This window comes from Lonchura striata, chromosome 8, assembly GCF_046129695.1.
Source record: "Lonchura striata isolate bLonStr1 chromosome 8, bLonStr1.mat, whole genome shotgun sequence".
Lineage (NCBI taxonomy): Eukaryota > Metazoa > Chordata > Aves > Passeriformes > Estrildidae > Lonchura > Lonchura striata.
In genome coordinates, this window is record NC_134610.1 from 327,160 (window position 1) to 558,869 (window position 231,710).

Sequence of the window (231,710 nt, forward strand, 5' to 3'; positions counted from 1 at the left end):
CTGGCTGCGCGCTCGCGCCGCTCCCGCAACACAATGGCGGCGGCGCGAGACCGCCCGGCTGCCAGGCGCGGCCACTCCCAGCTCTCGCGAGAACTGTGGCCACGCGTTCTAGCCTCGCGGCGGGGCGCGGCGGGGGCGGAGCCCTGAGGGCGCTGCGGGCGCTGCGGGCCGGCGGGGTGCGGTGGGTGGGCATCGCGGGCGGCGGCTGCAAAACCCCGCTGGGAGCGGCAGCGTTCCCTTTAATGCGCCCAGCATCATCCCCACGGACACCCGAATCGTCTTCCGCGTTCAGCCTGAAAACTGCAGCATCTGAAACAACTCCCTTTTCCCTTTGCAATAGCATTTATGTTTAAAAAGAACAATCTAAATATTTTACACCTTGTGAAGAAATATCTTAATAAATAAGAGTTCTTCATCTTAAGTCACATATGTTGATTGTTTCTAATTTTTGCAATAGAAAAAGCTAATAGTGAGAAGTCACAACACGTTTTAGAGAGAGTGTTTAGACATCAGTGTTGTCTTTCATCTTCCTATCCAGGGTGATGTCTTCAACCCAGGCTAGAGCAGTGGAAGTTACTCCACTGGAGGTGAAAATGTCTTTGTCTATTGTTCTTTAGCAAGAAATGTTAGCTACTAAAAACCTGGATAGCCTTAAACTATCTTTCTATATACCTATTATAAGAATCTAAAAGTTACACAAAATGAACACACACATGCATGCATACATACATACATACATATATACATACATACATATATATATATATAAACATATGGGATTAAAAGAGTTTTTGAGCAAGAATAGTAGCAGTGTATGATTTTACCAAAATCCCAAAATCTATCTGAGGATAGTATGTAAGTAGGGTGAGGTATGCAATATGTTTTACTTCTGTGTTGATGAGAATGGACTGGAATCTGGATACAACATAATTACTGTTATTGTCACATGGTGACTAATTCAGTGTCAGAGAAGGAAGTGAGAAGAGCAAAACATCATGAATTATCAGTTACAGTAAATTCAACAAGGAGTTAATTCTGCTTTTCCTGTAATTAGCAGTGGAATTGTCTCAAAAGTTGTCTCAAATTTATTTATTTGATTTACCTTAATTTTTATTATGTCAAACACTTTTATGGGTAAAAACAAACTACTGTGATTAAAACATAATTAAAACCAGAAAGCATTTGCAACTGTTGGTGAAACTATATCTCACTCTTGCTTTATGATTGAACAGATTAATTTCCCTTTCTTAAGATTCCAGTAGGAAAAAATGAAAATGAACATGAAATGTTTTTCTGGACACTTAATAGGACCAGAGTAAATATCTTCCTCTTGTGGCTTACACAAATGAGAAAATAAGTATCAAGTAGATTTGACTTAATAAATCTGAGTGAGAAAAATGTGTAATAATCCTGCAGACAACCAAAGTCAGTGAAGGAGGGAGAGGAGGTGCTCCACACACCAGAGCAGAGATTTGCCTGCAGCCCATGAGGAAGACCATGGTGATGTGTTGAGGCCCTGTGGCCTATGGAGGACTAAACACCAGGATGGTCTACTGGCAGAAACTGGTGCAGGGAGAGGTGACAGGAGCTGGTTTTCTAGCAGGATCTGTGTCCTGGGTGGGAGGGGAACGGGGGGAGGTGGGGGACCCACACTGAAACAATCTCTTCCTGAAGGACTGTACCCCATGGAAAGAGCCCATGCTGGAGGGAGCACTTCTTAACTAACTGCAGCCCATGGGAAGGACCTATGCTGGAGCAGTTTGTGAAGGACTGTACGCTGTGGGAAGGATCCCATGCTGGAGAAGGAAAACAGCAGGAAGAGGAAGGTGTGGTAGAGAAGTGCCTGCTGGTGTTCACTGAGTTAATTTTCTTCATAGTAGCTCATATGGTCCTATGTTTTGGATTTGTGATGAAAATAGTTTTGATAACAGGAATGCTTTATTACTACAGTGCAATCCCCAATCCCCATCCCCACTGCGGTGCTCATGGGAGAGGAGGTAGAAGAGTTAGAACAAAGCAGTAAAGTTGAGCCTGGGAAATAGGGGAAGGGAAAGGAGATGGATTTTCGTTTTGGCTTTGTTTCTCACCATCCTCCTCAACTTTAAACTGACAATAAATTTAATTAATCTTCCCCCAGTCAGTTTGGTTTTACCCCTGATGGTAATTAGTAAGTTATCTGTCTGTCTTTATCTCAAGCCACATAATTTTTCATCTTCTTTTCTCCCCCTGAGCTCTTGAAGAGTTGGAGTGGAAGAGTGGTTTAGTGGGCATCTGGCAGCCAGCCAAGGTTAAGCCACCACAGAGACACAGTTGGGAAAAAACATACTGTATTGGATGCTCATTTTCTGATCTTGTATAGGCAGTCTTATTTGTTTATTCCTTGAATGTTCCATAAGTAGGAAATGTGTCAAACTAATGACTTTTTCTTTCTCACAAGTGTGAGTTTGATAGCTCTACTGGGAAGATGGCTTTATTACTGCTAGGCACATACCCTTAAGTAAATCTAAATCTTCCTGCCCAGAAGGACTGAACCTGAAATCTGAATCTCTGGTTAGCCGCTTTTTCGTTTGAAATTTGTGTGAAATTTGGCAAGTCTGAAACAAATTAATTAGATTATTTCCTTTCTAATAATGCGCTCAAACCTACTGGGTGTCTCATATGTAGTGCCTTACATTAAAAGGGATTAGTTTTTGATCATATTACCTTGATCAGGAAAAGGGGGAATTTTTATGTGTTCCTTTGTGTTCCAGTGTCCTGGTTCAGGGTAAAATTTGGTGAAAGAGCCCCAAAGGGGTTCTTTCAGGAAAGCAGATTCAATTGGCCCCTCCCCCAACCAGTTCGGGAAAGATACCTCTTTGGAGAAAAGTGGAAAAAACCTGTTTATTAAACTAGCAAACTTAAACAATATTAAACAATAAAACTTCTTGCCACTCCAAGAGAGAGACGAACTCAGGAAAAAAATCCCCGGGTTGCAGCTGGGCTCACTCAGTCTCTGCTCAGTCCCTCTGGCGCTGGAAATGCCACGGCCCAGGCCCGGCCCGCTGGGCCACAGGTGCTGCTGCTGCTGCTGCTGCTCTCCTGGTGTTCAGTCCAGAGCAGGTCCAGAGAAAGGGAAAAAAACCACAGTCCAGGGAACTTCTTCACCTCAGCTAGCTAAAACTAACTAGAAAACAAAGGCGAGCTCTGTCTCGCTGTCTGTCTGTCCGCAGACACTCAGTCCAGGAGCAGGAATGTGGAGGAGGGAGTACAGTTCTTGCAAACAAACTCCGCGCTTCTTCCCCACCTCTTTCACTCCTGGAACAAGTCTTAAAGGTGTAGAACTTATTATTCAACATAAACAGGGCAGACAATCGGGGATAAAGGCATCATACAGTCAACCTAGGGCATCCAGCTAGTGAAGCTATCTTCTCAAGATGCATAAAGGAAGTGACAGCTTTTAATAACCTTCACCTTTCTTTTTATCTGCAGTCTCAAAGATCACTTTTTGTCTTCTCCTGCATGCCAGGATGGATGTGTGATCCAGAAAAGTTCTAAAAGCCTTGACCAGTGCCTGAGAAGTTGGGCAGAGGGGAAAAGGATGGGAGAGTTACCCAGAATGGGATTGTGAGTTGTGAGTGTTGCAAGCGAGGTAGCATGTTCCCACCCTGCAGATACCATTTGCTTGGGAGTTTTTGGTCAGAGCCTTAGGAGAAATACACAGTCCTGACAGAATACAGGGCCTATTGCTTTTTTGTGTTTCATTTAGAGGTCATACTCCAGTGACTCAGAGGGCTCTGCTCTTCGTTGTGGAAATCAGGATCTAAGACTCAGTAATAATTAAATGCAGGCTTCTCCTGTTTCACATGAATCTTAACTTTATAACTTTGGGTGGGTTTGGGTTTTAGGGAAACAAGAATGCTCTGCCTTCCACAGCTTCGAGTAGTTTATTTCTGGTTTGTTTCTTTTATTTTTTTCATCCTCTTCATTTTAAATATCAAATACAATATGAAAGGCTTTAATTTATATGCTTTGTACGATTTTTGACTTCTATAAATAATGATTTGGTTTTATCCAAACTGTACAGCCTAAATAACAAATTATAACATCACATTCAGAATAAGAAAACTTAGATCTTACATTTTAAATCAAGATTTTTAGTATAGTTAAGTAGCACTTCTTAACCTTTTCATTCTTAGAGCTTGAGACTACTAACAATTCTATTGCTTCCAAGAGTAGCCAAAGGAGATCTGGCCACAAGCTGTCAAAACAAGAAATTATCACAGCTAGAAGTATCTGCTTTCTTTGTATATGTTTGTTGAGTAGATGGGAACTAAAATGTTAGTGAAACAACTGCATTTTTCAAACCCACTATTCAAATTTGTATTAGCATAAAAAACTTTCATGTTTTGGCTGATGGTTTAGCTGTGTTTGGCAGAAAGTCATAGAAAGAAAATGCATAGCAAACTATTAGCATGTTCACTTCTCATTAAAGATGCAAAGGATAAAAACATTCTAAAAATACAACCAGTAACATTTTACTTGTAAAACAATGAAATGTGGGGGGAAAGTCTTTTTACAATGGGAGCAGCTCTACATAGCAGCTGGTAGAGCCTATTTAGAAGACTTTTGTGTGAATCCTATGCTGAACAAAATGTGGAATTTAAGCTGTAGTTAAATGCAGTTAAAGGTCAGAGACAATTGTTTGCAGTATTTCCAACTTCTTTTATGTACAGGAGGCATGTGCAATGCAAGAAAGTAGACAAATCACTGCAAAATGGGGTTTTCTTGGCAACAGAGAAGAATTTACTGCTCCTAACAAAGACCAGCATACAAATGGGTTTGAAATTCAGATACAGACAACTGTTGGAACAAAGAACTGACAGTAAGCATTTGTCTCATATCAGCTAGTTGGTAGGGAAAGGATATAATGTAATTTTTTTTCTAGGAAGTTGTCCCTTTGTCACTGGAGTACTTTCATATGCATTCACACTTAGAATCTGTAAATTGAATTTTTAGTTATAAGCATTTACAGAACCTGTAGTTCATACATATTAACATGGCATGTCATATCCTGTGATGCTCTGTGGTACAGAATATCCCTTTGGCCAGTTCAGATCCGCTGTCCTGGACATGCTTCTCCCCAGCTTCTTGTGCACCTCCTTGCTGACAGAGCATGGAAGAGTCCTTGACTTAGGATGAGCACTGCTGAGCAACAACCAAAAGCATCCAAACATCAATATTATTCTCATACTGAGAATAGTACGGCAAATACAAAATACAGCAGTCACTGGACCAGCAACTGAGAAGAAAATGAACTCTGTCCAGGTTAAACCAGGACACCTGTGCAGACACTGACATCTCTTCAGATTCTAGTAAAACTAATATTGCATCTAGTATCTGCTGTGATTACTGATATCTTGGAAGTAGTTCTGCAGACTTCACTCAAGTAAGTAAGCTTTTTACATGTAACTGAGTAATATTAAACTTACACCTACAAATATTAAGCTCTATAAGACAGCCTGTGACATTCTTTTTTTAGCTCTCTAGACTAATTATCAAGCAACAGCTCTGATATGCTATGGGGCCTATGGATCTTCTCACAAACCATAATGGTTAGCATACTCATAAATCTTTGTAATACAAGGTTTTAAAAGAAGAAAAAAATAGAAGTGATATGAAGATACTGGCTGTAGCAGCACTGTGGTCCCAAGTTTGCAATAGGAGCTTGGGCTTTGATACCACTGATACATATTAAAATCTCTGTTCTAAAATTTATTGAAAACATACAGTTTTCTCTGGAAAAAATTTTTGAATATCTGTTTTCACTGGTTTGGAAATGTAGCTTTGTTTTTACTCATGGACTACCTTGAGATGTGCCACTCTTCTGGACTAACTACAGTAACTTTTTCATTTCACCAATACTGAGAAGCCTACAATCAGGTTGCTTGTATAATGTATGCTGTATTTCTTGCTCCCAGTGAGACCCATGCAAAACTAGAAAGCAATTTAATTTCCTTTATTTAAATGTACATAGTCCTAATGCTTTTGTATAAATGCACTAAATCTTAGTTCTAATTCATAGCCATCTAATTTACTTATGAAAACCAAAAAGAATGGATGGACATTTTAAAACAAGGATATTGTACTCAGCCAATAGGTTTCAAATAGAATGGACTATTTCAGTTGGAAGAAACCTACAACAACCAGCTAGTACAGCTGCCTGACTTCTCAAGGGCTGACCAAAAGTCAGAGTTTGTTTTTAAGGTCACTGCCCAAATGTCTCTTCAATACTTGGGATATCAACTCACTCTCTAGGAGACCTGTTGCAGCATATGACCACCCTCCTGGTAAAGAAATGTTCCCTCACGTCTAGTCTGAACCTCTCCTGGCACAGCTCTGAGCCATTCCCACACGTCCTGTCCCTGAGTCCCAGGGAGAAGAGCGCATCACCTGCCTCTCCATGTCCATTGCTCAGGAATTGGTTAAAAGCCGAGCAGTCACTCCTTAGCTGCCTTCTCTCCTAACCAGACAGGCCTAGATCCCACAGCTGCTCCTCCCAGGATGTGCCCTCTAACCCCTCACCAGCTCAGCTGCCTCCTCCAGAGGACCTTCATGTCATTCTCCAACTGCTGGGGCCCACAGCTGCACATGGACCACATGGTGAGGCTGCACCAATGGTAAGCTCAGAGGGACCATCTCCTTTTTGACTCCTACTGAGCTGCTGCCAACCAGCACCCACAGGCTGGGCATTGAAGATATAACAGCCATTGATGCTCCTATACAGGAAGTAAATGAAGAACACAAATGCAAATCCTCAGTCAGAAACTCAGGAAACACATCATTAGGCTAAACACAGGACTGTCTGTGTGTCATTCTTGCATAATTGGATCTGTAAGAGGAATTTGCTGTGTAATACAAGAACTGCATCTCTTCGTGGTCAACTGATCCTTGCCTAGGAGAGGTAAAAATCAAGCTCAGTCTCCTTCTAGGAAAACTCTCCCTATCTTTTATGAAATGTCCTTACAGTATTGACTAGGCTGTGCATATGAGAAAATAAGGTGGGTGGGTTCTGTCATTGTAAGCTGTTATGTAGAAAAAGGTTGAAAATCATTCAGTATTCATGAAACCAGGAAATAGGATTATTTCTCTTAAAACACCATTGCCTGTACTACTAATAATCAGATATATTCACATATAAAAAATTAGTTTGTTTTCACAGAAACAAACTGTTCTTCTGGATGAAAAAAAACTTTTACACATAGATTTTCACATCCAAGACATTATTTAAAAATTAAGGACCTATTTGGAAAGTTAATGAGCATAAATGAAGGCCTCATCCAAAATCCGGATAGAAAAATTGTTTGAAATCACACTTTTCTTTTGCTGATCTATTATATTTTCTTCCCTAAGACATATAGTTTTCTGTTGAACATATTTCTCTTGCTTTATTGATGCTTCCCATGTGATCCATCCTGTTTTAGCCAATGCCTTCATAATACTTTCTTTCATATTATCCGTAGCATGAAGCATACATACACTGTAAAGACCCATTGGATATTTTTGAGGTAACTGCTGCTCTAATATAGAAGGAAAATCAAAGATGGTCTTAAACCCCAATATCAGGCAAAGCAGTGAGTAAATAGTACAGGAGACTATGAGAGACTATTTCTCCTTTGGATGGACAGTGGTCTCAGCAAAAGGCCATCATGTTTTTAAAGCCCGAATTCTAATCCTTAGGTACAGGTGACCAATGTAACGATTGTTGAGACGTAAGTGCATAAAGGCTTGATGATCCTTGAAGGTCGCTTCCAACGGAGAATATTCTGTGATTCTATGACACAGGGCAAGACTCTGGTCCCGCTTGGAGGCAAATCGCGGCTGTACCTCGGCAATCCACCCGGTGGCGCCCGTCCGCCCCGAGGGCCCGGGCCCGCAAGTCGTAGTCAGAAAATATTTCGACTCTGCAGGAGTTAAATTGCAAAACATCTGTAAAATAACTACTGCTTTAACAGAAATCCTGGAAAATAAAAATCCTGGTTAAATAAAATGCATTTAGCCTTTACCTGAATTTTCGAGCCTAAAAATAAGAAGAATTTAGCCAGAACCAAATACAGAAGCAACTCCAGAATTCACTAGAAATGGTGAGTTTCAGACCAGCAGGTGGGACTGGAAACAATCCTGTGGGGGTGGCATTTATCAGTTAACCACTATGCATTGCCAAGATGTCACGTACAAAAACTAAAGAAAGCAATAGTACACCAACAAAAGAGAAAAAAAAAGCTTTCACAATATTTTATTTACTTTAAAATACCTATATGTAGTTAGTAGTACCCATTTCCCTCGTTTATGCAGCATGGTTTCTTTTTCCCTTGTTGTAAGCATTTATTAGCACCACTTGACAGTAGCACTGACTGGTGAAATCATAATCAGACACCTTGGGCTGCAGTAACAACTGATTTTGATGTATCCCATGACGCTATTTCTCCATTCTCTTGTGAGGACTGCTGTTCACTTGAGTAGATCTTGCTCTGGAAAGCAACACATTGAAGCAATTTTATAACTGAATTATTATTGATTAACTGATTCCCAGTGATGTACAAAGAGGAGAAAGACCACTCTGCAAGACAAACTGTATCACTCCAATCCTAACACTCTCAAACTGCTTTTAAATATCCTTTGAGAAATTGCTTTGTTGCAACCCATTATGCTGCTTTATTATGTAATTTGTGCATACTTTTTGGTAGTTATATGAGAAGTACAAGGTCACTTATTGCATCACTGAAATAGCTGAGTGTATATACTGAGGATAAGTTAACCTCTTTAATTTTTGAAAATATCCATCGCATCTGCATCTTCTACTAAATGTACTACTTTTCTTTGCAGCCCTTGCTAATAAGGCTCACATCCATGTAAATAAATGCAATTTCACCAGATTGCAAAACACCAGATTCGCCTTGTTTCTATGCCATTATCAATATTAAAGATTCTTTTCATAAAATATTAGAGACTTCTATTCTGTTAGTCATAAAGGCCAATGCCACTTTATGCCTCCTGAGTCTCAATCCATTAAGAATTGTCAGGTTTGAAATCAGTAATGGCTTTTTTAATTGTCTCCTGCTTCTTCTTCAAGATCATCTGTCTTCTAATCTCAGACTATAGCAAGAATTTATCATTTTGCCGAACAAGTAATATTGTTTGGAATTTAAGTAATGTAGATTCAGTAAGAAAAATATTTACATTTGAGGAAAAGTGGATTGAATTGTGGATTATTGCTTATCTGTGAAGTTAAAATCCCAGATTTTGACTAACTCTGGAGAGCAAAATAAAGGTCTCACAAAAGAAAGCTTATATCTGACTTTTTAAAATAACATAACTCAGCCTGCTTATATTTATTGTGCAGAATTTAAATTTCTTACATTAATACATTTAGATTCCCATGATTACACTTAGCACAGTTAAATTTAGAATGTGGTTTTTTGGAAGGTGTCATACATACAGCCTCTGCATTATTATCCCTTCATAAAATAAGAAACAAATACAGTAAAATATACTCATAATTTCTCATAATTTAAGGCACATTTATGGCCTTAGTTAAATAACTTAGTAGCATAGATATCAAAACTATAGGTTCTTTTGTTTACTTTAGTAAATAAGCATGACTGCCAGTTTCATATGAGGAAATAATGCAGAGAAAAGCAAACACTTAACTTTAGTTCCATAACCAACTTCTGTGAGTTGAAAGTGAGAGGTGAAAACAAATACAGTGTACTCCTTTCAAAATCATCGATCTGCACTCCTCATTGCCAGTTCTAACATAACCGGTTACAGGTAATGCTTTGGTTTTTTTTTTTTTATAAAGAGTAATTCAAACAATTATCCAATTATCCAAAATAAATATATGCAATTAAAATTTATTATGGCCCTGAATCCAAATAGTGATGGACGGACGGACGGACAGATGGATGGACGGAAGGAAGGAAGGAATGGAGGGAGGGAGGGAAAGGGAGGGAGGAAATAAAGGAAGGCCACAGATGACCAGAATAAACTGAGCCTGCATGTTACACCTTCTCAGAATTTCTGTCACAGCTCATTTAGACAACAGTTCTAGACTTTTGAAAGCCCAGTGCCATCTGAGGAGTCACACAGGATTTTTGAAGTATGGATAAAATTGATGTTCAAAGCCTTGGGCTCACTGGTGCCTATCCACCTGGCATAGTATTATGTGCTTTATAAGGATCCAGAGTGCTGGGTTTGGCCTCAGACTAAAATAAAGGTTAAATAATGGCCCTCCAACAATTTGTTTACTGATAAGTTTGGTGCTTTTTGCAGTGACTTTTCATCAGATGGGTAGTTATTATCCTGACCTGCGATATTGGTGACATTGGTACGGCTTTCTGTGCCCACCTTTACTCACGTGCTAAGAAATGGCAATATTGTTGATATAGCATTTGGAAAAAGTCCTGCACTGTGAGCTAAGTCTATTGCCCGTAGAAAAAAAAATTACATTATGACAAGGGGAAAAAATAACTGCTAATTCCATCATTCACTTAATCACAGTCTGCTTATTCCTTCTAACTTCTCTTGCGCATCTCTTTTTGAAGTTGGTAAAATTGTTTTCTGTGTTCTTTGCTTCCTCTATGTTGTATATACATATGGATTGATTTGGGAGTCCTCCAAATATGAAGTAGGGTAGCTTGTTTAACACTATACTAGATCAGCTATTTATTTTCTTTTTGCCTACTTCTGCCAAATAAATGCTTCTCTCCACTGGTACTTTATAATGAGGAAAAGGAGTATCCCATTAGAGCCGACAAATCATGACTCAGGAGGAACCATCATCATTGTCAAAGTAAAAAAGAATAAACATGAGAAAGTTGTGCCTTTATCACAGGGAAACAGAGCCAGGAGACAGCAGCCTTCTTACCAATTACCTACTTGAAATGAAACCTTTCTGAAACTATTTACAGTGCATGGCAATTGTTTCCTTTGTCTAGATGATTGCTAAAATAATTTTTACACCTGAGTCTTGTATAAAGTCAATTTACCTGCTTAGATTTTAAGTAGTAAGCCAGTCTGGTCGTTTGAGTGCTTTGTGTTAAAGTACACCTTGAAGAGCTTCTGCTCCTGCCGAGGAAATTAATTTCAAGTGAAGATCAGAGTAAACATTTTAGAAATTATTTGAAACAAATTCTGGTAAAATATTTCTTTCCATAGCCCTAAGTAATTTTTCCTCCCACAGCATGCCTCTGTTTATATTGGGAATGACCTTTTGCAGATCTCAGAAACTCACAGCTCTCATAAATACCTGTGTGGTTTTGCCTGTCTTCTTCCTTTGTCCTGGCACACATCTATCTCCTGCTGCCTTTCCAGTAAGGTTTACTTTCAACCTCTGCCATTCCTGGTTGTCACTTTTTTGGCTTGAAAAAGACAGGACTAATTATGTAAGCCATTCATTGATCATTGATTACTTTTTCTTTCAAACTTACATGTCAGATGTTAATAGTTAGCATACATAAATTCCAGTGTTTTGTTACAGACTTCTTGTGAAATCCTAGCAATGGATGTGCCCAGGTCTGATGGACAGGCAGGCATTGATGGAAGTGTGTTCTGAAAGGGGGCAACTGTTTATCTCTGCTTACCCTGTAGCTGGAGCCACTGACCCCTGCAGAGGTGACAGTACTTGCACCAGCATGGTTGAAAGACATAATTCAGTTGTGCTTTCCCAAGGAAATGAGGCTCATACAAATGCTCTGCCAGTCCCATTGTTTACTGTCTTGACCAATTTTCAACCCGTTTTGGAAGACAGATAGAAATCTGTGTTCCTGTAAGTTTCCTGAAAATCAGTGACTGTGCAAAAACAATTGCCAAATAATAGTAGCCATTTGAGTGATAAACTCAGGGTGTGTAGGAGTAGAGATTACTAGGTCTGAGCCTGAACAGACAGAGAGAGAAGTTGCTTGTTGTGACAGAGATGCTAACTGGAGATCCTGAGTAAGCAGTAAAAGCAGATAGCAAAAAAATTTGTTTGAGGTCTAGTTTGGTGGCTGTATCTTTCCAGGCATGGAGGAGAATAGTAAGAATTAATGCTTTCAGTGAAGAAAAGAATGCAGGATGCATATGCTGTATATTCTGGTTGGAACAAACCTCCTGGCCAGGCAACTCTCATGGATTTTACATCAGCATAACATACATTGTCCCCAGTCCTGGGAAGGATACCAAAGGGATCATGGGATAAACAGGACTACTGTGATAACAGAGGAGTCCAAGGACAAAACCCCCTTCTTGATTGCTCTTTTTACTGAAAACTTTCATTGTGTACAAGCATCAATGTTCAGATTTCTTTTAATGACATCAATAAACATGAATTAAAATAGCTCTATGGCTAGTGGAACTACCAAAGCTTAGTTTATTTTCCCTCTCAAGGAGGCCATATTACAGCTTTTGCTGTAGTTAACAGAAGGTTATTAGGAGATAGGGCATAGAATCAATGCACGGGTTATTACAGAGCTTTTAGACTAAAGTATCTATTTTTTAATTCAATTTCCTTGAACAAGTTGGATTTTTAAATAAGAACTAAGCTTAGGGAAGACTAAATGTTTAATTTATAGAGACAAAAATATTCCTGAAATTAGTCACAAAATAAAAAAGATTCACTACCTTTTCACAGAATGAGGATTTAGAGAAAATATTTTTGATTTAATTTGCCACGCTTACAAAACAACAGTAATGAATATTACCTTTGGATTGAGATGCGTAAGTAAAATCATTCTGTCAAAAATGCCAGCATTCTGAGAACAAGAATCTTAAATGAAACACCTCTCTAATCATGGGTCTCAAATTGCTCCTGTGTAATTTGTAGCAATGGCAATACAGATCAGTTTACAAAGAGATATTTTAAATAAATCTTCATGTGTTTATTATTGCATTGACTGTTAATCAAGTGATCTGTTGGAAAGCAAATGAAGTCAAAATATGTGGTGAGAGCTGGACGGTTGGGATGGATGGAGACGAAATAGCTCTGGAGTCAGGTCTCAGGGTTTACGGTCTATGTAGGGCCCTGCACGAAGCTGCCAGCCACAGCTCGAAGCAGGCCCCAGGGAGTGGGGTAGGGCGAGATAGCAAGAGAGTTCCAAGAGAGGGTCCAAGGGAGTAGGAGAAGGGGCTGGAGCGAGGGGTAGGAGAGAGAGAAAGACAGGGAGGGCGGCTGGTCTCCTGGGAACACCTTATTAAGGGGGTTTCAGAGGGGGGTGTGGAAAAGTACTTTGGGCCAATGGGATTACAGATACATCATACTTCAGGGGAGAGTTACAGGTGCAAGATAGACTCTACATTCTTGAGGAACGAGACAGAATACTTTATCTGAGCCTTTGATTTGTTTATGGGTCAAAAAAGGGAGTTACCTTCTATTAGCTACACCACTGTCCACCGGTGCTTAGCAACCAAGGTCTGCCGTCTCAAAGCTCGTTTTCATCTCAACCTGGCTCACATTCTCTGCACTTTCCAAATCCCCCTCTAGGCAATCGTACTTATAAGGCTTCTTATTTCATCTTCCCCAAGAAAAATACAAAGCCAGATTATCATAGTTGCTTGTGTGTACAAAATGAAGGACATCAAGCTTCTACTCCTTGTATGGTAGTAACATACACACTATTAAGGCACATAAGGGATTTATCAATTCAGAGACAAGAAGCAGGCTCTAAGTAATGATTTTTTACAGGTGAAAATTAATCTGGACAAGAGCAGACATGAATTTAAACCTATTTTAGTATGGCCATTTGGCCATCTATGAGACCATATTTATGTGACAGTTAATTCTGGAATAAGTAGTCTTTATTTGGCATGCTAGTTTATATGTATTAGGAACGATTTTATCAGATTTCATATGTGGCATATTACAATATGTATTTGCCAACTTTGCTTGATTAGTTTGGATGCTCAGGTCAAGCACCTGTATTTGGTGAAGAACTTTGCTCAGGAAACAGCTCTAAATTTCTGTGAATGGAGATTGGTGAATACCTTATACTTTCTGAAAACAGAAAAGCCTGCTTTCCTGAGTGGTTTTCATGTTCTTTAACTTAAAGAGTGACAACTTAATATCTCATTCATTTTGTGGTCCAACTTCTGCAGCAACTGGCTCAGGAATTGCATAGATAACTGCCTCCTTTGTCTACTGCCCTAAAACCCCACCAAACTACACTAGAATAATAAGCTCATGAGAACAAAGAGGCCGAACTGATGCCACACATGAGTTTTAGTCATGTTTATTCTTAGATCAGAGAGCTTGTCTGTGCAGTCTTGAAAATATTTTTTTGTTGTAATAGTAAAATGTAAGGCCCATAAAGTACTACAGGTTTATTCCTATAATATGTTAATTTTCAGTCCTTAGGCCTGTTCAGCTTCATGGATGAGTGACATTTAATTAGCTGTCAATTTTGTAGCCCCTTTCAGAAAGATAAATCTTAGATTTTTGTCTATTCAGTTTTCTGAAAAATTTAAACTGATAGAATACGAATCAATGTTGTCGATTTTCTCTGCTCCCCTCCAAAAGTCTGTTCTTTCCTTCTTTCTTGTTTTATACCTGCCACCCAGAATTTAGGTAGCCAAATGCCTCTTTTTTGGCCATCCAAATCCCTACTGCCCTGCAGTGTTCTTAGACGTACACATCAATGTGTAGCTTTCTTTTGTGAGGAAGCCCTTATGCATATAAGCAACCCCAGTACTGTCCTCTGGTGTGGATTTTCAAACACTGACAAAAAATCTGGAATTTTGAGTGGCTGCACTTACTATTCTGTATACATCTTAACATTCATAGGAATTAAATGATCTCTCACTCAAACCATTCTGTGATTCCATATAACTGAAACAACAGAATGTGATGACAGTTCAAACAGATCAGATTAAAGGGGATGTCATGAACACTAATTCATAATTCATGTCCACTCAAATTAAGAACATATGGGCAGGTGTGGAAGATTTAATTTCCAGGGCTGACTGCATCAGCCAAACTTTCAAGACCTAAGCTGTTTAGTGCACTAGTTGTGCTGGGATTTCAACTTAGTCCTAGTTGAAATACAACTAATATTTAGACTTGAGAACAAAAAGCCTTATTTCTCAACTTCTTCAAATTGTATAGGAAGCTTAGTCTGGCTAGGCCAAGGAACCTGCACCCCCTCACCCCCCAACTTATTTTGGTTCCATTACTTTCAGTGCACATAGAAGACAGCCAAGAAATCTATAGACACTGGTGACCACAACTGAGGAGATCAAGGTAAGTCTCAGACAACCGTAAGAAGTAACTTAATAACTAATCAACAGAGACTGGAAAAATATTAGTAAAAAATAATGCATAACTCAAGGTCTAACAGCAGAAGCATATACTTTTGACAGTATTGAAGACTTGCTTAATGATAGGTTTCAAATATAACTATGGGAATTCTTTACTAGCAGTTTCCCTGACATCATCTAGACCTCTTGAATCAAGAACTATAATGATACTATTCAGTTACCTCTTCAAGTTGTCTGAGACTTACCTTGATCTTCTCTCTTGCGCTCATCAGCATCTACAGAATTTGTCTCTGTCTTCTGTGTGCACTGAAGTATACAGAATGAGAGCATTTCAGGTTAGTCTGCAGTGGAAAATTGCCTGTTGTAGGAAGTTTGCTCTTACTCTTAAACAATGTTCAGCGCTGGAAAATCTTGTTACACTGCCTCTACCAACACTGATTTTTGAGAGCAGATAGTGCATCAAGTAGAGATCAAGCCTTTTTAATAATTCTTTGCCATTACTCCAGCTTTTTCATAGTGCTTTCACAAAGCACAGTCTTTTAAGAAGCAAGTACACCTATCTGCCTTCTTTGAAGAAGAATCCTTGCCAGTGAAGTAGGTGAAAAAATTTAATGGTGCAATAAACCACTGCAGTTGAGCATGGGGTCACCTCCAGTCAAATTTGTATGAGCAAAAACCAACTTAGAGATATAATTTAATAACCAGGATGTGACTTGGACTCAAGGGCTTCAGTCTGCAGCTAGTCTGGCAGAGGGAGCACAAACTCCAAAAGGCAGGGTCTGCTAAATCCGAGGCCACCTGTCCGAGCTGCCTTGCTGGGCAACCGGGCTGTGAGGCCATGTCTGCCCTCGCAGCCGGGCCCCAGCGCAGGCCATTCCTGCTCACCTGCAGGCAGGGCCCCGGTGCAGGCCCTCACGGCAAGCCAGCGTCCTTCCCTCACGGGCTCGGTGCGGGCTGCGGCGGCCCGAGGGCGCGCGGAACGGCGTCGGGCAGCCTCGGGCAGCCGGGCAGCCTCGGCCGGGCCGGCTCTGGGTCCCCTGAGGGCACCGGGCGGGGACGCTCCGCCGCGCTGCCCTCAGAGCCCTGGGGCAGTGCGCGGCTGGAGCCGCCCTGGGCTCGGCGGGCGTGGAGGTCCGGAGCGCTCTCTGGCGAGCAGCTTCTCCTCTGAGGTGTGACGCTGTCAACAGCCGGCTCGGCTCCGATGTGTGCGCTGTCTTCAGCTCATGGAAATTACAGCCACAGCCGAGTGTGGGCCGAGGGCCATTAATATGGTGAAGTCAGAGAAAAGATGCAGGGTCTTGCCACGGAGGAATACCATTAGAGTAGTCCACTATTTGCCCTTTCCAATTTATTTTTTTTTTAATATCTGATTAAAATTTTTCCTAAACTGCTAAAGTACAACAGGAAATAATATTGAATTAAGTATGTATAGTCTGCTAAAAATCCTGGGAAAAGCACTGAGGTTATTTTTAACTCTTGCACTTCATGAACATACGCAATCTTTTATGCGATGCATAAAATGCAGATGTATTTATATCTGCTGAGTATGAGTTGATGTAGACATTCAAGACTAGACATTGAATGTTTCTGGCTTTTTAAAAATTTATCTGTTTATGTTAAAACAATAACACAAGAAGCATCCAAGTGATCTTTATTGATTTCTATGATCAAAATGTGATCAGAAACTTGAATTTTCAGAAGCTAAAATTTGGAATTACATAATTTGAGAATAGTACTTGTTATAGTCATAAAAAGTTCAAACACGATACACCTTTCCCACTTATGATAATTCTTACGAGTTTTCACAGAAACACAAATCAGTCATTTTACTATGCCAGGAAGTGATTTAGGTGGCTTTGTCATAGAGCTCTCTGTAGTGGATAGTAATAAGTTTATGCATTTTTAGCTTTCAAACAAAGAAAGTTAATATAATGTGGAGGGAGAGAAAGGAAAAGGTACAGGAAACACACAAATGCCCGATTTCTACTATTCTAGTTACATTAAGTAGCTTTTTGTTACTTTTTTTTTGGCCTAAGATATCCCCAAATATATAACAATAAATGTAGGGTGTTTAGAATTTTCAGTAGTATGGAAAAGGTCCTTTTCATGCTTGCTTTCCTGCAAAGAAATGTTAGTTACTTATGTAAAAAACAGCAAAAAACAGCATGAGATTTCCATACTACATGTTGCAGTCTTTTCAGAAACACTAAAAAATATTCAGATTCATATTCAGATAGTTGCAATAATACTCTCTAGATCCATAGTTCAGCTTTCTGTAGTCCTGAAAGAAGCCTGATCTTTATTTGGGTTATGTTGTGACATGCAATGGTGATAATGTTCTGAGGGTTCTAAGATAGTGCAAAAAGATGTGACATCAAGCAGATGATGCAGAAAATGTGCTCAGAATAAGAAACAACAGATTAGCAAGAGATTCTGAAGACATGGTGATAAAATAATCACTTTTTTTTAATGGCAATAGTATTGCACTTGGGAATATGATCTCTGAACTCTCTGACAAACTGTATTATTATAAATTCCTAGAAAACTATTAGTTTAGGGAATGCGTATTTCTTTATCAACATATACAACTAATCATGGTTCAAAACTATTTCTAAGAAGCTTTTTTCTAATAATTGGAAGGCGGAACTTCACAGGATTTAGAATCATAAGCTTATGATTTCAGCTCTTAGTTCTGTCTATCTCAATCCTTGTCCATAAAAAGGACATAATCATTAGTATTTTTTTAATTTAAGAGTTACTGTTCATAAGGCAATGTATGAATGTAACTTTCAAGGGCCTTTGTATATTTTACCTTTAAAAATAGCTCTCATTTAGAATAGCATTTATGATGTTGGTGGGGGAAATTAAATATACTAATGGGTTGATTCTGTTAGGCTAAGGACATTCTTGGACATTAGACCTGTGTCCTCTGTATTTCCTTCAATTAGTGGCATTGTTGTAAAAGTAATTAACTCAATGGCTGAAGTGTTAGTGCATTTATCCTCCAGCTTAGGTTTGTTTTTTTTTTTGGTTTTTTTTTTTTTGTTTGTTTGTTTGTTTGTTTGTTTTTTTGTTTTTTTTTTTTGCAGTAATCTTGGCTCTGTTTGACATATTTTCTGGTTTATGGATGCATCACCGAGGTCTTAAAATATAGAAATGTGTTTATAATTTCTTTAGGAACGTTGCAAACACAATAAGGATAAACTACGAGAAGAGCTAGAAGCTGAAGAATCTGAACTGTGTAAGCAAAACCAGGTTCTGCCTTGGCTGTGCAGGTATATGAGACTTTAATTAAATAAAACTTGAACAGCATGTGTCTCTTTAAAAAAAAAAGAAAAAGCCAGGAACCCAACCACCCAACCAACCAAAAAATCTTTGTTCTGTCACAGTATTGGTGTTCTGCATTATTCTGTTTTAATATATAAAAATCACCTAGACAATATGCATAACTTCGATGTAGCCTTAAAGGTAGCCAACTGGATGGTGTTTTATGGATAAAATTATTAAAAGTACACTAAAGACAACATCATTAATAGCCTATATGCAACCTGAAAATGTGTATACTGACAAAATAATTTTCCACAGGTCTTTTTGGTGCATACAGCACTATATATTCAGTAATAATATGCTGTATTTTAAATTAAGTTCATGGGCAATTAACTAAGATTGTGCTGAAATTTTTGCAAGAGCTCTTAATCCTTGTGACCTGGCCAGTTCCAAGTTGGTTAATTACATAAGATTACTTCCTGCTTAAATGTAGTTTGATAAGAGATGCCATCGCTTCCTCTCCTAAACTATTGTGTAGTCTTGTCTGCTATGTAACAGCAGTTGTGTTCCACCCTGAAAGAGCTTCTTTTCACTCTTGGGTGCAATTACTACAGATCTACACTAAATTTTGAGGTAGGCCTTTTTGCATCCTTGTGGTTAAAGAAGCAACAGGGGAAAAAAGCCCCACACGACATCCTTTGATCAGAGAAAACTAACCGTAGTTTTGGTCCATAAGAAGAGACTTTTGTAGGTATAAGAAAATTAACCAAGTTGTTACATAAGGTATTTTGTAGACTGACACAGGGAAGGGAAAATGCCAAATATGCCTAAATAGTAAAAAGCATCAATTTTTTGGAAGAAGATAAAAACTAACTTTTTGCAAGTTAGTATTTAACAATTAACAATTTGCAAGTTAGTATTTCCTTGCTTCAGTTCTTCTAAAGCACCTAGTGAAAAAAAATATACGAAACTAATCCCTGATTCTTTTGTTTTTATGTATGTCTTTTAGACACTTTAATTTGCAAAGATTTTGATAGAACAATGTGAGCTGTCATGGTAATCAGAGATTTTCCATACCTTATTTGCTAACATTGTTGTCAATGAGGTTGGTGCTTTTCCAGTCAAACAGAAAAACCTAAGTATTTTCTAATGTAGAGGTAATTTATTGCCTGACTGTAACATTTACAATTACCTTGTTTTTCATTCATTCCAAGGGTAAATATAACATCCTGGATATATGTCCCAAACAACTGGCAGTTGAAAGCACCCTTGTATTTAAAATCCAACATTGGCTCTGAGTACAAGTCAGAGCCAGATATTTTAACTGTAAAATTTAAGAGTAATGTCAGTACAGAAGGGACCTAGTGAAGAACATTTTTTTTATCTCTCTACTTTCAAAGGGTTAGTATTTTAATTGTTTAGATTGAGCTGGCATTTCTCACTTTTAGAGATTTAATTGGTTAATAAAAATACTATTTTTGATCATAGACATGAAAGAGATGCTGGAGGAGCTATGGAAGGCAAGGTTGGGGTATGAGAGACTGCTGAAATGGGATTGGCAGAACAGATCACAGATTTCTCTATCATTTAAGATGAGCAGAAGTATCTTTTAACAATTTATGAGTGAAGAGAAATAACACATAGCTGCTTTCACCTCTCTCCCAGTGAGATGTGTTCTAAGAAGAGTGCACTTCCTATGCAGTGTATTTGGTAAGTTGTCTGTAACATAGGCTGATGCAGAAGATCCTTAAGGAAGATTTCTAGACTTTTAAGAATGTGTGAAGTCTAGATTCTCGCAGGCTAGATTCTTTTCCGTCCTTCAGAAGTTCTTACTTTGGTACTTCAAATCTGTGTTTTCTGCACAGCAGTCAGCAGTTGTGACTGCTCTGTGGATTAATTTAGTTCAGCACCTTTGCAAAACTTTAAAACAAAATTTCCCTAAACACTGACTTTCAACAATTACACAGCATTTCTTAATGAAAGCAACTTAGTAGTGAACATATCAATCCAGTTGCAGAAATATTAAATTAGTTTTATACTTTTTATGTTTTTAAAGATTCGTTGGCCTTTTGTACCTCGACCCTCATTCATTGCAGTAGAAGTAGATACTCATTTGACCACTCCAGGATGGCATAATAAAACCATGTGTATAAGAGCATAAAGCCAGGGATACTTAGACATGCTAAATTGTAGAAATAGCTGTCAGAGAGTGGTAGCATAATCTCTGCAAATGCTTACAAGTATCTGTGATGACAATGAACCTCCTGAACACAAATTCAGCAAAAAGGCTTTGCAATATTTTTGAATGTAATGTTTTAAAAACAGATTGATCATCACAATTGAATGATATATTCAGGTTTTTATGAAAATCAAACTTTTAATTTTTTTAATTAATAGTATTAATTAAATGCTAACTATTTCAACCCTTTATTGGGGGATGGACTAGCCCTACTAGCCTTGTAAAAATGATATTTTTGATTGATGATAACATTCCGCTGGTCCTTACAGTGTGGTAAATCAGTTTTAATATATTCTATGATAATAAAATGCATGCTTCACAAATAGTGTACAGACCACCTGTTAGGAGAATTTTATAATATAGTTTCTAGTCCTTAGTGAATACTGCATAGCCTTATAAAATACTTTCAAAGACTTTTTGTTTGTTTAGGTGTATTAGAAGGTCTGTCTAGAACAGATCCTGTTACAAGATCACGGCTTGGAAATATTGTGTAGCCTCACAAACAACTGGATTGCTACAAAGGAAGGGCTGTAAACCTGTGCTGCTAGCCTGTGCATAGAGGTGCTGAAGAGAGAAACCTCTTAAACTGTCTGTGCCTCTGGAGAGATCATTACAGTGAACTCTTTCTCTGTGGTCCCACGGGAATTTTGGATTTGACCTTCCAGACATTTTCGCATGGTATGTAAATGGCCCTTGTGACAGCAGTGTAGTTATTCAAATGTGAGGTTACATGTCTGTAAATACGGTGCTTATTTTATTCTTTTTTTCTCCCAATTCAGCAGTTAAGATTATGAATGCATTGGTGCATGCAGCTAGTTTAAAAAATTATGATGATAGGGTCAAAAAGCATAGCAGAAAATACTAAGGGAACTACAGAACTCTAGTGTGGTGTATTTTTTAATAGTATTTACACTGGAAGCCTGAAAATGCAAAGGCTAACTGTATTTGTAAATAATTCATCATTAAAAGGAAGCAAAAGAAAAAAGAATCCTGGTTTTGTAGTATATGTGCTACAGTTTGAATTTGCATTTTTTAAAATTGAGAATTCTATCTTTCATACTGCCTGAGGGAGAACAGCCAAATTTGAAAGCTAGGGATCTTTCTGATGTAATAGTTAATCACTTTAAATGCATCAGTAATGTCCACTAACAACAGCTTTTGTTGAATAAGCATATTAAAACAAAGAAATTGCAATATGTTTTTAAAACCTTGGTACGTTTTGCAGTAGTAAAACTGATTTGTTTGTGACTGGTGGAAAAACTGTAACTTTATAAACATATTTTGGTGTAGACTATAAAATATTACATAGCTACCTAAGACTACATTAAATAGTTGACCAAAAACCAAATTAATATTCGGCACAATGAGAAAGTTATTTTTCATATTTTGATGACAAATATAACCCAGTAGTGTAAATTTGGATGGTTGACTGAACTTTGTGAAGAGAAATATGTGTTGGGACCTGTTGTTCTGTGCTCACAGATTAAATTCTGTTCTGCTGAGCATTACAGAAAATAAAGATTACATCACATTGTCCAAACATATACACATTTTTATTTGTCACAAGATACTATAGTTCCTCTTACTAACAACAACAAAAAATTACTATGGTTATTTATAGAGGTTGTAATAATACAATTTCTATTATTATTAGAATTTCTTTTAAATGTTACAAGCAGCAATATTAAATATGCACCAAACATCCAGTAAATCTGATAATGAATTATCTAAATCTAATGTTTGTTTCCCCTTACAAAACTCTATTTTCTCATGACTGACAGTGTTGTTGCATTGAAAAATATGTGAACTTTTGATGGATAACATTCTGAGCAAAGCAGCTGTTTATACTATCTGTACTAGTTCTTACCCCACACTGTTTTTTAGACCATTATTGGTAAGTTTTGAGGTTAGAGAGGCGCTGACCCAATCAAACATGTACAGAGCTCAGTCTCTGAGTTAATTAAATGTGGGTTAATACTATATTATAAGGAAATCGTTGTCCTTATTACAGTTATTAGGTAGTTAGTCAAATTATAGCTTCAAAGGAATGCAGAGCATGGAGAATTTGGGACTAAATTATGTATTTGAACCTTAGGCCAGCTTTTACTGTTGAGACAGTTTGCTGCTAAAAGAAATTGTGTGTCATTGAAATTAAATGCGTTTCTGGATGGAAGCTTCAATTTTTTAACTAAATTACTGAGTGTGTTGTAGTGAAATGATTAAAATCTGTATTCCGGGAATGTGGTGGACCAAAAAAAAAAAAAAAAAAAAAAAAAAAAAAAAAAAAAAAAAATCAATAAATGCTAGGAAACCTTTGCTGCTGGATGATGTGAATCCTTGGAATGAAATAGCCTTGTACAAAAATCATAATTAAAAACATATCAGTATATTAATGTATTTAGCATGAGTCTCACGAGACATCATCTTCACTAATTTTTAGCATAAATTTTACTGTGTAATGAGAAGCTTTTTTTCCTCATATCGGTATTAGGCAGTGTTTTTGCCCTTCCCCCAAAGCTCCTGCACTGCAATCATTGTGCTTGCACTTATTATGTTACAAATGACCGAGGTAAGGCTGACATTCTCGTTGCATGCAAAAAAACCTAGTCTGCCAGGCTTTTTTTTTCCCCCTAATGAAGCAGCTTTGTGAAATCTCCCCATGTGTTAATACTAATGAAGATCCTCCAGCACAATTAAAATCGCAGCCAGTGACTGAAGAGGAAACAGAAGACAATGGCATCTTTCTATATGTGCATATTTCTTTATGCATAGATCGACTTTATTTAGAAATATTGTTGATTCCTAAAATGGTTATATGTAGTATTTAATAAGGTTAACAAGCTGCACATATTCTTGAATTCTGCAAGTATGTTTTTACCAACTCATACTGAAATCACTTGGATTTTCTTCATTGCACTGTGGTTTAACTTTATAGTGCTATGGTTTGTAAGGAGCAGTCATTGGGTTCTTGCACTGTACTTTAACCCTGCTTGAGTTTGAGACTATGCCAAAGAAAGAAAAAAAATATAAAAGGAGGATACCATGTGTGTCCTGTGAAGGGTTGGTGTAGGGAAGCACAGCTTTTAATTTTCAACAAACAACCTCTATGGGTTGTTTCAGGCAAGACGAGATTTGTATTTTAAAAATGTAGTTTTAATTTTACTTTAATTTATTTTTAATTTTAATTCTTGTGTCAATAGCTGATGAGTGTTAATACTGTTAATACTTCCTCTTGATTTTAATTTAATTCCGCCACCCTTGTTGCTTTCTTTACTTTAATTTATCGAGTACTTCAAGAACTCAAAAGTTGAACGTTGCTTCTTTAAAATGTCTCCTCTTTTAGAAGTGGATCACCTTATTTTTTTGTTTCGTAGACGTCAGTTGTTTACAGCACAGATTCTATTGTTGCTTTATTAATTTTTTTAACCTGAACTTAATCTGTAGGTTCTAAAGGCGGGCAACTTTGTTTCTCGCCCGACCGATAAAGTCATCATTAAAAAATGATCCAAGGCGGGCTGGAAGTTTCCGTCGTGGTGTGAAGAACGTGGGCTGTTCGGAGCTTTTCCCCGCGGGTCCCACAGCGAGATCCGCGATCCCGCCGTCGGCCCGGCCACGCCGCCGGCCCCGTGGGGAGCGCCGGCGGTGACGTCACCGGGGCGCGGGGTCCGCGACCCCCTCCGGGGTCCCGCCGGCTGGGGGCGGCCGCCGCGCGCGCCGCCGCCCGCGCGCGCCCCCGCCCGGCTCCGGGGAGCGCCGGGAAGGGCCGGCCCGGCGCGCGCCGCCCGCACCGCGGAGGGGAGAGAGCGGGAGAGCGAGAGCCGCGCGCCCCGCGCACCGAGCGGCGGAGCTTCGGCGGTGAGCGGCTGGGCTGGGATGGTGTTCTGCCGCGCCGAGGCTCCCGAACCCGAGTAGCGCCCGCCTCGCCGGCCGCGTCCCCGGCGGTGCGTATCGCCCCTTTGTTGTGTGGGCCGAGCGCGAGTCCCGCTGCGGGGCCCTGCCCGGGCAGGGCTGCGGGCGGGAGGCGGAGTGGCTGCGTGGAGGTGAGTCCCGGGGAAGGGTCGGGGCCGGGGTGTCTGCAGACGGGACGGCCGCGTTCGGAGCGATTTTAAACTTTGCTCATGGCCACACGCCCGTGCCTTGGCCGGGCGGCGCCGGTCACGTCTCTGCCGACAGACGCCCGCAGCCTCCGAGGCGGCGCGGCGGCTGCTAGCGGCCACCGGGCGGCTCTTTTGTGTGGCGCTGTGTGGTACGCTCCGCTCGCGGCGGCCCTCCCGCCCCGCTCCTCTCTTGGCGGCGGGCGCTGCCTCGCTCCCCTCGGCCGGGGCTGTCAGGGCGGGCGCGAGGCGGGGCTGCGCGGAGCAGTCGCGGGGCAGCGGTCGGAGTGGGCGATGCCCCTCCGCGGGCGGCCCTCCGCCCCGCGCAGCCTCCGCTCCCGAGCGCGGTGAGCAGGCGCTCCCGCGCTCCCTCCCTCCCTCCCTTCCGCGGGGCGCGGCGCGGCGCGGCGCGGCGCGGGCCGGGAGCGGGCGCCGCTCCGCACACCCGGCTCGCTGCGGGCCCCCTCTGTCCGCGGCTTTGTGCGTGTCCCGTCCTTGTAAAGAGAAACAAGCAGCTGCAGCGTTGGGCTGAGTTGTTGAAATTTATCCCTTTGTGTATATTACAATATCCTCCATTTTTCTGCCCTCTAAACAACAAGCCTTTCGCCATCTTGGGCAAATTTTTATTCCAAAGTCTGACCGCCTCTTTTAGGAGGGAATGAGTAGAAAACCTGAAAGCACTTCTGGATAAGCATTAAAGTTTATAAGGGACAGATAGTGACGTCATGTAAAGTTTAAGGGAATTTTTGTCCAAGACTCTGTGCTTTCCCCTGGAATCCCTGATCTAACGTGTTGTAAACCGCGCTTTAAAGAGAAAGGTTCCTAGTTGAGCGCGCACGTACAGGGGACACTGTGAATATGCTTCTTTATCTGGTGTCTGGTTTCATATCAGGAAAACAATTGTGCCCCCCACCCCCCCGCCCTTTTTTTTTTTTTCTCCTGCCCTGGCCTTCGGAATGCTTAACTGTTTGGTTATTTAAAAAAACCGTTCTGAAGTTACTATGTTAAATAACAATTTATCTGGAGATCTGCATTGGTTTTGTTTATGGAAAGTATTAATCTGATGTGACGTTTATGTGAAACACTTGGTACAGAATCCTGCCTGAGAAATAAACAGTGTCTTCTTGGCATGGGGAACATGGCTAAACAGACCTCCATTTTTAAATTACAGACTTGGAGGTATGTTTGGAAGCAATGAACTTATTAAGGTATATTATTAAAAGGTTCCATCTGGAAAGTACCTATAAATATTACATGTAGTTTGGGTTGTGTTCCAGGTACTGTATAATGTGTGTGGCTAAGTGTAGTAACTATACTAAACTCATTGAAAGAACCAACCCTACAACTCCTTACTCAAAACCCAGCAACAAATCTCTTTTCCTCTGACTACAAGTTCTGCATCAGTTGTTGTGAAAGAGAGAACAATAAAAGGTATTGTTCAACATGTTACTTTCGTTGTCAATTGCTTTTTTTAAAATCTCAGGAAAGTTTTTCTGGTCACATGACTTTATGAAACATGTAATTGGTAAGGAGTAATTGTTGTAGGAAAAGTTTCGTTTTTCTATTCTTTCTATGCTTGTTTGACATGCTCCATATTTAAATTCAGACTATGGAGAACGTGAAACTACTTGTATGTAATTCACATTTTCTTTGTCTTCAGGATTGGGGAAAATATTGACAACAGTTAACATACAAAGTAATAGCAATAGCTGTTTGTACATCAAGACTTTCTATTCGACTCAGTATTGAGTACGGTACTTGAAGTAGCCTTAGGGTTACGTTAGAACAAATGTCAGATGCTTACTTTATTTTTCTTTCCTAAATGCATTAGAAAGTGAGGCTGGATTTGCTATTTCCTGTGTGAATGCTGAGTAAATGAAAACGTTTAAACAGTTGAAAGCATGTACAGCAGTGAAGGTCTAGAAGACTGGATTGGTTATAAATAGTGAGCATCAAAGGATAAGCAATTTCTGAAAATGGCAGTATAGCTTTGACATTTCATAATGAACTACATACATTTTTTGTCAAAACTCTGCAAAATCAGTAAACTGTATAATGTTAAGAAAATGATAGCCAAGGTAATTTTTGTAAAGTATATGTAGAGAAGGCAATAGGAATTGTTAAGGAACCTTCAGTGTTCAAGAAATTCTATGTTTGCTTCAAGCAGGTATTGCTTGTTGCTGGTTTAATCATAGGTTGTACCAATTCTTGTAAGTGAGGGGAATATTCATATCAGGTTGTGATGAAGTTGTTCATAAACAGAACTCTCTGAAAAGTAAAAAAAAATTCTTTTGAGGATCAGGTATTGTTTCCTTTTCATTCCTGATCCAAAGTCTGTTCTGGATGGCACAGTATAAGGTTTTGTGACTGTTGTGTAATGAAAATAAACTGGAATTGTGATACCCTGTTCTAGTTCCAGCCATGACAGGGTTCATTTTTGCAGCAGCCAGGAGGAGCATGGATGGGACCCAGTAGTTCGGACCACCTTACCTCTGTTCGTTGAGGGTAGGGAAGGGCAGGCAAGGCACACTATTCCTTTTGGGGAGAGAAGGGCTCTCTTCCAAGTGAACCTAGGGTATTGTTGTTTCCGTGTGAATCTTTGGACGCTTTTTTGTAGTCTCTGTCATGTATTGTTGTTATTACTATTCGTTTTCTTATCTCACTGCTGTTTCCAGGTAAATTGTTCTTATCCCAGTCCATGACCTTTACCTTTTGTGCCTCCAATTCTCCTCCCCGTCCTGAAGAAGGGGAGGGAACGAATGAGCAGCACGTGGTTTCAGTGGGAGCACTGAATTGGAGAATACCAGTCCTAAACGATGACATACTGGTATTTCTCATCCAAATTATTTTCTTAAACTAAATTCCACTGTGCTGGGTTCCTTACAGGTCTGTGTTCCCACAAAAAGGTAATTGTTTTTAAGATTCATGTAGGTTGTCAGTGCCACTGTAAATTTTCTTGAGTAGTGTGAGAGGGAAAAAAACTAAATACATACTTCATACCTTTTGGTGAAAATACTGGATTTTCTTGAACCTGTAATAAAACGTTTTGTGTTTTCAAAAGGTTAACTGACAATATCTTTATATCATGGAGGGAAAGAGCATTGGTTGACTGCTGTAGTATATTTGTTTAATCTTTATGTTGACCTTATGTTAAGAAGAAAGTTCTACTAGACTGGCTTTTTTTCTCTTTTTGGGAGACAGTTAAAATGTAAATAAGAAGGTAATAGAAGCCTTTCTTTACAGGTCCTGTTGCCCTTTTTCTTTTTTTCTTTGTTTGCACGTTTATTGTAGAACTGCATTGTAAAGGAGCAGATGTTTTGTAAAACATCCTAATGTGTTGCTTTTTCTTATGGGAGTGCATAACTGTTCCTTCTGATGCATCGATTTGACAGCTGGTTGATTTTATGAAACTGCTAAGAAGCCATTAGTGGTGTCATTGAATTCAAGTAGAACAGTCCCTCCCAGCTTGATCTGCAATTGTTAAGGTCTTTGTTGCTACTTTTCTGTTCCTGTGCAAGATGTGGAATATCAGAGTTGCAAATAAAATGAAGCTTGTGCACCCCGTCTCATATCCCAGAATGAGGGGAAGGAATACTTCACTGCTATTCTATAATTTTCTTATAATGGCATATTTGGGAATAGGAGATCTTGACTGTTGGGAGGTATAACCAACAATGCAGTTTCCTACACCCTTCCTCACCTCTCCCTCTGGCATATGAAGAATTTCACTGTGTGAACATTCTGTGTTCAGATCCCTTTATTATGATCTGTCTCTGAGACTCTTAATGTAGACGTATCTTTAAAGAAAACTCAAAAGTGTAAAAAATGGTGGAATGGAGCTTTTTTGTTTGATTTTTAAATATTTTTAAAATAGACTATTCCAATAGAGTGCTAAGAGTGATACTTAGTGTTTTCATCATGTAGATAATTTGGCCCAAGGAAGATTCCCATAGTCTTCCAATGTTCTCCCAAGTGTGGATCAACTTCTGAGTTAATACTGTAGTTTTACTACAGTACACTCAGTGAATTATGTCATACTACATTGTAAACTAGTTTGTGATTGTTAATTGCCACCACAAGGAACACTGAAACAGTTGTCAAGGTAAGCAGCGATTTTTGTATTTGTTTGATAGTTTACAACAATCTGAATGTAGACAAAATCTAGTAAGTATGTGTTGGTCAACGTGTTTTATAGAAATGGAAAGTTTGTATTGAAGAACATTATGCAGTATTCAGAATCTAGGTACAGATGATCTTCCCCACTGGGGAAGAGAAGGAAATGAAACATCCTTTTTTAAACTGACGACTATGCTTTTAAAGATTTTTTTCTTATGCTACTACATTTTTATGTTAATACCATTTGTACTGTAAAGCGCAACAAACAAACCAGCAAGGAATCACCAGAAGATTTGTCTGAGGAAAACAGTAGATTCTTACTAGTTTTTTAGTTTGTCTTTCTTAGGTCTTTATGAGGGCAGAACAGTATTAGTTTCACTGTTACAGAGATAAGGACTCTTGAAGGGTTTAGTGTTTTACCAACATCTCAAGTAGTTGGTGGTAGACGATGAAGGAAGAGCTGTCTTCAGTGACTTTAATCTGTAGTGTGCTGGGTAGTTGTTTCCTCGAAAACAGAAATGCTTCCGTGGTTTGTTAGCCTTCAGAGTAATTGCTATGGGTAGGTAAGCAGAATGCAGCATGTAGTCATTAAACAAAACTGGGACCATGTATTCATTCAGCTTCTGCAGAAGGGCCAGGCAAGATGCAGTATTCTGCCATTTTTTTGTTTCTTTATCATACAATTTTAAGTGGAAAAGAGGTATTTAGAACATATAGTCCAGGTAGCACATAGTTTCACCTATTAGCTGTGTTCTTATTCAAGTTCTTTAGTGTTTAAGCTCTTTACTGTCCTAAATTTGCTGTTATATATGCCCGGGACTTGAGCCATTCCTTAAAAAGAAAAAAACAAGTTACTTTTTTAAAGTCCAATACAAAAGTTCCTCTGAGATTTAAATGGAAATAAATAATAAAGGTAGTAATTTTATGGTATAAAATAGATTTTTTTGTTTCTTTTTGGGGAAGAGAAATTAAGATTTATTTTGTGGTGTTAGCATTTCATGAGATGCTAGATCTTGAGACACCAGAAAGAAACTCTTGGAGTATGAGGAGGTCTTAATGCTTATTTCACTTTTTTTTAATGTAACAACAAGGAAGAAAGGATACAAGGGTTTTCCCAGCTTAGTTTAACATAATTAATTTATGTATTTGACACAATTCCTAATACCAGTTCCTTCTCTTTTTATAGAATATCTTCTATAAAAGATCATTGGAAAAAAGACCAATATCAAAACAAGTATGCATTTTAAAACCTTGCTTAGTGACAGATGATCTCTCAGACATAATCTCTGAAATTTAGGAAAAGATGTGCTGGGCTTGTCGGTGTCTATATGATGCCTGTTGCCTTTAATGTGAAATCGCTCCTTTTACCTTGCTACCCATGTCCTTCAGGGCCTCCTGAATGTCTTGTTTTCTGTGTTTAAAGGACATAAGATGCCTTTCACTTGATGTAGGTCAGGCATTGTAAAGAGCTGAATGGGTTAAGCCTCGGTAGTTTGCAAAAAGAGATTGCAGAGATTTTTCTAGCTGCTGAGGGAGGAATCACCCAAACCCTTAAAATTCAAACGACTTAAAATGTAAAGAAAAACTACCTGAAAATTGTTCTACCTGATGGACGCTTTACATTACTAATTAGTAAGACTGCTAAATTTAAGTATTTGTCACCACCAATGTTTACAGTATAAAGCCTTGGGAAAGGCTTGGGTAGGCTTAAAAATAATAGAGTGACTGATAATACCGTTGTCTTTTTGGAGCCTCACACTGAACTTAGTTCTGCTCTGGAAAGGATAATGAAAGATGTTCATTTTTTGAGTAATGATGAACCCTACTGGTGATTTCTTATTCCTGTAAATTACAGGAAGTATAAGGTAGATATTCTTTAGAATATTTAATACAGTAATTTAAAGGCACAAAATAATCTGCCTAGCTGTTCTTGAACTTGAACCTCAGTCCTTAGTCTTTTGGATTAGAAGCTAAAACCTTGAAATCTTCGGGAGCGTATTTTTTTCTTCACTGAGTACACAGATAATGTTTTTAGATTGTGACCCTATTTATTAATTGATTTGTGTTAATGAGTTAAATGTTTTTCCAATGCTGAAAGATTCTTTCATAAACAATGCAGTGCATTTTACCAGGTATCTGGTAGAAGAGTGATATGTAGTATCAGAGTATAATCAGCAAAATAATTCCACAACCCCCTCCTCAGCCCTCAGTCTTTCTAAAACAGGAAGCCAGTTGGACAAAAATGATTGCAGTGGTCCATCGGTGCACAGGGACATCATTGTGGATTTTGCTCCATTTCTTGTTCTTGCACTTTTCCACAAGCATGCACTCATTAATCAAAGACACTGTACTGCTCAGGGCAGAGAGGTTCATCAAATTGGCAGCTAGTTTGTGGTAAAGAACAGTGTGCTGAAGCTCTTAACGTGCTAGGACATAAATAAATCTTACATCTTTGTATGCAAACCTTGGAGGTTAATACTGTATAATTCAGTGTCCTGTCTTCCTTTTTATGATGGATGTTTTAAAGTGTTTGAAGCTTGATGCAAGCCTTCAAGCAGGTCATGGCAGACAGGCTGATTGGCTGAAGCAAAAGCTTGGCAAAGGGGCTTGTGTGTCTGCTGTGGAGGTTTTTTTTTTCGGCTTGGAGATCATTGTTCTATTGCCTGTGCGGTTGTAGGGGAGTTCTAAAGATTGACAACCCTTGCTGGGCTAATGGACTTGGTAATGAAATGCAAATAGTTTGGTCCTATTTGTTCCAAAGTTACTGCTGTTTGTATATAGCCTTAACAGAGCTAACATGTGGAACAAGCAAAAAACTACTAGGATTTCCCTGTAAAAATGGTGCTGGGATTTGGCTTTAACATGAATTGGTTGCATATTCATAATTTAAGAGGAGCTGGTTACAGCAACTGCATAGTCGTTTGCAAGCTATTATAAACCATTCTACTCACACATGGAGACTGTGCTTGAGCTTTCTTTTTTATTGATCTACCTGCATTTGAAATCTGGTCGCTGTAGCCACAGAGGCCTTTCATTTTAACTGTGCTTGCATTGTAGAACAACCTCTGTATTAAATATTTATTTTTAACTAAATGCTGAATAAACTGTTAAACTCCGAGCTTTGAAGAAACAAGGTGTAAGGGTGAGCAGTGACATACATCTTAAACATGAAATCTTGTTATGTAGTTGTTTTGTAACATTTATTGTTCTGAATAGGAAATCCTTGTTAGATTTAATGAATGTTACCTTGCTAACACTGTAGTTGATTTTTTCTTTTCCCATGCATTGTATACCCAGTGGTTTTGGGGGAAAGCCAAGAAGTATAAAGTGCAATTGTATTACACAAAATGAAGGTATTGTAAAATAAAAGTAAGCAGTCTTGTTGAGTATCCCATGGAGAAAATAATAGATGTATTAGGAATGACTGTACTCTCATAAAGGTATGCTTATTATTATGATGTGAAAAGTACCTACTTAGAAATATTAGTTATTGATATATGTATATAAGCTGTGATGTAAAGTTGATCTCCCCACATTCAGTTTTCCTTTTCAGTTAGAAATCAAGCTTATACAGAATAGTCTGATAACTTTTCTGTATTTTTGTTTGCCCTAGTGACTGGAACTTTTATAAGGAGTAATATATTTTTGACAATAAAAGTAAAAAAAAAAAAAGTCAGTTTCCCTAACATCCTTAGTTCTTCTGGGAGTAAAAGGGAGCCTGAAATTCCTGCTCTCCATACATCTTTTGATCCAGTACGTTGTAACTTATTAATTTGTTACTAATTTATAAGCTGGCATGTAAATAGAAAGTATTGCTGAAGAAAGTTTAAAATAAGTTCTTACTTCATATATATGGATGCAGGAAAATGGGAAGCCATTAAGGGAGGTTTCTTACTGTGCTAGTCAGTGAGATAAAAATATCAAAAAAATATATGTGTCTGATAGAGTCTAGTTTTTCAAGCTGTATCAGTTGATTTAATAAAAGATGTTATCACTCCCTACAGCTCTGAGTAGTTACAGCAATTGAAAAAAGGATAAACTTTGAGAAATGCAAACCAGTATTTTTCCATCACATCTTTGATCATTTTTTCTTTTTTGGAGTTACCCTTAGCACCTCACTGCTTCTTTTCAATGTTGAAGAAAGAGCTAGATCAGAGGTAACCAAGACTACAACTGTGTGGTTTAGGAGAGAAGTGGGGTGAAAGGGTGCTCAATAGGTCCCTGGGGGGACCCAACCTCTACAACAGTTGTAATGCCAGAAACAATTTCTTCATAGCACGATTGTAAGAGCTTTCAAAGCAGCAAGGAGAATTCCTGTTTGAGGTTTTGTGTGCTTTTAGTTATCAAGTCTAATATTAGAAACAATAGACGCTCCCATTTTGGCTCTTTCAGTGAAATTACCTTACACAGCAGTCTAAAGAAGTAAATTGTTAAGGGTTTGAAGGGGAAGCCATGTGGAATGGCTGAGGTCTCCTGGTTCGTTCTGTCTGGAGAACAGGAAACTGAGGTCAGATCTCATTGGGGTCTGCAGCTTCCTCATGAAGGGGAGTAAAGGGACAGCTCTGATTTCTGCTCTCTATGATTAAGGACAGGACCTGAGGGAACAGCTGTAGCTGTATCAGGGGTGGGTTTAGGTTGGATATCAGAAAAAGGTTCTGTCCTCAGAGGGTTGTTGGGCACTGGACAGGCTCCCCAGGAAATGTTCGCAGCCCCAAGGCTGCTAGAGCTCCAGGAGCGTTTGGACACTTCTCTTGGGGTCAGGGTGGGATTGCGGGTTATCTTGGGCAGGGCCGGGGTTGTATTCAGTGATCCTTGTGGGTCTCCTCCAATGCAGGATATTCTGATATTAGGTGATTACACACCCACCCTCCTCTTATTAATCACTGACACTTGATTAACAGCAGACAGTGATTGAATTTTTTCATTGTGTTGTCAACGTAGACCGTGTAAAAAAGCTACTGTCCCAAAGAAAGCGTGAGAAATGGGAAGGAAGTTGACATCCCAAGTCTTGATTAAAAAGCAGTGAAATACTGTGGATTATTGAAAAAAATCACAGCAATACATTCCAACAATTATTATCTTTCCGGCAGCTTAGTAGAGAGTGCACTTGGATTTAGCCATACCTTAAACGTGATGGAGGATTTGGAGGATAGGGTTTTAGAATGGGCGTAGATTTGAACACAAAATGGGTATGCCTCATTTTGATGACATACTGGAGTCTTTCTGTTTGGTGTTTTTCATGTCGTTTTTGTTTGTTCTAACTTGCCAACAACTTGCCAAATAAAAAATATCTAAAGGGCTTTAATAGTTATATACTTGCCATTTAATGCATATAAGAATGTTTGGAGCAGTAAATTTCAGAAAAGAGAAAAAATGAATATGGAAGGAATATATTACTAAACTGACAACAGTCGTAGTAGGGGTCTTTTATTGTTCACCCTTTAACTGTGGTATTAGCACTATATTTTTCTGCAGTTCTCTTTCCTTCTTTTCTAGAAGTGCTTTTCAGGCCTGATTTTTCCCCTTTAAGGCTTAGAGGGTATAGCCAGTTGTCTTCATGGAACCAAATGTATTTTTGAACAAAAATGGGGAGTAGCGGTTCCAGAGGGTTAGTTTTGAACTAGTTTTTTTATGATTTGCAAAAAGCAGTGTCTTCATTATACAAAGAAACAGTCAAAGGGCATGCAGGGTAGGAAGGAACTTGCTCTCACTTTAGGTTAAAACTAATGTTAAGTGCACCAGTAAGTGCAGTCATTTATAAAATGCCCTTTTTTGCCTGGTATTGGGAACTGAAAGGAACAGGTTATGCTGTGTCATTTTCTTTTTATTTATAGGAGAGAAAGATTCAGAGCAGCTTGAAATACTTGCCTGTTTTTTGGGAAATGTTTCTGTATGTCAACCTGTTTCTGGTTATTTTTGAGGTAAATCTATAATCTTTTGACGCTTGCAGATGTTAGTAAATTTTCAGTATTAGCAGTTAAGATGTTATAGATATACAGCATATTGGAAAGTTTATTGTGTTGATGTAAGTAGTTCATACAGAGCAGTGTTCAAATGTAGCCTGCAGTCTTTTTTGCGGTCATGGAAATGAATCACGTGTTCTGAGAGATTTGTGAATAGTGTAAAGACTATGTTAAAACAAGTGTGGACAATCACTTTAAAAAGATTTCTTGGCCTCTAAATGCTTAATTTTTATAATTGTGGTATTTTTTTATACCTTGCAATGTCTTTAAAATAAATAGATGAGCAATCGTCTTAAGGAATGATCTGTGTTATATGTTCTAGGAGACATTTGAGATGCATGTAAGTGGGATCTTTTTGTAACACTGAGTTACTTTTTTTGCTTCATATGTCTCTTTCCCTTCAAATACCTGTTGTCAACACGTAAAATTTTAGGACTGTGTGTCATGTTCACCTATTTGTTTATGTGCCTGTCCATTCCATGCCGTAACTTCTGTTTGTCATTTCAGACATAATTGAAAGTAAGCTAGATACTCAACAGTAAAGTTCTACAGTTCTATTAGTGTTATTTCACCAGTGCCCCAAACAGTTCTATGATTCCTCAGTGTGTGCCCACTGTCCAACAAATATATGTGCTGTCAACATTGTTCTTGCCAAGTGGGTTATTGAAGTGGACTTGTATTTCCTCTGGTCTGGTTTATGGCAGTAGGAAAATGCAGAGGGCCATCGTAGGAATGCTGCTTATGGGAGAATTTTTTCAGCCACCTCAAAAGTAGCACATGAGAAGACTTGTAGTAAAAAGCTTTTGCATGGAACCTTGTACATGTGCAGTAGAATGCAGATAGTGGATACTAAATTTTACTTTCTTTGGATCAAAATTTTGTTCTCAGAATAAATTCAGTATGATTTCAATTAGAAAATATTGGTCACTTTTAAGTAACGTGACTAGAATGATGTTTACATCTGTAACTACAAGCAATAAATACCTCTGTAATTCTGTAATTCCTGTTGGTGAAAATACCTTAGAATCATTCCCATGTGCGCATTATTTCTTATTGAGGGTGCACAGATAGTCTAGCACAAGTCGTGCTAATTTGTTATCTTTCCAGTGCATTATCACATGAGAGAACAAGCATTTACATTTATGAAATGCATGCACATAATAATACACAATTTTCCAGAGCTTTCATTTTAGTTGAGGGTTTTTCAGAACTGAAGTCTGTGAACGTACCAGTGCCCTGTGAAATGGATTGTGTGCATGTGTCACATGGATGACTTACAGACAGCTGATTGCTGTTTGATTAATAAAAGCAAGACTAGCTTTTATTGCTTCCTTTTTTCAGGACTACTACTTATGTAGTAAAATGCAAGTGAAAAATACAAGGTTTTAAAAGATATAGTCATAGCTGTTTTTTAAGGCAAGTGAGGTGTCTGGCCTCCTCCACCTGCCCTCCCACCCCCTGCCACATATTGTGGGCTGGATTTCAGTGATGAAGAAGATTCACTGCCATCCTGTAAATTGTAAACTAGATTATCAAGAGTCAGACTTGTTTGTCAGATACTAAAAAGCCTGCATAGATAGCTGCTTTTGTTGTAATAGAAATCATACTGGCTTATATAAGCATGTGGCAGTAATTAACTGTTGTGGGTGCTAGAATATATGTTGTCATAGAATTGCTGAAAAACAGGTTTCAGTATGTTTTCACTGGTAGAACAGAAGTCAGGTGCCATAAGATCAGTAAAATTTAATTCTGAACAGCAGAAGTGTAAGACTGCAATTTCTACAGGACCTGAAGAGAAGCTTAGTTTCTTAAGCAAGCCATTTAAGTTCCTTTTCTTAATGTTTTTTCCTTGTAAATAGATGATTTTATATATAAAAATCAATGAAATAATCAGAAGTTGTATTTTTAAAAGTGTATGGCCTCAGGATGATTAATTTTCAACTTGCCTGTTGCTTGCTTTCCTGTTCTGTTTTTTTTTATGAGCCATAAAGCAAAAGGCAGAGGTCAAATGATCAGTGATCTGTAGATATCAAACCAAAAGTGAGTTTTAGAACAAACTTATGTCTTGACCATCTTTCCTTCTAATTAAATGCAGCTTGTTAACAACAAAACAACTTTTCCATTGTGGATTTTTACTAATCTGATTCAATATTTCTTGTCTGAGATACTTGGATATTAGTTGATACTTAGGGCAATGTTTAAAAAAATGTGTAGCATTTATCTTAATGTTCTTAGATGTACTTTGAATTCCATTAGTAGCAAAGTTAAATTAGTGCTAAGCAGTGGTGGAAGTTTCATTTTTGAGTTTGAGTTCCAGCCTTTAGGAGCTGAAAAGTCAGGGATATTCTTCTTAGAAGCAGTTAATTCAGACTTTCTAGCTTGCTCTTGTCTTGTTATACCTTGTAGTGGTCCTTTCTACTCAGATTTAAGGCATTTTATTTACAGTATTTTCTCTTTTAATCTGTGGACAATCAACTTCCTTTTACAGATTCCTAGGTTATCTTGTCAAAACTGTGTTCCTTATCCTGAACTTGAAAGCTCACAGAGCAGAATAAAATACTTGTAAGCTTATTTTTGCACAGAAAGAGTAGGGAAGCAGAAGAAAAATATTTTGAAACACAAGATCTAGATTTTCAAATAGGTACCCATTATAGCATCTTCAGGCTGCTGTTAGCTTCTCAACTTGCAAGAACCTAGCAGAATGTCTAGTGCAGTGCTTTTGTACTAGAATGATGCTAGTATAATGCATGTAATACATACGAATGGTTTGAAGTAAAAAACTATGACTACCAGTAGTTCCTTATTTTTACACTCTATTTTCTGAGTATAATTCACAGGGTTATTTGGCTTTTCTTTCCCCCTTGTGTATGTGGCCAAGATTCATACCTTTGCTTCAGTAAGACCAAAGGAATAGGGGGAGTGGAGAATCCTGACAGCAGAGCCCATAGCTCATACCTAATTATCAATTGTATTTCAACTTAGGTAAGTTTGCTAACTTGCATTACACTTTCAACTTCCAGTAATATCTTGTAGTTTATTGTTTTGGTGGCACAACACTGTCTCAATGTTTTTTGTTCATTAGTACCGTGTAACTGGTATGCAAATTCTGTTTCTTTGAATTTGAACTAGTTGTTACCATAAATCTTTTTGCCAGAAGAATTACTGTTGTAGGCACCCAGTTTGTGGTAACTGGGAGTGGGGCTGTGGCCGAGCCTCATCACTGATGGGCTACAGCTGTGCTGGACAAGTAACCAGTATTGAAGGCAGTGAGACCTTGTATGCCGAGGTGTACTGACCAATCACAAAAGGGTACAGAGAGCACACAGGTGGAATGCATATAAGATAAAGGGTATAAAAGATTGCACTGAAGAACAATAAAGGACAGATGCTTGAAGCCTTTTTCGGTGTCGGTCGTGGCTCCACTGTTGTTCTGATAAATTATTATCAATTGTAAGTTGTTACCGTAATTCTTTATGGCCTTTCACTGTTCAAAATACAGTTAAATACATGCTGAAGGACAGAGGTGAGATTTGTAGAGTTGTGTGAGTATAGTTCTGAGCTCCTCAGCCTAGGACTACTGAAGTGCATCTGATAAATGGCTGTTAAGGAGTTGAAGGGTTGGAGCATTTTACCTGCAAGGAAAGAAAGCTTGAACTCCTCAGCCCACAGAAAAGGTTCAGGGGAATCTCATCAGTGTTTATAAATATCTGTCTGAAAGGTGCAAAGAGGACAGAACCAGGCTCTTTTCAGTGGGTCAGGACAAGGATGGGCACAGACTGAAACACAAGAGGATCCATGCCATATGCTCTGGGATGACCCTGCTTGAGCAGGGAGGCAGGACCAAGTGACCTGCTGCTGTCCCTTTCAAATGGACCCATTCTGTGTGGTTGCCCTCAAACATCAGTAAACTCTTTTTGTTTGTGAGGATGGCTGTGCACTTACATAGGTTGTCCTGAGAAGTTGCACTCTTCACCCTTGGGGATACTCCAAAGTCATCTAGACACAGTGCCAGGCAACTGATTCTAAGTGATTACTTGAGCAAAGGCTTTGACAAGATGGTCTTCCTTTCAATCTCAACCACTCTGTGGTACTGTGTGTCCCTTGTTCTCTATTTTAGGATATTTTGGTGAACTGTTAAAACTTACTTTGTGTCAGAATGGTACTAGGAGAGCATGCAGAGTCATGAGTTTAGACCAGAAGTGTAGAATATTGCTACAATCTTGAATGAAGACTCTTAAAATTCTAGGGTCTTTAGGATTCATTGAAATAGAATGTGCGAGGATTAAATTACAGGCTAAACAGTGTGATCTTTAAAAAGATAACATTTTCTTGTTCTGCAGTTTCTTGGTTTATACTGTTTTGACATTTAATGCACAATGTCCTGAGACAGGAGGACTTCATTAAAGTGTGCCTGAAGGAAATCAACGAATGGTTTTTTTGTGCTGCTGTTACATCATGTTAGGAGAGAATGTTGACACAGAAGTTAGTAACTTCATGCTGAACTGTGTGAGCACAGGGAACCCAGAGTATTATAGGTTAAACTTCTGTTCTCTTTGCTGCTTTTTCTCAGAATAATAAAAAGGGTTGTTTTTCAAAGATGGTTTTATTATAAGGTTAGTAGGAAGTTCTTCAGTTCTGTCTTTGATGGATTATTTCATATATTTACACTGTCAAATTCTCCTTTACCCAAAACTTGAGGGGAAAAGAAGAAGGGTTGATATTTTTTTCTTAAGTAAAATTTGCTCCTTTGTTTTTTCCCTGAAAACCAACAGTTATTTCCATTCAAATTTATTTATGCCTAAACAAAATACTCAATATTTGTGTGTGTAGCTTCATTCTGTCAACTGGATTTTGCGTGCTAGCAGGGAGCAACATAACTTCTCTATTCCAGAATTTTTAGTGGTTGTCTCTCTTGCAGGATTTACTTTGCACTTTAGTTTCAGGGAAATAAACCTGTAGCAGGACTCTCTACTTAGAAAAATCTGTGGAATAGACTTTATCACTGGTGTGGATGGTTTGTTTTTTTCAGGTAACATGTCTGTACTTACCATGTGATCTGATAAATCAACTGTGTATGCCTGGTAGGTGGCACGTGTCATGCACTGAAGATTTAGGGTTAAGCAACAGAAGATGTCCATTAGTACTGTTGAGTTTTTTTGTGATACGGGCTTTTTTTATTGCCTTTGATATGATTATTTGCACATGGACCAATTTAAAGCCTTTTGTTGTTCCAGAGGAGTAATATATTAAAGTTACTGTATTAATTTGATAAAATCTGTTCACTAGGTTTTTTGTAATGGTTGGAATTCCACCTTCTAATAAGATTTCTGCAAATAGGAAGACATAAAGTGTGTGTATAGGTATATATATCAACATACTGTGATTTTCGAAATTAAGAAAGCCTATGTTTCCCTTCCCTTGCAATGCTAAAGTTAGCTTATCAGCTGCACTGCCTTGTTTTGTAAGGCAGTAAACTTAAGTATAACAAATGTTAAAAAACAAACCCCCAGTGTTAAAAAAGAAAACCCCCAACAAGCCCCTGTTTTTAATGAAACCCCCCATTTTTTCATTTTTTAGAGGTTGTTTTGAAAAGTAATGGTGCCTAGTACTAGACATGTAACTAGGAAACATACTGTATGATTCATTAGCTTGTAATTTTTATTGTGATTAATAAGAGAAGTGTTCTGATCTTAATGTAGTGGTTATGTAAGCTGATGAGATGACTGCAAGATTTTTAATGTAAATAAAATATTTTACTGAACACTGTAAAATGAAGATAAAATATTTGAATGAGATATGAGGTATTTTATTATCCCAGTAATAATCCCAGTGAAGTAAATGTTACTCTGGTTGTTTTGTATGACAGCTGCCAGTGCAGCAGCCTGATTGTTGTCTTGGAAGAAGGAGCAAGAGCCTAAAATTGAAGTGGTTTACCCTGCTGAAAGGGAGTGGTGTGTTTGAATATTGTATTATGTTGACTTGTTTTTTGGATAGATGGAAAGTGTGAGAATATTCCAGTGTCTAAAAGTGTTACATATGTGCTTAAGATAGTTTACTGCTATCTTGGGCAAGAGTGAATTAGAATTGCAGTGGATTATTGCTTTTCCTTAATGTGTATTTATAGGTAAAAGCTATCTCTATTGCTAAAATGCTTTTATTTGTTAAATCTTTTCCTGTTTTATCTGATGTACCTATAAAACGTAAGTAATGATATGTAGTAAATGGTTTGATCCTGGCGTTGTCTAAGTTACTTTTTCTGGAAATGGATTTGTTCTTGACTTCCAGTACTTTTTTGCCAATAAGCCTTCTAATACATAACCTAGGATTATTTTTGCCCAGATTTTATTCAGCGAATTCTGCTTTATGAAAGTCTGTTATGTCCTACCTGCTTCAGGTTATGTGGTTTCTTGTATGCTTACTTGGAAAAATTATTTTATGTATGTATAGTCCATCAAGAGAATAATTACAAGTAACTGTAAACAGTACCTGTGTTTCTGCCTCAAAAATCCTACTTCTCCATTAGGTTTAAATTAACTCTTCAATGTCACATAATATGGGGGATCTTTTTCTCTCATGGTATCTTGGGCTGTAAATGCCAGGTGATTGCTTGGGCAGGTTTAGCTGGGGTATTGGGAAGGAATTCTTCCCCATGAGTGTGCTGAGGCCCTGGCACAGGGTGCCTAGAGAAGCTGTGGCTGCCTCATCCCTGGACGTGTCCAAGGCCAGGTTGGACAGGGCTTGGAGCAACCTGGTATAGTGGAAGGTGTCCCTATTTATATACATACATCGTTGAAAATTTGTTTTTACAAGTGGGATTGATTGGTTTTCTAGACAGGCAGGGCAATGTTTCTATGACTGATGTGGAAGTTTAAAGACAAAAGATCTGATACAAAGGATGTTTAAATGTAGCTGTGCTTGATAACCAATTAATCTCTAGTTTCATTTGGTTGAAATGCTAGAGCATGCAGCTGTTAATTGCTTTTATTGGAGAAGATACAAAATGTTTGCTGTTTGTCACATCACAGCATCTCAGTTTTGGAGATCAAAAGGACCTGGAAATAACTATCTTTACATGGAAAGAGTTCTCTTCCTGTTGCAGTTTTCAGCATAAGAGTCTTACATTAGCTTGTGTACTTGACATAATCTAACTGTGAATCAAACCTATATTTCACACCTTTTCTAACCATTTGTTACAGATTTAATTGCTGGGAAACTTAATAAAAGGTCTTACTGACATTTTAGATATGTCTCAACTATGTGGTGCCTATGTGACTAAATACATGCCTAATAAAGGTACCTGTACCTTCTTTATCATCTTCATCCTAATAGTCTCACTTCATTCCTGTGAGACTTTACAGTTGCATTACATTTTTGTTAAGTAACTGGATCTATTAATTAAAAAAAAGGCTTTTGAAACTTTCTAACCACTTTGGTTTTTTCTTATTTTCTTCCTTTGTCTGATTTTATGTTCTTGCTTTCTCTTTTTCTCAGCTGTGTTTGTGTCTGTGTAGTTATTGCTTTTATAATACTCTCTAGGATTCTCTGAATCATGTACAACGCAGTGAAGCTTTGTCTGTGACTGAGGCACCATGCAAAACAATTTCTGTTCTTTTTGGCAGACTGCAGCAGCTAGCTATGTGAATGCTGAAGCCATGTCTTCTGCTCCCCTCTTGTTTGTAAGAGCTTTCAGTACTGCAGAGCAAATAATGCAGTCTCAAAGTAGTAGTCAGTCTTCAAAAAGAGGATCGAGTCCTGCCAGTGCAGTAATTCTCAGACTTTATCTTGTTCTTTAGCTTAAAATGGATGTTAAACTTTGCTAGAAGAAAAAATTATTTTCACTTTTTTTTTGTCTTCTACTGAAAGTGACGACTTGAGAAGTTTTGAAGTTTTACCGACAATGTTTTTTTCTTCACTTTCTGCTGTCATTATAGAGTTGGTAACCAACACGTCCTCACTTGTTAGAGAATAGTGTTGACACAATTTTTGTTTCTTAAATGTATGGAAGTGACACATAGGGTGGTTATATAGAATGGCCATGCTTTTTAGTCCTAAGTGTGCTTGCTGATCTCTGGAAATGCTGAGTCAGAGAAAAATTCTGTCATGTCTGTAGAATGTGGGAGTCAATGAAAACTAATTAAAGCAATGTAAAAGCCTTTCAGCACTTTTGGGCAAACTTTGCTAAAGGATAATTTTTTCACAAGTGTTGAATCTTGATCAAAAAATCCTAATTATGATGTAGGACATGTCATAGCTGACATCCTTGCTTTCAGTCATCATAACAGTGAGAGGTCCTGATGTGGAAAGGTTCGTGGTATAAGTGTGTCCGATGTGCTGACAGAGCTTTGACAGTCCATGTAGCTTTTGTTTCTTCCTCAGTACCTTCTTTTTCTGAGTAGCTAAGTGTTGGGATCTCACCTTGTTGAGCTGCACAAAATGGTCAACAATGTGAATAAACCCTCATAGCTCAGTTCAGTGTTCTGAACTTTTTTGCTTTTTAGCTTGTTCTGTTTTAGAGAGAGGATAATTATGCAAGAAAGTGGCATGTTTTGCAGACATGTTTTACCTGAAAAAATGCAAAAAGGACTTTCAAAGTTGAATTTTTATTTTAAAATACTACTGTACTAGATAAAGCCACCAGTTGATGGTTATCCTTTTGTGGTCTATTACATTGAAACAGAAGTAAGCTCAAAGGAGGGTTGTCTTTGTTCTTCACATAGTGTATGCAGAGATTTTTCAGCATTTGGAGGTCAAATAATGAAAAATTAGTATGAGAATTAGTAATGTTTTTCAAGTATTTGAAAATGGTCAAAAGTTTAAATTAATAGGGACTTAAAGAAATATGACAGTTCAGAAGATTATAAGGATTCTGTCTAGAAGGTATTTACTTTGGTATGATTGTACAGTATTGTGCCACGGAAGGCTTAGATTGGATATAAGTAACAATTTCTTCCTTGGAAAGGGTTGTCACATCCTGGCACAGGCTACTCAGGGCAGTAATGGAGTCCCTATCTCTGGGGGCATTTAAAAGCCATGTGGCTGTGGTACTTGGGGCCATGGATTAGCAGTGGCCTTGGCAGTGATGGGGAAACAGTTGGACACAGTGGTTTTGGAGGGGTTTTCCAGCCTAAGAAATTCTGTGTAAGTGGATCTATGTACTCAGGGATTGAAGATGAGAGATGTCTCCAGCTGCATAGATCAAATTACTTGAATAAAAAAAAAAAAAACAACAAAACTATATGTGAGCCTCAGGCATTTTGGGGCCAATTCATAGTTCCTGTGTGCACCATTCTAGTAGCTAACTAACTTCTGTATTTCCTCTACAACAGAGAGGTATAGTCTGCTCACTGCAGAATCAGGTACTTACCTAGGCTTGTGCTTTCATAAAGCAGTGCTACCATACTCACTGTAAAAATATGGCTTCTTGCACTTAGGACATTAGTCATAAAAATAGCCTTCCATTTGCTGCTGAAAAGATGATTTCTTAGTATTTTTTATCTTCATTCTGTTTGTACAAAGTTAAAATGTGGGTAGGGGCCTTAGTTTTCCTCCCACTTCTAAAATTTTGTCTAATGTAGGTGAAGAGTGGGTAATTTTTTGAGGACTGATAAAATGATAATGTGAGAAAACTTGGTATTTTAGGGGGAGTAAAAGTTATGCTTGTGGTTCTACACATCATAATCTGAGGAATGTTCAAATGAATGTTCTTCAGGAGCATCTTGAAGAAATGAAGCTGAATATAACTAGATCATATTGAAGATGGTTTAGAGTGTGGGGATTTTCTTTGGTGGATCCCCACTTCCTGCCCCCTCAGATTCACTGTTTCTGTTTAGAAGGTACAGCAGGAGCTGTAAAGAGCTTATCCACTGAAGGGTTCTGTGCAGCAGGGAAGCATGTGGCAACTGAGTCTTCATGGGCCAATACTTGAGTGAGTCACTGAGGTGTGTCTCTGGATGGGCGGCTTTTGTGCTGTGACTTTAGTGATTCTCTTGGATGATTGTTGCATTGGGAACTTGCTGGTAAGGCCTCATCTGGAATATAGTTCTGGAATCTGTTCCAGAAGGATTGTTCATATTCAAGAAGCATAATTTTAAAATAGGTGAAGACAGCATACATTGGGATTTTGAGGGTAATCTGGAGATTTATACAAGGATTTGAAAGAATTTAGACTGCTTTAGTTTAGCATAATTTAAACCTTGCATCGTCCTTGCATGCTCGTGCCCCATGGTGTGCAAGCTCCCAAGAAAAAAACGTAAAGAACAGAGAAATTGTAGGATTCAAGCAAATAGAGTCAAGCTGATGAAGAACAATTTTTAGCTGAAAACCTGAAGGATATAAAGATTGGAGAAGAAAACCAAATTTGAAGGTGATATTTTATCAACTATGAGAAGAATTGTGTGATGTGGGATAGGAAGGAAGTAAATTTGATCCGGGGTAATTTTCAGTTCTGTGCTCTTTCCATACTGGTTCACTGTTTTATAGAAGAGGGCAGGGGGAGAATTGTAAGCAGTCAAAACCCAACTGCATAAATCTTTTAAATGAAATTAAACCCAGAACCCGAAGTCTTAGAGAAAGCGATTGATTTCTGTTACTTAAATGTTCTTCATACTGATTGATGCATAAATATGATGATGCAATACTGAACTCCTGTTGAATTATCAGTTTTTGTAATCATAAGGGATAATTTTGCTTTGGCAGGTTCAGCATTTTCTGAGGTGTTTATTTTTTTTTTTTTTTTTGTTGTTGTTGATCTTTTGCTCTAAATCCATTTTCGTGAATGATTGTTTTTCCAACATTAGTTCACCAGAGGAGATAAGTCTTAAAAAAAACCTGTAAAAATGTGTGTGTGGTTTTCTGAATCTGGTTACTTTTCTAAAAGTATATTTTGGGCCCATGACTTCTCTCTTTCTTTTGATTATTCAGTAGAAAGGGTTTTCAATAAATACATTTTCATGTACTAGTCTTTGGTAGGTATTAATGACTTTTCTGAAAAGCTTTTTAAAACTACCAAAAATGGCATGTCTTGTCTTACAGAGAAACTTCTCGGTTTTTTTTTTTTTTTTCAAATGTTCAGGTAAGTTCAAGGGAATAAGGGCCCTCCGTTTTATCAAATGTTCTTTCTGTAGGGTTTTTGAGAACTACTGGTTACAGATATTAATAGAAGTATGAAACAGATTGATAAAGCTCCCTAATCTCACTTTCTCAGTCTTTTATAAATGCTACAACTTTGTCAGCTTTCCTGTCACAGTAAACTTTCAGAGCAGACAAGTCTTGAATTAAGGAATGAAAACTAGGAATATGTAACCTGAAACAGTGTTTTTTGAGTCTTTGCAATGTAATTAAAAAGGGCACTAAGTTTTTAGAAGACAATATCTTTTATTGTATATTTGCATTGGAGAAATAAGCAAATTACCATCATGATAGAAAATGTCTTCCATCACAGCTTTATGAAAACGTTGTTTTATTTTGCTGAATTCTGCAGTGTTTTCAGATACTAAGTTTCGATACAAATGAGATGTCATTCCCAGAATGTATACCAGTTATTCTAATCTTGCTTAAAAACCCACCTTGCAAAGTGATAAGAGTAACAAAGGTGAGAATTCACTTCATTCTGACTTCTCACTGAAGTCAAACCTTAATTAGCTCCGTTTAGATGCTAATATTAAACGCAGGAAGCTTCCTTTGTCTTTACCTTTTACACCGTAAGGAAATAATGCAGGGAAGCCTGATTAGGTTACGTTAATGTTGTGTAGTCAATATTAAAATTTGAAAATAAACAATAAAATCACTCTTGTCCATTATAAATGTCCCATTCTCCATTGACCACTCATTTTTTTTGTTGTTGCTGTGGGTTTATTTGTTTCTGTTTTAAATACTCAACTTCCACCTCTCTCCATTGTTACTGAGTGTGGAATGTTGGCTATTTCTGGCCTTTTATTCTTAAATTGCAGTAGGATTTTTTTTGTGTCTGAGGATATTTTGTTTTACACTTTCTAATAATTGGTTCTAAAAACAAATCTAAAAAATAAACCACAACCAAATGCTTCTCTGCCAGGACCGTAATAGAATAACTGTGAGTGCTGAAAGGAAGAAGAAACTAGTTTCAAGGACTTACAGTATTGCACAATTAAATGGTTAATCCTGAGCTTGTCATGTTTGTTATGTCAGGAAAGAGAATATCTAATCTGAAACAATATTATTTGGTCCTTTAGAGTATTTTTTACTGTATGGAGAAGTTGGTGTTGTATAATTTCCTTCAGTTATGCCAAATCAAATCATACCTTTGCTATTGAGTTTTACCTTCGTGTTTTCCATTTAGGGCATCTGTTTACTCTGGGCATTGGACACTGGGGCCAAAACCAGTCTGTGTGCTTTTAATCCAAGAGCCATAGTAGAGCCTGTTTTTAAAACTATTTTCATGACTTGATTCAAGGCTGAAGAGCTGCGACTGTGCAGTATCCCTGCCTGCTGGGGTGCTTAAGTAGCTGGTTATCATTCTTGGCAAGTTGCAGACAGGAACCTGAAGAACTTTTTTTCACTGCCCTCTGCTGAACTTCTAACCTTTGTCCCAAAGTTCAGGTTTTGGGGGCCTAATCAGTGCCTTCAGGAGTGCCTTCAGGAGTGATCCCAAACCCCAAATTCAGCAGTGCCACAGAAATGTATGTAGTCAGAAGTAGAACATATGTGCAGAATACTAGCTGAGAGCAAGAGCTTTGAGCTTCAGTTAATGCAAGAAGTGCCACATTTCCAATTTGAGAAAGGAAATATGCCTTTGTTTTCTGCTTTTGGGAAGACAATTCAGGGCTCTAGTCAACCAGCAGGATGATTGAGAGTGTAGAAAAATGCATACTTTAATCCCCTCTCTCAAATGTTTTGCTCCCATTGTTGAAGTGATGTAATTACTGTGTGGTATCTTCTGTCTCTTTCCTTGTTTTGGTTCCAGTAGGTTGGGTTTTTTTGGTGGTGTCAAAGTATGGCAGTAGGGTAGAGAATGAGAATATCAATGTTTAGATTTCCCCTTGGGAGAATAAACATGATTCCTTTATAGGTTCTTGATGTTGCCACTGACTGTTGTGAGGAGTGTTTTGTTCCTGGCTGTCCTTTGTCAAGGGAGAAAAATACCTATTGCTTTCCGGCAGGCCTGGGAGTGTAGCTTGACACTGGTAGCCAGAACAAACAAAAAAAGCAGTTGGAGTTACTGCCCACACATTTACTGGTTGTAATTTAAGAGTACATTTAAAAAAAAGTACGGCTACTGTTGATGCAACTGCCTACCTAGATTTAAATTAGCTAGCTTGTCTAAGTCTTAAAGAAGTTCTTGCTCACTTAGGTGACTGCAATTTTGTGTTAGCTTATTAGTGTGCTTTCTTGTCTGTGCCACTTTGAGATAGGTGAGCTTTCTGCTCCCAGCAGTGTGATACTGTAGGAAAGGATCTAGAGTAAAAATACCTGTTTTTCTATGCATTTGTTTTCTAAAAAGTGTTCAGTCTAAAAGCCCCAATCAAGGCAAACCCAAAGAAAAATCCTGAAATGCCATTTTACTCTAGCATTTTGATACGTAAGCAAATTATGCTGTTTTTTAACATAGTTAAAATTGTCTGTCAGTGTAGCTGAAGAGAGCACCTCTAAGCTTTGTAAAACAGGTCCATGTTTAATTTTACAAAAGATATTTTTAAAATACTCTAAAATGTAAAGTTGTAAAATTTCACTGAATCTTTACATGTCTTCAGTGAAAAAAATATATATCAGGAAATCCCAGAAGTATTGGATCTCTACTACTATAGCAAGGAACATTTTTTCTGAAATGGAAATGTTGCGTCTGTTGTGCTGTTTTCTCTGTCCTATACACTGTGTGTGAGCTAGATGTTTAGAAAAACTTGATCATACCCAGAGGAAAAAAAAAATCTAGGAAGTAAACAATCCAAACAAATGCTGAAAATTATTTTGAGTTTTAAATTTTCTGTGCAATATGTGCAGATTGTGTACTGACACACAGATGCTTCTGAATTTTCATAACATGAGGAGAATTTGAAATATGCATGCTAGAGAGCATCACTAATGGAATGAAACTCTGGTTCCATTATAAAAAAATTTTAACATTTTCCATTATTTTTTGGGAATTACTTTGCATCTTGACAGATTCCTTTGACTTACTGTGTTTATCAAAGGGTACATGTTGTACTGTATCATTCACAATTTATTTATAGTAAAATGGATATGTGTATTTAAACAGATGGTTGCAAACAAATCAAGTGTTACTATATAACATTTATCTTGAACTGTTCTTCTTATAATGGCTTCATATCTGGCAGTGGGAAACAGTGCTTTCAGTGTGCTGGAAATGTCTGACGTACTTTTCAAAAATAAATTTTAGTGTTCTGTTTGATGTGTCTTTCTTTGTCCTTGCAGAAGTTACTTGATGACTTAGTTGATCATCAGTTGTTTTCTGTTTTCAGGTGGCTGAGCAGCAAAGTCACAGAACTGACCACATTGGTCATAGTAAGTAAGCTGTAGCAGTAAGCATTCTAATAGTTCTCTGAGAAGCATGACTCATACAGGGAAAAGGAAAATATTATTTATAGAATGGCTTAGTGCTAAATTCTTCATCCAGATCATGATTTTAGCCAGACATTAAGTACAGTCTCAGAAAAAAACTTACAGATTAGTCCAAGTAAAACTTAGTTTGTGGGTGCAATTATTTTTGTGACTTCAAGTTTAGCTTTTGAGAAGGTCTTTAACATTAACATAATACTCTTACCATTCTTTCTGGATTACTTGGTATGTAAGCTTGAAATACAAATCTGATAGTGTGTAATTTTAATGTATACCTTTAGTAGTTTTGATGTCAGTTGTACAGTTTACAGAGCATTTAAAACTAATTGAGAGTTTGTGCTGTGAGATTAATTCCAAAATTAGTTTTATCACCTTTGAAAGGCATTTTGCACTGTCAGAGAATATGTGATATTTTGCTAGATGATGAACATGAGTTTTCTTGTTTTACTAGACTGGGCGATACAGGAGAGTCTTATGTCTCAATAGCGACCTTCTGGCCCTCATCCCAGATGTAACTTTGCAGTCAGTAGAGGTGAAATTTGCACTGAAAGTAGGGAAGAAGAGCCTAAACCAAGAAGTTTTGCATGCTGGTTAAAATAATTTGTAATATTAAATTTAAAAGGCTTCGGTTTCAGAAGTGCTTTCTGTTCGGTGTGGAAGAAGCTGTGGCAGCCACTACATGTGTCTTAATACAGTGTTTGTGGGAATGGCAAGGGCACCGTTAGCAGCTGCTAAATTCAAAGAAGCAATAGCTTAATATGAAGAGAGCAGATCTACTAAACAGGAGGGATCAAATAAAATTCAAAAGAGCCATTTTCTAGTGAACATACTGCTTAGCAGGCAGTGATAGATGAGCAGGTAAGGGTGGGAGATATGATAGCCTGTTATTTCAAAATCATGAGCAGCATTCTGAACCATAAAAAAAATCAAAAAGCAGAACTAGGAAAGATATTAAATAATTTGCAATAACAGAAATAGGAAGGTTTTATCTAGTATTTAATACTTAATGCAGAATCAGCTATTGTGAAACTTCATGTAATGCGGCAGTCTACTGCCAGCTTCTGTAACCTGAGCTGGTTTTAGTGAAAAAGCCTTCCTTTAATAAAAGCTTAACCCTGTTGTTTTTTTGTTAATGAGGTAATGTTTTTTTTGCTGGGATGTACTGAGAGTGCTACTTCCCCAGGCTCCAGTAAGTGGAAGGATGTAGAGATTTTATAGAAGACGCCTCCAGTTTTGCAGAGGATAAGGAGGTTCAATATATAATTGATATTAAACATTATCTGTATGTTTGGCTTCGAAAAGCTAATCCTGCTAACTTTCTGACTTGTGAAATCTTGTTTTAAAAAAAGTCCTTTATATTGGGAAGGAGGTAGAATTCTACTAAGAACACAACTGTATTGCTTGAGTTAAAAGTTTGTCCTGACTTCTGAATACTGAAGTGTTACAAGGGCTCCTTCCTCCTTAATGTTTTGGGAGTTGTTACCTTTGAGTCCTACTCATAGGGGCAACAAGTCCTGTGGGGCATTTTTTTCCTGGACTTCCAAGCATGGAACGAGAACTGCTGCTGCCAGCAGCTGACCACTGTTACTCTGTGGAGCCATCAGATGAATGCTGAAGAAAGAGTGCCTTACTGAGGAAGATGAGAAAAATGCTTCAAAAATGGTCAAGTTGACATGTGTGAATTTCTTCCCTTTAAGTATGCAGAACAAGAGGAATTAATAGGAAGATTTATGCTTTTTGATGAGTTTTCTTGTAGGGATTAAAAAATAAAAGAGAAACAATAGCCAGGTGTAGATCTCTTTCTTTCAACAGACTTAATTCTGATGCTTTCAGTACCAAGTCAGTGTGCCAGTTTATTTTCATTGTTTGTTTGTCCAACCATGCTTATTTTCTGAGAGATGAAAAATATCAAATCTCTGAATAATAATAAAAAATGTATCCTTAATATTCTCTAACATTTTTGTAAGTATAGTCAATTCTTTAGCTTATGGAACATACTCTCTTCAGTCTGAAGCATTACTGACCCTTGCATCTAAACAAAGAAATGGCACTTCATTGTGCCTTGCATTGTAACAAATAGGTCGATGAAGGGAGAGTTTTAAAAGATGGGGAAAAATGGCAAGTAATAATTCCTTCTGTGTTGTCAGTTGGTGTTGGTGGTTGGTCTGTTTGTTTGATGGGATTTTTTTACTTTTCATGTTAGATAGGAAATTCATGTGGATACTAATTTCTACTCCCGAGATACAAAATTATTTTAATTCCTAAACATGGCTATTTTTATTTGTTACAAAAGGCGGCAGTGATGAATTCTAACAGTCCCAATTTATTTGTGGAAACGGCTAATTTAGAATGTTGACACAGTACTTGAAAGTTATGCAGATAATACTTCCAAAAATTTTTCTATATGGTTGTAACTAAACAAGTTATTAATGGCTATAATAAAAAAAAAAAAAAAAAGAGTTCAAAGTAAAAGATCAGCTCAGCAGAAGGCTGAACAAAATTTTTTGGAGTAAAGATAGGAAATTAAGGGAGGCCTCTTTGACAAAAATTGCCATGACAAGGTAACTGTCATGTTTTTGAGAGATGTTGCTATTACGGGAATACTGGTGTTGGGGTGACTATTGTGATGAGCAGAAGCCTCTTCATAGATGAGATCCACACTTTAGGATTTTTTTTCCATTTTTTTGGAGGGGAGGGCAGACGGGGAAAAAAAAGTAAAAAAGAGCAACATCTTAGAAGATTCAGAAATCAAGTGTCCTACAGAAAGTTCAAGTCAGGTTTTGAAAACTACCCAATTTCTTTTCACAATAACAAAGTATTCAGTCGCCTACTGGGAATTGGTGGCTAGGAGTGTGAAAGCAAACATCAACAAAAAAATGAGTGTGAGTCAGACCCATGAAAGATTTCATGTATTTCAGTTTAAAATATGAAAGCAAATTGCCAAGAAAAACCCTTACTTGAAATTTAAATGTAGATAAATAATAGCCTGTTTGCAGCTAAATAAAAGAAGACTCGCAGAAACAAGCAAGTTAGGCAAACAGTTTTATTTTTATAAAACCATCTGGTTTATCACTTACAGCTTCTATGTCTCAGAATAAAAGAAAATTAACAAAAACTGGGATTATTGAACCAAAAGTGAAATTTGATAAGGCAGCTAATGAGAAACTGTTGATAACAAGTTGGAACACACTTTACAGAGAAGTAAGGAGGAAAAAAAGAAGAAAAATGTGGTGATTTTGGGTTAATAACAGTGGCTCAGTGGTTTTAATGCAGTTGGACTGTGTCAGTAGCTCCCTCTCCACAGCTGTTCCCCTTCTCCTCAAAAGTTAAATTAGCATTTACGTACCTTTCTACATCATATAACTACTCAAAAAGATGCAGAGAATTCCTGGAAATGTGCATTTGGTTATGGAAAATGTATTTCTGTTTTTATATTCCCCCCCCCCAAAACAATTCTGATGCCTACAGTACAGGGGAGGTGTGGAGCTGCTAAAGGAGGTCTAGAGGAAGCTGCAACAGTGATCTTAAGGGCTGGAGCCCTTCTGCTCTGGAGCCGTGCTGGGAGAGCTGGGTATGTTCACCTGGAGAAGACGAGGATCCAGGAAGAGCTCAGAACTCCTAGTGCCTAAAGGGGCTCCAGGAGAACTGGAGAGGGACTGGCTACAAGGGATGGAGGGACAGGACACAGGGAATGACTCCCACTGCCAGAGGGCAGGGATGGGTGGGAGATTGGGAATTCCTGTGAGAGTGGAGAGGCACTGCCACAGGGTGCCCAGAGCATCTGGGGCTGCCTCTGAATCCCTGGAGGTGTCCAAGGCCACGTTGGACATTGGGACTTAAGCAGCCTTGGATAGTGGGAGGTGTCCCTGCCCATGGCAGGGGTTGGGATGAGATGAGCTTTATGGTCCCTGCTAAACAGAAGCATTCTGAGACTATAAAAGGAGGCTGTTCATAGTTTGTGGTAATAATGTTTGAGAAGTAGCACTTTGGGGTTTTATTAACAGTGTAGGTGGATATGCACTTAGCAAGCTCAGAAAAAATGTAAAAGCTTCCAAAACAGGCCATTCCCCACAGAACATGAGAATTTGCTTTCTTCATACACGTGTAACACCTGGAGATTTAATTACACCTTCACTTTAGTATACTAACAATTAACATTGACTAAGAAACTAAAGATAATATGATTGTAACAGTTTTATATGCGTGCAGTAATTATATTGAGTGTAAACGAAACACAGGGCAATTGTGCCTTTTTTCTACTTGTTTCTTTGTAGTTATTTTTAGAAAGTAATCTTTTTAAAAATTGAAAGTTTATTGCTCTGTGTGTTCTGCAAATATGGTTAGTGTGTATCTACTTGTATATCCTTGCTTGTATGTATTTAGATGCCTTTATTGAATAAAACAAATTAACACATTAGCTCAAACAACTAAAATTACAAAAGGACTGAAAGTTTCAAGGAAAGAATTAACACACTGCACATTTCTCTGTGGAACACCTATTTTTTATTATAGTTTTCTTTCAAACGAATAGTCTGCATTTGATGTGTTGTAAGTTATAATAGGAAGGCAGTTAAAAAACCAAAACAAAGCACAAAACCCCTTTACTGACAATTTCTTTAAGACTTACTCTCAACTTTGTTAATGCTTCTTCTGCAAGCCAGTTTTAATAATGGTTATCTGCTGAGGGGCAGATTCTAAATTAGTATTGTAAATCCACTGCTAGGAGGAATAAGGGGTGTTAAACTTTACTGTACAGATGACAACTGGGGGAACTCAGATGTAAATTCAGTTTTTGATAGTATCACCGTGTTGTTTAGACCAGCTGATTTATCTTTGCAATAGGAACATTCTGTTTGCACAAGAAAGTGTTTTTGTTGTTTACAATTCCCTCAAAAAGTTTAAAAGTTCAGAAATCTTTCCAAGTACATATGATTAGATTAGAGTTTTCACATTGTTTGCTGTGGCTTTCTTACGGCAGAAAATGTTCTTAGCATTTAAAAATAAAGCTTTGCCCACTTATGGGAAATGAGAAATATTTTTTCTTACTAAATTTCAGAGTTTTATACAGTAACTGTGAAATTCAGGTGTTCAGGTTCAGAAGACATTTCTATTTGACTATTGAATAGATATTTTTCCATGTGTAAATTGTTGCCACCTTATACTTTCAATCTAAGTCTTCAGGGATTTTCCTGCAGGTGACTTGTCTTGAGTATTGTGTCCCTGTTTCAATTAGAAAGCTGGTACTTGACTAATTCACACAAGGAAAGCTCCAGAAAGTTTGGTCTTTGTAAGGGCTACGAGTTCAAGGAGGGAGGTATATTGCATGTGGCATTTTTTTTGCTTTTTACCCAGACTACCATTGATAATTTTACATTTGATTATTCAAAAGTTGAGATTGTAAAATACGTACTTTACAGGTGTTACGAAGTAATTTTTTCATAAAGACGCTCGCAAGTTTCATCTAGTGTTCAAATATTTTGCTCCTGTATACTTAGCATCCTGAGGGTTTGTATAGCAGTAGTTGAAGTTCTGGCTATCATATGTGGTTGCATACATATTTGTAATACAAAATTGTTTCTTCTGTGGCCCAGTTTCACTGTGAAATCAAGCTGCAACTTTGCCTGTTCTAAAATTAGTCTAGAGTACCGACATTCATCTATATTTTGAGACTCCAGAAGTTGCTACTTGTGAATGCCTTCGTTAAAGTCATGTTGTAACCAGACTGATGGAGTGTATATTCTTGTACTTGGCAGAGAGCATGTGTGCATGTATGTATGTGTATATATATATGTTAATGCTTATCATATATATATGCTAATGCTTATCAGTATATATATATATGTGTGTGTGTATGTGTGTCTGATTGGTTTTTTTGATCCAGGTATAATTGTTTTGTCTGAGAACCTAATTCATTAGGTATTCTTTCAGTAAGTCAAGATTCTTTTTCCTCTTCTGACCTATCTCTAACCTGCATTTTTTTAAAAAATCAGTTTGTATACACATCAAGAGCTGAAAGTAGTTTTGCTGGTTTCAGCGGAGCTGTGGTAGTTTATTCTGTGTAGTATGTATCTTACCAGGCATGTTTTGTTTATATGGGAAAGAATAAAGTAAATTGTGATGGTGTGCATGTACATTATGTAAATGTTTTAGATGTTTTCTAACTAATTTTTACGTGTTTTGTCAATAGTCAGAGGTTTTCTTTTTAGATTTTTCAAAGGTAATTTCTTTAAGGCAAACACAACAATGCAAAATATGTACAATTTGGAGTTTTCATATTCTTGCACAATTCAGAGGAAGTAAAGAAACGGTGTATTAGAGTACAGCGTAAATGTATATCAGTTGAATAAAGCAAGGGCTTAGAGATAGTTGAGGGTTATATGTAGTATCTGCTTTAGATATTTTTCAGAGGTGATAGCAAGGTGAAAGCAGACTTGCGGAATGGTTGGAAATCATTGATATTCTGACTTTGAGGCTGTAAATGGCTCTGTGGCAGATGGAGGCTTTGTCAAGGAAGAAAAATGGTAGCTCTGCAACATCATAGACACTTTTGCTTAGCATCTCAGCACATAGCCTGTGACGTTCCAGTGTTCAGGACTTCCTCCTGTGCTTTAATAAATTATCCTCTAGTTTTACTCCCTAAAAGTAAATAAATAGTAGTCATAATAATTCAGTACAATTTGTAGTATTTCATTGTGAAAAAAGTACAAGCCTGTTTTATTGCTAGGTATTTAAAAGTAAGCTTTGAAGGATGCCTACAATTTCTGCATTGAAGTGCCAGTAATAGCGTTTAACTAAGCACTGTGTAATACTGAAAGTGAAGGTGTTAGTGTGTGTGTGTATGACTACGTGTACAGCACAATACAAAACCTGTATATGCAAACTGGATATGTGTCCGTGCATATTCTGTATGGCAATGTATATATTTTTATGAATGTTCTCTGGAATATTTGAAACACTATAAAATGGACAGTGTTAAATTTTGGAATATGTTTGTACTCTGAGCATCTATATCTGTGATTTATTGCAGCAAAACACAGAAGTAACTACCTCTTCAGAGTTCAGAAAGAATAAATACGAATAAATAAGTTTCTGGATTCATGCTTTTTCTTATTGATAAAAATTCAAATATGTTTTAGCACCAGGCATTATCTTATTCTGTGTGGTGTTGATAGTTTCATCTATCTTCTTGTCTATACTTTTAAAATAAGGGTTTGCTTTCATTAGTAGAATAACTGGTTTCTGTGTTCTCATGCCTGTGAAATTTATGCCAAGTTGTGTGAGTTGTGAAGTTTTATGTTGTGTGCTTAAGGTATATGCATGATTGCCTAGTGTCAACAGTGATGTACCAGAATCACATATTTCATATGTACAGCAAATTTGCATATCTTGTCATTTTCATTTGAATTAGGACTGTATTATTTAACAGTTTTCTATATTCTTAGGTTCCATATCCACTAGATTGATCACTAATAAAACCAATGATGTCAGTTGCTATAATATGTGGCTTCAAGAGCCTGTAAGAACTTGTGGAAGATGCTCAATTGGACCGTTGAACTATACTGCATGGTAGTAAGTCATTGTTAAAAGTGCAAGCTTTTCACAGCTGTCATCTGCCAGCCATACTCTTTAGCCTGCTTAACAATTGTTAGAGTTTTAGAAAGCAATCGCAGAAGAAAAATGACCTATCACTTTCAAGGGTCAAGGTTGTGGCATTAGAGCTTCTTCATTTCAGAGCCTGAAGGTCATATAGTCCTTGCATTTAAATGAATCATGCCTCCTTTATCTCTTCAGCTTCAGTCATTTTGAGATGTAATGTGGATGGCTTTATTGAAGAAGGACAAATGCTTCATAATTGAAAGAAGCATTTTTGATAGTGTGTGATAGTCTTCATCCATCTTTTTATTAGGACATGGTAATCTGAATGAGAGTAAGACCTCTTCATATGGTGTATGCCTGGATGTTTGTATCCTGTAGCCACAAATCTTTAAAATGGAGAAAAATTGAATAAAAAGTAAAGGCATGTGTTTTATGCCTTTAGCTTTCAAAGGCTCTTAATAATATAGGTGCTTGTTAGCTTAGCAGTGGAATACATATGAAGACAGTTTGTGGAAAATTTTGTGTTTTCTGTTACTTACCTACTTCGTTATGTCCAGTATCTTGATGGTATTTGTGGGCTGTTTAGAGACCATTTGATACAACTGGCTCCAGGGATGCTTAAGTCCATATCCTGACATGTAATTATTTTTCTCCTCTATTTTTTTCAGTGGTCTTTTATGCCTTTTGGGTTTTTTGATGTTGTGATGGCTGTTGTAACCATAGAAGGACTGAATGACTTCCTTACATCTCCCAGATAAAATAAATTACAAATTGCTTCCATTTATTCCATGAGAGTTGTGAGCAATTTTTTACTAGAGTGAGTGATTATTTGCCCTTTCCTTTTCATAGAATTAGGGTTTTGTAGTGTTAATTAAAAAAAAAGGAGAAAAACACCCATGCCCACCCAAGCAAGCACCATGTCATGTGTGACCCCCCCTCTCTCACCCCCTTCTGCATAAAACAGCCAACCCTACCAAACAGATCTGTAAATATTTATTCCCTATTGTTTTGTATTAGATTTTGGTGTGACTTTGGAGTTTATCAGCAATAATACTAACTTAATAGTACCTTATGGTCACAATGTGTTATTTGTATTAATTCAGTTGAGAAAAAAAAATCTGTAAAATGAGAACAGTAGAAAAAAAATTAGTGTGCTGTATTCTAGTTTCAATAGTTTTGGGATGATTTCAAAACATATGCTTAATACTTTTGGAGCTAGGGGTGCAAACAGGTTGCTTTTTATCTATGAAGTATAAGACAGCATATAATCTGCAAAACCAAAATATGGTATTAATAGAAGGAGAGAAAAATGTCTTCTAAAATACCTTCGCAATTTTTAATTTTTATGGTCACCTCTGAGTAGTCAAATAATTCCATTCTGTATTAATCTCTTTTTCAGTAAAGTGTTTTATGTGCCTGTTATATATAGTGCATACTTTAACATACTGTCTCTGAGCTTGCTGGATTATTTTACTTTTTTTCATTATGGTCTGGCATGTTCAGGCAAAGAAAATACACTTGTATCCATGTAATGATGCTAAATTCTGTCCCGTTTAATCATTAGATAAATAGAGAGGGTATTTTTCTAAAATGTGGTGTTCTGTTAAATTCTTGTATTAAGGGGCTTGCAACTTGAACTATGAAAGTATAGTTTGTTCCAAGTGACAGCCAGTTTTTATTGGATGTTCCAGCAGTTTTACAGAGGAAATAAAAACTCCTTTGTTTCTGTAGTAGCCGCTGATTTTTCTTTCAAGGCTACATTCACAATTCTGATAGAAGCTATGCAATTAGAATCTACATTTACTAGTAAGCAGAGAAAGAAATTTTGTAAAATGTACATACAGTGTTAAAATATTTTGCAGTATTGCTGTACATGAAGCAGTGAAAACAGGAGGACAAGATACTTGAAAGGTCAGAAAATGAGAGAACAAATGATGCAAAAAGAAAATGACACTGAGGTCTTGGTTTAATACAAATGTATTCCAGGTTGATGGCTGATTTCATTAGCAAATCTCATTGTTATGCAATGTCTGTTCTTCTGCAGCAAAATGAATATTGTATTCTCAGAGTGTCTCTGTGTGTGTGTGTACTTTGATGATGGATAAAGAATATATTTATTGTTGCTCCAAGCTTTTAAAACTTCTGAAATATCATTATATCTTCAAAATAATTTATTTTCAAATTTCCAGTAATGTGATAAATTAGTGGTTATTTTTATGGAAAATAGCAGTTTAACCCTCCTTCTATGTGTATTTTTCTACGTATGTGGTCTTTTCTCCAAAATCTAGTTTGACCAAATAGCAGTTAATACTGAATTTATCCCCCCCCCATACCAATATGTAAAGAAAATTAAGAATATTGGTTTCTGTAATGCTTTTTAAAATGGATGATGGTAATGTATGCAGAACATGGAAATAAACCGCTTCTTCATGTCAAATCTTCTAAAACTCAAATGACTAAATTTTAATAGATTATACTGAAAAATATTAGCAATACATTATGGTAAGATACATCAACTTTGTTATGAAATGGCATGTTTTGGTACATAGGACAGTGTGTTCCTTGAGATCCTGATATAGTTTAGTTTGCTATTTTTTTTAGTTTCTTTTTTCCAAGTTGCTAGTTAAAAACATTTAGTAATACTAACACATTTGTTAATCAAAATGCTAAAAATGAAAAGGAGTATACGTGAAAGATGTGATACAGGAAAATGAAAATGTACTGAAATGATTTAATTTAGTTATTTTTCTGTGCTCTTTGAATATTTATTCCATGTATATATATTGTGGGATTGAAATCTAGTGGGAAATATTTGAAATGCTACTAAAATAGTGATAGTTTGGGATTTTTTGTGGTTCTGTGATGAGTTTTAGGTAATGAGCTTGCATGAAGAATGATTTTGGGCCCTGAAGTAATGTAAAGAATAAGCTAGTTTTCTGGTGTTTTGTATGACTTCTTATGTGCACTGAAACAATTCTGTATTTACTAGGGTTTTGGTAGAGATGTATTTAATAAAAGTAGAATATGGCTCTTTCTGAGTGATGCTTCACTGGTAGCTACTGTTCATTTCAAATCCAAGATACCGTTTCAGGATCAAATTGACAGGTGCAGTGTTCGTGCATTTTATAAACAATTCAATGAAGACCAAAGGGCCTTTAAAGTAAAGTCAAGTCATGAGCGCTGTCACCTATAAATGTGACTGGGATATGTAGGAGGTAGAAGGAAGGGAAATTGTTGCCTCTCTTTGCCTTGGGAAAGGACACATCTTTCCCTTGGCTTTGTTAGGCCTATACCAATGTAAGGATGCAGATTCCTTACTGCCAGCTGATGGGTTTTAGAGATTGGTTGATGTAGTTGTTTTTGATGGTGAGAAACTATTTGAAGTAAGGTAATCTGTCTCTTGTGATGCATCTTTGTTTTCAGCTTGGGGACCAAACTTTAGACCACTCCAGTGAGTACTAGTGGCACTCATTGCAACAGTGGAACTCAAGAGTGAGCTCCATACAGTAGCATATGTAGGGAAACTATGGTAGCAAGGCTTGTAAATGTTGTCAGAGTCTCTGAAACTACAGGGACACAAGTAGGACTTGTTTGGTGTGCCATTACAGGAAGGTCTCTGAGGAGTCAATGGTGGTTGAGACTTTTGTTTCAGGCTGAATGAGGGGAAGAAAGTTGGTTGTTGGGCCTGTCCTTTGTGGTCACTTCCCTCCTCCTGCCAATCTTTTGTATTTTAGTTGGAGGTCACTTCTATTAACTTGTTAGATTTTTCTTGAATAAAAATATTATTTAGAATCACTGTTATTCCCTAAGTAATGAATTATCCTTTTTGTGTCCTCCTTATTGGTCCATGCAGTTAGTGTCAGAGGATTCCAGTAAAAATAGCTAGAAGCAAAAGGCAGACTTAATATTGCATCTGAAACTTTTATAAGGAAGCATATTGATTTAATAAACTGCAGGAAGTTTATGCTTTCCAACACCATTGATGCAGGCTGTGTTCACAGATGATGCTGGATTCAGGTATTGGGACTGTATTCATAAATGTTTGCTATTTTGAGAAGTATTTCTGCTATGAAGTAATGTGGTTTTTGCAACAATTCTGAAGTTGGATCAAGTTATGATGCAAAATGTAGGTCTCTGGCTTTGTTAGCATTCACTGCAGGTTCTATTGAAACATGTTCTTCTCAAGTGTGTGTAAGTAACATTCACGGCTTAACTGCTTTTATATTTTTTTATCACAGGGTAAACTGAGATATTCTAAATCAAAATGTGCGGAATAGAGCTACCTCAATGATTATAGGTAGTTCTAGATAGACTGAAATCTAGTAGGTGAAGTTTTCAGAATTTTGTAGTTTCTTTATGATCATAGATTTAATTCCCATGGGCAGTGTTTGAAATCTCAGTGGAGGAGCCCTTCAATATTTTATGTATATGTATTGTTTTGTAAAGATTTTAATTTTTTCATTTACGTAGTTTATCTAATCATACCCATAGCTAGAGTTGTATTCAATACCCATATTTATACTTAGAATTTGCTATATAGAAGGTGATACTGTTAAAAAAAGGAAATCTTTCACAAAGACAGTACTCCGCATTTTGAGGCCATGCCATTTTGTGAGGGCAGGGGCTGATGAGTATTTGAGATACAGCTGGAGTAGTTGATTTATTGTATCATATTAGGTCAGTTTTATAAACATAATTTTTTTCATGAAGCTGAGGTGTTTGACCACCAGTGTTTTGGTAGCCTGTAAAACTTCTGTCTGAGAACAACAATTGCTGAATCTTTGTTACTCTCTTGCTGACTAACATGAAGGCAGTGGGTTGTAGTTCAGTATATTTAGCTTCTCTGATGGCTACAGTGGTAGAAACCAGATTTGTGCTTTTAATGTTTCACTGACTGTTACTGGACTAAGGTCTGATTGAGCCTTGGGTTCAGAAAATAAGTATGGACCTTCTGTTTTGCTGCTTCCAGTGGCATGTTTTTGTTTCTCTCTCTCCTTCACTGCTCTGTCAGTGCTAAACAGCTGCTCCACACTAAGTATTTTTACACATTATGAGCAATATGGATTGAAACAATTTTAGAAAAACCATCATTTATGAGCTATTATTTTTACATGTGGAACTATTCTGCGTGATTCTCTTGGAGTCATACAAGAATCAAATTCATTGTGGCTGTATTTTAGCACGCAAATTTCTGATACTAGCAGACTGAAGGTTCAGATCATGGTCTCCTAAATCTTGCAGTGAAGGCTTATTTGCAGTGATACTAGCACCAAATTTACCCAAATTAAATACAGCATATATTGTTTTTTAAAGCTATTTTAAGACTATTGTAAAGAGTGCTGCTGCTACTCCTTGTTTTTGAAAAGGCTTTTCTCATTTGATGGTTTGGAATTCTACTCTTCTCTTCAGAAACCCTGCACATTAATTTGACGTAACTAGTTTTTTGTGAGACGGGAAACAAAAAAATTGTGTGAATGAAATGCTGAAGTTTTGGTGTAGTTTAACTTAAGGCAATGGGTTAATATGCAAGTGTCTGATGAGGAAATTGTGGCTGCACTAGTTATGTCTGTAACAGTCACAGCCTGCAAAATTCTTCTTGGTGTGTTTTTTTGATTGCAGAGATCCCTCTTAATGTATTTTTGTTTGTTTGAGAAGTTGTGAGGACAGAATAACTCCTTCATTGGCAGAGGCTGCATTTTCATTGTCAGTGTTTGCTGATACAGATGAACCCGTTCATATTTCATGATCTTTCCAGTAATGCTTTATGTATTTTTTTTTTAAATGAGGTTCCTTTGTTTCTTTTGTAATTGTGAAAATTGGCTGCAATGTATTTCTCATATTGTTATTAGAAACTTTTTTGGTGTCTTGTTTCTTGATTTGTTTTCTTCAGGCATGTTACTTTGGTGTGTTCCCTAGATTGTCTTTGATGCTGATGAATTTCTGAGGGAGGAAGAATTAATTGATTGATCGACTGGCCCCCAGCCCCCAGTACCTTTGCATCTCTCTACTGCTATACAAATGATTTTTCTTGGATTACGTGTTGTGGTTCAGACAGACCCATATGCTGTTATTTTAGGTCATTGTAACAGTTTCACTTGTATCAACAGATTGTCTAATAAGTTAACTATATTTCTCTCTTGCAAAAAGTCTGTATTCTGTTTTTGGACCAAATACTTTATTCTAGTTGCTTAGGAGAAGTGAGCTTTTAGTTCTGTTAGTCAAGGGTGGGGAATGTTCTTGTTTATTTGTTGGGGTTTTTTTTTTGTTGTTTTTTTTTTTTTTTTTTTTTTTGTTGGTTTTTTTTGGTTTGGTTTGGTTTGGTTTTTTTCCCTTTTAATTTTCATAGTAACCTAGGACCTTCTTCAGTTCCACCATGAAAATACGATTTTTAAACTGAAGCTTGTGGGAATTAGTTTTTGGAATGTTTATAGGTAGGGAGCAACCTGAAATCTCTTCTAACTGAATTATTGCCATGTATTTAGTCCATATGTAATTATTTCTTTCTGTGGAGGAAAAGTTTTTGGCAGTTCCAAGTAAAGTAATTTGAATTTTTAAAAAAATGTTATTAATTAAATTATTTTTATGATTTCTGCATATTGTTAGTAGATTTAATTGTGCTTTTTTTTTGGAGGTTGATGCTTAAATTCACATGCAGTGATTAGGGCTTGTTTTTCTCAGTTTCAGAATTTTTCAGGGTTGTTTCAGGGTATAGTTTCATAGCACTTACATACCAAAACAACTTGGGGAGCAGCTTGTTCTGCAGAGAGTGTGTGTGTGTGTACATAAGCATCATTTACATAAAAAAGGAGATAATTTCTTTGGGATTAGCATTAATGAGAGAACAATGCAGCCTGGCACGGACGCTTATGTAACACTGTGGGAAAAATTTCCTTCATAGTTCATTGGTTTTATGTTTTTCTGCTACTTTTCCCCCTCATTACTTAAAGTGCAAATAAAGCTGCATACTTCACCTTAGCTAGTTTTGGTCCATGAGCAGCTGTGTTACTAGTTATCCAAGTGCTCCACCTGCTTTTCAATTTGTTTACCAGGAAATCAAGATGTGTAAACTGCAGGAAGCACTGTTTGACCCTCTCCGACAGTATCTCATTACAATAATTGCTAATCTCTGAATAAGACAGCCATGTTTTGTGTGTAACACAGAGGGAGCTTGTGGTAGATTTTAGATGCTTCCTTAAATATAGCTTTGTCAACGCTTGCTTGGATTTCATTTTCAGGATAGCTTTTGACAATAGGCATCTGGTGACCTTTGGGCTCAGCAAACGCGGACATGATAGCATGTGTGCCTCCTTCTTGAGTGAAAAAGAAAGCAAACAACAAAAACCTCCAAGACCAATCCCTCGGCTTGTTTTGGTGTGCTGTCACTGCGCTGTAGCGACAGGATAATGGCTACTTCCTGATTAAACCCCTCTCCACAGTAAGCTGTTCATGTTCTTTATCTATTCTCTTGTAATGCCAAGTGTTCAGCCCTTCTGTGCTTCCTTCCCTCTCCTTTCTCCCCACGCCCCTACCCCGCACCTGCCGCCCCCCCCCCCCCCCCCGGCCTTCCCTGGGTTAATAGTTTGAAATGTTTATAGATTTAAGAATGCAAAAATAATATATAGAGTAGCAATTTTTTTTTTAATTCTAAGACTGCTTTTTTTTTTTTTAATTCTAACTACTGCTCTTTTAATGCTTATCTGACAGTAGTGAGGAGCAAAAAACCTGATTTTCGTGAGATTAAAAAACCCAAACCATTGAAGTATATTTAGGTTTCAGACAACTAGTATTAACTTTATGAAAAATTCTGATAAATACTCACTGGACAAATGCAGTGACATGGAATGCATGTTTCATGCAAATTCTGAAGTATTGATATTTTCATAGTATTTTTACCACTTCCAGAACTGTTTCCTGTCTAACAAACTTAGTCTTCAAATAAAAAAAAAAACAACCTTTTTGTCAGCCTTTCTAATATGATTGTGTAAGTGCTGTTTCTATCTTTATTAGAGTTGATGTGTTATTTTTACTTTAAGTAATTTCTTGGTTCTTGCAGCTGAGGACCAGGTGAGTGTGAGCTATCACTCAGTACACAGATGTGGTCTTATTTTTCTCAAGGCTATCAGTCTAACGGATTTCATATTGTCAAACAATGTTTACAGTGTGTTTTTGATCTTACTCGGCCTGTTACATGGGTCTACAATGATTTTATTCTTCTTAAGGTTGGTCTTCTGTTGCGCTAGTATAAATGGCACAGCATTTGCAGTAGTGCTGTACATACCACGATGAATGTTACTGGCATTCTATAGTATGGAATACCAATTCGTGTTCTTGGCTATATTGTGGAAGTTTAGAAAAGTGCTAAATTAAATTTTGCAGTTCTGATTTAAATTAATAATAAAATAATATTGTGTTCTTCGTACCAAAGACTTACTTGCTCCTTTTGTAAACTAGATTATGAAAAACCTTGTAGTGAATTCCTAATCAAAATAATTGTTGTGCTTCAAATGTCCACTTTTAATGTTATCATATTTTACATGCAAATAAAAGGATGTACAATTTCATTTAGTAACAGAACATACCTACTGTGTTAACAGAAACTGGAAGCAAAAATGAAACATGGAAAAAAAGTATGATTCAGTTAAAAGAAAGAGCTGTTTTTTATAATAGATAAAAAAGACATTGAATTAAACAGCTGCATTAAAAAAACTTGTGAGGTAGGCATCATATATGAGAAATCTGTTTTGTTCACTCTGTGAGAAGAATAAGTACATGAGGAACAGTGTTCCTCCAGCTTGAGGTAGAAAGGTTTTTGGACATGCTTGACCTATTAGTTCACATGAGTTGTTAGCTATAGAGAAAAGGGTGTGGACAACGGAGTGGCTAGAGCATGTAGATACAGGTCTGTTTTAAGGAGAACAAGGCAGGAAAAGTGCCATGGGGAAGAAAGGAAGAGAGATTCAATGTATAATACTTTTTTAAAGGGTTCTCTTCTTGTGGGATGGTGAAGATCTGGTATTTGGAAGCCATTGATTTGAACAGCTTTTTCCCCCAAAATACTTGTGCTGTATTCTGAGGATTGCTCAGGAATGAGTGCTATTCTCTCTGAAACTATGACCTTTTCATCTTGAGAACACTGACTGAAAGATAAAGTTTCACAGGATAGCCGTAGGTTTCATACACATGCTGCCTCTCTTACAAGCCCTTCAATACTGGTATTTAATTTGGAAGCCCAGTGACCTGGAGTATGACCCTGTCCTAATGTCTCTTACAAAACAAGATTCTATTGATTTTTTTTTTTAATAAAATAATGAATTGCTGCTGTTAATAGATAAACTTTTTCTTTTATATATATATATGTATATATACACACACGCCTGATAAGTTACAGTAGTGCTTAATATTGACTATGTCTATGAAATGTCCTAGTCTGGGGACCAGCAAAACATATATATTGTCTTTCAGCAGACTTCCTTGCTGTCCAGCCATCTTCTTGGACCCCTGCTCCGTTCTTTCCAATGTTCTGCAATCTGAGTGTTTTGAAAAGGTTTCCCTTGCTATTTGTAATCTTTTTACATATTCTACCTCTGAAGAGACTCTTAAAGCTTGGTGCCTCACAGCTGACCTTGTTGGGTCAAGCTTCAGCTTAATTTGCAGAACCTTATTCCTGCAGAGCAGGTAGAGCAGCCCTGGTGAGAGCTGCAGGAGCTGCATTGCGCAGGCTGCCTGGGGGAAGGGAAGTGTGGGAGGCAGCAGTGGCCAAAGGATACAGCTGGTTTTGCTGTGGTGCTAGCCCTGGGCCCAGCCACAGGTCCCTATGGAGCTCTTGAATTGAGTGCTGGGTAACAGGAGTTGGGACTGCTTAGGCTTCCTGCTCCCACACTCTGTAAGACAGCCCCAGCTTTATCTGTCAGATATGACCATCACTGACTGCTTCCCTTTGCAGAGTACCTTCAAATTTTTAAAAAAATTGCTTATTTGCAATGTGTATCACTGTTAATCCTTAAAGGGTTTTCGAGCTTTGCAAGAAAACAACACTTAGTGTACAGCAAAAGTGGACTTGTGTGTTTTAACCAGTGTTCTTTACTCATGTAGGAAAATGTAATGTTTAGCATGTGGCTTTGTTGGAGCTTGATATCTAGATACAGTACTTTTGTTTTGAAGATAGATGTATGGATGGTTTATTATCTTCTTTCTTTCAGTTTATGGAAATAAAATTGTGATCTGGCAGTTTTTTTTGTGTCTAAGCACTTATTTCTAGTTTGCAAGTAACATCAGGATGTCGTATTTGCATCTGCTTGGTTTGTAAAAATAATGTTGTGAATGGAGTCAGCCAGAATAGTCTTCTGACACAGTAATACCTGCTGTGGGTTCTGTTGAGGCTGAATTTTATTTCTTTGTGTCTTAAAACGCCCATTATTTTTCCTTCTAATTATTCTATTTACCTAAACTTTAGTGGATTCTGTTTTGTGGAGATTTTGTTTTGCTTAAATGTTTCAGGTTTTTAAAAAATCATAGTATCTTTCAAACTGGAAGAAACAATGAACAAATAACCCAAGGAAGATACTTTGAAGAAGGGAATGGATGCCAGTGATGAAGGTGACTCAAAACAATGGCTGTTAGGGCATGTAACCCTTCCTTCAGGAACTGGTTCTGGGTTTCCAAAGAGCCATAAGAGCGCAACTGCATGAAAATGTGGAAACCATTTATCTGTGTCTCAGCCTATTAGTGGGAACTATTACATTCATACTAGATGACACTGCAAGATGCTTTTAGGAATTCAAAACTGAGGAATTAGCTTTCCTCAATTATAAGTTTTTTAGTCAGGGTGCTAGAACTCAGTGATGTGAGAGGCTGATATACTTCATTGCTCTAACATGGGCTAAAACAAGTTTTCGCTGGCATTGGAAAGCCTAATGTACAATTTAGATGTTTGGCTTTTTCTCTTTTTGTTTAAACACAAAATTATATTAATGTTAGAATAATGAGACTGAAATTTGATGCTATTCTAAAACAAAACCAGGACCCATTGCAGAACCTGAGGCTGGTACAGGAACACGTTGAAAAGATTTGTTTCTCCTGAATGCTTTTCTGGAACTCTGACTTGGTACCTATAATTCATTCCTCATCAGAGTATGCTAGTGGTCATAGTTTTTAGCAATATTTGAAGGATTAGAATAATAACTTAAATTGTTAGGATTAAGAAATCTAAAACAAACAAACAAATCTCTAGACCACTGCTTACAATCTTTGCCCCTTGTTAGAGTATATGAGGTCTGTAAGTTCAGGATTTTGGGGTAAAAGAACAGTTTTCTCAGCATCTTTTTTTTACTAGGTAGTGCCCATGGACTGGTTCTGAACTTGTTATCTTGGCACACACGGCATTCATACACCTAAACAGATACTGGATTTGTAGTTATTTCTTCCCCAAATTAATTTTCCTTTAGATCATGTTTTTAAAGATCAACTTAAGTTTTCTCTATGCAGTAATTTATGTTATTTTTCCTAGCTTAAAGCAAAATAATACCAAGTAGGCAAAACACATTGTTTGTAGTGACTCCTTTTGAGAGTTCTTGTATATATATATATATTAGAGCAGATACTTTAGGCTTCACAAAGTTAGCTGTTGGTTTAATGCCTTCTGTTATTATTTGGCAAAGTTAGGCAAGATTCAGATATAGAAGTACTAAAAAGCATGTTTGGCACTGTTGAATTTTTAACAGATTCCCAGCTTTTGCCATCAGAGGTTCAGCAGGGCACTCCCTCTTGGTAGGTGTTTTCTCCAGCTCTGGTAGTGCCTTTAATTGGTGCTAAGCCTCGATCTCGAGCTTGAGATCAAGTCTGGCTTTTGAACTATGGGAAGAGGTAAACTATACAATGACTAAACAGGAGGTAAGTTTCTGAGTGGCAGAATACTACCCAAAACCTGGAAAATTTGCCTCTGACAGATTGAAATTCAGATTTTGAAAAAGCACAGAAAAAAAGGCATTGACTTCAGCTGTCCCAGTTTTTTTTACTGATTTTTGAACTACTGTTGCATAGGATTTCTAGTGTGGGTTTCTGTTCTTAGGGTGGGTCAGAACCACCCTAAGCAAGAATTTTTGCTATGCATTAAAAAAATGTTGTATTGATTATCAGTATGCAAAGATTGAATAATGCCTCATAATTTTAGAGTTGTAGAGGTAGTTGTAGATAGTTTGCTCAGTGCCCTTACAAATTGAAGTATAAAATGCTAATTGTAGTATAAAATGCTAAGTCTTGCTTCTTTAGAAGATGTAGTAGTACTAGAATCTGGTGCAAATGAACCCCAAGTTATTGAAGTCTCATAACCAGAATATTAAAAAAAACCAAAAGATATGTGGGAATGGAAAAGGGGGCTTTTGCATTGAAACTGGAAACATGTCTTTAAGCTGAACTGTTAGGCATGAAAATAGAAACTGATATTCATCCCAGGACAGTATAAAGTATTGCAGTGATCCGTTTGTTTGTTGGTTTGGGTTTTTTTTAGGAACAGAAGGATTTGTAAAACTTCAGTTCTGAAATGATAAATGCTTTGTTTTGGTTTGATGACAAAATGGTGAACGTGCCTCTTTGGGGTATTTACCAGACTGATGCTAGAGAATCTTTGTGTTTGAATGTTCTTCAGATGCTATTATTTTAGCCTCTGTAGTTATGACAAGACTCCAGACTTTGCATCAATTTTATGTGGTACCACTATTTCCTGTTTGGAATCTGCTTAGCAGCGTTGGAATACAGATGTGTAGTGGCATCATCTCCACTCCATGAGCAGAGTGTCCATAAGCCTCAATGTCTGCACAGAGTTGCACTGTACAATTGCCACCCTGATACCTGCATCCTGACTACTCCTCTTCTTGAGCTGGATTAATTGCACAGCTTTTCTGTTGGTAAAAGTAACTTACAGGATGGTTCCTTTTGTTGTTATCTGAAATTTGCTGTGCTGCAAGAAGTGGCTTGGGCAGCTGCTTTTGTAGGGTGAGCATTCCTGACTGAAAGTGTGTACATCTGTGTAAGAAGCTAATCCCACCCATCGACTTCTGTGTTTTGAGGGTGATGGTGTCAACTTCTCCTTTCCAAATCCAACATAGAAGTTAAAATAAGTGAAGGGATTTGTGTTCTTAGTAAAAGTGGTAACTGCTAAAAGTTCATAACCTCATACAGAATAATAGATAATGCAGATAGATTTTATTTTAGGAGGGGGGAGGGCAGGTTTAGATTAGATGTTAGGAAGAAATTGAGGGTGGTAAGGCACTGGGACAGGTTGACCATAGCGACTGTGGTCTCCCACTGTTAAAAGCCAGGCTGGATGGGTCTGTGGACAGCCTTATCCAGTGGAAGGTGTCCCTGCCTGTGGTGGTGTGTGTATATGTAAAGAAATGAGCTTTTAAGCTCCCTTTCAACCCAAACCGTTCTATGGTTCCGTTTATATATTTGTTTAAACCAAACTCTTAGTGTTGTTACTCTGAAGGAGGCATGGGTCATTTCAACATTAAATACGTTTCTGTGGTGCTGTGTTGCCTCATGGATACTTAGTATGGCCATACACATTTTGTGGTACAGATTGCATAGGTTAGATTTCTTGCCCAGCATTATGCAGCTTTCAGAAATATACACTGAGGTTTGTCCCGAAGTGAGGCTTATGAAGGATTGTAGTTTAACCTGACCTGTGTGCCCCTCCTCCCTCCATGGAATGTAAAGTGATTTATAATGCTCTCTGTCATTTGTAACTATTCTGTCTTTACCAGAATCATGAAAGTCACAAAATGTGAGAGTGCAGAAATAGTCAAAGTGATGTTTATTTCTAATGGAAAGCAGCATTGTTACTTGTAAAATAGGAGAAAATAAGTTTTTGAGTGCAACTTATTTTGCATGTATTGTTTAATGATGGGTTTATCCTGTTGGATAGAGTAAAAGTAGAAGCATTGTTTAAAATGTCATTTTGTCCTGAGACTATTTATAATGGCCACTACGTATTATTAAAGAGTAGAATGGCAGCTGATTCCCTTCTCTGTTTCTCTTTTTGCCAGGCCACTCATGACTCTGTTATACTGAGCTTAAGAGTTGGGTCTTCTTTGAAGTGTCTTTTAGTAAGTTGCCTTATGTGGGTAAAGACTGTTAAAACAAATATCTATGGAATTGTGATATCTATGTGATTTTATGAATGTTTTCACTGCAGTGGATTCTGATGCGCTAAACAATGAGTTGTCATATTGCTATCGAATATGGGTGATGTGAGTCAGGGGTAGGTTATAAAGCCCATTTAGAACGAAACACGGGAACATAGTCTGCCTCACACGGTATAACTGGCAGTAAGGTATTAAGTGTATTGGTACATAGAAGTGTCTTTGTATGATATCTTTGAAACACAAGCCAATCTTGCTGTTGATTCACAAAAAAAGGTCTTACTGTTGTTACTGATTTAGTAAAAGAAGTTTTGTTGTGGTGACTTTTTTTCCCAGAGAATTTTACATAAAATACTTAGAGCAAATTATCGAAAGTGACATAATTGCAGTGACATTCTGCAAAATTTGCAGTATGTAGCAGTTAACTTGGCTTTTCTAGTCTATACAATATTTGAGACAGTGGATCTCACTAAGTATATAGGCACTTTTATTTGAGTTTAAAAATATCAATGGGTAAAACATGGAAGATCTGTGACCAGGCCTTGTTGGCAGAGGAGGGAGCATCACTGGGAGCCTCTGCTGTCCACAGTCTGTCTTTAAGGAGCTGCAACCATTCCTGTGGGTACCTCACTTCCTTCTCACTTGAAGTTTGGTCAGTGTGCTTGCTTGTTTTGTGGGGTTTTTGTCACACCACTTGTTTTGACCCCACTCCTCCCTGGTTCTGCGGCCCTTGTGGAAGATGTGGAACACACAGGTACTGCTTGGCCTACTGAGTCACCTCTGAGCTAGCACCCATGCTCTGCATTTGCGTTCTGAGTGTGACAGATTTGGACAGTGCATTTTGCATTTGTGATGTGCTGGACTGTGTGTTCTGAGACTCTGATGTGCTTCCTTTCATCAGCTGCAGTATTTCTGGCATCGGAGCACTCAATTGGCACAAGAACAAGCGGCAGACTGACAATATTACTATGATGCAATTGAATACCTTGCTGTAAGGGAAGAGAATACAGTATTGTGGGACTCTTCTATAGTTTGGGGTCATAGAGTTGTTACAAATTTCACTTGGTCGTTGAGAAAAACTGAAGCATATTTTTACTCAACTTTTTTCACTGTGTTTGAGGTAATAATTGAAATAAGGAAGCAGTACAAGGGAATGTAGAAATTAAACTGGAATTTGGATATGAATTAGTATAGCGTTTAGATGTCTTCAAAATACACTTCACAGTATTTACACGTCCCAGCTAACATTGATAGGGTTAAGTACCACATAAGGGTACATTTCCATGAAGATTTTGAGCATAGAATAGGTAGGTGATTGACTGTAAAGAAATTTCAACTTGATATATTTGAAAATTATTTGATTGTTGTTTCCTTTAGTAAATATTTTCTTTTGTGTTTCTATTTTTACTAAACATTAGTAATTTTCCCCAAAAAGACAACATTTTTCTTGTGTAAAGCTTCACATACCTTCCTTCTTTGTTCATTTTAACTGAGAGATTATGTTCTGTTTTCACGGGGTTAAGTTGCATTGATGATGATTATTCACCATGGGAAATTCTGGAAAAATAGCTGGGGTTTCAAGCAAAGCATTGAGAAGAACTGACATAAATCACTACAAGTACCAGAAAAATTTTTGAAAGTAATTTTCTTCCTAGTTTTACTTAATGATTTTTCTCTTTTACAAATATGAGAGATTAAAAACCAGTCATATCAGTTCATAGCTATTGACTGACAAAATAACTCCAATGAAACAAATGTCTCATTTATACTTGAGGTTAAGAAGGATATGGATCTGCTGTAACTGGTATGGACTTTTTAGTCACAGAATGCATTAGGTCTACAGTGTAATTATTGCTGATCCTGTCTAATGACTGTTTTGGGGATTATCTCTTTTGGAGTTAGCCATCTGCTGTGGTTAGAGTAATTAAACATAATTAAGGGTTAACTTAGTTTGAAATCAAAAGTATGTATGTCTCTAGGAGAAGAACGTAAATTTATTCCATTCAGAATAATTCAGAAATACCAAATTCCATTTCTCTATTAAAGACATTAAATAAGCAGCTAAATTAAAGTTTGAAAAAGCACCCTCTCAAAAACACTTTCCAGACCCCTGCAAACTGAAATAAAAGGAGCAGGGTGGGGGTGAAAGAGAGAGGGGAGCCTTAAAAGGGCAGCTTATTACTCTTATTACTATTCTCCCAGTTCTTACTTGATCAAACAGATGGCTTATGTTAGTTAAAAGCTTGCACGTATAGCTATATTTACTTTTCTGTATTTAAAAAGTATTGATTTGCCAAGGATGTCTTCTTATTTATGATTCAAACATGGATTGCTTGTAGGTGGTTCTTAACTATGCTTATTTATAAAATACTTTAGATGCTCACATCTGAGGAACTCCAGGCCTGTCAGCCTGACCTCAGTGCCCAGGAAGGTTATGGAACTCATCATCTTGGGTGCGGTCACACGGCACATGCAGGATAACCAGGGAAGCAAGCCCAGCCAGCAGGGCTTTAGGAAAGACAGGCTCTGTCTGACCAACCTGATCTTCTGTGACCAGGTGACCTGCCTAGTGAATTAGGGGAAGGCTGTGGATGTGTCTGGACTTCAGCAAAGCCTTTGATACTGTCTCCCACAACATTCTCCTGGAGAAACAGGCAGCCCATGGCTTGTACAGGTGCACTTTACTGGGTTAAGATCTGGCTGTATGGCTGGGCCCAGAGGGTGGTGGTGAATGGAGTTACGTGCAGCTGGGGTTGGTCACAAGTGGTGTCCTCAGGGCTCAGCACTGGGTCCAGTCCCGTTCAATATCTTTATCAGTGATCAGGATGAGAGGATTGCGGGCACTCTCAGTAAATTTGTGGATGATGCCAAGTTGGGCGGGATTGTTGATCTGCTTGCAGGTAGGAAGGTTAGGAAGGCTGTGTAGAGGGATCTGGACAGTCTGGATTGATGAGCCAAGGGCAGCTAACTGAGGTTCAGTAAGGTGAAGTGCTGGGTCCTGCATTTGAATCACAGCAATCCCCTGCAGTGCTCCAGGCTGGAGGCAAAGTGGTTCGTAAGCTGGCCAAGTCCCTGGGGGTGCTGGTGGAAGTGGCTGTACATGAGCCCAGGTGGGCAAGATGGCCAAGGGCACCTGGATTGTATCAGCCTCAGCAGGACCAGGGCAATGACATCTAGTTGGCACTGCTGAGGCGACTTGGGTGCTGTGCCTGATTCTGAGTCTGTCATGAAAAAGAAGATACCGTGGGACTAGAGGGAGCTAGTCCAGAAACAGAGCTGAAGCAGGGGCTGGAGCACCAGGAGCAGCTGAGGGAGAGCTCAGCCCGGAGAAAAGGAGGCTCCTAGGAACCTTCTCCCTCTCTACTCCCTGACAGGAAGGTGTAACCACCAGGTGGGGATCAAGCTCTGCTCCAAGGGGACAGGGACAGGACAAGAGGGAATGGCCTCAAGCTGTGCCAGGGGAGGGTCTGGTTAGACATCAGAGGAATTTCTTCATGGAAAGGACAGTCAGGCACTGGAAGGGGCATCCTATTGAGGTGATGGAGTCCTCATCCCTGGAGGTGTTCCAGGCACGGCTGGATGTGGCATTCAGTGCTCTGGTCTGAGTGACAAGGTGGGGATTGGGCACAGGATGCACTTGATGATATTGAAGGTCTTTTCCACCCAGTTAGGTTGGATTCTGTGATTTTATGGTAAGGACTTATTTTAGTGTTTTATTAAACAGTGTAATAATAATAGTGTTCTATTATTACAGTTTCTTTTTTTTAGAAATTTGAGAGTTATGGATGTTTCTATGAGGGAAAGTAAAATACAAAGTTTTAATCCTGAGTTTCAAATGGAGTGTGTTAAAGTTTATAAGTTCCTTTCCTTTTACAAGGAAATACTGTAATAATACAATTTTGATTTGTTTCTAATTTCCCTTATACTCTCTGTAAATATAGTGGCTTCACTGTAGCCATAATTAAAACAATACCAAAATACAACAAATTTTAATTTGTACGAGGACTAGTTGTTGGATTCAAGTAAGTTTAGTCATTCATAGTGACTAAAAAAATCACTTTGTCATAATCATTTGTGTCTATTGATGTCCATATACCAAACATAGTAAATCTTTTTACTGTGTGTTTGCGAATGCTGTGGACTTAAGTCCATCTTTTTAGATGCAAACTAAAAACCATAGTCCCTTATGAATGAGATTTTTGTTAATGATTACACTTCAGAATAGTAGTAAAAGTTAATGGACATATATATGTAATAAGCATTATATGCAGTATTTTCCAGTGACCTACCTCCACTGATCAGCACATTAAATTGATTGTAGTTACCGACTGTTAAAAAAGAATTAGGTATTCTTTAACTATGGATGAAAAAGGATTACCTGGAGAAAAGTATGTATTTAGGAGTCCTGAATGAAAAAAACAAAATGTTTAATAACATTTTCTGTTCATAAATTTTCCAAAGTAAATAGTTTTGTTACTTCTACTATTGTTCTGAAGGTGAAGGTTATACCCCTAATATTCAGTGTAATAGTAGATACCTTTTTGGTGCCGTATCAGTGTAAGTAGCTGATTTTCTGTGTTTGCAGAAAAAAATTAGTTTTTTTTTCTGCATGTGTGAGAACAATTAATGATAAATTGGGCTGTAAAGAATAAAAGCAGTGAAGTCTTTAGGTGCTGTTGAGGGTGGAGTGGCTGTTTGCAGTTGGTACAGAGGATAGGCAGTTCTGTATGACAGATTGTAACTCCCGTGTTGGCAGTTTTCAGTTTCCCAAAGTCCTGTGCTTTGTTCTGCTAGCTTGCAAAGCCTTGATACTTTCCTTGTGCATAGAAATTGCAATGTATAAAAATTGTTAGTGACAAGGAATGAGCAATTTAGTTAAAATGGGCACAGTGTATCTTCACAGTATTTTGTGTTTCTCCCTTGATTTTGTTTTTGTATTTGCTGTGGCTTTTTAAGTTTCATTTTTACTGTCCGACACAAACCAAGAATCTACTTTCTGGAGAAGCAAATAACAGGTTTTATGCTGTCTTTCCAAATGCACATTTGTGAAGTCACTCTTTAATACAACTTTGGATCAGAAGTGCTGCTTAACATATCAGTTTTCTAAATTGTTTAAAATAAAATTTGGAAAAGTGTGTCTTTCTTGTGTACTTGGCATTCTGCTTTACAAGTACTGGGAATGAGATTTTATAAATTGTTTGATTTAGGTTCAGTACTTACCCCTCAGATTTCAGGCATAAATCTGAGAAAGGGTGTCTCTCTCCATGAGGGAGACTCCACGACAGGAACAGGTTTCTTGGACGTTCCCCATTTAAGAGTTCAATATGCTTAGTCTCATGGCATTTTTAATAGTACAGGGACTTTGGAAATTTTTCCCCACCTTATTTATACTGTGATCCTGACTCACCATCACCTGCTGCTCTGGCAGATTGAGACAGACAGTCTGTTGATGCTGCTACCACTGCGAAAAGACCTCATTGACATGGCTGCACTTCTTAAGTATTTGAGAAACTACTTCACAGAGTATGCTGAGTTGAAAAGGACGCACAAAGATCATTGAGTCTAACTCCTGGCTCTGCACAAGACTGTCCCTGACAGCCACACAATGTGCATGAGAGTATTGTACAAATACTTTTTATAGTGTTTTTAATAATAACATTACTATCTGTTTCTCTTAAAATACACATGCTTGTTCCGTGAAATAAGTCTGGTGACTTTCAATTTAGACAATTCATGGCACAGATAAATGTGTTATTTTGTATGAAGAGCTCACCAGGAAACACCACCACCACCACCAAAAACCCCTAGCAACTTACAGGAGTTCTTGTATTTATATATCTCACCATAATTGCTGAGTCTTTCCTTAAATTAATAGTCTAGATATGGACATTTTGGCACGTACTACAGGTTCTTTAAAGTTGGCTGTCAGGGAGCAGTGAAGAGCAGGGCTGCTCTGCAAGGGGGCAGAGGATTGAGGATTACACAGTTGAGGATTACACAGGCAGGGCTTTTGCCTACTCCAGCACAGTGCTGGTCACAGGATTAGACAGAATAGTTGAATCTATCTGGCCCAGCATCCATCTGGTTGTCTGATCAGAAGTAGCAGTAGATGGGAGTTTATGCCATCCTAGAGGGCAGCTGGAACATGGGATGTAGCCAAGATGCAGGGGCACAGGCAGGCTGCAAGAGTGATGGGCTGGCAAGGGCTGAGGGCTCCAGTCTGAGCTGAAATGGAGCTCCTGAGCACAGGGTGTGGTGGAGGCATTCAAGTTGAAATGTGGTGTAACTTTGAACAGCAGTACCAAATTCCCACAGTGCTGCAGCTCTGCTGAGTTCCCTGACAGATGGGGTGCTGTTAATGGGATGTACCTCTCATGTGAAAGTCTCACAGGGACCTCTTGAGGATTTAGTGCAGATCCTGAGATACAGTCAACACAGACAGTCCCCATAGTCCCTTGTGGTTTCCTCTGCTGCCATAGAAGACAGCTGTTTATGTTCTCTCTTCCAGATATGGAGTCTGGAGAGCGGTTAACGTCATCATCAGCCTCTACTGCAGCTGCTTCCACTCCAGCATCTTCGACACCATCGGTAACTTCAGAAGTATCGAAAGGTGGCCTTTCCTCTGGAGCCGCGACACTGAGCTCCACAATCAACACATGTGGTAAAAATTACTCGAGTCTATATTACAATGTAATTGTAGTGTTTGTCAGCACTTGTAATTACTATTACAAATCAAACATAATAAGGTTGCACAGGTTCATCCAAGAAAAATGTTTGTGGTTTTTGGTTTTGCCAAGTAACATTCATTTGCTGTGAATACATTTTATATAGTACTTACTTAGTGATGGAATGAAATTAATTAAAAATTACCTATTTAAAATGCGGAAAAAAATTCAGTTTGCAAGGCTGCCTTGAAAGCGAGGATCAAATTAAGGGTTAATTTAGCAAACTCTGTGCCGCTTTCAGATTAAGTTGTAATAATCAGCTTCTTGAACGTACATTATGTTCTCAGCATTTAAGCCCAACCCATATTGTTGTTTCACATTTGGAGGAATAGTTTCTTCTAATGGATCTTGAAATGGGAAATATAAATTTCACAGTGTCACAGTCTTGGGTAATATTGACTAGAGTGAAATATCTTACCTTGAGTCAGAGATAAATATGGAAGATTCCTCCATGCAAGAATCTAATTTTTGTGATTGAAACTCCTATTTCAGCTGAATGATGCAAATGTCATCCACAGAACAAGAAATAGTAAACTCTTCCCTGCTGTTTCTCACTTAACTATTGGTAAACAGATCTTTTTTTGGAGAGTATTATTTCTGTTAGCCTGATTCTTAAAAGATATATGGTAAGTAGGAAGTTTTTTCAGCTTAAATTCATGGTAATCCCCTGTTTTCAGAAAAAACTGTTCTAGCAGCAAAATGAGCAAAAGTATATTCTCCAAACCGATACAGCTTGATAATGAGTAATCAGTAGATTCCAAGCCCCCAACTTCATCCTGCAATTGCTCATTTGTAGCTGCCCCAGGAAGCTTAAACCAGAATGTCTCCAGACCTAGAGTTATGTCTCAACTATTTATTTCAATTTCTCTAAAATCAGCCAGAAAATTCTTGAATAAAACTCTCCTGGAATAAGTAACTAAGTATTTCATTTTTCAGTACCCCACTAAAGATTTATCTTCAAAAGAATTGTTGGTCTATATTCATTAGCCTGTGCCACTTCAAATGGGTTTCTTTGGTGGTTCCTAGAATGTAGCAGGAGTTAATTTCCATATGGCTATAATGTATAGTCCTAACATGAGGATTTCTGTGACTCATTTACCTCTCCTTGCTGCTTTCGGTGTGTATGTATTAGATCATGTAATCCTATATCTGCTGTTAGGGATCTGTGCATTTATAGGGATGTGTATTTGGTCTGCCAAAATACAGTAAGACTGAAGTAGATGAATAATGTAACAAAGGTACTAAACTTTCAGTTTTGTTCTTCATTAGAAAACAGAAGTGGTTCTTTACTAAAGGCCTTTTAAAAATCTATTCTCATATTTTATTTTTTAAAAAGTGTAATTTCTGTCTGATAGCTAATAGTTAAAAATCTAAGACTGATAGTAATTACTTTAATTTTTTTTTTTTTTTTTAATGGTCAGATTGTTTGCCTGGCTGCATCTGATGTTTAAGAACATACATAATTTTTCAAGGACACTTTTGTCTTCCCAAAACCAAGCTGGAATGTAGCTTACTATCAATACCATCAGTTTTATTTATAAGTATGTCTGTTTCTCTGCTGACACAGTGCACTGTGGTTACTGTTATATCCTCTGTGAAAAGATTTCACTGAAGTGTTTATGCTGCCAGCCAGCTGCCTGTCTTGAATTTACAGGATACTCTGTAGCCAAGATAGACTTTATAGTAGCCAGTTCTAAACTGAGGTGTTCTTCACTCCTGTAATACTTTTAAAAAACCAACAATGTCTGTCAAACAGATAATTGAATTATCGTCAAATTAAAAATGCATTTTTCTAATATCTAATAAAATAATCTTTTAAGAATGAGCAATTATTCTTACTAAGAGAAAGCAATGCATCTTAATATATGAGATTAGAGGGGTTCTTTTTAGCCCAAAAAGATCTCTTTATTTTCTTTGCAGCAATCAGTAGTCTATTAAGTAGTCTCTGCAATGAACTTGATTGCATACTCTGTCAGGTGCCCATGATACATGATGAGTTAGAACTGGGACTCTTTATGCTTTGCCAGGGAGATTAAAATACAAGTAAGTTATTTTGGTATCTTCCCAGGTCAGAAAGACAAAGCAATTGTGTGAAGCCATTGTGGAATATATCATATACTGTTAGTTTAATTGGTTAATTTACACTAGTTTCTGAATAATTAAAGCATTCCAGTTAAGTAAACAGATATTTTATTTGCTTTCTTCTTATTCAGCCATTGCTGAAAACAAGGTGCATTCAAAAAGTAAATAGCTTCTGGAAAGAGGTTTACATTCACCCTCATTAGAATGTTATCAACTTTGGAAGAATATAAATCAATAGCTTTTTCTCTAAATAAAACCATAATTCAGTGTTTTGTCTTTACATTTTAAGCTGAACACGTTAAGCTGCATTGTTTTGTTGTTACCAGATCGGGAAGGTCTTTAATTTTTAATTTTCAAAAAAGGGAAGTTCATTAACTTTTTATTAAATAACAAAACACAACAATTTTTTTTCTCAGACCAGAAGCTGTTTTTGTTAAAGCAAAATTCTTCAGTCTTCTTCAGTTCTCTATTTCTTCTTAATGAGATCCAGAACAATTTTAAAATTGTGTACATAAATGCCCAAAGTCATTCTTTGTTACTAAGACCAGCATTGTTGAAATGTATTTTGCCCTTTAGAATAATGCTTTCAGTCATTTATCTGTGCAGTGGTTAGTAGAATTTCAAAAACTATGCTCAAAAATATTTAACCTATTTGAAAGTAAGTCAAGAATGTTAAGGAGTGAGATTTAATATGAAATTTAGCTATGTGGAGCATGTTTAAAGTAAGTTAGTAACTTAAAGAGTGAACGCTAAAATGGGAAAATTAAGGAAATACTATTTCCTAATTAATTGGTAAGCAGACTTAGCATTTTCATGAGATAAGAGAGAAAATGTCATTACAGTTCAGTGTAGTGTTATGAGACTTCTACCATTTTTTATTGGTGTTCTATTTCTTCCATGTGTTTAAATGCGTATTTTAAAATGGGTGGCTTCTCTTTCCTATGTACATGAGGTAATGGTTTAGCACATTTAGTATGTCTTCTTTCAAGGCCATAACAGAGTGTAGTATAGTGAAGAGTTAGCTGCACTTTCTGTATGATGAAGAAAGTTGATGAACAGTCTCAAAGTTCTTTTAACTTGGAAAGTCTTCAAAGTATTACGAAGCTTTGCAATGTAATGCTGCTCATCAGCATGATTAAGAATCACCACTGTGGTCTGTGAAAGAAAAGCACTGTGGAAGAAGATACACAAATGAGGTTTGGGTTAGTTATGGTTGTTTTTGGGTCTTTTCTGTGATAATTTACGAAGTGATGTTAAAGCCATTTGAATTAAATCCAGCAAATGTAGACCTGAAACATGATGCTTTTAACCTCATGTCAGAAGTTTAGAGAAATACTCTACACATCACCTACAATAGTTAGCATCAATGAAGTGAAAATCTCTTTTTTTTCTTGGAGGAAGGAAAAAAAAAGCCACCTGAACCAGAAATGTGAAATCAGTAAGAGGAATTTCCCTGCACTGTATACGTAGTATTCCTGTTATGTTGCCTTCTAGTTGCTAATAAATGAAAGTTCCTAGTGAATGCCCCTATGTTCCTCAATAGGATGAGTTACTGCAGTCAAGAACTCATTCCAGAATTATTCCTTATATATACAAACATGGTAATAATGTTTAAAACATGTAGAGGGAGAAATAGGATTAACAAGTTAATGGTTTGTGTGTAGAACTCCACCAGAAGCATGGTCAGTGTGCAGAGGCCTTTGTTGATAATGGGAGCCTCCTGGAAAACAGAGAATGCTTGGTCTTTCTCATGTTGTCCTTTTTAACGTGATGCTCTTTATATTAAAGGATGGCACACATTAATTTAATGTTATTTGATGTTAGTCTTTTCCTGCTTTTTCTCTCCATTAGGGACTACATTGTTCTTCTGGTCATATATGCTTTTACAGTCTGAGAATTCCATGATTTGTTTTCCATACTTGTGTTCAGGCTATCTCTAAAGCTGAAGTTTAGTTCTGAAACTCCTATGAGATATCCTTTACCAAGATTACAGAATCTCTAGGCCTTTGATTTTTGTCTGTCGTCTTAGCTATTATATATTCTTACCTTGTCCTACCCTATGCATACATGCTGACTTGCTCATCAGTGCCTGCTCTCTTCTGTGCTGCCCTTCCTCAACCTTCCAGTGTGTAGCTGCTCAAATAACTTCTCTTTTTTTTTCTGGTCATTTCCCCTTTTCACATACTTTCCTTTCTGTATTAGCTTCAGCCTCCTTGTTGTTTAAGGCAAGCAGAGGTTAGCTATGCTTACATTTTGCATGTAATTTTTAGTCTGGTTTGTCTAGCTTTAGTCCTTCCACTGAGACCACATTGCCACTCATTTCTCCCCTGCCCTTCACCACCACCCTTGTCGTTGAAGAGGGCTGAAGAGGAAAATTGGAGGCGCAAATAGCAGAGGTCACAGATCAAGATAAGTACAATTTACTGGAAACAGAGATGATATAAGAAAACAAATATTAACAGCAGCAGTACTGACAGAGGGTATAAGAAACAAACTGTTCAAATGGAGCCCTCCTTATCTCAACAATAGACAATTACTGACCTCTGCCACTGGTGTACCAACTGGGAAGAGAGCCCTTCTCCCTGGAAGAGAGTCCTTTTCCCCTGCCAATGATGTGAGATTTATCAGAATAACCTTGAGTCTTTGCCATGCCCCCTCCCAGCTATGCAAAAACTAACTCTGTCCTGGCTGGAACCAGGACACCTCTTCATCTTGTCTTCCATCTCCTCATCTTGTCTTCCAACCTCCCAGCCTGAGAGATGGCATAACACGTATTGAAATTAGAAGCAGGATCACCAGTTGAAACTGAGGCATTTGTATAGGGTTGTTACAGGAAAAAAAATAGAGGCAGCTTTTTTTGCAATGCAGTGTCAAACTCAGGGGTAGAAACCTCTTGCAATGGCTGTAGAGTTACCACTGGGTAGCTAGCAGTTCCTCTATTTAATAGGTCTTCTCATGGGGAGCAGCTTCAGATGGTGGTTTTGTGGTGGAGGCCTTCAGAGTATTGCAAGACTCAGATTGCAGAGGCTACTGAAACCTGTTGTGTTACTTTGTTGTTGTTGTTGTTCTGATGTAGGAAGAGTGCTGAGATAATAATAAATGTTAAAGGGTGATCTGTCAATACTGATTCAGTTTATAAGGCTAGCAGCTTCACTTTGGTGTGATTAGTGTCATATAGCTTTCTATTAAGTATTCATTTTCAGAATGCATTTAAATAGAACTGCATTGCAAACTTATCAGCATGACTTTAATGACTTAAGACCAGAGTTGCTTCAGGAAATGTATGGCATTGAGAAGTTCCTTAATGTTTTGTTCTTACTTCTAGATTTAGTAAATCTGCTCTGGATTATGCACAGCAATATGCTTACTGAAATACTTAAATATAGTATTAGAACAACTGAAGTTTGCTTTTATCTCCTTTTTGGTTCAGAATGGTGGCGGACAGCAGACACGCACTCTCGTCCTGGGGCAGCTTTTTTCCCACCACTCTTGGGAATTCCCACATTGTTTGCGCCTCCTGCACAGAATCATGATTCTGCTTCATTCCACTCAAGAGCTACAGGAAAAAGTAGTCGGAGTAATATAGACAAAGGTAATGGCTGAAGTTGTTGGGAAATAATCATACTGAACTTCTGTACATGCAGAAGGGTGTGGAATTCGAGCTTTACTTTCCTCATTTTTCCCATTCCTAAAGAGTTCTATAAAAATTGGTTCTATTAGGTAAGGATGATACATACCCAGTATGTGTTTGGCCTTTAAATCATGAATGCTTTGTATAATTGAACTAAAATAACTCCAAATCAGAGTGACACTTTGATGACAAATTTTAGTATATGTGGCACATGACTTGTAAGTGTCTAGGATCTTGTTACTTGTCTATGGAATATTAGTGTGACTGGAGCATCTCAAAGAAATTATCTGTTACTTCAGATTTATTTTAAGTGTCGCTTTGTAAATCTGTCATCTTTAGGCATGAATGGATCACTGAACGGCAACAGTGCCACTGCAGTCTCAGCTCTCAGCACATCCGTGCTCTCCACTAGCATTGCAACATCGGCAGGACCAGTGAAAAATGCGACCTCAGGAGCTGGAGGACGCAAATACAACCAGGAGCAAAGCAAAGTTCAGCTTTTGGACACCAGGGCTGACAAAATCAAAGATAAGGTAAATACACAGAAAGAAATTGAAGATTCTGACAGAAAAATTGACATGATAAGTGTTCTGCATACAGGAGCATTTTTAAGTGTTCTTTCTGAGTACAAAATGTTTTGGATTCTTCTGATCTATTAGAGCAGGATCTGTCTCCTTATCTCCATAGGGATTTTTTTGTGTGTATTGCTGTTTGAAATTTTTTTAACTGTTTGGGATTTTTTTAACCTACTTATGAATGAAAAGTTACTATTAGTGCTGATTTCACTAGTTGATAAGTTAATAGTGGTGTCCAACACCTTGTTTTATTTAATTTATCTAATTTTTAAAAAAAAATATTTTTAACACCTATATTGAATATTATTATAGTACAGTATATATACACATATATATTGGTATTACAATTATAGCATTATCTATTATTTCTGTGAATTTTATTAGGTTTTTGTGTCTATTAAAAAAAAGAAAATTGTTAGACGTTAAAAACGCTTTTCTGTAAGTCATTTCCTGTTTATCAGAAGAAAGAGCTATTATTAACTGGTGTGTTTCAGAAATAATCTTAGCCATCTAATATGAAAGACATAAGTAGTCTCAGTGAGTTAGTAAACCTTATATATAGACCTAAGCACTCTAAAAACTTTGCTACTCTTGGAATCAAAACTATTGAAGCAAAACACAGAAAATGGTATACTAGAAAACTGATTACTTACTGTAAGAATAGAAGCTAGGGGAATAATTCTCTACTGATAGCCATCTAGGCTAAAACCTTTTTCTTTCTTTATATCTATTTATTTTTGTTTTGTGAGTGAATTGGGCCTCTTGCTTTCTTCCTGTTACTGAACTACACTCAGCTACCAAGTCCGAATGTTGGAAGGTGAGAGGGTGGCATTTTCAAAGGACAGCTGGTGCTTGATCTATCTGCATAAAAATAGGGGTTAGCACTGAAATGGTTACTTAGAACTGTGTGGTGATAGAAAATGTTTAATATATGGACAATAGGGAAATTATTAAGAATATTTTCCCTCAAAACAATCTTCACGTTCAACAGTTGACACCTTTTGAAAGTATTTAGCTAGTTAAAGGTATTTGGGAAATCTTTGAATTTTTTTCAGGCTTAAATACTAAAAATGGCTCTTTCTAAAATTCTGCTTTTATCCTGGGTAGCTACATGCAAAATTTAGCTTTCTTTCTGTAGTGCGGAGGTAAAGCTTTTTCCAGATGGTGTTTCTGTATTTCTCACTATTACTACAGTTGGGTAGAGTAGCAAATAAATTTCTATTTTAATATCTCTAAATACCTTCTTAAAAGGTACTTTTTGGCTCTTTGCTTTATTCAGAAAAATTTACCTCTTTCTGCCCATTGTCTGTTTGTGTTTTTGGTTGGTTGGCTGGTTGGTTTGTTGTTTTGGTTCCTCCCCCCACCCCCGTTTTCTGTCAGAATGTCTGTCAGCATTGTCATCTTCTTCTTTGTGTTACCATTTGTCTTCAAGTATAAATTTGGTACTGTTGATAGATTTATTGATGCAAGCACTGATTTTAAACTCCAGTTTTATTGACTAAATACTGAGGTGCTGTAAAAAGATGGATTTGATGTGAAAGTACCTTTCATAAGAATGTTATGTTCCATATCTTGACTTCTAAGTCCTTTGTCTCATGCAGATAAATGTCAGGTTGTCTTTTTCTTAAGTTCCTGTAGTAAATTTTTAAATACTGGAGTTTGTTGTTCCTAATCTTACTTGATATGCTGGTATTCATAACTTCTTTTCCTCTGAAACTTTTTATGAGGTAATTGGTATTTGTCAGTGTAATGATTTTAACAACCTTTTGTATCAAAATACAGAAATTACTCCAAATGATAACTCTAATATGAGGAGGATTATGATTATTAAAGCTGAGCTTTGTACAAGTGATGTTATGATTTTAAATTTCTAAGTGTAAAACTTGACTCTTCTTAAAAACATGTCTTACTTTAAAACCTTTTAATATACTTTTCTAGACGTTCTTTTATTTAGGGTTCTAGTTTTTTAGTATTCATCTTCTGATTTCTTCAGTCATCTCCTGAGTTGTAATTTCTTTTTGAAGATAGTATCTAAAAAAATTGTTAAAATACTTATTTAGTTTTAGGAAAAAAAGAAAAAGGCAAAGCTGTTATCAAAGTTCTTTTACAGTTGATGAAAATCTACGTTCAGTATGATGTAGTTGTCACAGTATTTCAGCAGATTCTGGACCATTTTTCAGAATCAAATCCCAGAAGCAATTTGATGAACATGTTCTTTCCAGTCCTTAAAACTCTACATTGGTGTACAGCCCATACTGTGAAATTATTTAAATGAATGCATCCCTGAAACTTTGATAAACCTAATATTTGTTGTTCTTTCTGCACTAACTTGCACTACGAGTTTTGGGTATTTTGTTTTTTTTTTGGAATTGGCACATACTGTGGAAGTTTACTAGACCCAAATTCTAGGTCAACATTCTAGGCCTAAATGTGGCATTTTACTTTGTGATGTAGTGATGTCAGCAGTGGTCAGAAAAAGACTTCAGTGGAACTTTGTGACCAGTTTTTAATTTTCATCACCTTGTGAAACACTTTGTCTTTAAGCATTGCAGAACACTTTACTCTAAAGTCTCACTCTTCTTTGTTTCAAAGATTATGTGTAATAATAAGGTTACATAACAGATTAAAAACAGAAGCATTAACAGAGAATTCGTCTTCCCGGTAGAAACCCAGAAAAAAAGCAGTGGAAAGCTCTAGTAACAGCGACAGTGATTCGGGGTCCTCTTCAGACACCTCAAGTGAAGGTGTAAGTAGTAGTGACTCAGATGACCTAGAGGAGGATGAAGAGGAGGAGGAGGAGGACCAGAGTGCTGAAGAGAGTGAAGATGATGAATCTGATTCCGAAAATGAAGCACATCATGAAAGCAAGAACAAGGTATAACATCTCACTCTGCTGCCCACAGTCTTGTTGCTACAAGCTGTTTGTGACAAGTTGACCTACTCACGTCTGTGAACTAACAGTCAACACTTAACTGCACATTAATAAATGCTAAGAATACTCTTTTTAGGTTTGCCTCAGGGTTTTCTGTTTGTGAGGTTTCTGGGAGAGGTTTTTTTGGTTCTTTTGTGTGCATGCATGTCTGGGTATTGCTGTTCTTTACAGGCTAGGAGTAGACTTACAGTTGGTAGTCTTATTTCTGTTATAAAGTAGGAAATACAAAGAAAGTAAGTACTGTGTGCAGGTAGTGAATTGAAAAGATATAATTGTGGAGATTGGTTTGGCAGTTGATTTTTTCCTAGTAGAGTGCCTACTTTTCCCTAGTAGTAGAACAACAAGATTGGAATCTTTGGTATCCTGTTAGCTTTACAGTCAGAAATATATTTAAGAGCAACCATGATTTAATACACCTTTTCTAGTAAATGTTGTTGTAACATGCTGAATCCATCTGGGGGAAAAAACTGAACATGAACAATACATGTATTACAAGACTTATTTAAAAATTATTATTGTTCATCCTCTGCAAAGACTAGTGTAATTGTTTCAGGAAAACCGATCATATGTTTAGCCTTTTAAAAATGATCTTTAACTTATGTAATGAGCAGTCAAAAATAAATATTTTGCAGGTGCTAATGCATAGTGGTGTAACAGATATGAAAACTGATGGACAGAAATCACAGGACAAGTCTCAAGAAAAAAGAACACACCAGCAGATACCTCTTGTGTCTGATTCCCAGACTCACTCATCATTCCAGTCCCAGCAGAAGCAGCCTCAGGTTTTGTCACAGCAGCTTCCATTTATTTTTCAAAGCTCTCAGGCAAAGGAGGAATCTGTGAACAAACACACAAGTGTAATACAGTCTACGGGATTGGTTCCTAATGTGAAACCTTTGTCTTTGGTACATGAAGCCAAAAAGGAGACCTATTTAAAACTCATAGTTCCTTCCCCTGATCTACTCAAAGCAGGGAATAAAAATACCTCGGAAGAATCTATCTCTTTGACCAGCGATGTTAGATCTAAACGGGTGAGTGAAGTTTTTGATTATTTGTAACCCGTGTCATCTGCTTAAAAAGGCACAACATTGTGCCAGCAAGCTCTTTTAAATATAGTGTATTAAAATAATAAGTATATATATATTTTCATAATCCTAGGAGGTTATGTGTTTTTAGAATTGATCTGGATTTCTGAATGGTGTAAATGAACTAGATTATGTGGTTCACGCCTCTCTTAAGAACAATGTGCACCTGAAATCAGTATCAAGATAAGAAAATTGTAAATATCAAAATAAGTAAGTTGTGTGGCCTGGATATTTTTCCTGTGCTTCTAGGTTCAGTCAAAATGCTGATTTAATACTTCACATATCTAGTATGTAAGCATGACCATTTTCTTTCAAGTTAGATAGTTTCAAGTCAAAGTAATTGAAACCACCTATTTTAGCCATGATTTTAAACAAAGAAGTTGAAAGCCATTAAAAAACCATGCTCAAGGTAATGCTGAGTTTTGTTTGCTCTTTAAGGACAGGTATTTATGCACTGATAGCTGTAAAAACTCAGTATGGCCATGTCAGTAGTTTTTTTAGAATCAAAGAATGACCTGGGTTGGAAGGAACCTTAAAGCTCTACTCTGCTCCACCCCTTCCATGGCAGGGACACCTTCCACTGTCCCAGGCTGCTCCAAGCCCCATCCAGCCTGGCCTTGGGCACTGCCAGGGATCCAGGGGCAGCCACAGCTGCTCTGGGCACCTGTGCCAGGGCTGCCCACCCTCCCTCAATTGATCTTACGTTTTACTGGTCAGGACTGTACAATAAGTTTGTATGTCTGTCTGAACACTTCAGCGGCTTCTAGAAGTTTTAGAAAACAAATCCTCAGTTTATTTTTTAATAGTAATTAAGAGGACTGTGATGAATTTTCTGTTCAGTGAGATTTGAAGATAATAAAAATCTATCATTTTACAAATACTGAGGCTGAGGATATATACAAAAATAAATATATAAAATACACATTTATGGAGGCAACTGTCATTATTATTTTATTTTTTCAAATTTTGTTTTAAACTAAGTAGTAGTCAGGAGTAGTAACTCAATTCTGATTCACAGCTAACTCATGAACCCTCAGTGAGGACTGAAAAATCCTTAATTTTTCTAGCTAGACTAGGAGATAAAAAACTGTTTTTCCTTCCCAATTTCCTGTTACTAGTTAAAATTCAAATGAGCTTGTCACTTACCAGGAGTAGCTAAATTATAATAATGAGAACATACATCTTTGCTATTGAAAGAGGCTTCTGCTTTCAAGTTTAGGTTATGAGTCTTCAGTTGGTGATAGCTCATACTTTTAGTAGTTTAATTTCTCTAAAACTTTTACTGGAGGTTTACACTGTGTGAAGATTTATTTTAGAGTTCTTCATATTTTCTTATTCAGTTTTAAATGTTAGTAACTTCCAAGAATGTGTTGTGTTTGACTTAATTTTTAAAAATTGATTTTAAACTGTACCACCTTTACTCATTTTATTGTATTTTCTAATGAAGATGATGTGTGGTTTTTTTCCTTTGGAGGAGTCCTTAGACTAAAAACACTGTAGGCTTTACATGCATTTCTGAACTATTATTAGGTTTTGCATGAAGAATTTCAAGTGCTACTTTTTCAGTTAAACAGTTAAAGTATCACAGCATTTCTGAGTAATACCTTTTCCCTCACTCTTTTAAATAAAATTTTTGTACACCAAGAGTCCTCTGTTGGTTTTCTAGTATTGTGGCCATTAGTGTGTTATATTTACCTTGTGCTTTAAAGTGAATAAATTATTAAAGATAGCTGTACATTCATTAATGGGATTTTTATACGTTGCATTACATTGTAAGAAGAGGTTTTCCTGTGCTGGTACACACAAGAGTAGTAAGTATATTTCTAAAAATGACCTTTTTTAGAATGATCAATACGTTTATGAAAGTGTCTGTCTAGAGCATTGTAGCAGGTGAGAAAGCTTCTCTCTGCAATTTGAATTAACTTCATCTTGAGTTCAGTTCATCTTTCCGTAGGTGATTTGCAGTGAAAAAATCATGCAAGACTTGTGTAACCAGTAGTTACTCATCTCTTTTATTGTACCTAGTATCTGCTTTTGGCTTTCTAAAAATGGCTTAGCAGATATTTAAGATTTCCTAGAGCTCACCTGCTTGAATACCAAAGAAAGCCAAACAAACACCTCCACATTTTATTCCTCTGTCTTCTTATTTCTTTAGGAACAATATAAACAGACATTCCCAGCACAGCTAAAGAAACAGGAATCGTCTAAGAGCCTGAAGAAGGTTATCGCAGCTTTGTCAAGCCCCAAACAAACATCTAGTTCACCAGCTCATCAAAAACTCACATCCTTGGAAAACAACCATTCTAACCCATTCCTGACAAATGCACTTTTAGGTAATCACCAACCCAATGGAGTTATTCAGAGTGTCATCCAGGAGGCTCCTCTTGCGCTCACTACGAAACCGAAACCCCAGACCAAGTTCAATGAAAGTGTAGCCATTTCTAGCAGTGCCCCCTTTTCCTTGCCAATAAACTTGAGTGCATGTGGCAAAAAGCCAACTGGTAACCGGACAGCTGTTATGCCCTCTACCTCTCCTGTGTTACCTGGCTCAGGAAAGGATAAAGCAGTCAGCAATAATGCAGTAAATGCAGTAAAACCACAGCACCGCCTTCATTCTGCAAAGCTGGTGGTGGAGCAGTTCAGAGGGGTAGACTCAGATGCCCCCAGCAGTAAAGACTCTGACGACTCAAATGATGATGACGACGATGATGAAGATGAAGATGAGGACGATGAAGAAGATGATTCTGATGATAGCCAATCAGGTGGTTTAACCTTTTTAATAGGAAAAGCAGAAACATATTTTTTTGCCTTTTGAAAACATGCATTTTCCACCATATTTTAAAACAGGCAGGAAATACTGGGCCAGCATGGTCCCCACAGTGCTCTACACATATTGTTGAAATTAGTACATATCCTCATTCTCCATTGTGTCATGTCCAAAAATCATTTGTGGGATGTTCAAATACTTGGTCAGCTGTCCTAGTGAGATGGCTCCTTTGTCTTTTGTAAAGGCTGTTTGGAGACCTGCCTTCCACATTAGTCAACTAGCCTGCAGCTTGACATGACAAAGTGCTCAGGAAGGGATTGACATCAAGGCTGATTGACAGTTGATGATTCTGGCAGACAAGAGACCAACTGCAAAACAGGTTTCCTAGCCAGAGAGGAACTAAACAAGGGCCTTCAAATTGTCAAGAGTGGCAAGAAAAGCGTGTTTCTGTGCCTCATTCAGGAGCACAGTCATCTGTGAGCAAGTAATTGGACAGTTCTAAAGGCTGCAGACCAGGCTATGCAATTTGGAATGACAAGACCTGGTTTAAAGAGTTGACTGTATTCAGAGTCATTGCTTTGTCCTCTGTGCTGATATCCCTTGTGTCCAGTTTACACCTTCATAACTTTGTTCCTCCTCTCATCCACATCCCTGTACTAATCTTTTTATCTCAGGATTGTATCTCATCTTTAGTTCCTTACCCTGGCTAGCCTCGATTCTTACTCTTCCTTTGCCCAGATCACCATACTTTTGGTTCTGACACCTTTTGACCTGTATCCAGTTCTGTTGTTTTCTTCCTCTTCATGATGGATTTCACACCTATGAAATTCCCTTCCTGGGGTAATGCCCAGCTGCTGCTGGTCTAACAGGATGATTTATTTAGCTGTAGCTCATTCTGGGGTAAACAGTCTTGAAATACTGCAGCTTCTGTCATTCATCTGTTTCCATTGAAAAGAACAGTGTATTATCGTGCAGCATTACTTAATACTGTCATATTTGTAATAACTTTAAAGCTTTTGGTAGTTAATTAGAACCTCCTATTTATACTCAAGAGATGTTATTTAAAAAGCATGTATGATAAGAGAAAAAGCTCTGCAAGTGTTAGAACTTTAATGTACTCGCTAGTAGTTTCCAAGTCATAATGTGCCTTTTGCCACACTTTCTTTAAACAGAGTCTGACAGTAATTCTGAGTCAGATACAGAAGGGTCTGAGGAGGAAGATGATGAGGATGATAAAGACCAAGATGAATCAGATACGGACACTGAAGGAGAAAAAGCCCCGCTGAAACTGAATAAAACTTCATCCTCTGTGAAGAGCTCTTCCATTGGTTTTACAGCTCATTCCACCCCGCTTAATCTCCAAGTAGCAAAGACGTCAAGCTCGGCACCAGCTGCCTTATGCCCTGAGTCCCAGCCTGCAGTGTTCCTCGGGACAGGAGCCTCCACCCTCACACCAAGTACACACTGTGGTATCTCACTGTCTTCTCTTATACTACTGCCATGTGATAGCTAAGGTCCATGTGTTGTGAAAGTAGTTGCAAAAATAGTCCAGGTGCTGGTATGAAGAGACAGCTCAAGAAGATTTTTAACCTCAGAACAGTGATTCACTGAACAGCCACCCTTAGGGATGTGGCAGAGTCACCCTCACTTGAGGTTTTCAGATGCCAGTCGGTCAGGATGCAGGATAATCTTGGCAAAGCTTCCTTTTCCATGGAAGGCTGGATCAGGTGTCTTTTGATGTCCCTTCTGACTTTGGCTGTTGAGTGACTCTGTGATCTTTTCATGGGTGTTTGCAGCTGTCATTAAGACCTGTCAACCAAATTGCAAATTCTCCAGACTAGAACATTACACTTAAGACTAGGGCATTTTAACTTGTGAAATTATTTAGAGAAGATAGAATTAAATATCCAGATTTGATATTTATGATAGTAAAACTCTTCATTATTAAGTCTTTGGAATTCTTAATTTAATTTTAAACTAGTGATTCTTCTGATTTTTGAACATTCTAGTTTATGTTCTGAATCTTCAGTTTTTGTCCCTTCCTCAACAAACTTTGTAACCATATTTTGTTAGAACATAATTTTCTAGTAAGTCTTTCAAAATTCTCAGTAGAATTTATGGATTATGTGCAAGGATTTTTAAAAAAAAAGTTCATGGAAAGTACATTTAGCATTTGCCTGATACTCTATAGTTCTTATAACCCATCATTTGGTGACTTAATTGGTAAGATTTAGAAATTACTATGGCTACAGTAAAGAATGCATTTTTGAAAGTCTCATGTCTTAATTTGTATGGTAACAATTAAATCACATATTTCCTACTTTGAATTAGAGTGTGTGTAAGCAGATTTTTAAATGGGGACATCTGCTTATAAATGGGTTTTTATATTTGGATTCAGTGGAATAGGAGCTTCATTCCATATCACACAAGGTCATTAGCTTTGAAGAAGTATAATGTGATCTATCTAGTATTTATCCCAGAAACAGGCTTGTTTACGGTACAGTTTATAAAAGATTTCATGTGGATTAGGAGCAATCTAAATGGGTAAATTCTCAGGAATCTGTATTGATTTGGGATGCTTTGAAAAGTCTGATAGATTTTTCTGTTTACAGGGGTAGGAGGTAGAATAAATAAGTTTTATGTCCTTGCTTCATGTATACTAATACTACATCTAAGAATCACCTAATTTTTGTGAACCTTTTACCTAGAGTTGGTCAGTCTCTGAAGGAGTCTTGTGGTCTCTTCTCTGTATCTGTTTTGCACTGGACTTCCCACTTCACTTATATTTGGAAAAGCAGCCTCCTTCCCTGCACTTTGACTATTCAAAATAATGTAGTAGTCATTCATGTTAGGTTGAGTGCGACCTGTGTCTAAATGTTGGGATCTGAGCACAGACATTTCCTTGGTGCTTTTTAGGGGTCTCTTCAGGCGCTCAGGGAGGAGCTGCTGGCAGCTCCCGCGGCAGCTGGTGCTGTGCTGCCGTGTGGCGCTCCCAGCTGGGACAGGCTGGAGCCAGTGCCAGGGGCCAGGCTGCTCCCAGGGAAGAGATGTGTCACACTCCTGGCAGAAGCTCCAAACTACCTTTTTGAGATGGGCATCTTCCACAAGTTGGTCTGCGTGCATAGTTCATGTACTGTGGCTGTCAGAGGCTTGAGGAAAGCCTTTCATGCTAAAAACCCCCACATTTGGCAGTTGTCTCTGGGATACTATTCATTCAGTTGCTTGACAAGCACCAACCACAACATCTGTTAGACCTGGGAAAAGCTGAAGTAATTCTGAAAATTTTATGCATTTGGCATTTGACTGCAGTCTATAGGCAGTGCTCTAGGAAGACTAAACCTATTAGAATATGGATCTTTAAAGTCAAGTGTTTTTATTTGCATTTTCTTTGCTGAAAAAAAATTTACATGTTCTTGTCTAGAAAAACAGGTGTGCAAGGAATTAAACTAGCAATATTTGAGAGCACTAAACAGAACAAGCAGATAGGTATGTAGCAGATAGGTAGTTAGGTTTTCTGTTTACGATTTCAAAGGATGAGGTTACAGGAAACTTAGAGGAAAATGTATTTCAGAAGAGGAAGATTTCCATTAGTTTTCTTGGTAATTGAGGTACATAATGGCAAGAATGGAAAAACAATTATCTTTTGGGGATAGAAACGTTGAAAGTACATTTTAGGAACATGTTTTCTTTTATAGGTTCTGTTAGGTATTAATCAGAGATTCTGTTTTAGGTATTTCAAAAAGACGAAGAGTAGCAGATGAACGGGAGCTGCGTGTTCCTCTCGATTATGGGTACGTTATATATGTACCTGACTTTCCTTAAAGGGAGATAATGCCTTCAAAAATCCATTGGTAAAGAAATGCGTTTAAAAATTTTTGAGGCTGAATACTAAGGAAAGGGCTTCAGCAGTTTAGATTTCTGACTCCCAGTGACTGTGAATCTCTTTAAAAAGTGTCAGCATGTTTCATGTGTTAATTTTTGTGCATTAAATTTGCTCTTTTGCAAACATGACCTGTCTCTTAGCTGTATTGCTTTGAAAATTAATCCTAATTATTTGAGCTGATACAGACTCCAAATAACTCCCTAAAGTATAGTTCTAAGCTGTTTAAAATCTGGTAATATGTAAGTAGTTTGATAGAAATGAATTCATATATTTAGTCAGTTTGGACAATCTACATGATAAAATTTTCTGGGTTGGTCTGTTTGATTTATGATACTCTAGTCACATTTTCCTCTTTCATTTTTTGACACAAATTACTTGTATTTTAAAAAGTGTATTGTTGTATGCAACTATTTCATATTACTCTAGGTGGCAAAGAGAAACCCGAATAAGAAACTTTGGTGGTCGTCTTCAAGGAGAAGTAGCATATTTTGCACCTTGTGGAAAGAAGCTGAGACAGTATCCTGAAGTAGTAAAGGTGCATTAACTTTTTATCTTCTGTATTCTAATGCTAGTAAGCATGCTTGCAATTAAAATATGTAATTTTTTTCTCTCCAGTAGAGGTACTTATTTTCTATGATGTGAGGTGTAATGTATCTCAGTCTGTTACTGATTTGATGTCTTAAAAATGCTTATCCCTTTGACAGAACGTGCAAAACATTACAGTCACAAAGTTAGCTGTACATCAAAGCTGGGTTGTAATTATTTACAAGCTGAAGTGGAAAAATATGTGATTTTTTCAGTATCTCAGCAGAAATGGAATAATGGATATCTCAAGGGACAATTTCAGCTTCAGTGCAAAAATAGGAGTGGGTGACTTCTATGAAGCCAGAGATGGACCGCAGGTATCCACTTTTTAAAAAGTAAAGTTTTTGATCCAAGGAGCATTAACTTAAGTTTAGGTGAAGTAATTTTTACTACAATCTGACGCATTACCTGTTTTTATCTAATTATTTCTAAAAGCTGCACGTGTTCTTAACAGCAGTCAGATTGAGACGTGGAGAGCTTGATCCTGGGCTATGTTGAGAACCACATTCAGTGGCTTTGCCTGGAGGGTGCTTTTATGATCAGCTCTGAGCCTGGCTTGGTCTAGTTTGAAAACTCAGAGCTACATATTTTATCTTAGCATTCAGGTATTTCTGACTTAAGACGTTGTTACTTCTTTTATTGTATAAAGCCTTGTATCAATAGTAATTTTGTGTGTAGATGTTAAATCCCACTCTGTTAGTGTGTTCATAATAAATGTACGTGTGTATGTGTGTTTATGTATATGTAAATTGCATGTTCATATACAAGTGTCTCCTGGATCAAGAATATTCTCTGAGCATCGTGAAGCATGACACTTACAGAGGGGGATGCAGAACTATACCAGTTATGCCGTACAGTCGTATAATTATTAGAGGATGTGTAGAGAAACCACACCAGGATAAGTAAAACTAAAATTTTAAGGAAATTGTTACTGTGTTTATGCCATGCTGTGTTACTGTATTTTGGCCACGTTGCCATTTCTTCAGGATGTGCATGAAAATTTCTTATCTTTCTTAGTGAAAGTATTTGCTTCTTTAAGGGATAAGTGTTCTGAACATGTTACTAGCTCTTAACAGTCTTGAGTTCAGGTTCAAGTTAAGCCTGATGTTCTTGTAATACCTTATAGAAATATGTATTGTTTGTCTGGTATAGATTTGAAAGCATTAAAGACTGAATTAATGGTAAGCAGATACTTCTAGGTGGTGTTTCCTGGCTTGCAGGCTAAAACGTGGCTAAGTTTGCTTCATGTTTGGCTTTCAACAGTTACAAGTTCCCGTAGTTACGAACTTCATTATGTACCTGCATGTCTTGACTGAAAGAATTAATTTTACTGTGATATGATGTAATGTAATGCCAGGGAATCTTCTCTTTTTTTGCTCCGTTCTCTTTTCTGTGTCTGTTGCCTGTATTACTTCATTAGTCTTGTTCCCTTCTTTAGTTATATCTGTCTTCTCCCTTCAGTTGATTTGCAGTTTGCCCTGTGATCTATAAAACTTGAGAATGAAGGCAGTGTGAGGGGGAGATTTCTATTGGCAAGACTGGCGATGCAAACATTAGTTTGCTGTACATATCATCACTGAACTTTGTACTGATGCGGTTTCTGATAGCTTCCACTGAGACTTGGAAGTTTTTTTATTAGAAAAGGAGACTGAGGGCAACTGTGCCAGATGTGCTAAGATGTATTTACATTTTATGTGTGAATGAGGAATTAGAAAACAGTGGAGCTGCACTCAGGCTGATAATATTGCCTAGTGAAATAGTACGTGGTACTGATACTTTATAAAAAGAGCTTGCACCCTCTTTGCCAAAGTTTTTTGAGTCATCCAGATTAAAAATAATACATGATAATCATATCTTCATGGATGTCTGGAGGTAATTCCAGAAGATTTTATTTCTGCTTTTATGGTAATTTCATTTATTCTGCATAGCCTTTAGTGATTATTCTTTCCTTCCTTAGTAATACATTTCTGTCATCTTTTGAGACATGCAACATGTGCTGGGCTAAATTTCACACCAGCTCTAAGATGAAACAAGATGTGCAGAAAATTATCTTAAGGCTAAATCAGTATTATTAAACATTTACCTATAGCAAGCCAAAAGTACGTGGATTACCTGCTTCTGTTAGCGCCTGGGTTTCTCTCCTGTGGTATGCAAACCACCAAATATTATGGGTTATTCAAAGCAGTATTTGAATGCTGTAACAGAAGCATATCCGGCAGAAGTGGGCCACAAAGGAGCAGGATTAGAAGAATGATTGGAGTTTGGAAAATGTGAAAATTCAGTGATTGGACCTGGAAGCTTTAAACTTATGTGATTTAGAAAGATAGGTATGAATGTAATTTGGGCTGATGGAAGAAACATGGATCCTCATGAGTTTAACTAATATGTATAGGAGTCTTTGTCCTATTCTGAGTTCTGCAATTCAGTTTGGAAAGCAATGTTGTTAACTTTTCCCCACAAATCTAATCTAAAATATAAGTGGATTTTTGCTTCTTGCAAAGTGCCTGTGGTTTTGTTCATTAGCTTGATTAACAGGATTTGAACTTGATTCTGCTTTCATGCATAGTTGTGGGGTGTCTTTTTGGCAAATGTCCTGATGGCAGCACAGTATTGTGGTATGTGGTAGATGCATGAAGGTGAGAAGTTGAATAAAGTTATTATTTTGATTAGTTTGAACAATACACAACAACATTTCACAGTGTTATTCCTGTTTCTTTCTCTAATGTTTGAGTAGCAAAGCTTTAATTTTATGGAAGCCTGTGATTCTCCTATGTTAGGACACAACCCCTATATTTTATCTTTGAAATGTCAAAAGTATATGAGTTTTTATTCTATTCATTTAATAGAACACTCTGACTGTACATTCTTTTAATAGAAATGGATTTTGGGTTAGGTTTTAAAAGTTGTTTGAGCACAAAATATAGATGGTCAGTCAACTCTTGCTTAACCCTTAATGGCTTTGTTCTGGATTGTTTTTGTCTTGTTCTCTCTTAAATTTGTGAAAACTTGTGCATCCACAATACCCTTTGACAAGACATTAAACAGTCTTCTCCCATTCTTTGAAGCACCTGCTCCTTTTGCTTACTGAACTATTACTTCATTTGATGGCCTCTAGTTTGTATTGCAGAAAGCATTAGGAAAATGTAATACTCAACATGGTCTCTGGTACTAATGATCCGGTAGACCACCTTTTTGTGATGCATGTTTATTATCATTAGTATCATTAACTGCAGAAAATACAAATACAGGGCAAGAGCAATCTCCGTTGCCATTCTAAGGTACTTTTTAAACTATGGCCGCTTGTCCTTCTCTTCTTTGATTTCTGTTTTGCCTCCCCTGGCATGTACATTTTACTGAGATTAGGTTTTCTAGGTTGGAAGGTGGTGTAGCTAGTAAGTACAAGTATTAAATCTACCTCAATAAACTCAACTTGTGATAAACTGCAATTCAAGTATTAGGCAGAGAAATAAAAGTTGCACTTAAGTAGTACTCTTCAAGATAGTAAGAGAATTAATTTTTAGTCAAGTGGTAGAGGTGAATATTTTGGATTAAAAAGTCCTTAGGGGTGGTGCATGATGATGTGGTGCACATTAATGATGTGGTCTTGGTTCTGAACAGTACATTTTCAGAACATAATTAATAACAGAGCCCTTTAGAATGTGTGCAAACCAAGTGTGACTTGTACTCTGGGGATGGTCTTAACTGGGAATGATTTGGACTTTAGAAAAGTATCTTTACAGATACTGATAACTCCTTTGAAATCTGAATGTCTCATTAACAAACTGCCATTTCTTTTTCTGAAGTTATGCAAAACCTTTGTAGTTGTGAAGAATGAGCAGAAATAATTAAAATACAAACTACCAGAGAAAGCAAAAATAATTTATGTTCTGATACAGTAAATTGGATTTTAGGGTTTATGTACACATAAATGTGAAAACTAAAGCACTCTAAATATATTTCTTCTGAACTGACATTTAATGAGTTTTTAGAGTTACCAACCTATCTTCTTGCTTTAGCAGACATTTTCAAATTTTTTTACAAACCCTTTTAAGGCAAGCTCTAAAGAAGTCCTAAAGGATGCTTAGCTTGCAGATTTTCTCCACATTTGTCAAAAACTTGGAGAAATGATAAAAGAGGTTAAAATTATGAAATACTGGTGTTCAGTTGAACAGGCTTACCTAGATGGTACACATTTTCTGCTCAGTAGACACAATTAACTCTAGTTTTAGTAAGCAGTTAAAGTAAAGCTATTCCTTTATGAGGATTAACTTGGATATTTTTATTAACAAAGTATTTCAGAATCTGCTTTTGTGATACCTCAGTGTGGAAACCCAGGGCCTTCAAACTCACACCTCAGAATACTGCAGTGCATGCTTTGTTTGGTTAGAGAATATAGTTCACGTACCTTTAGATATGTGGATGCTTAGAAGTTACTTTTCATTGATTCAAGCTGGTGCAGAAACAGTTTTGCAGTGAATGAGGGGAGAACTCAGTTGTACTAACTAAAACTTGAACATCAAAATACATCTGTGTTTTTTCAGCTTAGTTGTTGAGCTCTACAACACTCAAAAGCAACATTTGAAAATACGTTACTGAAAATAATTTGAAAATACAAGCCTTTGCTTGTTATGTATGCCAGAATTTCTGTAAAGACACTCTGTTGGGACAGCGCCTCATAGCTCGATACATTTTTTCATTCATGTTGAGCAGTGGATTATGTGAAAGTAGAATAGTTGTTGTTGAGTTTACATAATTAGGAAAAATCTGTTTTGCCTTTTAGAAAGGGTTGAACAATTTGATTTGATGAGAAATAATTTAAAATAACACAGGAATGGCATATCTACTAGGTAAAAACTTTGTATATGCTTGAATAGTCTTCAAAATCTTTCTTAGTGATGGAATTTACAAAAGGTCTTAGTGATAGTCTCTCTGTGCATCATCAAGAAATTGTCCTGCCCAAATAGCACTTGCATATTTAATATCTACAACTCACCTGAGATTTCAGGTTATTTTAATCTTTGTTTGTAATAGCTCTCTGTGAAATGTGTCAATTAAAAGGGTGTGCAGTGGTGTCTTCTGAAAGAAGAGGAAGTAATTCCCCGTATCAGAGCTATGGAAGGCCGTAGAGGACGACCCCCAAATCCGGACAGACAGCACTCCAGAGAGGAGTCGAGGAGCAGACGCCGCAAAGGCCGACCTCCCAATGTTGGGAGCGGTGAATTTCTAGACAACGCTGACACAAAGCTTTTGAGAAAGCTCCAGGCTCAAGGTAAGAGCTCTGTTAATATTTTCACAAAGAGAGGGTATTGGTGTGTAAAGAGTTTGTGTTTTTCCTATGGGAGAGTGATTTGTCTCACTAGGATATTAGTATATAGCATTTTATTTTGGGTATTTGTTACATGCTGTTATTGAAGACTTTCTGAAGATCAGTAAATAGTTTATCGGTATATAGGTTTTAAAGAAGGAAGTGCATGTGTAAAGACATGTCTAAAAGCTTACTCTATAGTTACTGCACAAGAAGCTGACACTGTTTTGGGGAGTTCAAGCATGCAGGTCCTGGACCTCAGTCCTTTGAAAAGGCAGCTGAATTCAACCTCCAGAAAATCCTTCCTACAGCTGTCTTCTATGAATGTGTTCATAAACAATTCAAATTTCAGAAATGCTGTCACAGGTTAGTAGAATGCCTCAGGAGGTTATTTATTAATATAAGAATGGCTGACTTCAGGCAGACACAGAAAAGAGGCATGTGACCCAGGTGAGTGTGCTCTTGCTTCATTGTTAAAAAATTATTACATAATTACATGAGGTGACTTCTAAGGAAAACTAATTCCATGCTTTCTGAATAAGATGTTGATTTAGTAGTTTTGTAACAAATGTTTTCTGCTTTAGAAGAAAGAAGAATATGGTTTTAAAATGAACCAGCATTATTGGTATGATTCTGTCACTTAATAATACTTTTCCTCTAAAACCAGTATTTGTTTTATGTAGAAAGTATCCATGTTCATTTGTACTGTTGACACAGTTACTGATACATGATGTGCTGTAAATGATCGTTCATAGAAAAGTTTTGTAAATGCCAGTGTGTACAAAACAAATCCTCTGTTTACTCTGTGTTTAGAACATGCAAATGTCTGAAACACAAACTGTATCCTTATTGTTGGATAGCACTGTTTTTATGAACTTAATATTTCTTGTTGTAACAGAAATAGCTAGGCAAGCAGCACAAATAAAACTACTGAGAAAGCTTCAGAAGCAGGAACAAGCGCGAGCTGCCAAAGAAGCGAAAAAGCAGCAAGGCAAGTATTTTTTGTGCAAGGTTGTGCATGCTAGGGGATTATTTTCAGAAGTGTTTATTAAAAGTTACCATGTTCTGCTGATATTATTTGCTTTTGTTTGTTAGCTATTATGGCAGCTGAAGAAAAGCGAAAGCAAAAGGAGCAGATAAAGATAATGAAGCAACAGGTAAACTATGCAACTGCTAAATAAGATCTTTAAATGATGTTTTCATTATCATTCAATAAGGTGTATTTAAAATATTTAGTACATTACTAAGTATGCTGATTACAAAGTGTATGTTTTAAACCTAAAGAGTGTATGTGTCTTAAAATTGTAAACTGCATTAACCTATAACCCCAGGTGCCACATCAACACATCTTTCAAATTCCTCTAGGGACAGTGACTCCACTGCTGCTCTGGGCAGCCTGTGCCAGAGGTAGACAACCTTTTCCATGAAGAAATAATACCTAATACCCAAATTAAACCTCCCTTGGTCCAATGTGAGGCCGTTTCCTCTTGTCCTGTCCCTTGTTCCAGGGAGCAGAGCCTGATCCTCACTTGGCTGCACCCTCCTGTCAGGAAATTCAAGAAAGTGAGAAGGTCCCCCCTGAGCCTCCTTTTTTCCAAGCTGAGCCTTTTTCCCAGCTCCTTCAGCTGTTCCTGGTGCTCCAGCCCTTTCCCCAGCTCTCTTGCCCTTCTGCTCTGGACATGCTACATACCCTCAGTGTCTGTATATGATCTCAGCATCCCAGCATTTGGAAAAAGTACTACTATTGGTTTGCCTGTAAGTGACTTGGGAAGAAGACAGAGATGCTGCTTGCCATTGTAGAGAGAAAATTCATGCGTCCAAAGCTCAGTTAAGTTGGAGCTGCCAGAAATGTGGAGGACAATGGAAAAAAGTTTTTTCAAATATATTAATGGCAATCCTGCTTGTGTTTATAAATTGGGAAATGAGCTGAAGAGCAGCTGCAGGAAGAGATCTGGGAATCCTGGTTGATGACAAGCTGGGTATCAGTCAGCAGTGCCCTGGCACCCAGGAGGGACATCTTTGCCCTGGAGGGCATCAGGCCCAGCTTCACTGGCCAGAAAGGGAGGGGTGTGTCCCACTCTGCACTGGGGTGGCCTCACCTTGAGTTCTGGGGAGCGTTTTTGGCACCCCAATATAAAAAGGACAGTAAACCATTAGAGGCTATCCAGAGAAGGCCATGAGGATGGGGATGGGACTGGAGGGGAAGTCTTAAGAGGAGCAGCTGAGGGCACTTGGTTTATTCAGCCTGGAGAAGAAACTGAGGGGAGACTCACTCTGCTCTTCAGCATACTCAGGAGAGGCACTGGAGGGGCAGCTCCAATCTCTGCACTCTGTGACAAGTGACAGGACTTGAGGGAACTACTGGAGCCAAGTCAGGAGGTTTAGGCTAGGTATCAGAATAAAGGTTGACCAGCCCAGAGGGTGGTCAGGCACTGGACCAGGCTCCCCAGAGCAGTGGTCACGACTCCAAGGCTGCCAGAGCTCCAGGAGTGTTTGGACAATGCTCCCAGGCAGAGGGTGGGATTGTTGGGGTGTCTGAGCCAGGGCCAGGAGTTGGGTCGATGATCCTGATGGGTACCTCCCAGCTCAGCATACTCAATGATTTTGTGACATATTGAGGTGTTTAAAAAAAAAACAGTAAAAATATAAAACCCTTTCACATCTTTGAGATTGAGTTATTAAATTCTGATATATTTCTTTTTTTTTTTTGAGGAGTAAACCAGAACTGGTGTTACTGCAGACTACCTTAAATATCGCCTTAATAGATAACAATTCATTCTTGTTGGTAACTGTTTAAATGTTTCATTTTTTTTTAACAAAGTGCTCAGTGGAGTAGATACAGAGCTCGAAGTTGTCACTCTACCATGTATGAGTTACAGTAGAAAAGGCTGAGAGAGCTGGGACTGTTCAGCCTGGAGAAGAGGAGGCTCAGGAGGATCTTGCTAATATTGCTAAGTACCTGAGGGGAGGTTTTAAAGAGGTGACTTCTCTCAGAAGTACCCAGTGACAGGAAGTTCCTTCTGAACATTGGGAAACAGTTTGTCACCAAGGTGGCAACTGAGAACTGGAGCAGGTGGCCCAGGGAGGCTGTGGAGCCTCCCACACAGATTTTCAACAGCAGTCTGGACGTGGTCCTGGGTAGCTGGTTCTAGGTGACCCTTCTAGGGCAAGAGGGGGCGTGGACAAGATGTCTTCCAGATATCCCTTGCAGCCTCAGCCATTCTGCTCTTTTGTAGATCTTAGCAGTTGCAACGAGGTGTCCACTTCTCAAGGCAACCTATTCTTGTTAAAGAAAAGGAGCACACTATGATTTTCTAGTGGTCCTTACATTCCGAGAGGTCCAGGGAGCAAGAATTTTTGAATTGTGAAATACATCAAATCTAGACCTCGTCATCATCATATTCCTTCTTGATGTGTAACCTGATAAAACTCATTATTTCATAATGTGCAGAGTACTTTATTCTCTCATATTTATTGTGATCTCTGCTGAAAACTTTGTTCTGTATTAACTCTAACCTTTATGGAGTTGAGAGTCCTGCATTTTGGCCACAAGAAGCCCCTGCAAATGTTATTGGGTGGGGTTGGTGTGGCTGGACAATGCCCTGGAAGAAAGGGACCTGGGGGCACCGGTCGACAGATGGCTGAACATGAGCCAGCAGTGTGCCCTGGTGGCCAAGAAGGCCAAAGGCATCCTGGCCTGGATCAGGAATGGTGTGGCCAGCAGGAGCAGGGGGTCATTCTCCCCCTGTACCACTGGTGAGGGCACACCTCGAGTGCTGTGTCCAGCTCTGGCCCCTCAGTTTGGGAAGGATGTTGAGACGCTGGAGCGCGTCCAGAGAAGGGCAACAAGTTTTTTGAGGGGCTTGGAACACAAGTCCTCTGAGGAACGACTGAAGGAGCTGGCTGAGGTTGTTTATCCTGGAGAAAAGGAGACTCAGAGGTGACCTGACCACTTTCTACAGCTTCCTGAAAGGTGGCTGTAGTCAGGTGGGTGTCGGTCTCTGTCACCAGGCAGCAACCGACAGAACCAGGATACAGTCTTAGGCTGCATCAAGGGAATTATAGGTTGGATAGCAGGAAGAAGTTTTTTACAGAAAGGATGATAAAGTTCTGTAATGGCTGCCCAGGGAGGTGGTGGAGTCACTATCTCTGCATGTGTTTAAAAAAAGGCTGGATGTAGCACTCAGTGCCAGGGTTTAGCTGAGGTGTTCAGGCACAGGTTGGACTCGATGATCTTTAGGGTCTCTTCCAACCCAGTTATTCTGTGGTTCTGTGAGAGGGTGTAGCACATGCTTTCAATTTCTGCACTGTTTTGTTTTAAAGTACATTGGGGGATAATAGAGATTTAAGGTCCATGCTGTGAGCTTCACATGGAAGCTTCACATGGAAGAAGTTCAGCACTGTCTGAACAAGGCTTCTGAATTAATTTTCTTGATAAGGTTTTATTATGTTTGACTTCATAACAGTTTAAGGAGCTGGTAAGATTTGCCTGGAGTTCATTAGACTTCATGTATTTGAGTTCTGTGTCAGAAAACATAGTATGTCTTTCTCATCCGTGATTGCTCTTCTACTGTTAAATATTTTAGATTATCTTTCTTAGGAGCTTGGTTTTGGTTTTAGTCATTTTTCAGTAAAGTATATACATAACTATGTGTTCTCCAGAGAGTAAAATTTTAGAGTGATCCCTGTTCTAAGAGTCTCAGGCCAGCTCACAAGAAAACATTGTATTCTGTACAGATGGGCTTTGCCCTCATTGTTGGGAAAGCGTCTGCTGTTCCAGATAAGTTAACTGAGCTCTTTTTCAAGCATCTGGTCTAGGCCTCCCCCAGCTTGCAGGGCTATTCCATGGTCTGGGTTTTGCTATTAAAACTTTACAGGAAGTCCAGCTGGATGTATGCACTTTTCTTCAAAATGATCCTTCCTAGTCACTGTGGCTCAGTCAGCTCTTTTGAGATAATTTCAATAATGTGCTAATGAATTTTTAATAGCTAATTTAACAGACAAACCTATGCAACACAAGTAGTGTGAAATGATTCCAGTGTTTGCAATGATTACATTTCTCAATGTAATAAGACTTTGTTCAGATTTTAGGGTCTAATTTATCAAGATGAATATATTAGAATATGGTTGCCCAGCATCCATCTGTGGAGTGCATAACTTGATAATTTTCTTCTCACCATGATGAAACATGCTTTAAATGTGTTGTAGTACCCATGGTTCCTGTTCCAATTACTTCTTTTGTTACAGCATGTATACAATTCCATCACTAAACTACATAATAAGGCTTCCAAAATTAGCATCAATTATCTGAGTGCTTTAAATATCTGGAGAAACTGCAGTGTACTTAGCTGAGCATGTTACCCAGGTTGCATGTGGGTGAGTGTTCCAGGCTGACAAAGCATGGGCTTTGGGTTTTGCTGAGCTCAGCTCGCTGTGCTGCCTGTGAGACCACAATGGCCTGAGAGGCTGCAAGAACTGAGGCACAAACAGTGCTTGGACAGATCTTGCTATTTCTTGGTCGGAGAGATGACTTCAAAATATTGTGTATTTCATGACATAGCTCACCCTTCTGTTAATTCTTAACTAGCTTTACCATTGTCAGCTGGAATAGGAATACTCTAGTTCCTTACTTGGCCATTAATCTGGTCCTCTTGAAGGTGTTAAAAAAATAATAAAAACTTTGACAACTTAAACATGAGCACCAGTGCATAACTAGGTGTGGCTTCCTTCACGGTTATACCAGACATCTAATGCTAGTAAAATTTCTAAACATATGGGAACAGTTGACTAAAATGGGTGAAACTCAATAACAAAAAAGTACATATAAACTTCGTCATTTTTAAAATGTGAAAGTATATGTGTAAAAAAAGTATAGTATGTAAAAGTATACGTATATTAAAAAAAGTATAATTTCCTTTATATATATTTTTTAAAGAAGTAACTTTCTTGCCCTTGTAGGAAAAAATTAAACGAATTCAGCAAATTAGAATGGAGAAAGAACTTCGAGCTCAGCAAATTTTGGAGGTAAAAATAATGACTCAAATATAATTTTTCCATTGCCATTTTAAAATGTTGTATTTTAGTAGTCACATATGTAGTTAGAAGCATAACTAAATATAGCAGCTCTAGTGACCTTATTTCCAAAGGCCAGTTCAAAGATGTGTCTTAAATTATTTTTCTTAAATGATCAACATAAACTGTGATCCATAATCTTACAAGTATTCACACTTGGGCTTGTGGTTTTCTATGAGAATAGTCTTGTGTGTACACAAGTTAACAGTAGAGCAATCCCTTTGTTAGAAAAAAAGTTTGCAGTAGTAGGATATTAAAACTCTCTTCTGTATGAAGTGCAGTGGGTTTAAAAATACTGTGTCTGTATTAGAGTATACTCTACAGGTTTGCTAGTGTACTAGCAAAGATAGATTGCTAGTTTTCAAGTCTCCATTGACATAAAAATTAATAGTAATCTCTTTGCCATTTCTGTGTGTGCTTGCTTTCTTGAAATAGCCAGGTGAAACAGTTTTGAGTGGGACTTCAAATTCTGGTTGAATTTTTTTAAAGTAACTGAAATGTGAATTGACTGATCGTGAAAGCTGCATCAGAGATTTCTTGCAATGTACGGAATAAGTGATGATGTTCTTAACTTTTAAAGATATGTAACTTTGCTTCTAGTCAGATTATTTTCAAGTTGTGATTGTGCTGTTGTGTGACCTATTTTGCATGCACAGGCTAAAAAGAAAAAGAAGGAAGAAGCAGCAAATGCCAAATTATTGGAAGCAGAAAAACGAATAAAGGTTAGTTTGGAGGTGCTCTAAAAACAAGAACTGTGTTATTGTACATAACATATGTTGATGTATAAAAGCAATAATTCGGGAGGCTATTAATTGGTAATGAAGCTGTACATAGAGACAGCAAATAATGACATCTATGTATGGTTATAAAAAGGCAGGAAGCATATGCAGAGGAGTTTGTGTATGTGTGGCATACACATACAGATAGACAGAGACAGTACTTCATGTGCCATTTATCATGGTTTCCATAACAAAATGTTCGTGCAGTAACTTTATTCACAAAATCTTTTATGCACACTGTATCGAAAACTGATGTTGTTTCTGGGGTAGCGTAGTCTTTTCTAGGCTGTAATGCATGCAAGACTACAGAACTCCAGAACTCTTTTACAAATACTGGAAAATACAGTGTCTGTATTTTCCAGTATTTGTATACTTCTATTGCTGCTTCAGCATTCTAGGTGTGTTCTAACATGGAACTCCCAACTCACCAGACTTACTGTCATGTATGCTGTGTATACTTTTCTGTAAGTTAAATTTTAACTTAGATGTGCTGTTTTAGTGTGGCAGAGCTGTGCAATTTGGGAAGTAAATTTTGATTGATACTTTTAAAAAATGCACTTCTGTTCTTCTGTTGAAGGAGAAAGAGATGAGAAGGCAGCAGGCTGTTCTTCTGAAGCACCAGGTTGGTATAAGTTTGCTTGACCAAAGAGAATGCCAATTGTCAGCTACTATTTTCAGTTGTATGGGGGGAGTGGAATCCTCAAAATATGCCCTTTTTAAACTTCTGGGTTTGATTTCTGCACAGATTTTCTTTCGCCTTATGATTTTTTGCTTTGCTTTGGTATTGGGGTCTTTTGGGGGATTATGAAGTGGTTTTATGACTTTGTGATTTCTGTTTCATAATGTTGTGCCAACTCTTTCTACCAGGAGTTGGAGAGGCATAGACTAGATATGGTATGGGTATGTTTATTTTTGTACATCTAACACCGCATTGTGATTTGGTTGTGATATGGTTGTCATAGCAATGCATAAAATGTAGCACTGGCTGCTGTCATATTACATACTGCTGCATGGCTTTACAGCACAGTGCATTGCATACATCTGCTTGTCTTGTCTGTTAAGGAAAAAAAGACATGTCTTGAACATGTGTATAAATTGAATGTGGCGATAATTAAATGTTGTTTTTAACCAGGGATTTATGTTACTGATGTCCCAGTGAAAATTTGACTAGTATATAAAATCAGGGATGGATACAAAGTCATTAGGATGGTCACTTGGATGATTTTTGCAAGCCTTGTCCCATTCACTGGGAATAAATCCAGACATTTTAAATACAGTTTGAATTAACCTGTTATAGAAATCAGGGTGATGTCTTCCCTTTGTAAGATACTGAGGAAATTAGCTTTCAGTTGGTGGTAAACACATAATGTTATAAGTATACAATGAAATATTAGTATGTAATCCTAGCTGCACCAAATTAGATGATAAAATTCCTATAGCCTTTACTGGGGCCAAGATTTGCCCTTCAGCTGTTAAGCTGAAGGCAAAACCTCTGTACTTGGTGCTTTAGAATACTGCTCATTAATGCATTTGAAGCTACTGACATAATTTACCGAGGGACAGGCATCAGTAAATGCAAGTGTTGTTGCATATGTATATGCACCACCACTAGCTTGATAAAAACTGATCTAGAGCTGATAACATTAATTATGTTAATTTATTGCTTGGTTAGAAAAATGTTAATATTCGTAATGTTTGAGAAAGACAAGTTTAAAATTTCTGCTGAATTGGCTATTGAAGAAGTAAATTGCAAGTTCTGTCATAGCAGATGTAAGGTAACTGACCTGTTCCAGCCAACCATTATGCTTTTTGTTCTGCCAGCTTATGAAGGAGCATCACAACTGACCATAAGTAAATCTGTATGCTTCTTTTTTACACTGTCTCCATGTTCATTGCTTTACCTTTTTGCTTTTGATTGTTCTTGTATTTGCTTTCTAAACCTGAACTAAAACATGCACAGACTTGGCCATTCTTGTCCTATATTTAGTATTTACTGTGACTTGTCTATTAATGCTAAATTTGTTATTCCGCTTTTTTACTGATTTGAAAATGTGGTTTAGTTTTGTTCTAATATTACCTGCTTCAATAGGAACGAGAACGGAGAAGACAACATATGATGCTTATGAAAGCCATGGAAGCCCGTAAAAAAGCAGAAGTGAGTATTAGCTCTGAAAGTTTGAGGTTTTCATGGTTTCATTCTGCAGTTATCTGTAGAAGAGCAATGTCTTTTTATGTTATGTGTAATTTGATATGTGTACATTGCAGCCGTAGGAAAAGAAACATTAGGCACAAATTGAAATACAGGAAATTCTGTTCAAAGTTTAAAAAGCATTTTTACTTGGAGGGAGATGGTTGAACATTGTCACAGATTGCCAGTTTTGAGAGTTCTGTATGTTTTTGAGAGGAAACATAAGTAAGATACAAAACTCCCACAATTACTAATTTACTTTTTGTTTTACATATATGTATTTCTATATCCTGAGACATTTTTTATGTCCATATCCTGAAACTTTTGTAAATAAAGTGCAGATAATGAAGATACTGAAATAAGATAACCACCTTAAAAAGAAGTAGCTGTTAAGGAAATTGTTAAAACTTATCTCTAGGATGTATTTGCAAATTTCAGTAAAAGCAACTGACTGAACCCAAGAAAAACTGAATAATACTTCAGTACAAGGAAATAGAGGAAGATAATACCCCAAGCACTCATTCCACTGTTGGAAATCAGGATACCAGACTAAATGGTCATTTAGTCTGATCCACTGCTCTAATTATATTCTTACTCTAATAGACATAGAACAGTGTTTATTTCAACCAGTAGAAGAAATGTTTAAATAGATTTATGAAATGTAGTGCAGCTAAAGGTTTTTGTTTTAATCATAACTGTAAAATACGGAGTGGGCACGTAAGTATCCATATATATACATTTCTTGTTCTCTTCTGTTGTAGAGTGTTTTGAATTGGCAAAAACAAGTTGTAAGCAATGGCGGTTGGCCTTGGGACATTGACGTAGGCTAAGATAAAAGGCAATAAACCATTTTCAAAAAAATAAATCAGAGGGCATCAAGTTAGGGATTTTGTGTGCTGCTTTAGTGTATTGTGATTTTTCCATACAAGATGTCTCTTATGAACCCAGTGTAGATAAAGAGGGCCTGCATTGGCAGTATAGAGGATGCTTACACAGCTTTAGAGCAGTGAACAGGTGGGCAGATGGGTAGTTTTGAATGTCAATGCATTTTTTTTCTGCCAGTGTAAATTTACTGATCCAAAGATGTTCTTTGTGTGTAATGTGAAACTCGATGTTGCATAAAATCCACTAAAGACTGTAGTAGTAGAAGTCATGATCTCTGTGCCCTCACAGTGGTTATCCACAGGTGTTGCTAGTGGTCTCGTAATACTCTGTATAGAATCAAACAGAAGAATAAAAAGTCATGGGGCCTGGCAGAACTCTACAGAGAAGTCAGTGGTTAATACTGACCTACAAATGCAGCTGAGCCCTGAATTAGTATTGCCCATACTCTCACTGTTGCAAAATACGGTGGTAGTAAATGGCAGAGACTAGAGTGACATCTTAAACGAACAGACTAGAAGGGAGTGGTTCTAATTAATGGGAGGCATCTTGGCTTGGTTCTTTAGCCCTTCTGTGTCCACAGGTGAAAAGCACCATGCAGCATCTTCAGTTTTGTATTGTATCAGGTTCTCAAGTGGAGGCACACACACATACATGTGTTTGTTTGTACTCACAGTTCTGTGCTCTGAACAGGTGGTGCTGATGTGTGGCAGATTCCATGCATTTTACAGTCAATACTGGTTGCACGGAGGTGTGTGGTCAGTTGTGTCATCAGGACAGTGGATTGGCAGCAGAACCCCTGGGGATGGGAAAGGCCGTGGAGCTATAAGTTCATAGTCAGTCTTGGTGTTATAGAGTTGGTGTAGTATTGGTGTGACTCTACTTTGGAGGGTGTTGAAGAGACAGTAGATGCTTGTCTTCTCACTTGGTGATGTGTGTGTTCTTGTTGTGCATACAGGACATAAAGAACAACATATTCAGTTTCAGGTTACATGCCAAGTGTATGGTAATTGAAGGCCAGAAGCTACCTGTGTTTGAAAAGATTGGTTGTGTTTTAGAAGGTATTCATATCTAGTTTATGTATTACGGGACTTGTAAAGCCTTGTATTGTTCAGAGAGGTTTCTTGAGTGGTCTCTGCTGTAGCAGGTGCAGATTAACAATACTGGGGTGTAAGCAGAGCCTTTAAAATCAGATGCCTTGCATGGCAATTCTTTGCCATGTTTTCACTCAGTCATCTTTCTTAAATGGTACTTCAAAGAGTTTTTCTTTGCAAACCTACTTGAAACCTGTGTCTGTGTGGACAGGAGAGAAAAAAGTGAATCTTAGATTGCTTTACAAACTCAGTGATTTTGTTCTAGTTTTCCCTTCCTCTTTAATGTGGGTTCCTTAATTGATGTGGCAATTATTAGGGTTACAGAACTAGTGCTTTTCAAATTCTTAGATTATTCCTTTTTAAATTTTATATGTTGAGTTTATTTTTTTCCCTTTTAATTCTCTTAAGGAAAAAGAGCGGCTAAAGCAAGAGAAACGTGATGAAAAAAGATTAAATAAGGAACGTAAACTGGAACAGCGAAGACTGGAATTAGAAATGGCAAAGGAGCTAAAGAAGCCTAATGAAGATATGTGCTTAGCAGACCAGAAGGTAATCACAACAACATAGACTACTTTCTTGCTTCTTGTGTATTCTATAATTCAGTCAATAACCTTGTTTTTGCAGCTACATGGAAAGCATTCAAGTTTTAATTGAGGTAATTAGAGAGCTATTCAAAATATATACAAATACAAGATACTAGAACACTACACAGTAGCGTATGTTTAGGTAATTAAAAGCTTTTTGTTTAAAATACACTTGCTTCCCAAAAAAGCATGATTGCTTTAAAAAAAATCTTTACTCAAGTTATTTTTACATCAGGAGTGTGCATCATGTCTCGATACGCAGGCACTATATAGTCATCTAGAGAACTCTTAAAAGCTGTTGTTCAAAAAGAATTACTCTCCTGGTCTTACAAGTTCCTTGTTCTTGTCTTGACGAAGATTGGGTTCAAAGTCTGTTCCAGAGAAATCCCTTCCCTTTTCCCCCTAAATAATTTTACACCACCTTTTACAGTAATTTGTAAAGACTCATAATAGATCCTTACAGTGTCTCCTGGCCAAAAAGGAAGTATTTCTTAATCTCTTGCCTCCTATAATTTGTTAAAATTTAAATGTGTTTAAGCATTGAATGGACAAGGGGTGCAGGGGTCATGCTGTAGGTCAGAAGGAAGTGTCAATCAATTTTCCTAGCTGTTATTAAAGAAATTTCTTTTGAAATATGCTACTGAATCTTTAACTTTTTTTCTTTGCTTTCCAGCCTTTCCCAGATCTGCCTCGCATCCCGGGCCTTGTTCTTGATGGAAGCACGTTTTCGGATTGTCTCATGGTAGTGCAGTTCCTGCGTAACTTTGGTAAAGTTCTGGGCTTTGATGTGACCATAGATGTTCCCTCCCTGAGTGTTCTTCAAGAGGGTTTGCTCAACATAGGGGACAGCATGGGAGAAGTACAGGACTTGCTTGTGAAACTTGTCACTGCAGCTGTGTGCGATCCTGGACTTGGTACAGGATACAAGGTAAAAATAAAATTTCCATACTAAACAGCCTGTAAATATGAATGCATTCTTTATAATGCGTCTCTGACACCTCTCTCATATGGATTTCCTTTGTCTTTCCTAATTCTTTTCTTCAGTGTCACGGTTCTAATGTTACTCCAAAACATTGTGTCCCATCAGCTTCCCGTTTTCCAGACATGATAAATTTCTGTGCATTTTCTCTTCACACAAACGCATGTCCCATTTTTATTTGGACCTTTTGTAGAGCACTGTCACATCTGTTGCCAAGTCTTTTAAATCCTTTTCATCCATTCCTTTGCATTCTTATCTTGATATTCCCAGTGAATCTTGCTATTTCTTTCCCTAAGGTCTGCTGTCAAGGTCACTGCATCAAAACCCCAGTTCATTCATGACTTTCTTACTGGCCTTCTTTTTCAAGTCAATACAGCTTTCTTCCACTCTGGAGGACTTCATAGTATCATTGTACACAGCAGTATTCATCAACTGTCAGTTGGACCATGCCTTTTTACATGTAATCCATTTTGTTATTGTTAATATTATCTCTGTTTTTAAAAACTTAGAGGTGAAGACATTCTAATTTATTACTGTATTTAAGATTTATATTTGAATAGTTTCAAAGAATAATCATGCTTGATGTCCTTATGTAAAAATGCAAACAAACCCATCCATCTTCTATGAAGAATAATATAGCCTACAAAGGAAAATGGTGCTCTTAAAACATGGTTGTTTGAAGTGTCTTTGTTCTTTTTAGGCTAAAACTATTCTTGGGGAACACTTACTGAACGTTGGTATCAATCGAGATAATGTGTCTGAGATTCTGCAGATTTTCATGGAGGCTCATTGTGGGCAAACAGAGCTGACAGAGAGCTTGAAGACAAAAGCTTTTCAGGCGCATTCTCCAGCTCAGAAAGCATCAGTACTTGCTTTTCTGGTCAATGAGTTAGCATGCAGCAAAAGTGTAGTAAGGTAAGATTTTTCCCAAACAGGTGGGTGAAAATAAAATTATAAATAATGTTGTAGTTCAGAAATACTGTGTATTCACTGTATTCTGTTACAGGAGGACTACTTATGTTCTTCTTACAATGAGAGAGAGCTGAAATTGGTTGAGTTACTGCTTCCTACCTTTATGTACTGTCGATATGATGGAAGAATATAATTTATCCATGTTTGGTCTGTAATTTTGTTTTCAAAGCTTGAACCAAAGTTTCTCTAGCAATTTTTGGAATAAAAGATGAGGTTGATTGCCAAGAAATTTTCTAGGTATTCTAGGGAAAAATTTAGAAGAGTATTTGAAGGCTTCTGCAGTACACTATTTTCCCTTTTTTCCTTTTTTTTTTGAAGATGTTTTGAAGATGTGTCTTTAGGTAGGGTCATAAGGTGTGGTGGCAAGCTTCAAGTATCATTAGAGTAATGCAAGAAGGTGTATGTTGCATTTGTGGTCAGTAGTGTATAGCATTTCATGATTTTAAATCCTCCCTATGTTCAACAACTCGTCAAAACCCACCAGTGTGCAATAAAAAGTTAGGAAATGCCATTTTCTGGGATGCCTGTTCTTCCACAGAATGACTGTCTATGGTAAAGTGTTTTGTCAGCTAATTGAGTGCTGTTTTGTTTCTTGGTGTATTCTGCTGAGTTTGGTTACTGTCCTGCAAAAGTTAATCAGGTTTGTTGCGTAAGGCAAGAATGGAAGAGATGCTTCATGTTTTCTGAAGCTGAAAAATAGCAGAAGTGGGCAGTGCAAATGCTGTGCCTCAACTGTTCAAGAATGTTCATGTGTATCAGTCAAATTCATCATAGAAAGAAACTTCCTCTTGTTGAAGATGACTGTTAGGTCCTATTTGTAGAAATGATCACTTAGAACTTGAGTTTCTATAGTTTGATCATAGAAACAACTGTAATCTGCTGAATTGGTGAGGCTGGGATGTCTCAGACATGGGCGCACAGATGATGACTGCACCAAAGCCCTCTTTTTGGTTCTTCAGTTTCTGCAGTGAAAAGTGAATGCTGGATTGTAGATCCCAGGGATCCTAGGCAGAATACTTCAGATGTACCAGTGGTAACTGTTTTTTCAGCACAGGGCTACATGCTTTGTGACAAAGACAATTGGAGGCTTGACACTGAACTAAAGCTATGAGAAAAAATGTTGAATGCCATGCTTCTTGTGGAAAGAAAGCTGAGGTGATGTTGGGGATAAAGACTGACATACGTACAGCAGCGTGCTACAATGGCATTCCTAGTATTGTGATCTCCTAGCTTTAAAATTATTTATTTTGAATTTTAACGATATCTCAGAAGACGGTTTTTTGAGGGAAAAGTGTCTATATGTAAATGTCTATCAGAAAAAAGATATGTAAGTTCACAGTTAATGGATTATTTTCATCTTTGACAGTGAAATTGATAAAAACATTGATTATATGTCAAACTTAAGGAGAGATAAATGGATGGTTGAAGGCAAACTTCGGAAGTAAGTTTTATTTCCTTAAATATTACAATATTTTGCTTTTTTACCTTTGTTTGCATACACTGCTATATAGAGAATTGGTTCTAAGCATGAAATCAGTTGATGAAGTTACAGATTTACCAAGACATTGGTAATCAAACTGCTTAATTAGGACATATGTGGATCTAGGATGTTGCAACACCAGTCTTTTACAGTCTACTAAAGATGCATGAGATTCAGTGTTGCTTAGAATTGGAGCAAAGTCAAGGCTAATTTTGTATTCTTTGGAGGAAACAAAAAACTTCTAAATTGGAATATTAAAGGAGCCATAAAATTGCTATTGACATAATCAACGTTTATTTGGACCTACCATAATTCCCAGTGTTTATTCTGAAAGGTGTTTTAAGACAATGTGATTTTCATACAATTGCCATCTGAATTTTGCTAATTTATGTTATCTTAGTGTTTCTCATTTGTCAATGTCATGTTGTTCCCTATAGTTAGGGATCATATGTAGAATGCAAGCTTTGAGACTTTTTTTATATTTCTTATATTTCTGTTTAAGGTAAAATTGGAACTTCTTAAGGGTTGTCAGTTTCATATTCACTGTTCTCCCATCCTACAAGACAAAATTCCATACAGCAACCATACTGGCTCCAACTATCAGGAAGCTGGATGGCATAAAGTTAATGAATCACAGGGGGTAAAAACGCATAGCCAGACTCTGCTTTTTTTTTCTTTGTCATCTTTACCTCTTGCTAGGAATGGTAAATTCTTTCTTAGTCCTTGCTTTAGGTACTTTCGTTTCTAATCTTATGTCTCCATTTTTTCCCTTTAATGTATCTCAGAAGGAAGAAGGAAAGAAGTAAAGAAGAAGGACAAGAGGGAGGTAGAGGAAAAAATTAGATCAATAAAAAGACATTCTGTACCAATGCTACAAATCCCAGTCTGCACAGACAAATGTATTTTAATAATACATTGATACATCCTGATGTATTTTAACCTTTAGGATAACCCACTTACTTTTATTCCTGCCTTCATCTGTGTCCCCTCTATGGGATATGGTTGTAAGAAGTGTTTATGAAGTTCTGATGTAACCAACTTGCCATTAGCAAAATGGACCCGTCCCTGTCCCTGTCTTCTTAGTGCCTGCTTAGTCTTCCTCTCCCTCCATCAAACTGTAAGTACTTGTAGATGTAGGATCTTCCCTTTTCATTATAATCGCTCGTTTCTTCTCTGTCAAGTAGAGAGCATCATACTCTGAAGTCCCAAGCTCTTCCTTCTCGCTACAATAACTTTTCCATTTCTTGTTTCTTTTCCCCTCAAGTGTGGATTTCAAGTTCCCGTAGTGCAAGTATTGCAGCAGAGCTCAGAAATGTTACTTTTCTGCTTCTTTGAATTCAATGAGCTTGATTCATCTCTCTCAATCTTTGATTCAAAATTTTTGAGTTTTCCACTTTTTCTGATGAATTTCAAGAAGGTTCTAGAAGGGCCTTCTTCCATCAATTTTAAGCAATATTTTCTTCTTTATTATGTCAATTGTGTTTTTCTTAAACCCTTACTACTGTTCTGGGACTTCTCTGAAATGAAATCTGTACACTTCAATCTTCTTTTTGCAATTTTTCTGCTTCCAGACTTCATTCTTACATGTTATCGTCCCTGTCCATTCACATCTTGGTCTAATTTTTAAGCATCCCAGTCCCAAATTTGCATGGCAATAACTGGTTAGTTGAGTACTCGCTATGTGATCAAGAGTGTGACCTCTTTTCACGTGCCTACAGACCTTTATGTACCCCTCAGCACGTGCCCCTCCTGTGGGAAGTGTGTAGGGGATGAATAATCGAGGCTAAGGAATGGATTTATTTCATCTCAGCCTGGTAGGCCACTGTTTACTGTTGTTAATCTTCAAACCACTATGTCCAGGTTGGCTACAAGTGTATCAAAGGGGGATGAGAAAAGATTGTATCTGCATCACATGTGTTTGATGAAGGATTTATTTTTGGACTTATGTTCTCATTTTTTCATGACATAAGCGTCTCAGCTGGGGAGGAGGGCAAAGTAAATGCAAAAGGCTGTGTTTGACAGATGCAAATAAGCAACAGTAAAATCCCAGGTTGGAAAACAGAATAATTGTATTTTGTTTTAAGGGATGCTTTCCCTCTCACCCCTTTCCCCGCTCTTCCCTCCTTTTCTCTTTTTTCCCTCAAGGATCTTAGTAAGTGTAATATAGATGGTTGTAAATTTGAGTTCTGAACTGCCTGGACTGTTTCTGCTTAGCTGATGGTCAGTGAGAGGTTGCATCTAATTCCTTCTCTATCACATTTTGTTGTGAATCTTGGTACTAATCCCGTTTTTTGTAAAAATATGATACGATTTTTATAAAAATATGATCAAGCCATCTTACTTTGTGCTTTCTGTGTGACAGCTGTGGCCAGACTCTCACCTGACATGATTCTGTGATTTTTTTTTTTTTGAACTAGATAATCAAAGTCTCAGCATCTCCTTTTCTATTACATGTCTTCTCTTTGGCATCTCTTTTGTAGCCAGATCAACATAAACAGACTAAAAATGAAATATCGCCTCTTAAAGAAGTAGGTAATAATTTGGTTATCATAATAATTCAGTTTTTTAAAGGACTTAAGTTTTTCACTGCAACAGTGTTCTTTTCACATGCCAGTGTTGTAGTATGCTCTGTGTAAATTAGTTTCTGTTAGATGAAACTATTTCAACTCTAAATGATGATGGTATATGAAAAGCAGTGTCACTAAGGGGAGAAATGACACCCTGAGTTTAGGTAGGAGACGCTAATGCTGATTTGCCAAACTTTAATTTTTTGAGACACGAGGTGAAGTTTGTTAAAAGTACAACCTTCAGAATTTCCTTGCCTTGGTACTCCCTACTACTTACATGCAAAAATTATGGGGAAGGCATGAACACTAAGTCAGAAGGTGAATTTTCTTTCTGTGATCTAGTATTATAGATCAGATTAGAGCAGGCTTAAGTCAATCATCTGGTTCTCTGATGGGCCACCCACTCTTTTTATAAGTCAGTAGACTTTATGATTCTCTCAGCAGTTGCAGAGGCAGGTTTGGTCCATACCTGAAAGTGAGAAAGAGCAGTTTCCTAAGTAAGCGTTTTCTTCTCTCAGTGACCCAGATGTGTAGGTAGCAACAGAAAAATCATGCTGCTTCTTGAAATAACTGAACATTTAAAAAGTTGTGCTGGCATTGGTTTCTGCCTCTGCAATACTTTGAGTTGGGACTGCTGCCTTCTTCTGATTGTGGTGCTAATAGAGAAGGGCATCTTTAGTCCATTTGCATGCTTGATAATTTGCAGTATCATGCAAGCTTGCTTTAGTGCTTGAAAACATTACATCGTTATTTTTGCTTTCAGCAAAAGTAGCCTTTTTTGGTTTTTTTGATTCCCTTTAGGTATGTGAAAGAGGTGCTGGCAGGTCATGGAACATTCACTTGCCAGCTTTATTACTGAGTTGTTTTCAAGATTATCTTAGTGTATGTAAATCGTCAATAAAATCGTCCAGCACTGCAGCAGACAATCATTAATTAGTCATTAATTAGTGATTTTGGTAGTTAATTCCTGTGTATTGGCAGGAATTTCCAGTCTACGTGAAGAAGTTTGAAGTTGTCTTCATAAAGAGGAAATTAGTTTTCTAAAAAATTTAACCAATAGCTTGAGTGGTATTGATGCGCCGTGAGACTGGGGATTTTTGCACCATAGCTGAAAATGTTATTTGTTTCAAAATTCACTGAAAGGCCTGAAAGTTTTGTTTTTTGACATATTTTAAATCACTAAAACAGGTAAACATCTACTTGATACAGAAAAAATAAATGTATAAAACTTTATACTCCAGTGTATTACCTAGTGCATAAAAACCCAACCCAAAACAACAGCAATAACAAAACCACACCAAGAAACCAAAGCCCAGCAGTTTTCAAGTCCCCTTGATGATTTCTTGGCTAACAGTCTTTTTCTAAAAGAAGTGCTGCTCCCAGTTGAACAGTTGACGCCTTCATTTCAGTCTGTGCTACTAAGAACTGGCTGTGGTTATCACCGTTTGAGAAGGCTGGTTCATTTGTCAGTATTCCTGGAACCAGTACTTGGACAGCACTCATTGTACTTGTAGCCACTTGCTGTATGGAATATTGTTCTGTAGGATGGGAAGAGAGAGGAGTACGACAAGGAAAAATTACATCGTGGTAATTGTGTTTGTCGTTACCGTTCTGCTTTTCCCATCCTACCTTCTTCAGTCATCTCTTAAAAAATCTTTGTCTTTTCTACACGTTTATTAATCTCTTCTAAGTCAGTTGCGTTTTTGGTCTGCGTGATAAGTGACTGGTTCAGCCTGGCTATATACACCTCCTGTGGTTCAACATGTTTGCCTGCAAGCTCCCTGATAGGTGGAACTGTAATTTTTGCTGTGTGGAATCTTGTCTTATAGGGGTTTTGTAGAAGAAGGAGGTCTACTACAACCATAATAACTGGTATGTAAGTTTCCCTTTTCTTTCATAAAAGGAAAAATGACAGTTTGAGTAATCTTTAGTAGTTGAGGTAACTAAAATTCTCCAGGAAAAATGTATATCTTAGAATAAAAAGTTCAGCTAAAGGACTGAAGTAAAATAATAGTTGAAGTTCATAAACATCTAAAAAAAAAAATAAATTAAAATCAACCTTGCTTGTTGCCATGCAACATATATATAATTTCATACTTCCAAGCGAGGATTTTTGCCTTTTCCTCTCTGGCTCAGACACAGGTATTTCGTCGTCATGTTCTTAAATGCATTATAAGATAGATAAAAAAGTTGAAATGGTTCTTTTTTCTGTATCATCTTTCCTGACTTCTCAAAATCCCTCCTGTGTTTCATTGCTTCTGAACAGTTACACAGTAAAATTGACCTGGGAGAAACAAAGTCTATTCAGAACGGAACCACGAGTAGTAAGGGTTTTGTAACCTCAGTTTTTCTTGTTGACTAGTGACAATAAATATTGAGAACATACAGTGTCATGATAGATCAAAAGCTCTAATTTAAATCTGAAATGTATTATTTTCTCTCAGTCTCATAGGAAGAGAGGTATGTTTATGCTACAGCCATAATCCTTCATTTCACCCTTTCTCATGTGTTCCAAGGCTTAGAATCATTCATGCCAAGAAAACTGGTAAAAGAGATGCTGTGGGGAGTGGGGACGGAGGCGAGGAACCCCATTCCTTGGAGACACCCGCACCTGGCCGCAAGCGCCGGCGGAAGGGAGGGGACAGTGACTATGATGATGATGATGATGATGACAGCGATGACCAGGCAGATGAGGATGATGAGGATGAAGAGGACAAAGATGATAAAAAAGGAAAAAAAGCAGAAGTTTGTGAAGATGAGGTGGGGAATTGTCAATATAGTGAAACTTTATTTGCAAATAAGCTAAAGCTTGTTTCCCTTCTGTTTTTCTGTAATATGGTGCTGTTTCCCAAAAATGTTGCCATAAAAAGGAGGGGAAAATAACTTACCTCCACTGTTTTAAATTTTTATTATTTTGTTAATTAAAAATGAACAATGCAGTTACATTTAACATTATTTATTTTGAAGCTTGAGTGATCTTCTTGTGCATTTTTTTCACACCTTCCCCCACATAATCACTGGCTGATTTTATTTGATCACAAGATGATAAATTTTGTTTGTCAGTGTCGGATACAATACAGGAAGTATCAATGAAAGATTTTTACCTTGTTGAGCTGGTTTTTAATGGAAATGCACAGGCTTCCACTGGATGGAACCTGATACAGGGCACAGGCAATAAAAAATACTACGTTTTAAAGCACTTGATGCTAATCTGGGTGTTTTCTGTTTGCCAGAAAATGATCCGTTCATGCAAGGTTTGAAGATTTTCAAGAGTGCTTGAACAATGCATGTATCCAGCATATGTGAACTCAGATGTTTGCATACACCCTTCCTTAGAAACCCAGCTAATTTCTAGTGTAGGACTAGCCCTTCGTGCTGTTATTGTGGATTTATTTCAAGTACTAGAATTAGTATGAATTTAAGAGAATACCTTAGAGGAACAGCCCAAAGTTCTTAAAAATAATTCAGAATTTAAAAAAGATTAATATTTAGATTTCTAATCTCAAGTTCATCCCTTAATCCTTTTCCCTCTTGTATAATCCCTGTGTTGGTGCACTTGGCATTTCATAGACAAAATTCCAGTAACTGTACAGAAATGAATTTTTTGATCTACCAGAATTTCCATTGCATTTGTATTCTGTGTAGCATTTCAGAAGGCTTTACTCTAGTACACTTTTATGAAGCCAAGAAATACAAGACTTGTATCTTATGGTGAGGATGACTTTGACCATATTCTTTTGGAAGACTACTACTATCTTCAAAGATTTTCTTCAACTATATTAAAATTCTAGTAATGGAAAATACTCTAATTTTTAAACAGGCAAGAAGAAGGCAACCGCAGACTTAATCCTGAGCGCATTCCTCTTCAAAAATCAGCAGGAATGATGCTGTAACTTTTATAGAAAGTTATAATTTAATGTGGCTTTACAATTTCATGTAGACATTGAAATAAAATGCAAATGTGGACTGACCAAAGACTTACCAATATGATTTTGAGATGCCATTATTTCATACATGAGAAACACTTTAAATTATTTTGACTATCTAAAAAGCTTCATAGAAACTAAGATTAAATTCTATAGTGTTGTGTTCATGCACAAACCAAGTTACTTCCAGTTTTCAGCAAACAGGAACTTTCTCCTTTGTCCATGTCTGGTTTCAGAAGATTCAAGGTGTATCCTCTTTTCAGTTGTGTTGTTGCTATTGAAACATATTGCACAAGCAGACAATTTGAACTTTTTTTTTCCTCTTTAGTATTTTCCTCTCATTTTCAGTTACATCTTTTTACTGTAATCATAGTAGTCTCTTTCCTGTAATCGTAATATGATTTTATCCTGATATAAATGCGGTGTGACAGTATATTTGGTGATTATAGGATGATGGGGATCAGACAGCAAGTGTTGAAGAATTAGAGAAGCAAATTGAAAAATTGACAAAGGTGAGAGATCATTACTCTTCTTTCTCCTACAAATGTGATCACTGGGTGTTATGAGTTAATACACTAAACATAAATTTCAGTGCTCCAAGTTAATATAAATTGAAATAAGTATCTACACTTGTTTTGTGAAAGTATGAATAATGCTCTGATTCATGACACCTGAACTGTGAATTTATTCCGGTGGCAATAAGTAGACGTCATTCAAAAGGCAGTTAATAGTTGATAATGTATTTGCACTTCAGAGAGTAATGTAATTTTTATCCAGATCTACTTCACATATTCCTGTTTGTTGATCTTAGAAAGTGATAACAAATTTTGTAAATGAGAAGCAATGGCTTCAGTTTTACAATTGATTGTTGTTCTCATGCCCTCCTTTCCATGCTGATTTCTGCTGTTGTGTTCCAAGCCCATACAGCACTGTCTGGCCTTCCCATTTTGAAAGAAGCAGCAATAGAATAGGAAGAGAAGTGTAAATGAGAAAAATGTAATGCTGTAATTAGGGGTACTCATGGCCCATGTTTTTATTGTTCCTATTAAAAAATTTGTCATTTAAGACTTCATGTGTTGGTTTCTCTCATGTTCCAAATTGCAGTAAATTAGCAGTCCAGGATTCCACCTGACTCCCATCAGTGTCAATTTAGCAGAGCAAGAACTGAATAAACTAACTGAAGTTCTTGTTGGCCCCCCTCAGAGAGCTGTGTTATGTTCAGAATTTATTTTTCTGTGTTGTTGTTGTCGTTCTTTCATGAACAGTTAAAATATCCCACTAGTCTCCCATCAGCAGTTGCATTATCATCTATCATCAGGGCTCTTTATACCACTTGCTGATGCTGTGTAATTGTTAGGATTTCAGCTGTTCTTGTGCAATGATGTCTTTCTTTAATCCACTACTTTTTGAGAGTCAGGGATAAAAAGACAAGGTGCACCACTGGAGTGTGTTTTTAGAGGACAACCGATAAACCTAGGCTGAGGAGGGGAATGCTTTAATTGATTTTTTTTTAAATGAAGCTTTGTAAGTAAAATCATCAAGGCAGCAATTGTGAGTAGAATATCAGAACACATAGACACACCACTATCCTGAATCTGAGAGGACCTTCTTGTCTGACCCTTGAACTTCTGTTCAGTCTGACATATTAGAGATGTTTTCTGTAATAATGAGATTTTTTTTCCCCTCACTGATTTATAATGCTCTCCTTTTTTTAAATAGCAACAAAGCCAGTACAGAAGGAAGTTATTTGAAGCTTCGCACTGTTTGCGTTCAATGATGTTTGGTCAGGACCGTTACAGGCGCCGGTACTGGATCCTGCCCCAGTGTGGTGGCATTTTTGTAGAAGGCATGGAAAGTGGTGAAGGTAAGAGCCATAAAGGAGTGGTGGCACACAGAGGCACACAAGGCCAAGACATGGTGCCCATTTCTGGAGGCACTGGCATTGTGCAGCAAGGTTTTCACCCTCAACCTGATGCCCTCAGGCTGCTGTCAATAAAGCTCTCCCCTTATGTGGTTCTCTGGTATCTCTTTCTGTATATGAAAGATCAGGTAATACCTTTCAAAACGAGGATTAGTAATTTGGAAGTTTTCACTTGTTGTACTTCTACATGTTAGGATGTTACCTATCTGCAAAGTTTCTTGACTCTGAACTATTCCACCTTACCCTATGGCAGTGATCCCTGTGTATGAAAATTAGGAGGACCATAGAATGCAGAAAGAATTTTCATCCTCAGATTTTCTGCAAATGCACAGACTATTCTGTGCATGAAGATATGATAGATGTCTGCAAAAACATGACAATTACTTTCATGCAGTGAAGTACCTTGTTTTCTAATTAATCACATGATTTAGTGTCTGTGTTTTAACAATTGATGTTTCTTTAACCAGCAATTGCTGAAATCATTTTGCTAAAACTATAATGTAATTTTGGGGTTGTGACAGTTGTATATTAACTGTGGTTGAATTTTTCACACACTTTTAATTGGATAGATGCAAAAATTATGTATTAATCAAACTTTTTTGTTGGTATTAGAATTTTTAAACATTCATTTTGGCCACAGAGAAATCCTTTCTAATTTTCATATAGATTAACCAAAACCTCATTTCTCTTACATTTTTTCCTTCAAAAAATAACAAGAAAAAGATTAGACGCACATCAGAATTGCATGATCTCATGAGAACTGCATCATTCTAGAGAGCTGGTTAATTAACAGTTCAGCGTAGTAGGAAATTTGAACCTGGTTTGGGTCCAAAAATAAGCCCTTGAACTTCCCCTAAATGTAATCTTGGTCATCAAGTTCTCTTTCTAAAATGGGTAGCATAAAAAGTACTTTCCTTTCTGTCTCTTGCTCCACATGAAGTTATGCTCTGTGTTAGGAGCAATTTTGCACAAGTAGCTGCATACAGAATGTACTGCTTGCATTTCTTTAGTTTGCTGTATTTCATTGTATTTTAACCACATGAATTCCCAAAGGCTTTGGAAATGGTACACAAAGAAAACAGTTTACATATACTTACCTGTCTTAAAATAGTAAAAAAAACACGCACACAAACCAACCCACACAAAAGTTTTATCCAAGAGCTGTAGGGCAAACCTCTGTTTTTAATGTTGTCCTAATGAAAGTTCTCACCTACCTCCTCTTCCCATCGGCTCTTAGTTTGTCCTCTTTATGTAAATTCTGTAGTTTATCTATTTCTAATTCTGTAACCCTAACGCTAAACCTTGGAAATAGGAGACAGTCTTGAATGGTCTGTCCATTTAAAAAAAAAACTTCTCTATCCCTTTTGTGCAGTCACTTTCATGTTTATGCTGATACTTAAATTGTTTATATCTTGATACAGACCATAACTGTGAACACATTTTGGAGTTTTAATAGGAGGGGGTGTACTTTGTAGAAATTACAGTTTTTCAGGAGCAAGTAAATATTTGTAGATGTGCTTGCCATGAACTGTAAGCCATGTGTTTATTTGTGACTGCATTATCTGATGAACATAAAATAAGGAGTTGGATTTTCTACCTCCTTCCCCTTATACTAACAGTTCTCTATTTAGAAGCATTTTATACTTTTAAAGACTTTTGGTCTGAAATAGGAGTCAGTGAAAGGGTAGAAGAGAAATGGTTAAGAAAGACTAGTAGTGCAAAGAAGAGAAAAAAATGTATTTTCCTTTCATAAAAGCTAGATCTTCAGATCTTTTGCACTTCCTATGTTTAAAGAACCTTTGTTGTTTTTTAATCAGCTTCTGCTTGCTGTACTTTAAATTGCTTAGATGTTAGCTGTCTGCTTAGTTGTGTGGAGAGTTCCAGTCATGCTGGGTGGCTCTTGAATGAATATTAAACTTCATAGACTGATGATACTGTTGCACAGTTAAAATTTTTAATGATTTGTATTGAAAGAAGTAAAATGTTTAATGTAATTTTGGTATTTGGGGAATGCTTGATATTGTAACAGGAATTTTGGTACTGTTTCGTAATTGTCTGTGTGTTTAATGAAATGATCAATTGCAAAAATAAACTTACGGCTGTAAACATGGCACTCTTGATATAACCAGAGAAGCTTCTCAATGAGGCATGTGGAGTCCTGCAAAAAGAAAGCTGGCAAAAATTTGTCCTTTCCAGAGATTTTGCGCTGGCAACTGCTTAAGATGTGTGAATCCAGTAGTGTGTTAGCCATGTTGTTTTTTCTAGAGGTGTTTAGTAGTGTTTATATCGGTATGCCTAGAAACTTGTTTCCTTCTGCAAAGGGTGCTGTAAAGTGAGAAGGGAATTAATTAACAGCAACAACAGCAAAGACATGGGAATCTAACACATGTTGAGCCAAAAATGAAGTTATTTTTCAGACTTAGATTTTAAAAAGTTCGTAAAATAGTTAATCTGTTACAGGCAATCTGTGCTTCTTGCATCTTTTTAGGTCTAGAAGAAATTGCAAAAGAAAAAGAGAAGTTAAAAAAGGAAGAAAATATGCATATCAAAGAAGAAGAATTTGAAACAGAAGAAAAATTGCATTGCTTAGCTACAACTCACTGTGAGCAAAAGGAAAATCTGAAAGAAAAGGACAGCACTAACCTTTTTTTACAAAAGCCTGGGTCATTTTCAAAACTAAGCAAACTGTTAGAGGTAGCGAAAATGCCACCTGAGTCTGACACTATGTCCCCAAAACCTAATGGCAGTGCAGCAAATGGCTGCACATTATCTTACCCAGGTAACTCAAAAAACTCTCTCTGCAGTCTGCAACCCCCTGCATCACAAAGCTCCATCGAGAAGTCTGAGTCTAATAGTCTTTTCAGTCCTAATGCCAGTGGGACAGGAAAGTTTTACAGTTCTCCACTAATTCCAAATGATCAGTTGTTAAAGACTCTTACTGAGAAAAGCAGGCAGTGGTTCAGCCTGTTACCGCGCGTGCCCTGTGATGATACCTCGGTCACCCACGTGGACACAACAGCTACTACAGCTCCACTCACTCCCCATTCACATCCACCATCAAACTCACCATCACCTGTTCCATCTCCTCTTCTGAGCTCAACCTCTGCACAGAGTTCCATGGGATTAAGTCCTTTTGCATTGTCACCGCTACAGGTAAATAAATTAATTTTTGAATAGCTTGAACTTGCAGACTTTTTTGGGCAGGATGTCTGTTTATACAAATTATTTCACAGACCTGCAATCATTATATCTGCATATTATATCTTTTTTTTTTCTTTTTCTAAATGTTAGTAACTAAATACAGAAGTTTTGTTATACTAGATTATAATGTATCAAGTAAGCCAATGTATGATATTTTATACATGTATTTCAGTAATTAACGTGGCTTTTAGGGTTGTTGGCTACTGGTATTAAATGAAAAGCAAATAAATACAAACTAGTTTTTGGAAGTGTAACATACCAAACCCTACCTGTAGAAGCTATTGCTTTTTAGCATTAACTGGGCCCTAATAAGTATTACATGTCATTGTTACATTAGTTTTTCTGAAACTAACTGAAGTATTGAATAAAGGCTTTCTTTGTGTTTTGAGTATTGTTTTGACTAATAGCATCCTAATCACAATTCAGGTTTCTTGGTTATAGTAATGGTAGTTGTGCTTTGTAGCAGATGAAGACAGGACTACCTATAATGGGACTTCAGTTTTGTGGATGGCCTACAGGAGTTCTTACTTCAAATGTTCCATTTCCATCTCCTTTACCTGCTCTTGGATCAGGGCTGGGATTATCAGAAGTGAATGGTAACTCGTTCTTGGCATCTAGTGTTCCTGCAAGTAAAAGTGAATCACCAGCACTACAAGCTGAAAAAATAACTTGTGCCCCTTCTACAGCAGCTGAAGTAGCCAAGCCTGTAGATTATCCTAACCCAAAGCCTATACCAGAAGGTAAGTATGCAACAGTAAGATGGTAATTTCAGCAGTGCTTCTATCATGTTACAATTTTAAAAATTGCCTATTGATTTTCTAATCTGATCATGTGTTATTACATAAAGGACCTGCAAAGTGTTTATATGCTTGTCTTGATTTAGAAATGCAGTATGGATGGTGGAGGATTACTGATCCAGAGGACCTAAAATCTTTGCTTAAAGTGCTGCATCTCAGGGGAATAAGAGAAAAGGCCTTACAAAAGCAAATACAGAAACACATGGATTATATCACTCTGGCCTGCATCAAAAACAAGGATGGTATGTAGTTGATATTTATGTTAACATGGTGTTGGGGCACCAGGCAATGGACATAGAGCTCTCCTGGGACATGTTTAGCAGGAGACTTAAAGTAATGGCTTGAGAAAAAAGATAAAGGTCTTCTCATGTGTAGCTGCATTTTCACCAGCCTTGCTCTGTAAAGTTAGTGGATTAGAGAAATTCCATGTAATGTAAATAGTTCCAGTGATATAAATAACCTTCTTAAGCTCTGGTAACCTTCTGAAGCTCTTTCCATGTCTATAACACTTGGCGTCTCCTTCCCCTTCTTGCTCTTAAATTGCAAGTTTGAAAGCATACAGAATTTGTTGTCCATATTGGATATTTTAAGAATAGTGTACTTTCACAGTTCTTCAGCATTTGACTGGAGTGACGGGTAAAACAGCTTGAATTTACCAGTGCAGTTGTAATGTTAATTAAAATAATAAAAATGTGATTCTCAAATACAGTTGCAATTATTGATATCAATGAAAATGAAGATAACCAGGTAACTCGGGATGTTGTGGAAAACTGGTCAGTAGAAGAACAAGCTATGGAGATGGATCTTGCTATTCTTCAGCAGGTGGAAGATCTAGAGAGGAGAGTTGCATCAGCTAGTTTACAAGTTAAGGTAAAACCAACTTTCAGTAAAATGTCTCTTTAAAATAAGTGGTATGAATTTAAAGCAGATAGCAGTCTTTGTATATTGGTAAGTGCCTTCTTATTCCATCCTAATTGCTTATGAATGAAACAAACACACTGTGCAGTATCACGGAGATTTGTGTTTGAAACATTTTATTGCAGTTCAGTCTTCAGCTGAAGATGCTCAGAATGGCAGTTCCTGGAGAATGTTCTCCTACAGTGCAGTTCGTGTACATTTTGCTAACCTTCTCTGAATGCAAAGACCATATTTCACAGAGACTGCTTAACTCTTGGGGCATTTGCCACAGTTCTGCCTGGTTTGTGTGATTGTTGCTGTTAATGCTTTCAGAAATGCTTACAAGTGCATCAGAATAATATGCTTGAGTATTGTAGAGCCATGGAGAACATGTAATGGTTATGAGTGTGATACAGTTAAGAACACTCTGGATTTTGGAATTTTTCCAAGGTGGGTGTAAGGTTATCAAATTGCATGTGTTTGGTTATAGTACAGGTGCAGCGTTTGGGCTCTAGTTTTTGGCATGAGATGGATGTTAATTTCCTGTGTCGTGATACTGCCTCCTGAGTCTACTGAACAAGTAGACCTGTTCTGATGTTTCAGCCAATAGAACAGGATACTTCACATGGGGATAAGAATGCAGACTGTTGCAGAAATGTCCCTTCAGAAAGTCCAGTAATGCTTGTATTTCTTGATTAATTATTTTAGTTCTCTGGATATTTTGGAAAATGTCTCTACAGATGGATTACAAGTAACCAAGATCTACTGGAAACAGCGCTTCGATTACTTAGTTTGAGTCCATAAAACAATTCCTCTGATTGCACACTGAGTTAACAGCAACCAATAAATGCCCAAACCTTTCTATTGACATAGGGTTGGCTGTGTCCTGAACCTGCATCAGAGAGAGACGACTTGGTATATCGTGAACATAAGTCAATTACTAGATTGCACAAGAAGCACGATGGAGATTGTGCTGGAGGCGGAGAAGGCAATGCCAGCTCTCTAGAGCGGAGGAGTGACAACCCTCTAGATATAGCTGTAACCAGGCTTGCTGACTTGGAGCGGAACATAGAGCGAAGGTATCTGAAGAGCCCCTTAAGTACCACCATTCAGATCAAACTGGATAATGTGGGCACAGTTACTGTCCCTGCTCCTGCACCATCTATTAGTGGTGATGGTGACGGGTAGGTTATTGAGATTAACTTGAAAAATTATTGTGCTTCTTTGCTAATTGGAGCCTATTTTCTTATTGCCTGTTATCTATGTACTTTCTTGTATGTCTGTGATCCATATGGATCATCTTATTCTGCATGGTGCTTTGTAAAGAATTTTTTTGTTACGTTTGTTAATAATCTTGCAAAGTTATCTTACATTTAACTGGTTGTGACTAAGCTTTGAGGCACGTAGCCACATTCTGTGCACTACATGAAATTTAGTTGCTTAAACCTTATACTTATTGGCTGTGTACGTTTTGTCATTGCTTGGCTTTCAGTGTGATAATGATTGTCCCACATTTAAACATGAACAAACACAGCTGTGACCTACTTAATTTGCCTGTATTTTAATGCAGAACTGAAGAGGATATTGCTCCAGGGCTAAGGGTGTGGAGAAGGGCACTGTCAGAAGCACGCAGTGCTGCCCAGGTAGCTCTGTGCATACAGCAGTTACAGAAATCAATAGCATGGGAAAAATCCATTATGAAAGTTGTAAGTATCTAAACTGGTTTTGCTATATCCTGTGTTCCAGCTTCAGGCATTTTAAGTGAATGCATTTCTTACTACTTCACATAAAACCTCACAAAGTTAAACTGTACATTGTGCCCAGATGAATAAGCCTAATGGAAAAGATTGTACCTTGCTTGCCAAATTCAGCATCCTGAACTTGCTAAGAGAGAAAACACTTGTAAATGGTTACCTTATTTAAGATGGTAATTATTCTTTGATGATAACATCGAGGTAAAAGTCATCTTGCTCCATCTGATGAAATATACTCTTTCTAATGCAGTGTTTCTAACCTCACCTGTGATGCAAGTTTTATGGAGATTCAACATCATATATCCTTCATTAAGGACTTAATTTTTCAGAATGTTGAGATGCTCCACATATGCAGCTTCTTTGCATGCAGAGTTCTCACAACTGAACATACAAATTAGGCAAGTGTGTGAAGAGACAAGCTTTCCTTGTATACTCAACAGGTTAATCTATGTCAACTAAATATACAAAAAAAGCACAAGAAGGGGATATGTCAAAATTTGCATGGACCTCTGAACCTCAAATTCCTGAAAACAAAACTTATTACTACAGCAATAGTGACTGTGATGTGATCATCACTGGTGTTGTGTAAAGGATGGCAAAAGTGATCCTTCCATTTGTGGTCCTTTTCCTAATTTTTAAATTTCTGTCACTCCTATGCAAGTTCTGATTACATCTGGACAGTTAAAGGATGATGTAAATAAAAGTTTTAATCTCAGGCTGTACTTTCAAGTTTATATAGCTGTTAGTTTTAAGCAGTATCTTTAGTGCAAAAAGCTTATGAATTTGGTAGGAGCATCTGAAAAGACACTGGAACATTTCAAGATGAAGTAACTTTTTATTCATAAAAAAATATATCACTCTCCATTTGGTTCAAATATTCATTGCATTTAATTACAACACAGTTGGTTAGAGCAGGGTGCTCATAACGCCAAGGTCACTGATTCAATCCCTGTATGGGCCATTCACTTAACAGGTGGACATGATAATCCTCATGCATCTCTTCCAACTCCGAGTATTCTGTGATACCAGTAAATATACTGTTGTATGTTTAATACTGTATGTTTAAACTGTAAGGTTAAACATACTGGTGTATGTTTAATATGTTTTAACCACGTATTTGGTGAAAATATTTGGAGATTTTTTAAGTTGATTAAGATGCCTAAAAAGAAGGTAATTAGCAAAATCACACAGTGTATTTAAGAAAATTGACAGTCCTTTAGATATTTTTAAGTTAGTGTGAATTTTAGGAAGTGTTGGGATCATTTGTTTTGCTTTATGCATTTGTTCATGGTGGCCCCTGGATAAGATCCTTACCAATTATTATGTGGGAATGCTCTTATAAAATATAAATTTTCTTTATTAAATAGCAGTGTACAGACACAGTATGGGCATAAATGAAGAGAAGATTTCTGAGATAGTATGTTTGGGCCAAGAGGTTTTGATAGGTATACCTTTACTTCTCATGGACATAAATGAATTACAAAAAGTGCTCATCTTTTTTTGTGCACTAGGGACACCTGTCTTATAATAAATAAATTTCTTTTCCAACATGTTCCCCAAATGTAGCCTTTAAATTAGTGCATTACATACTCTGTGTATTCTTGTATGGATATGATCATTAGCAGATTCTGACTGAAGTAAAATGAAAGTATTTTTGAGAGCGAATTTATGTATTTGAAGGAGAAGGGTAATTTAGGTACCATTTATGAGTTTCAAATTTTAAAAATTGAATTAAACCCATTTTTCATCAATTACAGTATTGCCAGATTTGTCGAAAGGGAGATAATGAGGAACTGCTGCTCCTTTGTGATGGTTGTGATAAAGGCTGTCACACCTACTGCCACAGACCCAAGATCAGCACCATCCCAGATGGGGACTGGTTCTGTCCTGCCTGTATAGCAAAGGTAACACTCCTGTCAGGATGGAGGGGCTGGGGCAACTGACTGTTTTTTTATATGTGGTAGAGTTACAGGTCTGCCAGTGCTTTTTGCAGTTAAAATAATGGTCTGAATTTTTTATGGAGAGCTCTCATTAAATTATGGAATTGGTAATTTTATTTAACTTGTATTTTAGTGGCAGTAAAGGTTACAATTTTATTTCTTCTAAACTATGGGCTTTTTAATGCAAGTAGGTCTGGAATTCTCATGCTTATTCAATACCATAATTTTTAATTTCTGTTTTAAAATTTATTCAGTATTTGTATTTGAAATTTCATCATTAAGTGTTGACAGACCAATGTCTCAGGTTCTGTTTCAAAAGAAAAATCTGAGAAAAAACTTAGTGAATTTTATTTTGTATGTTTGTATCAGTCATTTAGTAATGGGCTAATGTTTGTCTAAAACTATGCCAGCTTGGTTGTTAGGAGGTGTTATTTTGCTAATTTGAATGTCAGGTGCTTTTGTATTGTCACAAGTTGAGAACCTAGGTCATGAGTACCAGGAATTTCTGCAGCTTCATTTGCTTTCAGAGAAGAGCAAAAAGTAAATAATCTGGAATATTAAATATTTAATTTGTTTTGGTGCTTCTGTTTCTGATCTTCATGGCTGTCTGTCAGTGATAACTTATTTATGTGATTACTTATTTCAGTTGTCTCTATTGTAGGCAAGTGGTCAAACTCTAAAGATAAAAAAACTTCAAATTAAAGGTAAAAAAAGTAATGAACAAAAGAGAAGCAGGAAATTAACCGGAGAAACAGAGGATGAAGACTCTGCAACTACAAGCATTGCCTTAAAAAGAGGAAAAACAGACCCTAAAAAAAGAAAAATGGATGAAAATGTTTGTGTAAGCCAGTTAAAGCAAGAAACTTGCACTGCTGTTAAGAAACCTAAGAGAGATGGAGACTCCAAGGACCTGGCTATATGCAGGTAAAGTGTCAGATGCTAAATGTAGGGGTAAGTCTTGTTGAAACAAGTAGTACATGATCCTTTTTCTCTCTGTTCTGGGAAGCAGGAATGCTGTTCTTTGACAAATGTACATATATATACAGATTGTGTGTGTGTGTGTATGTGTACCTACACGTGTCTCTTCCGGGAGAGAAGCCCAGCCCCTGCAGCAGTGGCACTGACACCTTTCTCAAGGGTGGCAATGTCCACAGTGTCGAACGGGCACACACGGACCGTCGCTGTGGTAGCACTGCTGCTCGGTCAAAAGGGACATCCTTTAGCCTTCTCATGCTCTTGGAAAGTCAGTATTAGCACTTGGTTTGCCAGTGGTTTACACTGAGCATCAAAGTTGCAGGACCATGTTTTCTTTCGGAATGTTGATCATTAGATTTTCATCTCACATAGGTCGACTGGAGAGAACTTAATGCTATTGTAGTTACTTAGTTGTCTGTCTCTGTGTAAATTGTTCTCAGCCTTGCACAGGGTGCAGAATAAAGTGTTTTCCTTTTGTAAAGTGAATAGTTTTGCAGTTCATAGGGAATTCATGTGATAGTGAAAACACTGAATGTATGAATAAAATTTAAAAACACTGATTTGAAACCTTATTTTATTTAGTATGATTCTCTCAGAATTGGAAACTCATGAAGATGCCTGGCCTTTCTTACTTCCTGTAAACTTGAAACTTGTTCCTGGTTATAAGAAAGTTATTAAAAAACCTATGGACTTTTCTACCATTAGAGACAAGCTAAGTAGTGGACAGTAAGTAAACCTGTTGTAAATTGTACTTTACATTTTAAAAATATTTAAACACTGAAATACAATGCATGTGTAATATTAGCCAAACTATATTGTTCTGCTCTGACACATCTGTGATTACTTTTACATTCAAAATAAAAATTCTTAATTGTATGCTCTTATCTTTGCCATATCTGAGTGAAATAGCATGTTGGATGGGAGAATGTGTGGACTGGCTGAAAAACAATAAAACTGCCAGGTCAAATGCACCAAAACAATGAAAAGGGATCTTTTTTCATGTATTGCATGTCAGGGAGAACCAGCTGTTTAGGCTTTAAGCTTCTGGAGTCCCTGTAAATGGTGTGGCTGTGGAGTGAAATGCAGCTCTGTTGTAGTAACACTCCTGTAATGGTGGTTAATAATTTTATAGTCCTACAATTAGACTGCATGGATTCTTAAAGGAGAAGACCACACTACACGCCTCTGCATACCTTCCCTCCTTGCCAATATCCCTATGCTCTAAGGAATCTGTGAAGATGGACCCTCTGCAGTGTCTGTCAGCTCCACACAGAGCAACTTCCCTAGGATAGCACAAGGAGCTTTTTAGCCTCTTCAGACTTTTTGTCCCATGAATATGAGATTTAAATGCTCCCCATGTGGTCATATCACTACACTTGTAACTTCTATTCTTATTTTTAATAATTCCTGTGAATATTGGAATACTCTTTGGGCCATTCAGGGGTATGTTCAGGTTAATAAAAGAATTAGTAAAGACAGTGTCACAAGATTATTTGGGCAGCCTTTTTTTGTACCCATTCGTTCCTAATTTTGGCAAATTCAGCTCTGTTCAACATTTTGCAAGGACCCTGAATGCATGAATAAATGCATAAATGGAAAACAGCCATAGAATTTTAGCTAGAAAGCTGTTGAAAAGAGGGAGGAATTAGTTTTCTAAAAGTTTGTTTTCAAGTACAGGCATGAAATTCTACCTTACAAAACTTGTGAGGAAAATAACAAAACAGTGACTAGACTGTATTCTCTTTCACTGAGGTTCATTTTCTTGTTAGAAATTCTAATATAAATTCTTATTTCAATATTTCTCATGTAGTAGAGGTATTTTTCCTCTGTGATTCTCGATGTTCCAAAAATCATTCAGTTTTTTCTTTTTTTAGGTACCCTAATCTTGAAGCATTTTCGCTGGATGTCAGGCTTGTTTTTGACAACTGTGAAACTTTCAATGAAGATGATTCTGACATAGGCAGGGCTGGCCACAACATGAGGAAGTATTTTGAAAAAAAATGGACAGAGATTTTCAAAGTGAGCTGAAGCTACTAGGACTCTTTTTTTTCTTCTTTTTGTATTTCTTTTCCTTCCGTTAAATGAGGACTGATAAGACCAGCAATGTGAACTATATTTACATGGAAGTGCAAGGCACATACGTAACTAATTTTTTCCTTCAAAATATCACAGAGTTGTGATACTAGTTCTAAAGGCTTCACTCCTACAGCAACCATGGCCCCTTGGTTATTGGCTTGTGTGTTTTAACAAACTAATTTAGATAGAACAGGGAAGCACACCCAAAGAAATTCAAAGGAAGGGGTGTTAATAGTGCAATAGCAATTTATCAAAACGCACTGAATATTCAACCACCAGAGCTCTACTTGGGGAAATGGCTCTCTTTTCCCTTTCAATAAATATATATTTTTCATTTTTTACTTTGTAGTTTATTTTTTAGTGAATGTATTTAATTTTATGAATTATTTATGATTATACAGCATTCAGAATCTTCGTTTTCTGTGAAAAGGAAGAACTAGAAAATTGCTTTAAATGTTGAAAATACAACAAGGAATGTTTTAAAATATAAAACAAAGCCAAGTAAAACTGTTTACACTGATGTGCTGTGAAGGCACTAAAAATTAAACTTTACTGTAGAGTTACAAGTACATTTATATATATGTTGCTGCATCACTTGTGTAGTTAAATTGTATTTCAAGACAGTGAAGAAAAATTGAGACATGTATATACTGTTCATTATTGTTTATATTAAGTCTTGTTTTAAATATGTATGATGTGTACATATTGTTTGCAACATTATTGTTTATGCCTTAGGAGGATGGTAGCATTTTATTTTAGTCTTAAGGTAATTATAGCTCTATGGCTTGTACAGTAATTATCCTCTACCAACACTGTGGAGTCTCCTTAATCTTGGTAGTGCCTGCCTTTAAAACAGGGTGTAGGGGATATTAGTTTTCCATTTTTTCTATTTTGTTATATAATTTCAAGCCCCCACGGCCTAAAATCCAAGTATAATCATTTGTATCCATGTGGAAGAAAATTGTGACAATTTCCTACGCACACAGTATTTTTTCATAGAAACATTTCCTCCATTTGCCTTGCCACAGAATAACAAAAGAAGACATTTGTAACCACTGTGTTTTATCTACTGTGTGTTGTGGTGGCCTGTTGGGGCAGATAGATTGGAATTTTTTTTTTGTACTAATGTAAGAGTACTTGAAGTTTTATTTAAAAGAAATGTTGTGGAAAGGTAGCATTCTTTTTCTTTTCCCTTTTTTGGAGTGTTATTTTTCACTAGTATGTGTGGCACGGATACAATAAAAGACTGTTTTGCAAACCAGATTTTCTGGACAATTTTAATACTTCAGGTCGGATGTATACAGGTTTTTTGGTTTGGGGTATTTTTTAGATAATATCCTGGGAGTCTTGCATTTAACACTGAGTTCTTTTTATGATTCATCTAATTCTCTTGGGCTTTTAATGGTAGTTCATAAGGAAGCAATTACCAAGCAGTCAGAGAGCAATTCCCTGCCTGTAAATAATGGAGGTGTGCAAGGTTGATCACTGTCCTTATGGACATGGAAATGCTCATTTGGTCATGTTTCTGAAAACTGCTGTCCATGTAAGGTTCTGTCCCTTTTTTGGCCTGTAGAAGGGCATTAATCATAATCCTTGCTCTGACTGAAGAAAATACAGAAATTACAAACAGATATTGTGGAACCACAAATACCTGTAGTTCTCTCAAAATAATGTTGGGAGTGTTGATTTTTGCTTTTAAACTAGGTCTGCCATGTTTGAGTCTTAGTGCCTATTTTTAAATTAATGTTTCCATTGCTCTCCACAGAATATCTTGGTTGGTAATATTTTCCTTCATTCCAAAGTTCTGTTAGATTTATCTTTATTACTTTGAAAAAAAAATCATATTTGGCTGTCAGAGAGTCTTGCATGCTAACATGAACTCCCACTGACTGCTCCATGCCTTTCCTTTTCATGACCTTTCTGAAGACTTCAGTAAAGAGGTTTGCTGACATGTACCAGAGATGTGAAGATTAATCACTGTTTTGAATTTATGATGGTAATCTTGTAAGAAGGTGTTATAAATATGCTTAGGTATTTGAGAAAGCTAGCTCTTGAATGATATTTTTTTTTCAGATTCTGTGCTGGTTAATGCTTTGTCTGCAATACTAGAACTGTTAGTTTTCTGAAATATCAGACAGGTTACCAGCTTCTTGACATACAATATCTATAAAATAAGTTGCATTTTTTCAGTTTGTATCCCAATTCAGCTGAACAGCTGGGAAGGTGGCAACATCTACTGCTATAGTGATGACAGTGAGACAAACATCACCTCTAACTTGACATGGTCAGTGTATCGCTTTCCTTGCTAACAGCCAGTGTCTTCATTACTCTTGCAGTAAAATTAGATTTACAGGAAATACTATATTTGGATGGCAAGTTTGAGTCATGCATATGCCCCCTCATATATCCATAGAAAAGAGCAGGGATTTAACCACTAGAAAAATGTTTGTAACATTTCTCTTTGCTAATTTTCTCTCCTGTTGATGTTTGTATGTTTTCTTAAGAGGAAAAATTTTCCAGTGTGCTCTGATCCTTTCTGAACATAGTGTGCCAATCTTTGTTTACAGAATTTATTCTGAAACTTTCAAACTTACTATTTTATAAATACTGTAATGGCACTTAATGAAGAGTGTTATGGTGGAGTGTGAGTTCTCTTTTGTCTCGTCATCTCTTTGGAAAAAATGGGATGATAAAAAAGCAGCTGAAAATCAAAATATGTATCTTTAAAAGGTGGTCTAAAGCCTTCTTTTTAATAGTGTCTGTCACCTAGTATTCAGAACAATGAAAAGCCAGTCTTCAGCCGTGGATTGCAGTGTGCAATCAAATAAAGTGCTAAACAGAGCGTGAGATGGTCCAGACTAACCACAGAAGGCCGATCATTGAGGGCATGATTCCTGGGCACAGTGACTCCGAGAAAGTGACTTTGTTTTCCTTAAAATATGTAGGTGCCAGCTAAAGCATTTACTACGCATGAGTTGCTGAGCATGTGTGTGAAGAGGGGAGAGGGCGATGGTGTAAGTTACCTGGCGGGCTGCTGGGCCTGGGGGAGCACTCTTTCTTGGAACTGCCTTAGGTTCTGCTCGCTGCTGTCGTGTGGCGGGCCGAGGCCTGGCTGAGGCGGTCACCGTGTCGATCCCGGCAGCGGAGCGCGGCCCCGCTGCCCGCTCGGACACGGCTGGCGCTCGGCGGCGCTCCAACGTGAGGGCGCGGCAGCGGCTGGGACAGCGTGCGGCCCCGCCGACATCCCACAGGCGCGGGGGTTCGTGCCAGGGCAGCCACAGCGCCGGCCGCTGCCGTGCGGCTCCGGGCCGGAGCTGAGGGCGCCGAGAGCTGAAGGTCGCACGATCTGCGCCCGCGCTGCCTCGGGCCGGGACCGATAGCGGCGGTGAGAGCGGGAAACGCAGCGCGGCTCCCCCCACGCCCACCGCGCAGTGGCGTGGCCCGGACGGGGCTGGTTGGCCCGGACCGCACTATGCCGGGAGGCCGGGGGCGCACCGCGCGTGCGCAGCTCCCTGGGCCGTGCCGGTGCGGCCGAGCCCGAGGCGCCGCGGGCGGAGCGCGGGAGGTGCGGGATCCCCTCATGGCCGGCCGGGCGGGGCCCCAAGCAGCCGAGGCAGGCTCTTGTTTACCCGACACATGCCGCTGGAGCTCGGGCTGACCCCGCCGGCCTTCCGAGCGCGTCCGGGCCGCGCTGCCGACGCGGTGGGTTGGGTGGGACTAGGCTGCGGGAATGAGCAAGAAGGGAAAGGCTGCCAGCCGTGCCGAGAATTGCTGTAGCTCTTCCTGTTAGCCGGTGCATTATGAAGATAAATACGTAATTGCCAGAGGAGATGGTGCTGTGGTGCTGAACGTCTCTGGTGACGAATGCTCCCGCTGCTCCTAGCTCCCTCAGTGCATTTATTGTTACTTAAACCTCACGTTCTTAGGTTTGCTTTTCTGCAGTGAGCTCCTGAAAGCCTCCTGACAGTGAGATCAAGGTGCCTTTTTCAGCTCATCTTTCCAGATGTCAAGCTTTCTCTGACTCTTCGGTTTCTCATAGCTGAAGAAAGTATATTTATTTTCTTTCTGCAGCTAAGATATGTTATTGATACTACTTCATTTGTATAATGATTTCAAAGAGAGTGGTAGTAAGACTGAGCATCCTGAAGCTAAAGCAGGTAGTATTCAACGATCTTGTCTAACTAAATCAGTGTCATACACTGTCTGAAGAGAGCAAGCCCTTACATATGCACCTTTGTGTCTGTGTGTATATGTACATAACTCTGCATATGTGTGCATACATTTATACATTCTTACATGTCCACATGCATGCAAACGTGTCTGTGCGTATGTTTCTATGTTAAAAAAAAAAAGTGAGTATATATGGTTTTGTTCACAGATACCTCAGCACTGAAATTATTATTCACTTACCTAAAATAGCAGACTATATATAAGTTAACTCAATATAAATAGTATTACTGTTTTTTTTTTTTCATTATAAACAACTTATAAGAACTGTAGTAACTTCATTTTTGAAGGCTCTGTGCATTTATTCTCAGGAAAGTTGTCTGTGATCTGCAGCATGGGGAGTAACTGGTTGAAATGTACCTCTTCGGGGATTTCCCTGACCTCACAGTGTAAATCACTTTTCTGATACAATTTAAACTGGTTCTAGCAGTTTTGCATCCCGGGAAAATGCGTGTGTTCACATTGCCTTTTGTTGTTCTGTGTAGCAGCAAATGCAATTACTGGAGAGGTTCCAATGCTGATCACCCAATTAATATTCACATTTTGACTTAAATGTTTTAGTCAGTCTGGTCAAACTTTGGATTGGCAACACAAGTATGTGTTATTGGGCTGATGTTTTGCCATCGCTACTGTTGCTATCTGTGAAAGTAAGTAGAAGAGAGCTCTTGGACAAAGTCAAATTAAAAGGAAGAGGATGCAAGCAAGGACAGGTCGACTGGGAGGACTACAGAGAGATCTTTCAAGCAGTCAGGGATTAGGTTGGGAAGGCTAAAGTCCTGATGGAATTAAATCCAGCCAGGGATGTCAGGGGCAACAAGAAAAGCATTAATATATATGTTGGTGATAAAAGGAAGATTAGGAGAAATGTGGGCCCCCTCTGGAAGGAAACAGGAGATCTGGTTACCCAAGACTTGGAGAAGGCTAAGGTACTCAGTAACTTGTTTCAGTCTTCACTGGTAAGTGCCACAAAAAGGCTGGAGAGAGTCTTTTTACAAGGGCATGCAGTGATAGAAAGGGGGATGGATTTAAACTGAGAGCAGGTTTATATTAGAGATTAGGAAGAAATTCTGGACTGTGAAGGTAGTGAAGCCCTGGCACAGGGTGCCCAGAGAAGCTGTGGCTGCCCCATCCCTAGAAACATTCAAGGCCAGGCTGGATGGGGCTTGGAGCAACCTGGGACAGTGGAAGGTGTCCCTGCCTATGGCAGGGGGTGGAACTGCATGGGCTTGAAGGTCCCTTTCAACCCAGACTAATCTGTGATATTATGATTCTCTGCTTAAGCAATGCTAGGTGAAAAACCTATCTTTGCAAATGGGTTTTTCTTTCTTTTTTTTTTTCTTTCAGAATTTTTCTTGCTAAGGTAGTATGTTTCATTTATGGAACAGGAACATTAAGTCTCTTAAACTCTTTTTCAGATTTCTATTTTTTCAAATGGCGACATTAATTCACACTTTAGCAGATCATAGTGATGATGTTAATTACTGTGCCTTCTCATCGTCGTGCTTGGCTACATGTTCCTTGGACAAAACAATTCGCGTTTATTCTTTGAGCAACTTCGCTGAGCTCCCGTACTCACCGTTGGAGGGTCACGCGTACGCCGTGCACTGCTGCTGCTTCTCGCCGTCGGGCCTGGTGCTGGCCTCGTGCTCCACGGACGGCACCTCGGTGCTGTGGGACACCCGCAATGGCCGCAGGCTGGCCATGCTGGAGCAGCCCGGGGCCAGCCCCGTCAGGGTCTGCCGCTTCTCTCCCGAGGCCGCTTATCTCTTGGCAGGGGCAGCGGATGGCAGCGTGGTTCTCTGGAACGTGCAGTCCATGAAACTCTACCGGTGAGTCTCAAATAGTTTTTGATAAATACTTTGTTTTGAGGTGAATATAGTTCAAGCAGTATGCTGTACTGTATATAAGATATGCAGACTTACACCACCGATGGATATCACAAAGGAATGGTGATAGGATTTGGATGACCAAAAGATTATCAACAAGAGAGGGATAAGTGCTAAGTAGCTTTCTGTTTTTTTAAATTAAACAATGTGAAGTCAAGAAGCTTTAATTTTTGCGAAGTTATCGTACATCTAAATCCTGATTTTTTAAGTTTCTTTCATTGATTTAACATGAGATCAGAATGCATTGTGTCTGGTTTCTAAACAGTGGGTCAGCAAACTGTGGTACATAATACACAGTTAGTGGAGCCTGACTGTACAGTGTGCTTTGTATTGCATCACACACAGTAGTATAAATTAAATGTTTAATTACTAGAAGTTTTGAGTCCAGGAAGCTCCTAGACGTTTGCTGGTAATCCAGCAACCAGAGTTTGGAAACTATGGACTGTCTTGAAACTGTACATTTTAAGAGAAAAAGTGACTAAAAGAAGTATTGGTGCTAAATAAGTTAAGCTTGAGAGTCAACATTTCACATAGGTTTCCAAGATGAGCACATTTATTGGTGTTGCACAGATAAAGGCATGAACCTTAGAGCTATCTGCAGAGTCCTCCTCGACATCTCTGTCTTCCAGTGAAGTCTTTAGGCCAGTTGTTGTAATGTGTATTTGGGCAAGACATTATTTAGGTTTTAGGGCTTATTACACAACTGAATTTCTCTCTAAAGTTAGAAAGGAAGTTAAGAATTTAAGCAAACTGGTGTTTCATTCAGGATTGAGGGAGCAGCTGTTTCTGAAAGACAGAATTGTTTGATGTTGGTAGTTCCCTGTCAAGCATGTCCCTCATTTTGTGGCATCTTTGCCTTCCACAGCAGTGATTTATGTGGGAACTGATAACCTATTATTTCCTAGTTTTATCTTTAAGAAAAATCGGGAAATTCAGTCATTAGTATTCTAAAATCTGAGGGCTTATTTGTTTTGAGACATTACTAGTGAAGAGATTATATATTTTTTTATTCAGAATGCTTGTTGCTGAAGGGAAAAACCAAGAAATATGAAAACATTTCTTACAATTGTACACTCTTAATACATGCAGTGATGCATGTTTTAGACCTACATCCTAATTTTCTTCTAGTTGAATGGTGGATGTATAATGGCTACTTAGAAACTATATTGTTATTACAAGCAGAAATTATTCTGCTTTGGTGTTTTCATTATAGAGAAATAAAAAAAACTTTAACATTTTGATCCTGTCCCCTTCAACTATTAAAAACGTATTTCAGAGTGTTAACAACAGTTAATTGTTAACAGGCCAGCAGTAGGCAACTTAACTTTATATCTATTTTGGGATATGTATGTATTTTCAACTGATGAATATTTTTATTGTGATTTGTAATTGCAGGTAGAAAAATGCATGTCCTGTTTTTAATAGTTGAAATCAGTATAACATAGAAATCAAAAAAGTACTTAAAAATTATGTCAGAGGAAGTTAGTTAACCATCTAATATCAATCTGTAGTCCTCTGTTTCTTTTGAAATAGTTGACTGTGTTGATGCTGAAAATGAGAAAACATTTGACTACACTGCTTTTTCACTTGACTAAATATATAGATGGTAATTGTAATAAAATTACATAAAATTTGCTCCTTATCTATTCAGCTATTGTAATTGACAATTCAAATTGTGAAGGAAGGTGGCTAGTTATATAAGTGCTATGGTCAATGTGAACAATAGGAAAGCAAGTTGACTTTTGTGTGTTTCTTACTGGTTTTTATTTCCTGTTCAGTAGTAATTTACAAAACTGATAATTGGCCTGCAAATTTTAAATGCATGCACAATGCTGTTTATTTTACTGTTGCTTTCAGAGCAGAATCTGCAACTTTTTGTGTGAAAGAAGGAAAGTTGTAAAAGCTACACTAAACAAAAAGGATTGTACATATAAAAATGGGAAGCACTGTATTGGATTTGATAGTATTCTTAATAAAAGAATTAAGGGAGACAATGTTTTTTTGGAAGGTCATGGGTCTGATTAATGTGACACTGAGGAAAATTAAATTGCCTTGTCTTCTATGACATTAAGTTTGACACCTCTGGCAGTAAATAAAATTTCTGTCAGTAAAAGAGCATTAGCAGCTGTTCTATGAAGTATGATCACAGAGTAAATAGGACTGACATTTCTTGTCATGTGACATTTCTCATGGCTGTGATTTTCTCCCCACACTTAAAAACTCTGCTTGGCTGGATCTGGTGTTCATTAAAATGAGTGAGATTCTTTTGACTGACTTTAGGTTATCAGATAATGTAAAGGATGTCAGGCTGACTCCACTTCCTTCCTGAGAGTTGACCACACTTCCATATCTGCTGGAAATTTTCTTTGAAGATCAGTTTTACAAAGTGCTTTGGGTGACTTAATTAAAATACAGAATTTCTTTTCCACATTGCTTTCTCTTGTGTACAAGTGGTGCAAAATTAATCCTGCATCATAAATCACAAAGTATTCTACTCAGCTACAGCTTATCATATGGGCTAGTATGTGGTCTCTTTTGTCTCTAAAACCAGAAGAATTGTCAGTCTTTTTCCCCCTTGTTTGTGTACATGTAAATCTGTGTTAATTATAGCGTATATTTATATTTGACTTTTAAAATGTATCCTGACACAGAATTTTAACAGTGCATTGGGCCTTTTAAGTGTTAAATCCATGCAAATTGTCTTTAGTTTGAAAATTATTTTATCACTCAGTTAAAATTATTGCCTTGGGCCTCCATGTCATGCTTTCCTCCTGCTGTCAAAGAGCCGGAATGGTCCCTCCTGCAGAGTTTATTTTGCTCTCTTTTTATAGTTGGTTTGAGTTTCTCTTTCCTCTGTTAGCTAGTTCCAACGTGCAAACCTTAGAGGAGTTCGGCTTACTGTGTCAGACTGCATTTGAGAGATCACTTTGTAGAATTTTACCTACTCTGAGTTCAAATCCTGTGTACTCTTGCTTTTCAGATCCGGGAAAGTTAAAGGTGGCTCTTTGATGGCTTGTGCATTTTCTCCCAATGGAAACTTCTTTGTCACTGGATCATCAAGTGGTGATTTAACCATTTGGGATGATAAAATGAGATGCCTGTATAATGAAAAAGCACATGATCTTGGCGTTACCTGCTGTGATATTTCTTCACATCCAGTATCTGGTTAGTTATCCAACTCATCAGAGGAGGAACATTTAAAAAAAGAAAGATTTATTTCTCCCTAGCTCTTGTTTTCGTATTCTTTTTGCCATTGGTGCTTAAGATACAAATGACCTTGTTAAGAGCTGATGTTTTGGAATATTCTTAATATTCTTAAGTAAAGGTTGTGGTCAGGTTGGTGGGAAGGAATGTACTAGCTCAACAAACAAGGTGATAACTTTGAGTAGCTAACTACTCCCACGGCAGACAAGGGTTTTAGGAGATGCGGTGTATGATTACCATTCCCTGACTCATACTTCCGTTCCCAAGGAGCAGGACTGGATTAAAACAATGCAGAGATCTGTAAACGTAATAAGCTAAATGCTTGAACTGTGGCATATGAACAGATAGCTATTTTCCTGCACCTGACTTTGTAATTTAGAGGAATTTGGGGGAGTAATGAGCCCAGAATCTCCTGTATTCCATTAAGATGTTCAAAACTCTTGGAGCTGTTTTAGCATTTGATCACACAATCATTTACTTCTAATGGAGGTTAGGAAATTGGGAAGAAACCTCTTTGTCAGCTTTAGGAAGTAATGCAGCAACTTGACTTAACAACTTTGTGTGTATACTTGTGTGTATACTTTTGTGCTTTCCAGATCTACTATTGAGACAAAGTGATCTTTATAGACATATTTAGGCTTTTGTATTCAGAATACTCAAACTGCTCCTTCAAAGGCCCCAAAAGTTAAAACTGGGCAGCCACTTGCATCTTCAAGTGCTGAACTCAGCAGTAAGTACTGCTGTCTGTGTACCACCCTGTCTAAGGAGGTGGTGCAGAGTAGGAAGAAAACAGGAGAAAAACAGTAGGGAAGAAAGCAGGAGGAACCTGAGGAAGAAAACTCCATTGTGAACTAAGAGTTGCATCTGAGGGCAAAAAATACGTTGCAGCTGAAACAGATCAGAGTGTAATTTCCACCACTCCACTTCATATTGAGATTATTCTCTTGGTTTAAAAATTACAGTCTTCTGCCAAGATAAATAGGCAACAAAACAGATATTTATTGCACTGTGGATTTGTTCTGGCTGATTTATCATAATTCTTGATTTTTTTAATCTATGTATTATTGAAAGTGAATATATTTCCTTTTGTGTGGTGTTGTTTAATCATCAACCTTCTGGGATTTTTGGCAGATTTAACACATTATGAAATGCATACAAGTAGTGCTTATCCAGTACAATTAGAGATAGTTTTAAACTGAGACTCTCTTTGCCTGCTTAATTCAGAGCAAGTTGTGATCCAGAGTGTCTGATAGGTTCTTTGTGCTTTAGGCTGTAACAGGTGGTTCTTCTGCCTTTGAAGTAGATTCAGTTACAGTTGCCTAGGATCTCATGGGGTCTAGAGCAGTGGTGCTGGAGTTTGGTGGAGTACCAAACTCCACCACAACTTAAGGTGGAATTTGGTACCATATTAAGGAATATAGGTCAGGTAAGGAGTAGAGGCAGGCTCCTGAGCTTTAGGAAGGCAGATTCCAGCTCTTAAGGGAGGTTGTCAGTAGGATCCCCTGGGAGACTGCCCTTAGGGACAAGGGAATGGAAGAGTTGGCAGATCTTTAGGAAAGTCTTCTACTGAGTGCAAGTCAGTGGTCCCCAGGAGTCAGAAATTGGACAAGGAGGGCAAGAGACTTGAATCACTGAGTCAAGAACTGCTGGTCAAACTAAAAGACAAGAAGCAAATGCACAGGCAGTGGGAACAAAGACGTGTATCCTGGGAAAAGTGTAGAGGTGAATTATAGTTGTGTAGGGAGGGGGTGAGGAAGGCCGGGGTGATGCTGGAACTGAACCTGGTAAATGGTTCAGGCCATGTTCACAGCCTCTCACCCAGCAGCACCCCCAAATCCTTCTTGGCAGGGCTGATCTCTGCCTGTTCACCCTACAGCTTGGACTGCCACTGGGGCTTGCCCCAGTCCGATTGCCACACCAGCACCTGAGGTTCCCAGGGGTCAGCGCTCGAGCTTGTCCAGATCCCTCTGGGGTCCTCCCAGATCCTTGTCCTTCTTGTGTCCCCTGCACCACTCAGCTTGATGTCGTCTGCACATTTTCTAAGGGTGTGCTTGCTTCCTTCTTGCTGCCTATTAAATATCTAAATGAAGATATTAAATAGCATTGTTCTCAACACAGAACCGTGAGGGACACCACTGGTCCATTGGGACTCTGAGCCATGGAGCACTACCCTCTGGTTGCAACCATCCAACAACTTTCTTATGCATCTAACAGTCCACTCATGGATCATGATAATTCAGAGATGTTCATAGCCACTGAATCAGGAAGGGAAAGCTATGAATCTATTATTGTTGTATTTCACACTTAATGCAGTATTTACCGAGTATTTGTCTGGACTGCAGTCATGAAATGTCAGTTTGTAAAAGTGAAAAGTTGAATGTGTAAAAGTATGAAAATTCCCTGTCAGATACTCTCAAATTTTGTACGTGTATGTGGTTTATTTTGAGAATTGCGGAACTGTAGGAAAAATGGGTATAACTATATAAGTTAGATTTAAAGACTGTAGTGGAATAATCAGAGGATTCAAACATTTCCCACCAAGAAAAAACATGAGCACAGCTCTGGTCATAATCTACTTATTCAGAAAAGAGTATAATGATACCTATTTCTTACGTCCAAACTGTTTTAGAACTTCTGCAATGATTTTTATCTGATGTAGTTTACTGATCTGCTGTTATTTTCAGTGTTTCTGACTACCATTTATATATTTTAATTTTATCAGATAGTGAAAATGGATGCAAATACTTCCAGATGGCTTCCTGTGGACAAGATAATCATATCAAACTCTGGCTTATTTTGTTTGCAGATTTCTTAGGTTTGTATAGAAGTGTTTTTTGAATATACCAATGTCTTAGGTCTTTAGTGACAATTTAAATCAAAAATCAAATTTATACTACTGGATTCACAGCCAAACTAACCACAAGTTGAAAGTTTTCTTTAATTATTAGCTGGAGAACAGCTAAGGTATCCAGCAATTTGTGATGCGGGGCCATGTAGATTGTATTTAGCAATCTATTTATCAACAAGTATTGAAAGTACAGATTTAAAAAAAAATTCTACTGTGGCCTTTTAACAGGTTGATAGGTTGAAACCTCTTAATCTGCCTGGCCAGGGAGATATTTGTTTTCATGTTTCATGTTTTACCTGGGCCTTGAATAAGAGCTGGAGAAAAGAATGTTGACTCCTGCAAAAACCATGTAGAGACTAAGTAAATTGCCAAAAAATTATTCAGTGGGTACTTTTTTTGTAATCTCCTTTATATAAAAGTAGGTAAGTATTAATATTGTGTGTCCATATACACACTTAATTATCTAAAACCTTGTGAGACATGCTAAGACTACAAAGTGATAAAGTTGGAGATATTCAAAGGGGAAGTTGTGTCTGTGATCTTTGTATCCCCTTTTTTGTATGTTACAGAGTCACATTGGTGGAGCTTTGGGCTTCTTAAAGCAGCTTCTATTATACCTTGTCAAATATAGCCATATGTAATAATTTACTTTTTGTGTTTTTAGGTGTTCAGTTAAAATATAAATGCACACTGAATGGGCACTCTGCCCCAGTTCTGGCTTGTGCATTTTCATGTGATGGACAGATGATAGTCTCGGGGTAAGCAGCACCTTGTTGAAATGCCTGGCTGTCTAGATTCATGCTTCAATATTGTAAAACAGAAAGTTCAGAAGAGTTAAATATTTCTAAATATTTATTATCAATAATTAAAGAATAGTTCTGTGACCTCTAGGGCTGTTGAAGTGTCTTTGCAATCAGTCTGTGTCTTGTAGGCAATTGAGTTTGAAATCTCGGGTTGTGGAAAAGGTTAATGAAACACTTTCCTTTTCCTTCTCTGCATCATTTTAATGTCAATGTATTTTTTTAAGGTCTGTGGACAAGTGCGTCATAATCTATGAAACTGTAAGTATGGCATAATACAGGATCATTTGTTTGGGTGTTGTCTTTAAATATAAGCACTGCTTCTGCAGTGTTGTATCAATGAAAAAATACTAAAGAATACAAATTATACTAAGCCAAAATACTTACTGAGCATATGGAGGCAGGAGGGGAAGGAGTCTAAGGAAAAATATCTCCTAAGAGTTGATCAGTCTTTCTCACTTTTTTATTTACATTGTGAGGATTTGTCAGTTGATTTCTCTGCAGTAGGGTGTTACTCAGTTAATTCCATACTTACTAGTATTACAAGATTCATATTGAGGTGGAAGGATTTTTTTCTTATCCTAACTTTAGCTTAGCTTTCAAAGCAAGGAAGACTGTATCTTTTGACATAAAATCAGGAATGGTGAACATAGAAATTTTGTAGTTAGTTATATGTAAAGTGCACATAAAATAGAAGCATAATAAAGAATTCAAGAAAATTTTTATATTAAGTACAATGTCTTTAACCTATTGTTTAAGCATTTTCTATAATAACATTATCTCCATTATGATTCACCTGTAAGTGGTATTTATACCTGTAGTACTTTATAGTATTAAAAATAAGAATTTTGCTGAAAATGAAGGATGAACAGATTTTAAACTTCTTCAGTTTGCTCAGCACATACTTGTATTGATACAATTTTAAAATTAGATTAAAGTTTTTCACCAAAATCACTAATATAATACATGCACAGTTTTTGTCCCAGTTATTTTAGTAGTTTGAAGTTTAGACAGGTATGTAAGATGTCCTCTAGAGTTCAGGAGCCTCAGAAAATTGGAAGATGAAGGAAAGCCTAAATATTTCTTAATACTGTTCATCAGCTTTTATGGCCTTAGGTTTTTATCAAATGGGACAATAACATTTCTAGTTCTGAAATTCTCCTTTGGAAATACTCAAAACCTGCCTAGACACCTGCACCTAGCTTTAGCAGCGGGGTTGGACTATATGATCTCCAGAGGTCCCCAACCGTCCTGTGATTCTGTGGGGAAAAGTAGGGACAATTAACTTTTCTGGGAGGGAGAGAGATTTCAACCTATATTAGGGAACTTTGGTCATGTTGGACAACTCAAAATACTGGAGTGCTGACTGATCAATTAGTGATTCAGAATCGTTTTGCTTATCATCTTTCCAACTTGTCTGTACCTGTCAAAGAAATGCAATTTTTCATAGGAGGGAGAATCTTTCCATAATAAATTAAAACTGCCAAGATTCAGGAATTTCATTTTTCAGTTAGTATTTAGTGGCCAAATAGAGAATAGGCCAAATAGGTGTGGTTAATTATTGGTCCAATTGAAGGCTTGTGGGTTGACCCCCACAATGACCCTTTTGGTTGTTTCTAATACAAGATTTGTAGAAAGAATGTCTTTATCTACACAACCAACCAGCCAATATGGATTTAATTCAGTCAGTACTCCTGGCACTCTTCTCCCTGCATGTTCCTTGCTGGCTGATTGTGCAGGGTAACAGTACTCCAGGGAATCGAACAGGGGCTTAAAGCAGGAATTTCAAGTTGCGTTTCTGACTCTGCTGCTGATCAGCTTTGTCAAGGCTGTGTAACTTCTCTGAAAGTACTTTCTGTACCTTGTGTTTCAAGAAGCAATAGTCCCTGTTTTGAAAGGAAGCAAACAAGTGAAGAAACACTTTTTTTATCCTTTAAGATTTAAAATCATAAAAAATCTTTTACAGAGTACTGGCAATACCCTTCATACTTTGTCTCAGCATACAAGGTAAGAAATCAGCATGATTATTCTGTTTCATAAATAAAATAAATCCTTTTCTAATGAATTTTCAGACTTTTTTTTTATTTATTTGTAGATATGTTACAACTTGTGCTTTTGCACCACATAGTCCCTTACTTGCCACAGGCTCAATGGATAAAACTGTGCACATATGGCAGCTTGACCTTAAGCAACCCTGTGCAGGTCAGTGTGTGAAGTATTTGAAATCTGTTCTTTAAATTCAAAACACCTTCTGAAGATGCAAAAATCCCTTATTCTTACCTGCACTTAATGTGTAACATCAGGATTGTGTACATGCTTTTTATCGTCTAATTAACCTGATTAATGCCCAGAAGAGGTATTCTCTTTTTGTTATTTTGTAAAGAAAAATATGCTAGACATATCTATATCTGTTTTTCTGATATTTGCAATTGCTTATTCTTTGGACAGCATTTAAGAGATGAATGTTATTGCCAGAGTGTTGGAAGATTTCTTGGACAGCCATAATTTGTGATGAGTTGAAAATATGCTAATTGCAAGTGTAATTGTCATTTAGAAATGCACTTTACAAGTTATTATAGCTGAAAAGCTAATTGTACTAATGACATTAGTGCCATTAATATAGGTTAACTAATGGTACAAATTACACCAGTACCTAAAGTTTGTGGAACAAAGGTACAGATTGTCTTTGTTCAAAGCACACAGTAAATTTGGATTTTGGTGTGCCTTCTAAGGATGTGCAAGATGATTCCAGTGTCTAGCACTTTTTTAGTTATTTGTTCAATTCAAATTTGACAGAAGTCTAGGCATCTAAGATATTAATTCCTCTAAATTTTGAAAACTCACAGGTAAAAGATAAATCCAAATTACTGCCCTCCCTCACAAAGCAATGTCTAAGAAGCATTTATTTTCTAAGATGAAGAATGTATAGTACTGAGAACACTTAAAAACGGGATCTATTAATGACATTGTTTCTTTGAACTGAGAATTTAATTTTTTTTTTTTTTTTACTTTTGGGGGGTTGTGGTGAGGTTTTTTTGTGGGGGAGCGGGGGATGGTGTTGTTTGTTTTTAATTTGGTTGTTTGTTTTGTTTTTTAACTTTTTCATTTTCAAAGGAGATACTACAGAAAATGAATCAAAGGTGGCTATTGAGGACTGGTCAGAGGATGATGTTTCAGCCTGGCTCTGTGCACAGGATTTAGCAGACTTTGTTGGACTTTTCAAAATGAATAATATTGATGGGAAGGAACTACTGAATCTTACTAAGGAAAGTCTTGCTAATGAATTAAAAATTGGTAAGAGTGTTGAAATCCAAATAGTTTTTAATCTCTAGAGTACTTTGAAATGTTAGAATGAAAGCAAGCTAGGAGTTCGATACATGGGGTTTTTCCCCATGAAATGCCTTTTTTATTTAATTTTCAGGACTGTTAAAAACCCCCTTATGTTACATTGTCCACGGTATTCCTTTTTTTTTGTGTGTGTGTTTGCTCATACCTGGAGACATACAATGCCCTTCTACTAGTGATGCTGTTAAATGGTCTTACCTGATTTTGTTTCTATTTTCCTTGTTCAATCTTGTATAATTAAGGTGTGGAAAAGGAATTTCAGATTTTCTCTATAATTCATGTTTCTCACTTTGGTAAATAGGGTGGTCTATAGTTTTTCCTATCAGTCTGCAGAAGTGCCATGTTTAGAATTGCAGGTGTTCACCAACCTTTCACTGAGTCGAACAGTGAAATTCCTAAGCATGCATTTGATGATGACTTTTGGTAAGGACCAAGCAAAGCTTGCCTGGCTCAGGCAATTTCTAATATATCAGGTTCATACACTCTCCTATTGCTCTATTGCAAAACTGTGATTACATTTTAGACGGACTCAAAAGATAGTGAACTGCACTGGAACTTTCAAAATGCAAGTTTTCTATTAATGGACCTCTTTGCTTTACCTCTCTATACTGTCCACTTCATGTACAAATAATTTTTCAGAGTCTCTAGGCCTGCGCAGTAAAGTTCTCAAGAAAATTGAAGAACTGAGGATGACAATGATCTCGGTTGCTGTTCCTGATGAGTTCTTATGTCCTATAACAAGAGAGCTTATGATTGATCCTGTCATTGCCACAGGTATGTCTTTACATGAAATGGATTAAAACTAATTACCTGTAGGTAAACATAGGCCCATTTTTGTGATCCCAAGCCTATTTTAACATCAGACCTAGAAAGATAAACTATTCTAAATAGCTGTTGCAACAAACAAGAATTGTGATAAACATATAATTTGCTGAATTACAGCTCTGATATGGAGAAAAATACTGTATCAAGCAACTTCTTCCTTTTCATAATGACCACCTTTATGTGCCTTTGTAAATATAATAACAAGCCTAATTACAGTGTTGGCTCAGTAGGTGCAAAATGAAATTGTGCATTCAGTGGGGCAAAAAGCAAACAAACAAACCAAACAAGCCCCACCCCCTCACCCCCCCCCCCCCCAAAAAAAAATAAAACCAAAAAATAAAACCAAAAAAACCAAAAACCAAAAAACCAAAAACAAACCCAAAAAACCCCCAGCCTCTTACTATGCTTTGGACACCATCTATAGGGCACTTAAAAGTTTGTAGAGTGAGACTTCTTTAAATGCAGCAGCGATTGGAACCATGATATGCCAGCAGCATAAGATGTTGTGCAGTTAAAACATTTTATGAAGAACTATTGTTTTGTAGTTCAATTCTTGGGGGGGAGAGGGAAGGAGGAGCATACGAACATCACAAGATCAGTATAATTTTTTTGTTGCTCTGTAAACAATAACTAACTTCATCCAGTTCTGAAGTATTAAGGCACACTTCTGAGAATTAAAATGGCCAAAATATGAAGACATTTGTTAACTGCTGGAGTAATAGTTCCTTTAGGCAGTAAGGAGTAAGGAGACAAGAGGGCATAGGGCCTGGGTTTGTATTCCACCACAGATATTCCTGGGTGACTAACACTTAGCTGGGGCCTAATTTCTGTTCTTTAAGGATCAGCTGATTCAGCTACCAACTCTAAGAGCTGAAGTTCTGAACCTGGGCAGGTGGTGAGGGCTCTGTAAAGGTGCAGCTCAGGGCTGGGTCAGCCAGGTGGACAAGTCCCCTGTTCAGCAAAGCAGCAGGCTTTAGCTGTGTTAGGCAATTAATGGTACTGAGCTTTTACTTCACATTATGGATCATACCAACTGAAAATAAAGTCTTATTTAACTTGTAATATATTTTCATGCTTTGCAGGCAGAGATAGAAACTAGCCAGAACTGTTTATAGCCGCAGTAAAGATTTCACATACAGTGTACTTATTCTAGATCTCAATTTTCCTTTTTGGATATATTTCCTTACTTCCCTTTTACATTTAAACAGCTAACATCTGCACAGTGCCACAGTGCCCAAGCCTCTGTAATATAAGCTTTTGTTGATGGTTTCTTTGCAGATGGCTATTCCTATGAAAGGGAAGCAATGGAAAACTGGATCAGCAATAGACGATCTAGTCCCATGACTAATCTTCCTCTCCACTCTCTTATGCTCACACCAAACAGAACACTAAAAATGGCCATTAGTCGCTGGCTAGAGACTCAGCAGAAATAGTTAAACCACTTAATTTTGAAGTTGTTTGTTAAAATTAATTGAAATTTTATGCATCTGGAGGAATTAATTGTATCAGAAACAAATGGAAAGAAAAACTTGTGTTGCTCTTCTCTCTGTGGCTGGTTCAACCTTCACTGGTGGAAACTCCCAGAAGAACTTTAAGATTCTGGTAGTTCTACTTTGTGGTATTTCTGTTTAAGAATCAAGTACTTGAACTCAGTTTTTCAAATAAATTTTTCTTATAATTTTTACTACGAGTTTTGAGTATTCATCTTGCCAAGTCAGTCTTTCAGAAGGTAAGAAACAGCAAAGTATAGGATCTGTGTTTCTTTTTCTACTCTAAAAAACCAAAATGTGACTGTCTTTTTCTGTTCCCCATTACTGGACATGTAGTTGGAAAAGCTGGGAGAGAGTTTCTCCTGTAACCATCAGGGACCGCATCTCATCCCATAGGTATATTAATAATCTTTATTTTGTATGGAAAGAGTACAGTAGCTGTGCAAAAATAGAACTACAGGATAAGACTAATATAGGACTTGTACAAAATGTCAAAGAAACAGTAAACAATAAATAAGCTAAAGTGTAATGATACAAACTGCAAAAGGATGTGTACAGCTGGGTACAGCTGTTTACAATGTACAGAGAATACTGTAATTAAGCATGATGGGAAGAGTATAAAGCTGAGCACTCCAACTGAATTGCACTCATAGGAATGTCACTGCAGCAGTTAATTTTCAGTAAGTTCTTGCCAATAAAAATCCTCATCTCCTTAAAAAACCAACTTCTCAACTTCATCCTGTCATGCAACTGCACATACTGTTCCTCAAACTTTCACGTTCACTCCATCCCTTTCTTGGGTTTCCCACAAAAACATTTACTAAGCATTTAGTTATTGTACCTTTTCACAAATAAACAATAAATCATTTTGCTTTAAGATAGCACCCAAAGGTGATTAGATACCCTATATAAAGTGCGATTATTGTTAATAGGCCATAATATTGTGTTCTTCAGTGCAATAACCAATATGGTCAAAGCCTCTCAATACACATGCAAATGTCACTCATTTTATTTAATTTCTTCTATTTACTAAAAATAGTTATATTTACACATCAAAGCATGGCTGCGTAGTTTACTCATACACAAATTATTTATGCTTCCTAAATGCACATCATGCAACTCAAATTAGGTCCCACTAGAAAAGTGATAAAATAATTTGATTTTTAAAAAATACATGCATGTACAGATCTGAGTATGCTGCAGCAGATTATCTCTCTTAGCACTGCTGTGAGACATCAGCACGTAAGCATTTGAGAGGTGTGAGTACTATGTGCGAGATGCAAGAGAACCAAAAGCCAAGATTGAAGCCATAGGTGAAAGGCTTATTTAATGGTAACATGTAATGGAAAAGATTTCTCTGCTTAAGCTCCTAGGCCAACCTAATCAAGTCTTTCTACACTCTTTTGTTATTCCAGTTACTGTCACTGCCCTGTGATGGTAGGAACAGTTGGAAGTGGTTGCATCCCATTAAAGACTGTTCCCTGGGACCCAGCCATGCCGAGGCAGTCAGTGTTTTGTAGAGCAGTCAAACCCTGTGATGCTGTGAGCCCAGTCTACCCCGTCAATATACAGAACAGTATTTATACATTTGATTCAATGAACGATCGCTTTGGTTTTGCCGTGGTGACGTGACTGAGGTGGCTGTCCTGAGTGCTGTGGGATGGCAGTTTGGCTACAGCATCGGGGTATAAATGAGAACCTTGGTTGGGTGATCTGCTGTCTGTACAGTGGGGAGGGATTTGGCAAGTGAGCTCCTCACGTTCTTTTGCTTGCACGCTGCTCTGGCTGCCATCTCCCAGGGCAGCACCTGTAGAGGATCCCTTAGCTGAGTAGTGTTTAACTGAGAACTGCTCCAAGTTGGAGGGCTGAATGCTTGCACAAGCAACATTTGTGGATAATCCACCTGCTGTCTGAGAGTGCCAAGTGCGACTAGACTGTGTGTTTTGCTGCTGAAACCTTGCAGTCTTGTCCATGATTCCCATAAATGGGGTATTACGAGGTCGGTGCTCAGTGCCCTGAGCTTGACTGATGTTGGTCTCCTTGAGTCGAACATCTGGGCCCAGCCCCTTAACACTGCCTGACAAACTGCTGGCTGAAGTGAAGCTGCCTGATGAGCTGGTAAGAATCACACTACTGCATGGAGAGCCAGAAGAGCCACCACTGGGTACAGGGCTTTGCTGCCTTGAGTCACTGCAATTCATTGGAGCAGAGGCTGTTGATGTGTCAGGTTTAGATTTACTAGCAAAAGAACGAGAAGAGAGAGTCTCATAATGCTGTGGATGTGAATGCTGGCTGGACACAAACTTCTCACTGTGCAGTTCTGCAGTGAGATCTGTGGAGATGCCTCCAGATGACAATGTGCTTGTCCCATCTACCTGTTGACTTCTACAGTGCCGGATAGGCAAGGGACTGTGGGGAAGATGCTGCAAAGATGATTGTGGCTTGGTGCTACACTGACTGCTTCCTTGTTTAGATCCAGGCTGGATGGAGCTCAGATGCTGATTAGTTTTTACAATCTGTGCCTGCTTTGTTGGCTGCATGATCAAGCCTGGCTCTCTCAGGTACTTGTTGCTTGTTCGGCTATGAGGGGACACACACTGAGCTTTCTGAACACCTTCTTGAAGGGTCCTGCTAAATAATGATGCAGCTGAGGAACACTGCAGCCTTTGTGGAGGAGAAATAGATTCATTGGGGTGTGGCAGTTCTTCCTTGTCTTGAAGATTAAAATTATCATTCACGCTTTGTACAATTCCTTCCTCCTCATTATCAGAATTGTTGGTTTGTTCAAGTAGCTGTGGAGACTGATGCTTCTGTTGCTGTGTTCTCTGGAGCTGTTTGCACTCCTCTTCCACCCGAGCCAAGAGACGTTTTATCTCCTGATTGCTGGGGCATATCTGAGTGGCTTCCCGTAGGTCAGCGAGAGCCGCAAGTAGTTTTCTGTTTAGGAAGAAGCAAGTAAACGATGAAAATTGGGGCAAATCTGTGTCCCTGCATTACCTATGACTAATCCACCTCCACCCTTTCAGCAAAATGTCCTGATTTGTTGCTTCCTGATGCAGGTGGTGACAAATTAGAACTGCAAGTTCTCCACCTCAGGAAATTCTTAACTAGGGTGGAAGTGCAGACCCAACCCTAAACACTTCCCTAAAGTATCCTGACATCCCATGCAGGCAGGCAGAACTCTCTGCTGGGAACACCAGGAACTGACACTTTGTCTCACAAGCTCTTCCACAATTACCTCCAGAGTAGGGAACCTGCTGAACTCTGCTTCATGACCATTTATTGGTATGTTCAGAAAAGACATGGTGAATCAAAAAGGCACCTCTTCCTGTATTTCAGCTATACCACCATAGTTTGTTATTCTTTCAACCTAAAGAGATAGTTCCTCCTCTCTTCCCCTTATTTTTGTCTTCAGCTGCTGATTCATCATATTCTTTCCTATCAAAGCAGCCAGTAATAAATCATAAGCTTGGCAATAAATAATGATGTGCTGGAGCTGGGTGACACACTGCTGGTCACATTCTGCTGAATTGTGTGGAGCAGCAGATCCATTCACTGTTACATTTAAAATAATCCCTCTTCAAATGAATTCGTTACTTTCTGGACTGCCTCATAAATACTTACAGAGTATTCAGTATCACTATTTAGATGTGGTTGGCTTTATCTGATAAGAGAGACCTAGTACAGATGCAAAGTGCATTACAAAATAGGTTTTTCTTTGCAAATTTGAAATGTAACTAGCATAAAAGAACAAGTTATTAAAAATGGCAAGTTAAAAAAAAAAATCTCTGCAGACATGCAAAGACTCTAACAGTACCTGCTGTTCCTCTTGGCTCTTGCTCTGGCATAATAGGCTTCATAACACTTAGGCTTCAGATCCAAGGCTTTTGTAGCAAACTCTTCAGCCATTCCAAAATCCTAATAAAGGAAGCAAACATGCTCGTTACACAGCACCAGTCAAAGCAAGCTGCCAGCTGCAGGTCCTGCTCTGGCTCCAGGGGCGCAGACAGCACATGTGGCAGAGGCTCCTGCTCCAGTCTGCAAGAGCAGGTATTTGCTCAAAGCACACACAGGCACAGCCGTGGCACCTGGTTGTGCTGGTTGATAACAAAGGTAGCAGTGTTTTTCATTCAGTCTTTTAAAAGTACCACAAAGATCCAGTAGTTCATCATTCCACAATCACTGCATGATGTAAGACCAGCTGTAATAGATCCCCTGCAGCAACACTCCCTCATCTTGCAAGCTACCTATTTACTGACGTGATAAAGCCCAAGATCAGGATATAATGAAAAGGATTCTAAAATAGCATGGATAGATGCCCACATACAACCCCAGTAATGCAGTAGGATGTAAGTCTGAGATTCCCAATGTCCAAGAGGCAGCAGACCGACAACTTACATTTGTTTTGCGGCGACATCGCGACAAGTTCAGGTATAATGAAACTCTCAGCTCAGTGAAGGCTTTAATTTCCTCACCAAACCCTTCCCTTGGGAACTTCCTCAACGCATACTGATAGCGCTGTGCTGCTTCCCTCATCTTGCCTTTCTGCAAATTTTTGGGAACAAGAGATTTTTCACAAACTTTTAATATTGCAATACTATTGCCAAAAAGCATATTTATATTTGACATCTACCAAGAGCTGCCCTTCAAGTAGAAAACACAGAGACAGATTTTTTAATAAATATTCACAGTATGAACTATGCTGTCAGAAATGCACAATGACAGCCTGCATGTTAATCAGAGTTTGTGTCCCTTTCTGAAATCAAATGTTTAATGGTATTTGACAAAGATAATACTTGAAACTAATATGTATTGCTAGTACCAGAAAAAAAATCATATAATCTGATCTATTACTACTCTGTTCAAAATACTAATAGATCAGATTACATAATTGAAAAGGAGGCATACAGGCATTCAGTCTACCTTCAAGCAGAAGTCCAAGGTTCTGCTGCCAGAAAAAAAGAAAAATCTACCTACTTTATAGAGCGTATTTCCTTCTTCCATCAGTTTCTGCAGAAGAATCAGGAGAATATCGGGTTTGGATGTGGCCATTGCCCATGCTGCATTTCCTGCAAGTTAAAAGGGAAGAAAATGTGTTTCTGTTGTCTACTACAGTAGAAAGCCTGGCCCTCCCTACTTCAGTATATAGTCCACCTATATGGAACCAGTATTACTATTATCATCATTACTAGGGTGTACACATTTAAAATGCATCTATGCCGTCACCTGGAGAGCAGCCAGGTATTAAATGGTCTGATACATTTCACCCCTGTGAAGGAATGTACAGAAGTCACAATTTAATTCAGGCCTAAGTAAGAACCTGTATTTGATCACACTTACTATCTAAATAATACGAAATAGTGATTCAAATGTATTAAATATTCAGTAATTATCACATACACAACTGCATCCTGTACTTGCCTACTGGCAATATGTACTTACATTTCTTTGGCCTACCCTTTGCAAAAATACACAGTTCTATAGTTTATTAGAAGAATGTTATTTAGAAGTAAAACTTCCTAATCTAAGTCATTTATAGTGCCAGAATTATGTATCGGTGATAACACAATCTTCATTTTCTTGTCCTAAGGCAATATATTAAGGCAGAGTAACCATATACAGTGACACCTCCAGACCTCACCATCAGCACACATCAAAGAAAGAGCAGAATTAAAGTCCTTGCGTCTCCTCACTTCTAAAGTGAGTCTTGTGTGTCTGCCTTTAAAGGAGATTGTTGTTTCTCTTGGGTGGACATCTGCAAACCAGATAGCCTGCAAAAATCTGGGGGTTTATTTAATCTACTTTACAGAAATAATTAATTCTGGTAGAGCAGAACCCAGTTGTTTGCTGGTGCAGGGCACTTTCACTAACCCAGCTTAGCTCCCTTTCTCAGCAGCATGACCACGACTGAGGTATTGCGGCAGCCGATTGCTCTGTCCAGTGGCCTCATGCCACTGTGGTCCACATGCTCAATCATTGCTCCTTTCTCCACCAAATACTGCACCTGGGAGAAGAAACGAGACATGCCTTGTAACATGGCTTCTGGTAGGAAAGGCAGACCAAGGAAATATTTAAGGTACTGTGTAATCTTTGAAACACACTGAACATATGCTGCTGAGTACAGTACAGCCATCTAAGGCCCACCAAAGGCACCACAGCACAGGCAGGCTGGAGGGAAGCAGCAGTTCTTTCTCATAACCATTACTTGGCTCAAGTGCCACGAGCAGTGATCTTGTAAGGGAAGAGGCACCAACAGTCCTACCCATGGACAAGCACCATGACCTACAGCCATGGGCCTGCTCAAGAACCTCTTTACTGGCATTGTCCCTGTCCCAGCCTGGCCAGTAGCTGAGCTCAGACCTACTGAAGGGACCAATTTAGGCAGGAAAATGGGAGCTGGTACCACTCCAGGACAATGACCTATAGCAAATGCAGGGACAGGAAGGAGCCTGGACATTCTCATTCTCCAGTACTCAGTGTCACGGGCAAAAGCACACACAGTGTCTAAATCTACCAAAGCCACTATGAAACCTGAGGACTGACTTACAATTTCAAGTTAAATCAGACAAAGGCTGAATGAGACAGCATGCTACAGCGAGTTACATGCCACAGCAGCACTTTGTGTATGCGAGCTGCAGAAACACAGATGTAAGTGTGAGAGGCTCTGTGTGCTGTTCTGTCTAGTTCCTTGCTGACCTCTCCGATCTGTCCACAGTGCACACAGACCTGAGTGTGCCCTTCCTCTTCTTAGGGTATTTTCTACAAAGGCACCAACTGACCAGGACCCTGAGAAGGGACCTCTATGTGTTTGCAGCATAATTCTGGGCTTCCACTTACCTAGAAAATGCTTTCCCAAGCAAACATTTTCAATGCAGTCAAGATGAGAGGAGTACAACCCCCCTAGCTACTTTCCCAAATTTCCTATTTTAATAGGCAATATTTTTTCTAAATTCTAAATTTTTGTAATTTTTTATTGAATATTATGTTTTGCTATACTTACAATATCAGCATCCCCATAAAAAGCTGCCAAGTCTAGAGGTGTTCGTCCGTTTTTGTCTGTCTGATCAGTTGCTGCACCTTTCTCTACTAAATACCGAACTACTTCCTTGTGGCCTTTCAGACATGCCCAGCTCAGAGCTGTCAGTCCTTCCTTGTCCAGAGATGAAACAGTTGCACCTGTAAAATGAATATGAACTTTGTTATAAAGATTCTCTGTTTAAATGGAAAAATTCCTTAACACACCCAGATGCAATCCCTAGTGCAGCTGTAATCTGCTATTTATTTTCTACCTTCAGAAAGGAGAAATTCCACAGTGCTCAGATGTCCTTCACAAGAAGCCACCATCAGTGGTGTCCGGCCTTGCTTGTCACTTAAATTCACATCAGCTCCGTGCTCCACTAGAAGTTTAGCAATCTGAAATAGAAAAATATCAATTTTAAAATACATTCCTTGCACCAGCAGGGTTTTAGATTGGGTATCAGGAGAATTTCTTCTCAGAAAGTGGTGTCCAGCCATGGCACAGGGGCAGGGGTGGAATTCCCACCTGCCCTGAAGGGATTTAAAAATCCTCTGGGTGTGACACTACAGGACATGGGTTACTGGTGGCCTTGGCAGTCCTGGGGAACAGTTGGCCTTGCTGGTCTTGGAGGGCTTTTCCAATCTTACCCACTCTATGATTTTATGAAATTGGAAGATTGAGATTTCAGCCATAATATCATGAATTTTTAGCAAAGAGGACTAAGGTGGTATTTATGCTAACCACTGAGAAGTTCTATGTAGCTAAGCCCTGACTGCAGTTCAAGGCCTTCTCCTGATAGGAGAGGCCAGCATGAGGAAGGCTTCTGAATCCAAGGTTCTCTCTCTGCACAGCAGCAGTATAAAAGATCTGAAATCACCTCTGATCTTCGCCTAGGAAATAAAATATTTTAAACTCACGTTATTTTTCATGTATATTATAACTAAGACTGTTGTTAGGCCAATGTGCTTTTTAAGTTATTTCCAGGGATACAAAGGGCTTGGAAGTGAAGCTTCTGAGCATGTCCCTCTGAAGCAGATGCAAATGTGTATTAGAAAATTGACACTAATTATTTTCAAAATTAGAGATGGGAAGAATCAGGGACCGCCAAAGTGTCCCCAAAGCTGTGCCAGACCTGCCAGTGGCCCTGCCGGACGGCGCAGAGGAGCGGGGGCACGCCTCTCCTGCTGGCTCTGGTCACGGCTGCTCCGTGCCCGAGGAGTAACCTGCACACTTCCAGCTTTCCTCTTCCTGCAGCAGCTGTCAGGGCTAGAGAAAGCATTTGCATCAACATTAGCTCTTGGCTTATTTGGCCTTTGGACACACACACAATATGTGAGTGTTACTGAATCCCCATTCTTTCAGCTTTTCACTGTGACACGCATTGAAAGCTGAAAAGAACAAAACAAGAAAATACTTTCCCCACCATGATTTTTTCCCCCTCTTCTGTTTTGCTGATATCAAGTTTTTAAAAGAACTTGAAATTTAAATTTTGTTTTTTGTGTTGAAGCCTCACCAGTCATGCCAACAAGTATTAAAAAATGAGTTCATGTGTGACTTATGCAAGAATCTGCAAAGGACTTGCTCCTCCAGCTTCTAAAGCCTAGTAACTTCCACTTTCTTCTAAGTGGGTCAAATTGTGAATTTCCTGTTACTCATTTTTAGCATTTTCAAACATGATCAAGTAGAATTCTTTTTTTAATTCCAATGAATGTTGAAAGTAAAGGAAATTACAAGCACTGCAGGAAGAAGTAAATATTTCTTTTTTAGCACTTATCTTACCCATTCCCTCCCTCCTGAGTCAATGAAACTGCACTGTGTAACAGTTATAACAACTGTTTAGAGCTGAATAACTGGAAAGTAACTGTTATGGATATCAATATTACAAGCAAAAGAGTTGAGCCTTGTTCAAAAATCCCCCTTTTATGGAGTTCACTTCCTCAATGACTGAAGATTCCCAATGCATTATGCAAGGATATAAAACACACTGACAGGAAAATACTGAAGAACAAAATTAATTTAGAAGCAGATGTATGACTTTTGGAATTCACTGAATTTGCAATGAGGGTTTTGTACACATGTAGGAACAAAGCACAGCTGCTTCTTTAGGATGTGAGAGGCCACTGACCATCATCCCAATGCTGCTCCCCACCCTCGGCCATTTCCACGGAATGGAGATGCCACTCACAAGGCACAGCAGGGAACTGCAGTGCAGGCATTACAGTCTGCCTTAAACACTACATTTGCCTTTCCCAGATGACCAAAGGCAGCTCTCTCCTTCCACTGCCTAATCAGAACAAATGAGACGATGACCCAGCATTCCCTGAAAACTAATGATATATAAACAAAGGTTCTCAAATAGACAATCCAAAACTTAAGCACTGTATTTCTACAATTTTCCATTTAGTTAAAAAGTCAGTAATTTACAGTAATTTTAATAGAAAATAGTCCTTCAATACTTAAGATTAATAGATTCAGTAAGTTAAAACCATACTTATAAACTGCATTTTATTATTAAAACAAATATTTTCCATTAATTTTATTATGGAGAATTAAATTTAAAAAGGAAGATTAAAAACTCTTTATTCTTAGCAATGATAATTAGGAAACACACAAGAAGGGAAATACCTGTTTCTCCCCACAAGGCATCAGTGTCATTGATGTCCATGTCATGGTCTTTTTCGACTGTCAAGATGTAATGAACCACCTGCAAAAGCAGTGAGCAGAGATGTGCTGAGCCATAACAGCATCAGTTGTCACACATATGATGCAGAAAGCAACAAAGCCATGCAAAACAAGTGAGCGTACTTCTATCTCAAGGCATATAATCGACAGAAAAGAAAATCAGTATTATGCAAAACAAATTCAGTAGGACTTTAGAATAACTTGAAAACAAGTGAATGTTATTTAAAACAGTTTAAAAAAAGCCCAGTGCTCTTCTGTGAATTTATTGTTTGGCATGACTATGATTTAATGAGCTCTCATGTGGCCTACATAGAACAGAATAATCAAAATAAACAATAGCAAAAATAAAGCCTCCCAGTTCAGTGAGGAAATTTCAGATAATCTAAAACAAGATAGCAAAAATGAGAATATTTGCATACATTTTGTAAAATGGTGATACCTAGTTTTTTCCTTCCATATTGGTTATAGCTTACCTGTTTTTCTAAACTTCTTCCCAGAATGGTCTAAGAATATGTTGATAAATGGCAATTTTTAAAGCTGAAATAAGCTTTAAATTAAGTTTTGTTGTTTCCAGAATATTAAGGAAATTTGTATTTTGAAACCACTTGCTAAAAGATCATTAAATGAAAACTTTTTCTCATTACTGTTTCAAACAGATTTTCTAATGGAGCACATGGTCACTGAGGCTGCAGTCAACAGGTGAGGGAGGAGAATCATACTAACAAAGTTTGGGATGCTACAAGAAAAAACAAAGGCAGAAAAGGAGGAAGAATGTGTGTGTTTCCAGGCTGAAAACTGTTGCATACAATGTATGGAAAACCCTAGAATTCAAAATGCTAGGACACATAATTTAGTAAAATTCATGAAACACACAGATCTTCTTTCTAGCTAAGAATACAGCTTCTTAATGTCTTAAAAATAGAGAAATATGGACATTTTTCACTTATGTATTTATGATTAATGTGATCTCTTTTGTTGCTATTCAGGAGTTGACTGCTTTCATTTAATCAGTGGACAGCAAACAAGAACTTTTATGGGAGTAAAGGAATTATCCATTCATCCAAGTTAACCACAGTTCAGAATCCTCAAGTTTATATTGTAAGACAGTGATGGCTTATATACACCATCTAATAAATTAATTGCACATAGACATGTCTATATTTGGATCATCTAAACAACTTCCAAGATCAGACTCTTTATCTTATAGCAACTTAAAGCTAGATTTAAAAGAAGTAAATATTGAAACTGCTTTATTGAAGAGATTTTGTTTCCACTTTGGTATGTCACTTACTACATAACTAAGTCCCCTAGCCAAGTTGATCTTCATTCAAGTCTCTTTATTTACCCATTACTTTTCTATCAAGGTTACAGTTTATTTTCCCAATGAACAGAAAACATGCTTGTATTACCTAAATATCCAAAGCATTTTAAGTACTTCTTATGCGTTTATTTTTAGTGTTCCTTCCCAAATTTATGTCTAAAGTGACACTGAGCTAAATTCTCTAAGTTGGTGTGTGCATCAAGCTAAAAACTGAAGTCTGTGCAATTGCATGCAATGAAAAAAATTCAACCTGAAGTAGAAACATATTTGGGTGGATCAGTGATACAGAAAATCACCACTACCAGAGATTTAGGACTATTTCCAAGGACGGGGAAGAGAAAGTAGACAGAAAATTACTTATAAACAAATCCTGAAGCAAACTGTACTATTGGTTACTCAGCTAGAGCATTTAAACAAGCTGCTAATATGTACTACAATAAATATTGCATCAACAATTCTTTCCAAAAATAGCTGCAAGCACTGTTGTATAGTTTTGATGATTTCGACCAGATCTGGAAGCACCTGTATTCCCAACCCACCTGGCAGTGCCCCATGCTGGCAGCTGCTGTGAGAGCTTGTTGCAGAGCCTGGCGCTTCCTCAGTGAATCCTGCTCTGGGCAGGGAGCCACCCAAACCAGGCCGAGCAGGAACTCGAGGATTCCGCAGTGCCCTCTCAGTGCACTGTGCACCAAAGCACACTGGCCCTTCTTGTCTGCAAGGTCAGCCTGAAGGGGGGAAAAGGGAATGTCTGAGCTTAAAGATGCAGTGAAAGGCTGTGCAGAGGAGAGGTTTCAAGGCACTATGAAAGAGCAGCTCTCACTCCTAACTTCCAGGACAAGGGGAAACATCTGGGGAATTACAGGCCCAATAGCCTCACCTGAGCATTTGGGAAGGTGATGGAAGAATTAATCCTGGAGAGCACTGCCAAACACAGGACAAGGTGAGCAGGATGAGTCAGCATGGGCTTGCCAAGGGGAGATTGTGCTTAGCCTGCTGGACAGCCAGCGGTTCTGATGGGACTAGAGGGTGGGTGAGGAGAGCTGGGGATGTCCTCGACCTTGACTTTAGAAGGCTCCAACACTCCCTCAGTAACAGTCACTGACAAGTTGATGACAACAGGTCGTGAAAGTGCACAATGAGGGGCACCCAAAACTGGCTGAACAGCTCTGCCAGAGGGTTGTGACCAGTAGCTCCTGCAAAATGCTTCACAGAAGTCTGGACTCACCCCTCAGGCCTATGTCTGATAATTATACACTTTAATAATCAGTAACAGCTTTTTTCGGCCTTTGTATGACTCTTCTGGCTGCAGTCTTGGCAGTCTTTGTACACCAGCTTACCTTTGCACCTTTTCTGCACAACAGTGACACGATGTTCATGTGACCCGCAGCGGCTGCGTAACTAAGGGCTGTCATCCCATTTTCTGAAGTTCCATCAATAGCAGCTCCAAACTCGAGTAAAAGAGTGACTACTTCCTCATGTCCAAGGTGTGACTGAACACACAGCACTGGAGCATTATTCAGTACTTCAGTTCTGTAATTCACATTTGCTCCTGCCAAAATCAGCAGCCGACTCACCTAAAATTTAATTTAAACAAAACAATGTTTTCCTCAGATTTGTCTGAATTTGTTATTTTGATCAGGTACTCATTTGTTATGCCCTAATTTTGATGCAGATTTTATTGGCAGACATCACATATAAACAACATTTAACACATATATGGCAATATGCCAGTTTAAAAAAAGTTTAAAATCTTCTCTCAGTAAATATATTATTGTATTACTGAGCACTGTCCTCCAAAGAGAAGACCTGTCTTTCCCCTGAAACTCACTACTGCATGTGTGACTTGCTGCTACTCTGCAACTACCTCCATTGAGAGAGAACCAGATTACGTAAGAAGAAAATCTCAAAAAAACCAGCCAGAGCATGCACATGTGTGTTTATGGACACACAGATTTCCAGTCAAAAGCTTTAGCAGATGGCTCAAATTACAACTGACCAACTTGGATTTTGCTATCCATCATCTAGGGATGCACATAACAGTGCAAAGTTGTGGCATTTTAAATCCCTTCCTCTCACAGTATTTTCCCCTTTTACAACTGACACTTCCTCACAGAAGCAAAGAGCAATTAGCTCTGCCCAACAAGGCCATGTGAGACACCTAACCCCCAAAAATGCAGCCACACACTCACCTGTGCTACAGAGCACAGACACAGAAGAAAAAAGGAAAAACCCTTCTTTCCATCAATACTATCAAGGGAAACTGATTTGAATTTTAGCAACAGCTTACAAAAGTACCTGAAGGCTTGGCACGAAAGAGTTCAGATCCAGGTGCTTTTCTGCTGAAGGGTCACACTGACATTCAGCCAGACAAGGCACTGGCTGTACAGCCCTGCTGGTGTTCTTACCTTCACGTTGGGTGTGTAGATGTTTCTTAGAGAAGCCAGGGCTGTAGACAGTCCATCAGTACTATAACCAATCCACAAGGCTTGGAGATGACTGGAAGAGATTCCGGTCCTTTTACTGAGACCCTAACAGAAATGATATAACAAGAAATCTCTCTATAGAATTAGAAATCCTATTTTAATCTACAACTCAGTATAAAAAGAAATAAAATCTGGATAGATAGCACTACCATATATTTTGCATAAGCTCCCAATGAGTTATTCAAGCAAGACAGAGGAGAACCTCTACGATGCATTCATATGAATAGGTCAAAAAGCCTACTAAGCTGCAAGCTTTACCTTGAAAATATGAGCTTTAAGTATATGATGGCCAAGTTCCATAGTTTGTTGGCGGTTCAACTTTCCTTCCTGTCGAGAAAACATGAAAGCCAGTAGAGCATGTCCATTCCTAATAAAAGGGATTAAGAGAGAACCACTTTTATAACTGCATTTCAGTAAATATTCTAACACATCTTTATGCCTGTTATAACAATTCAACATACCATCATATCCAAACTAAATTCTTTCCCTAATGAAATAATGCAAAATGAAAAAAGGCAAATTTTGAAGATGAAACACTCCTGGTATTTATTGCTGTCCCTTCACAGGGGGCCTGTGTCAGCTCTGAAGTGGTTTACATAGTGCTCCCTTTTGCATTCTCAGAGCTAGGAACTGCAGGCATCTCAGAAAGAAACCAATCCTTTTAGAAGCACAAGATCTGAACAATTGTGACATTTGAGCAAAAACATGTATTTAGTAATTCTACACCTCCATTAGTGGGTGTTCTAGGAAACAGAGCAGCACAACTCTGAAAAAACAAGGTTATCATATACTATTTGTTAATTAGCCTATACACTGGAACTGGGCAATTAGCCATATGCTAGATGGACTCTTCAGCTGAGGGAGGAAGTTGTGGGAAGCGACTTCTCATCCCATCTTCAGACACTTGTGAACAGAACTTTGCAATCAGAAGCTTTACTTGGGCCACGTAGCTCCCAGTGCTGCTGGGGCAAGCGCTGGGAGTTCCCAGAGTGGTGGGACCAGGGCTCCACAAGGCTGCAAGCCCCCAGTCCCACCTACAGAACTGGCTCTGTTACAGCCACTTGAAAGCTCAGACAAGTCTTGGGGTGGTATATAATTTTAAATGACAGCATTATTTATTCTTTTATAAAACCCAAAAGCTGTAAGCCCCAAGGAACATGAAAAAAAAAAAAAAGGGGGAAGCTGACTGTGAGAACATGACAAACAGTAACAGCCACTGTCTCAAACTCAACCAATTCTGACTCTCCAAGTCACAGAAAGTGAGCTGGAACAAACTAGAACAATGCCAGCAGGATATAATTACAGCACAACATGTCTCAATATTTTTGCACTTAAAAAAGTATAAATTATCTGTTCCTTCTATTCCTGCATTCTACATTACATAGACAAGGTAATGTTGCACAGGATCCTAAACAATTTTGCTGTGTTAGTACAGCACTCTCATTTCTCCATGAAGGTAGCAAAGTCAGATGCAAACTTCTAACTTCCACAGAGTCAATTATGCACTGTAAATTTTGAATCTTAAGTCACATTACCTCTAAATATATAAAAGTTTTCATTTCAGAAAAAAAATTAGGTGTACTTGTATTTTAACATCATTCTTTCCTTTCACCAACTGTTGCAATCAAATACAAAAAGCCTAATTTTGGTTATTTGAACATTAATTACTGCAGTTTTAATTTACCTTGGCTCACATAAGAAGTCAGTATTTTCACCTTCTGCTCTCCAGACAAGCCATTCCCTGAAGGAAGGATGGCAGAACATACGTGTTTTGTCACGTCTTTTGATCAGAAAACAGGAAAGGGCTTCCATCCTCTGGCTGAAGTCTTCCCACTGTTGCTCACTGTTTATCTGTCCTGCATTAATAGCCTGGAAAATCTGGTCATCTGTCATGGGATGCAGGGATGCCAATGCCACATTCAATATGGGCTGAGCTCGCTCAAAAGCAGAGTTTGTCATGAACTTCATATTGCACTGCAGTAAGTACAGCTCTGACAGAGACACAGGAACAACCTTGTAGCTTGCACTTTTGATTACTAAATGACCTTTTTGGAAAAGATCCAAAGTGAGTTTCAAATAGAGGTAAGATCCCAGGCTTCTCATGATCAGGTGGTTACTCACTTTCCCAATTGTAGCTGCATCAGCTTTTCCATTTAAAGACATGTTGTTTATAATTTCCTGACTGTTATTAATTCTGTACTGAATGTAAGCATTCAAGTCATCATGAATTCCTTTGTTGTCTGGAAAATTATCCAGGGATATTGCGCTAAATGGTAGTGAACTTATCACTTCCTGTGAGGGAGAGAGGGGGGAAAATAGAAAAAAACTAAGCAAGCCAAAGATATTACAGTATTCCAGCACTGAGAAGTCAACAATGCATCTATTACATTTCCCTTCTGTTGTGAGTACCAGATTAAAAAGGAATTCAGTAACCCTAAGATGGTTTTGCAAATATTGCCTCCTCATAAGAGGGAGAACAGTACTTCTACATTTTATCATTTTTCATAGGAAGGTCTCAAATATTTCACTGATCAAACTCAACAATTGAAGGGGATGAGAAATGACCACTTCAAAGTCAAGGAAATGGAAAACAGTTACCAGAACTGGACCCTAAGACAAGCCAGGGAAAGGGAGAGGCAAAAGGAATGATCTATTAGGCAGGAATGTTTAATTAAGAAGTGACAAATGACAAGGGAAAAGACTCCCCTTATCATTCCACCTTCCAGTAACAATGTACCAGAAAGGTGCTGTGCACGCATCTCCAGCCCCATGTGCCTGAAGGTAAAAGTACCAAGTACAGCACAGACTTTTCAGCAGGTTCATCTGAACACATTTTTATGCTTCTGCTACACAGAATACTTTTCTGTTTATGTAAATAAAGATCCAAAAGACCTTTACTTAAAAGAAACACTTCTGCAACTTCTAACTTAAACCAGAAACTTCTTACATGGAGTCATATATTAGAAAGGTTTAGCAAACATCTTCAGACTTTCAGAACACAAAAAGGACCTATTCCACTTTATGTAATTAAATGGATTTCAAAAAGCTGCACTTTAAGACTAGTGAGGTGTTTTAAGCAAAGACACACTTCTCCAGTCTCCAGAGACAGAACAGTCTGTGCTATAGAAATCCCTTCTTAAACCCAAAAATTTAGTTGAGAAATAAACTCACCAGCCAGTTAAACACTGAGTGCTAGTGGTAAGAAGGCAGAGAAGAAATCAACTCTCAGAGACTGTACTGAAGCACACCTGCAACTTAACACTGCACTCCTGAGGTACAAGGGAACAGACTCAAATTTCTTAATTTCTTGTTTAGCAATTCTACTGACAGCAGCAATACAGTGATTCACAATGGAAAAGGCCTCCAATATTGTATCTGTGCACTGCAAACAAACATGTAACAAAGGAAGGAAGGAAAAAATCCAAGAGACTTTGAGTTCCTCTAAAGCCAGTATTTTTCATAATAATGCAGCTGCACCCAATAGAAATGATCACTTGGTCTTTGAGAGTAAGAAAAGCATTTAAAAGTGTTTTTACCTGGAAATTAGTTCTTACAGTCACAACGAGCTTCAGCCAGGGAGGAAACTTGCAGATTATACTTGTAATAAATGAAGAAATTGTGTCACCATAATCAGGTTTATGGAATTCAGCATCATTTAAACCATCTACCAAAATTATGTAGTCTTCCTCAGGAATCTTCTGTTCTGAAATTTGAGAATAAAAAATGAAAGGATAAAAACACAATTCTCCCTTAAAGTGACACACCTTTATCCTCAAATTTTGTATGTCAAGAAACAAAAATGTATCTTTATGCACACCTTTATCCTCAAATTTTGTATGTCAAGAAGTGACACACCTTTATCCTCAAATTTTGTATGTCAAGAAACAAAAATGTATCTTTATGCACACCAGTACATCTTATGGCATTTAAGCATTATTTCGGATATTAAAAACAGCATTAGAAGACTAAAAACAGTTTTAACAGTAATGATATACTCTGTTCATATGTAGGCAAAGCCCCCATTCTGCCACAGATCAGGTATCTGCTCAAGCTGGCATAAGCTGGGAAGCAGTTGTTTTCAAGAGGAGTTTGCTAGGGTTTTATTAAATACAAAAATCATGTTGCTACATGCTTTCTTTTACACACCATACAGGAGGGAATGGCTGCAGCTGGCTCAGAGGGGCGTTAGGGTGGAGATCAGGAAGGGCTCTTGGAAGCCCAGAGGGTGCTGGGCACTGTCCAGGCTCCCCAGGGAATGGGTACATTCCCAAAGCTGCCAGAATTCCAGCAGCCTTTGGACACCACTCCCAGGGATGCCCAGGGGGGGATTGTTGGGGTGTCTGTCCAGGGAGAGGAGCTGGATTTATCATCCTGGTGGGTCCTTAGGAGATTCTGTGATTGTTGGAAAACTGCCACATCTATTTTAAAGCAAAACCTACATCCACTTTGCAGATGTTTAGGCCAATTTTTTTTTCTGCAGATGCAGAAAATTAGACAGCATCTTAAAAAACAAAATCCTTTAATGTGAAAGTGCCAGCCTTAACTTCAAGCTAATAGCTATCTTCCCATTTTCTAGCAAAAAAGCAAATATAAAGTTTCTATGACCTTTAATAAGTTTCACAGAATTTTAATTTAAACACTAAATCAACTGTATAAAACCCATATGTTATTGTTACAAATAACTAGTACAATTAAGGAATTCCTTTGTCCACAAATATTCTGCTTTATTTATTTTTAATACTTTTCTCCACTCTTTATGCAGTTTAGATTCCATTTCCAAGTCCCTTCCTACTTAACGTACCTCTCCTGAGGTTTGAAAGCGGTTCCAACACTCCCCTTTGAAAAGCTGCTGCTGGATCCTGGACACAAGACCTCAGGCTCAGCATGCTCTGCAGGTGAGGCTCTCTGATGAGGAGATCTCTGTACGCTGTTAACTGCTGCGAGCGGCAAAGCAAAGCTGCCACGCTGTGCACGAACTCGGGGACGAGGCACGTGTATGTGTTATCAGCCTGGCAGTAATGATAAGCAACGACCTGCAGAGTTACAAAGTAAAAAGCGTTACCCTTTCAGAATTTTGGTTGGTTACTAGTTAGTTTTAATAAATCAAATTTTATTAAATTTAGATTAAATTTAAATTTCTCTCTCAACTACAAAATCCATTCCAGTGTTAGATCCCATGCTTTAACAGCCACTGATAGTCTGGGTCAAACACAGGGAGGAAGGCAATGAAATAGGTTTTTGACCTTGCAGGGCATGCAGAGAGCAGAAGAAATCAGTGTCAGATTCTGACAGGAAAACATAATTTGAGTTCATGGCATTTGGATACAGTGGGTAAGCAGCTGATTAACTGGGCACAAAAGTAACCCGGGAGCCTGACGAGGTAACCCAGTAGCTGCAATTTAACCACACCATGTCCCACACTGTAACGACCTAAGGGCTAATTTGATCATCAGGCAAAAGTAAATGACAGACAGCTATTAAAGACATGTTTGCGTAAGCAGATGGAGAAGTATGACAACTGGCTTTATTCCAAATATTCCAAAGCTGTGTATAACGTAAAAATAAACCACGAATGTAACCCATATTTCTTTGGGGTAAAAAAACCCAAAACAAAATGTAAGGAAAACATGATGCTTGCAGTGAATAAAAAGCCTGCACTTCAGTGGTTTTCGTAACACTGCTTCAAACAAGTATGTATCACTTTAGAGACTGCAAATGTTAAAGATCTCATGTTTTCCCTACAATTATTCATATAAAATGTGCAATTCAGACACTCATTAATTTTACTACTTAGGCAAAAAATAAAACACCTAACATATTAATCTAATACAAAAATTACTTCAGGCTTTCTGAAGATGGAAAGTAAAATTACATTGAGACTCAACCTGTATCATAGCATACAGATAGGTTATACAAGAACCAAACGTTTTATCTTCCCTGTCTCCCCTTGCCCCGAATTTTGCTTTTCAAAGGTACACTGAACAGCTCCCTGTAGAAAACATACAGCCCCTTTGGCAAGGAAAGGATCCCAACCTTCCACGCCCACACAAAACTGATGAGAAATCGTTAAGGTAACTCTTTCTAAGACCACACAGGACTTGGGTACAAGAGTCCTGCCAAGTACAAGGGGCAGGCAGCTGATTTCACCAGCCAAGCTGAGCCATCACGCAGAGGTGCCGAGGCACTGCCCCTCTCCCAGCACTGCCCGCAGCCTCCCGGGGGCTCTGCAAAGCAAACTGACCCCCAGGTTAGAGGGTTCTAACACACTGAACATCTCTTAGGAAGTGAAAACTCACCTTTGAAGCGAGGTGTCTCACAGAATCCCCTATCTGAGTTTTGTATTCAGGAGTAGCAGGACAAGCCAGAGTTTTCACTGTATTGGTATCACCTGAAGGAGGGGGACACGGCGGGGGACACAGGGGCAACTGGCTTAAGGGAATCTCCTGACAGGAGTCACCAACTGCTTGTAAAAGGCAACAAATACAAGAGAAACAAAATTTGCTGACAGGAGATTGCTTTCTAAGAAAACACCACAGATTTTATCTTACTGCTAGAGTAAAAACTGAAACTGAGCAATACCATTATAAAAGAAGCCTGCAACTAGTCTGATAAATACAGGCACATATCTGCAACTTTATGATTTTAAAACAACTCAACTGACTTTTAATATCAAAATTACAGAATTACTGAAAGCAAAACCATGCTGATGTGAAGAGTTTCTTTCAGAAAATTATACATGCAATGCCTCATTTAAACTAGTAGTTACTGTATGACTGAACTCCTGGGAAATTTATCATTGTTATTATTAGTAATAATAACATTTGAAGTGTCAGGCGGGGAAATAGCAGTAATGACAGTCTCACCATCCTTCCAGTTAATGTAGGCACTGGAGTGGTCTGGTGACAGGATGCTATGGATCCCAGTAGAAGACAGAAGGGGTTTCTCCACAGCTTTATTTTCACCTCTACAAAAATTCTATGGAAGGCATACACAGTGGGTATGCAGTGGGAAAGAAACACTCACTGCTCCCTTTCCAAACATGTGAGAGACAAAGCCTGCTGCAGCCACAGCCTCAGAGTTTGGGGTACACACTGCCTGACAAGAGAAGATCCAGGATGCTGCCTCTTGTGTTATACCACCTCTCTGATGGGCTGAGCCCGCATTATGTCACTTTGAAGGTATTTGTCAGAACATAAAATTTTAACTCCTTCCTTTGCTCATTGGAAGAAAAAAGTGTTTGCTAAAGGCGTGATGAGGCCTGACTACTTTAAATCAAAAAAGCAAACGTGATTCCTGATGTCAGCACATTAACCCAGACCATTACCCAGAAAAGAAACATACTTTTAGGAGATGAACTTGAGCTGTTGGAGGCTATTTGCCTCATGCGGCTTCCATGGCAGCTGAGTGCCACCAGCCGTGAAATGACTGCAGTCTTCCCAAATCCCACATTTCCAGTAATAACTGCTCCCCTGTTCTCTGCTGGGTCAGGATTCTGCAGTTTTTCTTCAATGGTCTGAAACAGCCATTCTCGTCCAACAAACACCGAGTCTGTGGTTATGCTTGGCACCTCAAACAACAGCGGCTTCAGCAAAATGTCCTGAGGCTTATAGGGGATGAAACGAGCTGAAAAGATGTGTCAGGGAGGAAAGTTTACCAGAAGAAGCTTGACATGCAGTCAAACAGCACAGTTTCAGAAGGCAACATCATTTAGAAGCTTTGCTACTATCAGTCATAATCAGACATTCTACTTCTTTCACAAGGAAAGCAATAAAATCTGATTACCTCAGTTCAGGTCATCTTTATAATTTTGGCATGAATTAAATTGTAAAGGAAAGAAGCTACAGATACAATCTATTTTTTTTTTACAACTGAACTCGAGTTACTAAGTTGTAGAATCCAAAAATTTTTCTTAATAATGCATTAATAATTCTACAAATGGGGAAGCACCATTTTTCAGTTTAGAGTGAATTATGTGCTGAGCATCACAGTGCTAGGTCTTCAAATCTGTAGAGACTTTACAGAGAAACAGAAAAAGGTAAAGAGAATAGCATAATTCTTCTGTTTAAAAAAACCAAACTTACTAGCTTGTTTTTCTGTACTTTTCAAGTCACAGGATCAGTAGTTACACCTTTGATTACTTTGATATATATATTTGGGAAACAGCTGATGACTTAGGAAAGAATTTGAGTTTAATTGCATAAAATACCTTAAAATGTACAGGAATAATATTCACTAATAATACGCTCTAAAGATCAAAAGATTCATTAGCCAAATGTAACGTTACACAACTTTCAGCATTAATCTATGACTGTGAAAAACCATAAATGGAAGAGAGCAGCACAGTATCTACATACGCTCCTCAAGATCAGTTTTACTAGGAGTTCACTTAAATTTTTCTGCCCTTAATTGTTACTGATTTTACCAGATGCACACACGCATTCCACCTCTAAACACAACACTGTGCAGGAAAAAGCATAAGCAAGCATCTTGTTGGCAGACATGCAGATGACTCGTCAGCACTCCACAGTAACACTGTAGGACAGGGCTGTTCACAAAGCTCACAGCCCACCCGTGCTCCAAGCTGCTGAAGGAATGTATGACTGTGCCCACAGATGCAGGTGTGAATATCTCTGCCTTTACCTTCCTGCTGCACTCTTCCGCCAGCGGTGTTGTGCCAAGGTAAGCGAATTGAAGTTCGTAAAGGAGTATTTCTTTGTCCATCCAAATAACTCAAATCTTCCAATTTGGTTGAACTTGTTGCTAGAGTATTAAAGAACTGAAGCTTATTATTCTCCAACACAAATTACAAAGAATGTTATTATTTATTACAGTCCTTCATCTGTATGTTACTTACAGAGAAGTTTTTCTAGACAATGACAACTAAGTAATTAATGTTGCAACATTTACAAAATGAGTTTCAATCAAGTTGACTAAAGATTTTGTTCAGGTTTTCCCTGTTTAAATGGCCCTCAGCTCTGCCGTTGAGAGAGTTTTCTTTTTTGCTGTAAGAACAACCACATCAGTGAGGTCAGAAGCATTAGAATAGGTTCAGGTATTACCTGCTAACACTATACCTGTCACCAGGCAGTGTCCTGGAATAACCAATGAACTTCTGAAGTGTTTCAAAAGTCCTGACCTAATCAATACCTATCAAAAAGCATGGTAACAGCCTTCTGGATCCCAGTTTTTAACAAATGAGGTAATGCTCATTCATTCAGTTCAGAACACAGGCTTTTTTCTTTTTATCCTATAGAGATATTTTCATACTAACAACAGAAAGATTCAAAAGAAATGTCCTATCATTAAGAACACCCCTGGATTTTGACCTCAGGACTTTACCTGCAACTGAGTTTGGACGAGGCATTATTACAGAGGCAGAACTCTGAGTGTAAGGAAGGGGACCCTCTCCCATTGGTACTTCTTTTGGCAAATTCTCAGAAGATCCAATGGCTTCCTCTTCTGCAACTGGTGAGCAATTATCTGTTCTTCGATCGTGGCTGATGCCTTGATGTTTTCCAGCTCTGAGACTCCCATCCTTACTCCACTCTAAGCTGGATCCACTGCGATCATCATTTTCTGATGAACTTGTTATAGTAGCTGAGAAGGAGGGGAAAAAACCCAAGAAAAGTCAGAGGAATATGGCACACACGTAAGAATTTTCATTCTCAAACGGCATTGTGAAACTTAAATGACAAAAATTCAATGTTGTTCAGAGGTCCATCTCACCTAAAACACATACCAGGATGACAATCAGCCTGTATTCATATACCTAGAAAACCAGTCTTGAGAGAAACCTTCCACTAAGTAAGCTATTTACTGTTCCTTTCTTAATCACCTACTACATTTCGCTGTCAGAAAGAGCAAACAGGAATAGACGCATGATGAATCAGAACCAGTAGAGTATATTAATAAAATTTCAGATGATATTAAACATACTGGTTTATGTTTTTAAAGAGTGTTGCAATATAAATCAGAGGCTCAAATAAAGGCTTGGGGGGAAAGGGGGCTTTTTCTGCTATGAAAATTTAATATGCTAGGCAATAAGCAACACAGACCTAGAGAGACACTCAGCTAAAAGGCAGCTAAGGTCACTGAGGTGTTCTTGGATTCTGTGGTGCAGAGAAGCAGCTTCCACTGCTGCAGTGACTCCCTGGATGAGAGATAACACCAACTGCATTACCCAGTGGGATCCAAATGCTCCAGTTGGGTTGCTGAGGGTTATCAGTGTGCCTGTATTTGTCTGAGATTGTATTTAATCAAGGCCTCCTGCAATAATATGAAGACTTTATATTCCTGAAGACCTACTTGAGTAATGTTTGATAAAAACGATGCTATCCTCCTTGTCCAATTAGGAACACTTTACAGATATATACTTTTTGTATGACTAATACTGAAACCACTCTGTTTATTAAAAGGCTTTCAACTACTTACATTAAACTCTCACAAAATAACTGAACAACAAATATTTATTGAAGGTTAAGCCAACACTCAATGCACTCTGAACACTTTAATGCAACAGAGGAAAATACAAAATAGGACAAAAGGGCAACAGGATTAAAGAAAAACCAGTTCAAACTATACTATCTGTTTGACCTCTGGGTCCTTCCCAGACTACAAATTTAAAGCCATATTTGTGGCTATTCTGCACTCAACTGGCCCATTCTTTAATGAAAACATTCTGGCATACTGGACTGCTAACAAAATGCAACTACAGGGGTGGTTCCTGCAATGCTGAGCCTGATCTAGTCTAGGAAGGACCAACTGTTCTTCCACACCAGCTGCACTGCAGCTTCAGCTGTGCAGGATGGTGAGGTACTTGTACAACTCTGTGTTCCTCCAGATTAGGCTCATAGTCATAAGAAATAGAAAACTGGATGCTTCAACTCAACAGCTCATATTCTGAGAAATGCCAATAATATGACATGCAACTTAGAGGCAGTAGATGAAAAAAAAACAACTTTCCAGGCACCCCATTAACCTTTGCACACACTTAGATTGTTCTTCCATATGACACATTTATTGTCAAAAAAAATCTGGCTCCTCCTGAAGTATGAAATCTTTAAAACTTTGATTCCTCTTGGAGTGAAATGCAGCTCCAGGAAACCTGGCTGCTCAAGATTTCCATCCTGACACAGCAGCAAGGATCCAGCAAAGCTTTTATTTTGGCCAGCAGCCCAATCTTTTCTCCTGCTTAGCTCCTTGCTAAGTTTAAAACCTGCCTTTACTGCTACTACATCAACCTCAACTGAAGCAAAGAATTATTCAGCTACAGTAGTAAAACACTGGAAAACTAAAGGAAGCCTCAACTGTAAGCAAAAAAGAGGAAAAGAGAGAAAAGACTGATTTCCCATCAGTCTGCTGGTCCAGAAAACGTAGTGGGAGTAGAAATACAAAGGAGGTCCACATAAGTAGTACGAAGGAGTAAGATATTTTCATGGCTGGATGAACTCTGTCAAAGACATTAGAAAACATATACTTGCTAAACATAATTTAAAATGCACATGTACTAATAACAAATTTGAATGCACAGACATACTTGTATTTAAAAACCAAAAGGTCACTTATCAGAAAGGTGCCTGTTCTTTCCCTTCCTGGTTTCATGCCTTGATAGATGTAAGGGGTACTGCCATGGGTAGCCAAGAGACAGGGGATGTTCAGATTCTCCTGGAATTTGAGACACGAACAGCAGCTCTGCAGAGCAGCAGCTGATGATTTCCACGCGGTCCCGCAGCTATGAACCACACGTACCTGACTGAAGGAGCCACCAGAAGTTCCCCCTGCTCTTGCACTCATACACTCATCCTTTTCAGTAGTTCAATAAGCAACTTTTATCCCTGTTCTAAAATATTTTCTTTAAAACACTGGTACTTACAAGGCTATAGAGCAATGATGTTGTTATGCCAGTACACTATTTTAAACAAACATGAGGCCATTCTGACCTTATTTAGAGCATGGACATACTCTCGGACTATTTCAAATTTGTCAAGCATGGCTAGTATGTTCCTATCAGTATCTACATTTGTGCTCTTTTTCCAAAAGCAATACTTCTGATAGACCCTTTTATTCACATCAAGATGTTAATGCTATCTCAAAACTAGATCTTATACGAAGTTGATCATGTATCAATCTGACATGGAATGAGTACACAAAATCATTTTCTTCAATTGAAACACTTAAGTTTTATACAGGAGTCTTTTGACCCATGACAAACTATGTCTCCTAGGGTAACTGATCAGTAAAAATGATTTATACTCAGCTGGTTGGTGCAAGGAGCTTGTAACAGTTGGGCTGTGAGGGTGTCTGCCTCCAATGGTCATGGAGTCCTCACACAAGGTGCACATATACCCTCAATTCAGCCATCTTTCAACAGAGGATCACACCATTTCATCTCTTCCACAATGTCCCATTTTAGCTTCCTTTTCATGCCAATTACTCAAAAGTCTGCACTTTCTTTAAACAGTTTAATTTAAGCTATTCTCATAAGAAAACACATCAATTATTGTTTCCTCAGCTGGAAATTAAATCAACTTCAAGCCCTGCAGTGCTTCACCATTATGAAAAGCACTGATAAGACCTCTGGAATGGAAAAGAAAAAAGGCATAATAAAACAAGAAATGGAGAAAAAACAGAGGAAATTAATTATTTCAAAGGAAAAAGTCAAGAAATTAGAACTGCACCAGGAAAACAAAAGAAGAGAAATGCAGACATAACAGTAGCTGTTATAGCCAAGAACAGGATTTCAATCTGTCAAAATGGGATCCATAGACAGTGTAAAACCCAACACAGTGACACAAAGCAGCTGTTCAGACTTGCACAATTAAGAAGAAAGTAATTTCTACTATGTGCTAATGAAAATGCTCACCAATAATCCCACTGTCCTTGCTCTCCAGGGTGGAGCTGGGGGTGCTGATGGTGCCACAGGGACTGCCCTTGTTGGCTGCTGTTTTGCCAGCACAGCTGTTGAGGGTGGAGCAGGGGCTGTCGGTGCTGGGTGACGTTGTGCTGCTGGTGAGGGTGGAACAGGGACTCACTCCTTGGCTGGCAACTGCACACTGCCAGAGGAAGAGCAAGAAACACTCACTGCCCAGCAGGCAGGATCCTGCTGGGCTGCAAACTAGAGAGCTCGAGCTGAGGTAGAATAAGAGCAAAGCAAAAAGCCCATTTTTCAAGTAAAGCTTCAAAAAGTGAAAGCTTTGTCTAGACTGGGAATCTTAAGCTTTCATACTACTCTTAAAAAGTGACCACTGAATTAAAAAGGGAATGTTACAATTCAGTGAAAAAGCTGTAGTGAGGCAGATGTCTTCTCTATTTAATACTTTACTGGATACCCCTTGCATTTATTCTTTGATTTGAAAAAAACTAGAACTGCAGTCTTGTTAAGTTTTCACCATCAGTGTGAAAACCCAAACTGATGCACTAAGACTTAGGAGGGCTCGGACTAAAAGTGGAGAGAGCAAAAGGGAGGAGCAGAGTTTGGTAGTTACTGTGAAGTTTTAGTTAGCAGGTTAAGTTTCATGTGGATAGTAGCTGCCTGCTTCTCTCCAATCCCTCTACCCCACATGACAGAGAAGGGCTGTCTGATTGAAGTGAACTTCTCAGGAAGAAATAAACACACCCCTCTCCCCAAGCATGCTCCCATTTTAACAAAATGCTGGCCTTCTCCATTCTTGGAAATCACTGAAAAGAGAAGGCAAAAATTTCCTCCTAAGTACTAAAAGCAAAGAGAATTCTAGAAGCTATTCACATTCATAGTAGATCAGATTTAACCTCCAGAAATTATGAGAAACATATTCAGTCTGTGTGTTTTGAAATTGTGAATTGATCTTGACTTCTTGAAAAAAACCACTTGTTAAAATTCAAGTCCAATTCTATTACTATATTTCTATTAAAATGGATGGTTTTGGGGTAGATATCAAGTAACTGCAACCAGCAGATAGACAAAGTACAATTAGTCCTCTCTGAAACAAGACGAACATTAAAAGATTATATTCCATTATCCTACCATAACTTCGCTTTTCTCCTCCATGTGCGCAGAAGTTGGGATCCCTTCTCCCAGTAAAAACCCCAGTCTTGTCATCAATTCTTGTGCTGCAGGAGAACAGCTTGAGTCTTTGTCAGGCTTTGCTTTGAATTGTAAGGAAAAAAAAATTGAAGGTTAAAGTCTCTTGTTTGGGAACTATTAAAAGTGGTAGAAAAAGTACAACCAAATTGTCCGTCAGACTTTTAATTACTGGTGGGTCTTGGATCCTCTGCATAACTGCAGAAATCTAGGGGAGGAAAAGCCCACCTGCCAGTCAAACCAGAAATGTGCAAGCAGTTCATCTATGGGCTGATGAGTGACATAACACCATGAGCAGTATTAAGCTCAATGTTATCAAAGCTTAGTGGCAAACTGTAATTCTATTTCTGTCACATAAAAATGTGAAGAGTACAGGTTAATAACATAGATGTTTTGTAATCTCACAGTTAACACCACAACTACAAAGTTTTGTTTTGCTTGCTAAGCAGAAGATGTGATACCAGTTGTAAAAGTCCCAGCTCTTCTGGTGCAAAGATATTTAATTTTATCAATACAGTGCTTTGAAATGTCTCCCAGCATCCAACAGATATAACAAGACAAAACCTGCAACAGAAGCAGCCAAGCACAGCTCTGTCCTGGCACACACTCTTGCTAATGGCATCTCATAAACAAGCATTTCCAGCCCTCTTCCTTCTTTGATGTCAGCAGTCTGGCATCATGCAGCAACCTGTGACCACCTGCTCTGACAGGAACATTCACCAGGCATTTATTTCTTTCATCCATTATTAAAAAAAAAATTAAAAAAAATATATATAGGCCTGTCCCATCCTCAGGTATAAACAACTAATTAAATAAGGAGCATCATCCTACCACTTGGAGAAGAAGCTCCCAGCAGGAACTCTTACCCCAGAGCTGCCAAGCGGGACACCAAGGAGCAGCTACGCGGTCACTTCCCAGGCAGCACCCGAGCCAGTCCCACTGCTGGGAGGCACCAAGGACACCCAAACAGCTCTAGCACTTTAACTTTCGGAGATGCTGCGCAACAAACAATTCCCAATCGCCACACAGTGCCTAAGTGGGCGAGAGAAGCAGGTGCCTAGACTCAGGGAGCCCAGCGAGTGGACGCTCAGCAGGCAGACAGACAGACGCTCGCCAGGTGGACAGACAGATGCTCACCAGGAGGATGCTCACCACTGGTGCTGGGTTCTCCCGACTCCAGCCTTCTCTGCAGGGCCAGGGCTGCCTCACCTGGCACTCTGGGGCTCTCCACATACTTGGGCTTCCTGACTGGACCTGCAATGGGAATGAACAGAGCATACTGAACGGTTTCCACATGGACCACAAGGCTCCTATGTCCTCTATCTATTCTCTATGATGTAAAAAAAGCAGAACAATTACTTCTTACACACACAGCTGCTATCACAAAGATCAGCCGAGCTGCTGCACTTCCACTCTTGTGAGAAACACATGCTCCAGGCTTTTCAGAACACGAAGACTGCTAGAAAACAAACCCGTTGTATGTGGTGTGTAAACTGCATACTGCATGTAACCCCAGTAGCTGGTCTTCCTACTCTTCTCAGTACTGATGTGTAACTCAGGACTACACCTCGGCTCTCAACCATGCCTCCTCCTGTCCTGCAATTCCCATGCTAACAGAGCAAAACCCCTTCAGGGAGCACTGCAGAGGGACTGTGGGCCTGATGCCAACTGTCCCACATTGCCCTTGATAAAGGGACTTTCCCCTTCCTCAGTTTGGGTCTTCAAAAAACATCTTTCTCCTTGGTTCAGAGTTCAAGGGTGCACCAAAGCTCTCTCACACTTTGTTTCTTAAAACTCCACCCTATATATAGGCTGTGGCACTTCAGCCACATTAAGCATCCCATCTTTCCTTTTGGCAGCAGCCTGAGATGCTACATTAAGTCTCTGAAAACTACATTGATTTCTTGCTCTTTTTTCTGAGCACTTTATGACTCATGACTGCTTTTAAAGAAAATTGCATCTCTCCTCTGCACCCTCAGGCTCCCAGGGTCACACCACCACAGAGCTGTGAAGGCCTGGCCACCCCATCACAGGGTAACACACATCATTTGCCCAGAACGATCTGGCTGGACCCATCTGCTCTTCTTTCAGATTTCCACCTAGAAGTGCAATACAGGAACATGGTGACAACCTAATTTCTTAGCTAAGAGATACTGCTGAGGAAGTGTCAGTCCCATATGAACACACATTTATATCTCTAGTAGAGATTCTTGAGCAATTTCACTTTCTACACCAACAACTCGGCACCAGCACCAGAGGGGGGGCTCTTCCAACAATAATGTCTAACAAAAATAAGGGACATTGGCCCTGGTGAAAGCAGCTAAAAATGTATTCCTTTGAAACAAAATCACATTCTTTAAGGAGACAATAGTTCACAACTGTCATCTGTAAGCAGAAGTATAATCAAACATATCAAAGTTGGACAACAAAAAGCACTCATTCTAAAAGAATAAAAAAAATGTGTAGCAGTTGCAAAATGAGATCAACACAGAAAGATTTTCAGGATGTATTTTTAATACTCATGCTTTAGGGTGGAAGAAACCCTTTACTGAATTTTGTTCCTCTCAAACTGCTGTGGAAGTGACTTAACAGTACTTGCAAACCCAATACACAACATTGCAACAAGTAGGAGAATTCATGGTAATTTTTTTTCAAGCGCTAATCTAGAACAGGACACATGAATTAACCCTTGGATGAAAATTTAAATGTGAAGTGCTGCAGAACAGCAGCTCTTTTACAGAAGTGTAGGATGGCTGAATCAAGTCTGACAGAATGTTCACCTGGGACAGGGCTTTGTCAGCAGCAAATTGCAGAGGAATCCCAGTAAGGGAAAACACACTCCCTGCCATCCCTCCTGACTGCTGCTGAGTGCCTTATCGTGGCCTGAGGCAAAAGCGGCCACTCGCTCTTTAGAAGCTCTGGATGGACTTTTCTTCCAGGAACTAACTCCAGCCCTTCTCTCATACTCTTCAACATCAGCAAGTGAACACAACACTGCCAGACACAGTGACTGTACTGTCTCCTTTTTACAATTGCCTTTCTTCTAGGTGGACAAACACCACTCTAAGTCCATTACTGTGACCTCTCTTCAGTGCCATCCCACACTGACAGTCATTCCTGAAGCCTGTTCTAGTTCTGTCCTAAATCTAGTGCAGATTTCTAAAGCTGGTATCACCAGAATTACACCAGTCTCCTCCCAAGGGGGACAATATACAGATTTAAACAATTCTGTACCAATAGTTTTTTAAGTCATCTCTTGCTTTGCTAGTAATTCTTAATGCATTTTTGACTGAAGAAGAGCTGATGTCTCAGAAGATCATTGTAACTTGTGCAGCTCCATCCCTTCCCTCTTGTCAGGACTAAGTGGATCTATAGCTGTACTGATCCCAGAGATTGCCTGATGCAGGACCTTGGAGCTGGGACACCTTAGAGCTCTCAGGAGTAACAGTCCCAGGGCTCCCAAGGGTAGGGCATTGAACTGCAGCCTGAGATGAAACCAGTTCTCTGACCTAGTCTAGTCTCAAGAATTAGGTATGATGATTAATTTGCTTATTAATTAAAAGTTTTAATTGAAGTTTAACTTCAAAACTTACTAAAGTTCTGTTGTACATTATGCAACACTCTGCTAGGAGTCACCTCTGGCATTCACTGATGGAAATTCACTGATTTCCAAGGCAATCTTTCTCTGTTAAATAATTATTATATCATTAATGTAAGGAAAGTCGTAGACATTTTTTTCAAGTGAAGAAGCATCATCTTTCATTCACATCTTAAACTCCACAATCATGTTTTTTGGAATATCCCTTATAAATCAGTATTTTCATTCTTTTAGTTGAGCCTCCTAGATCAGACTACAATAAACTATTACCCCTTTAAGACAACAAATACTGGTTTAGCTGCACACCTGTAAGAGAACAAATCCAAACAATGCTCATTCTAGTTTAGTAGTAGAAGAAGCTCAACTGAGAGGACTGAAATTAGAATTTTGTTCTATCATTGCTAGACAACTTCATCACTACAACCCAACTTCAGAACACTACTTCAGCCTCCTGTGCAGCCCTTTTTTCTTTCATTCACCATACCCTGGAAGATCTGTAACTTGCTGTCATACTACTGAAATAGAGAGCTTTGAAATCAGGACATTAGTATAATCTTGTTATTACCCCTGCCCCAGATACTAGACAGCTAATTTATATTGAATCATCTTCCATTAACTAGAGTTTGGTGAAAGTCAAAGGAATAGCACAACATTTCTGTCAGCCTCCTATCACCTGGTTAGGTCTTTGTACAAAATAATAATGCATAAATGCCAATGCAGTCGCAGCATTGTAGAATCACAGGAAATCTTTTCCCTTGGCTGTGGGTCACAGTGGAATAACTCTACAGTCATTGTTAATACGGCTTTTCAGTCACGACTCATCAACTGTTCAGCATTTTCTGTGCTGACAAAGCCCAGCTTTTGACACTCTGTTCCAGACATTATATACTCAAACCTGTTGAGTGTCTCCACAGGCAACAGGAACATGGAGAGTTTCACTTGTCTCTCCTGCCCTGACCCAAGTGAACCCAAGTGATGCTGGTGTGCTGGAATGATTTCTATGCACAGAATGCTGATAAAAGGAGCCCCATGGAGCCCCATATTTAGACTAGCTCCCACACCAGTGGGTAGACATCACTGAGGACACAACTGCTGAAAACTAACAACTTCCTTGTCCCTTTCACAGCAACTTATCTATTAATCCATTTGTGTATGGAGATACAAGGAAAATAATTGAACTGTAAAAACCACAAACTACTCACACAGTCACTAACACATGCACAAACAAAGCTTTTTGCAGCAGTCCTCCACCTGATAAACTAAACATAAATAACCAGGTTTAATCATATTCAGACACTTCAATATAAGTATCTGCAACACCAAACAGATTAATTTTTTGCCACATGCAATAATACATTCTATTTAATAACCTTTAATAATCCTTTTTTAACCAGGAAACATGCACTACTCTTGTTCTTGTAGCAAAAGTTTAACATGATTTTACTATGTTATTTTATGCAGCATTTATCAATAACTAACATGTTATGAAGTAGTTAACATGTTACGAAGATTTTAGTTGCTCATTGTTTCATCTTACCTGGAGACTTCTTGTTTGCTCTTGCCTGCATCAGATAGGACTGCCGTGGCAGCAGAGGCGAGGACGGCAGTGACATTGAGACTCCTTTGGCCAAGTTCGTTCTGTAAGTGTCCCGGGAGCCTGGCTGCTCGCCACTGGGTAAATCTGCATTGTGGCCAGATGTTGCTGTAACCTGCGAGGCATTCTCTGGGCAGCAGTCACCTGCTAAAAATAGAATTTTGTTATGTATTTGGTCATCTGCCAAAATAAACAGCCTAGAGTTGCATTGAAATATAAGTATTTAACACAAGAAAACATTTGCCAGCAACAATTGAGCATGACTTGCCCTACTGTGCCACCTCCACTGCAGAATCCAGATAATTACTGGGAAAATGTAAATACACAAGTAAGCAACAAACAAATTTAATGGGTAAATACAAAGTAAGCAAATGTAAAATACACAAGTAAGCAACAAACAAGAGAAAAAGGGGGAAGAAAAATCTCACTTTCAACAGTCAGCACTTTTCAAATTTCATCCTTAGGTTTAACATCAAGTTTCCTATGAAAATAAAAGTATTTTTCAAACTAAAAAGGTGTTTTAGCATCACTGCATTAGCATGAAAGCCAGGACCACCTGAAATACTGTTTACTGAGTTAGTTAAAGGAGGGTTTGGGTTACCCTTAGATGTAATGACAAGGTGTATTACTAATAGGTACACTCAGAGATGAGCAGTCTAAGATTTGTTTTCCCACTTTCAGTGCTAGTAAAGAGGCTAAGGATTTTCCTTCTCTATTCTTTTGAAAATTAAACTTCTACAACAGCCAATTTAAACACAGATCTAACATTGGTGATATAATTCTTTATTTTTCAGTACAGAATATGTGAGTTTGCTTCAAAAAGTGTTGAAAAACACAGTAGAATGGCAATGCAGCTAAATATAACTAGAAAATACTGGAATTCCCGTTAACAGCTTTTTACTAGATACATATCCAGGTTGCAGTTTGGAATTTATAAGTATTCCAGGTGGACTGCTGAGGGGTGGGGGGTGCAAAAGGGTTGATACATTCACTTGCAATTCCTTAATTTCTATTTTCCCTTTTATTATGGCATAATCTGTGCAATTCATTTCCTTCTTAGTAGACTTTTGAATTTTGAATTAATTTACTCATCTCTATTGTATATGAAACATTGCAACTTGGAAGAGAGCTGGATGGAGCTAAATAGCTCTAATCAGTAAGTTTTGAGTATTTGACCATGACAGTAACAGGAAAGCTATTTTACAGTCAATATATAGAGACACTACTGCATCTTAGGAATTTCTGTTACAGCAGTACTCTGTTTTTTCTTTTTCCTGATGCTGTGGAGAACAGGCTTCCATGACTCAGATTCTAAGAGTAATATGACTTAAAACACAAAAATGTGAAATGTGTACCACAGAAATTCCCCTTTTTAATCACTTCATTTCCTAATTTTACAATAAGCTTTTGCACATTACCACTCACATCCCCATGGTGTTCAGACAGAGCAGCTCTTGGGAGCAAAATTCACACCTTGAGAAAACTCAAGGCTTCAGCCTAAGGGTGTTATATCCTCAGTGATGGTCAGTGTATTTGAACAGTGCTGTGTTCTGCTGAAGGAAAACTCTTGTGTTAAGTGTAAAAGACACCTATTAGATAAGTATCATTCCAAGAAAGGAGGAACAGCACCCTCCTCCAGGCCCTTTCTAACAGGCTGTTAAACCCAACGTAACAGACCAAACCCACACCTGCGAGCTCAGAAACCACGCACACCAGGAATAGCAGGGAGCCAGCAGAGCATGCACACCACAGTCCCTGGAATGCTGCCCTAACCATAGGCACAGACCAGCACTTCCCCAGAACTCCCTGACAGCCCGAGAGCAGCTCCAGTGGAAGCCTGGCACAGCCCTCATCCCTCGCTGCACAGGCCAGGGCTCCCTTCACGCAGCAGGGACAGGAACAGGGACAGGGCCATCACTGAGGCTCCCTTCACTCAGCAGGAACAGGGACAGGGCCATCACTGAGGCTCCCTTCACTCAGCAGGAACAGGGACAGGGCCATCACTGAGGCTCCCTTCACTCAGCAGGAACAGGGACAGGGCCATCACTGAGGCTCCCTTCGCTCAGCAGGAACAGGGACAGGGCCAGGGCCAGCTCCAAAGCTCCCTTCACTCAGCAGGAACAGGGACAGGGCCAGCTCTGAGGCTCCCTCTGCTCAGCAGGAACAGGGACAGGGCCATCACTGAGGCTCCCTTTACCCGACAGGGACAGGGCCAGCTCTGAGGCTCCCTTCACCCAGCAGGAACAGGGACAGGGCCAGCTCCGAGGCTCCCTTCACTCAACAGGAACAGGGACAGGGCCAGGGCCAGCTCCAAAGCTCCCTTTGCTCAGCAGGGACAGGAACAGGGACAGGGCCATCACTGAGGCTCCCTTTACCCGACAGGGACAGGGCCAGCTCTGAGGCTCCCTTCACTCAGCAGGAACAGGGACAGGGCCAGCTCTGAGGCTCCCTTCGCTCAACAGGAACAGGGACAGGGCCAGCTCTGAGGCTCCCTTTATCCGACAGGGCCAGGGCCAGCTCTGAGGCTCCCTCTGCTCAGCAGGAACAGGGACAGGGCCATCACTGAGGCTCCCTTTACCCGACAGGGCCAGGGCCAGCTCTGAGGCTCCCTCTGCTCAGCAGGAACAGGGACAGGGCCAGCTCTGAGGCTCCCTTTACCCGACAGGGACAGGGCCAGCTCTGAGGCTCCCTTCGCTCAGCAGGAACAGGGACAGGGCCAGGGCCAGCTCCAAAGCTCCCTCCACCCAGCAGGAACAGGGACAGGGCAGGCTCCGTGCTCAGGACAGGCTGCCAGGGCACACAGCAGTGTCCCTGCCTCAGTGAGGGGCTCCTGGCCCCACAGTCAGACCGAGCCTGTGACACCTCAGACAGACCCACAGACGTGTGGTCCTGGCACCGCAGCATCCAGACCTGCACAAGGAACCTTGTCTGTGGCTGCCTCCAGTTCAATTACATGTGGGATAACGAGGGGTGCCAAGCTTTTTACATGCTTACATCATCCTTTCCCAAATCTCTACATCTATCCCATAGATTTATTTATTCTAAGTCTGCACTTTCTATTTTGTATAAACTGGACTGATGACCAATCTCCACATTTCATCCAAAAACAGGAAAATTCCCATAACATATGTGGCTCAACACATGACAAGATAAACCCAAAATTACCAAGCTTGTGGGATCCACCCGGTAATAGACTATGCTTGCCACACATCAATTTAGCATTATGGAAACAATACTAGAAAAATGCATGAGAAATACCTGTCAAAATACAATCTGTTACAATGCCCAGATACTAGCAAATGCCACACAAACACAAAACCCCAAAATTACTTGTTACTAACTCAAAGGTTAGTAATTTAAAATATTTTAGCTACCAGAACAATACCTTAAAATTACATGACATTGCCTGCCATCTACCAGAGTATAAAGCAGGCTCCATCAGTTCTGGAGCAGAAGGAAGTTTGTCAGTGTAAAACAAACACATAAGGAAAGGTCCTGTGAAACTCTGCTTCCATTTTTTTAAAACCTCTGAGTTGTACATTTTCCACTGCCAAGCAGCCTCTGGACAAAAACCTTCCATAAGCATCAATCAACACTCGAGTTCTTATTCAGTGGTCAATGTAACTACAGAAACAAAGTTTTAAAAACCACACACAAAAAGCTCAGAGAATGAAAACCAAATCCCAGTTTAGCTGCACCTAAGGATGCAACTGAATGGATAATCTGATTATAAACTACATTTTTTTCCTTTAGATGCAAAGAGATACAAGGATGACTACAGTAATGATTTTGTAGAACTTAGTATTCTAAAAGAGAACTTGAACTTTAAGATCAAACTAATCCTATTTAATAGGGGGGATAACTAAAATGGAAACCGTCACACCTGTCTATATCAGCATTAAACATTATAAAATGCATCTAATTCTTCATTCAATATAAGTTGCTTAGAAACCAGAATGCCACCTATATTACCAGAATATGTGTAAACTGAGTTTGATGCATATGTGGGAATTCAGATTACTTAGGACCACTACCTTTACAACAGTGAGAGTTAAAACAATGAAAATGCAGCCTCTTTGATCCTGGATATTGAGAGCAGCCTCAGAGAAAACTGTTCCATGGATTCCCTCAACAGGCCCTTCTGGGATAGCCTGTTTTGTCTTTCCCTTAACCTTTCTACTAAAGTGAAACAAGACTCTCGACCCACTTCAGAAAAACATCTGATATAAAATCATGCTACAATGGAAGAAATCTTAAATTCTGTAGTTCTGCTTTAGATGTGTTAAAAAGAAAAAAAGTGCAGGGTGTTGCTGCTAACCAAGGCTCCCTGTGAGCCCCACAGAATGTAAACACTGATGTGATTACACGTTACCACTGACAGTCTTAACAAAGTCTACTCTGCTTCACAGGATGTTTCACCCTAACAAATATTAAGAAAAGATGCGACCCTACAGACATGTTCAGAAGGAAACTACATGTGGGAAAAAGAAAACAGTTGTAAGAACAAGGAAAGCCATCCAAATTGGAAAGTCCCTTCCAGAACAAGTTCTCTATGTCTAAGCAGTAAGAAACTGTCTAAGGATTATGAAACCCAGTGGGTTTGATATTCTTTCAATAGAACTGACAGGCACGTATACACAGAACTCTAACATGGCTCAGTGACCGAGTATAAGGAGCTTAATTTTTATTGTAAAACACTAAGCACTGCCCTTGAAGGGTTGTGTCTTTCAAAACCGAAATGCTTACACACGTGTGTGCACTTGCACATACAGCCAGCCCAGCTGCAGGAGAGGGCAATCCAGGAGGCTTGGGGAGTCCAGTGTCCCAGTCTGTCCAGCCAGGACAAGGCAGCTCAGTCACACAGGACAATCACTGACCAGGAACTGCAGAACCACTCCTGCCAAGTGGAGCCATCCACAGCCAGCCTTCTGGGACTGGACACAAGCTGCTGGCATGGAAAATACATGCATGAGAGGAGAGCAACATTTAATTGTTTTGCTCTCAAGACTCTGGGAAGACCAGAAAAGGAGAGAAACTAGCATGGAATGGGAAGAAAACACATTATGGCCTGAGTAAAGGAGGCAGTGAAGTGCAATGAGTGAGAAACAACCCAGGCAAAATTAGAATAAATGGTTTAAATGGCCAACCTTTGCCAACTCTGCTTGTACTTAACATTATTTGCTCACTTTCTGGCATTTATTTCTGCACCTTGGATTACTTTATTAGGACACAAAATATTAACGTTCTCCTGTAGCTCTTAAAAAAAACCCCAGAAAACAGTGAAAAATAGAGGTCATTCAGGCCACTGAAGTTATTTGCATATGTGTTTCAAGGGCAGGATTTTTTTTTTTGAGGGGTGATGTTTATATGTACATGGGATACATCACTGGAATTGACTTCTGAAAAGACATTCACCACATTAAATAATCAGTGCTCAGCAAGAAAGCTTAAGCTCTTAAATAATTGACAAGAGCAGCTGAAAGTGGGCAAAGCAACACACGATAGTAAAAAACAGCTCCATATTTTAAGCATGAAACAATGCTTCTTCTATTGCAAGGCATTTTTAGAGTAACAACAAAAAGTCAAACTGAAACGTAAAAGTATTCCATTCCAAGTTCAATGTTCCAGACAGCAAATGTGTACTTTATGCAGCACAAATGCCCTTTGCTCTTAAAATTCAAAGCCTAGTATCACAGAGTGTTTGGACAGAAAAAAGCCAATTGACTTTACATATTTAGATTTAAAAAAGCAAACTTATTTAATAGCCTTTCAGTTTTCCAGAATGGTACCTTGATGCTCTCAGCTGGGTTCAGATTGTATTCGTCAGAAAAGCTGAGTGAAATGTAATATAAGACAGGGGTGTTAAAAGCTGCATTTAGCTCACCACAGTCAGCTGAGAATCAAACCTTTACTGCTACAAGCAAGTAATTCTTAAAATACTCAGTTTTAAAATAAAGATTAAATAGTGGGTATGGGTCTTAAGAAAAAATTAGGCTTTTCTGCACAGCAGCTTCACTTTTCAGAGTAGCAATTTAATTGCCACTAGCAATAAAAACAATAAATAAAAAAGCAACCAAACAAAAAAACCTACCCAACAAACAAAAAAACCTCAAAACCCAGTGACAGTAAATTTCAGCATATTTATGTTTATCATTGCAAGTGCTGCATGTCAGGCTTGTAACAGGGGCCTTGGCCGAAAGGACAAATAGAAAGTAAAACAGGGATGGTGGAACCTCATACAGCTCATGCCTTCAAAAGCCATTTTACTTATGAAGAAGAATACTAAGCATAATCTCAATTTCTTAGTTGTATCTGATAAAAGAGTGAATAAAAGAGAGGAAACTCTGAATGCACAGATTTCATCCAGCTTGTTCAGTACACAGTATTCCTAAAGCGCAAGGCAAACAAAAGTAACTAACAATATGTTAATCTGCAATGAAACCTAATGCAGAAATAAAACCTCCATTCTGTACAAACATTCAGAAGTCTGTACACCCATATTTAAGCCAAAGATACTCACATGAAGATACCTGAATACAAGAAGAAACTAATGCAAATGCAAACTAAGTCTCAAAGAGTATTGAAAAAATTTAGGTCTGATCTACCAGATCTGAATCAAGCAAGACGAAAGAAACATTTATTAATATGGACCCTTTTTGCAGAACAAATAATAATAATAAAAATCTAAATATGCAGGCAATCACTGAAAGGCTGATGTATACAAATCTGTAATTACTTCAATAACTTTTATTTCAGAAATCAAATCATCCAGACTGTTTCTCCAGATTCTCTGCCTTTAAAGCACTACATTGCTACATTCTAAACATCATCATTTTGTTGACATAATAATCCGTCCCTTGGTATTTGACCACTACTATTAATATCTAACAAGCCTTGAAGCTGGAAAACCTGAAAGTCCCAACTACTTACCACACTGAATTTCTACTGACATCAATGAATGTTCCAGGCATACCATGTACTACATTTGATGCTCAACTTCTGATGGGATTTAGTGCAGGAAGAACACTGCAAACTAAGCACAATACTGCCATTATTCGTGTTCCTTCAGGCCTGATATTGGGTCAACAGAACAACAATGGTCACGCTACTACAAAGCCATCTGAAATAACTGAGTATGTTCTGTAGAAACTTAACATACAGGATTTTATTTTCTTTTTAAATTAAAATACATTACATGTATTTTATACTGAATGAGCTTTTGATTAGTAAGTAAAAAAAAAAAAGCAGATTCTCAAACGCAGGCAAGTTGCTGACTTTGGGACAGTTAAAGAAAACAAATGTAATTATATACTGGGAAACAGCTGGCAGTACAGAAACCCAGCAGGAAATACTAATACATATTTATCTTTGAAGCATTTTTAAGCATTTAAGAATTAGTAGGTCTGTAGAATTTCTGAACCAATCATAATTAAGAAGTACTTTTTGTTTATATTCTGAAGCTTATTATGTATATTCTTTATACTATCACCTCTTCATAGGCACAGACAGGACTTACAGGTAACCAAGTAGAACTTCAACTTGAACAACAGTCTTCTGGCTCCGATTGCTTGAACAGTGTCACAAACACACAAAATTTCTATGCTATATTAAAATAAAAACAGCCAACTACTTTCAGCTGAGGCCAGAGACAGAAGATATCCTTGTGGTTACAGAGGTCAAAAACCTCAAAGAAATAAATTGGTCAACAAGTAAACCTCAAGTGTGAGAACACAGGAGAGAGAGCAAAAACACACAATCCTATGGTAGGTAGAAAGAAACACAGGGCAGAAATAGACACAGAGTTGGGATTACCTTAAATGTAGAAAATAAAAGTCTATTAACAGAGCAAAGCAAAAGACAAAGAGCGAGGAATGAGAACATGAACCCTCAGCAGAGGGCACTAGGTGAGACAGTTTTGCCATGTCCCACTGGAGAGACAGCTCCCCAGCAATCTCTAGAGGACTTGGAAACTTTGGGAGAGTTTAAAGAGATAACAGGTATTTGACGACAAGTTAACAAAGAGGAGAAAGTACCACTTTTTACTTTGTTTCTGTTTACTCCCTTCCTGCTTGGTTTCAAACACTGCCCAAACAGTTTTCTGTTACTTTAAGGTTACAGGTGCAGACTGTGGGTTTATCCCCCTCAGGTTCCGTCCTTCATCAAGTGCACATCATTAATGCAAAGAAGGACAAGAGAAAAGAAAAATCAACTTAGAGATAGCTATGTCTGTTGTATGGAAATAACTATGTCTGAAGGGCTGTAAAGACAGGTTTCTTCATGCCGCAAAAAACCAGAAAAAATCTGAATGAAAAAAAAGTTGTATGTCTGCGTAATAAATTGGTTTGTTTGAAATTCTGTTCATTTGGTTGGCATTTCTGTTCATTTTGTTGGCATTTGGTTCATCTATTTACCTAAGTACCATATCAACCACCTTATCTTCAAATCCACACTTAGAAATAACATTCCTAAGTTTACTTGCAAAAGCTGCTCTACATGTAACTTGCTGCCAACACAGCTACTTTCATTTGTGTTCATGTATGTTTGCACAAACTGATAATTACATATGTGCATGTTTAATCACACTAATTTTGCTTCATTTAGATTTTATCTAATTCTACAACAGCCACCTATCTACCTATCAATGCCTCCCAGCCACGCCTAAATAAATCCATTTTAAAATGGGTTTATTACAGAACTATTGTAGAAGAATTTCTACTGAAGCAACTGCAGAGTCTGAGCCCAACTACAAATCTCTAACTTCTGCTTTTGGTGCTGCTTGAGGCATAATTTTTCCAAAAGTGACATTCTTACGTGAGAGCCTTCCATCTGATCAAGGTAGAAGCTATTTCTACAAAGACATTCTACCACTCTTCAGCAGAGCACTTCAGTCTCTCTCTCAAAGTATCAATACTAGTTCCTGCAACCTTCTTTTTCAAGATAACCCTGAATTTAAGAAGCCATTAAAACCTGCAATCAACATTCCCAGCAGCTAGATTTCAAAAATGTTACAGCTTCAGTTCTTAATCCCTTATGTCAGGACAAATGAGAAATTCTAATATTAAAATCCACATAAGCTACTGTTAAAAAAGTTAGAGTTATTTCTTTTTGTCCTTTAACCCTTTTGCACTTTTTAATATTACAGCTGTGCCTGCCACCAATCCAGAAAAAAACACCACCATTCCTACTCGCACTAGTTCCACAAGCCTACCAGCTGTAAAACCCATAAAAGAGAGTTAACACACAAACAGGAAGTTCTATTCAGTAAAACAGGAATCATCCCACTCAGATCTAAATTACGCAGACTTCCAGGCGTTCCTTTCGTGCAACCCATGGGACAACTGGGGTTACTTCAGTTTAAGAATGATCTCTTAGCGTTTAGCATAAACTCCTTCCAATTTGACTTCAAATGGTCACATGTGGTAAAGGCATAGCTGCAACTCATCACCCTGGTGTCCTTCCTACGCTGGCTGGGTTGCCCACTATGACCCATGGAGATTTTACTACCTTCTAGCTCCTCAGCATCACCCCTAAGCCATGAGTATACTGAAAAAAGACCATGCAGTCTTCCCAGATGTGTTCAAGGTGGCCCTACTGAGATGCACTGTCTCCATCCTCCCACATTCAGAAGCTCTGAAAAATTTTTTCAAAACTTCATAAGCAAGAAATCAAGCCCATGTGCCCACAGAGCTGAGAGAAGCATCAACATTTACTACTGCAATCCTCTCTCCAACAGCAGTTTGAAGAATGGCCATCGCTGGGGTGCATTTCTACTCTCTTCAGAGAGCAGGAAATTTTAAGCTGTTGTTGCTATTCCATATCCAAACAGCCATGAAGTGGGAAAACTCTACAATCAAAAAAACCCTTCAGTTTCTCCCTGTTTTCAGTTTTAAGACCAGGGAGATGAGTGAGCAAAAATAAGCTCTACAAAGACCAATGTTCTTTGCCTTGCTTCACATCTTTTCTAAAAGTAGAGAAATGTCTTACAGCTGGAAGAATTGGAATGTCCTTTGGAACAACAGAGAAAGCTAATAACCTGGACATAACTTTACAGGAAGACCTGGCATAACACAGAACAGAATAAAATGCACACATCTCTCTTCATACTTTTCACATCTTCAAATACAAAAAAAAACCCCAAAATCTCTGAAATCCAATGTATCAGTTATTTACTTCCTTTTAAAAAGCTGCTCCTGAACTCCTCCTTGCTCTACCTCTCACCAGTCAGGCACTATTCACCAATTTTTCCCAATATTTGGTATCCATAACATCTAATTAATGACACTCTAGAGCTCTGCTTAAAAAAACAACAAAAAACCCCAAACAAATAAACAAACCTACCAAACCAAAAATTAAACCAAAAAACGTCCCACACTCTAACTCTTCTTGTGCTGCTCAGAAATACAGCAGCATTATATTTGCAAAAACATAGAAAAATCTTCCTTTCAACACATTAATACAGACAGATGTCATAAGATCCAAAATAAAAAGCCATGCTTTCCAACCTACAAGAAAAGGTTTTTTCCAAGCTTCAGATTTTAATCAAAGCCTGGTCAGAGCTCCATTCCAAACAGCCCAATTTTCTTTTTGAGTCAAAACCAACTTCCAACTAGTACTTTAACAAAAAAATGTACCAGTGAAAGCCTCACCACAGGAATCTTTAGCCCACTCTGTTTAAACAGCCCCAGCTGGTAACTTCAAGTCAGCAGCACACACAAAATTAACAGGATGCCTTTCGTGTTGCTCTGTGATTATTTCTGTGCATCTCCGATCTAGTGTCAATGTTTCTTCTAATCAACATAGCTCCCATCATTCAGTCATTTAGAAAGGAACTGTGACAGAGTGAAAACTTCACAAGACCACAGAAATTTCCTGAAGAACACCACATTACCTGCCAGATGAACTCAGAACCAGTTTTTGGAAAATAACAGTGAAAATACCCTCCCCTTGCCGGACTCAGTGTAACTGCATAGTTTTAAAAGCTGCAATGCAAGACATGTATGTAACTTGCTTTCCAAAAAAACAGCATTGTGTTGTTTTAAAGGATCCAATTTTATACATTTAAGACGTATTTGGATTTATTTGTATTGCACTCTGGGAGTAAGAAGTTCATGTTGCCAAAGAGTATAAATTTACTCCAATGTATAATTCAGGATCAAACTCTATCAGAAAATCAGAAATGTTAGACTACATCAAAAGTCTGAAGTTAAAAATGTAACTCTGAAAACCAGGTCACTTTCACTCAAGTCCAAGAGCTTTCCAGCCACTGCAGCAAAGACTTCAGCACGCCTGGCACAGAGCAGGCAGGTTTATCCCAATCACCAATACCTGCACATCTACAGCTACTGCTTCTCCTCAGCAAGCACTGCTGGGCCTTCTCTGCCCTTGAAAATGGCAACGACAGCTCTGTTACCGTTCTTCCTGGAAGGCAATGCAGGTAAGTAGTGGCCTACTAAATATATGGTTAATAGTAAAATAAGTTTTATTTTGATAATGATTACTTTTATCTTCCAAAAATCTCTGTAGTTAAAGCAAAAACCAGAACATAATAGAAACCTGATAGCCAGCTAAATAATATTTTCACAAATTCAATAATTTTTTTTTTTCAAAAGACATACATAATAAAAATTCTATTGCCCATAATACATAACCAGTGTTGAGTTTTTTTGTAACACAACAAATAAGCAGTTTAAAGTGCATTTCTGTGGTCGGGAGGCCTGGCTCCAGGCTGGGTAGGAGCTGGCAGCACAGCACACACAGCCTGCTCTCAGTGTCTCTAGGGCAACAAGCACAACCAACTGCTCTCCCCCTGCTGCCTGCTGGACATGCAGCAATAAATGCACTGGAGCCACCTTCCAGGCAGGTGCAGACCTGCAGCTCCTGCTCCCCAGGCAGCAGCTGGGGCAGCAGACAAGAAGATGCCCCTGGGATGGGCACTGCTGCACCAGAGGATGGACAGTCCTGGGTTTGCAGTGCCCAACTCACCTGGGGTATAAAACATTGCAATAATATTCATACCTGACTCTTTCTTGGTCCCCTTGCCACCCTCTCGGCTCTTTTTTAGAACGGCCTTTAACATTTTAAATGTTGCTCCTGGAGAGTAACAGAGAGAAAGAAAAATAAATGCAATGTCCATTCACACAAGTCAAAATAAAGAACAGGATCAATACAAAAAAAACGAGGTAATTATGAGAGACCTTTTGGTAGTCACATTTATTTCTTACAGTGTCACTTGGTTGAACAAAGTAGTGAAACACAAGAAACGCTTCAATACTTGAACTAAGCAACTAAGAGTTTGCTGTCTTCTGATACAGAAAAATAATGCAGCATTCTCCACATTCCACATCCACTTGCAGTTACAGGGCTAAACCTGAGTAAGCTGCGGTAGGACACTCCAGCAAAATAAACTAAAATCAAGCTCTAACTTCTGACTGGAGTTCAGCAGCCTGACTGGCAGTAACGGGAGCAGGCTGACATCAGCTGGGAATGCCAACTGCAAGACTGTACAGCAGGGATAACAGCAGGACAGGGTACCACCCCCACCTGTGCCCACACACAGCACACAAGGGAACTGAGGAACAAACTCCTCCATCCCCACAACGCTTTCTGCCTGCCACATGGCACTCTTAACAGTCAACCTCAAGTGAGCAACAGCTGCAGATTTCAGAGAAGTAAGAAGTATAAGAAAAATGTATTTGGGCTGATAAACCTGAAAAACAGTTCTTTCACAGAAGTAACTCCAGTTACAGAGCAAGGAAAACAGAATGGAAGGAATTATGAAGATCACTTCTTTCTCAAAATGCTTTCTGGGAGCATCTGAGAATTGTGATTTCATTTGTTTTCTCTATTGAAAAAATCAAAAGGTATCTCATTTAGAGAAAACTTTCAGTACGGAATGTGCAACAAGAAGGGGGGGAAAAAAGTAACCTGACTATGCTGTCTTATGTAACTGACTGCCATGAACACCACATGAAATCAAAAGGAAAAGCAAAAATCTTCCATCCAAAAACTGTGGATTCCTCAGAAATTTCTCTTCATTTGATGAAATAAAACAGAGAAAGAGAAACCAGTACAATAGAATTGTTCAGCTCCTATGAATAACCTGAAGCATACGGAACTAACAACGCCCAGAAGCCTGGAAGGTTTCCAGGGCCCGGCTTGCTCTCCACCAGCTTCGCACAGGTAACAGCCGGGCACACACGGGCTGTCCCCATGCAGGCAGGGCCACCCACGGGCACAGACACCTCCATCCCGCACGCTGCCAGGGCCAGCAGGCTCTGCAACATCTCCAGCTGCTTTTCCCCAAGGATGGGAATTCATCAGCCCTCTCCAATTTCAGCATCAAGAAAATTGAAAAAGCTCACAAACACACGCCCAAAACTGGATCATCTAAACAAAAAATGAAATACACTAAAAGGAAATAATTTTTGATTACTAATTGGATACAAAGCAAAATAAATGTATCAAAATAACCATACAAAAACCAACTGCCATGTTAGAAAGCCTGCATTATGCAACGGTAGGACCTAAAAGTGTTAATGAATTTCAGAATCTAAGAAAGGTATTTCAGATACATAGCTAGAATAGAGTGGCAGGGGGAAGAAAAAAAAAAGGAAGACCTGAAAAGTCACATATTATATTTAACTTTCTTATTTTGCAAATCAGGAGTGAATTTTCTATTAACCAGGACAGACAGGCTCCATATAGAACTGAAACTCTACAGTATATGTCATTCCTATTCTTAGAATATAGATAAGGGTTAATGAGAGACCAAATAAAAGGAATCAAGGACAATTCCATCCCAGATTTTCTCTTTTTTGGAATTGAGGCCAATTTCCCTACTGTGCAGAGTTCTCCACTGATCTAACACAGAACACAACTGGCATGCAAGATGGTTGCTTATTCAGACCACATTCAGTGTGGATATGAAAAGTGCCTACTACCTGGAAATAAAGCCCACTTCCTTCCTTTTCCCCTATAAAAGGAAATGCCAAAATAAAGATAAGTACCTCCAAAGCAACTCACCTTTTGCTGTGTGAGTTATGCACACAGAGAGAGCTAACCCTAAGGGCTGCAACAGCAAAGCAATAGCAGCTCTTTGTTTGCAAGTTGAAAGGTATAAAAAAAATAAAAAAAAAATAAACTATCTTCTGAAGTAATGCTAAAACCACCACCTGGGGTCCAGTAAAACATCATTTGCATTCCAGAGCATGCAGGTGAACACAGAGAATGAACCAATGATTACAGCTTAGAAATACTTTAGTGTTACTTAAAAAAAAAAAAAAAATATATATATATATACCAAAGTTATTTGTGCCTACTGCGATGCTTATTGACATACATCCAAAAGCATTTCAGTTTCAGTATTTCTTCATACCCATAGTTCACACCTCAATAACACCAATTAAAGTGAACTGCAATAGTGTGCATTTATAATTTCTCATCCCTTGAATCAGGCACAAGATAGTAAATCTTGTTCTGTTTTAAAGATAACTGTATTAATAGGATATTTTACAGTAATGCTGGCACACTGTCTTTCTAAGCATATTGCACTTTCTCTCCCCTCACAGCTAAGATGAAGTAGAAAAACTCCCTGACTCAGACTTCAGGAGCCCTTTCAGCTACTCCAATTGCTTCACTTTGGTAAACAACTGCAGTTCATGTTTTCTTAATTCCAATATTTAAATTCTGCCATGAAGCCACTTTTTTGGTGTTTGTTGGGTTTTTTTAATAATTTTAAAACTATAATTCCCATTTTAAAATGGGTATTAGATGTGGACTTGTTATCCCAGAGTGCTAATAATAATGTCCCAACAGAACTCCTCTGCTTGTTGAAGACCCTGTCAGCTGCTGACAAAGGCGGACTCCCAGCTTTGTCCAGACCATTTTCAAATGGATGCTGTGCTCCCACCAGTTCAACTGTTTTCTTTAGATGCAGAAGACATTCCATACATGCTTCCTGCTCAGAGCATGAAGGGAAAGGGCAGAAAGTCCCTTGATTTGAGAATTTATAATGATCAGCTTCTTTATGAACAACTCCAAAACACTGTCAGCTTGGTAAAACACAAATTTTAGGTAATGAAAAAGTCAGGACCACAGGCACACAAAACAGTTCATGTATCAACCTTTATAAGTACTTCATTACCTGAGGAATCCCTCCTCTGAAAAGCAGAGATGGAAAAATCTCTCCACATTTTCACTCTGCCTGCAAACCTCTCCTTAAAACTCAGCAACTTTCTTGCATGGGAATGTGTTCCATGTAAAACTACCACTGAAGACAACAACATCAGGAACAAGATGATTCACAGCTCTTGTACCTCCCTCACCTTTTGGAGAGGGTTATTTTCAAAGATCTACCAACAGGAGCTCATCACAACTGCAGAGGTCAAATAAACTAATCCCACATGGCAGGTAAGCACCTGAGCTAATGCCCATGAACTCCTGACATTTACACTCCTTACAGTACTACCCACAGCTGTGTTCAAGCTTCCAGATCTAGATCCTGAAAACCAGTCAGCATTCATTTGCAAAGAAATACAGGGTAGAACACCTTAGTCTACTGTCTGCACAGAAGTACTTAAGTATTTGCCACCTTTCAGTGTGGAATTTATTAAACACATACTTCCAAATAATCTGTATTTTTTTAAAGTGTATTTTGCATTTTTGAATCCAAAGATTCAAAAATTTGAATCCCAAAATCCTAAGCATTGAAAGAAAACTTCAATTCGTCAGAACCGCTTTCACTGCCTACAAACACATTCAGAGTGTTGTTCTATGTGTCACACAGAAAAGTTCCAACATTTCCCTTTTCTGGCAAATTTAAAGCCCAGATTTCAAACAAGAGGAATATACAGCAAAATGCAATACTTAAAGGAGCAAAGTATTACTGATGCAACAAATCAAGACAGTAAGTAAAAATTACTACATTTTGGGCCATCAATATCTAGCATTTTGTAATAAACAGAGTATGTATCCCCGGATATGGGACTACTAATTCATGAATTAACAGACATTGTAAGAGAATAGTAGTTTTACTTTTAAGGTACAATTTCCAGTGAGATATATGCGTTATGATGATTCAAATGCATGAGCAAAAATGATAAAGCATACACTGGAGAGGTCTGTCTCTGACCCTTTGTCCCTACAGCCAAGTAAGAAGTGGCATATATAATGTTTCCAATATGCTATATTTAGCCAGACCCACTAAAGTTAAATAGTTATTACTGAAATATTTTTATACAATACCCTAAACAATTATGGCCTTTACCCTTTGTAGGCAATTCTCAGGCAGAAAGATCAATCTAAGTACAAAACAGATAAAATACAGATAAACTGACAAGTTGTAGTTCACTTGCATAATTTGCTCTTCACTCAATCATCTAATTATTAAACTTACCAGTGAGATACTCCACATTTTCTCCCTCTCATCTGACCCAGTGAAAGCTATGCAGCAGTTTAAAAGGAAACTGCAAAACAGCAGCAAGGTTTCCAGTTTGTTGTTCACTTCTGAAGTGGAATTACGCCCTGAAGCAGTATTAAAATACAATAAGAGGTGAAAGATGAGGAATTGTGAGAAAAACCTAATTATCATGTTAGCTGTTAGAATGTGCTTTTGCAGTAGCTTTTTCCCCACCAGTCTGGATCTAATTTCATTTCTCAGATGCCAAAGATGTAACTATTATGCCCTGAAATCACCCAGTTTTCTGCTATGTTACTCTTTTACCAAACTGCTGCTTATTTTAGCCAGTGTCCCTGAGGACTGCCAGCCAACACAGGAGAAAAGCTGGTTACTTCATTTGACTGCTGTCCAAAAATGTTGGGCAGGTATCAGACATGGCAAAAATTGTTCTTCATCATAATCTCAGAGATTACTGCTGCCCATTATTTGTCACTACACCAAAGCACTGAAGAATCTGATCTTCACTGCAGCAGATGGAGAGCACTCACAAGCCAGAACCATGCACTCCAGAGGTCACAAGCCCCTGTCTGAACCAACCCGAAGGATTCAGCAATCATGCAGATGAAGAATCACGACTGGAATCACCTATCTGGCTACACTGGGAAAGAAGAGCAACACAACCTGAAAATCTTACCTGTTCACAGCTTTTCTGACCACAGCAGAGGTGTTCTAGAATTTTTGTTCCCATTCTGCTGAGACCCTCCAGAGAAAATGCCAAGACCACGGTCACCTACCTTTTTCTACAGTCTTCCCTTTCTTCAGTTATGACTTACAAAACAAAATTAAAACTAACTAATCCAAACAAAATAAGGTCAATATTATGTCCAGAATACAAAAGAGGTGACTTTTTTCATCATCACAGACACTTTGCAGGTTCTCAATGAATCTAGTATGCCTGATATTTTTATTTTTTTAAAGAAACATCACACTAATACAGACAGCTGTATTTCCTTGAATGCTAACATAAGATGGTGCTGATAAAACTCAAAGCTTGTTTCTATTTTAGTTCCTTACCATATCTAGTTCCAACTCTCCTATAGTCTTCATCCTGCTTATCAAGTATTTTGAGGGTTTTTGAGGGTTTTATTGGTATTTTGAGGATTTTATTGTCTGCTTTTTCATGGAGTTTTTCTCCTCTTAATTACCTGCTTGTGTTATTTTATGGACTGGACTCAGGCATTCTTCTGCAGTGTAAACCACAAAGAAACACTCTTAACACCCATGTTCTCCCAATTCCTTTTCCCTTGAATCACTTCTTATTTCAGTGTACAATGCAGTGGCATTGAGAGACCATGGTACAGCATTAATATTGGCTGTTTGCACGTTCCTGGCAGGCAACACCTGCCCCAATGGGACCACACACAAGGCCTCCCCTGAGCCCTAGCCTGGCAGGTGTGGGCTCTCTTTACACACACAGACCCCAAACTAGGGAGATTATTCACATGGACCAGACAGTATAACTAACTCCTTGTCAGCCCCTGCAGAGCTCAAATTAAGGACAAGAACACAGAATACACAGAACATCCCAGAGCTCACTCAAGCAAAATTAAAGGCTTGTCTATACAAGGGGGACAGTGCTTCACATTCACACCCTCCCCCATCCCGCAATAATTTCCTGGTGTAGACAAGATCCTGCATGCTCTTACCAAAAATATTAACTACTCGCAAGCCTGTATTTATTAAAATTTTACAGCTGTCCGGTTGTTTTCAGTAATTAAACAGCCTAGCACCGCTATAGTTTCTAACTCAGATGCTAGAAAGCATTCCTTCCACAGGCAAGTGTCCAAACCAAATAAATTTAAATCCTCACAACCAGAATTTGACTACTAGTGGAACACAAACTTTTATACTTAAAAAAAAAAAATTATTCATTAAAATCTTAAGTCTGTAAATCTTTATAAGTTTGCCAAGACAGTGCTTAGTGCCTCCCCTTAACCTGCTCCTGAGATGCCTACAAGCCCACTGTACATCACATGAGTCAAGTTCACTGATACACCAAGAGAAGTGATATGACACCAGCAAGAACTCACTCAGGTCGAAATCCTGCCAACAGAAGAAATACTGCAAATAAACAAAATGCATTTTTTCTCCTGGGGAAGGCTAAAGATTGAAGAAAGGAGTCTCAAGCAAGGCTCACTGAGAAGAAAAGCATTTGTTTTCCCTATTAGCAGAGATGATGAAAACAGGTAAAAAATAAACTTGTTTCTACCAGATTGTGGGACAGTGTGAGATTCCCCAGATATTAGTGAGGCAGATACCTGAGATGCACAAAAGAAGCTTTCTGGAGAAGTCCAGATCCCCAAGTGAGAACCAAGGCAGTTCTGGTGGCACACACTGCACACAGGGTCCAAGAGCCTTGGGGGAACCTTCTGCACAAGCATGGGAAAAACAAAAAGAGAAACAAGTCCTCCCTGACAAACCATTCAGAAAATTTCTCTGGTGCAGACTTTTACAAAGCTTTGAACTCCATCAGAAAAAAAATTATTTAATGTCACTTTTGTTCTCCTTTCCTTATTGTCTTTAAAGGACAAAGTGCAACACTTTAGGCAGGGAAAAAACCCAATATTAATTAGGTCTTTTTTCCCCCCAGACTTTCAAACTATGGCCAGTACCTCAAAATAAGTATAAAACACTTTATAAGCTGCTGCCATCAATCTCAGGGTGGTTTATTGCAAATTCACAGAAAATATCTGGTGACATACCACAGTGGCACAAAGAATGGCTTAGACAGAGAATAAATAAACAAAAACATACACACCAGCTTTGTATTGCTAGACTGAAACTGCCCAACAGATTAGGATATGATGCTAGAAGGCACAATGTTCCTATACTCCATTCTACCTTTGCCAAGTATAGTTTATCTGAGAGTAAAGCAAAGTCTTCCCTTTATGTCTTGTCACAATGTTGCCTAACTTTTCAAAGGAATTCTTGCATGAACATAAACATTCTATATTGGGAAGTGCTCAAAATTTCCTCTTACCATGCCTATGCTTTGTGGCAACAATAGTCATCTTCAAACTTCCAATCGCTGGAAAATTTTGTAGAAAAATCCAGGAACTCAGTCCTTACTAACACAAAAAAAAAAATCCTTTTGCGACCTCAATGGTATTTAGCCAAGTGTAAAACAAACTTTGAAGCATATTAACTAAATAATCAACTGAACTCAAAGGCGCTTCTGGTGTAAAACACAAAACTAGTCTCCCAAAAACTCACACTAAGAATATTTTGTCTTTTGTCATTCTTGTTCAAAAGCAACAACAAAAAGACCCAAGCAACAAAAAACCCCACACAACACAGAAAAATAATCAAATCCAACCCACATGTTAAAGCCTCTACCAACTTCCACCTCATTTAAAGTTCAAAAAGCAACGGTCATACTGTCATTCTATTTACTCTTACTTGGATACTGTTCAAATACTTAATTGTTAAAGATGGTCAGAAATATAGATCCTAAAGAAGGGACACCTGCTAAGACCGAAGTGGATTAGTTTCATTGTAAATGACTGAAAAGAGAAAAGCACAATCTTTAGACTACACAAATTCTAGTATTTTTCTAGATAACACAAAGCTGAAGCAGATAAAATCTGAACTGTCAATTCAGCAAAACCTCTGCTGTTCTAAGAGTGATGGCTTTGGATTTAACTTATAACTACCAGTTTTTGACAAGTTAAGACATATTTAACACTTAATGTAGTGAAGTTCTACCAGAATCTAAGATAACACTGTAACCTACCCAAAGGTCTGCAGGCCCAATTCCATTGTAGAGTTCACATTTCCACACAAACACACACATCAAAAACCTCCTGTCAAGGCATTTCCTGTTTGCTAACAAGCTCCAGCTTCTCTCCTGCTGGAGCTAAATTTAACCATGACTAAGATACAGCCTTAAAAAATTAAAAAATATTGCAAAAATGCCCAATCAATAAAACAAACAAAAAAACCCCCACTAATAAACAGAAACAACACAAAAAGCCAACTTACGCCATATACACAACTGCAGTGTAGCGCAGCAAACATTTTACAGAACTCTTTCATCTTAAAGCAGTTAATTATAAAATATATGAAAAACGCAGCAAACAAGCAGCAGCCCCTCACTCTCTCGTCCTACACACCTTTGAAAATGCACTTTAAAGGCTCCAAGGCACAGGTAACAGCAGCTCCCACTGTTCAGTAGGTGTGATATGTGACAGCTGGTGACATCCACAGGGCAGCCAGAGGCTCCAGCACGGCCAAGGGTGCCTGTGCCCGGCCATCGGAACGAGAGCACTCGCCACAGCCTGCATCGAGCCAAAAAGGTTCCTTACAGAGTCTTCAGGCTTTGCTGCAAACACTGTAATTCTTGAGTATCTTAAATTAGAGATTTGTTTGAGATAAATAGGGGCACAGGCACGCAGAAGGGTAAGAAACAACTCAGGGACGAGGAGCTTCAGCACTCAGGCTGCTGCCTGCAGCAACGCGCTCCCATGGCCACACTCCGCACTGCCCCGTGTGCCACGGCCTGTCCTGAGCCACCCTCGGGATGCCCCTGGGCCCCACAGCTGCGACACCTCTGTGTCAGGTGGGCTATGCACCACTGTCACCCCCTGCATGGGGTAATTCTGACAAAGCTGGGCCACCAGGCATCTTTTCTTAAAAATACAAGGTGATAAATTCCATCAACATTTGCATCACTAATCAGACGGAAATTCTGCTGCAGAGCAAAACGAGACTGCAAACAATACTACTGTAGGCTGCAGAGTTTGTTTCTCTTTTAAGACCACCCTGTGTTATGGAAATCTAAAACATGGAGGAAATCTGTATTTAATGATAATTCAAAAGTTTTAACTTGCATCACCATGGATTAAAGGCAGCTGATAAAAAACACTCTGATATTCAAAATATCTATCTGTCACTTTTTATATATTTTACATATTGTATATATTTATTATATAGTTACAATATTTAAGATCACAAGAACTTTAAGCTGCATGCAATTTTCCAATTTCATTACACTTCTAGATACAGCTGAATTCCCTAATGCACATGAGGAAGAGCTAGATTACTTCAAGACCAGCTGCATTCCCAAAATTATTTTGGCCATTTAGACTGCAAAAGTACCTGACAAGTGCTCCACAAAGAATGCCTCACTAAGTCAGTCACCTCACAAACACTGCAAACCACAACCCCTGCACCTGTTGACAGAGTATTTACAGAAAAACATCAGACAGGCATAATTCAGTGAGCATTGCCATCAACTTCCTCAGCATCAAGACTGTAAAGGCAGCTCTTGACTTGACCACAGACATTTAAATTTCAGTAAGGGCTGTGGCAGAACTTGCTGCTGCCATCTCTGAACATCACTTGTGCAGCTCAGCAAGAATCCCAGGCTGAGGTGTTACACCACCCACGAGGCTGAGAGCAAACTGTTCTCTGCCAGAACCCAAGGACTTGTCCCATGGGACAAGACACCAACGGGACACCCCACATCTGCCAAGCTGGCTGATCTGCACAGCTGGTCACTCCAAAAGCCAGTGGAACTTCTGCTTTCAAACTGGCACCCTCATTAGAAACTAGTACTCCAGATCAAGAGGAGAAAATAGATGAAATACGAAATTGGTGATACCACCTTAGGAAACCAAGCCCATGTGCCAGCAATGCTCCCAATCACTCCGTGGAAAAATAACTCACAGGCACAGCTGCCCAACCCTTTGTTCCCACACTCTAATGAACACCCCTCAGGCACAGGAGTATCCCCATACCGTACAAAAGGAGGCCAAGCACTGAAGCTAAGATACTGCAAAGTCGAATATTCTAGTAACAAAGTACCTTTACAGATTAAGCCTATGGTTTAGCAGGCCTCCTCTTGGTGAGGGGGGGAGCAAAAACAAAATTCCAGAAACACAGCAAGAGAAAGAGGTCTTTTAGAAGTGAAAGTAATTCCATGAACTAGAATGCATAAACTTCAAGAAGCAGGAGTGGCAATGATGGATGAAAAAAAGCCTACACAGTGATGTAACACCTACACAGCACAAAATTCTGAAATCACTACACTGGATAAACCTCTGAAGGTTTATGAAGCAAGAAGACAGGGAAGGGGAGCAAGAGGATATTTCTGCTATGAAAGGAGACCAAAAGCACCCTGTTTGACTGATGCACAAACTGAGTGAAATAAAACCAGTGCTCCAGTTCAGACTCTCCTACATCCCAGTGAGCAGGAGATGGACACCACAGGAGACTCCAAAGTATCTGCGGAGAGCCCAAACACAGCATAGAGATCATACCCTGAGCTCTACAGTTTTATACTTAGATAAATAATCTAGTCAATTATGCACGCTGCAATATCTCTGCAGAACTTCTCAAGTACAACAAATACTGAAGGATTCATTCAGTCATGCTAAACAATGAATTTCAAAAGGAAAGGATATTAGGAGGCAGCAGAGCAAACAGACATATTAACATTAGACCACACAATAGATATTCTGCATTAATGAGCAACTGATCCCTTTATTTACTTCCCTTCAGGATAAGATCAGAGAGGTTAAGACTCCACAAAAACAAACTTATTAAAAATAATAAAAAAAAAAGTTGCACTTATCAAACTAAAGGTAAGCACAAAACCAAATGCAGTGAGGAACATGTAATGTTCCAGAGGTTGCTCCTGGGGTTTCTTCAGTCTGGAGTTACACTATGCCTTCAATATTCAGAGGTCAGTTTTCTAACAGTGGTGCTTCCTATACACAAACATATTGTTAAGAAATAAGATCAGACACATTTGTTAGGCCATATGCTGAGAGGTTTTTTTCCACTGCCACAGCTCTGTGATAAAAAAACTCTCCAACCTCCATATCAAGTCTTGGGAGCTGAAAGCAACCAAAAGACTTGAACTAACCCAGTTTTCTCAGACTTTCCCACACACAAAACCTAAAGCTGACCTTTATCTATTTTTCTGGAAAACATTAAGATCTAGCTCCTGACAGAGCCTGAAATACCACTTTTTAGTCAAAACAGCATCCCCACATATAAATATTAGTTTTAAAATAATGGATATAAATTGCAATTTACAGATATTTATGGATGTTGTTACAAATAACTAACAGATCAGGCTGATATTCTTACATGCATAGGAGTTTGAGAACTTGCTAAATAATCTTTCACCTTCAAGGAAAGGTTTAATCTTGATAAGAGGAATAAGTTCAGCTAAGGAAAAACAATCACCTCTGCTAAGACTGCTCAGCTGCTTCCAACATATAATTCAGATCACAAAGTTGCCATGGCATCAACTCCAGGACTGTGGTCATACACACAAAATGTCTCTTTTCCTACATGCTCTTATGGGAAGCTGAGCAACTCTGGCTAGGAACCAAATATGTTTTGGCTCTAAAGCAGATATAATTCATCACCATTTGGACATTCCAATGGTTAGCTACACTGAGAAAGCAAGGCAACCAGAACTTCAGAGCATCCACATAAATGAAGCGCTGAATACACTACCTGAGCACTGGCAAAAAGAAGCAGTACTTGTATTTACCTTGCTCACTGGCACTATTTAATAATATATTACCATTTTTCACTTGAACAGCACTTACATAGCATATCAGAACAAATAGGAAACGTGCATTTTTGGCCACTGTATATTAAACAACAGTGGGAGGAAATTTTCCAGGATCTAAGGCATCACACTTATTTCCCTAATTTCCTGATATTTTCAATTTTTAAGTATCAGGCTATTTTTAAGCAACAACTATCAAAAATACGAAGTAACACAGGACTTCTGCATATACTGAATAAGCCTGCAAAACTCTGAAGCAGGCTGGATGAGTAAAACATTTAAAATACTCCAGACCTATGAACAAACCTCTTGCCAACTGTTTTTACACCCAGCAGTCACAGAAGCTCAAAGTAAACCTCCCACATCCTCAGCTGTTAACTTTCCAAAAGGTGCAAAAGCACTAGCTTCGTCAGAAACTGCTAAGTGAGGCAGAGCAGTGCCACTGCCACCCGGCCCCGCGGGGCTGCAGAGCGGCGACCGCGGCCAGGGGACACATTCCACATCACACCGAGGCGGATCTAACCTCCTTCCATCCCCGGGGTCCAACCTCACACCGAGGTGTCTCCAGCCACATTCTGGTTTTGAAAACAGTCATTCAGGACCCAGTCCCCTATCTAACAAATATGCATTATGAGGCTATGACAAACAAATACTGAGAAACCAGAAAGCTTTAAGAAAGTCTGCTTTAAAATACACGGGTTACTACACACTATCAGTAACTCACATATTAAAAACTAATCAAGTTATCGTTTTATGCTTGAGATCTCAGCAGGAACACTGATGACCTCTGGGCAGGCCCTTCTGTTCCAGCCGTCAAAACAAGGTCGCTGCCCACAGACACGCACGCGTCCCGTCCCATCCCATCCCATCCCATCCCATCCCATCCCATCCCATCCCATCCCATCCCATCCCATCCCATCCCAGTCTCTGCTCGCGCACGGCCGAACCCGCAGCCCGGTTCTGCCCGGCCCGTGCGCCTCTTCTCAGCGGCTCTTCCTCGCCTTCTAGTACCGAATCCAAACTCCACCGAGAAACCAAGTTTTCCAGAAAGCAGCTATTTTTTTCTTTTGCTTCTCTTTTCTTTTCCCCCAGATCTTTACTGGTAAAGGCAAGAAAACCGGCCCGGTCACCACCGAAACGTGACAGTGCGGGCCGGGCGGCGGAAATCCCGGCCGGGCCCCGCCCGGGCAGCGCCTCCCCGGCCCGGCCCGGCCCGGCCCCGGCCACCCACGAGCCGCGGGCCACCCCGCTGTCCGCGGGCTGCGCCCCCGCACGCCCTGCCCCGGCCCCGGCCCCGGCCCCGGCCCGAGCCCGCCCCACATGCCCGCACACGCTCCTCCGCCAGAAAGTTTCACCGGCGGCTCCGCGCCCGCCGACCCCGCGCAGCCCCGGCCCAGCCGGGCGCGGGGCGGAAAAGGGAAGGAGAGGAAGGGGCAGGAGGTCTCACCCAGCGGCGGCCCGGCCCCTGCCTCGGGCTCCGCGCGGCCCAACCCGCGCTGCTCCGGGCTCCTGCGGGCTGGGCAGGCGCGGCGGCGGGATGAGCTCACGGGAGGGGCGGTGGCAGCGCCCGCCCCCGCGGGACGGGCCGGGGCGGAGCGGGGCCGCGCCGAGCGCCGGGCGAGGCACGGAGCGCCCTGGCCGCTCGGCCGGGCCGCCCTTCCGCGGGCCGCGCTCCGCCAGCACCGAGCGCACAGCCCCGCAGAGCCGGGCCCGCGGGCCGTGTGCTGCTCGGCGCGGCTGGGCTCTGCTCCTGAGAGCCCGCCGGCACAGCTCGGGCGGCGGCTCCTGCCCCGAGCCTCGCGCCGGAGGCCATCCATTTCCACCAAGGCAGCCTTCCACCACGAACATGAACCTAGTCGCATCGGAGCTTATAAAAGCGGCACACGGCAAAAGACGAGTGGAATAGAAATAATATAAATACTATAAATAATAACGGCAGGTCTGGAACAGATTGCCCAGAGAGGTTGTGGAGTCTCCCTCCACAGGTGCTTGTATTCAAGAACCGTCTGGACGCAATCCTGTGCCGTGTATTCTGGGATGACCCTGATTGAGCAAGGAGGTTGGACCAGATGACTCAGTGTGGTCGCTTTCAAACTGACCCATTCTGTGATTCTGTGAAGATCTCAGACTGATCCAAGTTACTTTCTGAACTGGACAACACAAGGCATTTCAGATAACCACATTGAAATGCCAGGTGTATGAACAAGGAGTGTGGCCCTGTACACAATACAGAAAAAGACAAACTGCGTCCGGGGAAGCAGCACCTTCGAAAGGGTTTGAGGCTGCCGTGGCAAAACCACATGACACAAGTACTGCTGCTCCAAAAGAAGCCAGTGTGTTCTTTACCTGTGTGTTCTTTACCAGTGTGTCCAAATGAGGGATCGGCAAGCACGTGTAGAGGTGGTATTACCTGAATCTATCCATCCATATTTTCCAAGATACTGAACAATGAGAGACTGCAGAAGAAATCTAGAAAACTGCTCTGAAGGCTGAAGATGATGCCAGGCAGCAAGAGTGTTAAAATATTTAGCTCCTCAAAAAGACAGCTCAGATGGCAGCTTATGAGAAAAAACCCAAGGTATTGGTAATTTTCCTGTGGGGAACCCATGGTAACCCAAATGAGCTGTACCAAAGTAGCCACCAAAGAGCATTGTCTCTGGCTGGGAATGTGACACGTAGATAGATAATTGTCTTATATCAGTGGAGTTAGTACTGAAGTGCCCAGTGGTATCATCTACGTTATGTATAACATAGGTTTAGCAGTGGTGATCTGCATGCCATTGTTATGAGAACATCAGTCAAAAATGTCAGCAGGAACACTCAGCTGACATGTTTTTCTCTCCCAGCCTGAAGCTGCTTGCTTCTTCCACCCTGTGTCCAATACAGCAGCTATTCCCTGCATAGAGGCCAAAGTGCTTAGCCGTGCTACATACAACCTCTACAATTTCATATAACTAAATACAAAAATGAATCCTCCTCACACCAAAAAAGGAAAATGTAGGGACAATCAAAATACATTTATAAATGGATAAATAAGGATTTGCTGTTTTCTGTGCAAATTCTGATTGATTTTCATATGTAATTCATCATAATAAAATAAATCTGAATTTAACTGCAAAATTACAGTGCCAGAGTATTCTAGAACATTTTCTACACTATACAAGCATTTCACAAAATGTCTTCCAATGTGTCTATAAGGGACACAAAGACAATCCATATATGTGTTCAGAAAGAAGTGACAGGCTGATACACAAGCAGCACATTTTCTGCAGAACATTGGCCATAACTGCCTGATTTGGTGTCAGAAGAGCAGAGGAACTGGAGACAAAGCCCTCAGGGTGACAAGAGCAACAGTAATTAGTGACATGACTCTTCTTTCACTGTCACTTCAGCAATTTGGTCGCCAAAGATTGGTTCCAAAACAAGGGTAGAATGCTGTATGCACCTCAGCCAGCAGCACAGTGTCTTTTCTTCAATGGAAAATCCTCTTAATCACATTCTCTTCCCTACGTTTTGCCAGTGTGATGAGGCCTGTATCTGGAAATAAAGAAATTTTCCTTTTCAGAGGAAATGTCAATGTTTGGCCAGCATTTTATGATTTTGTCTTTGTCTCTGAAATCTGAGACAAGGAACTGAGCTGTGACTCCACTGTTGTGGGATCTATTCCTCAGCAGGTCCAGTGCTCACACTCTCTTCCTCTAGCTATGAACCCAAAAGTTTTGAAATAGTATTTACAGTCCACTGGATTTAGTTCCTGCTGCTTCACAGGAAAGCTCAGAATGGATTCTAGTGCTTCCCAATTTGTCTCAGTAGAACACTGGTTTTGATATCAGGAAGACTTTTGCTCTCATCAGTAGCTTCCTTCTGGGAAGTATTTAGCTCACAGCTGTTCTGCTTTAACTGTTCTGCCCCCTGCTCCTTCCACTCATCTGTTCAGATGATATATCCATTCCTAGCCACTGAAATTCTTCAGCTCTTCTTTCTTCTTAAAAAGGTTATGGCTCCCCTCTGTCTCGTCCTTACCATGCAAGCTTCTAGTAGCTTTTTTATTTTAGGAAAACAGGAATCAGATCACACTGAAATATAATGGCAGCAATGTTCATTGTACTAATATGTATGCAGGGGGCTAGAGAAATTAGAAATCACACTTCCTTTTTCAGCTCAGCTTCAGTGTTGTTTATGTTAGTTCATGCTTCTCATCTTAACCCACTATTCAAATTCTTGGTTTTGGAGGGTGCTTTCAAGGAAGGCAATTTGTAAATTTTAGAGACTTCCATTCAATGTAGGTGTTTTTGTCCCAGCAGATTCATTCTCATGCAACATAGTAATTTGGTATAAAATCCTCATTTTACTGATTTTAAGATAGTAGATTGTCATGATTTTAAACCTACCTGGAGATGAAACACCATGCAGCTGCTCCTTCAATGACCTTCCTTCACCCCCACCCCAGTGGAATATGGAGGAGAATCAAAGTAAAACTTGTATGTTGAGATAATAACAGTTTAATAATTGAAAATAAAGTACAGTAGTAATGGTAAATAATAAAAAGGGAAAAATGAAGTGATGCACAATGGATTTGCTCACCATTGACTGAATGATGCCAGACCCGCCCCCCCCCCCTTAAATCTACATAGGACTTTCTGGGTATGTCCTCCAGTTCATAGCCTGGGAATGAAATTCTGTGGTGTAGAATATCCCTTTGGTCAGCTTTGGTCACCTGTCCCAGCTATGCTCCCTCCCAGTTTCCTTTGGGAACCTCCTTGCTGGCAGAGCATGAGAGGTAAAAAAAAGTCCTGTTTGTGACCTGTAAGCTTATTAGAACAGTATATGCACTTCAAGCAGCAGAAGCATGCAGTGCAGGCAAATTCTGAATTCCTTACAGCCCAGGTCTGTAAAGTGGTAGGACATTCTGCCATCACCCTGTCACCCCCTTTATTGTCTGCTTTATTCATTACAATTCAAGGCAGCAAAACCAATTTTAGAACCAGCAGCTAGAACTTTTGACATAATTGGAGGGTTCTTTGTGACATATTTACAAGTGCTGTCTACAGAAACCACAACAGACTTTATTGGAGAAGAGTTCAAATGCACACACACCAGAGCTGAGCAACACACCTGTCACCTTTGGCTAGCACCTGTGAACAGCTTCAGAAAAATCAGTCTAAATTTGTATTTTTGACTTGTTTTACTTTTTAAGACTGAGATCCACAGAACAAACCAAATTAAAAGTTTTCTATTTCACCTATTTTTAAAAATAGATAACCTTACTTTTCATTATTTAATATTTCTTGATTGTAAAATAAAAAACCCAAATATTTCAGGCTTACATAGCTTAAAGATAGCTCCATTTCCTCCAGCTCTCTCTTTAACTTTGAAAAAACCCATTGAATGTGAAAAATTGAAAGTAGAAGGAATTTAAGAAAGTTATGATCAATGAAAGTAGAAGGTTGAATTTAAATTTTATTATCAATCTTCATTTTAGTGACTGTTCTGTTTCAGTATATAGTAATTGCATATTTTGCAACTGATACCTATTATATGAAACATTTGTATCATAACTTAAGAAAAGTCTTAATCATTCTTTTACGTAATTATAACTTCTGAATTGCTCTCCAGAAGTCCAAATATAAAAGAAATACACTGTGTATAGAGATGGGTTCAGAAACTTCATCCCTTGATACATAACTGTTGACTGTGGGATGCTATATCCAACTTTCTAATGTTGCCTGGCTCATGGAGCAATGAATTTGTGAAGTGACCACATTCAGAAACATACTATGTAAGCATCTACAAACTGAGAAAATAATACTGAATGTACCCAATACCAATACAGTCCGCACTCTTTCCTGTTCCTTGTGCTGCCTCACCTGTACCTGACTCCAGCTGGGAACCCAGAGACTGGAGGAAGTGTGGGAAGTCTGATACCACTTTTTGTTACCATGGAATTATGTCCTTTGTATCTTCACAGCTTCTAGGCAGTTGTGTCCCCCATGAAATACCAAATGAGGTTTTTATAAACTCGTTGATTCTTTTTCCTTGAAACTTTTCCAGCAGATTAAAATATACCTCCTTGGCAGAAAACCTCCTTGGCTGTATTTCTGAGAGCTGCTCAGCTGGCAGAGCTGGAACAAGCTGTAGGCATACAGCAACCTCTTGTGGCAAATCCAGTAAACATGTAACAATTAATAACCTTTGAAACTACATAAGCTTCTCTTGATTTGAGTTACAAACATCTATAAAATTGCTTTAACAAACAACTGGAGAGTTGGAGAGTCCCTGTTAGCTGGATGCTCAACAATACTCAGACTTCAGAGCTCTCATAGTCCTTCAATTCTGGAATGAATTAAGCATTGGTAGCCCATTATAAATGAAGCATCAGACTGAAATTTCTGCTAATAATATAATCTAGAAGTTTTTCATTAAAATTGAGCAAGAGTGACATAATGGCCATGAGTACAATCTGTGGCCATATATGACAAGAATCATAAACATACTATAAAAGTACACATTCCTCCAGCCACCTGACCAGCTGGCTGTCCTGTGCAGGCTGAGGGGGAAAGGGCAGCGAGAAGGTGCAAGGAGGGAAGAGCAGGAATGACAACATGTGAAAACAAGGGTCCTCAACAACAGCAAGGTTTTCCAAAGCAAGAGTGCCTTCCTGGGAATATGGTGTGGGAATTGCACACAGCAGAAACAGTATGAGTATGGCAGATGACACTGATTAGACCACTGAATTTGTTGGGAATTTTTTTTGGTTTTTTGTTTTTGGTTTTTTTTTTTACATTGTAGGAATAAAGTCTTCTATCCTAGAATTAAAGTAAATTCAGGAAATTATTTGGCTTATGTATGCACCACTTACCAGGACTTTTGGGGCTGATATGCCAGGCAGAGTTTAATGTGCTTGAAATGATTTGAAGATTTATGCATACCACTTCGAGAGGAACAGGTTGAACAAGTACATCCTGGAACGCACAAAGGCTTTACACAACAGCTAATATTTGTTTATTAAAATAAAGTCTGTGCTGTAGTTCTCTTTGATTGCAGCTTCCCAGTCTCACCATGTGTAATTTCTTTGCCATTTCATCTGCTGCAGTTTTACACAAAAGTCAGGAATCCCTTTGTCTTGGTCTGTGCACTGAACAGCATATCCTGTAGCTCCTGCTAGACCAGTGACAAGCTGCACAGTTCCCAATTCCCAAGCAGCTCTGTCCAGCACCGCCCAACGTAGGAGCACCAAGTGCTTAAAGGTAGAGACTCTTCCTTGCCCCAGAGGAAACTCCTCCCTGCAGAGAAGTCCAACAGAACATGTGTCTCAGGCCATCAAACAGCACATGTGACATTACCAAGCTGACAAAGATATTGAACCAACCAACATGCACTAAAAACTCTTTCCACAGCTTTCATTGTCCCTTGGCTTTCCATCTCTGTGTTTTGAGGGCTACAGCTAATAACAACTGCATATTAACCGATATTTTGTCCTCCAATATGGTGAAATGAAGATCAGCAGCAGAAATACTTTCTTGAAATCATGTCCTTCTCACTGAATGCCTGCATTGTTTGAAATAGTCCATGAAAAGCCTGAAAACAGTCTTCCTGCAGGGGTTTTATTTTTCTAGCAAGCCTACTGTATTTGTTCTTTATGTGCTGAATTTGGTGGCAATTCATATTTAAATAATGCAAGTTAAGTGTTACGGCTCGAACTAAATAAAACAAACTGCCTGCAACAGAAGGCACAACAGCCTTACCACAGTATCACCAAGGATGGTGCAAACACAAACTGGGCACCAGCTGACAGAGCAGGACATGGAACAGAACACTTGCCAGGATTCCTTTCTTATAGCAGAAGAGGAGATTGCACCTGCTCTACGATTAGCAAACCCATAAAACAAACTTTATCAAAACTAGAGCTCCTAGGTTCTTGTCTGGACCTGTTTTTACATGTGGAAGTTTTACCCAGATAGCTCCTGGAAGGTCCTTTCCATTCCAGCCTGCTCTCTGGCAGGCCGTTGGGCACTCCCACAGCACCCTGCAACAGTGTTCCTGCGCAGGAGCCCAGGTACTGCTGCAGGCACACCTGCATTGGCTGGGCTGGGCAGACTGATGCAGTTCACATACACAGGCTGAGCCCATGCTGCAGAACTCCTGTTTGCCCACAGACACGGTCTTGCCAGACAGTATAGTTGGGTTCCTCTCTTGAAAGGAACAACCCAAGAAAAAATTCAGATATGCTGCAAAATTATCAATAGATCTACACATGGGAAAGCCACTCAGATTTCAATGTTTCCTAGTACAACATAATCATGTGCAAAAGACTCAAAATTTTGTGCCACCAAAAGGTGGGATTGTTGGTATAATGTTACCCTGGTTAAACCTGTTTTTGTTCTATGCCTTTGGGATCACCATAATGCGGGACTAACATTTAAACTCAAGGTAGATATTACTGAAACCAAAACAATTACATCTGCTCCAGTCCAAGAGGATGAGAAAATTCAATCCCCACAAATTTTTGAAGTTAGACCATGTGATCAAAAATGCAGATCAGCAACAAATGCTGTTTAATCCACCTTGGTTTCTTAAACAAATAGAACTAGTAAGGCAGATTAATATTTATTTACTTAAACCAATGTGGTCATCATCCTTAAGTGCTTCTCACGCAAGACAGTTAGCTTGGCTACACGGGCAAAGCCCCACTTCTCCAAAAGGAATAAGGAGGATTGTGACTGGAACCACAGGGACCACAGGGAGTTTTGAATTGTACAGATGCTGAAGTACTTATAAATAACCTGAGCACAACCACAAGTGATTTAAGCAAATTGCAACACCGTCTGTGGTCTTCTCTACCAGTATTAGAAACTAATCAATGGCTCTTATCTGACACATTGCCTCAGTGGGAAAGAATCAATAAGCGAGCTCATAGTTGATCCCAGAGGCACTTGGTGCAAACAAAGACAAAGGCTCTTTTTCTCTTAGCTACATCTGAGCTCAGTTGTGGATACAATCAACATCAGCCACAGCAATTTTAACAGAAAGGGAAGAAGGCACCTTCACCCACTGAACTTTAAAAAGTGATTTGGAATAATGATTGAATTTGCAAAGGAATTCCAGCCTTGGTGGCATTTTTTCAGTTATAATACCATCAATAGCACAGTACTAATCCATACAGGAACCTTGGTGTCCATCACTCAGTCACTGCACTAGGCCTGAATCATAACTGAACCCTACCCTGGAGCAAAGGACATAGGCCCATGGGGAATGGCAAACCATCAGTGCTAGCACATGCACTATATGGGAGCAGGGACTCACACCAAAGCCCTGACATTTGTCTGGATCCAGAATAGTGTTTGTCATTTTGAAATCCATCCTGATGAAGCTCATGAATCTGTAATTTTATATACTGGAAAACAATGTGCTTATATGAGAACAATTTGTGGCTTCATATTTGTAGATAACCTTATTGTAGATACAGATAATTACTCTAATGCTTGTGTTTGCAATTTCACCAAAATGAATGGGTGGGATTTCAATTATTCAGCTCCTGTCACATTATATCAGTCATTGCAGTATAATTATATACTGATTCAAGATCTGCTGCTCACCTCTGTTGGGATGAATCTCACTTGAGTAAGAAAATTATTATAGCATGATGATCTGCAACAACTGCTGTAACAAACTCAGAAGAATGGATAAAATACTTTGATTACTGACCATCATGATGTGGAAAGCACACAAGGGTTGGAACAAGTGAAGTGAGACAGAGCACAGGGGTGGTAGGACACTTTTCAGGTGGTCACTTACTATCACTACAGGGAGTTTAAACTAGATATTTTACCTTGCTGTTCTCGTAATACTAATCCTATTATGCTTTGTCTTAATTGTGGCACTGTGTATTTGCATTTGGGAAATCATGAAGCAATTGATTTTCCTGTCAGTCCTGTGATTCCTTTTAGGAAAATATGTGATGGTTCCAAAGTGAGACTTACGATATCTATAAGAAGCATCATAAGTATGAAAGTGGGAACTGATGAATAACAGGAACAAAGTTCCAAATAATAAGACAGAGAACAAAGCAGTTAAGCAATGGGAGCAACATTCACAGGAACGTAGAAAACAGAAAACTGATGTCCTAGGTCCTTGAAGGGGAGGGAATAAAAAGATCATACCCTTCTCATTCAGGACCTTATATGATGGGCCATCAAACCCCCAGGTCTGACTGTTTCTCTGGTGAGAACTTGCCTTTGCCATGAACTTTTGTCATTAGATCATAATTATAACAGTAAAAGCCACATCTCCAGCTCAGCCCCCTCTGCCCACCAAGAGCCCACTGCTCACTAAGCACATACCATGACTTCTTGGGACACTATACCTTGAGACTGAAACAGAGAGAAGCTCACAGCAATTTAACCATGGAGTGAAGTAAGATCTGCTTGGCCTGAGAGTGTAACCTATAGGTGTGCCTACCTTGGTCTGTCTCCATGCTAGCTCTGACAATTCACCACCCAGTACCCCTTTCTGCCTACAACTGTAAACAAATCAAAAACCTCCACTCTGTGTGGGGATAAATTTCTTGCACACCAAAAGGGTGAAAGAATCCATTTTGGGACAATACTCTTCTGCAATCACTACTAAAAAAAAATAGTCAATTACATTCTGAGTCAGCGGAGCTCCACAACCAACTCCCAACAGCAGGACAGTATTATCCCCTGGCTCTCTATTGTCCCTGCTGTTACTGCAAGCAGGTCATGGCTCAAGGACATTGCCTGGACTCAGATTTACACTCGTTCCTCCCCATTTTTAAGCTTGATCCCTCGTGACCCTACTACTGCCAGGCAGTGCTAAGTCTCATACACCGTTTTACCAAGTCTAAGTCCAAACTGCAGTCACAGAATTCTCTGCACCTTGGCTCCTCCCTGCTACCTGCCCTGCTATGCCAAGGGTTCAGCTCCAAGTCAGGTACTTCCTTCATTTATCCACTCCAGCCCCAAATAGGTTCAAACAGACTGTTTCCACTCAGCACTTCTGGACCTCTGCAGAGGAGCTGGGGTTTCTCACAGAAAGAAATACAAGCAAAAAATACTTCTTTCATTGACAGAAATCCTTCACAGGGCTTTGTGAATTACTATCATGCAGTAAGCCTCAGGCCTGCATTCAGCATGGAAAACTTCAGGCTCACTTGAAAGAAGCCCTACGTCTTTCAGTCATGCTTTCTTAGAATCAAGTTCACATCAGCTTTGCTACCATTAAACTAAGAAAACCCAAAACAATAGAGTTTCCAGCCCCAGTACTTCACTCAAAGCTCACACAGTAAGTGAAACTTAGACTTTTTGGCATTGAGTAATTACTACATACCAGGTTAGACAGAAGCCATAATATTGTAATAAATCCCAAGTACATTTAGTAACTCTTCTTATATTTTATTGTCAGTAACAGAAACACAGCAAGTTACAAAGCACACAGCTTTTGAACACTTCACCACAGTGTGCTAAGTGCTATATAGAATAGAAACTCACTTTTAAGTAAACATAAGTATTTTAGTGATTATCTTAACATTTCCGTGGCTGTTGAATAATGTAAATTCTTTTAGGCAGTATGAACTTCTCCAAGGTAGGTTGTGGCTTTTGGTGAGCTACTTGTAGTGTTGCTGCATGGATTTTGTGGCTCATCTGTAACATTAAAGGGGGGAGAAAAAAGTTGTGATAGAATACAGATTTTCAGCTATTCTCTTTCTAAATTTTATCCTATTAAAGTAGTTTAAAAGGAGCAGTAAAACCTAAACCCACAAAAAGTTCAAGTGATCAATACACAGAACTCATGGTAGCTCAATATATTTAGTTATAATTTCTGTTTTTAAAACAATATTAGTCTAACTACCTTTAGGGAATATTTGATTTTTTTTCTTCCCTTGTTTAGGAGCTCATAGAATGAGCTCCCAAGATAAGGAAAACACAGCAAATAATCAGTATGCCACAGTTTACAGTAAGTTGAATCAAATTCTTATTTTCCCATGTTCAAAATCATCATTATTACAATAGCTAACTATCACAGTCTAAAGTAGCAAGGAAGTTTCATATATTCTGGAAACCAACAGGAGAAGGAAATGGTGGGTCAGAACAGAGGAGATGAGGACAGGTGGAACAGAAAGAGGATGAGTTGTATCTGTTCTCTGTAAAGTCTAAGCAAATATTCAAGATTTACAGGCTAAATGTATAAACACAACTATTGATAAAAGGCTTGTGTTGAAATTATGCAAGAGATGTTTTATTGAGCTCTAAAGATGAGGAAATCTTGTATGCTTCAGAGTCTGAAGACTGCAAGTGTGTAACAAAGAGATGATAACGGTCAGATTGGACTACCATGCAAACCAAAGAGCTGCTTGTGAAATCAGCTCTTCCAAAGGGCAGGTGTAAGTCTGCACAAACAGCCTAATACAACACAGGATAGGAGCTGTAAGCATGTGATAAACAGAAGGGTCCATTAGCCACTGTGGGATACAAGATTTTACAGGATCCCGTAGTATTCCTAAGGGAGCAGTCAAAAGGTGCTTGCTTGACTGAGTGATGTCAAGCCTCAGATGGAACAGCAAAATCTGGGGCAGCAATAGGACATGCTGTGTCTGTTGTCTTGGGGATCATTCACAAAGCAGGACACTGGATCACCGTCCTGGTGTTCCTTGCACCTGCCAGTCATGCCACCCACCTCCCTCAAGCAGCTCTGTATTTTTGCTGGACCCTTATAGGAGTCAGCGTGATTTCCACAGTGGGATAAAGACAAGGTTTTGCCCTGCACTGTTATCCCAACTTGGCCAGACACTGAGATGCCACTGGTAATTCTTCCCCATATTTCAATAAAGCTAATGCACCATGCCACTTTACAAGCAGGACACAGCCCACTGCCTGGCTGTGCTTCTCTGCACAGGTGTGCACAACTACCCAGAGCATGCTGCAGTAAGTAGGAGTGGAACCAGAGTAAGGACAGAAGGCCAGGTACTTTTTAGCCATCTAGCAGCTCAGACACACAACCACTACAGAAATAGGTTATCCCAAGAACACTTAGTGGCCAACGAAACACCTGCAACTGCCACACACTAGTTTAAGGAAATTTCACTTTTTAACATTTTTTCATGGTTAGATTTATAAAGAAACCTGACTTTTTCTTTCAGACTTACTTTGTTCAGTGTTTCTGCTACCAAGACACCCATGTTCTGAGGTTTTGCAAAACTGACAATAGCACTGTAAAGCAGAAGAAAAAAGTATTTAGCATTTTCATCTCACTGAAACACACGAGCATTTGTCACTTTCATTTTCCAGACTTAATACAAAACATTTTGCAAATAAATTTAGGGTTTGGAGCTAAATCTTTTCATCATGTCAAAAACTATGTAATATCAAAAAAAGCATGCTGTTTCAGAATGGAACAACAGAAAATCTATGACAGGCTGTTTTATTTAGATATACAAAAAATTGTATATGAAATATCCTTGAATATCTCAAAAAGGATTTTTTTTTTTTTGTACACTGTGAAATAGCTTCTCAGAAGCTGAGCGGTTATATCCTGATTTACAAAACATTTTCTTGATTCCAATCTAGACCCATGAAAAAAATTCACCCTCTGGTTTTGGAGAGTTTCCTTTCACAGCAACTATTTCTCAAGCAAGAACTCTTTTTTCCCCAAGATTATCCTATTAACTTCTCCATATTCCAATGAACAACACCATGTTGCCAATATTCCACAAATAAACAAATCTGTGGATATGAAATAATTTACTTCAGCAATAGAAAGAACTCCAGAATCAGAAGATTCTTCTGATGATACCATTATATCCACTGACACATGTGTAGCTTAAAACGGAGTAGGGAAAAATAATTTTAAATCCCAAATACCATAAACGTGACTCTTGAAAAAGCAGATATTGTTTTAGTTAAGTTAATAATTCTGTGGATTAGGCAAGACACTTCTTACTGATATTTCAATTTAGCAATTGACAGTTTGCTACACTGACAAATATAAGTTATTTAAGATCTGTTTATATTATTAGGTAACTATGACTATGGGAAAGACAGCTGCAAAATTACACCCAGACAATTGGCAACAAGTGAAAATAAAAAGCTTCTAATCCCAGTAGAAAACAACAAAAAATCAAAAATTTCAGGAACATCACAAGACATTCAAATTTTACTGTCATATTCTTATATTGGTTAACTTAACTTTTTGTTATGTGACATTTAAGAAAAGTGCATGTATTTAGGAAAAATGTACAGTCTTTGAAAAAGCTGCAAGAAAATACTTGTTTTAATGACCACATTAACTGGTTGCTGTTACTTTATTCAAAATAGAAGTATGCCTTCATTTTTAGGGCAAACCAGCTTGGTTAACCTTGTAAAGTAGCAAACAGCAAAAGCCAAATTAGATTTTAGATTGAAATAGGAGGTATAGCCTATACAGGAGATAAGACTCTTCCTTGGGGGTAGCTGATGTGGGTTTAATTTCCTTCAGAATGTGGACAATATAAAGTTCATTCCTACTTCACCAGAAACTGTTTGACCATTCCTTTATTAGGCACAGGTATGTAATACATTGTTTTAATTTCTGTTCCATAAAACATGACAAGAGAGATGAGATTCAGCCTTTGCCTTTTGTTGCAAGGCATTATCCTTGGGTTCTGAAGTTGTTTGGTTTGGGGGTTTTTAAGTCAATACTTATTTCAATATCTGTATTATTTTATCTACACATTGCACAAGATAATTTAAGAATTAAGCTCTTGTAGAATAAGAGTTTTCTGTTTTCAAAGATCATTACTTATCAACTTGGACTTCAGGGCAGGGGTGAACAGGCCCTGCATTGTAATACCTTGACTTTTCTTTTCCTAGAAGTTTAGCATTTTTCTCAACAGGTCCATTTTCTTGCTTTTTAGACACTCTCATACCTCCAGCTTTAACTGCAAGAAGAAAGTGAAATGTAAGTAAAAATACCTACAGAACTACATACCACATTACATACACAAGAAGAGAGTACTTTTACCCCAGATAACCATTAACCGGAAATCATCTTTCAGTAATTGGCTCCATGCTTTCCTTGTACACACACATATGCACAGGAGTAGCCAAAGGCTTCAAAATTCTGTGTCACAGCAGACTCAAATCAACTTCCAGATACCATAAATCAAGAAATCAGAGCAGTTTCAGGCACCACTAACTGTATTAAACCTTAACACCTTACTATGTTAATATGCATTCTTCCCCAGAAACTATTACATCTCAGATTTGTATTTTAAAAACAAAAAAAGAAAACCGAACCACCATCTGAACACTTTCAGGTTTTTGAACAATGCGACTAACAGCAATAAGGGTTTCATGATCAGTTCAGGGTATGCCAGAATAAATTGAATAATGCAGATAAGAACCAGATGTATACTCATCTTGTACTTGTGTTCCAACATGTTTAATTATATTATATTAACATATCTGTCAATCACAAAACCAATTAGTACTAATTAAGCTACAGGTGACTTAACAACAGCAATTTGATTTCTGAGGCATGTCTGAAAATTGAATTCTGAACAAAGAACACATTAAGTTATCTAAAAGATTCTGTTGAAAGAAATACTTTCTCCCTCTTCAGGAGAACATTTTAAGTTTTAAAACTGTAAGTAAGAAAGAACAACCTTAGTGTTCTTTTCTCATTCTATTGAGCAAGTTGCTTCACCTCTCAGCAAGACTCTTATACTGATCATGAACAATCAAGGCTAGAGTTTAAATTTGAGGGAGGGAGAGAATAGGGAAAGGTTTCTGGAATTACTCAACTAGCTAGCATGAGAAAAAAAAAAACAAACCAAACAACCACAAACCAAGTATCAACAACAAACCAGGCCACCCAAAAAAAGCCCTGGCATCTTACAGGATCTCAGAGATCTTCCTGACATAATTTTTCTTTATATAAATTCATCCAGAACACCAGCAAAAGTTATGTTCTCCCACAGATTGTTAGGCTCTTGTCTTGTTAGGAATCAGTCAAACAACAAACAGGGAATCTACTAAAATTTTGGAATTAGGTAAAAAAAAAGGTAACTGAATCTAGACCAGCAATTTTTGATTTAGGACTTTCCCTCACATGCAGGATTGGCAATTTCTAGATAAAAGCATTGTTTTTAGTTTTAATTTGACAGGGCAAGGAGATCCAGACAGAGGCAGACATTTTAACATTTTACACAAAACACGAGGGGAGCCAGGAGAGGTGGAGAGAAATATCCAGCGTGGGAAGAGATACTGAAACACGGACAGTCTGGAATTGTGTCTATTACCAATAGGCCCACAAAACAATGTTATCTATAATGATTAAAAACAACCCGTCTTCCTTTCCACCTCTGCACTGACTTGAAACTAGCCTCTAGGAACAGCTGTCCCAACTGCTCACACACATCTATGATGGGGGAAGAGTTAAACATAGATGCATCTGGGATGCACCACAAAGCTGTTTTGTAATTTGCTTTCCACAGCAAGAGAGAGGTATGTCAAACTTTTAATACAGAGTTCAATTTTTTGATTTTTATAAGTGATCTGTTAGCCATGTAATCTAACAGTTAAGTGACAAAATCTTTACTAATTTCCATTTTTAAAATACCATGTGTTTTTAAAATAAAACAAGAAAGTAAGAAGTCACACTCCCTTATATGCTCTCCTCTCAAAAAAACCCCAAAAAACCCCGAACAATGAAGCAACATAAAAACAAACCCAAGTGAAAACAAAGACAGTTTGTCTGAATACTGGTCAGAATAAACCACTTACTCTGCTACTTCCACTCCTAGGCCAAGCTGGTCCCCACTGCAGTCACTCATAAGCTTCACCAAGACTTGCAGACATGCAAGTCTACAAGTTGCAATTTATTATCATGCAAGTTCATAAAGACCAGTATCTGCTTCAGGTCACTGACTGCAGTGGTTTAAAGGCCCTTTCAGGTACAGCTCAACTTCCCTGCCACACACACAAAAGTCTAGGAATGGACTAGAGACAAGATGGAAAAAAAAATTATTTACATCCCAAATTCATGTAAAAGCATACTAAAAAAAACCACTCCAAACAAAAAAAATATTTCCAAGAAAACCAAACAGTTTATGGGATACAGGGAGACACACAAGTATGTGCTCCTCAGGCACTAACTGCTCCTAATAAACCGAGGGGAAGTCCCAACTGGTTTAAAGCTTGTCGTGACGGTTCCTCAAGTATCAAAGGCTGAGCCTGCAGTGGCTGTGCTTGCAGTGACTATCCCCCAGCTCCGAAGGCTGAGCGCGCAGCATCTCTGCGTGTGCCCCAGGACACGGGACACAGCTCACGTACTGGGGTGTCTGAGAGACAGCTCCGCACAGCTCCCGGGGCGGCCCACGAGCTTCTCACGCTGTATGCATTTACACGCTCCCCTAACAAACACAGGCGCCACTACACTCGCCACTACATCCGTAAAACCCCGGTACTACATCCGTAGAGCAGCCACACAGGCAGAGCGGCGGCTGGAACAGCAGGCTGGAAGGCTTCCTCACAGAGAGATCTGCCTCTGTGAGGTGGGAAGGGGGGCTTGGTGGAGGGGAAGTAAATTCTTTACGTTGCTACAGGAGGCGAGGGATACGGCTGTAACATTAAACACATATTTCACTGAACACGGACAGCCGTTTTTCTCGCTATCCCTCAATAACACGTTGCCGATCACCGAGCGGCGCCAGCCGCACACCCGCCGGCCGAGCGCACCCGTGAAGGGGCGGCTGCGGGACCGGCCGGGGCGAGCGCACCATAGACCTGCCTCCACCCTTCCCGGTCCCACATGGGCACTCCTCTCCGCCGAGGAGCTGCATCCGTGTGGGACGGCGCGGGAGAGCCCCGCACACCGGCCCGGAGCGGCCCCGGCCCTACCTGCGGGAGGGCGCCGGCCCGGCGGCACACCGCTCCTCAGCGCCATGGAGGAATCGGGAGCGCCGGCAGCCGGGCGGGGCAGGACCGGGCAGGACCGCGGGACCGCGCAGGAAAACATGCACCGCGCCGGGCGCCAGCGCCTTCTGCGGTTCGGAGCGATTGGGGTGGGGCGGGGCGGGATCGTGAGAGCAGGGAGAGGTCTGAGGGGCGGTACGAAGTCGATAGTGAGGGGCGGGAAGAGGTGTGAGGGGCGGTGAGAGGCGGGGAGCGGCGTGAGGGATGGAGAGCAGTGCAGAGCGGCGTGAGGGGAGGGGAGAGGCGGGCAGCGGTGTGAGGGGAGGGGAGAGCAGTGCAGAGCGGTGTGAGAGGCAGAGAGCGGTGTGAGGGGAGGTGAGAGGCAGAGAGCGGTGTGAGGGGAGGTGAGAGGCGGGGAGCGGTGTGAGGGGAGGTGAGAGGCGGGGAGCGGCGTGAGGGGAGGGGAGAGGCAGAGAGCGGCGTGAGGGATGGAGAGCAGTGCAGAGCGGTGTGAGGGCGGTGAGAGGCGGGCAGCGGCGTGAGGGATGGAGAGCAGTGCAGAGCGGTGTGAGGGCGGTTGTGAGAGGCGGGGAGCGGCGTGAGGGGAGGGGAGAGGCAGAGAGCGGTGTGAGGGGAGGTGAGAGGCGGGGAGCGGCGTGAGGGATGGAGAGCGATGGAGAGCAGTGCAGAGCGGTGTGAGGGCGGTGAGAGGCGGGGAGCGGCGTGAGGGGAGGGGAGAGGCAGAGAGCGGCGTGAGGGATGGAGAGCAGTGCAGAGCGGTGTGAGGGCGGTTGTGAGAGGCGGGCAGTGGCGTGAGGGATGGAGAGCAGTGCAGAGCGGTGTGAGGGCGGTTGTGAGAGGCGGGCAGCGGCGTGAGGGATGGAGAGCGATCGAGAGCAGTGCAGAGCGGTGTGAGGGGCGGTGAGAGGCGGGGAGCGGCGTGAGGGATGGAGAGCGATGGAGAGCAGTGCAGAGCGGTGTGAGGGCGGTGAGAGGCGGGCAGTGGCGTGAGGGATGGAGAGCAGTGCAGAGCGGTGTGAGGGCGGTGAGAGGCGGGAGCGGCGTGAGGGATGGAGAGCAGTGCAGAGCGGTGTGAGGGCGGTTGTGAGAGGCGGGCAGCGGCGTGAGGGGCGGTACGAAGTCGATAATGAAGGCGGGCAGCGGTGTGAGGGGAGATGAGAATGGCTGGGAGCGGCGTGAGGGGCAGGGTGAGAGGCGATGTGACAGGCTGCCAGCGCTGTGAGAGGCGGTACGAAGTCGATAATGAGGACGGGCAGCGGTGTGAGAGGCGGGGACTTTTAAAAAACATTGCTAAGGATTCAAAGAACTTGATCTAGTGAGGTAAATCTTACCCTCTTCAATCAGTAGTATCTGGTTGAGACAAGCAAAACATTGTCATTCATGTGCCCTACTTTAAAACGACCTTAAAGAACACTGACGTTTCACACAACGTATTAGAAATACAAAAACTGAAAGTAGGTACAGCTAATCTGGAATTATTTACTGCATAAACTCCTCAACATTTGTATTTTCGGTATTTAAAATGACCAAGTTAGAAATTAAGGAGTTATCTTCCAACGTCTACCATCTGTGTTGTAAATTATACTGCGGATGAAGAAATCTTGGTCACAAAGGCTGTCAGTTTCTGGAAGCTGTCTGTGGCGGTACCATGCTGTATAGGTGCCCTGTGGGCGGTCCGCGGAAGGCGGGGCAGGTGGCGGCACAAGGCGCGCCCCGAGGCGTTCTCAGGCGCTCCGAGGGATGTGAGCGCGCCCCGGGCCGAGAGCGGGGAGAGCGCCCGGGCGCTGCCGGCGCTGCTCCCGCGCTGCCGCCGTGCCCGGCGGCTGCAGGAGCTGGCCGCGGGCACGCTGCTCACGGTGCCCGCCTCAGGGAGGGTGGCCCTGCCCGCGCCGCCGTGGGCTGCGTTGGGCTGGGCTGCAGGCAGCTGCTGGAACCATAACGCATAATGTCCTAAAGATTTTCTTAGATTGCTGTAAACATGTTCTGCTTTCCTGCGCTAAAGCATTTCATCACAAAAATTTGCTCGTTTAGGAATTCGGAAAGCAAAACACGAAAGAAGAAAAGAATTGTTAGTCTCGTGATTTATTTGGAATTGTCTTATTATTGGATCTCAATGATTAAAACAAAAAGGAGAGAGAGAATGCAAAAATAGGATGTGATTAAGTGGAATCTGAAGAAGAGGGAAATGAAATTTAAAAAATGGAAGAGAAAACAGACTAAGAAACCAGTATGTATTTATAGCACAACAACCACCTTATCACTGACTACTGTTGCCTTGGATCTTTAAAGCAGAAAAAATGAAAGGACATCCAATCTAAACCAGATATCTCAGATATTTAATTCTGTATGTATGAGGCAGGAAATAGTTTTGAAATGCAGCAATTTCCTCCTGAGAAAAACAACTTACTTTGCAAATATTAAAGTAGATAGCACTGCATGTCTCTGCCCATAAGCATTTAGCCTGAAGTGGATGATGGCAATTTTGATCGGGGAAATAAATTCTTTCAGGTAAAATGATCAGCAGGAGAGAGAACA

At 38.9% G+C, this 231,710-nt stretch overlaps 4 protein-coding genes across 24 annotated transcripts; 2 read left to right on the top strand and 2 right to left on the bottom strand.

Moving 5' to 3' along the window:
- The first annotated feature begins 24,519 nt into the window (after positions 1–24,519).
- Positions 24,520–137,144, top strand: BAZ2B (bromodomain adjacent to zinc finger domain 2B). 15 transcript variants are annotated; one of them, XM_077784847.1, is made up of 37 exons: positions 24,733–24,810; positions 64,325–64,524; positions 77,736–77,888; positions 83,465–83,626; positions 84,005–84,198; positions 86,906–87,115; positions 87,805–88,203; positions 90,413–91,019; positions 92,197–92,493; positions 94,755–94,815; positions 95,334–95,442; positions 95,708–95,809; positions 100,551–100,761; positions 101,696–101,788; positions 101,893–101,954; positions 106,756–106,821; positions 107,526–107,591; positions 108,226–108,270; positions 108,516–108,548; positions 109,738–109,803; positions 112,221–112,361; positions 113,070–113,324; positions 114,076–114,290; positions 115,714–115,788; positions 120,911–121,154; positions 122,770–122,832; positions 124,040–124,184; positions 126,730–127,394; positions 127,906–128,182; positions 128,326–128,481; positions 128,949–129,109; positions 130,010–130,320; positions 130,707–130,842; positions 132,648–132,794; positions 133,492–133,754; positions 134,388–134,531; positions 135,680–137,144. In XM_077784847.1, the coding sequence occupies exons 3-37, from the start codon at positions 77,738–77,740 to the stop codon at positions 135,831–135,833; spliced, it is 6,486 nt and encodes a 2,161-aa protein (XP_077640973.1). In that variant the 5' UTR covers positions 24,733–24,810; positions 64,325–64,524; positions 77,736–77,737; the 3' UTR covers positions 135,834–137,144. The 15 variants fall into 15 exon arrangements, with proteins under 15 accessions (XP_077640974.1, XP_077640975.1, XP_077640973.1 ...); XM_077784852.1 differs by lacking the exon at positions 24,733–24,810 and having other exon boundaries at positions 63,670–64,524; positions 127,906–128,038; positions 128,129–128,182; XM_077784848.1 differs by lacking the exons at positions 24,733–24,810; positions 64,325–64,524 and adding an exon at positions 24,520–24,625.
- Positions 137,145–138,881: 1,737 nt separating this feature from the next.
- WDSUB1 (WD repeat, sterile alpha motif and U-box domain containing 1) lies at positions 138,882–154,703 on the top strand. Of its 3 annotated transcripts, none has more exons than XM_021543479.2 (11): positions 138,882–138,895; positions 141,524–141,937; positions 144,975–145,159; positions 147,921–148,013; positions 148,711–148,804; positions 149,074–149,107; positions 150,813–150,853; positions 150,942–151,048; positions 151,961–152,140; positions 152,831–152,965; positions 154,295–154,703. In XM_021543479.2, exons 1-11 carry the CDS (start codon positions 138,891–138,893, stop codon positions 154,447–154,449), a joined length of 1,443 nt encoding a protein of 480 aa, XP_021399154.2. In that variant the 5' UTR covers positions 138,882–138,890; the 3' UTR covers positions 154,450–154,703. The 3 variants fall into 3 exon arrangements, with proteins under 3 accessions (XP_021399154.2, XP_021399159.2, XP_021399155.2); XM_021543484.3 differs by lacking the exon at positions 138,882–138,895 and adding an exon at positions 139,429–139,446 and having other exon boundaries at positions 141,883–141,937; XM_021543480.2 differs by lacking the exon at positions 138,882–138,895 and adding an exon at positions 139,951–140,038.
- Positions 154,704–154,899: 196 nt separating this feature from the next.
- TANC1 (tetratricopeptide repeat, ankyrin repeat and coiled-coil containing 1) lies at positions 154,900–212,789 on the bottom strand. 4 transcript variants are annotated; one of them, XM_021543476.2, is made up of 26 exons: positions 212,693–212,789; positions 199,277–199,351; positions 187,205–187,405; positions 183,207–183,323; positions 182,013–182,134; positions 180,873–181,062; positions 177,350–177,607; positions 176,651–176,770; positions 175,352–175,633; positions 174,307–174,470; positions 172,812–173,043; positions 171,547–171,713; positions 169,695–170,302; positions 168,269–168,377; positions 167,933–168,055; positions 166,865–167,101; positions 166,067–166,252; positions 164,150–164,228; positions 162,657–162,790; positions 161,796–161,919; positions 161,507–161,682; positions 160,378–160,510; positions 159,484–159,575; positions 158,905–159,051; positions 158,324–158,424; positions 154,900–157,443 (listed from the first exon to the last, which is right to left on the bottom strand). In XM_021543476.2, exons 2-26 carry the CDS (start codon positions 199,335–199,337, stop codon positions 156,087–156,089), a joined length of 5,520 nt encoding a protein of 1,839 aa, XP_021399151.2. In that variant the 5' UTR covers positions 199,338–199,351; positions 212,693–212,789; the 3' UTR covers positions 154,900–156,086. The 4 variants fall into 4 exon arrangements, with proteins under 4 accessions (XP_021399151.2, XP_021399148.2, XP_021399149.2 ...); XM_021543473.2 differs by having other exon boundaries at positions 187,205–187,408; XM_021543474.2 differs by lacking the exon at positions 212,693–212,789 and adding an exon at positions 203,655–204,354 and having other exon boundaries at positions 187,205–187,408.
- Positions 212,790–216,665: 3,876 nt separating this feature from the next.
- Positions 216,666–229,416, bottom strand: DAPL1 (death associated protein like 1). Of its 2 annotated transcripts, XM_077784858.1 has the most exons (5): positions 229,140–229,416; positions 226,090–226,177; positions 224,408–224,471; positions 222,753–222,905; positions 216,666–218,528 (listed from the first exon to the last, which is right to left on the bottom strand). In XM_077784858.1, the coding sequence occupies exons 1-4, from the start codon at positions 229,255–229,257 to the stop codon at positions 222,786–222,788; spliced, it is 390 nt and encodes a 129-aa protein (XP_077640984.1). In that variant the 5' UTR covers positions 229,258–229,416; the 3' UTR covers positions 216,666–218,528; positions 222,753–222,785. The 2 variants fall into 2 exon arrangements, with proteins under 2 accessions (XP_077640984.1, XP_021399173.2); XM_021543498.3 differs by lacking the exon at positions 216,666–218,528 and having other exon boundaries at positions 222,636–222,905; positions 229,140–229,415.
- Positions 229,417–231,710: the final 2,294 nt, after the last annotated feature.

What these genes read in the sequence shown, in the direction of transcription:
- WDSUB1 (XM_021543479.2), top strand. An exon ending in CCTTAAGCAACCCTGTGCAG is followed by an intron (nt 151,049 to 151,960) that starts GTCAGTGTGTGA and finishes TCATTTTCAAAG; the next exon opens with GAGATACTACAGAAAATGAA. An exon ending in TGATCCTGTCATTGCCACAG is followed by an intron (nt 152,966 to 154,294) that starts GTATGTCTTTAC and finishes GTTTCTTTGCAG; the next exon opens with ATGGCTATTCCTATGAAAGG.
- TANC1 (XM_031505463.2), bottom strand. Translation starts at nt 199,394, where the DNA reads ATGGACATTGCATTTATTTTTCTTTCTCTCTGTTACTCTCCAGGAGCA. An exon ending in GATGTCGCCGCAAAACAAAT is followed by an intron (nt 158,425 to 158,904) that starts GTAAGTTGTCGG and finishes TTCCTTTATTAG; the next exon opens with GATTTTGGAATGGCTGAAGA. An exon ending in AGAGCCAAGAGGAACAGCAG is followed by an intron (nt 157,444 to 158,323) that starts GTACTGTTAGAG and finishes CTTCCTAAACAG; the next exon opens with AAAACTACTTGCGGCTCTCG.
- DAPL1 (XM_077784858.1), bottom strand. Translation starts at nt 229,257, where the DNA reads ATGTTTTCCTGCGCGGTCCCGCGGTCCTGCCCGGTCCTGCCCCGCCCG. An exon ending in GGGCCGGCGCCCTCCCGCAG is followed by an intron (nt 226,178 to 229,139) that starts GTAGGGCCGGGG and finishes TTCTTCTTGCAG; the next exon opens with TTAAAGCTGGAGGTATGAGA. An exon ending in CTAGGAAAAGAAAAGTCAAG is followed by an intron (nt 224,472 to 226,089) that starts GTATTACAATGC and finishes TCTGCTTTACAG; the next exon opens with TGCTATTGTCAGTTTTGCAA.
- BAZ2B (XM_077784848.1), top strand. Translation starts at nt 77,738, where the DNA reads ATGGAGTCTGGAGAGCGGTTAACGTCATCATCAGCCTCTACTGCAGCT. An exon ending in GCGATGTTAGATCTAAACGG is followed by an intron (nt 88,204 to 90,412) that starts GTGAGTGAAGTT and finishes TTATTTCTTTAG; the next exon opens with GAACAATATAAACAGACATT. An exon ending in TTCTGATGATAGCCAATCAG is followed by an intron (nt 91,020 to 92,196) that starts GTGGTTTAACCT and finishes TTCTTTAAACAG; the next exon opens with AGTCTGACAGTAATTCTGAG.